The sequence below is a fragment of the Chroicocephalus ridibundus genome, chromosome 9 (genome assembly GCF_963924245.1).
Source record: "Chroicocephalus ridibundus chromosome 9, bChrRid1.1, whole genome shotgun sequence".
In the NCBI taxonomy this organism is placed as follows: Eukaryota; Metazoa; Chordata; class Aves; order Charadriiformes; family Laridae; genus Chroicocephalus; species Chroicocephalus ridibundus.
Window position 1 is genome coordinate 14322323 of NC_086292.1, and position 270342 is coordinate 14592664.

Sequence of the window (270342 nt, forward strand, 5' to 3'; positions counted from 1 at the left end):
GAGACGGGTCTCCTTCATTCGTAAACTCCAGACTGCACTGCCTTTTGAGTACAGCCCACTCACTGGTATTTGCCCAGTCATGGTACTTCTAGATGAGGAAAAAAGCGAAATTCCATTTCCAACCAAAAAGGAATCAAGAATGGGGCAGACAAAACATCCTGTTGAGATACAGGCTTTCAACTGTGAATATATAGTGTTTTGGTTCTTGACAGTTTGATTTGTATAACTAATTGTAATCTGTTTGCCTGGATGAGGGTCTTACTAAAATGAAAAAGCAGAAAGATCAGTCAGTGAGCTCAGAAAGGGCTCGTCTGAAGCAAAGCTGTAAGAGAAACGGGAGGTGAGAGCGGGCCCGGCCTTGCCCAGTGCTGAGCCCCAGCAGACCCCTTGCAGAGCACGGAGCAGCCCCAGCAGCCGCAGACCCAGGCTGGAAGAAGGCGCTTGTAGTGGGAAGCAGCAGCAGACCGGCACTGGGTGCGTGCCTCCTCCTGGGACCGGACTGATCGTCCCGTATCAGAGCCAAACTGGCAGTGGGCTGCTCCCGAGGTGGATTGTAGCCGTGCTGGGAAATGCGCAGACTGGCGGGATTAGCCGTCTTGAGTCTGCGCAGGAGCAGAGAAGGGCGAAACAGAGCTGAGTGGCGGTGTCACTTCTGAGGATGCCTACTCTCCTGGTCATCTTGCAGCTCCTGGGAAAGGTTAGCAGCGTCTGCGCCACTCTCGGCAGAGCGGGAGGGAGCCGGGCTGCTCCGCAGGCTCGTGCGCAGGTGAGTGCCCTTTAGGCACACGAGTTCTGCCACAGAAACTGAGCCTAATGTGAGAGTGACACCTTCTGCAGTTCAGATCTGCGTGAGCCAGTGCAGCAGACAGCTCTGGAAGAAAGTGCATTAAAACCTGGAGTTCTGCACTGAGCGGGAGCAGAGTGAGGCGCAGAGCGATGGCAGAAATATTGAGGGCATCAAGCCAGCCTGCTTTCTGCTGTCCTGCATACAGCAAGCGCTGCTGAACACAGCTCTGAGTTGCTGGGAGAGAGGGAATCTGGGATGTGACTGAGGATTGGGTTTGGCTAGTCAACCGATTTGTAAGGGAGCAGAATAGTTTAAGTATGCAATTTGTGGTTTATTTATTCATTTCTGAAAAAAAGACACAATGTGGCTTCACTCAGAAAAAGCATTTGCATGGAGTATTTGTTGCTGTATTTTAGTAGTACAACTAATCAAAGACCTTCAAAACAGCAATTGAAGCAACACCCACCCAGTGAGGAAAAAAAAAAGAGTGAAAGAGCTTTCTGCTGTAGATCTTCATGTTTAGGCCTGGTCCTGCAAAGGGCTAAGTAGCCTTTAAGGTACTAACCACCTTCATGTTTTGCCAGTGGGAGTGAAGGATGCTTGGGCTGTTCTTGAATTAGGCCAGTACCTTGTTTGGCTTCGGCTTCTTATTTAGTTACAGTCTTTTGTGTTCCAACTGTCATTAATTCTGCCAACTTAACCTGCCGTCGCTCGCTCTGTCTGTCCCAGTGTCTTTGGCTGAGGTGACAGACGGAGGCAACACCCATTGAGTTACACAGCTAGGTACGAATTAACCTTTCCTGATTTCCTGGGGAGGACAACAGGTCTGATTTTCGATGCCCAAATCTCATGCTGAGGCAAGCCACTCCAGTTTCCTGAACCGGGGAAGTGGAGAGAGCTGCCGGGAGCCAGCAGCTCCCACCACAGTGGCTAAGGAGACCGGGCCAGGGCCAGGAGCAACGGCGGCCAAGGCCCCTCCCCATATAAAAGAAGCCCCTGAGGAGCACTGTCGACCAGGGCGGGCAAACAGGGCACGGCACGACAGCTTCTGTGGGAAGGGTGCTGAAGCTCTGCCAGCTTGACCAGGGAGCAATGGTCTCCACCCGGCAGAAAGACATGGCCTCTCTGAGCTCTGCACCCACCACGCCTGATGCAGCTTCCCAGACCGAGCTCCAGGGGTAACGTGCTGCCACCCCAGTGTCGGGCTGTGCCCTGCTCTTATGCCAGTGCGGGTTGGCAGCAGTGAGCACACGGTGGGAGGTGCGCCCAGGTAGAGGGACTCCTCCGCTTGGTGACAGAGCTCCGGGAGGAGGGGAGTAGGTTGAGGAATATCAGGGAGTGCGTCTCCTCTGTCACTACCCCACCTTCCCAGGTACCCTTGCACAATAGGTACGAGGCTCTGCAAGTGGAGCCGAACAAGGTGGGGATGTCTGCTGGAAATATGATACAGCGGAGAGGAAATCTCCAGTCCAGGAGGTTCCTGGAGTGTATTGAGGATAACTTCTTGACACAGCTGGTGAAGGAGACAACTAGGGGAGGTGCTCCGCTGGACCTGTTGTTTGTGAACAGAGACGGACTTGTGGGTGATGTGACGGCTGAAGGCTGTCTTGGGCATAGCGACTACAAAATGATACGAGTTTTCAATTCTCGGAGAAGTAAGGAGGGGCATCAGCAGAACCTGGGGCTCCCTGAGGGCAGACTTCGGCCTTTTCAGGAGCCTGGTTGACAGAGTCTCTTGGGAGGCATTCCTGAAGGGCAGAGCAGTCCAGGAAGGCTAGACATTCTTCAAGAAGGAAATCTTAAAGGCGCAGGAACAGGCCATCCCATGTGCTGAAAGACGAGCCGACGGGGTAGAAGACTGACCTGGCTGAACAGAGAGCTTTGGCTGGAATTCAGGAAAAAAAAGGAGAGTTTATAACCTCTGAAAGAAGGGGCAGGCAACTCAGGAGGACGACAAGGAGGTCTTGAGGTTATGCAGGGAGAAAATTAGAAGGGCCAAAGCCCAACTAGAACTTAATCTGGCTACTGCTGTAAAAGGCAATAAAACATGTTTCTGTAAATTCATTAGCAACTAAAGGGAGGGCTAAGGAGAATCTCCATTCTTTTTTGGATGCAGGGGGAAACGTAGTGACCAAGGATGAAGAAAAGACCGAGGTACTTAATGCCTTCTTTGCCTCACTCTTTAATAGTAAGACCAGTTGTTCTCCAGGTACCCAGCCCCCTGAGCTGGAAGACGGGGATGGGGAGCAGAATGAAGCTCCCATAATCCAAGAAGAAATGGTTAGGGACCTGCTGCACCTCTTAAACACACAAAAGTCTATGGACCCTGATGGGATCCACCCAAGGGTACTGAGGGAGCTGGCGGAGGGGCTCACCAAGCCACTTTCCATCATTTATCAGCAGTCCTGGCAAACCAGGGAGGTCGCCATTGACGGGAGGTTAGCAAATGTGATGCCCATCCACAAGAAGGGCTGGAAGGACAATCCAGGGAACTACAGGCCTGTCACTTCGACCTCAGTGCCGGGGAAGGTTATGGAGCAGATCATCTTGAGTGCCATCACATGGCACATACAGGACAAGCAGGGCATCAGGGCCAGTCAGAGTGGGTTCATAAAAGGCAGGTCCTGTTTGACTGACCTGATTGCCTTCTGTGACAAGGTGACCTGCTGAGTGGACAAGGGAAATGTGGTGGATGTTGTCTACCTAGACTTCAGTAAGGTCTTTGACACTGTTTCCCACAGGATTCTTCTGGAGAAACTGGCAGCTCATGGCTTGGATGGGTGCACACTTTGCTGGGTAAAAAACTGGCTGGAGGGCAGGGCCCAAAGCGTGGTGGTGAATGGAGTTAAATCCAGTTGGTGGCCAGTCACAACTGGTGTTTCCCAGGGCTCAGTATCAGGGACAGTTCTCTTTAATACCTTTATCAACAATCTGGACAAGGGGACTGAGTGCACCCTCAGTAAGTTTGCAGAGGACACTAAGTTGGGCAGGAGTGTTGATCTGCTTGAGGGTAGGAAAGCTGCAGAGGGATCAGGACAGGCTGGATCGATGGGACAAGGACAATGGTACGAGGTTCAACATGGCCAGGTGCCGGGTCCTGCACTTGGGTCACAACAACCCCATGCAGCGCTACAGGCCAACAGCATCCTGGCGTGTATCGGCAGTAGTGTGGTGAGCAGGACTGGGGCAGTGATTGTCCCCCTGTGCTCGGCACTGGTGAGGCCCCACCTGGAATACTGTGTTCAGTTTTGGACCCCTCACCACAAAAAAGACATTGAGGTGCTGGAGCGAGTCCAGAGAAGGGCAATGGAGCCGGTGAGGGGTCTGGAGCAGGAGTCTTGTGAGCAGCAGCTGAGGGAGCTGGGGGTGTTCAGCCTGGAGAGAAGGAGGCTGAGGGGAGACCTCGCTCTCTACAACTCCCTGAGAGGAGGCTGTAGCCAGGTGGGGGTTGGTCTCTTCTCCCAAGTAACAAGTGATAGGACAAAAGGAAACAGCCCCAAGTTGTGCCAGGGGAGGTTTAGATTGGATGTTAGGAAAAATTTCTTCACCGAAAAGGGTTGTCAAGCATTGGAACAGGCTGCCCCGGGAAGTGGTGGAGTCACCATCCCTGGAGGTATTTAAAAGATGGGTAGACGTGGTGCTGAGGGACATGGTTTAGTGGTGGACTTGGCAGTGTTAGGTTAACGGTTGGACTTGATGATCTTAAAGGTGTTTTCCAACCTAAAGGATTCTGTTCTATTCTATTCAAAAGATTATGTTTCTTTTGTGAGGTCCCAATTTTCGCTGTCAGCTGAAGCTATCTATCGGGGGAGACTTTCTTGAGAAAGGGAGTAATTCGGGCTGGAGATGGGCTGCCCTCTATTTATAAATCATTCATCTGAATGAGACACGTTTGTATTCCATATAAGAAGTGAAGAAACAAGTGACAGTTTCTGTTTCCGGTGTAGCTTTTATTTTTTCCTACCCACAAAGGAACAGACAGCCATCCTTTAACAGGAAAGCACTTTTTTATGGCACGTGTTCGCTGGACGTACAATATAAATACATGACAGACTACACTACTTGAGTGGGGTTTTTTACTATTTATTTTCTGTACCTGTTAGTATTTCAGCATCTCTAAAAAAAACCACTACCACAACTTCCTGGAAGACAACAGAAATGAAAAACAGGAAAATCAAATGGTAGCATCATTATATTATTTTTGGATCGGTGTGTGCCCCAGCATACAGAATATTGTTGGCACTGGCTTTTTAAAGACAACTGCTGTAATAAGAGGCCTTACTTTTTATTTTATTAAATACTGTATGTATTTTTCTTTGCATCAGCAAATCTTGAGATTTTTCTTCTTAAAAAAAAATTCTTGGGAGGCAGACAGGATTCAACAGAAACCATCTCTGCCAGGGGCTGTTTTCAACATGGACTGTAACTGCCCGGCTGAGACTTTGTGACTTGCAGGGAAACGCACCTCCGGCATCCCTGGGGCTCCGTGCTTGGGACAGACTCCGGCACTAAATTCTCAGTCACTCGATACTGAACGATGGCGCAGCGTTTATGTCCTCCCAACTCTGATAGGAAATGTGGAAGGCACATATTAATATATTAAAAAAAAATCTGACCGAAACTAACCAAAAAACCAACGCCCAGTCCTGAGAGGGGCAAGTCTTACACGTTATTTACAGGCTGACACAGTAGGTTAGGATTGACAACAGCTTTGACCTTGCAGAAAGGAAAGAGACAAATGCTATAAAATCTCTGGAACCATCTCGGGTTTTCTGACTGCTCTCCTCAGATTGAGCAATTAGATATATATATTTTTGGAAGTATTAGAAACAGGCTGTTTCTGTTGCAAAATGCATAGGTAAATAGGTTTCAAACACTTTAATTACAAGATTTTTAAAAGATTGGTTAATTGTCTTCATTTTTTAATTTGTGAAACAGTAAAAAACCCTATCCAGAGCATGACCATGATTCCCAATGCAATGAAGATGTGTGAAAATGACCCAATAACTCACTGTGGTTGTAATGTGTTTTGGGACAGAAACATGACAGCAGTAAAGTCAGGGAAGTTTGAGAAGCACAGAAAAGTTCATTTAGTTAAGAAAAAAATAAAAAAGGAAAAAAACCCATACCTATGTAAAATTCCATGCAGCTCCCGCATGCACTCCTGGGAGCCTGCACGGGGCTGGATCTTAACGGTGCGCTCCGGGTTTGATCACAAACTCGGGCTGGGGTTGCATTCTCATGCCTTGTGTCCAGAGCTTTTGTAAATATGTGTGTGTTTCTTCTCCACCTCTGGCTACTGGTTGGCCAACTCGCGCTACACACAAATGAACTCAAGTATTTTTTTAGCTGTTTGTGCTGAGTTTCTTTGAGGCCAATGGTGGCTGCACCTCGGCAGATCTTTTGGTCAGTCTCCCCCCATGTCCTGCCACCGAAAATGAAGCACATTCCAGTCACCACAAGAAGGGAGGTAAGTACCCGTTCTCTCGTTGAGGAAATGTCACCATGGCCTATTGTCTGTATGGCAGTTATTGCCAGTCATTGTGTGGCTACCAAATATTCCTCATGCTGAGCATATAAATACATGCCTAAATACGTTTCTTAGTCCAGTCCTGAGCACATCCAGAGAGCAAAGAGCCAGAGAGCTCTGTAGCACCTGCCAGTAAAGACAGGAGCCGGCGTTTATTTGGTTGCCAGCCAGGGCATGCGCACTAACGCCACCTTTGCCTTGCTAAACCTTATCAAGTCAGTGGCCCACATGCCTTCCCGGTGGACTGCTCATTCATGTGCAGACGTGCAGGAACTTAATGATGGGTGACGGGGCAAGCTGATGAAGACCCATAAATATAAGTGTTCAGTTTTTCTTTTTTTTCTTTTTTTTTTTTCCCCTCTCCCCTGACCAGGTAAATATCTTTAATTTTAGCCCCTGTTTTCAGGAAGCAGGCAAAGGACAATCTTTGTGTTCCAACAGAAACCATCCGACGTTTCTTTGAGGGTGATCTGCAATTCAGGGAATCTTTAAAATTTCTCTTTGCTTGTGTCTGTCCCTGAGCTGACAGGGTAATTTCTGTTTCTGGCAAAAGCTTGCAGAATCTTGCTTATACATCCTCTCTGTGGATGGGGTTTAGCGCCGACTGCTGTAATCATAGGTGTGCCTCAGGCGTATAAACCATCACTGGCCTGAGCCTACCAGTGTTTATGTGCACTTTTGGTGACGAGCCATCTCAAAAGAAAAAAATGGTATTATAGGAAAGAGAAGGCGGGATGCTTACGTGCTCTTCATGGGTGCCCTTTGGCTGCCATGAGGGTATGAGCCTGCAGATTTTGTTCTCGCTGCCTAGCAATGCTCCCAAGCATGATCTTAAACGTCTTTTCCAACCTAAAGGATTCTATGATTCTATCTGCCGGATTCAGCTAGTTCCCTGTTTGCAGCATTAGTTTTATCAAAAAGTTTACTCTTGGTCAGCTCTTGCAGCCAAAGGCTTCAGCTACTTTAGCTACTAGTGCTGAGCTGCCAGTGCTAAACGAGACGTCCCAGAGAGAAGCATACAGGCATCAAATGTCTTCTGCAACACTGAGGGAGGAGGCGCATGAACTGAGACCATCGGTGTTGTCTGTGTGTCACCTCCTCTCTGTCCTTCACTCCTTTCAGAAAACAGAGGAGTTTTCCTAGAGAGAGACGTTAAGCAGTGTGTTACCGCTCACAGGCCTTGCTCCTTCCAGTCTCTATGCTTGACTGATTTTGTCCCTCTTCCTGTGCCCTCTGCTCGTCCCGAGCTCGGTGGCTGCTCACCAAGAACTGTGTCACTGGCTTAGATGAAGTGCTCGAGATCCTCATTGCTCTGCCCTTTGAACTCCCTGTTTACAGCAGCCTTTTGACTCTGTAACTTTGGTCTGGAGAGGGAGTCACCATCTCCACTTTGTGCGGAACATCCAAGGGCCCGGGGCCTGTCATCTGAAGTCCAAGCTTCCAGTGAGGGCTCCCAGATGCCTCAGGCCGGTGTGGCATGTTGCGAACAGGAGGGGATAGTGGCAGGTGGTTGTTTTTAAAGTCAGGTCCTTTTGCTGCTGCGTGTGGTGTGTGTCATTTCTCCAGCCCAGCCATTGACTTCGGGATCAGAACAGGCACTGCTGCTGCTCCCGCTGAAGTCAGTGAGGGTTTGGCTGTTGGCTTCCATGGCAGCAGGAGGGTTTGCTCAATAATCAGGTGCTGAGAATGCCCTGGGGGCCGTCGGTGTCCTGGGTGGAGTGGGTGGATGGGAGCTGCCCATTGTTCTTGTTCTCCATCGTGCGAAGCTCTCCAGGTCGGAAGCGGGTCGGCATAGCAAACATGAACCATGCAAGTCTCTTACATCCACATCTGCTGAGGTTTTGGACCTTCGAGCTTAAGGTGCACAAAGGCAATTGCTTTTCGTCGTGCTGTTTGTATTAGTGTTACGCAATGCTGCTAAATCAGCCTGTGGCACAGCAACAGGGGAAAAAAGCCTCTCCGCTCTTCAGGTGCAGCTCTCACGAGCTGCCGCATCTGCCATAGCAGGTCAGCAGGCGGCAGGGGAGCTGCTCCAGGCGGGAGGTGGTAGCCAAGGCCCGCACATGCCTAGCCCCAGAGAGGAGACCACCTCCTTGGGCAGAGCCCGGGGCCAGTGGCCGCACGGGCGGAGAGTCCCTCTGGTGCGACGTCTGCACCGCAGGTGCTGCGCCTACAGACAGAGGGGTCTACAGACACAGGGGTCGGGAAGATCTGCAAAAGAACCCTGCAGCTCTGGACTGGATCAGGATGTAACCAATGCTCAACCCCAGCTGAGACCGAAGTTTACACCTACACTGGTGTCTCTAGATTTAATTTTTTTTTTTTTTCTTCAGGGTATCCAGACAAAAGTAAACAGAGGAGGAGCCTACATTTTTCATTGTTTATCAGAAATGTATCTCATTTTGCTGTACATTCCTTTTTTAGGATGTGTTATCTGTTTAAAAAAAAAAAAAAGACAAATTAAAAAAGAAAAGAAAAAAACAGAAAAAAAAGGAAAAGATAAAAGATAAAAACAAAAAACAAATGTGTAGTGAAAAATCTTCTGTAACTTTGGATTAAGAGGTAACTGATCTTTTTAAAAAGAGAACTAAGTTATTTACTTTGTAAATGTGCTGATGGCATGGATCCATCTTACTGACCTCAGCATCCTTTTTTTTAAGATTTTGGGTTTTGTTTCCAATATTAAGTTATTTTAAATTGTGGTTGAAGCAATAGAAAAATTGAAATATGGATTGTGCATGACTGTGTCTTGAGTGTAAAAATATTGCAGTTTGAAACTTGGACCTAAAGTATTGCAAATAAAAGTTATAAATACCAACAGATTGCGTGACTGCAGCTTTTCCTATAAGATTTGCTGGGGCCGGCGGTGGCGAATGGGGGGCAGTGGGGCTCCAGCCCCCCCAGGTAGGTGCCCCCCAGCTCCACCGTCCCTCGGCCTGGCCCCCGCCCCAGGTCGCCTCTCCCGGTCACACGTGGCTCCGTGTCCCGGGGCGAGTCCAGCTGCTCATCGGCACCAGCCGCGGACTCCGCCGAGGCTGCCCGGCCGCCCGCCAGCACGTGCGTGCGTGCGCACACAGGGATAAACACGGCACAAACGCTAGTTGTCTACATGTGCTACAGTATACAATGTATGCGGTTTATCACTGCATAAAAATATGTGTATGCACACACGCCCATATATTTAAAAATACATTTATTTCTTAGAAATGGCAAGAGCATGGTGTCATGACGTACTGGTATCCATATTGTGCATGCGTATAAATTGGATCTAATACTACTATAATATTAATAAAAGTAGACGGGGAGAGAAAGCACGTTATATGGGTAGAAAAGGGTCTCACAGAGAGAGAGACCCTTACGTAATTAACATGCTAGCCCTTTATATATACACATACAGTAAATATGTCTGTCTGTATTTTTAAAGAGAGCACCGTATTTGACTATGTAACTCCTTCTGGCCTTATACATCTATATATGATACGCACATACAGCGAGACCTTTATACAACTGAGAAGTCTTGTGCTCTATCTAAAGTATAGCCTATATATAAAATTTGATAGACACATATATGAGATCCTTATACTCTCTCAGTATAGATCTAGAAAGACACCCTTCTATAACTGTGTAACTCTCCATTTTATACACATAGAGCGATAGGTTTAGATATGCATGAAAGCATTTTAGTATTGTATATACAGGTATACGCAGCTAGACAACCCCTCATACAAATACATAACTCTATATTCTGTGTTTATATAAAACAGTCTCTGTCCAGCCACATATTTTTAATGTATCTGTGTTAGATATAGCTCTCCGTGTGTACACATTTTTATTTTTTTTTATATATAGGAAAGAGCGTGCAAGAAACTTACACCACTATATAACACTTTCTTAGTATTCATTCACGTTATATATGTATGTATACAAAGATATAGCCCCTTATAGAACACTCTATCTACACGTCACAGAATATAGACATACATAGCTACATGTATACACACACAGACCCTTAAATGTTCCCGCTCTCCAGCCATCTATAGTATATTCTATTTTTATATATTTTATACACAGAGAGACCCTTCTCTAAACCAAACAGCCTCTATCTATACAATATATATTTATATACGGAGACGTTCCAGAAGAGCCAGCGATCACTCAGCTCTCTGGGGTGGGTGGGTGTCTGTGTGCGCGCACAGCCGCCCCCCGCCATGTCGGCCCCAGGTCCCCCCTCAGCCGCCCCCCGCCATGTCGGCCCCAGCCCCCTCACAGCCGCCCCCCGCCATGTCGGCCCCAGCCCCCTCACAGCCGCCCCCCGCCGGCCGCCCGGGAAGATGGCGGCCGCCTCCCCTCCCCTCAGCTCCAGCGGCGCGCGGGCGCCCCCCTGCGGCGGCGGGCGGTGCCGACGCCGCCCCGGGCTGGGTTCGGCGGCGAGGCCCGGCCACAGCAGCGACAGCGGCCGCGAGAGCCGTCTGGCAGCTGCCGCTCTGCTCTGTCAGCCTCTGCCGAACGGGGGGAACGATGGGGGTTCACGGAGCTCGTCCTGGTGGAGGGAGGAGGGAAAGGGAACACGGCAGTGAGGACAGAAACTGGGCTGCACTAAAATAAATAGCACTTTAAGTAAACAATATAAACAGCACTGTGCCTGGGGCCGAGGGCTGGAGGCGGGCCTGAATTACCCCGTAGAATCTAACAGGACTCCGGAGCCGCTGCTGTTGTGCAGGCAGGGACAGGACGAGTCCCCGGACCTGGGGCTTGGTCTTCCTCGGGGTGAGGGACAGCACGGAAGGGCACAGTCCCGTGGCAGCGGGATGAGCTGGGACCTCACGGGGAAAGCAGGGAGCAGTTGGGAAGTAAAAGGCAGATGGGGGGGACAGGACTGTTCAGGGAACAGCTGAGATGATACATTTTTCTTCTGGAGCAAGCTGAAAACTGTCATCTTGGGTCATACCAGAATGGTTTCTGTTATCAGAAACCAACAGTTTCATTTCACAAATTACCAAACACGTTTATTTTTTTGTTAACCTTTTATTTAAATCACTTCATATTGAAAAGTAAAGAAAGGTTGAAATGAAACATTTTCCAACTATTTATTTCCCTCTGTGTTAAATTTGGGGGCCAAAATTCTCTGTTGAAGGTGGCCCAACTGCATACATAAATGCAATTCCCCCCATTAAAAAAAACCAACCAAACAAAAAACTTTTGTTTTCCCACAAGTTACCATTAATTGTTACAAAATACCAGTCGCCTCTGGTAATAGTTGATCTTAAATTCCTGCATCTGTTTGAAAAGGCAAGCCTCTTATCTCAAATGTATCAGATTTACCCCCCATAAGCCAAAGTCCCATGGAGGTGGGGTGCTTTCAGTGCATGGGAAGATGTGCCACAGGAGGAAGTGCCCGCAGAACACTGGGCACCGTCCCCTGCCCGGCCTGGGCTCTCTCGCAGGGAGCAGGCAGCTCTGCACACCCAGTTCAACCTGCTCTTGCCTTGGCTTCACCTGGGACCACTGCCATCTCCCACGTGCCTGGGTGGGAGGAGAAGCCAGGAGCCCCTGTAAATCAGCACAGCCAGTCGCGTTCCCAGGTTGGATCAGCTCCTGCTGATGGGCCAATACTTCCCCCTCCAACTGCTTCCAAAAATTAATAAATGCAGAGGTACAGACATGCTGCTTGGTCTCAGCATGCCTGAGCCTCCCACAGGTACCAGCACTGTACTGCGATACCCTCAGGGCAATGCTGAGACAGCAAGAGCGCTCCATTTCCAGCCTGGCCAGCACTCGTGTTCAGGGGCCCCTGTCCTCATATCATGGGAACAAACAGTGGGAATGGCTTGAGCTCATATTAAGGCCTAAAAATCATCACCTTTATCCACTCCACCCTGACTTCTCTCCTTGTCAGGCCGTACACAACAAAGAATTGCTGGTCAAGCTCCCTCTGCCCCTCTGGGGACGACCCTTACACACATGCTGAAATGGGGTGGCGGAGCTGGGAGATGGAGGACAGGGCTGCAGGGCTCAAAGGAGCAGCCAAGGGACCCCCCCTGCGGCCAGGAGGCGAGACGGCTTTGTGCCCTTGATGAGCTCAGGCAAGCTCTCAGAGCAGGGAGGCATAAGCCTCTGGTCTCCTGCCGGCTGCAGGAGAAGGGAAAGGAGCCTGGCCATGCTGGGTGTTGTCTCCCAGGGGAACATTCTTCAGGCTAAACACGAACCCAAATCAATCAGCCGACCAAGCCAACCCCTCCTTACTGCACCCATCTCATACGGAACAGCCCCTGGAGAAAAGTGGGTTATACGACGTGACCTATTCTGCTGTGCCTCACTGTGCTCTCCTGCACGCCTTGCTGCCCTATGAATTGCAGTGCAGGGCTTCAGCCAGGATGGTGCTCTCCACCCAATGGTGAAGGTCTGCCAACGGGCTGCAGTCACCCCTCCTGCCACGCTGCCAAGAAGCAGCTACCACGGCATAAAACAACGTGTGAGGAAAGGCGAGGCAAACGGGTCTTCGTGCAGGGCTGGGACAGCCCAGACCGAGTTGCAGTTCCCTGTGTGGCTTGCCCGAGCTCTGGTCTGTATGAAAAAATTCATGCTTTGTTAAAAAAAAAAAATGCAGTTTACAAACATATCCAAGAGTAAGCAATTCTGAAGCTATGAGTTTACAGAGAAGGATTACACTTGCCTGTGGGGCTGTCAACCGCGTGTAGTTCACATCTGACAAATGCTCTGCGTGCAAAATGGCTTGAGCCCAAGCTATTTAAAGAGAGCTGCATTTAGGTACTTGGTACAGGCAACTAAGCTGATGGCAGTATAATATCACACATAGCCTTACATTCCATCTCCAGCATGTCAGAGAAAGCATTTCCTACCACAGCAATGATCCTTTTGGAGCCTTGAGGAGATTTCAAAACCTTTTGTGAAAACATTAACTCTACTGAGGGCCATTTCAATATTTATAAAAATTGCACAAAATGGCTGAAGTGGTTACAAGGTACCTGGCTGTACGAAAGGCAGAATAGTCATCCTTTAGCTTCACTTTCAAGACCAGAATTTGCAACCACGTAAAACCCATTTCCCAGAGGTCTAACACCGTGAGCCTCTTACACTGCCAGAATCGGCACAGCTTGACAACGCAGAAATGTCTGCTGCGAGGAAACCCTGCCATCGGGCTATATGCAAAAGAAAGTTTGTACCGGAACTGTGCTTTGCAGGAAATGTGAAACGATACCTGTCCTCCATTATACCCAAATTAAACTTCATCAAAGATGTCAGCTCTGTCAGCAAGAAACTGGTGCAAAATTTCAAGAGTGAAATCTGCAGCATCTTTGTTTTACAAACCCATCCTTGTCATGAGCTTATTTTGTCGTCTTTCGGCCTGGTGCTACCCATCACATCTAATGAAGCAAAGGGAGTGTTACTCCATTATTAGCATCATGTAGATTAAACAAAGCCTCCTTAGCAAGGAGGCTCCCATTACTGAATTTGTCCTCTAAGCACATCTGAATTGTGAGTGCCCTTCTCTTGGCCAGAGATATCAACTTTTGAGTCATCAGCTTGAGGTGGAAAATAGAAGAATAAGAAAGTCAATCTGAGAGCCTGTATGTGGGTAAAGCTCTTATTTGCTCTGGTGTTCAAACAGGCACTGCAAGAGCTGCCCTTCTATTTTAATGTTGCCCTGGCATGCCTGGTCTTAAGGCTATGACTGAACTCCTTGAGTAATGCCATTTTCACCAAGGAACAGAAATACCTGATCTGTAGCAATAACAATGAAATTAATCACGAAATTTATATGCCTATATGGGGGAAAAAACTTCAAATCAGAGCTTAAAAAAATTCCCCTGCCAAATACAGCCTGGCAGTGAACAAGGACTTAGTGGTGCGAATCCACCCCACCAACCTGCTGGTACGTGACCATGGCGATGCAGCCATCCCTGCCTGCATCCAGCCCCACTGCTGAGAACAGATGACGATGCGCTAAGAACCTGTGAGAACGATCACGTGTGCTTCCCGCTTAGGTGCCGAGAGCTCCTGAAAGATGCTGCAGGCGAAGATGGTCACATCTTCACAAGCTTATCTGCTAACATGTAGTTTGGTGTCTCTTCTACTGTATTTGCTGTATCATGAACATATATATGTATAAATATGTATTTTTTCCCTCTTTAAAAGCCTCTCTCCCCATTATCCATGATAATGTGAAGAGTTAGAGGGCTTTTTCTTTTTAAAGCGATTATGATTATGTGCAACCTTTGCTCCCAAGTCATTCACACAGAAAGCACAGACAAGCCCCCCTGCTGTGAGGTGACAGCTCTGTCTGGCTCTGCGGGGCTTTGGTATTCATAGCTCCACGAGGTCATCGCTGGAAAAAACCTTGACGGTGATGTGACCTGGCACCTCGGCTGCTTCTCGGCTGCCTCTCCCTCGGAGCTGCAGAGTCTGCTCTTCTCTGGGGTCACTGGGTAAAGCTGCCAGCACTGCCTGTCCGAGGAACTGGTCACACAAGACGTTGCTGTTCCAGACCTAGAGACAAGGGAACAGAAATAAACCCAGCTGAAGCAGTGCTTCTCTCACACTCCATCTGAAAGGGTTGTGCTGGAGGAGGGTCACCCCCATTAACCCCTTGAAAAAGCAGTGAGGAGGGGGTGTACTTCTAAATTTAGCTAATTGTCTAGAGAGCATGTGGGAGATTCCGGATTTGCATGCTCATTTACATACTCTATGCAAATATGGAGCGAAATGCAGCTTTTTGCTTTCTAGGTCACAGCCTGCCTAGAAGAGGAATAAAAATTACCTGTTTGAGCTCATCAGCCTTAAAAAACCTACATGCAATCAGCCTGTCTGTGCCACTCTGCCTGCTCCTGCTCACCTCTGCAGTGTCTTCAGTGTTTTTCCTCTGACTGTGTTACAGCCAGGTCCACGCTGCTAAAGCAAAGGACAGCCGTGGTTTTGGAGTCCTCAGACACGTCCTTCGTCCCTACTTAGGATGGGGCTGGGCGTACAGCAAGCAGCAATTGAAATGGTGTTAACAGTGGTTTTTGCTGCTAGTCTCACATGCCAGTCTTTGGTCCGTGAACTTCATTAGTATCTAACTTTCAGTTATCCTGGAAAAGTCAAAGTGTTTGAGTTGCATACCGTAGAGAGGGTGAGGTCTCATGTGTAAATCAAATCTTTGCTAAGGATTAGGCAATCCTGCACATGGCAAGAACACAGACCATGTTTCATCAGCTATTGTATCAGTTCTCTTTAATCCATAATTACAGTCTGTGGTGTGGGGGATAACACTGCTATCACCCTCCTTCAATTTATAATATTCGTAGAATATACCTATTAGTATGGAGGAGTACTATGGCACGGGAGTACTACGCACCAGTACTGCATTAGGCAGTGAAAAGTCAGAAATATATCTCTTTTTGCAACACAGTGCTGTAAAGCTATTTCAATTTCTGGCACTTCTGTGCCACAGTGAATTGGCTCACAGATGCGTTGTAAGATCTCTCCACCCTGACGAAGAAGACATAGTCCTTAGTATTTGTCTAATACTAAACAACTGTGTGTATCAAACTGAAATGCTGTTCCACTCTCCCAAAGTTTTCCTGGACTGCCTCATCTAAATACCAAGCTCTGTTTCTCCAGCTGGTGCTAAGGTAAACAGTGTGGTCTAGTTCCCACAGGACTAGAATTCAAGATAAAAAACTTAGTAACAGCCTTAGCTTTGGTTTTATTTCAAACACTGACTCTGGACAACAACTGTTTTTTTCTTTGTCTCTGTTTCATCAGGTACCAAATGAAGCAAAAGGTAGTTCTGTAAATTCCTTCAAAGCCTTGGAATGAAATATGCCTTCTTATCTCTAAGCGTCATCAGTTGCTGGTTTAAGGAAGAGACCTGGACTAGAGAATCCGCAGAGCAGCCCAGCCCAGTAAGGGGAGCAGAGGTTCTTGCATTTCTATCCTGGGTATCAGCTGTATGAAGGAAGAGTTAGCACACGTCAAGGCCAGTGATGCTGTTGTGCTCCCCTTTAGCAGCCCACCCTGCATGGCTTATCTCACCTGGACAATGATAGGACTGTCAATGTTCTTTCTGTAGAAAATCACTTGTGTGTCGAAGATGGCACTGGTCGTATCGTGTTGCACAGAGGAGCGTATGTTTTGGTTCTCACACTTGATAAGCACATAGGGATCTGCTCCTAAAACACAATCAGCAGCACAGCTCACAGAATGTCAGCTGAGACCTGCCCAGAAACCCAGCAGAAGCAACCCCCTCCCCTGGCTGGCAGCACCGCTGCTACTGAGCTCAGGAACAGGGGGCCAGTGCACGTCCCATCCACTGCTAGCAGAGGTGAAATACCTCATTCTTGTAACCACTGGATGCTCAGAGCTGGAAACCAGGCACCCTTTGCTATGAAACCAGCTTGCTCCTAGACTGGGATCTTTCCCTTGCTGTGCATCCTCCTGGATTATTTTACAGAAAGTCTTCAAAGTGACACCCTAAGCTCCCCAACACTGGTCTAGATGTGAAAGCCAAATTGCAGCTGTGCATATGCAATCCAATACATAGTTCTGGGCACCTGGGCCAAAATGGAAGGTAAAAACTGTTCATCATCTGCAGTTCCTATGGAGGGCGAGGACAGGGACTGCACAGAACTGCTTTTAGACCTCTGAATGCACATCTCAGTGCCCACCTTTAGACTGCCTGGCTTAAAAGTGCTGATATGAGTATTAGTGTTAGGAGCTAGTTTTCAAGAAGCAGTTTCTCTTCCAGAAAGTAAAATATTGCCAAAATGCAAAAACGTTTTGTAGCAGCATACTGGTTTCAACAAAGTTTTCTGTGGGAAACTGTCAAAGCAAATCCTCCCCACTTTCTCATTTCGTTCCTATGGACCTGAGACAATTTCTTTGGTTCCATCATTTGGATCGATGTGATTGTAAAGTTTGTTGTCACAACATGTTTGGATATATTATAGCCCTAGTTAATGTTTTAAATTATACTTAAATCATATGTAACCCACTGAGATTATTCAACATTCTAGAAATGCTTTGCTGTTTTTACACTGAACATTTTTACTTTGTTACAAATTTTAATATTTTCTTTACATACCAATAGGCAGCAAGAACTGATTTGAAAACATCTGTCTTTATCCTCAAATAGAATGGACCATTCCACTTTCTAATTAACTTTTAATTAAACACAGGCACTACCATTTTTTTATATTTCAACACAACTATTTCTGTCCGCTCCATATGCTGTTAATGACAGCACCATACCTGTTTTTCCACACCTTGCTACTTTTTAGACATGGATTTTAAATAAATCCACTGAATGTGTGTAAGTTGGATTCGTGATCATTTCTTACATTTTGTCCCCATCTACTTGAAAATGCCACCACTGGAATGACAGCCATAAGGCAGCATAATTTTAAGGCAGCTTTCATTTTTTAACTATTCATACCCAGAATGATTTTACTCAAACACGTCACTCATTTACAGGAATGGATACCAACATCTCACGCAAACAAACCACATAACAGCTACATCCAAAACAGAAGGAGCTACTTCCACTTATGAGAAAGAAACAGATTTTTCCATATGCTGCACTATGATTACACCTGGCCAGGCATGTGATAGGCCTGTTACCCTGACAACATCTCACACTTTCTATAGCAGGTAGCAGTGTATTGGCTTTTCTGATAGGCAATTACTTTCTGTGTCACTGAATGTGTGGATTTAGCTTTGGGGCATGGGGTGGCACCATGCTGTGTAATCAGTGATGGAAAAGCTCCCGCCTTTGCAAAGAGATTTGGAAAATGGATCTGAATAGAATGGGGTCTTGCATGAAATGGTGTCAAGTACTTTGGCTGAAGGCAAGGAGTGAAGCAACATCTGATCATTAACAGTAATTAAGAGATAAAGGGCATAAGACGGGGTGGGGAAAGGACACAGAGCTTAAAGAGGTAACAGGGGATGTGGGATGAGGGAGCTGTTAATGAAGGGACTTGCTAAGTGAAAGGAAAAGGAAAGCTAACATTTGAAAGACACAGATTCAAATTCTCAGAAAGAGCTAGGAAAAAAGAGGGAGGCAGAAGAGGAACATGAAAGGTACCTGCACAGCACGAGCTCATGAAGGCGTTACTGAGTGGTCAGTAATATGAGGGGGACTTGCTCCAATTCCAGAACAAAGGAAAGAAATGGGAGAGATGCACATGTGGGATGAGACAAGGGACCTTCTCACGACATTCGGCCCAGTTCTTTGCAGGTCTGGGCCTGGCTTATTTACAGTACAAAGACAATGCAGAAAGCGTTATGAACGTGGAAAAGCAGCATCCTAGTATTCATCATGAGCTGGGAATGAAAACAACTGGAGCTGCTACTCTGCCAACTGCTCAGGCAGTGGAAGGAGGAATGGGTTCAGTTCTCAGGCACACATATGACTCAAGCTATGCCTTGAACACCATACTGTGCATAAACCACTGCTTCATCTCAGTCCTACGGCCATGCTGTTGCATTGGGAAGTTTTATGAAAGAACAGCACAAAGGAAAAAGTTGAAATCTGTAAAAGCCAGAAACAATTGAACAGTAAGACATTTCTATGGCTTAAAGAAATCTATGCACAGTAGTCTAAGGCTAACCATTTTTTTTTTTTTTGAGAATTGGACTGAGGAGCTAACATCCACATCATTCAGCACTGTACCAAACACAAAAGGCTTTCAAGAAAATGTTCTTGAGAAAAAGTTCTCAGAGACATTCCCACTCTTCTCCAGCTAGGCCACTCTTATACGAGAATATATGGAGAGCTATGACAAACTCAGCCACTGGAAAAAGGCACGGGAAAACAGAGCAGACACATTACTGAGACACAAGCACCGCCTTGGCAACTACAACAGGTTGTTTTGCCTTTTGCAGTTGAGTCTTTTCTCATTCGATACCTCTTAGCTTCTCCTGCAATACAGATAATAAAAGCAAGTCTTTCCACTGGCATCAGTAAATCCTCCCCCCACCTTTGCTCCATTTTCTCTCTGCTTCCCTTCTATACTTTGACTGGGTATTTACCAGTTACCTTTTGCCTTCTCCTTCCATCTGTTTCTCACATTGCTCCCAAGGCAACTGTCATGAAAGGTACCAGATACTGTGCTTACCAGGTATGCCACATACTGGGGATCACAATAGTTTAGAAAAGAAGTGGTGAAAGGCAATTAAACATGTGAATTCCCCATGGAATTGGAGTGGGAAGACTCAAAAATGAAAAAGGTGATTTGTTCTCAAAGATAAGCTCTTGGGAAAAGAGAGTGACAGACAGTAGTGAGAGCAATTTTTAAAAGAGACTTGGGAACGAGAGACAAAAATCTCCAGGCACACAGTGCTTCATCATCTTCTTGCAAACATGCCACTGTGCTTGGCTCACATATGGTTGGATCAACTTCAGAACAAGCTAACTCAAGAGAAGCAGCCTATATGCATTCAGAATTGAATCTGGGCAGCTATATTCATCCACTATTCTTGACAACAGCAAACCATCCACTATTTTTTCCAGACAGGACAATGGACCAAAGACAGCAGCAAGGAGGAGCTCTCCAATAAACATTTAAAAAAGAGATTAAGCAACCTTCCTCTGGCAGGGAGCAGGGTTCTGATGACAACCAGCTCATGAACCAGCCTGAGTGTGCACTTGCTGTGCAATCTTTATTCTCTTCCAGTTTTGTTTAAGTAGTTGCTCAGAAATTTGTACTAAGCACAACTCTCAGATGACAGTGATGAGCTTATGTGAAGAACAGTGCATTCAAGTCTAAAACCCCTCTATCCAAGTAATGTCAAAAAAAGGTATCTCTGTTCAGGCTGCTCTTACTTTCCACAACTGTGTACCCCAGTGTCAGAGAATAGACACATCCTGGTGTTTTCAGGACAGTTTGTCACAGAGATGTAATGGCGTGTCTCAGTTCTCAAAAGCTTCAGAATGAATCATAACCTCCTCCTTTATCATCAAGTTTTGTCTTGTCTCTATGCTAAGGGATGATAGTGACAAACTGGGCAGGTGGCTGGACAAGGGAGAACGCAGCTGACAGATGACAGAGACTGAGCATAAGAAAAGAAGCAGCTTGAGAGCTGAGATGCTGCAGATCAGAAGGTGAAGGAGAAATCAGGAAACCCTTGTGAAATGCAGTGGGGCTAATCAGATAGAGCAGCTCACATAGAAACAAGTTGCCATCAACCTTCGCATCAGAAAATAAGTAACCTTTATGTGAGGTCTTCTTAGCAGCAGGAAAACACAACCACTTAATCTACCTATTTTCTACTTGAATAAACATATTGACTATGCCTAACCTGAAGGGAAACCTCTACTTGTCACTCCCAATGGCAATTGCTGTGTGGCCTCTTCACTCATCTCACAGTATCGATTAGACAGGAGGCTGCTGTTGACTTTTAAGTCGAGTTCACATCAGGAAATGCTCTAGGAGTGGCAGGTAAGGCTGTTTTTTCAGTAACTGCCCATATGACTTTGAGGTCTAAACTCACTTCTGAGAAAGCTGGTCTTTTTCAAATGCCTGGCTGCTATTTCTCCTTGCGGTAAGCATGGGGGAGGGTCCAGGCATGGATCCAGAGAAGCCAGTGCAGAGACAAGAGATAACAAGAAGTTGCATTCTTTTGTGGCAGTATTAGGAAGCAGTCTTAGAATATGGAATATTTAATGTCCCTGGACACATTACTTTCTAGTGTACATTTGCAATCCAGCCAGACAGTATGCTTCAGGGAATTTCTATATCCACTCTTTTAATCTACCGAAAAATAACCAAAATGTGAGAAACGTGTACCATACCCAGCTTTTTATGTTACCAAAAATGGACTCCAGTATCAATGGGGAGCTTTGCCAAATTTCCCAGCAAGGTGTCCTTAGAAGGCAGAGCGCCAGTTATGGGCGTTATACTTGTCATCGCACAGCTTGGTTTTATTGTGTAGCACAAAAGTCAGCAGTGCACACCTGGCTTCATGGTTTTTTTATTTACACTCTCTCCCTACTTCATTTGTCTGAAGCTGCTATAAGATATGGCATTCTGCAACAATCTATGGATGTACTCTGTGAGTTGGAGATACTTATAGAAAAAAAGGGCTAATAAAGAAAGATTCAAACAGGGATTTCACAGCAGAATTGAAGATAATGGGGAAGTTACTGAAGTGAAGTAACTTAGCTCTCTTTCAGTGCCCCCTGAATGGATGAGATTTGGAACTATAGGCTGAAAAGAAATGAAGGCTTTTACTGAAAGCTTTATGGTGATACAAAAGGAAAATATTTTAACTTTTTTGGTGAAGTTTTGTTCAAAGTCAAACAATAAGATCCATTTAGGGTTTGTGCTCAAAATGCCTTATGTTTTTGATGAATTTAAAAATGGCACGTTGTTTCACACAGGGAAATGGAAACACTTCAGAAGAAAACTGACAATGATAGACTGATGGATTTTCATGACGGATTGAATACTAATTCACAAATAGTATCACTTGACCCAATTTTACATTTTTTCAGCAGATAAAATAATCAAGCAGTTTTGCTAAGGTTTAAACAGAAAATCTGTGAGTCCTTTTCCTATAGACAGTTCTTCCCACAATAGATTACCTTTTCAGTTCTGTCAGGGTAATTATCAGCCCAAAAAGTGGAAGAAGATGCTTCAACTCAACCTGACCATGTGTGGTAGTACTGGGTCTGAAAGGTATTTGGGCTATACTGTATTTAGAATATCTATTGCACATTGTTTGAAAGTCCTATTTGTGTATTCCTGAGGGTCTGTGTCCCCATGCAGCAAACCCTACAGTGCTCTCTGAGCTGAAGCTGGTCTTTGGCATCTGCAGGCTATTGTTTTTAATGATCTTGTCAAGGCTGCAATTGTGCTAAAGATTGTGAAATGCTAAGGGTGGAGAATTGGCTTTTATTGCTTTACTGCAGGGAATGTTAGAGAAAAATGTCAAAGGAATTTTAAAAGAAAAAAAAAAGCCTTCAAAATGAAAATGTCCTTCACAAGGCAAGAACAAGAACATACTGCCTCATTTCAATGCACTGCTCCACTATTCTTGTCACATACAGCCCCTTCAGTCTCACCCATCCATCCTGCCTTGTGGAGAACGTGGAGCCATAGCCACTTGTTTGATTGAGGTGTTTGTGACTCCTGTTTTTCAAGAAAAGTACCAAGAAAAATGAACAGAATCAATTTTCTATATCTCTTCCCTCCAACATTCCTGTCCCCTGAAGAGACAACCAGACTTAACAGAAAGTGGTTTTCACAGTGAAAAGTACATTCAGTCACCACTTGGTGCCAGGAATAACTATGAAAAGGGGACTGGAATAAAATTGTAGCCAGCTGGTGGGAGAAATTTTACAGCTGCTTTGTGAGACTGAAGATGAACTGTACTACAGGTCTAAGTCTAATGCCTTCTCTACCACAAGAAGTTAATGCAACTGAGCTCCACATCTTAAAGTGAAAAGAGCTGAGGAGTTATCTGGAGCAAACACAGCAGATGCTTTAGGAACCTCTTTAGTTTCCTGTTCCAATTTCACCGTAGTATCTCTGCTCCTTTGCTTTCTCCCTACCAACCACTCAGTGCTGGATGTGTCTTCCTTCTTCTGTTGCACTGGTCATGGAAAATGAAGGACGACAAATGGAGAGTAAGAGTAGAAAATAAGGAAGCAAATGGCAACTGGACAAGTCTCCTAATTAACTGTCAACATCAGGTGCCAGAAAGACATTTTAGTGTCCTTCAGGACACTTCCTTTCACGTGTAGATACACAGCCCCGTACAAGTCATTTAACCTCTCCCTGTCCAAGTTTACCCAGCTGAAAATGGTTGTTTGAAAACCATAATTTCCTCCCTGAAGTGCCATTAAGCTTGTGGTAATGAATAACAAAATGTTCTGAAGGCTGTGAATGACATTGCTGAGGTAAGTGTAATACCCTATATGAGTCTGTGCAATTCAGCTGTCTCCCTGGATATTTTCCATTTAGAAAACAAACAACCCTGAAAGGTGAATTTCCTACTAATCCCCACAAAAGCTTCTAAGGAGGGTCTGGCTACTACTGCTCATCTAGACCAGCATAGATGACACATAACTCTTGCTGTTTTGCATCATCTTATTCATCTGATCTCTCCTTTTGAGCAGATTTTACAACGTGCTGAACAAAAATCCCATAAATCTTCAGTTTGTTTGGATAATTTCTGACTGCTTACATATCAACTCTGATCATCTTTAGAGGACTGAAGAAGCTGCTTCCACTCTTCCAGGGTCACTTTACACTTACCGCCTGATCTGTCTTGCTTCTGTAAACCCTCTGCAGAGTGAATTTTGATTTGGGTGACTCTGCGTGGATAGCCACAAAGAAGACTCCAACATGTCATTTTAGGCTTATCTGCCTTCAGTTCCCTGAAAAATCATGGGAAATGCAATTGAAGCAACGAATATCAAGCAAACAATCAATGGCTGTAGAAATTTGACATTTTCAGAACATGAGATTTGTACTCTTGCCTCATCTACCATTTTGGAAATTTGTGGAACAGAAATTACAGACTTAAGAAACAAAAATAGAGCAAAGAAAAGTAAATGAAATTTGCGTCATCATTCACATGGCAGCAAAAGCAGTGGGAGAAAAACTTTAATTAATGCAAAATAGTATCAAAGCAAGACAAAAATTCAGCAGGTCTGATTTCACGAAACACTAGTTTTGCCCTCACAGACAACCACTGGTTTCAAAGGAGATGGTCAAAGAAATAAACATATCAACTGTAATCGCAAGCACCAGTGCTCAGTGTTCTGACCTAGAACTGGAGGCAACTACAAAAGCCAAACTAAATTGTCTGCTAGGTTCCTAGGTAAAAATGTCCTGATCATGCAAAAATCCAAGTGAGCCATCTGGAGATTCTTGGAGGTGACCACGACCATCTCAAGGACCTGGTTCTGGCGTGATACGACCTAGTGAATCAGGGATATTTGAGGGTAACCAGACAACCATTTCCAAGGAGGTGCAGCCAGTGTGGGGAAGGGAAGATCTCATGTAGCTGCGAGTGCAACCTACCTGAGTTTTGATGGCACATCTGTGAAGAGTCTCAGGATAAACTTTGTAATGATGCCAGGATGATATGTAGTTGGGATAAGGATGTAACGGCCTTGCTTAAGGATCCTCTTCAAGAATACAGTGCGTGTGTTGATGTATGGAGATGTGGCTACTCTCTCCTGCACAGTCAGCTTGTGTAGTCGACAGCTTCTGTTATCCTCCACCTATAGCCACAGAGCATAGGGAGTAATACAAGGAGAGACATCAGAGCTAACAGGCAGGATTTTCCCTGAACATAACACAGTCTTTCATGGGCAGAAAAGACAATGTGAAATAAAGGTAAATGGTTTGGCAAATGTTTTTTCACCCACTGAAGCTGTGGCAGAGATAGTCCCGATGGGCAACCCAGTGCTCCAAGCGCTACCCAACACAGGCTTCAGAGCAGTGCTGTTCTGCGCTTCACTGCATCAGTGTATACCACTAAGTGGAGGTGAAAGTTTTGGACTGGCAAAGACATGCATCCACTAACAGAGACATAATGGTACTGCAGACTTTTGAACGCTTTCAGAGATGCATGCATGCTCCAAGGACTCCACCCGCTGAGCTACACTGCCATCTTAGATGAGGCTGAGATTCATCTGCCTCCTTTCTCAAGCATGTAGAAAGAGCATTCCAGTCTTACATAGCAGGCTCTCAATCCAGATGCACACAGCTCTATTTTCATTGTCCTTCCTGAATACAAAATCATAGAATGGTTAGAGTTGGAAGGGACCTTAAAGATCATCAAGTTCCAGCCCCCCTGCCCTGGGCAGGGACACCTCCCACTAGACCAGGTTGCTCAAAGCCCCATCCAGCCTGGCCTTGAACACCTCCAGGGATGGGGCAGCCACAGCTTCTCTGGGCAACCCGGGACAGTGCCTCACCACCCTCACAGTGAAGAATTTTTTCCTAATATCTAATCTAAATCTACCCTCTTTCAGTTTAAAACTGTTACCCCTTGTTCTGTCGCTACACTCCCTGATCAAGAGTCCCTCCCCAGCTTTCCTGTAGCCCCTTTAGGTACTGGAAGGGGCTCTAAGTTCTCGCCAGAGCCTTCTTTTCTCCAGGCTGAACAACCCCAACTCTCTCAGCCTGTCCTCATAGCAGAGGTGCTCCAGCCCTCTGATCATCTTCGTGGCCTTCTCTGGACTCACTCCAACAGGTCCATGTCCTTCTTATGTTGGGGGCCCTTATGTTTTGTTCTAAGCCTTGAAGCTGTGCTTAACTTTGCCACAGCATAGTTAAAATATAAACCTATTTCTTAAGCAGCTCCCGGGGGCAGAGAGAGCCTTTTTGGTAGTTCTCATTCGTCTTCAGATAATTGGGCCATGGTCTTCCAAAGACCTTTAGTCATGATAAAGAGCCTAGTGGGTTAGAATACTTCTGACATACAAAAATTATTCAACAGAAATGAAGATGCAGCACTGATACTTTTCTCAAGGAAAATTTCTAAATCAGATATACAGGCATGAGCAAGGCAAGGTAAATTATGCTACTTTCTCTAATGACACTTTTCAATATATGTGGTTAAAAGGTGATTGTCAAATGAATAGGTGTGATGCAGATGTCAGTAACTGAGTGTTAAAAACCGACTATTTATTAGGGTATAGACTAGGGATATTTTAGGGCCATACACTCAGTGGAGTCCCACTAGTTATAGCAACAGAGATAAGATAATCCAGGTCCTCAGTAAAAAAGCAGATGCAAAGCTGTTTCTGTTGCTTTCCTCCTTCTTTCAGTTCATATGTTTTCATTTTACTCAATTTGCCCTGGGAGTGCAATTAAATTACTGTTTGGGATCCCTTTGGTTCCTTTTCACATATGCTCATTTCCTACTCACTACTTCAGCTTTTGAAAACACTCTTGACTCTTTTTTCTAAGTGGCAAAAGAAAAACTGCAGACTTTTCAAACTCATTCACTTGGCTGTATTTGATGATTAAACGGAGGCAGGAGCCGCCAGTAAGAAGGAGAAAAAAACCCTCCGTGTTTCAAGCATTAATATTTTTTTGTCTTTCTCTTCAAAGCTTGGGATAGGAAAAGCAGTTAAAATTCTTTTGCGATAGGGAAAAATGACTTATGTTCTTTTAGTTCAAATAGAGATTGAACTGAACTACATTCAATTTAGTTCAAATAGTCTGTCTAATGTTAGCTCTGGTGACTAAGTCCAGTACACACGCGAAGCTCGTGTTGAGAGGAGAGCCAGACCCCACCATGGTAATGCCTCTATCTGCCACAGATCTCAGTGACAGGATGAAGCAGAAGAAACTCTGAACCAGGAGCGCAGATGGCTGCCTACCTTGAGTATTTCAAAGCCAATTGGGATGCTGTCTCCTTTCCCTTCTTTCTTGTATTTGCGGCGATCCTCCTGTTGTAATGAGACCAACACTTTGTCCTCAGTCTTCTTAACATCAAAGACATACTAGGAGAAGAGAGAAAAGGGTAAGCTGTTAGAAATACCTTAGGATACTGAGGATAAAGCCATCACCAAGGAAATATGTGCATACAAAGGAGGCAAATGAAAATACATGTGGGGGTGGGAGGAGAGTTGTCCATATAACAGACATTCCCAGCAATTCCCAGCTTAAAATTAATGCTAATAATAAGGATCTTTAAACCAAAAGTATCAGCGACACTGAAACAGGTAATTCACATAAAGGACGGCATGAGACAGTATTATAAACTAACTGTCGAGGCAGCAGAAGAGAACATCTCCTCTGACAGCAAAAGACAAAAGATTTTCTTTATATATATACATAAATCAGGAATGAGATAAAAAAAAATAAACCAGCAGACTCTAGATGGGGTCTTTGAAAGTTTTTTATTCTTCTTTTAACTTGAACATCTAAACAGGGCCTGTAAATTTCAAACATCTTTATATAGGACCTGCAAATGAAGCAATCTTCCAAAACCGTAGTTAACAAAAAAACCAAAACAAAGCCCACAACTTTGTTCCACACCTACAATTTCTATTTAATATAAGAATGACAGGAATACTAATTTTCAACTTTCTCGGTTTTCCTGAAAGTCTTAGGAATACCCAGAAAAAAGGTCTAAGAAGGACTCCTGCATCTTTAACATGCAAATCTTTCATCCAAACTGTTTAAAGTAAACTTGAATCAATTTGGGTTTAAGACCAATCAAAAGAAATTATTTCAATTTTAGGCAGCAGTTCCCATCTCAATAAATCAGACTTGAATTGCTTATTACCAGAGCAGTTCACAAGTAGGTATGTACCCTTTCAGTTGACCAAAAAAGGGCCAGGTAGGTGTTTCTTTGCACAACAAATAATTAAATACTCAAATTCGTTCACTATTAGAGACTCCTTTAAATTTTGTTTCTTTCTTGCATACAGAGGGCAAATACGAGTTGTCAGAACCAGTGGAGGGGAAGAGGACACTATTCATGCCAAGTTTGGACAGATGCTGTATTCTTTTATCCTCAAAGACCTTTCAATGTGAAGCAAAAAAATAAAAGCATAAAACTGCAGCAACACACAGCTGGGCACTAGCGTGCACCACCCATTCTGATTTAAGCCGGAATTCTCTGACAGCATGGAGAGGAATATCATCAGAGGTTCAATTCCCCCCTCCCTGCTCCTCCAAGAGCTGCTAAAAAGCAAATCCTCATTGAGCTTTGCTCTGAGGTAGATACTGAGATTGCTTTGGTTACTGTAATGACTTCACATCTCTCTGTGGTTAGAGCTCTGCAGAATAAGGCACCATCTCATTTCTCCTCCCTGACCCTTGCTGTCTCAGACAGTGTTACACCCACATGGTGGAAACACCAACCTCTATCAGAGTTGTTTGAATCACAGCAGTATTGGAAAGAAAAATCAATAGCTTCCCAAGCCTCTGGGCTTCATTAGTTGTTCACAGTATTTACAGTCCAGATTGGCCTCCTACAGAACTACTGCTTCCTATTCTGGGCTGGCTGGGTTTTGGTACAAATTCAATGCTTCTTGTACTCTTATTTGTGTGCTATATCAACATTGTGGCAGAGAAAGCACAGGATCCTGAAGAGTCCTAGGGCTTGCAAATAGCCTCTGCAGAGAGAATCTAAAAAGCGAGATATAAAGAAAGATGCAGCAACACCTATTAAGGCACACTTTAATTCTTGTCCCTGTTGAACTATATGCAGTGTTACCTTGTCAGATAGCCTAGAGTGTTCCAGGGCAAATGGAGGTGTGGAAGGGGAACTGTGAGAGTGCAAGAGAGCTCTCTTGGTCTGATGAGAGGTATGCAACTGTGATGATCTTTGATCTGATGACATTTCAGCTGTCCTAATGGCTAACAATCTGGAAATCAGCAGGTGGCCGTAGGAATACCTTTATACTTGACTTAAATTCCCTTATTTTAAAGGGACTGGAAGTGTCACAATCCCTCTCTGTACAGATAAACTTCACAGAAGGCCTCAGTGGCAGGCATTTCACTCGGGGAGAACAGACAGAGATTATCTCTAGACTGTGGTAGTATGTGGCACACTAATTTATAACTGCCCTAAGCTAACATAAATGTGTTCCAGTGCTGCTATTAAGAGCATTTTAATCAACTAGCCTAGAGATAACCCTGGAATAAAAAGAACTTCCATTCATCAGGCATTGCACTCAACCGTAACGTGTGTATTTTGTTCTCTGTTGCAGCTAAACACTTACAAATGAGACCCAGACAAGCACTTGGAATACATCCAAAATCATACAGGGGAATATCTGAATAAAATCACCCTCTGGAAATGAGGCACCGAGAGAAGACAAAGCAGCGAAGAACTGCTCCTCCATCTACACCTATGTGACAGGACAAGCTAGGAGCTGAGATTCACTGCTAGTCTGAACAGCAAAGGCCATTCCAATACCCTTTTCCAATATCCTGCTATGAAAATGGAAGGGGGCAGACAGAAACCTCCCGCACAAATGCAGAGAAGCAGACATAAGAACATCTTTAATTAATCTAAAATACATGCTGAATTACAAAACAACAGAAAGGTCAATTTTCAAAGTAATAACTAAAGCAGTAAGTGCCCAGACAGTAATGGCAGTTTTATACCTGAATTTGCATGCACTGGGATGAAAACATACGACACTGAGAAGGGCAGGAAGGTGAGAAATGGAGTAAGAATGGACGAACAGATAAACTGAGTAGCTTGCAAGTTACCAGGTAGGATGAGACAAGGAAAATTCTGTAATGCTGGTGAGAGGGTGAGTTTGGGGAAGCGACTATATACTTTCAGACTTTTAGAGTAATGCAAAGGGATACTAAGTAAATACAATGGATCAAATCCTCAGACTGTTTTTACAGATATTAAGTGAATGGACTTCCGTCATTAGGAAATCAGACTTGCTGCCTTTCTACAACTGGGAAACTGAAAGAAGTTCAGGCAGAACTTGGCGTGTCTGGCTCATCAGCCCCAAACATGATCAGTCCTAAACAAATATCTGAACTCCTCTGAGAGATTTCAGAGAAATCACTGAAACATGCAGTGAACCAGCATACTCCCAGAGGACAGATGCTGGCAATGAGATTTCTGTCAAGTAGTCACTGCCAACTCCTAAATAGGGTGGATACTTCAGAAGCCCTAACTAAAATGGATAGACTTTAATACCTCACAAAATACAGTGATTCCCACCTGGGGATTCTGCAGGAAGGTCTCTCTGTTATCAAAGCATCCACCAGCGCGATTTAGCAGGGGCTCTGAATTCTTTGCCCAAGCCCCATGCATCATTTTCTTCTCCCAGGTCTTGTGGATACTGAAGTAGGAGGTATTCACAATCCGGCAGATGTCCACATCAGTGAAATTCTTACACCAGTCCTCAAACGTCATCCTATTCCATGGAACACCAGGAAAGTCATGGTTTATTTTAAAATAGCCAGTGATACTCACGCAAAGAGCCAAAATAACACATGAAATCTTCCAGTAATTTAAGGGGAGGCATTGCTCAGCTGTCCAGAGGCCAAACTGATTCACTGGAAAGCTCTCCATGTGGAAATACTTGTGAAGCCACAATCACACTATCTTAGAACTTAATTTAGAGAAATATCACCTCAGTGTGTTTAGTCAGTTTGGGATTTGTTCAGTTGCAGCACCTAAGCCTAAAGGATAGGTTGTATCTACCAGGCTGGATTTGATAACATATGTTTTGCAAAGGCAAAAGAGATTACTTGCAACCAAAGCATATCCACTCCTCATTATGACGGTCCTTATTGTTACATCTGCCACTAAGAACAACTCAAACCTCTGTACTCTGGACATAGCTCTTATTTAGCATCATCTCAATGCTGTAACCCATGACTGCTAAAGTGACAGATGGGACTGCAGAGCAGTTAAAAAACATTCACCTCCTCTAACAGCTGGCAATCTCTGAACTACCATAATTTCCTGGCTTCTTAATGGCCCAGAACCAAACCCTACAGCTGGCTTCCAGCTGCCAGTTCTGAAAAAGCCAAGAAAACAGAAGACTTTTCATACTGAGCCCTACCAGCATGCTTGATGCAATATTGATGAACTACTGAAGAAGTTGCTGGACTGCCTCAGTGTACCTAGGCTAGAGTTTTCTATCTAGAGTTCTAGAGATTCTGCAGAGAATGAACACTTCCTGTGCCCATGCTGGAAAACACCAGCAAATATCAAAATTCATTGGCTGCAATTGTATTTACAGATACCTCAGCCATGGTTGACCTAGAAATCCTACAGATAGGCACAGTAGTCAGTAAACAGGACTGACAATGCGTTCAATATTTGGCATTCTGTCATGTAAACCAGCACATGTGTTGTCTTGGATTCTGAGTGAATGTCCTAAATATAGATGATAGATTTTGAAGGTGTTTGAAACTTACATTTACCAAGAGATACTAATTTTGTTCTACTAATTTTAATACATTTTTTCTGTTCTTCTCTGTTTCTGCCTGAAACAGACCTTGTGCCAGGACTGGATGATCTTATCCATTTGGGAAAGGTGTTTTTGAAGCTGTTAAATGGCAGAATTAATGACAATTACATGGTGTAGCCAGTATCTCCAAACCCTTCACATGAATCCCACTCACCAGAACTCTCCATCATTCTCAAGAGTGAGTCCCAAGCTCTTACGTTCTGAATTGTTGACTTTCTTCCACTCCTCAGAACTAAAAGAAAAAAAGAAGAAAAAAAAAGATGAAAAAAAAAAGAAAAACAAAGATGATTAATACATTAAATACTTGTTATAAAGGTAACATTGGAGTACTGAAAGGACAGATGATATTCAGGAAGAAAGTGCAAGGCTTACAGGAGGAGTTTTAAAACATTATTTGATTTGAAAGCTACTAAAAAAGAAAGAGATGAATGGGAAATTGGTACAACTAGACCAGAACCTCATTGATTTCCTTTGTCACACCCTCCCTTAGGATGCTTAAACAGCTGGTTTGGAAGGTCATATGAGATTGATTCTATTCCCTGAAGGCTCTTCAAAAGAAACCTGGTTTTCCTCCTCAGGAGCTTATTGAACACTTCCCTTAGACCAGAGTATTCTCTCTGTCTTTCAATCTCCTTAAATAAAACAGGCCTGAGGTCTGAGATTTCCCCAGAGAGCCTTTGAGAAGGAACTGTTGCAGCATGAGCCTAATGTCCAGTTTCCAGAGTAACACTACACTGCACAGACACTTCATTGCCTGCATTAGCATATAATTTACGTGCTCTGCATTGTCCCATGGAGGCACCTGCCTGTTTCCACTGACTGCAGGGGAGCACAGGATCCTAAATGCAAGCAGTCTGATGCTTAAATCAGACATGACAGAAGACAGCATGAGCCCCTTCCCTAATGTGTTCATTAGGCAAACTGAGCCACAATTCCTCACTCCCTTTTCAAAAGTACTTGGAGGTTAAAGTTGAACATGGTTGGCAGGAGGGAAGGGACGTTACTTGCCATAACAGACATTTTCTTAACCTATTTGGAAATTCTCAGTTTAATTCTGTTAGGCCAAAAACCATGGGCCAGCCTCAGTGTCCTTAGTGTTTCCACTGGAAAGAGTGGCAACTGTGCCAAGACAAGTGAGGAACCACAAGGGCTGAAGTTAAACAAGACATAGTAGCTCTTCTGCTCATTCTTCGCATTTCACCTGAACCTAACTCTTTAAAAGTAATAGATTTTTGCTAGCTAAAGTATGGAATATAAGAACTTAATATGCTGCTGTTAAGAACATTGCATTATTAAATGCTAACAGTGGCTGGTAAGCACAGTGTTGAACTGTAACATCCTAGTTAAATGTATTTCATGTGTGCATTGCCAGTGATGGAATACATCCCCTCCAGCAACCATTTCTCTCTCTGTAGGGGTGCCTGCTAAGCTCATAGCCCACGTAAAAATTAATTAGAAAATAATTCAAGAAATCACAAATGTGGCGATTTCACAGCATTTTTCACCAGTCACTTAAATTATCTGAGAATATAAGACTTATACCATCCCCAGCAGCTAGCAATTACAGATGAGAAACTGAGTCACAGACAAACTCAGTGGTGAAGCTGGGAAAAAACCTCATGGTCTTGACTCGTCACCTTAATTGTAGGCTGTTTTTCTACTCATGCTTCAGTGTGCCAGATCAATGACGTATACTGTAAACTAAGGCCCAGGAAGCCATAACCTCCTGCCTCCTCCAGGATGTGTTCATTTGCTCAGAGGATGCTATACTTGGGAAGAGATGGCACAATGGTTCAGCCATCACTGAGTATTGCAGACTGGTGTTGTGTCTCAACAGTGTTTAACAATGCATCTAACGTCCAGTGGCCCTAATCACAGTTTCATTCCTTTGACACTGGATTTGGCAGCACTTACTTGTCGCTCCAGGGGCCGTTCCACTCTCTTTTTCCCCAGGGATTCCTCAGCCTGATCATGAACAGCTTTTCTGCCTTAAAAGAGAACACGAGCCTTTCTCCAAGACGCAGCTTCCGAATTGCAGTCACTGCATAGGCATGGCCGATGACAAGACCCATCTCTGTCTCTGCTTCATTGGTACTGCCAGAGGAAGCCTTTAGCACCAAGAATGACAATTAAAACAAAGAACTTACATCATTGAGGGACCTGACAGCTATATGTTCAAGGGGCAGGACAGGGAAGGCTTGTCTTCTCACACAGAGCTACAAGTTCCCTTTCCCAAGTGATTTGACTGTGCAGGAAAACAGCAGCACTGGGGCTCAAAACTAGTGGCTCACTAGTATGATCTTCTGCATGATAGTGCTGGACAAGTCCTAGCAGACAGAAGCCCAGAGCATAGGAGAATACTGCCTGCTACAGCCATTCTGTCTCCTCCTGGCATCAGAGAGTTAAAGACTGGACAACCTTTATCAGCCCTTCCAAAATCTTGTCATCTTTACAAAACGGCTCTTCTGGATATTGATGACTGTGCTCAGACACAGCACTGTCTGGTGGTGTCCTCAACTGGACACTTTGCAGGGCCTAAGGATTTAGCTGATGAGGCCAATGCCTGTTTTCTGCACTGGGGGAAATTTGATACCCAGGAAGAACTACTGGCAGTGGGTAAAAATAGAGGGCACAGGCAAGAAAACTTTCTAGCCATTTGTTAAACCTGTCCTGTACCTCACTTGTGACCTGGCAGGCCTCTCTTATGTGGCAACTGGCAGATCTGCAGGCTTTCTTAGGAACTGGGTTTGCTCCTCATAGACTTCATATAAGAAGCCTAGTTTCCAGTAGTGATCAGGCAGTAAACTGTCCTGCTGGATGACCGACATCTCATAACAAGCTGATCTGATAATATATAAAAATTGCCAAGCTCTGAAAAAGACCATAATTTCATTTAATGCATCCAGATCATAATGTCCTAAGTACATCTAAAACTAGAAAAGTAGTATCATATAAAGATGCTGGAGTTGCTTTGAATGACTGTCCCTTTACAAAGCCAGTACAATGCTGCTTTTAAGCAACACATCCCAGGCAGGACAGGGGAAAAAGTAAAGCTGTGCCAGTGCTACAACCCTTCTTCTCAGCCAGAAACAACCCAAATGATCGTGGCTCTGGATTCATCACACCCTGGCTGGAGCCAGCATGGGCCTCTTTGCACTGAGTCGTATCCAGTCTCTCTCACCTATATTGGGCTATAACCCACTGAGCCTTAAGACACTCACTCTCTTGGACAGCAAGGACGGAAGATTTGACTCAGTGCAGATCTCTGTGTGTAAACTTGTAATACCCTAATTAACAGCACAATGATCAAGCAAGCCTTTGCTCTGGTGGAGAGAGATGGACTTATTCGAGTTATGAAATGCACATAGTACTTTCTCAGATATTTTTAGCCATTTCACAATTTCTCTGGTCTAAACAGACAGGGTCCTACACCTAAGGCAGGTATTGCGCTGATACAACAGTGTTCAGTCCCCAAAGATGAGAAATCAGGGAAAAAAAAGAAAAAGAAAAGATAAATTTATAGCAAATTGGAACTGACAGATGGTCTGGTAACTGTGAGACTTTCACCAAGACCTCTTTGCCTTTCACTGACAACAGCTCCTAAAGAATCAGCTCATGTACACCAAGACTGGCTGACATTTCCAATGGGTTTGGGCTTTCTCCAATGTAACACTTTCACTTGCATTTTTCACAACTAAAAGCGAACAAGAGTCCCTGACAGCATGGGAGTCTGCAACCTCTCCTGCTGCTTTTGTTATCCCCCAGGCTTTTCTTACTGCTGGGGTGCCTTCCCCACCTCATTCTGAAGACATTTATTTTTTTATTTAAATGAGATATTTAAACATCTACTGTCTGTTCAAATTTCTAAATGGTGAAGCTCAGGGCTATTTTGTAATCCAAGGAAAATGATGACATATTTGTACATCAGCAATGAAGCCACTTGAATATTAAATATTCTACACCTAGCAAACTTCATTGTGTGTAGCTATCAAAAAGTGATAAAAGCAGATGAGACTAGTCAAACCAACAGGAACAGCCTCTGCGTAATCAATGTTTAGAAGCACCTGTGTTTAATTTGACAGGCAGAAATATAATACCAGGAAGAAGTGAAAGCATTACGACTGTCTAATTAATTGCTTTTTAAAATACAACTCCCTGTACTTAGCCTATCTCCTCACCAGATCCGTGATAAGAAACTGAACTGCCTTAGTATTTGGGAGCAACCTATCAACCCAGAAACAATGTTTACAACAATTCACACCAGGAAGTTTGATCTGCTAGCCTGGTCTGTGCAAACCAGATGGAATTCTTTCTAAATAAAAATTCAGTCTTTGTGAAAAAGGTAAAACAAACACCAAAGACCTAGAAGAATTTGTTTCTGAGCAGTTGCCTGATGTTGCTGGGAGGGACAGTTCAGGACTCCTGTTCTTTCCTAGCTGAGTTCTCAGGTTCAAATTCATCTCCCAGAAGGTACCACGTGTTCCTCTTTGGTACCATGGCACTGGTGCAGGGCAGTGCATGGCCAGGGCCAGCTGAACAGAAAATGTTCTCAGGTATCTCCCAAACATGACTGATTTTCTGTTGTTCTAGACCACTCCACAACTACCATGATACTCACAAGAATTTCTGAATGAACCAACACTTGAGGTCCACCAGTTTATTGTGGATTTAGCACTTATACTACAGATATGAAGTAGTTAATTGCTACAATAACATGATCTTCATTTCACAGATGGGGAAATTACAGCAAAGTGTTTAAGTGATTTAACTAAGTCCACATAAGACCTTAGCTAAAGGTCTTAAATTGGAAGCAAAAGACATGGGAGTAAGATGCTGAAGTGCACCTGGATGCCAACCCCGCAACTTCTAGAGAATGATCCCTTTCCTGCAGACCGCACTTTAAAAATCATTTAAAAGTAATCTTTTAGGAAATATTCAGATGCCATGGCAGTTTGTTAGCCTTCCACATGTGGTAACAGCTTCAGACATGGTGAGAATTTTAGTGCTATGGAGTCATGGCCTGACTGTGCAGACTTTGATAGAAGGTGACTTAAGCCTAGTTGTCACTGGTTTCTCTCCTATGTCAAGGGGCTGTGCAAAGACCCTTGTATGCCTGTGGTTAGTGAAGCATATAGCAGCCTTTGGGAGCCGATACTCATCTGTCTTCCATCACCTCAAGTGAATGGGCAGAGGTAAATCTTCCAGAAGGCAACCCTGTACCACCCTTGGAGAAGCCATCCCCTCTCTTCTGACTAAGGGAACTTCAGGGTCATGGCCTCCTAATATAGGCACCTGAGTTAGCTGCTTCCCATTAGCCAGCATAGCCAAGCTTTGCTGGTTAATTCTAATGGGGAGTCTTATTAACAAACAGTACTACTTGAATAACCAAGTGAGCTCAGCCTTTCAGCTCAGCTCCAGTGTTACACTGAGGAGGTGACTGCATCATCACAATCAAAGTCAAGAAGTCTCAGCAGCTCAGTGCCAGCAGAACTCTTTTCTGTAAACAGATTTCCCTAAGAAATAAAGAAATTAAATGCTGCCATCTGGCCTGTAAATTAGGGCATTCGAGGTGGATTAACCTCGGGTCAATCACAACAGTGACCATTCAGAAAGAATAGCATTTCAGATCCACAGTAAAGTGCCAGCACAAATGGCTTTGTGGTTTTGTGATCGTATTTAGGGGCTCATGGAGTTGTACTTGGCTGACAGCACTGCCAACTTGCTAGCTTTTTCCATACCAAGCTTTTCCAAAGCATACAGATGAAGGACATACTCAATATAGTTATACTAATAATGGTATTTTTTCCAGTTTTTTTTCATTCAAATTAACTCTTAAAATCCATCTCTCTATACATACCGCAATGTAACAGCTGATCAACCCGCCTCTTTTATGCACTTTCAGCAAGTCTTCAAACAGCTTCATCTGCTCAGAAATAATCTCACCATATTTGCCCTGTACCAAATCAATAGATTCTGCCACTGCTCCGGTGAAGTCCACAATTGCATCTGCAGCGCTGCCTCCATCTAGGGCTTCGTAAGATCCAGCCAGCCTGGAGATAACACAGAACATTCTCAGTCACCACGTGGCTGTTTGAAGTGCTCTAATTTGGCTTGAATGCAGGTAATATAATTACGTCTAACCAAAGGGAAAACAAAACAGAACAGAACAAAACAAAACAAAGCAGAAGATTGCAGATAAAATTTTGCTGGCTTTCTAGGAGAGGAATGTAATGATCCTTAAGGCTTTGGGCTGTTGAAATAGAGTGCGTTGCACTCTTTTACGATTCACGTCCTCCATGCAGATTAAAGGAGTTTTCAATCTTTTTAGATTCTCTACTAGCATCAAACCTAAAACATATGGAAAGTATGATAGAGCTGAAAGACAAAAGAAACAGATGAATAGAAGGGACAGCACTGAGGACTAAAAGGACAATGAACTAGCTCATACTTTGCATAAGCTTTCTCCAACAATGCACTCCAGAATTCATTTTTCACATTGGAATGGCAGTAGATCAACTTCCCATCCACTGTTGGCAGCAGATCATCAACAACCACTTCTGTCCATTCTCCAAAGCACCAGAAACGGAAACGGAAAATCCCAGCATATTTCTCTGGGTTTTTAGCGTCCCATTCTTGTTCATTAAAGTCTGGAATCACCTGAGAAACCATACAAGGGAAAGTTCACCAAGATTTATTCAGAGGGCAGACTGCCCTGGAGCATGCACAATGCTGGTATTCAGTTTCATGAGCACTTGACCTTAAATAGGTCACCTTAAAAGCAGTAAAAAAAGAGGGTGAATTTGGTACAAAGTCAAACATAGTCCCACCTCAAAGAATCTTTTAGGTAAGTAAACTTCAGACTGATCTGCACAGAACAACAAACAAAACTTATTGCACTCTCTGGCTTTGCTATATCTCTTCTTTGGTGCTCAATGGGACTGTGGAGTGGGGAGGTCTTATAACATGAAAAACGAACTTCTAAAGAACGGGAAGATTTGAATCCACCAAAATTCACCAGTCATCAGAGGCACATTAGTCCTAGAGGGAAAAACATTGGCTGACAGGCAGGGAAACAACCAAGGTTTATTAGCTTTATTTCATGCACCAAGCATGTTGATCACATACCTGCTGCCAGAGGGTCTCCCTCAGAGCCAAGCAGGAGCACGCAGCCACAAACCAGCAGTTCCCCAGGGTGCCTTGGTGTAAGTCGTGGGAGCTGATTCCATTCACAAAGAGGTGGGGATCTTCACAGAGGTCCTAACAAAGCAAACCAGAGATTACTGGAGACTTAGTGGAACTTGTTCCTTCTCTCCCATTGCGTTCCTGGCTCTGTCTCTATCTACATGCAGATTCTCACCAAAGCATAGATGGCTCTTCCTGTGATGCCTCACTGCTGCTCACCAGCTTGCCCCTTGCTGTGTCTTTCCCAAGGGGTACAATGATAGTCTGAAGATCAAGGCACTAAAAAGAGCACCTGTAAGTATCATTGAACATAGGAAAGCCACAGGGGTGCATTTTTTATCAGTATTGTGTTTGCTACCAAGAAGTCCTTTGTAGAAGGTGTTCTCCTGAATGGATATGTGTGTGGCCTCGCAGTCCCAGGGAGAACCTCCCAAGCCACACTTCAGAAAACAGGTAATCTGACTGTCCCATAAGTGATAAGGAACCTACTGGTTTCAACTCAGTGATTGCTCATGACACTCTCATGTGAATGATTGCTTTTCCTGACTGGTTGAGAGGATGGAAGAGCAGACAGCGCTAAGAAATCCTGCTCTTTTACAGTATAAGAATAACCCTAAATTTCAACACTGTGGAAGGTAACGATCTTATATCCAGGCATTAGAAATGCAGAATAAATAACTCCTCGCCTCAAAATGGCAGGAGACTCCAAATTTCCTGCAGTCTTTCCAGTTTGTTATCAGCAGTAGGATAAGGAGTTGTGCTCCTTCCTCATGGATTCTCACTGCCCTTTGATAATTTTAGATGATGATCCCAAAATACCAAGATGGCAATCCAAGCCTTGCTACACACCATGGGCAAGTCAAAACCTCTCAGACTTCCCTTTGTTGAGACTGTGACAAATCAGTGCCAGCTGAACTTACTTTCAGAGAAAAGAACCACCTTAGTGCCGAGCTGAAAGCCTGTTCTCCTGGGCTGGTTTAGCAGATGGCAGCCTGAAGTCAGCTCACAGTGCATAATGCAGTTTTCTTTAAGAAGATTGTAATTTTGGCATGACACTTTTCTCATTAAATAACAATTGGTAGAAATTTTAAATGCCTCTTGGTAAACACGTGACCTATCATTATACAACACACTTCTTCTGTCAGTATTTCTTGTACGTGTCTTCACTTAGAGAAATTTCAAAGCTTATTAACAGACCATAATAAAATTCTGAATAACAAAATGGTGCCTACAAGGAAAACTGACCATGTACAAGATACTCATCTGCATCATGGACAGATTCACTCAACCTGCCTGGATGTTCTGATATGGAATAGTAACAGGAACTTCAGGCTAGCACTTCAGTGCCTGAAGTTGCCTGTTGCAGGGGCTGAAATCAGTTGACTATTTGGCCCTTACTGCACGGTGGTAGCACATATTCCAGACCCAGCTTGGGCAGACTCAAGTTTCACATCCCATTTCCATGCATGTCTGGCAATAATAATTTCTAGTTTGTTTTTCCTTTCAAAATGTTATTTTGTTAGCGTAAGAAACAAGGGATAAATTGAGCCTTCAGGGTTAAAATTGTCCAAACTTTTCTGTTGCTAGAGGAAGCCAAAACTTTCATTGCTTTTGAAAGAAATGAAGCACTACCGTGTATTACAAGTATCTTCTCTTATTTGGTTTGCTTTGCTAAAAATAACCACATTAAAGTGTCATTTTTTAATTGAAGTGTGTCTTGCATCTCACAGCCCTCAGAGAAAAAAACAGAGAGCAGCATGTGTCAGCTGCCAGACATACGGATGAGATTAGCATTTGCTGACCACTGGGGTCCAAAGCAAACATAGAAGAGCAGAACTTAGAAACGGCACCTCCCTTTCCACCATAGTCACTAAATTCTTCAGGATCCTGCTTGATAAACCCTTTCTTATTAAACTGTCTGGGAGACCTGGACTTCTGAGACTAAAGAACAGTGCAAGAAAATGACATTAGCTCTGTTTCTCTTGTCATTAATTACAGCCATCATAACAGCTTCTATGATGACTGTCACTGTGTGGCTCTCATGAGATGCATAATAATACTCAGGTGCAAGCTACAGCTAATTTCAGATGTTTGATCTCTTCTGGGCTTTTTGCTTTTCACCACTTACACATAGAAAATTCTAAGGAATACTTTTGAGATGGAATTAGCTATCTAAGCCACAATTCCCCTAATACAGTTGGAAATGGGCTATTTAAATCTATTATTCTGCAGTCCTTGTGAGCATCTTTAAGCATTTTTGGTTGCCCCAAGCATGTAAAAAAATTAAAAAAAAAATAAAATCACTTTTCCAATAATGCAGTGATCATTTAGGATAGTCGAGGACCAAGGCAACTACCATCAGAGGAATTACAGGGAAGAGAGACCGTCATGAGATATGGCCCAGGCATTTCAGAAGACCTGATGCCTTCTATCCCTTGCAACCTAAGCACTTCCGTTCTGAGTTCCACCAGAAGTACCTCCCTTGCAAACATAATGGTTTAACCCTAATCCCTTTCTCAGGGTCAGCCTGCATCATTGGTGCTGTAAAAAAGAGAAATACCTTCACATTTCCAAGAACAAGTTTAAAGGAAGTTAATGGATCTTATTATACATCATTAACATATAATAGCCATACTATTTCTGATACAACACTGCTAATAAAAGCAGTTGTTGTATTATTTATGCCCACAGGGAGCATTCCACCATCCAAGATGCAGAGCTCTCCCCAGTTCTCCTCTTACGCATGTGCATAATAAAATAAACACCATCTGCAGAACTATAATTAGGCTGTACAGAGTCTGAAAGTGAGGTAAGAGGTTACAGGGGTTCGGGGTTCTGCTGAAAACCCTGATGCTCTTATTTTCATGCCAGACTTATATTTGCATGACAGAAGTCTATTTGTGTCACCTATCCTTGCTGCACTGTGTAGGCTCGAAATACCTGGCATTTAGTGTTTCTCGGCCACTGATGCTGTGAGAAATAAAGTGGCTCACAACCCCCTTTTTCTGATTTTAATTGGTTCATCTCTTTGTGACAGAGCAAGTAAATGAACTGGTTAACGAGCAGACTGGGAGAACACAGAGCAGTCTGGACATAAGAAACTCAGTTAGTGTGGGATCACAGCAAACAACAGCGGGAGAGACCTTGACAGGTTAGTCAGTCCCAACACTTGTTTAGTGTCCAAATTGGCTATCCCTAACCTACTTGTGACTGAAGCTTCTCTAACCTCAAATTAACACAGCCCATGAGGGAAAATGCACATGCTTCCTTCACTGCTCAGCAAGCCCAAGACTTATGTGAACAGAGACAACAGTCATTTATCTTTTCTTTCTACAGCAATCCCTCATATAATCTAAAAACCTGTAACAAGTCTGTCTTCTCTAGTCTTAATAACTGGTTCTTCATGTTTTGTATCACTGTTGAAGTATGGTACCCAAAACCAGACACCACACTCCAAATGAGGCTTTAGCAGCACTGAGCAGAGCTCAATGCTCTCACTTGCTGAAGCCGGGGAGCCATTTTTCTGTCTTTTTCACTTGAACTTCACATGCTTACCTTGTGTTCAGACTGTGACCCAACCTCTGATCCTATTATATGGACTTGCTCTCTAGTCATCCTTTCTCCCTAACTGACCCATGGAGTCACTTAATACCAACACACTGTACTTGGTTGCATTGATGGAGTGATGCTGAATTCCATCCTGTTTATTCGACAGTATTTTCCCAAGACATCAAGGTAAGTTTGAATTCTCAGCCCTGTCAACTGGCTTGCAATCCTATCCCAGTCTGTCCCCCACAGCTTTCCCGTACATGAAAATAGTGAAGAATACCAGACTAAGGGAGATTTCTGTAGGACTCCATCAATACTACGCCCACCTAAGAGTGCTCCAAGTAATTTATTCATCAGCTATGCATCCCCATTACAGAAGTTTAAATTAATCCATATCAGATATTGCCAAAGTCTTATGAAAGACAAACTATATCAGATCTACTGCTTGTCTCTCAGTCACAAGGCCTGTCCCACTCTATGCTGGAAGAAAATCAAGCTGGTACATATTAGTGTATCTGACACAATATATTTTTCATAATAAAATCTATATCAGCAGACTAAGTCACCTGCTTAGATCTGATAAATTGCAGTTAGGAATTTCACTGAGATACAAAAATGTTTGGACTGTAGTACAAATATGAAAGACATCAACTTTTCTTTGCTTAGGAAATTCTTTACTTAGTAAATTTCAAAACAACGTGAACCACAGGAGACAACAGAAACCCCTTCCACTGGAGCTATGAAATGGTTTGTATATTGCTTTGTCACGATTCCCTAAAAAAAAAAAGAAGAAAAGTACAGGAGATAACTGATTAACTATACGCATTAACTTCAGGTTGCTGTGGCTACCTTAAATCTTAGAGTAATTTGGCTAAAGGAAAAAGTTCCCCTTAGCTCTGAAGATGCATCTCTTGGCATAAGTATTGCCAATATCCATGAACTAAAAAATATGCCATATTTGTTATAAATAGGGGAAAAGACATGCAAAGAGTTAATTAACTCGCTATGTGTCTTCACAGACATTAATTGAAGCTGCACTGTAAAACATTATGAGACATCTCTGATGTCTGAGAAAGGGAAAGATTATTTTTTAATAGATTAGGGTCTGTCATCTGACTTAGACAGAAAAACAGATATTCAGAGAAGGGGAAGAAGAAAAAAGCAATAATGACATTTGCAATTAAGATTTTCAAAGGATTCAGTAGCATTTAGAGCTCACTTTCTTCAGCACCCTTTAAGGAACCCAGCCCTAACATAAAAAATAATCTACCTTTGCTTGCACACAAGACCTACGGAGACAGGCATTTTCCTTGATTCTATCAGACTGATCTACTTAAGCCCAGTTCACCTTTCCCTTAAAATTTTTTTAAAGCAGTTTGAATTATGTCAGATCTGAGAATTCTTTCCATTTTCTTCTCTTCTCCCATCCCCATATCATACTGAGTTAACTCCTGTAGAGAGCGAGGTCAGTGCAGGGAAGCAAGGAGAAAGGCAATTCTTTCTGAATATGGATGCAAAAATTCAGCTTTGGCTACAGCTAACTATGAACCAACCTCATCTAAAGGAAGGTAGCAAAGACAGCACTTATTTTGAGGTTGTGTAGCTGAAAAGGTAGAAAACACTGTCTATCCTATAATAAATCCCAGCTGTGCTGGCATGTTTATAGAAGCGCTCTCCAGATCAGGCTGTTTGCCAAGGCAATTGCAGTTAGCCCTAAAAAGAAAAATAACTGAGTCCAACTGTGCTAGATACTTCAATGCATGCAAAACGCCTTTTGCAACCTTGTTATGCCTGAAAAAACTCTGCTTATGGAGTGAAAAAAGAGAAGTCTTAAGTTACAATCATGCCCTATGACACAGCTCTAACCCCTCAGAGGACAGTTCTCAGAGAAACCTCCATCAAATGAAAAGCGGAGTCAGATACGACCCTGACTGAAACGGCCCTTGCTGAGATCAGGAAGTGACTCTATCATCAGTGCTGTTATGCCATGTAAATCATCAAAAGGAAGATTTAGCCCTCAGGTTTCTGTCTGTACACCCTGAACTCAGGATGTGTAATTCCTCTGTAATCTTCATGACCATTGTCCAGTTCCTGAGAGCAAGACAGTGCCCAATACTGCTTAAAAAAGAAAAACAACTGTACATCTGCAAGGGGAAGAGCATGCCAGTTTGCTCCAGCCTTGTGTAAAAGAAAACTCAGTTATTTGGGGACTGAGAAATGCTTCTTCCGTCTCTTCCCTCTCCAATAAATCCTGTTACAAAACCAAATGCATCACAGACATTTTTATAGCGTTTTTTTTTTTCCATTTTCAGTTTGGGGCTAGTGGTGACTAATACTCAGGGAAGGCCATGCGTTTCAGCCTTGCCTTGCCCACAGGACACGTGTATTTGAGGAGGATCTGAGTCAATGTTTTGGAAGAAAAAAACCCAAACATTGGGCAACATGGTGTGTATCTTGGCTGCCTCTAGATTTCACCTGACCCTTGGAGCGCTACAGCTGCTCTCATCCAGAATACTGACACTTGCTGGAAAGGCTACAACTGATGTGCCGTAGGGCTGACCTTCTCCTGAACCTCAGCAACAAAGTGTTTACTGAAGTTCTTAAGAGTCCTCTGCCATTTCATCCCAGAAATCATTCAAGACTATGATGAAAGACTTTTTGTTCTTCCAGGATCCCCTTAGGAGTATATCATACCACCTCTCGCAGCACTCTCATAGTTTGTGGTGCTTTAGAACAATGGTGTCCAGAACTGCAGTACATTCATAATACTTTGTTTTTAGAGAAAAGCTGCCTTGTTTGAGGATAACATTTTTTTTTCCTCACTGAACTTACCAGACAACGGCCTTTGTCTCCCACCTCCTTCCCCTAGTACCTAATCATAGAATTGTCAGGGTTGGAAGGGACCTTAAAGATCATCTAGTTCCAAGCCCCCTGCCATGGGCAGGGACACCTCCCACTAGATCAGGTTGCTCAGAGCCCCATCCAGCCTGGCCTTAAAAACTTCCAGGGATGGGGCTTCCACCACCTCTTTGGGTAACATGTTCCAGTGTCCCACCACCCTCATGGTGAAGGACTTCTTCCTAACGTCCAATCTGAATTGACCCATCTCTAGTTTTAATCCATTCCCTCTAGTCCTACCATTGCCCGACATCCTAAAAAGTCCCTCACCAGCTTTCTTGTAGGCCCCCTTAAGATACTGGTAGGCCACTATAAGGTCTCCTCCGAGCCTTCTTTTCTCCAGACTGAACAACCCCAACTCCCTCAGTCTGTCTTCATAGGAGAGGTGCTTAATGTTAATGTTGCCATCTTTTTTGGAGTATCTTCTTTCTTCCAGATCTCACTCATCAGCAATTCCAACCTCTATGGAACTTCATTCTCTGCTATTCCAAAGCTACTACAAGTATGACATAATTTGGGTGAGAAGAATTTAATCAAAGCATCATTTTAATCGGCTAAAAATTTCTATATCAATTTCTTGAAAAAAGTAATCGTTTTCCATCAGAAAAGACACCATTTTCAGGCAACTAACCAAAAGTTTTCTTATAAAATGTTTTTACAAGAATTTACTGTGGTTTTGTGATGGTGATGCTCTGTGAAAAACAGGTAGCTATAGTAGATATACTACTCAAGGCTGGACGATATTCAACACTTACTTATTACAGTGAGCACAGACATCAAAAGAGCTTTTGTTGGGTGAGCTGTCCACCAGCAGGAATAAGGACATTACAAATCTGTTTCTTAGTATTTAATAAAATCAATCATAAATGAGTTCAAAATCATTATTAGAGATTAGAATGCGTATGACAGTAAGGGGATACACAGCTGGGGAAGGGCCCCAGACAAGTCAGACTCATTGCACATGACGTATGCAGTCAGTCTGCAGGCGTGCTGTAAGCATTTATTTGGGAGTGCTACTTAGCAAGTTGCAACTGCTCCAAATGGGCTGCCAGCAGTTCAGGGGTCTCTGACCAATTGTCCTTTTTTCTCCACTGGAAAGCAAAGAAATTGAGGGCATTTTCAGGAAAAACTGAACATACAGTTCTTTTGAGAAACAGGTGGTATAAGCAGCCTAATTCTATTTCTGCAAAGAGCAAACCTACCAAAGTAGTGAAATTCTCTGCATTAAGTGCAAGTAACAGAGAGATGGCCAAGTTCGAAGACAGTCAGTTTAAAGCGACTCCCTGACATCACTTCCAGGCACACACTAACATGGCTGAGGTCAGACATGGGCTGTAAGTCTACTCACAGTTCATCAGACTAAAAGGCCACCCACCATCTAGCTATGGTTTTTTTACTGCTTCCTCAAAACATGTTTTTCAATCAAATTCTTGAACTGGTTTCCTAAGATGGGAAATTAAATCAGTAAGAAAAGGCGGTTGGAAAACTTCACGCACAATTTTTCACAACACTGAAATATTCAGCACTGGACCAGTGCGGAATAAACAATTCCCAGGTCTCTATGCCTGACTCTTCACCTCTGGCTGCGGAGGCAGCTATTTTCTTTGCCTGATAATAAGCACCATTTTGGCTCAGTGGCCATGACCTTTTTAGGCTTGTCCAGCCTGACCTTATGCTGTGTCTCAAGGGGTTGCTAACTGATGCAGACTGAATTCTTCATTGCTGCCTTTATGAGGAAGGGAATACAGTGTTTACAAAAGAGTATTAGGCAAATTTCAGCAAAGCCACCCTTTTTTGTTGTTGTTGTTACATTGTGGATTTTTTTTGTTATTATGTTCGGCATTATGTGGCAAAAAAAAAAAAATCAGGTCATCTAAGAAACAATGTCTGGAGTGAAAATTCAGATTAAGCTGGAGGTGATTTGTTTTATTTGAAAGGAGACATACACAGACTTTAGAGGTTAAAAAAACCATGGAGAGAGAGAACACAAAATATGTGATGCCTGTTTGACAGTCTGAACAATGAACCACCTTCTCATTTTAAGGAATATCCCTGCTTGCCTAAGAGTTCAAATTCTGAGCTATAAAAAAATGTTGCATCAAAAATGACACAGCAGCATTCATTTTGCTTCTGAATACTAAAAGCACTTTTATGACTCAGCCAAATCAGTGGATCATCTCTCATAAATTCACAGAAACTACCAGAAAGAGTTTTATTTACATGTCTTGAAAATAATCAGCACCTTCCATTTCTAAAAATCTTTTAAAACCTTATCTTGGAAAGATGTTAATTTAGCAATAAAGTTATCAGAACATGAGATAAGTTTCCTCAGTTTTGAGTCATGAAACTGAAAACCACACAACAGTGATTTCCAAAGTAAGATACTTAAGCAAAGTCACAGTTGTCATACCTGCCAGGCAATCAAGCATATGCTTTTCACTTCATGTAGGTTAGCTCTTATTTTGCCTAGAATAGATGTCTGTTAGAGGACTGAAATGAATAAAACATTTTTGGATAAGCCCTTATCCTTCTAATTATGTCAAAACTTCAGGAAGTTTTTGAAAGTTAAGGGACCATATTAGGTGCTGAAGGGTAAACTTTTTAAGGGTAATTGTGTGACTAATGGGCCATTTCTGCTGATGCTGCTGCCAATGATGGACAGCATTGCCACTATATCCGTGAATGCACTTTAATTCACACTTTAACCAAGCACCCTCCTTTCTAGTTCTGCCTCTTTCATTATGTTCTCACATTTGCTTTTCTTCACCATGTTCTGTTATCAACTCAACGTTTCAGAAGGAATCAATAAGAAAACTACTTCCCTACCTCACAGATCTGTTTAGGAAGCTTGCTTTCTGGTATCTCCCTCTATTGTGGGCACTCTGATATCTAATAAAAAAATCATAGAATAGTTTGGGTTGGAAGGGAGCTTCAAAGGTTATCTAGGTAAACCTTTTCCCAAGGTGTCCTGCTCCCGCTCAATCGTCCATCTTCATGGCATGTGTAGTTTCACCAAGTCATCTACCCATTTACCAAAATGTGTTGAAACTGGTCAATAGTAAAGCATTGTTGGGGAAGAGGGGAACAGATAGGCACAGACTTGGAGACAACTAAGTGAAATTGTGCTTTCTCTGGGGGGAAAAAAGGCCAAAAGGAAGAACAAGCCTGATGGCAGGCTGCTAACTGCTCAGTGTTCTCCATCCATACTAGTCAGTCTTGCAGATCACAGAGCATCCCCTAAATATGACCAAAACTACCTGGCTACTTAACATCAAGGCTGGAGATGCCCTTTCCTCCTGCCTCGTTCAGTCTGGGAGGTACCTCTACTTACTTTGATGTCAAAGGTAAGTGACTCCAACCTCACATTCACTGTCAAGGTTTTCCCTATCACAATCCAGGATTTTCTTCTGGTCATGATTTTATCCCAGTGTCCTGGTTTCAGCTGGGAAAGAGTTAATTTTTCTTTCTAGTGATTGCTGTGAAAGGAATGTCAATAATACCTATTGCTTTTAGTTGTTGCTAGGTGATGTTTACACTATTCAGGGACTTTTTTTTCAGCTTCCCATAGAAGCATAGACAGAACGATTGAATGGCTGATGACATATTCCATACGATAGATGTCATGCTCAGTATATAAATGGAGGTTAGCTGGGGGGCGGGAATCTGCTCCGGATGGCAACAATTCACCGAGTGGTGAGAGTGACCCATGTCGTTATTATTATTATTGTTATTTTTAATTTTCTGTTATTGTTTCTATTAAACTGTCTTTATCTCAACCCACGAGGGGTTTTTTCCTCCATTTTCCCTTCCCCCCCCCTCTTCTCTCACCCTTCAGGGGTAGGGTGTGTGAGCGAGTGGCTGCGTGGTTCTAGTTGCCAGCTGGGGTTAAACCGCGACACCCAGTTGAGGCGCAGTCAGTTTAATCTCTGTGTTAAAATTGTTTAGACACTTAAGAGACCACTTGCTTGGACAGATGTAATAAGAAACATTTTTTCTTATTTATATCATGCTGTTTCTTTACATAGCACTTTCATTCATTTATCAAGCTTATTTTCATTTTTCCCAATGTGATATAGATATACTGATTTGAATGCACTACTTAATTTCAGACAAATTCCTAACTAACTAACTAACTATTACATCTACCTGATGCCTGCCTAAGACAAAGATGTTGTTTAACTGCCAGAAAACAGAGAAAGCCAATACAGCAAACAAGAGTCAGAATCATTTTATCACAAAATTCACTGTTAACAGACCTGCATCTTCATCAGTTCAAATAAAGTTACTACAAAGATCAGGGTGCATATCAGAATGGATGGTAGTTCATGGAGAATCACATGGGATTCCTTTTATTTTTATATATATATATATATATATATCTCATATATATATGATCCTCTTTAAGAAGAGGAATATATGTGTGTGTGTGTGTATATATATATATATATATATATATATATAAAATAGGCTCTGTAGAACTGTCTATTTAGAAAATCACCAAGTGAGCAGGAATTAAATAAAGGTCAGTGATGGCCAACAAATGAGTCAGTGCCATCAGTGAGAAATTACTCTCCTAATCTACCAGTTTAGAAATCCTGGCAATCCCAATATTGCCCAATTGCCCAATAAGCTCCCACTTATCTTTTGCAATTACGACTACCAGCCATTTGCAGTTATGGATTTGAAGTTATGTTCTGGGTAAAACGGAAGGGATACAGACCTCCAGTCCCTATTACAATGTGTTCAAAGCACCATAAAATTTCCTTTAGAGATGGAGATTCCCTATGAACATTTAGGAACTGCCGTGAGAACTTCACGCCTCCCATCATCTGAGGAAACAGAAACCTCCCAAGGTCTTCTATCATGAGAAACTGTCTGCTTGTCTCACAGGAAGAGAGGTTTGAGAAGTGTTGATAACTCAAATGTGAACTTGACTAGACATCAAATTCCAGCTAGTCTTTGCTCCACCTCTAAGTGTTGGAGAACCACTCCCATTTCAGCACTGCTCCTCTCCTGCCAGGTTGAATTTCTTTATGATGTACCAGGAAAACCATCTCAGCCAGCTGGAGCTCTAAACCCCATCAGGGACACTGAAATCATTCCGGCTCATTTGTGTCTCCAGTATCCTCTCTGCTATCGCTCAACACACAGACCACTTCCAAGAGAAAATCATGAGTCACCTTTTAACCCCACCCTCACACTATCAATCACATTAATTATTTTATTCAATCAGGGTCTAAACAGTTAAAGTAAAGTTAGTGGAAAACCTATGGAAACATATCTTAACTGTCAAAAGGCAAGGAGAAGGGCCTGTTTCTAATAATGCTGACGTTTGCCAATGTTGCTTTTTTCTCATCTTACAATTTAAGTATTTACAGTGCAGCCATTATGTTCACTAGACGGGACTTTTGTTTTTAATTTTTTGCAGATTTTGGAATGTTTGCAAAAGTAACTTAGCATCATGTCCCTGTCTCTTCCAAGCACACCATTCCCCTTAGTGTCTAATAGTTTTCTCTCTATTCAAATATAGAGATGCAGGCCAGATTCACAGCTGTAAATCATGACCGCTTTAGCTAAGCCAAGGGGGTGATGTTGCTTTATACAAGCAGAGGTGCGAGGCCCCTCAATCCACGTCTAGCCATAGTCAGATACTGCTTTTGTTTTGTTCATGAGAAATTCATCACACTTCATCACACAGAGAAAGCCCACTAAGACCAGGGATGAGAAATGCCATGGTTGGATTACATTTGAAATATTTGGATTAAACGTGAATTATTCCTCTTCTAGTCCAGGCATTATCAATTAGATCATGTGCTCAAATGTGAAAGCAGCTTTTAGACAACTATCACTTCTGAGAACATTAATTTCTGGAGAGCAGAGTCAGTGAGTGAGAGAGAAGGGAGAAAAAGTCAGAGAATTCACATCTCCATTTAGGGAGGAAAATCAGATGCGCAAGGCTTAAATGCCTCTTATCCGAAGGGAGGAGAAAATACACACCAGTGATCATGCACAAAAACTACGGCAAGATGAGCTCTGAACAAAGTCTTTGCAAGTGGACCCAATTATCTATAGTGTTATCCAGGTGACCAAGGGAGAGCAAAGCCCTGCATTCATGTTCTGCATCAGTCCCACAAGTGCTTGTACCTGTGGTAAAGCTGAAGCAGCAACAAAACTCTAAACTTGCAGACCAAAGCTCAGCCCATGGCTGGATCATTGCTACGTGAGATTTAATTTTTTTGCTCACCATCACAGGACTGAAGATTTGGTACAGTCTTAGGAAAAAAAAACCACTATTTTGATTATTTATTCATTGTATCAGACTAGAAAGTGCTGTCTTCAGGCAAAAAATCAGACCTCAATGTGCTTCATGCAGCATAGACACTCTTTATCAGACAGGTCCGGTCCCAAAGGCCTTTTTAGTTAATGAGGCCAGTTCTGCTCTTTTCCAGGACCAGATTTACACCTAAAATGCTGCGGCCAGTTAAATAACAATCTGCAAAAAGTCGTATGCCTCATTATTTATGGTGAAATAGGTAGATATAGGAGTTAGGGAATAAATTTTTGAGGATTTTGTGAGCCTCTAAAGAGGCTAAGGGTATTCTGCATTTAAGGAGTGAAGACAAGAAGTAGGGCCTGTCTTCCCAGCTCAAAGAGCATGTATAGATGTATGTATATACATGTATTATATAAACATATGCACATGGATGACTGCACACACAAAACCAATTGGCCTCAACATCAGAAAACTGAGATGAAAATAAGAGGACCGTATGGGCACTCATTATCCAACCCAACAAGGTATCCCAGACCCCATACTAACTGCACACTCATTAGACTGCATTGAAATCCCTCATGGCCCAGCTCTCCTCTCCCTGGTCACAGAATGGTTGAGACTGGAAGGGACCTCTGGAAGTCACCTTGTCCAACCCTGTGCTCAGGCAGGGTGACCTAGAGCAGGGTCACCTAGAGCCCAGGACAATGCCCAGACAGCTTTTGAATGTCTCCAAGGACAGAGATTACATTTCCTGATGCACGCAAGTAAGAGACATGTCTTCTGACACCTGCAACACTGGCCAAAGTTCAGATCCTGACTCCTACACTACGACATGTTTCAGTGAATTGAGCTTGAAACTTAAACATGCAAAGATAAAATTCTACTCCATGCACAAAAACCAGAAGATAACATTTGCTCTTAAAGACAGTGTATTTTCCTGAGAAAGAACATTTTATTTCCTGCAAACTTGAAAAGATGCAAATTCAAAATGCTTTAGCCTTTATGATCAAGTTAGAAACAATGCCACGTACAGGCAAGACAGCAGTTCTAAAAGGTTCTTTCAGCTGTGAAGGATTTTTAAAAGCTTCTTTTTAGCCAGGAAAACATACATCTTTATTTATTTTTTAAATAGAATTAATCTTGAAGGAAGCATACATTTAAATCACAGGGAAATAGCATGAAATTAAAATTATTTTGCAAATCTAAGATATAATGGCTTACAAAACCTCAAATTCCAGGAATTTACTCATCCCAAATACCCTTTTAAATATGGAAATAAAAGGAGAAAAGCATAAAGCTCTTGACATACAAAGCATTTTTTGGATGTAGATGCTTTTCACTCTTGGGGAAGAGTGTTGACAGACCAGTACCTTAATTTCCTTTGCAACTGGCATGTTTGGGCTATAATTTTTCCTTCAGAGAAGCCAGACGTTTAATTCTTTAGGAAGACTAAATCAATGAACTAACAATTACTGTAAGACGACTTACACTAGCTGAGGATGTGATCCTTGGGCTTTTTTGTTTTACAGGCTCAAAAAAAATTTTACCATGTCATTCTTACCATCATCACATTGCTTCAGGACAAATAGAAGCTGACTCTCTGAGAAACCAATTTTCATCTAATGACGATTGAACCAACTAAATAAAACCTGACATTTTAGACTTTGATGAAACATTCAGAACCTTGGAATTGTACTGTTTATGTTCTAGAAATGACATTGAGGTCACTTAGCATTTTTTCTTCAGAGGAAACAACCGCAACAACATAAGAAAGCCTCCATCCAATCTGAAAGAGGGAAATATAAACTGGAAAAACTGCCAAGCGAGAAGATAACAAAATACTGGCATCTGGAGAGCTGTCTGCTTGGCAAGCATGTATGTCATTTACAAATGTTTGCTCATAATTATATCCCTGGAAGACTTGAGTGAATAATACTGTTGAGAAAGATGCCACTTTCAAAACACCGCCTATCATATTTAAATAAATGCAACACTCATTGAACGGTGAGCGTATCTAAGGATATTGCCACAAAAAAGGGGAACCCATGCCTTGCACTGCCCTGGTACCTGTGAGACAAGGAGGAGGAAGGATGGAGCTGTGCATTAGGACGTCCATTGAACTCCCAGCTCTTCGACAAGCTTTCTGGAGGAGGAAGAGCAGGGACGCTGGCAAGGTGCCGCTGTGTTTTTTTACTTCCTGTCATGACACAGCCAACATAGAAGGACGCAACTAAGAATAAAGAATTTTCTGAAGTGACACCAGAAACAGGATTAAGTCATCAAGTCCACATCATACAGGGTCCACTCAGTCACCAGACTGTAATGGAGAGGGTAGACGTGCGGTATTTGCTGATGGCTGAAGGCTTTATAGTTCCTTGCTCATCTCTTCTTCTGGGGAAGCTCCATCTTAAGATTTTCCAAGCAAAATAAAATTAATAAAATAAGGGTGAGCAACAGCTCTATTCTGGGAACATTTTGGCTACTCCAGAAGAAACAGTCACCACTTCCCCACATGACAACATTAAGGACAAAATATTCTGGGAGGAATGGTTCATCCAGTCAGAAACCAAGATGGAAACACGTCAAACAATGTTTTCACAATGCCTCCCATACTCAATCCATTGGGGGACAGGCAAGGTGATAATCCAGACCACAGCAAAATTTCCAAGGCTTTGAAAGGTGCCAAGGTTTCACCCAAAACCATGTTCTTGATATTGAGGTGTACTACCTTTTTTCACTGATGGGAACGAGAGTGAATTAAACTAAGTTCATAAATTCCTATGATGACAAAAGGATGCTTTCTAAAATAACATCCTGAGGAGAATAAAACAATATGAGTTTCAGTCCCAGGAGCACTTCTTCAATTAAACACCCACCTCAAAAAGTGAGGACCTCCTCTCCCAAGTCTTGGAGCACTAAGTTCTCTCGTGTTTCCATTTTTCAAATTTCTTAACACCCAGAAGCACAATCAAGGTCTCTTCAGGGCTAAGCATGCCGACAGAGTCAGGCGTCAACAAGTCTGCTGCAGAAAGGTGAGGAGAAACACAAAAACCTAGTACAAGGCAGAGTTCCTGTTCCTATTTGTGAAGAACCTTCTCAAACATAGAAACAGAGACCATCTGAATGAAACGCCATGAAGTTTTCAGGGCTTCTTCTTTAAAGCATGGCTGAGCCACAGCACACTGAACTCCTCAGTACACCTCAGCCTTGATTCGAACAACAGATTCTAGTCTAGGAAAATGGGACACGGACAAGGGTCACACAGCTGTACATAGCCCTCTGAGACTTGAGTCCTGGCCATTGCCAGCAATAACTGCCGGAATGGATTAAGGGAGTTAAGTGATCCCTACTTGTTTGTTTGGCTATGTGAGAGGAGTCCTCAGGGCACCGCACACAGCTCTGCTTGCTTCCTCCCTACAGGAACAAAACAATTGGGAAAGAAAGAGCTTAACAACACATCTGTGACAGCCCTTTGCATTTAACGATTGCTCTGTCCAATAACTTCTCCATGCTTCTTGGACCCATCTTCTAGAAAAGCAGATGGCTGTGCTGTCCATTTGGAACATCACTATTTTCCCATCATTACTCTTAGCACATGCAAATACTGACTCACCTCAATCAGAAAAAAAATATTTTTAAATCCCCCTTATAAAGCTAACACCACCCAAATTTTATAGCACAGATTCTGTGTCTCTGCCTGCCTTTAAAACGCCACAGATTTGCCCTGATGTGACTATGCAAATCCAAAGCACTGCTTCATCCTTCTTCCCACTGCACTGTTCTGCTTCTCAAGTCCCTGTCAGATGTCCATGTATGTACACCCATGTACATACATCCATGCCTGCCTGCTCTGGGTGGGGACCTGTGAGCGTGAAGCACTTGCAGTTACCAACAGTCATTGGGAGCAGGCACAAAACTTCTTAGTGCATAGTGACTCTGGCACCCACAGCCTGTCATACAGGCTTTGTATTTATGTTAGAAATTGAGTTGGTGTTGTCACAGGTAGAAATGCTATTGTAAATCAACCAAGATTTCAAGTTGCTGGGGTTTTATACTGGTGAAATTTATAGTTGTATATGAAGTTTATATTGCTTTAAAATTCTCTCTTTAGCAAAATGCAATCAAATACAAAATATTTGCTGTTAACAAGATTCTTGCAGGGTCCAGTGCCCAGCAAACTTCCAGAGATAGGCCTGTTAATTATTACTTTGACGTTTTGGTGACAGAGGTTACTTTAGGTCAAATCTGCAGACAAAATCCACATACATTTTCCAACCCAAACCTCTGACAATAAGCCTCAATCAGAACACCTGCTGGAAGATGAGACAGGACTTGCAGCAGAACATGTCACAGCCACTGTGAAAGAATCAGCGTCATGTGGAACATGAACTAGCACAGTGGACACAGCATGGGCACTTCAATCCAGGGTGGTCTCCCATCCAGGCTACTCCACTTTTACTATGATCAACACAATGTGCCCTCAGGTGCTTAAGGAGTGATATCTTGTGGCAGCTTTCTCTTCTACTCTGGCAATAAAGGCCCTTCCCTTCACCCTACAGGAGTTGACTCCGTAAGAGATTAGGTAAAAGGAACAGATGAATAATAATTTTAATCTTAAACACAGGAGATTAAATTGTCACCCTGTTTCCCCAGGCTGCTTTCAGATATTGTGAGCGGTTAACCATGTTTTACATGGTTAATGTAATAAAAACGCTCCTGTTTGTTTCTTCCTTTTCTAGCCAGCTGAGAAAAAAAACCCAACAAACCTCCTCCCAGTTGTGAAACACACAAGCACACTCGCCCCCCAAAAAAACACCTTTGCCATTTATTGGCCAAGTAAAGGCAATGGACTGTATGAAAGAGATGCATGTTGCTCACTACATTCACCTGACAGAGTGATGCTAAAGGGTATCACACTGGTTCTGGTCTTTCCTTCTTCTCTTAACTCGCTTTGCCTACCAGCTCCATCTGCCTGTTTCTGAGGCAGCAGGACACTGCACATCCCAGATACAGAAGCAACAGCGTCTTGATACAAGTCATGAACACACAGTCTGAGCACTCTTCTGCCTGGAAAGGATGACACTCACTTGGTCTTTTACCACCTTCCTCCTCAGGGAAGCACCCTTTTCCCTCAAACTCAAAGCAAATGGCCATAAGAAGAGCTAGAAACATGCATACACGCACATGTTCTGGTACCCTCACTACATCAGACTGATTTATTGTGCAAGGCAATTATGCTGATCGAGTCATAAATATAGGTCCTGAAGAACAGAGACCAGAAAAAAAGGGTTGGAAAAGCCCACCATGACTCTCCTCAGAATGACTAGATCCTCAGCACACCACCACAAACAACAGCAGTTTGGATGATTGTCCTGGGCAGTTTGCTTCCTTTATTTCTGCAAATAATATAAGCAAAGAAATGTCACACGAGGAGGAAGACAGAAGAGCAGCGACAGAGAGCAGATAGGGAGGGGAGGAACACGTTTCTTCCTTGAAAAATTTCAACAGATCCCTTTTTAATTCCATATCAGAACAGAAACCACCATTACAACTGCACGTATTCAGTCTCCAAGCCAACCAACCTAAATGTGAAGTGCCCACATACGGAAGAGAGCATACTCAGAAGAATATCAATGTACTCTTCACAGCATTTCACTGAGTCTGTCTTGTGTGCACAAGGTACCTGTACTTTAGCACACGAATATTCTTCTCATACCCAGAAACTGAAAATCTCTTCAGGTACAAATCAGTACATGAAATTATTAATATGTAAACCAAATGCTAAGAGCTTGATCCATCCCAATCCTTAATATTTCTACAACGTTTAGATTTCAATATCCCTTTCAAAATACAGGAAAGTGGTTTAGTATTTATGCTTTTTCCAGGAGCAGAAAAAACATCCAAGACAGTACTTCCTGATGCTATTTCTCTTACCTTTTTAGTACCCCACATTTACCTGATCATTCACATCACTTAAGTCCCATGAATAGAGGGCTTTACTAGACCTCTTGTAAAGGGTTTGTTATGAACATTCCGTTGGCTTGAAAACCATTTCTGAAGGGCAACTAGAGACAAGATCAGGACCTTGTAACTGATAGTGAATAAAACCCGTTGCATGAACCATTTTAAGCAACAATTGGTTAAGCATTCCTACCTTTGGTTAAGTGTTGCTGAGCTTTAAAAGCATGGGAAACATTACTGTCAATATATTGAAGACATGCCAGGGTGCTGCTAAGCGCTTTATAATGTTTTGAATTTCAGTGGATTCACGCATACCTCTCATGCACCAAATCATAGTTGACCACCTCTGTCGCAGCACTCCAGGGCAAAACCATGTGGCAACCACCCCACATGAACTTTACATCATTACATTTCCCACTGCTGGTGAAAATGATCCAAATCAACTGATTTCACCAAATAAGACAAGAAGAAAGCAAATTCTGAATCCAGATGACCCAGAATTACAGTAAGGATAAGACTTGTTTTGACCTGGATTTGAAAGACTTTGCCCTCGACTTTTGGGCACCACCTTCTAGTAGCCCAATTGTACAGGGACTTCGTAAACCCTAGTGTTTCAGTCTATGGATCACCAGGATGCAAGAACAGTGATAGCTAAGATGCACAGATGATTGCTAACTCCACTAAATCTACCCTCACTAAACAAATAAAGCTCTGGAGGGAGATTTTTTAGTCTCTCCAACAAAAAAACAAGGTTCAGAAGCCAAGTGCCAGAATTAATTTTACCCTTAAAGAAACACACAGCATGATGGAGTCTGCCTACACCAGGATCTCAAATGGGTGGCAGTTCATTGTTAATATCACTAACATTCACCCATCACCCCACCCCTTCCCCCCAGCTCAAAATTAAATCTAACAACCTGAAGACAATTCCACTTAATTGCAACTGCATCATCTTCTTCAAGATCTGACTGACAATCCCTGCCATTTGAATGTGCAGTTGCCAAGGCAACGGGTGTGAAGAGCATGCTTTTGTGTTGCTACATGCATCTTTGAGAGCTGTGCCAACATCTGAGCTCCCACAGCTGGGATGGATTTAACGCCTTCCTCCCCAGGAGCAGCCTGTCCTTACTTCCAGTGAGGGGGCTACAGCAGCCAGCTCTCGGCAAGCAGCTACTTCTCTGCAGATCGACACCTGCATGAGAATGACAGATGGCTGCAGCCAAGCATGGTATAATCAAGCACCGAGGATGCTGTAACACTTTATCAAATCAAACGTTCAGCAGTGCTAGACTTCATTTGCAGGAGGTTATGGGGTACACAGTTCATCATGTACATAGCTAATGAGGGGAAAAAAAGATCATTTACCATCATTTAAAAATAATTTTCTTCTGATGGTTTACTGTCTACCTGTTGTCATCCCCTCACTCACCCACTCCATACTAACAGAAGGCTGCATCATATCTAAAGGACTACATGGTCTTCTCTCCACCTCCACAATTTTAACCTAGAAAACACGATTGATGTGTACAGAAACCTTCCCATCAGCCTTTCCGTTTATCTTCCAGGGCAGACTGCTTCCCAGAGTCTAGCTCTCCATTTCTTTCCTCTTTCCTTAGGATGAAGGGTTTAAACTTAGGTCAGCCTACTTTGCCTATGACCTTTTATACCTCCTTTTGAGTCTGCTCTTTTATAAAAATTAAGGTGCATTCAAACCCTTACCTTTATATATGCACACATATATGTGTAGCAAAGACACATCTGACAACCTTTTCCATAACTGAGAACAAGCTGGAACTCAAGATCACAAGCTAAATCTGCTTTTAATGGCAAGTAAAACTATTTGTAACAATGGGAAATAGCCTCTCTGCTACAGCACTTGTGTAATCACAGCTAATTGCTGCATACAAAAGTGCCCGTTAAAATGATAAACGGTGGATTACAGTTAAAACGATAAACTAGGAAGTCCTATCATTCTCTAGGAGCCCTATACGGCAGCAGTGATGGAGTGCAATATCTGAAAGTCACCCACTGAAGGTTACAGTTGGTACCTCAGACTCACTTGGTCTCCCTGTGGAGGACAACGTCCATGGTGTTATCATCTCGGATGTGACAGAACACAAAAGGAAAAAGAAGCCAGCTAAGATTTATTTCACGTTAGTGCAAGGCTGAGGTTCACACACTCCTTTTCTCCTATGAACACGTTCCAGAGAAGCACAACAAATAAGCAAGCTGCAAGGCTCTGGTGCGTGGCTCATGCAACTTACAACTTGAAACCACCTTTGTATTCCCATCAATGCCTCCATATGTTTGAGGCACATGAAAGGATTTGTGAGCTCTCTCAAAGCTCAGCAGAGGCTCACCATGACACTTTGAAACACATTTCTTCACCCCTCAGGTTCAGACACGTTCCATGTGTGCCAATATTTCAAGTACAAACACAAGTGTAACAGCACACAGGGCTTTAAAACTTGTGTTCTGTACTTCAACAAGAGCCAATAGCCACCAACAATAGAGAAACATGGACCATCCTGGGCATAGACAGAGAAACAAAACCAAAAACTTTGGCTGCTTCAGGACGTGTCAGCAGCCTTTGCAGAGTAAGTCGTATTTTCACAGAAAAACAATAACCAGATCCTGCAAAGCTTGAGGGCTGAGGAGGGATCTCTGTTCTGATTAAGCAAGAGCACTGGCGTTGCCACATATTTTTAACTGGAAGAAGAGGCTGAAGGCAGAAAAAAAAGCATGTTCAGATCTGAAAAGTGATCATTAAATCAGGAGCTATGCTCCAGAAGGGAGCTGGAGGCGTGGGGAGGGAATCTGGTGAACTGGAGAAGCGTCACTATTCACAGGGGCTGTTACAATCAAATCAGTTTGTCACACAGAAGGCAGCAGCGTAACTACACTGTACTGCTAAGAGTTCACATCACTTTGTTGTGCCAGTTTATGGAATTCCCCTTTAATCTCCACTCTCCTCCAGCTCTGGATTATCCCCAGGCCCCATCCTGGCAGATATCCAAGGGTACAATGAGCTGTCACTCTGCTCCATGCCCCGAAACTGTTCTTGCAGTGCACTGTCGGCTAACTGCTCAAATCCAGACACAGTGCCAGGACACTTCCCTCTCCGGTGCCTCTCCTGCATGCATTACTGGACTCTGACGCGTAGTCCCAAACATAAGCGGATGTCTCTGGTCTTGTTCACAGTCAAACTGGAAAACAGGGTTGGAATGCAGCAATGCAGTTACAGAAGAGGAAGAGGAATCAAATGATGAAGCCATACATTATCTCTGAGGGGCATTTAACCCAGGCATGCTTACACCTGACAGCCAAGTCTTTCATGACACTTTCTACAAAATTTATGGTGACTGGGATACTGTTAGGCATTCTGCTTACTGTGACCACAAATCCTATCACCAAGAATGTATGTGGAATAAAGAACAGTAATGCAAAATATGTAAAGCTAACCCAGACTAAGTGCCCAGGCAGGCAGGCCCTGAGCCTCCTCTGTCTTCCAAAGGAGGGCAACATCTTCTAAGACAGGTATAGAGGCAGGGGAGGTTTCCAAGGTTCAAATCAGTACTTGCAAATATGAAGATGTTTTAGCTGCGGAGACAACTGACCATTTTCTACCAATTAGAAGCAAACAAAAGCTGGTGCCACCTTCAAGAAACACGTGCAGGCGCAGAAGTTGGAGCTCCTGAGTTCTCTGACACCTCAGTCCCCCACACTGCCCTGGATAAGTCACCAACCTGTTCATCCCACACTCTCCAATTTGGGAACTGGGGAGACACTTGTTCTGTATATTCCCATCACTGTATCATTCCAGAACACAGTGCCTTATTTCCTGATCCTTTTCACTTGCATGGTGATAACCACCCCTGAAAGTGCTGGAAAACTGGTGAGAAGAGTGGAGAATTGGGCCTATGGCATGTAGCATTTCTGGTAATACAGGGCAGGCAGTGGCCCATGAGTATGCAATTCTCCCCTTTCAGTCAGCTATCTGACCTTTGGCACATGTGAGTTAATAGGGATTTAATCAAACACAGAAGCAGTCCCTCCTGCGGCCTGGGACACAAGAGGGGTTTCTTGGGAAGCCGTTCAGCAGCATCGTCACACAGTATCTTTCTGTGCTGTCTTACTGAAAAAGAACCAGCTCTGTCTTTCCAGAACATAAGGGTACAATCACAGCCCTTTCCGAAAGAGAAGATGCAGACAAAAGCAAAAACAGGGCTTATAAAACAGAGGGTCAAACAGGGAAACTGGGAAAGCACATGATAAGACTCTTATTCTGTAGGATCAGACTCTTCTTTTCCTTTATGAATAACTAAATAATGTCTCTTATCTCTGAAGCAAGCTTGTCCGCTCTTTCCCCACATGGATCCCTGCCCTCATTGGGAGTTCACTGCTATTTGTTTAACACTGACAAAGATGTTCTTGAGATTTAGTACTTTTTGCAAGGTCAGTGCTCAGTGAAAAAACTGAGACAAACCTGAGGTTTAGTTAAAAATAAGACAGACAAAATATCCTTTCAGCAGATAGTTTGGATTCCCGGCTATTCTCAGTTGAGCTGCTTGCTGTTAAACGCCGATGCTGAGCAGGACCACCACACAGAGGCAGTGTTTGTCCTTGGTAAGGGGTTAACCAGGACAGGTGGCCCAGGACGTACCAGGGCCAGCAGTGATGGCACGGGGGCAAGTGGCTTCTCCTACCTCTCAGCAGGAGACAGCTGCCCCCAGCCCCACTTCAGCCTGGCAGAGGGGATGGAAACTCCAGGTAAATCACAGGAAAAGAGCAGGATGGGCTTTGATGCCAATATTAATGGGCAGAAAAAACGTCCACCAATGGTGGGGATTTTTTCCTTCCTCTTTTTCTAGCAAACCAGCACGTTTTCCCTACAGAAAATTTCAGGTGCTTTGTGTCTTACCTTATTGCTTTTGATCTACATGGTGGGGGGCTAGTTCTAAAAAGGAGAGTCCTTCAACTCTGCAGTAGGTTCTAAAAGAGCTTCTTGAAAATGACTGTGCAAAATCAGCCACATAGAAATCCTTGCTCACAGACAGAACCCTTCTGTCTGAGGACAGTTCTGATCAGCCCCTGCATGACTTTCCCCACAGCAGGCAGAGACACTGTCCCTCTGCGATGGTGTGGAGCAAACAGAAGGGGGAAGAACATACCTCAATCCTCATGTGATGCAAGGGGGTCAAGTGCAGGTGCTGCAATAGGAAGGTGGGGATATGCTGACCCCACTCTCCTTCAGTGGCAGCACAGAAGCAGTGGGAGCACCTCCCTATGTGGTGCTGGGGGCAAAGGAGGGAACAAGCTGTACCTCATAAAGGCACATTACAGCAAGGAAGCTTCCTGCACACTGAAGGACTCTGGAAGATGCTCCACCTTTGAAATGGTCATGCTTAACTCAGTTATTATTTTACAGGTAGACAGAGGAACTGAAATACTAGCAGAGCCCAACATCCTGGAACACCAGCAAAGATTCATGTTGTTGGCATCAACACCTGAATTCACCATCTGAACTTCTGGTCAGCAGAGACCAGGCACTTGTGGTGTATGATTCGTCTCAGCCTGAAGCCAACATCTCAGGTATGTCAGTTGAATCACACCCTAAATACATCAATTCCTCTCCACTGCCAATAATGGGAGCTGGTGGTGACTGCTCCACATCAGGCATCCATTACGAGCACCTAACTTTGGGCAAGGCGAGTCCTACCCAAAGTGCCCATAAACTGCCTTGGGCTGAGCAACCAGAGGGCTGGAAAGGACAGGCCCTCCCCTCCCCTGGCGCTACAGCAGGAGACATTGACTGCCAGGGAAATCACAGAAAGCAGTCTGACACCAGTGTCATGTCATCAAATGTCACTCTGACAAAGATGATTTTTTTCTATGAAATCAAGTCAAAAACTTCTAGATTTTCTTCCCAGAAGTGAAAAACAATTTGGTATTTTTATACTATTTTTGCTTTTCATAACCCATCACTGGTGTGGAGAGTGTCACAAAGGAAAGTGATACAGAAACAAAGCAAAATAAGGTCCTAGCACATTTTTAGGCAAATCTTCTGGCACATTCAGACTTTTTTTTTTTCCTATTTAGAATAAAATATGGAATTTCAGAGTGCTACAATTTGCCAATTCCATGTTTCAGCCAGCTCTATCAGATATCCCAGGTGGAGTCAGGCCTTTTGAGCTCATTTACTACCCAGCACTAAAATACAGTATTATCAGCAAACACACACCTCAGCTCCTGTGTACGATCAGAACCCACTAGCCTGGCCTGACAACTGCGTACCATGTCACACTGCCCAAAAGAAGTCGAGACCCAGTACTGCACATAAGCAGTGTGCGGCACTCTTATTTGTTGGCGGATCTTTCCGTAACAACATTTCTCCTTGGAAAGTCATGCCATCCTAGGGAGACTGCATGGTAATTACACAGTGTCTTTTGTGTTCACCAGTTTCTTAATACTGGGGTGCCACAGAAGTAACACTACCCTGTCTTTGTTCTCTTTCCCAAAGAGACTTTAAAAGTACAAAACAAGTCATTAGTGTCAGATTGTTAATGACCTATCTCTGTGAGTCTGACTGGAATGAGCAAACAGCACATATTTAATATTGCAGGTGCAGATCCAAGGACAAAAACAAAGTGGAAAAAAAACTTTACCCCCCCACCCCCCGCCTCTCTTCTCTCTCTTGCAGTCCTTTTTCCATTAGAGCAGAATAAAACCCTTTTGACTATACAGATATTCTTCCTAAAAATTTGCTCTGTCTGGCCACCACCAACCACGCAGAGTAACTGAACAAAGCATGAACATATTTGTGAGCTAAAACTAAAACACCAGCTTTCACCTCTCCTCAGAAAAGCTTTAGATTCACAGATCCCAAATGCACTCGTTTGGACACCAGCATTGGCAACAGCAATTGTAGCAGCATCCCCCAGCCCTGTGTGCACTGGGCAACACTCCCCAGCTGCTCAGACAGCTACACAGGCCTTCTAAAGCAAAAAGCTGTTTCTTTGTACAAGCAGGCAAGTACCAGCACCTGGACAGGCTGTCCACTGCCTGTGTAGATGGCAGGAGGACAGGAAACAGGGTATCGCCATTTAGTTCCTTCACATTCAAGATGCTGTCCAAACATGTGGGGGTGGCTGGGAGACACACAGCTGTAGTTTTTGGGTGAATTGCTGAGGCAAAATGACTAAGTGGCCTGCCCAGAATCTGTCTCAATAGATGACAGTTTTGGCCTTCGCCTTACGCTCATATTGCAAGGCCATTTCCCTCTCCAAAAAAGGAAATGCTCCGGAAAGCCCATCACTCCTCCAAAAGCACAATTAAGGATTCAGCCAGTTAACTTAAGAATACAATATAGTTCCATATGGCAGAGAGGAGATAAGCCATGAACAAACATTGGAAAGTAGATCGTCACCTCTGCTCTGCTGCCGAGAAATGCCCCTCAAGATGTTCTAACAGGCTCATCATGAGAACAAAGGCAGCTTCCACCATCTCCTAGGCATCAACTCCCTCTTCCACCCAAGAAGGGCAAGACTGGGATACTTTAGCTCTTCTCCACAAATCTGTAGGAGTAGCCCCACATGGGCCCCAAGAGCTGTTCTATCTTGTATCAAGGAAGACAAGCAAGGAAGGCACAGCTTTAGAATAGCACATAGAATCACAGAATGGTTAAGGTTGAAAGGGACCTTTGGAGGTCATCTAGTCCAATGCCCCTACATCATCATCCAGATCATTAATGAAGATGTTGAACAGAATTGGACTCAGTATTGACCCCTGGGGTACAATGCTAGTTACTGGCCTTCAACTAGACTTCATATCAGTGTTCACCACCTTGAATGAACACACACACACAAGAATGGCCTAAAATGGCATCCTTGTCTAGAGTCTAGCTCTTGCTTCACATCTCTTAGGAAGCAGAAAGTCTTTCTCTGACCTCGCTGTGACTGGTTGCATGGTATTTCCCCTTCTAAGAGGGGATGAAAGACTCCTATAAACAGGAAAACACTACAGAAATAAAAATAAACCCAAAGACTTTGGAATGCCTACATTTTTTTTTCTAAATTCATTCTCCCTGTTCTTCAGTCTCACATCTTACTTGGAAAACTAAAATCAAAAGCAGGAAAACAACCCTTGCTCTGCTCACTAAAATTTCAGTATTGAAGCTGCTGTGAGAAATGAACACCACCATGGAAAAAAAAAAAAAGAAGGAAAAACCACAAACAGTCTAATGCCACCCTGGCAAATACAGAGCAGCCTTGGTCAGCCTCATCTGCTAACCCCTGTCACAGCCAACAGGGAACCGTACCAGCCACATATGAAGCAGATCACATTGTCATTGTCATCAAGTTTTCTAAGAACAGACACACAAGTTTGTGCTTCCAGAAGATTAACCCGATTCCCAAAAGTGGACGTGGGTGGAGTAGAGGACAAATTCATCACGCTTAAGGGTAAAACTACTGTATGCATCTGGCTAGAGGCTTCCACTGTCCTCTTGTCAGAGTATGAGGCTGTCCTTACACTTGTCAGAATAGGAAAATGGATTATACTCTGATGGAAAGCCACATTGTCAAAGGTGGAATGATTTTGTGTTTTTCTGAATTATTTACTTATGGCTGTGAATTACTTTATAAATACAAGATATGTGAAGCATAAAACCTCAGAGCAAACCAATTAATAGACCCCAAATATAAGTAATACTAACAATTTGAAATGTCTAGTACATTAGTCACAATTAGAAACATATGACATATTTGTTTTCCTGTTAAGATGCTAGTAAGAGTGGCAAAGAGATATAAGCATTATTGGTGGTGTACAGATGATAGCTGTTCATTTTGAATATGAAATCACTGGTGAGTAATTGAAGTTTTATAGAAGTCAAAGACAAAATCCACAGTAACTTCAGGACAGCCATGCAGAGACCTGAGATGATATCAATCAATAAAGGAAAACACCATTCCCTCTGGGTAAAACTTGCTGCTAAGATTTCACCAGAACCTCTCTGAAAGACAGCCGAGGAAGAAAGTATCAAATTCACTATGGAACAAAGGCTTGCTTAGACAGCTCTTGGGACCTCTCCTCTCTTCTGCATCAGCTACACGTCTGTATAGTTGAGTTTTCCCTGGGAGTAGCTTGTGAGCATCCTGCCTTATATTGCAGAAGTCATTCAAAGCTCTTAAGACCCCCTATGTGGCTGGGCTTTGTGGTTCCGGTGTAGTTAATACAAAAGGTAACCTGGCAGCCAACTATACACACATGGTTTCCTCTTATTTTTGGCACTATGTAGAGAGCAAACCAACTGATTCTGGAAGCACAAGTTAGTTCTCTGCAGAACAGAAATTAATCCATTTGCTTCGACCAGAACATGGCTATGTGCTGATAATGAGGGCTCTCAATTCATTCCATTAGTGGCAGTTAGAAACACCCAAGCATTTTTTTTAGTATGAGACCACTCCACCAATGGTGCCTTGCTGTTTGCTGCCTCAGATAAACCCCTTGCTGGGCAGACTGTGGTTCTTCTCTTTCCTGCTCTCTCCTCCAAGAAAAATTACAAATCATTTGTTTATACGTATAAAGAACTAGCCATCTATCCGAGACTGGAGAAACTTCCCCTTGCTACTGTGAGATTTCCTTTCCCCATACATTTCAATAAGGCACAAGTTACTCTGAAAACATGCAAAGAGCTATAATAATGAGCAATAATCCTATATTATTATTTGTTTCCAGTGTTCCAGGCAGGAAGATGCTAGCTATTCAGTTAGTAAAATTTGATTTTCTATCATGTGTTTTTGCAAGGATTATATCTAATTTCAAAAAAAAAAAAAGACGACAACTTGGGGGGGACACTAGATTGGACAGCTAAAGCTCAGATTTTATATTGCAATTACTGTGTGTACACACCAGGCCCTCAGAAGTCACAGGTATTGAAGAGAAACTTCAATTAAGAATCTCAACACCTTGCTGAAATGCTTCTGTCAACACAGCAACCTACACAGGTACATATCCACAGACTGACCAAGGAAATGAAGAATTATTTGCAGAATATATTCCTGTATTCACTGACTTATTACTGATAGTCTTAATTACTAGTATTCTTAATTAAATAGAGGCCTGATTTAAATATCACTGTGGCTGAAGTCACCTTGCACTGCTGCTTGCTATTAGAGAGCCATCAACAGTAAAAAGCATGATTATGCTGCACAGAATGCTTCCGTTTTGTCTTTTTACGGTAAGGCATGACTTTCATTTCAGACAACAGTGTGACACAGAGGGGCTGCTGTCTGAATCACACAGTGACAGGAAATTGACGGAAAAAGGGAGGGAGAATACACTCACATAATTGTGTGTTAGCACAGAGAAGACAGTAGGAGTGGAACAATACAAACAGCACCTCCTCACAAGGAGAGCAACAATTACCTTTGGGCGCTTCCATTCAACTTTCCTTGATGGTGCTGTTTGATAGAAAAGGGACTCATCTGAGGCTGGAAACTCAGGATCTTCAAAGAGCCGTCTCTGCTGGATACACTGCCCTTTCAGCTCGTGGTACTTCTGATCTCTGAAGAGTTGCACTGATGAAGACATATCTTTCTGCCTAGATAAGATGAATATTGGCTTGTGCAAGTTATGAAGGCTCTCTAAAGTTCATAGATGATACCACTCATTGATCTTTAACAGGGCACGTAACTTGTTCTAAACAACATTAATTACTGATTTCTGTTTAAAAAAAAAACAGATTATAAATTAAATTATGTCACATAGTAGATGAGAAAACCATAAAACCCAAGAAGATCTTATATATTAGGATGGTATTTTTGGTTGAACAGAACTCTTATCAGGAAAGACATTATAGTGACCAGACCAGGCACAAACCCAGCATTTTGCTTTGTCTAATTGATTGGAAAGGTAACAGAGTGTGGCTTGGCTCTCAGTCTGTACCATGTGTGAAGGGCTGGACCATCTTTCTGTTCCACATTCTTCTTCTGCCCACTAAAGCTGTAATTATCTACTCCAACTCTTCTGCCTAAAGAAAACCAAAACCAGATTTCCAGAGTTTTGCATCTTAAATTAAGTGACAATGCTTTGGCTGGTATTATTGTCTTTGAACTTTATGTTATATTTCAGGGAACTGAATTCCCAGAAGCAGCAAGTATTTGCAAATAACTGATGAGAATTAAAAACAAAACAAAAGCTTCACAACAACAAAAACCCGAAATAACTTGCTCTCAGGCCTTAGTTCCCAGAATTGTGACTATCTAACCTGAGAAGTTTACAGTCACAGCCACAGAGCTCAAACAAGTTTCTTTGAAACATTCTACAAATCAGAAATCAACTACAGAGATCATTTAGGTCAGTCTGAAGTCTGGAGGATGTTAGGGATGCTACCTCTTTCCAGAGAGGGAGCGGAGACAGTATCTGAACTTACTTTGTTCGGAACACTCCTGTGTGTCAGTTCCTCTCCTCTTCCTTCCTGCCACAGGTTAGAAATGTATCTCCCCTTCCTTGAGTTATCTAAAGCAATAAAGACAAACACAGGTTGTGCTGATGTCAGATCATCAGAATTAAACAACACGCATGCAACAGAGCACGGCATCACATTGTCCTAGCAGCCTACTTGCTGTGTCCTGTTGCAGTGATCTCAGCTCGTGCTCCTTGAGGCACTTGCAGCATGAATTGGATGAGATTCCACAAATTTGCAGAAAACTAAACCAAGCTAGGCACAAGCCTTTCCAGGCATGCAAGTGAGCACAATGGGAGAAGTACAGAAGAGTAATGAGGAACACTTGGAAATGCCTCACGCTCCTTGTGAGTGAAAGCTACCGTGGCCAAAATAGTCTAGGGATGGTTTTAACATCCTCCCTCCCTCCCCTCCCCCTCGCCCCAAAATAAATGGTCCTTCAAGGATGAGAAATGCTGCTCTAATGCCTTCACTCATGGGAATGAGAAGAGTATTCAGGAGTGCTCTTCTACCTTGTTGCCATACTTGCACCCATTCCAAAGCCTCCTAACCACACTCAGAGGAATCTACCACCTGATTTCTATCAGCAGAATCTTACACTGCAAAGCAACAGGACAAAGAACCAGTTTATTCTTTATTTTTCAGCCAGCCAAATCTTCAAATGCCAGCTCATTCTCTATCCTTTCTTAGAGCAAAAATCCAGCAATAGATTTTGCATATATCAGGCCTGTAATGACTTTGAGTCAAATCCTGATGATGCTGAAATTGATGGAAAAGTTCCTATGTCTTCAGCCAGCCAAGGCTCCCCTTTCCAGAACTGGGCCATGGAGCCCCTTAGCAACTGTGTTATCCCGCTTCAGTAAAACAGAACTACACTTAAATAAACTGTTCAAAACCAAAATGTCTCACTGGTACTATGTCATTTTTAGCAAATTCCTTTTTCTTAAGGGCTATTTTCTTGTTAATTAGCTCTCCTCCACCAAAAAAAGTCACAAGACATCTCACATAGCAGATGGCTTCCCAGGACAAGCCAAATAGACTTACTTCTCCCCACAAATCAGTTTTTCAAATTCAAGTGCACAACAACTTGTCAATCACAGAATTTTTTAGAGTTGGAAGGGACCTCTAGAGATCATCTAGTCCAACTCCTCTGCTAAAGCAAGACTGCCTAGAGCACATTACTCAGGACTGCATCCAGGCAGGTCTTGAAAGTCTCCAGAGAAGGGGACTCCACAACCTCCCTAGGCAGCCTGTTCCAGTGCTCTGTCACCCTCACCATAAAGAAGTTTTTTTCTCATATTTGATTGGAACTTTCTATGTTCCAGCTTGTGCCCATTACCCCTCGTCCTGTTACTGGGAACCACTGAAAAGAGCCTGGTTCCATCCTTCTTAAACCCACCCTTTAGATACTTGTAAACATTAATAAGGTCTCCCCTCAGCCTTCTCTTCTCCAGGCTAAAGAGTTCCAGCTCTCTCAGCCTTTCCTCATAAGGGAGATGCTCCAACCCCTCAATCATCTTTGTTGCCCTACGCTGGACTCTCTCCAGTAGTTCCCTGTCTCTCTTGAACTGGGGAGCACAGAACTGGACACAGTATTCCAGGTGTGGCCTCACCAGCGCAGAGTAGAGGGGGAGAATGACCTCCCTTGACCTGCTGGCCACACTCTTCCCTATGCAGCCCAGAATTCTGTTGGCCTTCTTGGCAACAAGGGAGCATTGCTTGCTCATGGATAATTTACTGTCTACCAAGACCCCCAGATCCTTTTCTTCAGAGCTGCTTTCCAGCAGGTCCACCGCTAACCTATACTGGTGCCTGACATTCTTCCTTCCCAGGTGCAGGACCCTACACTTGTCCTTGTTGAACCTCATTAGGTTCTTCTCTGCCTAGCTCTCCAGCCTGTCTAGGTCACTCTGGATGGCAGCACGTCCCTCTGGGGTGTCAGCCACCCCACCCCATTTGGTATCATCAGCGAACTTGCTGAGCATACACTCTGTCCCCTCGTCCAGGTCGTTGATGAATACGTTAAATGATACTGGTTCAAGTATCGACCCCTGGGGGACACCACTGGTCACAGGCCTCCAACTCGACCCTGCTCCATTAATCACAACCCTTTGAGTCCTGTCACACAGCCAGCTCTCAATCCACCTCACTGTCCCCTCGTCTAGTCCACAATTCCTCAGTTTCCTAAGGGGGATGTTATGAGAAACAGTGTCAAAAGCCTTGCTGAAGTCAAGGTAGATGACATCTGCTGCTCTGCCCTCATCTAGCCAACCAGTTGTAACATCATAGAAGGGTATGAGATTGGTCAAGCATGATTTAGTCTTCGTAAATCCATGTTGACCACTTCTGATAACTTCCTGCTCTTGAACGTGCTTGGATATGACATCCAGGAATGAGTCGCTCCATTACCTTCCCAGGGACGGAGGTGAGACTAACTGGTCTGTAGTTCCCTGGGTCCGCCTTCCTGCCCTTTTTGAAGACTGGAGTGATATTGGCCTTCCTCCAGTCCTCAGGCACCTCTCCTGTTCTCCATGACCTTTCAAAGATGATGGAGAGTGGCCAAGCAATAACATCTGCCAGCTCTCTCAGCACTCACGGGTGCATCTCGTCAGGGCCCATGGACTTATGAATGTCCAGCTTGACCAAGTGGTCTCTAACCTGATCTTCCTCTGCTGGGGAAAACTCTTCCTCTCTCCAGGCCTTCCCCCTTGCCTCCAGGGCCTGGGATTCACGAGGGACAGCTTTAGCAGTGAAGACTGAAGCAAAGAAGGCATTCAGTAGCTCTGCCTTCTCTGTGTCTTCCACCACTAGGGCGCCCATCTCATTCATCAGTGGGCCTACATTTTCCCTAGTCTTCCTTTTTCTATTGATATACTGAAAGAACCTCTTGTTATCTTTAACCGTGGTGGCCAAGATGAGTTCAATGATACAAAGATAGCTCAGGGACAAAAAAAATTAAATAGTTTGGCTAATTTGGATGGGATATAGATTATTTCATGATAACTGGCATGCTTACTTATTAAAAATTCCTTACGAGCTAACTAACATTCTAAACCAAGCCTATTTGCAAGATACACTTGTTTTTAAGATAGCTCCTTGGTTGATAAGGTTTTCAGCTGTCACTGCCTAATTCATAGAGATAGGTCTTTAATGACCTCATTCCCCCACCCTTTCTCCCCTTCTATCTGCTGGACTAGAAAGTGAGTCCGTCCAGGATTAACGCCCCATTACACAACAGCCAGTCTCACAGCAATGCACAGAACGCAGTAATAAAGCACAGCACATGAAATCAAGCTGCTGCTTGCCTCACCCTGGGCTCCACAGGGCAGTGCTCACCAAGAGGAACACTGACAAGGAGGAGGCTTCTCCCAGGCTGTTAACCTTGCCCCTCTCTGTGATCCCTGTGCCATCCTGAGCCAATGACTGAATGCGTGTCTTAGAAAGGGACTCGGGTGCCCAGGGCTGCCCAGCCTGGCTGCTGACTGGTTTCCATGTGCTCAGGAGACACTGAGCTCTGGAGCTGAACTGATATCCCATCACCATCTGGTGAAACTAGTAGGAATCTATTTTCGCAGGAACCCAAAACCACCCTTTTGAAAGGCAACAGAACTATCTTTTTCTAGTTGGAAAGTCCACAGTAAAGAATGTAAATGAACTTTCCATATAATAGCTGAGTGGTTTGAGGACTGAGGATGAAGGACCACAGCTGAGCCCCTCCTCTCCTGGGGCATTCACCTACCAGGACATGGCAGCAGGCACCTGGCTCCCACTCCAAGGTTTATTTTTGAAGCAGCTCCCACTTTTTGACCTTCAGTTGAACATCGAAGCTCCCAAACTAAGAACGACACTCCCTCCTCCTTTCTCCAGTTCACAATAGCACGGCTTCCTCTGCTCTGCACCCAACAGATTTACCTCTGGTTCGGCTGACACTCATAGTGTTCAGCTGTGCCAAGGAAACACCAAGCACGGCTTGGCAGCCGCTCCTTCCAGGACTCCCTGCGCTGTCATGTGATGCAGAGTGAGCTGTGCACAGTGTAACGAGGGCTAAGAAGCACGGTCCTAAAAATACCATACCAAAGTTCAGAGACCTTCTACTGCTCTGTAGAGAGAGAGAGACCACTCCAGGGGAGGGAAAGAAGAGAGAGGAAGTGGGGAAAAAAAACCTCAACAGCTCTACAGGTCAGCCATTCTTATATTTTTGGTTTATTTCCCTGACCACATACAATCACAGTTTTGCTTTTTCTCTTTTCCAGCCTCTGAGCTGAGCTGCCCAGCACTTCACCTCTCTGGGCAGCACAACTGCTCCACAGCTGACCCCAAGGTTTCTACAGCACCATGGCAATCCCCCTTGATATCAGCAAGGGCACAGGAGGGCCCACATCTCTCAGCTTTCAATCACTGAGCTTTAACGTCTTTCTCTGACCCTCCCTTTTTCCAGTGAGATTCCTGTTTTGATCAGAAAAAGGATTTCAGCAGAACAGTGAAGACAAGCCAGTGCAGGTCCCCTTTTCAATCAGGCTCTGCTCACAGAGTCCCTTCCTTGATCTGACAATAGAAGCGTTTCATTTTTACTTACAGTTAATACTCAGAGATGTTTTTTCCCCTGTTGGAGCCAGCAAGAGTACAGCTAAATCACATTCGACATAGTGGCAAATACCAGCTCCTGGCGTTATTAGCAGCCTTAAATTAAAGGGACATTCACTTGAAATCCAGTTCTTCACAAGGGCATTGAGATGAGCTTCAAGTATTATTTCCATCACCCAACAGTATTTCCTTACACTCACATTTTCCTGTCTTAAGTTTTCTCTTCCCCAGCTGTTACATAGAAGATCCACAACAAACAAGACTGACTGTTCAGACATGTCTGAGTTAAAATTACATCCTTGCTACCATTAAATTCATGCAATAAGCACACAAAAACTAACAGAAGAAGTCGTCTCTTCTCAGCCCATTTTTGTTACTCTGGGTAGCTAAGCGACACACAGTGTAAAAAGTCAGAGAGAAAAGTTATTGCAGCTGTAAAACCTACTGCAGCCCTCAGCAGCGAGCTAACTTGCATGCAAAAGCATCCCTCCCGCTCCCATCCCTGCAGGAGGGGCGCAGGGACAGCACAGAGCTGGGTTTGCCTTAACAAAAATCAGCGTTTTCAGTCCCAAAGGCAAACACTGCCAAGCAGCTGCAGTGAACCCTCTGTTCTAGATGAAACTCCTCTTCAGGGAAGAGAGTTGGCATGTTGTAACACATAAATTTTATTATGCATCTTACTTTTCTGTTCCAGTTGCAGGACTCAGGAATTTCCACGCACAGCACCAGGACTAAAAGGGCAAAGTGCATTTCTAGCCAGTATTTAAGGTCACAGTTGAACACAGCTTTGACCATGAAGCTGTTTCTTCCACTAAGCGGATCCTGAGGTGAAACCGCCCAAGCTCAGGCACACCCCAGCCTCAGGATCACATTCCTTCTGTTCCAGGATCCCCAGACTGGGAAAACCACGGAGGGATGCCAGAAAGGATACACACAGCATATGCCATGCTCTAGGGCAACATCCCGGTTTTAAGATTATTATCCATTTGCAGGTACCAAGCTTGTTTTTGTTTCATGCAAACAGTAGCCTTACCAATAGTAATAACAACCAACACCTGGTTCTCGGCTTTCTCTTTTGTAACTGCAGTTGGGCAACTATCTTGACGAGGCACAAACATCTCCCAATTCTAAACTCCGGTCTTTCAATGCTACTTTATCACCAAACCTTGAAGCCACTGTTTGGACTATGACAGCAAAACAAGGACTCAAGTATTTAACTGTTCGCAAACATAGTTTAGTATTTACACAAACATCTCTTTCTCCAAACTCATAGCTTGCTTCAGAGCTATCAAATCAGTGAGTGCTTCCAAAAAAGCAGCCCTGCAGCCAAGAGCTTTAAATTACTCTGAACTGGTTTTCTGTAAAACTAATTAAAGGCACTTCCAGGGCTCCAGCTGGAAAAGGTTATTGCCTTCTCTTCCTGCGCAGAATGATCGTAGGTCCTTACAAAGCAGTGACTTTGCAAATTTGTATTAAGAGTACAGGGGAATTTAAAGCAATTGAAAAGCTTTACTTCACATACATTGCGATTTTGTGATCTTGGCTGTTACGTGCATCAGAAGCATCACTGCCCGTAACACAGAGCATCGCTATCAGAGAAATTTACTCATTCAATTTCTTTAAACAGTTCAGCACTCTGACTGCACTGGGAGTCTTTATGCTGGATTGGGTATCCTCTCTTCTTCTGTGTAAGCCAGTATAAAAGTACAAGGTCAGCACTAAACCTGTATTGTGTGGATATGCAATTGCATTAGTAAGAGCATATTCAACTTGGATCAAATTGGCTGCACAGGATAATGTAATAGCACCCGGCCCAGTATTAATGACCGTGGTCCCAGGGCTTACCAGTTGTTTTGGATGGCAATGCTCTCTCACTGCTCAGATGAAATACCAAGTTTTATTGTGTGCTCTCGGCACACCACAACTGTGCAGCATTAGCCCTTCTTTCATCCAGCTTTTGGATTTTCAAGAAAATAAGGTTAATTTGGCTATTTTATGGCCTCTGTAACTCAGTACTTTAATAGCCATATAAAGGTTTCTCTGTCTAGCTCAGCTCAAGAATTGGCTAAGAGAAGGGGACACAAGCATTTGTCTTCACATAGAAGCAGGAAGGTGCCAACATTGTTCTGCTGTGCAGTTTTGCCACACTTAGCATTAAAATTAGAGAGGAAAATGCACAGATTTTTGTCTGAGAATGTCTGCCCATATCCTATCACTTCTGAGCAGAAATGTGGGGGAGACTAACCGGACACCAGGAACAGGACTGGCCACAACACATTTGCTTTCATGGACAACATCAAGGACTGGCAGAATCATCTGGCTACAAAACAAAGCTTTACCACAATAAAATTAATCACAACACTTGTACTGCAACATCACGGTGCTTAACCATATGTTTCTCTCAGGTCTCACTGGGACAGAGAGACTTTCTATAGCACTTTAGCTGGGAGTTTGTACTGCAAAGCCTGTGTCCAAGCCAAACGGCTCAGGAGGGGGGGTGTCAGTTAGGACCAAGCCTGCCATTCCCATAAATCTGTGAGCTGAGCAGGAGCTCTGCCAGGAGCCCTGCCTTGATTTTCACAGTTTGTTCTCTTTCCCACATCTCTTCCAGTTAGTTCCTGGTAAGTTAAAATGCAAACCCATTCTTAGCCTTCACGAAGGGAGTGCTGTAGTCAAGGCTCAAGCCTTGCAAACGCTCTGCAGCCCTTTGGGTGTGAGGTGCTGGCTAACTGCACGCTGCAGCCCCCCCATCCCACAGTAAGAAACACAGCTAGTCCAGCATTCAGGGCGTGAACCGATGGGGCTGGGGCTGGACAGGTGGAACAAACAGCAGCTGAGAAAAACCGCACTTACAGGTGATTATGCCCAAAGGGGAAGGCATCTGGCATCAGCAGAAGGAAGCTGAATTTGTAGGGCTGATGGTCAGGGGTGTGTGTAATCTTTTCAGCTTGAAAACAGTGAAATCAACACACATGTGTGCATGGGATTACTCAGCATCACAATACTGATTTCATGGTCAAAACCACTCAAAATCCTGGCAGAACACACTCAGAGAGGGTAAAGTCTTTACTCCCTTTCTCCCCCCCTTGCCTTTTCTGTGAGAGTTTATCCCAATGTAGTTGCCTGTGCAATAGCTTTTAACCATTTTCTCTCTCCCCTTGGGCAAAGGCAAAGATTTAAAAAGGAATGGAGTCAGCAGCAGACCAGACTTTTGCCTCCAACTGATCAGTTTCCAGATGAAACCTTCAATGGCTAAAATGCTAAAAGATCATTGCGAGCAGAGACAAAAGCCTTTCCTTCAATTCAACTGAATGCTGTAAGGACCAGGCTGCCAGGGATTGAGCTCAGACACACTTGCAGCTCCCCGTCCCCCGCCGTGCACCCCTGCTGCTAGAAGGGCTGCAGCTGGGTGCCAAGGTCAGTCTCCAGAGGGGAGCCCAGCAGCCTGACTGCTCACACCGAACAGAGAATTACTTCTCAGCAAGTGCTCTCAGGCAGAGGCTACTGCTGTCAAAAAGCAGCACATGCTGCCCCGCTGCCTGCAACCAGACTAAAGAAGTGGGGGATTTTGCCACTGTGTTTTGTGTGTGGCTCTCAGTCCTGCCCACATGTAACAAGCAAATTGCTGGAAGGCCCCTTGCACCAAGAACCCAAGGGGCTCAGCCAGAGGCGCAACTTGTTTGGCAGCCACGACTGGAAATGCCCGGTGCACCGAGCAGCTCTGTTGTACCAAGCGTGTACTAAGCTATGGCCACACACAGTCCACAAGCTATAGGCGTACGTGGCATTTAACAGTTTAGGCATTAAGCAGTAGCTCAAGTCAAGTTTTTTAGATTACATCCTAGCCTTAAGGCCCCAGTGTTTTGCCTCTGTTCCCACTGCAGATGCTCAAGTCCTTTGCTAGATCTCAGCCAGCATTTTGAAATTCAAAACTCTCTGTGCATCCGGACTCTGAGGGTCTCTGACTCCTGGAGCAGCCAGGGTGACGGTACAAGGATGAATATACAACACTACAGATCAAGATGTGCACATTTGCCTGCAGCTGAAATGCAAGATGAAAATGCTTTTTTTAACAACCGTGCACAAGCTTTGTGAGCACGTGCTACCTTTTCAACAGGACTCAGGATGGCCATTTCTGTTTCAGAACAGCAATTGGCACTTGATCATTTTATGCTGCCACTTTGTTTCTCTAGGAAAAAGAATCCTGTTTTGGGCTGCGTATATTGCATGGGATCCAATCCTAGTACAGCTTGATCCTCTAGCTGAACTAATACAATGTCTCTCTTTTCAGGGAAGACACAAAGTGGCTAGGAGACACATTTTTGAGGATATGCAGGCAGACAGGATTTTCCAAGGTGCACAGGTAACTGCATACTTCAAAAAACTTGACCTTCAGTGGCTTCCACTATAGCCTCAAGACCAGAACAATTTGCAGCTAACTACAGAGAGGTACAATTCCAGTTTTGAATTTAAAAAAAGTAATTTGGTATGGTAGATGCAAATTGTTACAATTAACATTAATCCAAGTCAAGAGATCAATAACAAGCTCTAAAGAAAATCCTAACAGCAATTGTCGGTTGATTTGTTCAAGCTAAGCTTTTGTGCTGAAACCACAGGAACCAGCTTTCTTCAGAATTACAGTATCTCTCCATTCTGCCTTTTCATAAAAGTTAGTTTAAAAAAAGACCATGATTGCAAATTAATGGGTAACTCTCTATCAGGCCACTCCATTATTTTATGTATCCACTTATCTTTTATTTTAGACACAGTAGAAAAAAAAAAAAAAATCTCCTTCACAAGAACAACAAAAAAATACCCACTTGAATTTCACAATGAAAGAATCCACAGAGAGAACCGACAGTATTTTCGAAGATCAGAGACAGTATGGAGAATGGAATTATATGAGCACTGAGATCAAATCACACTTTATCAGTCTGGCCCCTTTATTTGGTATAACTCTTAATGACGCCTGTAGAGAGAAGGCTAGCATTAGACTAGTTATCCTAGAAGAAATGAGAGCAACCATGCTTTTGCAATAAATCACAATAAGCGTGTGGCTCAGAGTTAGCACAGAGTCAACATGTGACTTTCTGAAAGAAATGTACATTACTGCAGGAGGCAAAGGCATTTTCTCACTGTGCTGGCTGAAGTGCTCAGTACTAGTAATACAGAGAGTTTTCATCCTGGTGATAAAGGTGCAAATCAAGTAAATACCAGTTTACAGGCTGCCCTTGGCACTTACCTGGCTGAGGTCTGTCCCTGCTCTGAGGCACATCAAACTCCAGAATGACTCCTGCAAACAAAGATCCCCTCGGCTCCTCAACCTGGAACTCTTTGGACTGTACCAAGATCACATCACCAGGGGGGTGTGCTTCGGGATGACCCTTCCAGTGGTGAGTCTCGGGGACACCGGGAAGCCTTCCCAGCTGACCCAAAACGCAGAGCCTTGCTTACTCCCGCTAAACCGTTTGTCAGCTGCAATTGTGGCTGTAACTGTGAATGAACTTTTAAAGAAGGAGATGAGGCGAGGCTGTTTGGCAAGAGTTTCAGGCATTTTTTTTGCATGGAAAACAGGGCAGATTAATGTGCACCATGAAAAAAAATGATATTCCATATTAGGCTGCATGCTGTTCCTCACTTGAATAAAGCCAGTGTCCATGCCTCTGCCTCAGTGTGCCCCTTCCAATACGGTCCATCTAGGCCATGGAGAAGAGTTGCCCAGGGCTTCTGTGGGACTCACAGATGGATGGGGTTCTACAGACCAGGAGATGCAGCAAAACCCAACGGGTGGCTTCATGCCCTTGACTCTGAGCACTGCAGTGAGCCTGTCAGAGCCTCAGGGATGTCTCTCGCACACTGCTGGGTACTTTCTCCTGGCTTGACTGTTCACGGTCTAGAACTGCCTGATTTTGCTGTTCTCATTTCACTTGTGGAGGGCTAAACAATCTGAATGATGAAAAAGCCCCACCTGGGAGAGACACAGAAGAGAGTCCAGAGGTCCTCAAGGAGGCTGAGCTGCTCCTGGGCTCTGCACCACTGCGAACCAGCTCTCTCGATCTCTGATCCATCACAAGCCTGCCCATCCTCACTCAAGCACTCATCCCACGTTGCTCTTCTCCCAGTGCTAGTAAAGGAAGATATGTTGCTTCATGGGGGTAATGATATAATTTGGAACTCATAAAATAATACATTTCTGTGTGCTGTGGCAAAATAAAAAATAGGACAAAAATAAATTCTCATTAAGAAATGGGTTTGGTGAAACAAACTTCTCTCCGTACTCTGCTCAGACCCAATTTCATTTTAGGTAAATCCTAAACACTTGGATTAATTTGACATGAAATTGTTCTTATTTGAGGATTATAACACCTTTATTTTACTCTTATGTGGCTTTTATTTATATTTTAGTAAATGTAGTCCAATTCTTGAACAAGGACCCTTTCAAAATACATTACAAAATTTCATTTGTACCAGGAGTTTTAAATCTTCTCCCCAATTTGCCTCCTCCATTTAGCCCTCCTTATTTTAGCATAACTCGTCTAAATGTACAAATAGGTCCATTCCTTCTCCCAAACCTTGCTATTCAGCAAATCTCCTATTTGCCTAAAGGAGCTTGGATCTCAGGGGATGAGTTGCATCCAGAAAACACTCTGAAGACAAAGTGTTAAATAGTATCATAAATTTCTGTACTGCAAGGTTCGCTGCAGGAATGTTTGCTCTCCTACAAAGCACTTACCCGACTTCCTTTTGAAGGCATGCTGAAATTTGGACAGAAAGTCCCTGGAAACTGCCACTACAGCTTTAGCATTTAATGAGTAAAAAAGCCCTACATACTAAAGCCATGTGTTTTCAATTCATGATTGAGTAAGTAGACCAGAGTTTAAGTCATAATAAAAAGCTGACGTCTGCCTATATATACCACGCGTACTGTGATTCATTTGCGCACTTGAGGGAAGAACATGAAAAATTCCATACAAGTAAAACAAAATTCTACTTTTTGCGAGCTGATAATAAATATTGACAGCTTATATAAACATGTTCTCACAGTAGCTGCCTTTGATCCAATATGGAACAAAAGCATGAGAACTTTTTCATATGAGTGTTAAATCTGGTGGCATAATCCAAGAACTGTATGCAATTTGTCAGGGCTGAGGAGTTGCTCTTGCTGGAAGTCTTGTCAGAAACAGGGACTTCTTCTGACAGGCAGCAAGATGAGCCACACAGGCAGCAACCAAGAGCAATCAGACAGATTTGGTCTCACTGCAGAACCATGGCCAAAAAAAAGCTCATAATTCAGTGGGGTTACACCAAAGCATTCAAAGAGACATGCTCACATATACTGCTGTGGTCTGGAAAGAGATTTCACTTATTGCAGACAGTTTAACCTTCCCACATAGTACCTGAAATCCTTGGATGTTCCCAGCAGCCGTTAGCCTCCCTGTTGAAGATGTCCTGAGTGTCACCACTACGCACTCCTCTAGGCTGGTTTGCATTGATGACTGTGTTGCATCTCCAGGTGTCCCTGGTTTCCCCATTGCTGACTTGCACAGCCTGCTAATACCCCCTGGAGCAGTGACCCACCACACTCCTCTGCTCTAGGCTTGCTGCTTTCCAAGCCTGACTCATGCTTGCACCGTCAGCAGGAAAACAAGAGCCCAGAGCTGGCCCTTTGTGTAAAGACACATCACAGCACAAGTAAACAACAGAACTTGCTCCTTCACAAGGCAGTGGTTCCCACACATCTGTACATTCAGCACGCAGCTCTGCCCCCATACTCAGAACCCATCCGTACCTCCATAAATACATGCCCTCCCCTACAAGGGGACACCTTGCTATCTGCACAACCCTGCATCCACAAGCAAATCCAACACCCCTAAGTCCTGGAGTCCAGGCACAGGAACCACTGCTCACCCCTTTGCAGCACCCCGGCCTTCCCAGGGCAGCCCAGCCCAGGCTGCAGCACATGGCCTAATCAGTGCTTCTCCAGCTCTGCCTAATGCAGAATTACTCACAGCTGCAGAGAGGACATCATAGCAGTTTATTACATGGCTGCTAGAGACTACAAGGGGCTGTGTTGACCCAGGCAGTGTCCTCTGGCTCTGCCTTATGGTGGGGCCATCAGCAGAAGGTTTGACAGCAGGATACGCATAAAGGCTATGGGCTTACCAAGGCAACGGACAGCACTTCTGAACAGTTATTGAAGTGGTTAAGATGTGTCCCAAGCAAGGATGCTAGTGGCATTAACTGATGCCTTAGTGGCATTAATTGTGGCTACTAGAATAAATGAGTTGTAGTGACCAGACAAGAAGCTGTTCCTTTGGGAGCAACACGACCCTTCATTCCAAGCAGTAAATGTACATCTTCCATTTGCATCTTGTTCAGCTCTGCTGGGGCTGCCATATCTCTGAGGTCTGAACAAGGCAAACACTAGCAAGATCATAACAAGCCTGAACAGTGCCCAAGGCTGGTGGTAGCAGCAGAATTTGAACAGGCTGTGGTCCAAAGCAACCCTATTTTATTCATTCAGTATCTGCAGCATTGTACTATCTAGAACCAAGCACGGTTCCTCTCTTCCCACACAACCTTGATCTAGGACAGTTACTTTTACAGAAACACTCTCTTAATGAAGAATGATGCAATAGCAAGGTCTTCTTCATGCCAAATGACTTTTTGGTTTCACAGTTCAGTCCAATAGCTCTTCTCATGCCTGTCAGAAGAACTATTACTGCAAGGTGTCTAGGTGGCTTTGCCCCACCCACGACTATTTGGGACACAGAAGCCTGCAACCTGCCCATCACCTCGCAAACGCACTCCACTGTCAGGTTCTCGTATCCCACCAGAGCTACATTCATCTATTATTCACTTCATTTCATGGGGCAATTTGTTAATAAAACATTAGGTGGTTTCCAGCAGAGATTCAACTTAAATCCTACATGTTTACTCTACTCTTTCTAATTTAAGCAGTTTTGTACAGAGAAGAGCCCAAGAGGCAGAATCTGAAAACTAACCAAGATTCACAAAAAACTTTCCGAGCTGTGCATCCAGCCGAGGTCCGAGTCTGCTCAATAACAGCATTTTGAATCTGGATCACTCATCCCTTCATCTTGGGATTTTGAGAATAGCTACTTGCATACATTTTTCCATAGCATAAATGACTGGAGTCGCTGGCAGTGAACCCTCAGCACAGCACTGAGTAAAAGGAAGACAACCCCTAAACTAGAGGGCACAGAAGGGGCCATGCTTTGCCCCTGGCTACGTCTGTCAGAGAAGCTTTTTCCCTACTGAGCCTACAAGGCAGGATTTATCCACCAAATACCTTAACCACAATCATAAGAAAAATTTCTAAACCTTGAGAAACACTTGAAGCGGGCTTTTGGAGTTATTTTTCAGGCAGGCTGGTTTTGGGGGTAAAAGACTGAAGAGGAGCAGAGGAACACGGCTCTGGAGCAAGACACGGCCTGAGGGAATGGCGCCACGACTTCCCTGCACAGACACAAACCTGGCTTTCCTACGAGCCCTTCAGAGCCCAGCTCTCCCCAGGCCTGAGCAACAGAACAGTGCCAAAACCCAGCTCACTGACGGAGCGCCACGGCTGCACCCTGCGGCTGCTGGCAAGACCCTGAAGAGCAGCCCGGCCCATTGTATGCACCCACACCAGCATGTCTCTGAGGGAAAGGCCTCTCCTGCCGAGGCGAGGGCCTGTGGCAAGTGCTGGGCGCCCTGACTGGGTGCAGCACCACGAAAGGGTGCGCTGAGGCGGCTTCTGCAGGCGGCTGGCTGGGGAGGGCATCCCACACCCTCCCTGGGCAGCTGTGTGTAAACCAAGCACATGGCTTGCTGCTTCATCACCTCCCTGCCACCCGAGAGCGCTCCGCACCGGGCCTGTGAGAGGAGTCCCTTCCATAGCCGGTCCCAGCCCCTGAACCCGTTCTGCCGAGGGCGGCCCAGCAGCCGTCCAAGTTCTCGGGAAGAGCCCCGCGGCCCGGAAAGGGCGACCGAACCCCCGGGGACCCGGCCCCACCCCGGCGCGGGGCTCCGCCGCCGCCCGCTGCCTCACGGGCCGGGGCCCTGAGCCGGGCGGCGCCGACAGAGGCCACTAGGTGGCGGCCTCGCCCAACGGTGCGCGAGCGGCCGCTGGCGCAAGGAGAGGCAGCTCCGCCCCGCCTCGCCCCGGGCGCCGCCCGCCGCCATCTTGGTGGTGCCGGCGGCGGGAGCTGTTGGGGCGGTGTGCGGGACTGCGGGCACGGGGGTTATAGAGTCACAGGGTGGTTTGGGTTGGAAGGGACCTTAAAGATCATCCAGTTCCAACCCCCCTGCCCTGGGCAGGGACACCTCCCACCAGACCAGGTTGCTCAAAGCCCCATCCAGCCTGGCCTTGAACACCTCCAGGGATGGGGCAGCCACAGCTTCTCTGGGCAACCTGGGCCAGCGTCTCACCACCCTCACAGTAAAGAATTTCTTCCTGATATCTAATCTAAAGCTCTGCTCTTTCAGTTTAAAACTGTTAACGCCTCATCGCTCCCCTCCCTGATCAAGAGTCCCTCCCCATCTGTCCTGTAGGCGCCTTTATGTAGTGGAAGGCCACTGTAAGGCCGCCTTGGAGCCTTCTCCAGGCTGAACAACCCCAACTCTCTCAGCCTGTCCTCACAGCAGAGGTGCTCCAGCCCCTGGATCATCTTTGTGGCCTCCTCTGGACTCACTCCAACAGGTCCATGTCCTCACACTGAGGGCCGCAGAGCTGGACGCAGTACTCCAGGTGGGGTCTCACCAGAGCAGAGGGGCAGAATCACTTCCCTTGCCCCGCTGGCCACGCTTCTTTTGATGCAGCCCAGGATATGGTTGGATCTCTAGGCTGCAAGCGCACATTGCTGGGTCATGTTGAGCTTCTCATCAACCAATACCCCCAAGTCCTTCTCTTCAGGGCTGCCCTCGATCCGTTCTCTGCCCAGCCTGTATTTGTGCTTGGGATTGCCCTGACCCACGTGCAGGACCTTGCACTTGGCCTGGCTGAACTTCCTGGATTCGCCTCTTTTGCATGGCTGTGCTGCGGGCAGTGCCTGTCGCCTGCCTTGTGAAGGGCCAGGAGAGCCGCCATCATGTGGCCCTTGAGTTCACCTCAGCCGGGGGGTCTGGGGTGTGTGGGCATCTTCTGGGTGAGCAGGCCGTGCCCAGCAGTGTTTCGAGAGGAAAGCGGCACTAGAGGAAGAGGCTGGGGCCACTTCCACAGCCAACTGTGGCCTTGGGCAAGTCATCTTGCCTGCCTGCGGTCCCATGGACGAGGCAGGTTTTTCCCCGTGAGTGCCATGGCAGATGTTCTCCGTGGGGTTGCGGAGCTCACGTTGGCAGCCCCTGCAGAAAGGCAGTGAGACAGATGTTTTTAGAGGCACATAGGAAACATGATATGCTGCCATTTACCATTTGTGTAGGCAGACGTCAATCATGCTGAAAAACACACATGAAGAGAAAATTCCCTGAGGAGCTTACAGAAGACAGGAGTTCCCTTCTCTTTGAATTGCCATTTGTATTCTGAGTGTTGTGTAAACATTAAATATTTAAAACATTGCCTGTAGCACTCTTGCTTCTCGGTGGGATTTGGATAAAGCCATTCCTGTCTCGGGGTCATGAGAAAAGCTCTCAGGCTGAACTGTTTTCCCTTCTCCATCTGAGCAGCTGAGACCTCTAGGAGCTGTGCCCCTCTGGAACAGGCTTAAATCAAAGCCTCGTTTAACATTAGGAGAAGTTGGAAGGGGATTCGGTCACGTTTGCGCTGTCATTCATGGTCTGTGGGATGCTGCTGCTGCAGGAATGCTGTCGAGCCTCTCCTGAGCCTGTGATGCAGCGCTGTGCTCCCGGGCACCTGAAATCCAAATAAATTCTCAGCCCACTTTGGGCATCTGCCCTGTGTCTTGGCTGTGGCCCTAGGTGACCCCCCAGGTCAAACTGAAACCTGTGGCCACATCAGGAATTGAAACCAGCTCTCCTGAGTTGTAGCCTACTGGTCTAATTACTCTTTTCCTAGCACTATTGCCTGACATTTTTCAAAGTCACAGCTGATCTACTTTTCTGACCAGCAGCAGAGTATCTTGAGTCATTTTGATTTAAAGATTTAAGGATATTAAGGACAGGCTTGTTTTTCTGTATCTAAATCTGTGTCAAGGGAATAGAAAGGTGGGGTTTTTTTATATTTTGCTTTAATGGAATAAGCCATGAGGGGGATGCTGTACTTCCCCGTGTGTGCCGGGGAGCCTGTCCCGCAGTACTTTGTCATGAGACACTAGCATAAGGAAGTTGTCCTTTAAAAGGAGCTGCGAGGAGGGCATGGGAGGACACGTTTGCCCTTATTCTCAAATTCTCCGGCATGTAACTGCACTGCCTCCCCTTTCAGTTCCCCTCCCACCCAAAGGACAACCTATTCATTTGCAGAACTACAAAAGCTTGGCCTCATCTCACTGCATTTGGCTCATCTGCCCGCTGCATGTGCACAGTAGTACATGGGTGGGCGACCTCATTTGAGAGTTGATTTCATTATAGATCAAGTGTGTTCCTCCCTTCATGTATCTCATAGTTATCTTCTTCCCTGATGGGGACTTCTTAATTAAAGCATGAACAATTTGTGACAGACCAGCATCTTCCAAAGATTTTCTTGCCTGAGCACACAAATGTATTGTTCTCCAAAGGCCAGGCTGGTAATTTGTTAATTTACAATCAAGGTTTTATTGCTGCATCCTGGTGTAGATGCTGGTCACCTTTCTGGGCAGTATAGTACGAATCATAACTTAGAGGCTGATTATAGATCTAGCTGTGTATCTTCAGTGGAAATTTTTCTGGTTATTACAGCCAGGCAGTGGTACTGTGCTAATACAAGCTTAGGTTGGCTTTGCTGCCTTATTTTCAGCAAAGCTGGGGCCATACATGTCAGAGAATGGCATCTTTGTCCCCCTCCTGTCCCCAAAAAGAGCAATTAAGTTCCCTTGTTCCACCAGCAATTGAAAACTCGAGGTCATATTGCCTGTGGGAAGAAGGTCATTCTGGTTGGTCCCGTGCTCTTTGCCAAGAGCCTGGGCAGTCTTGCAGTGATCCTTCCCTGTGTCCCACAGGCACCGAGGTCACATCAGTGCGGTGCTGCAGCCACCAGCTCTGCAAGGGAGCCGTGCTGCCTTCAGGGCCCAAGCTAGTGCCGCGCAGCTCATGTCTCTGCACCGTGTCCCACTGGATGATGTATGCAGGCTCTTCATCACATCTCCCATGTCCAGATTTTCATAAGCTTTTAAAGCAGCTAAAGATGCAGGTCAGCCTAATGGGACTGATAAAGCACTGACATAATTAAAGTGGTGCCGCTGGGGTGTTTAGATCACTAATGTGTTTTCGCAGCTCTCCGGAGGATCTCCCCATGGTTATGAATGCTGGTATCCATTTGGACATCGCTGCTTTAGAAGGTTGACAAACACTGACTGATGTGTTGTCTGGAGAGCAGCAAGCAGCCAGCCTGCAGTGACAGCCTCTGAGAGAAACTTTTTAAATCGCAAGATTTTATGAAAGGGTGCATCTGAGAAAATGATCAAATGCATGATTTGTTGCCTTAGGCTTAGGAAGACCAAGATCGGAACACAGATGCTGGACATCACTTCCAGTGATCTAAAATCCTCCTCAGTCTCCACGTACCATTAAAAGCAGTAAACCTGCTGGGAAGCCTCAGTGCTGTGAGTGGCAGCCTGTGTCACCGAACTGACGTGTTGCCAGGGACCTTCGGAAATAACCTTTTTCTTCTCAGCTCTGGTTGCCTTCCTGGCTGTCACTCTCTCACGGTGACTAGAAGAATAGAGGTTTAACCAGCTTAATGGCACTTCCCATGACTGTATGTGGGTGCTAAAAGCGCACTCTGAACATTTAAATTAGAGGATGACACACGCATTGTGACGGGAGTGCAGTTGTCAGAAGAAACAACTCAAATCTTTTCCAAACAGCTGTTCGACTGCCAACACTTGTTTGGGTGCACCAACTGTGGGAAGACCTGTGCTTAAAATAAATGGGTTTCCAGCACGAGCAAGCAGTGGATTTTACTTATTTAGCATTGTTTACTGGCTTTCACATTTACCACCACCTTGCGTGACACTGGTGACCTGGCTGGTGGGCTCTGTCCTGAGCAAAGCAGGAGGGAGAAGGTGCTTCTTCCCAATGACAAACCACTCCAGTAAAACCCAGAGGTAGCTGGTGGCCTACATGCTGGAGTTTGGGCAGGAGCGGGGAGGGATGTCACCACTGGGCTGGCACTGTGACTCCTTCAGTGAGGGGTGCTTCCCTGAAGGCTTTGCAGGCTCCGATTGTCCCGCTGCATTCAGGCTGTGAGCACGACACTGTAATTGTGTTCCTGATTGCTGCTTGTACCATACAAAGATTGACGTATTTTGCAAGATCTTTCCTGCTCTTCACCCCCAGACACATCAGCGGAGTTTGGGGCACCCAGTGCCTCATTACCCTACAGCATAACCCCAGAAAAGCATTATAAATTGAACCCAAATGTTTGCATCATTTAATACATGCAGATTAGGGAGAAGCAGAGTCACAGTCGTCGTGAAGTTGTGAAGTGGAACATTTCTGGGATCTCAGGGCAAACAGATTTATGTAAAACATTGACAGTAATTTTAAAATTTGTTAGACCTACTTGTGAATAAACAACACAGATTAACAATGAACAATTGTTGTTATTTTCAGTGGCAAAGACATGTATATGGTAATTGAAGCCATACTCCATAAAGCATGACTCCTGCTCCCTTGCACACACACGAACAGTTGATAATTTTGTAGAGACTTAACACAAGGAGTCAGTTGTTTGATGCACCATACGGAGCCCAGAGGAGTATTACTCATATTAACGAGATTGCAAATACAGGGCTGAGTGCCTACAATTTCAAGTTATCGGAGTTCTCATTTACTTTAAGGGCTGTAAAATTAAACCTTTTTGATTTGGTGCCTTATTAAAAAAAACCCAAGCAGCTATACTATGACTCTTTTTCTGGTTGACATCTGGACAGTCACATCTGTTAGCAGATGTGCAGGGCCTGCACTATGGTAAAGGTGATACTTGCACGGAAAAATATACCTTTGAAGTGTAGGTGCATTTGAGAGAGGCTGTGGGGGTGGGGGAGCAGATGGCTGCAATGGAGGACAAGGGACAGAGCTCAGACTGTAGGAGAAACTGTGTAAATGATCTAGATTTGTCGACTTTTGAAGGTGTTTTGTTTACAGAAAAGATAAGATTAAGCATCACCACATAAACTGTGAGTTGATGTTCCAACCATGTTCAGCATTTCACAGAGCTAAGGTGACAGAGCCCAGTGAATGTCCTATTACACGTGGATCTGGCTGCCGTATTTTGGGCTGCAATTCAAAGCCAGCAACCCCAGAAAACTTGGATCATTTGCAGCTGACAAGCCTGTCAGGCAAAAAGTGTTTTCTTTGACTGGAACCAGATTGTACAGGGAGCAAGGGCTGAGCATCAAGTAATGGTGATTGGGTCAAGGGACCAGGCAAAGGTTTTCCAACCAGGTCCAAACATTTATTTCAGTCCAGACAACTGACACTGCATAGGGCCAGAACACTTGAACCTAGATCTTTTGGAAACGAACATTGTTTTACTGCTCTGACGAAACAACATATTTAAGGACACCTGATGTGCATTTCTGTATAGATCTGGGCTGATGTAGCGGGAAGGCTGGACTTCGGAAACTTAATTTTCCTCTCATTTACATGACTGTAAATCTGGAGTAATTTTGTATGTGTCAGTGGGATTCATACTAAGCAACATCATTTCTACTGGCTTGCAGTGTTTGTTGTTGGTGCCACACCATCACCGTCTAAGTTTCCTCTTAGCACTCTCTGGAGTCCCTGAGATCGCTGTGATTGATAGATGCACACGGCAGGTTGAGGGTGTTAAATCTGTTCTTTTCAGAGCATTTTCCACAGGCAGGAGCACTACCTCTTATGTTTTTTATTGACCTCATCTAATACATAGCCTGTAGAAAAGACACCAGTGTGCTTTGTTTGCTCTTGAGGGGCATAAAGACACAAGCAGAGTATTTTCTGAAGTACTTATTCTGCTTTTCTGATAACATTTGCTTCAGTTTCAGTTCATGCACATTCAGATAAAGGCTTTTCTTAGGGTGGTTTTTGTTCTACTGTTTTTATTCTGGGAACTGCAATTTTTTTAGTGTGGTCTTTCACTGCAAACAGAACCGTACTGTATGTGCTGCTTCTGACCTGTCCAAGCATGGCACGATAATCGCAAGTGGGTGCCAGTAATTGACCAAGTGGGGCAATGTGTTGGTAGCCCTCATGCTGTTTGCCAGTTGGCAGAGCATCTCCTCTGGATCTAGAGGGCAAAGAGCACAGCCCTCTCTGGGCTGACGTGCAGTGACCACAGGGAAAAAAGGATAAAGGGCTTCATCCGAGCATGAAACATTGGGATGAATCTGAGCTCTTTCACAGCAGCCCACACTACAGCGGGGATGGCCAGAGCTGACTCACCCCACTTACTTTTAATTCTGCAGATGCGAAGCAGAAACAAACAGCAAAGTGGCTTGTACTATATAATTAAATGAGGAGGTCTAAGCCTTATTAACATTTTTCGGGCTTACAAGGAAGAATGTTATTGTCTTCATTGTGGTTCTGACAGGGTAGCTGTGAAAGAAGAACTTGGACCTTTTTCAGGCCTGTGTGGGAAGGCAGGACAAACACAGCGTATCTCTCAAATCTCACCAAACTTCCCAAAGCTAATGTGAGACCATACAGGACTTGCCCAGGCCCTGGATGCCAAGACGGAGTTCAGATGGGGGCCAGATCTTGCTATTTTGAATCCACGGTTTTGACTGAAGTGCTGCACATAGGGAAAGAGCTGCCCTTACTTGCACCGTATCTCCTGCAGTGGGACCCACACTGAGCTCATCCCTTTAGTCAAAAGGATGGCACTTATACAGGTTGGGCTGTTTCATTCAGGGATATGTGGGTCTTAATTCAGGGCCATCAGATTTCCTCTCCAGTCTTTTTTCTGCATTTGTACAAGTGGGACTGATTTGGGAAAGCTGACGAATCAAAATGAACAAGAACCTCTATAATTCACAAGTCAGTCAACACATACTTGCCAATAAAAGCATCGGAGAGGTTTTTATCGGCCTAAATATTGAAACCAAATTTTATTTTTTGAAAATGACATTACACACATCTTGCAAATGTACATTTAGATGAGAAAACAATGAGTAACAAATATTGAGAGCAAAGCTATAAAGTGGACAGGTTCTCTGCTGCATGGCATTGCATTACAAGAATACTCAGACCTGGGATGGTTATTACAAGTAGTAAAAACAGTTCACAACACCTCACAAAAATGGAATTTTTTCTAGAAAGTCAAGTCTTCTAACAAAAGGAAATTCTGTTAAGGGAGAAGAGGCATGGGGGATAGAAGTGTGGATCTAGGTACACTTTGTGGTTTTGTGGCAGGGTTTTGTGGGGTTTTTTACAGTCTGTTTCTTACAAAATCCATCTTTATGAGTTACCCCCTCTTTTCAGAGACTTTGACTATTTTCTGTCCTCCGTTGCCAACAGAACCACAGCTATGCAACAGTAAGCCCTGTGTACTCAACTCAGAGCTTGGGAGTGTGGAGAAGGAGTTGTCTACAGAACCCCTAACAACATAAATCCTATATATCATCCCCCACCCCCTTCCGCTGCGTATCCAGGAAAATCAAAAAGTGTGTGCAAACTCCGCAAATCAGGGGCCGTGGGACTAGTCCCATGTAGAACAACCAGGTGTGGAAGCCACAGCCAATATACCACGTGCCACATGCCTCAGCTGCGATGGATCATCGAGATCTCATCGCTTACTGGTGACGCAAACTTCCAAAGATTTAACTGGTTCCCCAGTTCAAGCAGAGGCAACAGGTGACTGATCTCCATCTGTTTTACCTTGAAAGTTAGAGTCTAATCAAAGTGCCAAGGCGCTGTGAGAAATTAAGTTCCCCAAGAGAACCTGTTGAGAACTGCTTTTCAAACCTCATTGTATATCATTTTATTTATGCCCAAATCTGTACTTTACAACCACGAGAGAGACAAGGACAGAATAAGAGAGAGGGAGAGAGAGAATCTTTCCAGGAGGAAAGGAAGAGCTAATTAAGAAAAGAGAGGTACAGGACCATGCATTTACTCTCAAAAGCTTGTTCACGAGCAAGCTAACATTTCTAACACTACAACCACTCATCTACATCTGTTTGCTAAGTAACTGAGTTCTACCTACAACTAGGGAGCAGAAGGGGTTTTTTCTTTTCTTCCCCCCCTTTAAAACGTCAATAAAAATGTTTTCTGTACAAGTTGAATGGCACAAAAGGTGGTTAAAATGCTAAATAACTCACCACAAATGGAGAATGCAAAATTAGTTCAAAACATGCATGGACTGTGTACAGGTAAGCAAGGAATCATTGGCATAAAGCTGCAATATATTACAAGATGATACATTTGAGATCTTTTGGAATAACCTTTGCTTGTTCTGTCCCTTTAAGAGAACTTCACGTAAAAATTCAGCATAAAGGGTGTTTAAGGTATATATCCAAGCAGAAAATTAACTATGGGCAAGATTATTTGTCTGAAGAGAAAAGCATTTCCCCTCCCCTTCCATGCGCTCCCCCAAGGTACAAAAGTCAATATGATTAGCATTGCTGCAGGCTTGCCAAAAAGAAAGGTTAGATAGATCTGTTTTAGGAGAACAAAAGCACCATTTAAATTAATAGCTCTTTGTACAATGTCATTAATTAAATACCTTATCATTTAAAAAAAAAACCCCAAACTGAAATTTACCAAACCCAACAAAATAACAAGTGAACCCTTACCACCCCCGTGTCCTCCAAGGTTATGTACAGAGTTTAAAGTATACCAGCTAAACTTTAAACCCGGCTGCCCCTCCAACCCCCACCCACTGAACGACAATAGAAAATACATCGTGGCCTCTCAGTCATATTATATTGCAGCTTTGTTATTAATGATGAAATCATACAAACTCAATGAATGACCTAAGACAGTAATCCGTGATCAGGTTCCAGTTCAGCTGCATTCCTCCCTCCCTCAACACAACTTGGCGGCAGATCCGCAGCTCGGAGGGAGCCGCGGAGCACAGGGCCGTGAGCAAAGGCAGTTCATGCTCTTCAGAGAAGAGTGGCGTGAAGAACTCAGGCTTATGCGATGAGAGCCGCTAACGCTAGCTTGTGGTTACATTTGTGATAAAGAGAATAGGCAAAGGCTAGTAACAGCAAAGTCAGCAAGCTGATACTCCTCCCCTGTGCTTCTAGACTAGGCAGTGTCATAAAATACAGAGTATCGTGGAGGTGAACGTGTCGTCATTTCAGAGAATAGAAGGAGATTTGGCTAGACAGGTTTCCTCTTTCTAAAAGACCCTGGGTGTCTTCTAAATTGAAAATCGCAGCTGTACTAGTACTGCCACAGGGATAAAGCTGCTTGGATCACACATCATTTAAATAAGAAGCAAACTAACAACAATTTCACGTCAGAATTCAGCATCTAATTATAACTCACAGGCTTTCTTGTTCTTACATTCAATACTTCTGCTTCACCTTATCTATAAACACCAGTTAGCAGTGCAATTAATTCCCTAGACATTCTTCTTTTTAAGGAGATGCATCATTAGACACCACACTAAATCTGGAAAAAGCTTTTCTGTTGTAAAGAGGGGAAAAAAAAGGGAAAAAAGCTGTGTGTTCTGCAGCCCATCAGTGACTATGTGGTCAGCATGTGAGCAAGACAGAATATCACTACATTTCAGATGGAGAAAAGAAGCCATGCTGGAATTTAAAAAACAAAACAAAACAAAACAAACCCAAACAAAAACAACAAAAACAACCCCCAAACACAAACCTAAAAAACAAACAACAAAAAAACAACTAAATGTTTCACAGGGATTCTCTGAAGGTAAAATTCTTCATTTCAAGAACTGGGCCTGTACCCCAGCTCGGGGTGCGTTTGGTCCATTACTGACATTTCCCGAGTTTAACTCTGCACGTGGGTTTCTCAGAAACTTGGGGGTTCAGAACCAGGTTTGGTTCAGGTCCTCCCTGACCAAGTGCCACCAACATGTTTCATTCTGACTGCATGTGCCAGATGAATCACTTTGCAACAACCCCACTTTTTAAACGTGACTCAAATTAATCTCTATTTCCTATACATAACTGTTGTAAATAGAGATGGAAGAACCAGCTTGGATAAAAATCAAAAGCAGCCTTGAGTTTAGATGAGTCACCTAAAATGAACTGAACCTTCCTTTTTATGTTCAGAGACATTTGGTAATATTTTTCTCTAAAAACCAAGCCAACCATAAATCTATTCTGCTTCGTACTAGCTGGGACTAGAGTAAAAAAATACAGGAAGAAATAGAAATGCTATTTCTGCTTCCATAAACCTGCTGGGCTCAGGGCGTGTCTATTGGTAGACTGAAGTAAGAGTAAAGTGAGATAAAGCCAACACTCTTCAGAACCAGAAAATATAGAGACCCTGATCTGCTAAGGTTCCTTGTTTAATTTTCAATTCTAAAAGTTTTAAGATATTTCAATGAAGAAAACTAATTCAGCTTTATCATTATCTATAATAAAACTATACAAAATATCTCCCATATATAACTTGCTATTAGAGGTTCATACAAGAGATCACCTTATAACTGGGGTCAGTGAGGTTTTCTCTGCAAAGTCTGCAGCTGTCACCCAGGAAACTGAATCTGCACTTAAGTAATCAATCACACAAGAATTATTGACAGTAATCAATCTTTGAAATAGGAGAGCAACTTTGGACCAAATGGGTTCAGCTCCCTTAATTACAGAGGAGCTTCTGCCTGTTTAAAGCAGCAGAGAATTAGGTGTATTGGGTTTCACTTGTGTTATATCGAGCGTCTGAGAACCTACAGAAACAAAGAGGTGCAATCTTTATGCAAAAAAAAATAATCTGAGACTAAACAACAAAAATGTGTTCAGATAAATCAGTTGTTTTACCTTTTAGGATTCAATTCATGAGCACTGTAATTCAACTGAATTTGAAAAAAAGATCTCGTGAGAAAACTGGTGTTAAACACAGATCCCCTTGTTCAGCATGGACTTCCCATTGATTTATTGAATGCAGCACGTCTCACATATGTGGCTAGGCATTTCACGGACAAGGTCATCATCAGCCCCTCTGCCTGCACAGCAAATCAAGGTAACCTCCCCCAGGAGCCTGTTTGGCTATTCACCCTGGTGCAAGTGGGTTGCTACTTTTTCCAGAGTTTGCTGAGCTCCGTGGGAAAGGGATGGGAGGTCCAGAGGTGTCCTCATTATTCTCTTGCACATGTCTTGCAATTCCGCAGTGTGCCAGGCCTGTCCTTCTCGAAGCCAGGGCATACTGATTAATTTCTATTTCTGATCTGATAGGGAGGAATTAAAATAAAACCACACCACAGGTTGGTGCTGTCATTCAGCAAAGGGCTGGATTTTCCCTTCCTCGTTTTAGGGATGACACATGCTGGCAGGAAAGTGAAACAGGAGCAGGGGAGGAACTTCAAACCAAGTTCTCCTGCCTGCGGCCAAGCATGACCTTATTTCTACCATCGGGAATGGGACACACAGCCTGCATCCTGGCTTAGATACCTGCAGGGCAATAACTCTTTCAACATGCAGCCAGGACCTCCTGCTGCTTTTCTGTCTAGAACAAAGCTGTAGATCCTCAGCTAGCCCCAGCCTCCCATTTCGTTTGTCCCTGGAATTTCTTGGCTTTTCTCTTTTATTATTCCTGCACATCAGTAGCACTGATGCCTCATGCTCTCCCTTCCATTTGATTTTCTGTGAAGTTCAGGCTCATTTCATCACTCAGTAAATATCTCCTAACAAATGCCCCCTACCATTCCTCTTAGAAACAAGTCTTTTTTCTTTGTTTCCCATGACACTGGCCATCATGGCATCTTTCTCTAATGATGCCAACTTTCTTTTTTCAGCTGACAGACTCTAATTACTGCAAAGATTTGTTAATTCCTTTTGGGCATCCTCCTTCTTCAGTTGTTTGAGTGATAAACTGTCAGACCTAGGGAAGCTCTAAACTGGCTCAAGAGTCCTGAGTTACAGTTCATTAAGATATAGAGCAAGAGCCAGAATAGGTTAGTTCAACTAAGTGCATTGAGCAATGAAACTGAAAGGCAACTCTTTCCCATGAAGCCGTCTGGCCATGAACACTTTCTAAACAAGAAAGCTTTCAACAACAGGCCCACTGTTTTCTTGGTAGAAGGCCACTGAAAACATTAGACTTATTCATCATTTACAAATACATGGCCCACATTTTGAATGGTAACAGAAATTGCCCCCGATATGTACGTGTACATGTAACAAGAAGAGGGGCAGCAGGGGTCTGTATTCAGGCCAGAGGTGGTCCAGATGAGAGAATTGGGTTGCTGGATGTGGATATGGCCTTGCTCTCAAGGAGTGTTGCTGGTGTCTCCAGAGTTTTGGAAGAAATAAAAATTATGCGTCTGTCTTTCACCATTAGTAAAATAAAAACCATTTTTACAGCATAGTTTTGAGAGAGTCAGAGTTCCTGAAAAGACTTGCCAAACACAATGGACCATAGTTTGCTTCTATAAGGTTTTCAGACTTCGCTAAGTAATGAATAGATGCTAAGAGCAAGTTCTTCCATAGCTCTTTGTATCAGCTTATCTCAAAGCATCTTACAGATGGAAGTAAGTATTGTGACCAGCTCTTTATGCATTGGGACACCATGGCACAAGGAGAACTGATCTGTCCACACTTATGCCAAAGACCAGTAGGCTCTGAAATCCCAATGGCTCTGAAATCCCACTGCTGAATCCACTAGATCTGATTCTTATTTACTCAGAAGCTCATCTATTGGCCAAAAATTGGTGTCAGTGTTTTTAACCTTCTCTAAACAGAGTATCCTGAGGGATGGATAGTGGTCTGTGAGCCCAAAGCTCCACATTTTCACCTGCAGATGGAGTACACATACCCTACCCTGCAACTGGGCTTCTATCAGAGCAGCTATGCAATGGCATTACTGAAAAAAAACCTTTCCATCCACCCACTTACAATCTGTGAGCATCTCACCTCTCCCTATTAAAACACGTCTTTTTGTCAGCTTGGCCACAGACCTTCAGACAAACATCAAATGACTAGATCTGTTCCAGAGGAAACAAAACAAAACGAGGGGTCCATACACATTGCTGGCCCCAGCCTTTCACCTGGAGGCACACAGAATGAGAGACACCAGATCTTAAGCCAGGAGCAAAGAAGGAGGGTGAAGAATATCTGAATGACAGAATCGATAACCAATGCAGCAGAACCCAGCCCAGTTCACTCCACAATCAGTGAGGAGTGGCTGCACCATGAGACACAAGACTCAGCTTTAACATTTCCTGAGGTACCATGGAGAGGCCTGCTCAGATTCATACAGATGGGACAGAAGAAGAAACCCATGATTCTGGAGACAGTAATTTTCAAGAGCTGGTTGCATAAATGCGAGATGGGCTAAACATCTCAAGAATTAAAGTCTGTTCTGTCCCCTTTTGTCAAGGCTGTTTTTATCTAGGCCTTGCTGGGCACACGTATAGTCCCGCTTCTGAAGCCCAAAGCATGCTGGAAGGCACTTTAGGTCTTAACCTTCTTGGTCTTATTACACCAAGGTAGTATTTCAGCTAGATCTCTTCTAGGATCTTGTGTAAAGCACTAATCCTGTTGCACAGATTGACATCACTCTTTACCGAGAAAGACAGAAAAAGATCTTCATCTTGTGCCATCCATTTGCTTCTACAGAGGACATCACCAGTCCCACACACTGTTTCAGCCTGCTTCCATCAGCAACCAGAAAAATAACTTTGGGCCTAAATCACCACTAGAAAAAAGAAGCTGTTTTGTTCTGTCTTGGTCATGACCAGCACCTCGTGTGTGGTAAACACACTTCTAGATAGCTTTTCTCTGGTTGTGGATTGTCTTAGCTTGAGGAGACACTTTCTGGACTAAATTTATACCTGCTTTACTTGACTGTTTTTTCTTTCCTTTCTCTAAAAACGATTCTGCTCTCCAATTGCCTTGAATGGATGAGTGGTAACCCTGAAGTCAATGACAAAATACACTCATGTGCTCTCACTGCAATAAAGAAGTCACATACTGTAAAGTCCATACTTTGCCCCTGCAGAGAGCTTCCAGGGATGGCTGTCGGTGGAGCAGCGTCTGTGTAGGGATTCAGCATGGCGTTACAGAGCAATTTCACAAGGTGTTCTGCAAAGTAGCTAGCTAAATAATGTGCAGATATAGGAAACACAGACAATGGTAGGCAAAAGCCGTTTCCATCTCCCACTGCAGAGTGGACCAAGGTAAAATTCCATTACGAAACTCTTTCAAAATTACTTCAAGTTGTAGAGTCTTGGCTGGCTGTTTAGTTAGTGGAACTGAACTAGCTCCAAATCTTATAACAGATGAGGATTTAACCCAGAAACTTCAGGATTATAAATGCTTTACGAGTGACAAAAATCCTAAGGCTGAAGATTTTGCTGCATTGCCCTGATCTTCTACAGTCAAGACCATCACTGGAATGTATGAATACTAAATACAACAGTCTATGCTTGGAGGATTGCTCTAATTCCTTCCTAATGATCGCGTGTCTGAAACAGGTATTTTTACTATATATGCAAATTTACTAAAATATACTGGATACTGAATAAAGGCAGATTTCAAAGAAAAAAAGCTCTACTACTTTAAGAGTCTCTCTAATTTGTTTTTAAATACTGTATTGTTTTAAAACAATATAGTCTTAGTGATTCAATTAGTCTCTGAAAATACTAAAGGCAGCCTCATGAGGGAAATTAGACAGGGTTTTTATAGCAGAATTAATATGGCAAATCCTCATATCCTGTGGAGTTTTATGTGCTTGTAAAAGTAGAAAAAAATATAAAAGGTAAACTCTGGAGTATATAGTGGAATTGCTATCATCTGCTCCAGGATCTCATAGGGTCTGGAATTATTATAGTATATTGAAAGTAATTAATAATTTATTCCAATTCAGGAAAGCTTTCTGACCAAACCCAAGCTTATATCTCGTGAAAAATCAACAGGAGTAAAGCATGTGCTAAAATTTAATCAAGTCTTTAAGTTCTTTCCTGAATTAGGGCTGTGCCTATATTTAAATGACTAAGGTACAATGCCTGTGCATTGTTTCTCTTTGTATTCAAATCTATGTTAGGGATTCTACAAAGCCAAAGATAACTGATTTTGAATGTAGGTAACATTCCACATGCATTTCTGTACAAGAACTCATGCAATATTGGCATTAATACAGAATTAACTATATGTTACAGCTGAAATGCTCACTGACTTCTCCTACTGCTCAGGCATTTCTACCTAGAAAATTGCTTTTTAAAACTCGGGAGTTTGACCTCATACCCTGTTTTCTTTGTGGCTTCTACTGGTTTGAATGGCTATTTTTCCCACAGAACAATTTTTTTTTTCTTCTTTTAGGCCTTTTCAAGGTCCCTCTAATTCCCTGAAGGAATTGTTTGGCTCAGCCCCACCCCAGGATGATCCTCTTGCAAACAAAACTCCAAACGCAAGGGAGCACTTGCAGGATCAGGTATTAGATGTGTCAGTAGGTGCAGCTCAGGAAGACGGCCTCAGTGATTCCTTAGCATGCTCCACCAGGAAGAGCATCTTCAAATAACCAAACACTACTTGTGGCAGGAAGGAAAGGAACCACTTCTCAACAGCTTCCTCAACAACCATCCATCCAAAGGTTCATTTACCACTTGGGATCCTGCTTTATCTTATACAAACTGAACTCATGGATACCGGATGAAAGCACATCTCAGACTCCTTTCCTACCACCATCAGCTCTAGCAGTTCAGTCTGTTTATAGATATCAAAGATTTGGGTTTTCCTGGTGGATCTGTGGTGAGTGTCCTGTACTGAATAGCAAGACAACCTAGATGCAATCTCATGGCTGGTCTCTTGATTTAGCAGAGACTCAGAGGAAAGGTGGCAGGACATGCTTACCCTGACTATGACAGGAATGGCCTGTGTCACTGAAGTGACACACCTTTGACCGGAGTTCAAGTCCATCATCTCTAACAGGCAGGGTCATGACTACTAGTCAGGGTCCCTGGAAAGGCAGAGACTTAGGGAGGGACTCTGAGATTTCCACCAACAGGACAGAGGAGAGGGTAAAAAACATGTCAAATTATCTGTCCCACGAAAGCTTTTACTAAGGCAAAAGTTCCGATGAATAATCTTGTTAGCATAACTATAGCCTTTAACATCCTTATGCTTAAAAGGTCATATTTTCTCAAGACCAGTGTCTACAGTAGCACCCACAGGATTAAACGGCCCAAAATTAGCACCCATAACCAAATCTGCTCCCAAAATACTTCAGCACCTTCTGTTAGAGGATCTGAAAGCACTTTACAAATGTTAACCAACATTTGGCCTCACAACCCCCAGTGAGGTAGAACAGTATTGTCCCTGTAGGGACAGACAGATTGAGGCACAGGGTTACTAAGAGACCTGCTCCCGTTCAGACACTAAATTTAGCAATGCCAAGGGCTGAATGAAGGTGTCCTGACTACTGCACCTATGCTTTGTCCAGACTCCCATCCTTTCCCCCACAAACCTTCAACATGAGCCCTTAGCCTTGGAACTAAACCCAGGATTCTATATACAATAGGTGAAACGATCATTTAGCAGTCACGTAGTCAGAGAGTTATTCAATTAAATGAAGTTATTTGTGGGGACAAATGATTTCTTGTGCAAAACTCGGGGTGTAAATGATCATGCACTAAGACTACTGGGTACAAATTTGGTGCATGATAACTCTGACCCCTTGATAATTCCCAATCCTGGCCTCTCTCAGATAACTCTCTTTTTTTAAGTTGCATTATATGTATCATCACGTGAACCTCTAAAGATGTAGCCTGCACAGATTGTTTCAGACCAGCAATGTAAGCAAACAAAATGTGGAGTGGCTTTGGGAACAACCCAGCATTCATGTAGCATCAAACATCACAACATTATAATGCATTCTAATCACAAGGGGTTGCAAGGCAATAGGGAATAGGTGTTGAAACAAAGGCAAATAGAGCAACAAAGAAAGATTTGATTGCACAGATTTCATTTAGGTAAAGTTCTGTAATAATAATTTTCATCGAAAGCTTCTTCCATGAGAAAGGGAGGCAATGCCAGCTAGCCTATGACAAAGCTTCGGCGTAGTAAAAACCACCAGCCCTGCGTGAATAGATGAACTTTGCATTCTGTAGGAGTCATTACTGATTAATAAAAGCAAAAGGTTTCTCTAGATACAATAAGTTTTTGTCAGATAGAAGAGTTTCTTAAAATACGGGTTTTTGAACACCACAAAATTCCATTTGTTATATAAGTAGAGAATCTGGCCATAGTTAGGAATACTGAAGTGTAAAAAACCAAATGTGTAGTCTTAAACATTACAAAAACTATCAAAACATTCAACATTTTGAATTGACCTCTTTTTTTTTCCCCTACGTGTGTCTGTTTTGGCAGTGATGACAAGATTTCTAAACTGATTTGTTGTTATTACTCTTCTGCAGTTGTTGGTTGGCTTTTTTTGTACATTTTTCTGAATGTGTTTTTTAAACAAAAGAAAATTACCAGTTCTTATAAAAAAGAAGGAGCTTGAATCCTTACTCCCAAAACACAGATACAAGGTTTTCCTTTATAAAAAGTGTATTGATTTTTTGCTATAAAAAGTGACCTATAGGGTGTCAAACCTGAAAACAAATTTTCACAGTGTTTTCAGTGTTGGCTGTTCACAAGGCATTACTGTTACAAACAGAGATAGAGAGATACCATAAGGTAGGTATAAAAATTTCTTACCAGCTAGCAGTGTCTTTGGATCATACACAAAAGGTTTTGCACTCCAGATAACTCAGATGACTTACTTTTTTTTTTTTTTGCTTAATCATTTAAAAAAAAATCCCAATATTTGAATCACTATTATACTATTGCATTTTATGCAATCATTCCTAATCTCATCTAAGCTTCTGCTGGCATAGTAAGCATCAAACTAGTAAGTCATTTCCCTTCCTGCCCTCCAACAATAAAAACAATACTAGTTAGTATGCAGGTGCTAAAACCAGGGCTGCAAATGAGGAGCAGGTGAGCTGGCAAATGTTGGCAGTTTGGACGGGTGGAGAATTATCATTTGCTCTACTTGAGCTTGCAAATTGGTCAGCAAGCGATCCATTTGTGCACTTTTGGGGGAGCTACTTTACTATCACTAGAAAAATTACATAGTTGCAGCAGAAGAAGAAATACTAGAAGAAAATGGGAAATGCACAGGATCATTGGCATATTGGCCCCAAATTGCTCGCAATGTCCATTTTGCATCCCTGTAACTTGGAAGAATGGTATCCCTCTATCTCTATAGACTGGTAGGTGTTGATTTGTGGCACGGAGGATAAATCACAGAAAAAAAATGACATATAACTGTGTGTCCATTGTCTGATTTGAAAGCACCAGTCACCTATCTGCTTATTTTGGCAGAAGTACTCTACTGTATCTTAAACATAGCTCGCAATATGGATGTTTCGCTTCATGTCGCTTTACATGGAATCTCCAAGGGAATCAGAGTCATCCAAAGACAGAGGCAGATACAAGTCCTGTAGGAAGAAAGAAAAAAATGTTAACTCACACAATCAGTTTCCAACTTTGGTCATGCAGTTGAATGGTCCAGTTCAACGCAGCTCGTAGGGACGGGGTGGAATGGTTACTGGACAGGCTGACCAGTTGTCCAGGTAGTTCAAGGCTAAAATCAAGGCAGGTTACTTTCACAGTGGAGCAAGAGAATCTTGGTACCAGAAGAAAGATGACTGTTCAGTGTTAAGTTTGAGAAGTATTTTTTTATTGCTTCTGGATCGATGTGTGGATCAATTACAGCACAGGCATGAAAGAGCAGGACTTTCCTTAAACAAGTCTCTTTGAACCTAAGTCTACAATAAAGAGTCTTACCTTGATGTGACAGCTATCCTTAGGACAAATCTCTAGGAAAATCACATGTTCCATGATTTATTCTTTAAGTTATTTCTGATTGATTAGAAGAGTTAAGAAAATAATCACAAATGTATAATTTGGGTCAAATGCTGAACGTAAAGATTTCCAGGGTCCCTTTCTGGGTAGCCATCATATTACACTTCCCTAAAGTTCTGCATGGAACTAGGAACACAAACTCGTGCAAGGGCCAAACCTCTCCTTGGGCATTTTTGAGCTCTGACCCACACACAGGAAATGAGTGTGAGCAAAATGAAGAAAAGCCTAAATACACGCAAAGGAAATTGATATAAGAATCTTGATATAAGAAGAGGTAAACTATGACTTTGTGGTGAACTCAGCCTAAGCATTTATCATTTGAGCTTTAACGGAAAAAAAAGAAAGTGATTTCATCATAAGCAGGAAATTGCCCCTGGGAGGAAGACAATGATGCATGAATATTCTGGTAACCTAAAACGCTACACTTGTGTTTGCTGATTGGTTAGGTTAGTGGACAAGCTCATAGATGGATTGGCTTTGCCCTCAGCAGTCACCATCTATTACAAATGTTCTAGGGGCTTCACTGGAAAGGTCCGCTGGTTTTCAGCCTGCTGAAAACATACATAAAACATTAAAGAAGGTGAGTTTTACTCATCTTTACCAGGAAGCAAATACTCTTCTCCAAAGTCCTAAACGAGATAGTGTTTGGGAAGTATTTTAGGTCCTTGATGGCTGAAGCAAAGGATGCAGTTTACAGCATTACTTTTGCTGAAATACACACAAGCATTTGTTGAATTCACACTATGGCCCAGATGCTGTTCTCAGTTATAAATTAATAATAAATCTGGACCCATTGTGTTAAAATTGGTGCATTTACTCAGACTTGGACTCAGCAGCTGAGATCAGAGTTAAGTCCTGAGGAAAATACAGATTTCATTTGGGTTCACTATGCCTTTGTTAAAGAAAATGGAATAAAGCTGAATAACTACAGCCTCTCCCTAAGTTGGGAATATTTTAAAGATCTGATTCTTGAGAAGCCAAAGTCCACCCCAGGCTCCCCCAGTACAATTCAATCCCATGTCCAAAGGTCAGTGATCCAAAATCTTACATGTTAGAGGAGTAATCCAAAGCCCATTGGACTTCTGGGGACTCTTCCCATTGACTTCTCTGTGCTTTGTTCCACCATCATAACAACTGTAGTCCAGCTGCTGCTACTACTCCTTACTTTGAGAAAAAAAATAATCCTCAAACAAAATGAGTTCAACCCATGCAATCTAGACCGTGGTGGATTACATGTGTCTGGCTGACCTCAAAACCTCACCACTATCAGAATTTTTAAATTACTCTTCCAGAATTTCAAGCCAATGCTTTCAAAGTCATACTCAGGCTGAGAGATACATTCTGATTACTAAAGAGAAAACCCACTGCCCTCCTCTCACACTTAACATTTATGTCCAGGTTCCAATTTCTGTATCAAGACTGTTGGAAGCAACACTGTGGCTATTCCAGAAATAAGAAAGCCCATGGAAATGACAATCTGGACTCAGCACAGAATGGCACTGAACAACAGGAATATAAAAAGCTGTGACTGCTGCTATACCTTTTAAATAAATCAATGCATGAATTATCTATGAACCAGCACAGGTTTACTGATCTCTACTAGGATGTTGTGCTACCTGTTAGGCACCCTGTTTATTAACCGGAAAAACAGCTACTGTACCAGAACACAATTACTACACCAGCTGTAAAAAAACATTTCCTGTAAAACAGAGCATGGCCTTAAATAATTTAAAAAAAAAATCCTTAAGACGTATTATTAAAGTGATGTCTTAGAGCTTCAGTAACATTTTTCCTGCTGTTTAATGGACCAGATTTGCCAACACTTAAGGCTTTTCAAGAGGAGGATTTATATGAAGATCATATCCATCAATAACTTGTGAATTTTTTCAAATAGCGATACAAGCTCAGGGCTAAGTTATCTCTTCTGATCCATATGAATGAGTACACATTAATAACTCCAAGGGAAGAAACAGGCCAATAATTTGTTGTTCACCATCTCACTAGAGCCCAAAGTGACAACCCTTTTAGGTAATGGGCCAAATTCTCCACTGTTTCAACATAAGGAGTTGTGCTTCCAGAGAATATGGCCATGACTTAAATGTGATACAAATCGCAGTAGACTAAGGAAGAAACTGATGTAGTAAGGTATAAGAAACGTAATACCTTGTGCTTACGGAGGCTCCCTGGGCTGGTAGGTGTGGAGATCGGGGACTGCTTTGATTTGGGTGTAGACAGCTGACTGCTTGAGGTCCCATTTGCTGTCAGAAAACAAGACAGAAGCTAGCAGTCAGACAAGCAAGAGGAAGATCTTATTTCTCCTTTGGGGAGTTGGAAGGTGTCCAAACATTTAGCACAGAAACACTATAGTTTATTCATGTTCGGCAGGAGAAAAAAACCAAGCGAACAACATGGCTATTCACCCAACTTAAGGCTTTCAGCTGCTCAGGATAATAGACTCTGGAATACAGCGAGATACCAAATATATTCAAGGAGCAATATTTTACACTACAAATATTCACCAAATTGATCCAATATACACATCACCAGAAAAACAGAAAGACAATTTCTGTTTAACGCAATTGAAAGCATGTGGCATTTAATGGCATGAGTGGAAACCAGAGGCTGCAGATATCCTGGATCCTACACAAGAAATATTAGATGTCAAATATATATATTACAAATTAGACAAACAGCTGCCCAGAATGCCCTGTTTGTAGTTAGCTGTGGCTTGGATTAAATGACCAAAAGAGCCCTTCTGAAGCCCTGGTGTAAGCACAGGATGGCACGTCCCTGTTCACCTCTCTGGGGAGAGGCCAGAGCTGGCTCTGCTGTTCCTCCACTGCCTGCGCCAGAGAAGTGAACATCGTCCATCGGAGAAGGAACAGGAGAATCACATCAAGCGACGATCCTCTTGCAAAGATCAAAATCTGGCCTTTTGGTTTGCTTTGTTTGTTCAAGTTGCTTTGAAGAAAACACAGTTATTCTCCATTTAAAAAAAATATGATTCATTTAAACCAAGCGGCTTTTGTAAGGGCTGTTCATTGAGGCCTTCACAGACATGGCTTTTAGTTGAAGGGCCCCAGGGCTATGTCAGGGCAAGCTATTATGCATTTATTGGACCAAAAAGGAATCAAAATAGCACTTTATGCAGAAAAAAACGAAGGGAAACAAAATGGAATAAGGAGAAATTAATTTTTTCCTACCACTGATGTTCTTGAAGTAAGCTAATGTCTTTGATAATTGCCAGGTGTCACAATACGTTATTTCATAAGGACAAACTTACGCATAGTGAACGTGGTCATTCATAGATTGTGTATCAGCTCCAGGGATATAGACCGTTTTGTTACTGGGGGCTGTAAACACATAGCTCCATCAGCACAAGCAGCATTACTTGAAGGAAGGAAATTCGCACTCATGCTGGCTGTGTCCAAGTATGTTATCTTTTCTGGCCTTTTCTTTTTGCAATCCAAGCAGCAGCAAGCTGGAGGCATTCTGAGCATTAAACTACACATCCCAAGCAAGTCTACAGAAAGTGACATTTCCAAAACCTACTCCAGATGTTATCATATTCAGCACAAGCCACAAAACTAAACCAGATCTTTTGATTGTCATTTCCTTAAATGGCTATAGTGTTGCCAGCCCTCCAGATAACTATACAAATCCCTACCCCTCTTAAAGAAAACATTTTTAATTGTTTTGATGTTTCTCACAAAGAGAAAAAGACAAGCATATAATGATACAGGCTTGTTGTCCTGCTCTCTTAAGTGCCCAATACCTCTGTATACCATTACTCTAAATGTAAAGGCATGTGCACAGGAGGATGAATGATTTCAGCGTATGGGACGTATGCTTCCAATTTTAATAGCTGGATATGCCAATCAGTTACTTAAAATTAAACAAGTAGTTGAGTGTCTGGAGGAGACCTAAGAAGTGTGTGAAGTATCATACAGTAAGAAGAAAGTGTGTGAGTGCTGTATTTTTAAGAGCAAGACCAGCATCACTCTTGTTTTAATGCCTAAGACAGCCTCATTCCTCTTCTCTGTTACCTTCTTGTGAGAAAGAGGAGGACAGTTAAGGTTCGTGGTATCACTGGCCCAAATGCAGAAGTCATACATGTGAATTCAAGTAAGCATAAAGAAACATGTGCTCTAAGGGACAGGACAAAGGAGGAGCTGCCGGCATGTTAACGCAGCTCAGACTCAACAGATTGGTGGTGACGTGGGCCCTCTGTCTTCATATCCATCATTTCTGTGCAGAAGGCACTATTGGGAAGAGGAGGCTATTCATCACAGATAGCTTTTTTCCCATTACAAACACACCTCACTGAGGAAATAGGTATTTCTTAAAAGGTGGTAGAAATAATGATTTATAGATAATTGGGGAACAGAGTGACCCTTCACCTCCCCATTCCACTCAGACCATTCTTTATTGGTAGAGGGGAAAAGCTGATTCTAGAAACTCAGAAACTGTTACACGCTGGTCCTTGCACTGTGACATGCCACACTTCACTTTGCTCCAGTTCTACAAAGTGAGCTGCCCTTGAGATTGGTGGGAAAAAAAGTACAGTTCACTAACTATATGACATATAATGAAGGGAATTCAGAGAAAAAGAACTTGGATCTCTTTTATGGTTTTTGTTGGTTTTTTTTTTTTTACCAAATGACTGAGTTTTCTATTAAAGAAAATGTGGGGTACAATAGTACTAATATAATCTGTATTAGCTAGAATCTACCTCAAATTTCTAAAATGCCGCTTTCTTTCTTTATTTCCAATTGTCATTGATCCTGAGGCAGGAAGTAATCCTAAAATGAAGAATGCCACTTAACAACTCTACAAAGAACCCAAATTTTCCTTCCACAAACAAGAAGACTGGAAGAATGGCTAACAGTTGATGTGCAGCAAATAGATATAATTGCTGCAGGGAAGGACAGAAATTCCGTAATACAATGAGACCTTTAAGTGCTACAGCAGGGATGTTAATATTTTATGAGCACCAATGAAAAAACAGATGTGACATCCAAATCAGAAATCCAATGAGACGGATGTATATCATTACAAATATTCACCAAGAATTTTGCAGCAGGAGCAACAATTAAGAAGCCCAGTTTAATTTTCTCTATGTCTGATAATGAAGAATAGTGTTCATAATCAAACTTGCATGCATTTCTTTTGAACTCAAATGCAGGAAAATAACAAGAGGCAAAGAGCAGATCCCAGGTGGGTATAACGCTGCTGCGCCACTAAAAATCTGCTGATGACTTATGGTAGCTAAGGATTTCACATAAGCTCAGCTATTGGAAACCATTCTTTATAACCAGCTTTTATTTGAACTCATTTGGGTTTTTTACACCGTGTTATTCTTTGTGTATTATGTCTTATTTATGTAATTCTATTTGCTTTGCAACCTCAATTTACCTTAAAGCCCCGTTGTGCATATGACACATCCTTTACTTGCATGATCATGTGTAGAACTTGTTTCATAGGATCCTTACCTCCTTCAGCACACAAGAGCATTTGTACTCGGGAGATAAATCAGATTTGTCCAGCAAATGAGAGGGAGGATGGAGAATATAGCATCATGTCATGTTTGAGGTGGCTATGAGAGATGCAGGTAAAATGAATTCTCTGTCTGATTCTCCCACAGATATTCTAGCCAAACTTCTCATACGCAATTGTTCCTTGAGAGTTGCTGAGGTTTGCTTGGATGACTGGGACTCTGGATCTGAATGTCCAGCAATGATAAGCACGGAGACCTGTAAAAAAGGTTAGTGGGGTCCATCTTTTAAACTCACATTTCTATCAATGAACAGAACTGGAAAAAGCTGGGCCCAGGGATCACAGTGAGCGCTGAAAATGTGTGGAAATATCTCTTTTTCTAACAATTTGTAAAATAAGGTTAATACTCCTTACTCCATTGGGGTTCCCAGCTTTCTGCAGATGAGTTCCTAGTTTGAGGAGCACGTACTCATACATCACAAAAGTGAGAGAAAGAACTATGAAATATGTAGATAGTTTTGTCTCCAGGTCAGGACTTGAAGTATCACCAAGAAAATAAAAAGAGGCAACAACCAGAACAAGAACAGCATAAAGCAAATGTAGAAATAGCAGCTTATTTAGTGAGCACAAGCCACCCTGCCCTCCAGGACAGAAGAGTCTGCAGAAAAAATAAAGACTCCATTGTAGTGTTTATTCACAAGTGGAAGAATTCAGATTGCACAGGCATCCTTTGCTCAGGCACCTCGTAACTCCCAAGCACTCAGCTCTGCAGCGTTGACACCCTTTTCCCATCACGTTTTGGTCTGAGGGTGATCTCTCCGCTGGATGCGTACTGTGGATTGTGAGCTAGCAGAATGCAAATAAGTGCACGTGGGATAACAAGCTGCTCTATCTTGTGTGCAATCCAAAAGACATCTGCTGCCTTTTTAACACATTCATATATAATGACCCTGGGGAGCCAGATCTGCAGTCAGGACAGACTGACGTCCTGTATCTGTTTTGCTAATTGCTGCTGCCTTGTGAATATGCTTTTGTCCCTCTATCCAAACCCTTCCATTAGAGGACTGAGAAATTAAAGTCCTGCAGCAGTGCCTCAGATCCCTGCTCATCGGCTCCCTGAGCCAAATCAAGGCAAAGCTGAAGAAAGACATTTTCAAATTTCAGCTCAAGGACCTGTGGCTCTGTACTGCAAAGGACTAAGATCATGCTGGTTTTAAAAATTTTAAACTCTCCTATCACAGCACACGTATTTATACAACTGAACCCTTGTTTGTTGTGAGTTACTTACTGTAAGATAAATCCATATTTTTATAACAAAGTAATGGCAAATGACATCATTATTTTCTCCCCTATATTTCTCCTCTGAGATGTATCTCTGTCTTTTGTTTGGTTTGACTTCTTATTGGAGTAGTCTGTTAAAGAAATTTTGCCAAACTTCCTGCTGACCCTACCCCATTTAAATTTCATGGACCATTGCAGCAGCACAGAGACTTATCTCCTTATGCCCTGTTTTCCTCTGTCATGTTAGGAGAATGAATTGGCTGGTATACTGCAGGTGTAGTTTAGTCTGGATTTTATTGCTTTAAGCTATGTCATTTATCAAAGCTGAATGCATAGAAAGAAAAACAGAGGCTAGAAATAACCATAGAAGCTTTGTAACTCCAATTCTGTGCTCTACATTGGAATCAGATATATTTGGGTCATCCCCAATAGAGATCTTATTTTTTAAAAGCACCAAGTCTGACAGGGACTCACAGGCTCCCTAGGAGACCTGCTTCAGTGATTAAGATGCTTAAAATTGAAGTGTTCCTAATATCTGATCTATATATCCCTTATTAAAGATTTAATGAATATCCTGTCATATCCCTGATAAACACACAGAAAAATTGATCCTTATCCTCTTTTTAATACTTCATATGCATTTGAAGCATGTGAAATTGTCCCTTCTCGATCTTCCTTTTTTCTAAGCTCAATCAGTCCATTTCCTTCAGCCTGTGTGAACCCTAGGAAATTTCTTTGGGATTCTCTCCAATTTGCTTATGCCTCTCTTAGCATGTTCAGTCCGTACTAAAGTACCACAATCCAAGCTCAACTAAGGCCAGATAAAGACACCAATCCCTTCCAGTCTCAATTCACACCTGATATAGGAGAAACTAGTTCAGCTCTACTAGCTAACATTTGGGAGACAGAAGAGAAAGGCACCTGGATACATTCTTATAGAGGGAGAAGTAAAATCCTGCTGTATTTCGCTAACCCCACCTTGCTGGAAGCAACATTTTTGGGGGAGTAGGGGAGTTAGGTGGAGGATATAGATGAGAGACTGCATCACAGCTTCAGCGCCAAGGAGATGCGAAACTAAAGGATATATTGGAAGCCCAGTGGGAACTGCTGGCAAAGCAGCCAGGGCCTTTCAGTCAAACTGAACCAGGAGACGAAAACAGCCCCATGATGGAACGATCAGCACAGTGTCTGGAGGAATAGCTGGATTAAAACAGAAAGACACTGGCATTGCTGAGAAGGCATATATATGGGTTGGGAGTTAATGAAAGAAGGAAGAAAGCATTCCCCTTGGGAATATAAGGACTGTCATCTGTTACCATCTGCTTATAGAAAGACACTTCTTCATTCATTCATTTAATTCTCATTCATTCATTCATTTAGTTCTCATTCATTCATTCATTTAAATGACTGTATGGTAAATAAAGAGATAAAAGTACCGTGTCAAGAAAACAGTGTTTCACATGTTTCTGTAGATTAGCTACCTCATTTTTTGAATATCCTTGGAGCTGAAGGGCTCTGGCTGCCTAGAGGGAATTGAGCTTTTCACAGCGAGGCCATGACACAACTAGGCAGGAGGCAGATTACCTCCGGCAGAAGGTAGCAATTCAACCAGTGAACTCGAATTGCTGCAGCTGGGAGCTGGCACTCTCTGTGCAGTTGCACTTCTGTGCACAGCCTTTTGTCCTGGCATTTTCTAACAAAATATTTTGTTTATATGTTCTTTGTTGCTCCATGTTAGTTCTTGTTATTTTGGAATGGGAGCTGACCACTTAGGTGCCTCACTACCAGGACCGCTGTAACAAGACAGTCAAGGAATACATTACAGTTCACATCTAGCTGGTGATAGGAGTGATTAAATGGCTTGGAAACTGCTTCCTTTTCAGCGCTAGATTTACAGACTTCCTATGTATATTTCCTTCTGTATTCTACTGTTGTTCTGACTCAGAGGTGGCCCCAGAGACCACAGTCAGGAACAAAGCTTTGGGTGCCATCAGGGGAAACTGGACTCCAGACAGCAGTATGCTTTATGACTCTCCCAGAAAGCTAGTTATCTATGTTTCTCATTGAGAAGTAGATCACTAAATCCATAGCCAAAACCAGAAGGAGCAAAGGATATCAAAGATGAATGGAGATCACCTGGCACAGAAGGCAGATCCCTACATAGAAAGCTTCCAGGCTGACAAATCAACTCAGACGGGGATCTACCTACACAGTCTATGACAATGGCTAACACAGCATTGAGTCACACAGTTGTGTTCATTCACCTGCGTCACCCAACAGTTTACTGCGGCAGCACTGAATGCATTAGAGAGCGTGCAGGTTGCAGGAGCAGGCTGCAGGTGCAGGATCCACTGGAGTGTAGACAGTGGCCTTGCTAGGGTGCAGCTTGCCTCTGTTGGAAGGTCTGGAGCACATGCTACAGCTGCTCTGCTGCTGGAGATGTCTTTTGTCTCTGGCAATCTGTGAGGTAATAGCTTTGGTTTTACCAATATTATTCTCCAAATGCTTTCAGAATACACAAAAAGCCCGAATAAAGAGCCTCAAAGCACTTCCCTGTGCATGATTCCATGGGTAGATCACAGAGCTCTGTATACAGATTGGTTATCCCTGTCTTGGACGATCCATTGGGATAGAAGGCATGAACAGCTTAAATGATGCATTCAAAGCCATGGAGCGAGTCAATGAAGGAGACTGGGATAAAACACAAGTCCCCGAATACCCCAGCCTGTGTGGAGGATAGCTGCTGCTCAGGCACAAAGCATTTCCACAGCTTCGAATGAGAAGTGTTTTATTTATATTGACACCTGAAGATCAGAAGTGTTCCTACAGTGAATGGTAGAGAAAGCAGATGCAATGATTGCATGCTGCCAACGTTACATCCTCAGAATTAGCACTAGCAAGCTCTGCTGAAGCAGTATTTTTCTGTTCTCTCTGTGATATAACAGTGACTTATTACTTTTGTCCGCTATCTGCTGGCAGCACCAAAGCTCTTGCCAAGGAGTGAGGCACAGTTGTGCATGCACAATCTGCTTTAAGCCTTAGCTGCCTCTGTGGGCCATACATGCGGACCACTGTCCACATGTATATCTACCGCATTCTCATTTTTGCTGCTGATAAATAATGTACCATTTTCCCATATGCTATAAGAGGGAAATAGAATAATTGGGATGAAAAATGGAAAAAAATAACATCCTTTTCTGTAACTGTGGTGTGCTTGTAATGAGGAGGGTTCAGACTTCTTTCACTCAAGCAGCATGGAGATTTACTTCAGAATCTGCATTTACATCAGTGCCCAGATATGTCTGGGCTTAGAGACCATGGTGGAAAAAACGATACAGAAACCTACATGGAGAAGAACTGAAAAGAACAGCAACTAATAACACAGAATCAAGAAAACCCCAAGTTCTGATATGACAACCATAACGGAGTGAAAGACAGCGAAGACAGAAGGTATAAATGGGTAGGAGATCAAACACATAGCAAAAATATTTAATATACTTGAAATAAAACTGCTTTTAAATCCTTTCACAAATGAAATAAGTGAGAATGCTGAAATAAAAGATGGGTCAGATCATCTTTTAATAATCAGGCTTCATTGAGCATTCCTTGCCTTTTTAATGCAATAACTTCAAAATCCAGCTAAACCTGTTGATTGTTTATGTAAATGTTGACTCTTAAGTAATGTGTTGACCTACTTTCTTTATTACAAATTCAAGGGACAACAAGACAAGATGGTATTCTATTTTCCTCTCTGTCCTGAGAAAATATCTGTCTTTATATACCTTTCCAGCGCTGAGAGAGTTCAGTCATTTTTTATTCTCATTAAGGAGGAAAGGCTGCCATTTTTTTCTGTACTGAAATCACAGGAGAGTATGAAAGACCCTTGTCTAGATGGATTAAAGAAACCTGATTTGTTCTTCATTACTGATCTTAACTCCAGGAGCTGGCTATTGTTCAGCATTTCTGGTTATTTTAATCCCCTTCTGAAAGGCTCTACTAACTGTGTTCATTAAACTTCATCAGATGACTCACCATTTTGTTCCTGTGAGTCATTCAATCAGTTAAAATCAGGAACACAATAGTTGCCATTTCACATTAGACTATATGTTCATGCAATAAAGTCTAGTTCTGATGGTAATTAGCACCTGATGCTTATGGAGAAGGTTTAAATGCTGTTTCACAACTCATGCATGAGCTGACTCCCAGATCATTGAATGGAAGTTCTTTGGTTTTTTTTAAATCAGCAACATATTTTCCATCATGTCTTCAATGTACCTATGTAACTTTACCATGCATTTGGGATTTTAAAAGCTTTTCAGATTATAGCAAGCCTGAGTTTAAGAACAGCCAACACTGCAATCTTGAAGGAAAACTCTACGAATGCAGAATCACCTTACAGAGAAATAACTTTTTAAAATCACAGAGTCTTGGCATGTGCCAACCCATTTCACATTGTCTCTTTAAGTAGCTGAAGAGCATCAAGAGACCGTAAACAAATTAACTACTTCCCAGGGAAAGTCTTTCTGAATCCTGTCAGGAGAATTTTATATCCAGTAATCCAGTATCTACTGATGGTCAACTGTTGTGTGGTGTTCACATGCAATATATAATGTGTTACCATGAAGGTGAAACATACATTCTGTTTTGTATCACCTGTTGATATTATAGGTCACTTGAATTTAAGCTATGAAACTCTTATGGAATCCTGCAGTGCTTATTTGGTGATTTGGCCATCTTAGTGAAAGGCTATGTCTGGTTCTCTTTTGGAAAAAAACAGGCAGACAGATGACACACCTAGACATACACTCTCTCCATCATGACTCTAAAAACTATCAATTACCAGAAGTGTGATATTCGGTCCAGCCTTTAACTTATAGGCTCTGCAGCTCTCCAGGCGTGCTACACCACCAATCCAGTTGCTACTGAAGAGGGAGGGAGGCATTTCAAATGGTGTAAGCTGCTGCAGCAAATCAGGATTGCCATTTTCCTTCTCTTCTATTACTGAACGAATATCTCACTGTCACATCAATGAGCCCATCACCAGCTCCCCAATTGCAAGGTCATTGGTCTTCTTTAAATAATGATTAGAAGGGGACACTACTGACCTGCACAATAATTAACATTTGTATTGCACGGGAGGTTATTCTAAATCATTCTGTATCTATAGGGAACATATGGGAGCACTGTGGGCCTTGATTTCCTGCTTGTGAAATGGAAACTTCTTTTAAAATTTTGCTAGGGGAGGAGACTGTGGGTGGTATGACCTAAAGCCACAACTACACTTAACTGACCAGAGAATTCCTCTCCAATATTTATTATGTGCGCCTGTGCAGTAGCACTAGCTTCTTGTTTTTAAAAAATGACACAGATTCATATGCAAACACCCAAGGTCAACGTATCCAAAACCACCTTTGAGCACAGTTAATGTTCAGACACCAGAAAACAATCACTCACCATCTTGATGGTTACCTGAATCGGCTGGAGACTTGCTGCGGCGCATGGGGGCTGGACTCTTTGCTGAGCTCTTCTGAGGGGTGGGAGATGACTTACTGCCTGTGGCATTCGCAGGGCTCCCTTTCATCACCCGGCATTCTAAGGAAACAAGACAGCAACTGTGGTTATGTCCCTACCTACTCTCGCTGCCTATGGACACCAGCTATGAAACACCCAAGAGCAGCTTAGTGCTTTGTCTCCAAAGAGCTGTAGAAAATATCAATGGCAAAAAAAGCTGATATCTCCACGTTTTCTCCAGGGCAGAAAGGAGACTTTTTAGAGGAAGGTCAAGAAGAAGAGCTTTGCTCCTCTAGAGGAGATGCTGAGACAGCGTATGTCAAGATCAGGTTGGCTCCCTAGCAGCGCCCATCTCCTTACCTCTGTCCTATCAAAGATTTTCTGCCCTTACCCTTGCCTTGGTTCTCACCAACTAGTGAGCACAATGAAAATGGTCAACACTGACTGAGGGAAGAATCAGGCCAAAAAACCAGTTAATTTGCTGTAAACCTTCTGCAAAGACCTAGTAATAGGAATGATGAGTGGAATTTTTGCAGGTGCAGAAAGCCAGCAAACAGCTCGTGGCATGATGTAAATGTCTCTTAAGTGGCAGATGGGACATCTGCCCCAGGAGGCTTTCACCCATCCCAAATCAACCTCTTCTGTGGTTTCAACAAGCTGCAACTTTTCCAATGCAGAAAGCAAAGAAGACAAAATGGTTTTACAAAACACATCCTCTGTCCTGGCCACTCATCTCTTTCGGAAAGGTTTGTATAAACAAGTCTAGTAGATTTATGTACTTAAAGACATGAGCAGATGAGAACCCCAACTGTGTTTTCTTAAAAAATAAATAGGCCAGGAAGAGTGGAAAATGTAAACATGATCTACAGTGTCCTGCAGAAGGGAACTGAAATGCTAACAGACCTCTGTGTGTCCCAGGATTTCAGGCATGCCAGATTTTCAAAACCGTGAGAGCTAACACAAAAAGCACTTTCCACCCCTCAAGTTATTAACTTAACCCAGTTAAGAAGGTGGCAATAAAAAAGGGATTTCCTTTTTGTCAAATGCTAACTGGTCTCACTTCATCTCCTACAACAGATTGTCCTCACCAAGATGTGAACACCAGGTCTTTTTTACAGACACGAATTAGATGTTCCACCTACAGACATTTTTTTTGTGGAAAAGCTCAGCTCAAGCATGCATGGGCTGGACTGAGGACTCCCTTGACTGGATTCCCTAATGGGAATCAACTAAGGCAGCACATAGCGGATAAATAATTGGTCAACCAAAAACAAGTTGTCTGACCTAAATGTATGTTTTATTTATTTATATATCAGTATATCTATGAAAATGTAATTGCCTTAAATTTTTCCCCAGGCTTTCCTCATTCTCAGACAGTCAAGAGTCAGTCTCTTCTTCCAGATGGTTTGCGAGAGAGTTCGCTGTTGGGTCATGCAGTACAAGAATATGAAGAGAGGATGCTGTGTGCTCCAGGGATACCACATGGTGACAATTAAACCTACAATGAGTTTATTCTCTCTCCTGCTAAATGGAGTTTGGAAACTGTAAATCAGGGCTAGAAAAAGTTATGTGTATTTTTTTCAAAGGTACTTGACTTCTCACAGATGATGCCACAGAAAGGCTTGTAGGGCTCCGGCACCAATATATCCCCAATTTTTTATACATGAAGAGCAGTAATAATGGGGGGGGAGGTGTGGAAGGTAGACTATCCCTCCTCAATACTAAAGAATATCGTGTTTGATGAGACACTGTGAAATAGCCTGTAGGGAGAGTGTGCAAATAACTGCTCCTGGTGTTAACCAGCCAAGCCAAAATATGGGGAAAAATCATCTTCAGTCACTGCAGAAGTAATATTTTTCAAGGCTCTTACATATACCTGTTTAACAAAAACTGTGCAACATTTCGATCTTAATGCATGATTCATTTGCCCAGCCATAGGCACCAAATACCATGTGAGATACACTAGAGTACAGCCTCTCCAGAGCAGAGCGTGTCTCCTGAGGCCCCTGTGTGATATCTGTCAAACATACATCACATGCGTATCTCAGAAACAAAGGGGGTCTCACAGAGTGTCAGACATCTATGTTTAGTCACCTGAATTACTCCCTAAAAAAATAAACCTAAAAAGTGAAAATAGCTAATGTTGCATCTTCTCAAGAGCTTTCAAATTTACTTTCTTCCCAGGGAAGTAATCCCTGGAAAAGAAACTCAGCTTTGCATTTTCCAGCGCAGAAAGGCTGACTCTGAGGAATCCCTCCAGCTCAGCCATTGGCAAGTGACAGTACACCAAAGGCAATCACTGAGCATTTGCACATCTTGAAACAAGGTTCTAAAGGTAGAAACCTGACTGTGCTGAAGTTACTGTAAACAGGCCTCTAAACATCAAGGGAGGGGGCTGAGGGGTGTGACATTTCCATGGCCTGATGCTGAAACCATCAGGGTACGAATGAGACAGCAACTTCATCTGGAAGGTGCTCAGCAACAGGGATTACAGGGCGGAAGCTGTGGTGGGCATTCAGGAGGAAAAAGATGACATAATCCTCTCTTATGCTGTTTCTCATTTTCTTTCCTGATGTCCTGCCAGAGTTAACATAATAACCAGCAATCCAAGTGCATGTCATCCAAAGCGGCAAGAAGAAGTACCCCGTGAGAGAGGAGATTTTAATAAATGACATTCATCTGCAAGACCTCAGGACTCACAGTTTTCTTGCAGCATCTGCCTCATAACAAGGAAGGATGATGGGTGCAAAATGGGAAAACGCTGCTGGCTAATAGCTCCTCATCTGCTTCTTGAGAGGTGCTGGGCACCCCTACTCTGAAAATACCACTGTGAGCTGTAGTTACTCGGTGCCTTCCCAACAGCAGGCTTGGCTTGTTTTTGTTAGAGAAATACAAGCTGGAAAAATCAGTAGTAACCAGGAGTGTAGGCAGAGAGCTGGGCTTCCCATCAAGTTGTTCTGCCAGGATTGCATCCAAACTGTTTTACAGTATGGAACTCCCTGTGGAGCTGACTCAACTGCCGAGTGTTAAAAAAAAATATGAAGCTCAGGTTACAGATTGCTTCCCCAGCCTGACACTGGTTTTATTCTCTGCCTGCAAAGTTTCAGCTGAACCTTGGAAACTTCCTTTGAATTACCCAAGACCATCAAATGGGTTCATCTGGAGTACACAGGTCAGAAGTACCAGCATCAAATGAAATCAGGCTTGCAAAGGAGTCATAAAAATACAGTGTTTGAAGATTAGAGGCTGCTTCACTTCCTGGTATACAGCAAAAGTCCTCTTTGGTCTTCAATGCCAAGCCAGTTTGTAGCACGTAAGACACCATGGGGCTTTCAGTCCTTATACAGGATACCTAGAGCTTTGGGAAATGAGCCTGAATATTTGGAGACCACATTTTCTTCTAGTTTAAATGGTCAAAATTACATTAATTTACTCTTGCTGCTCACTGGCACTAGCAGACAGCCTGCACTGTTGGTGTATACAGTTGCCAGTGGGGTAGGTGGTAAGTAACTCCTACAAGCAAGGTCTGTATATTCTGTGAAATCAAAGATTTCATGGCTTAATTGATCATAGAGACTCCCATTATTACAGATCTGTGCTTGCAGTTGTAACAGGGACAAATAATGGTGCTGTCCCAGTCCCCTCCCTAAAAAGGGATTTATTGCCCTGCTTTTTGAATCAGCAGAAGAAAGCAGTGGAGGGACTGATTTTACTTTTAACTGTGCTTTTCCCCATTTTTTAATATTCACATGTCTACTGTTTAGTTCTCAAAAAAAAAAAAGTAACTATCTGACTGCAGCTGGATAAAACGGAAAGGATATACACTACCAGATTTTGCAGTAAATGTCAAATAGTGTAGCAAACCATCCATTCTGATTTGGGCTACTTCAGTCTGTATTTGCCCAATTATAATATCCACTGACTGTACAAGTATCACAAAAGGATGTTAAATTCCATGTACTACGTCTTAAAAAACAGGAAAAAAAGCATGCAGCATTATTATCTGATACAAGCAAATGAATGAAAATAAAATAAAAACACAGACAGAAGAGCAGCCTGTGTTTGATGTTACCGCTTTCATCCAGAGAAAAGTCATCCTGTGCATAGCGGAATTTTTCTGGACCACAGGCGATAAACACATCATCATCCCCAAAGAAATCGTGGAGACAGGTCACCTACAGAGAGAGGAAAGTCGTTTATTTTATTTTTAATTGGCAACATTCTGATGTGGCTTAGTTTTAATTTAAACAGGAGGGAGCTGCCTCTCCACTGTTCCCCCTGTCCCATGTTATTCAGTCCTACTTCCCATAAGGCTGGTGCGCAACACACGACTTCTCTGGGCAAGCCAAGAGTAAAAGCGTAATTTGAAAAAGAGGAAAAAAATTCCCAAGTACCTTGCAAATTCTATGAAGTATGGCATTTCCAATCCATTCAGGAGCTGACAGAATACATTTGTAACCCTAATGAATGACACAGGCATTCCCGAGCTACTTCTGAAACAAGAAGCTGGGGTGCCCCCATGCCATGTTGGTAGGCAAGGCTGGGACACCAGCGCCCATGCTGATGAATATCTTAGTACCAACAGAATAAAAACTCAAAGAACCACTAAGAAGGCAAAGAGCTGCTGGGCACAGCACAGGTGCAGAAATGTGACTCTTCTGGAGCAGGCAGTCTTGATGATAGGTTTTAAAGCCAAAAGGTTTATCTGCACCATTGAGGGAGAGGCCCAAAGTGTCATTGGGCGCCCTTCCCACCCAAGCATCATTTAAATCCACAGATTGACTCCAGATGTTGTGTCTCCTTCTCCCTGCTTTTGCCACTCCGAGACAGAATGATAAAGCACCATTCCTCACTGCAGAGCCGCCCATCCCACAGAAGGCTGAGGGTGGGGAAGGTGGTTACCAAGTGGGAAAGACACAAGACAAGGGGAGGGGAGGTGTGCGGCAGCCACTGCTGTGGGAGCTCTGCCCTAGGGCTGCTCTGTGGGAAAAGGAAAAGCAATAGCTTTCAGTCACCTAAAACTAAGACCCCTGTCTGGGGACACTACAAAAGCAGGATACAGAAACCTGAGATAAACAGAAGACCTGGTCATGCTGGCTAATGGCTGTGAATAACTTGCTTCTCTTTTTTGCTATCCTAAATAGGGGGAAATTGTATCTTGCAGTACCTGAAGCTCCAGACCCATGTGATGCCTTTCAAAGAAAGATGATGCTCTTCTGTCTTCAGAAAATGCTTTCAAAACTCATATGAAGTGGAAAGTAACACCGTTTTGAAGACAAGAAAAACAATACCGAGAAAATGTTGGAAGGCCTAACTTCAAAGCCTGTGTGTAGCTATTCAAGAGGCAAGTATTCAGCACAGCACCTGCCTCTAAGGGCTAGAGGAACAACAAAGTACCTCATTGACTTCAACCTGAGCTCCTGACATCCCAGCCATATACCGAAAAAGTATTGTGTCAGGAGGAGAAAAAATGCTCATCTGCAAGCACACCAGAGCGGAACATCTCCAACATCAGCCAGCCTGGTACAGACCATCAACCACTGGGTGAGCCCAGGGTAAACGTGTTTTTTTTTTGAAGTTCCATTTTTTCAGGAGTCCATTCCAAGCGACCACAAGATTGGCACTGACATTTATAATGGAGGTATCAGGCTGACAGCTGATGCCCAGTGTTTTGGCATGTCTGGGCACTGGAGTCTTTGCAGAGGGTAGATGCATTGCAAGGGACTGGAGAGAGCACTGGAGGTAACTGTGGGGAAACTTACTGTAGACAGAGCTGAATTTCCATATCTACTGATCCATTTGAGCTGGACTGTGAAAAGTTAATTTCAAGCTCTAATAAATCAACTATAAAGAAGGCTTTTGGCTATCTTAATAAGGCTCAGTATTTCACACTGGTTAATATAATGTATAATTAAAGCACTGCCTAAGAGTGCCAGCTCTGGTTAAGATGCCAAACATTTGCGAAAAGCTTGCTTTTCACATCAGCATGACTTTTAAAATGGAGCAAGCTGAAATCTGCTATGGCTTTGACCAAAGGTAGAATTTTCTTTGCAAACTTCAGTGAATTCCAATTTCTGTTTGCCTAAAATTAGGTTGAAAATAGTTAGCATGTTACCTATAGAGAATTCTCCCACAGAAATTCGACATTTCAAACCAGCAGTTGGTATTACAGTTCTCCCCCTGAGGATGCACTGATTCATTTGCAAAGAATTGGGTTTGGCTCAATACACACGTTCCCATTTGAATGCTAAGTACTATACTTAGGGCATGGAAAAGACTTATGGCTTGCTTAGCTCACCCTTCAGTACAGAAGCCCCTCTGCAGTTAAACGTAGTGCAAAGCTAGATCACAACACAAGGGTTCAAAACTTTCCCAGACTTTTAGATGAAATCAGTAAGAATCCACAGGTGCTTTTATTGTCTCCACATCATAAGTCAAAGTGTATATTTTGTCCTTGAAATACTCACAACCACCACAAGCAAAAAGAAAGTCCGGGCAATGAAGAAAGCCTTCAGATCAAGGGTTCAAACACGATGGAAAACTACCAGCATGCACAAGAATAGAAACCCGATTACATGTCAAGCAGAGATACTTGCAATTCACTTTTCTGCATTCTTGTCCCTTCAGATAGTAGGATGGGTACTGGATGTTGGTAAAGAAATTAGATAATCTGCTTGTTGAGCTCCTGATATTCAGCATACAACTTATGTATTTGCTTTATTCGTTCACTTTTGTTTCCTGCTGTAACTTCCACTGTTAAGAACTCACCACAACAAGGTAGAAAAGACAGCCAAAAAAGAACGCCACTCTCATTAAATAGGGCAAAACATTGCAAAATTCAGAAAATAACAGGTGTCACATATTAGGCACTTTTAGCTATGTTGCTTATGTTCACTACCTGTGTGGCATTTTCTACTTACCTTTTGTTTATTAAACTTAAATCCTTGATCATTACTGTATGTCCCTGAAACATGCCCCATATGTATTGCTGTCTATATAAAGTCACTGGAGTAAATTTTCTCTGTGAAAACATATGACCTAAGTGCTGGATCTCACAGCACCAGAGCCAGCTTGCCCGAGTGGTGCACGGAAGAAAAACACCAGGTGAAAGCCCTACACATGCTCATCTATTAAAGACATGAAACTAGAGGGGACGCAAGCCGGGAAGTGCGACCATGGGCTGCTCTGTGGCTATAGCTGGTTCCAGACCTTATTAGTCACTATGGAACATTTCAGGGTTGTTCTTGACAAATAAGGCCAAACCTCTACCCTGCATTAATTGTTTTAGGGGTTTTTGGTGACTCCAGAATAACCTTGTAAGTCTTCTTAACTCCATTCTTCAAAAGTCTTTTTTCTCATGTTTTCTCAGTAGAAATAAAAAAAATAGTACAGGTCTCCCTGCAAGCAGTCTGGATTGTTTTGAAAATACATGTTCTGTTTTAGCTTACTCTAATCTACTGTTCTAATTATACCCAATATGGTTTGGAACACCATGAAAACCCTGAAAGAAAGTTCACATCAACAAAAATTTACCCCAGCCGATAACCTGAAAATCATTGTTTTTAAGTGCTGCGTTTTGCTCTTAGCTATAAATTTATTAAAGCACAAGACAAAAACTGATAGTAGCCTGCTAGTGCATAAACCACTGCTGCTACCTGAAAATGGTGATTTTGTTGGTGACTGTTATCATGCACCCTTAGCAATGACACTCGAAACCATCAAATTAGTATGATCTTGTCTTTTTCCATTTTTAAGTCTACAAGCTTTTTTACTTATAACAAAAATTACACTTGTGTATAATTACAGTAGACAGGATAAATAGCATTCATTTCCAAGATATTTGCACATGCCTTTGTTTAAAGCAGGATAATATTTAATTTGAAATTCAGGATTAAAAAGACAATATTGACTTGAAAAGGATCAATACTGCATGGAATGTTTTCTCTCCAATTCCTACAGCTTAAGCGATTCTGATGAAGGAAGTTAAATCTTCACACTCCAGTCAATAAGGCACAAATTTATGTATTACAAAATAATTATTTCTAATAGATTTGATGGTAACTTTTTTTTTGTGTCAAGGTTTGATTTTTTAAAAACTTTATAATGTATATTATGGAAGAAATAGAAGTTGGTAGAGATTAACAGAGATTTTAGGGAGTACAAAACTGCAATTAGGTTTTCATTAAGTGCGGTTTCTTTTCTTGTTAAATGAAATCCTTCTCTGCTTATATTAGAAAAACCTTCCCTGAGAGGACAATATAGCTAGGATTTACAAGAGGGGATTTCTGCAGTGACAGTCCATTACTGTCTGCTGCAGCAACTTTAATTGTAGAAAGGAAAGATGCAGCCTTCTGAGAGATGCTGAGCCTTCTTGTTCATTTTAATGCAGTAGTTGGAGAACTAAGCATTTTTCAGGATTTTGACAAAATGGAGCTTGCCTCAAGCATCTTACTGGATGCGAGCTCACAGTTTGCTGAAATATCTGTGATGCTACAGATAATCTGAGTTCACCTGGAAAAGGAGCAGTAAATATACAGGATATATATATATATTTATATACCTGCACAGCTGTGAATAACTGGCTATTTCTACCATCCTCCAGGAGGCAGCAGCAGTACTTAAAAATTGCAATTGATTAATAAATAAAATAATTCAAAATAATTTGAAATCAAAAGCCTGAAGACTTAAGCCTTAGTCTGAATCACCTATCAGGGCCAAACCTCTTGTGCTTTAAAAGGGTGTTATGATTAACCGACTTCTTTTTGTTCCTTTTCATAATCTGCAGAATGACAGTGTTTGCTGGGTCTGCATGGCTAATGGGTCGCCCTCACTGTCACTGTCTACAAATATGAAGATCATCACAGCAGTAACATAGGCTCCAGCCACGTTTCGGTTCCTTTCACTGCTGGATCGAGCTCTGCAGCTCCTGTGGCTGCCACTTTAGCAGGAGGCCTCTGGTAGCCTGGACTGGCCATCAGTGTTTGTCGAGAAGATGACAGAGCACATCTCTGAAGAGGAATACATCACCAGGAGGGTTAACTGAACTGTCTTTTTCACCTTTCTGAGAAATGTCTTTATCAGAAGTTCCTATTTTTAGCTGATGGAGCCAGGTAAGCCTGAATGATAAATGATCAGACACTGTAGATAGTGATTATTCAGAACAATGATTTATGTACACAGTCCTGCTTCCAGACTTTCCATCTCTTCCTTATGTCATGGAATGAGGAAAGCCTCTGCCTCTACCTAAATGGTCAGCAGAGACTGGCAAGGGAGATTTGGAATAACATCAGCACATGTTCAACCTGGGGGGTGAACATCTTCCCTCTTGGGAACTGTTATCTTTAGCCAACTGCTTGACTCTGCACAAGTCTTAAGAAAAGTGAAGGCCAGTGCAAGGCTTCTTCCTCTGCTCCGCTCTCCTTTAGTCATAATGACTTCATTAACTATTGTCTCTGTAATATCCCTCCTCTTCAAGAATTTCGACACAGGACAGAAAGCGATACTGGTACATAGGTAGCTTCAAACTGTTCCCTAAGTTTCTGCAAATCTAACAGTTATGCTCAAAGAAAAGAGATGTCCATTTGCTTTCTTTAAATCATCTTACTTCTCCAGCTTGTAGGCTTCCAGAGTTCAGAACAGGAGAAAAACTGTCTTCGGAAACAGCTTCCTTAAAGGCCAGAAAGACATAGGAGATAATTTGCATGCCATACACACATAAAGCCTACCAAGAGCAGAACTGAATTAAGACATACTCTTATTTTCTAAGTTGCTTTAATAAATGCTATAAAACTGAACACATCTGACCATCTGTTACCTAAAGACAATTAACATATTTTAGATGCCTGCTCATGTCCCTTCTCTTTCATTGCTAGATGGAGTTAAGGAAGTCAGATGAGCAGCTAGACAGGCACTGAGAGTTAACTGAGCTGAGAATGTAACTAAAATCTGTTTAAACTCTGTTTTAACTCAAACCAGAAATCTGATGGACTTATTTATACTCCAACACCTGTACCCCAAGTCAAATTGGCAGCGGTATGTTTATTTCGGGTGAGAAGCCAAAGTTCTAAATCACAAAGGCAACTGTGCTTTACAATTAATCCGTTGGTGTTTGCAATCAATAAAGCATGGTACAGAAACCAAACACATACAGACTTGTCCACAGGAAGACTCAGCAAGGTCATGTGCCAGAGTGAATATCGGGAATTAATGAACATGCAGAGCAGACTTAGAATTAACTGCTTTCTCTTCTCTGACAAGCTCTTCACCACGTGTCCAGAAGGAAAAAGATTTCAGAAGCCTTAAGGGGTTAAGGGGACATGATGGAAAATAAAGATGGTGATATTGGAATGCACAGCACTTAATACTTTATTTTTAACAGTCTGAAGACTGCAAGCCCAAAGCAGACACTGAATTGATTTACATTTTATTAGATTCTGGTTTCCTGCATTTAAAAAGAAGAGATGTTTGGATTCAATTATTTCTTTAAACTATGCGCACACACACACACACTCAATAGATTCCACATTTGCATTCACAGAAAGAGAATTACTTATCCACTTTTACGAAAAAATACTGCTTAAAATGGATAAGCAGTAGAAAGATGAGCAGAAAAAGCACAGATATTGACATTCAAAAATGGATCAGGAGCACTCCTGCATGCCCAGCCCATGCCATGGAAGTATGTGCAATTACACTTTGGGGAGCCCTTCTCTGAGCTACTCAGCAGTAAGGGATCCGCTCTTCCATCTCTGCTCTCCTATGCCACCAAACATCCACGTGGAAACCTGGCAGGACCATGGTTGTGCTGTCCCCTCACTACCGTGTTTGCAGTGAGCCATCATGAAGGGTAGGAAAAATCATCTCTACCATCTAGGTTTCAGGGCCAGTGATTTGACCTCTCACTAGAAACATTCAGTGGGATTTCCATTCTTTAAAACATTATTCAGAGATCTCAACTTTTTCTTGTATTCGTGGAGAGCCATCGCTACATTTAAGTCCACATAGCTTGATTGAAACAATCAAAGTCCACTCTTCTGTAGAGACTTTTTCTTCCTTTCTCACCTTCAGAAGAGAAAATTCTGGGCAAGTCAGCATGATCAGGTGTTTTCTTTGATGCAAGAGGGAATTTTTACACCTTTTTATTGGTGAAAAATGCAGATCCTCTTAATTAGGCTGTCTAACTACAGTAGGTTGATTATGAGTGCTTTATGTCCACTTGGACTATTTTGTTTAATACGACTGAACCACAGTAGGGACACCAGCTTCCCACCAATATGCATTATTTCTATAATAAGCATACGATGCTTATTTAAGTGGAATAAGAAATATTCATGCACGTATGTGCACGGCAGCTTGTAAGACTTCATGCATGAAGAAACACTGCTCTCGAAAGGGCTGCAGCACAAGGTGCCTGTTTATTTAAGTATTGGAAATGGATAAGTTTGAAATAGAATAGAATAAAAAGCAAGGGGGAGGAAAGGTCAATAGCCAAGATACCCGGTAGGAATGTTAAAGCTGAATTTAATATATCTGGTGAATTAGTGGTGCTTCCAAACTGTGAGAAATCCAATTAGCCTCTGGAAGAAAGGTTAGTTTGTTATCCCCCCATTCCATATACATACAGAGGGGACTATGAAACAGATATTCAGGGTGTTCATTCTTTTTACCTAGAAGAAAGGCTTGCTCTTGCATTCATGAGGGTATTAGGCTGAGGATAAACGTGCTGTACAGTCTGGGGCCATAAGGAGCACAGCCATCAACGCCAATATATAAAAGATTACCCTTTCTCAAATTAGAAAGCCATAAACCCAGAAATTCTAGGTGACAAATTAAGATTATGAAAGGAAAGATTTCTATGACAAATTGCCCCAAAAAACACTTAAGAATTCAGAGAACTGTCAAACCATTCTTCCTCCTTGTGCCCCCTCGTCACTCTTGAGAGGGAACAGTAGTTCTGGACTACAAAAGAGCACCAGAGACTTCGGAAGTAGCACGACTACACGGCCAAGGTTAAGCAACGCTACTTGAAATGGGAGTCTTGAAAGTAGGGGCACAGGGAGCCTATCAACCTACTTACGGTCAGGCTGAATGGAACGGGCTGGAATTTCCAGTTAATGGGATTTTCAGCAACAAGCTCCTAAAACCTATAGCTGTTGCCAATCCTGTTGTGCATATCTGCATAAAAGAGAAAGGCTCTTGTTGAGCTTTGTGCGAGTTTTTCTTTAACTGTAACAATGGTACTAATGGTGATGGAGAGGCGTTGGTAACCCTGGTTAAAACTCAAAGAAAACACCCTGTACCAGGATTGAATGGTTTGGTGCGTGCCTGCAAGAAACCCCCGCCATCTTCAGGAGCACCAAAAGAATATTACCATTAGCTGACCAACAGGCCCAGAAGGGTGAAAAGCTACACCAAGCCTTTACTGCTTGTAAGAAGCTCTAAGGGACTGTAGGAGACCAATAGCCTCACCCTGACTTCATCTCACAACTGGTCCCTGGTTTCCCCAAGGAGCCCTTACCTCTGTACCCCACACCACAGCACCTACCTCGTGCATGAGAAGGTCAGAATCAGCATCCCCACAAACACCCCTCTGCCGGCTTTCATTTGGGGAAGATGGTGAGGAAGGGAGGAAGTAAAACTGTGGCTGTGAGAACTGCTCTCAGCCCCACATGCAGTGTGTGTTGTCTGCTTAAAAGACTAAGATGATGTCTTGTCTTTCCTTACCCACTAGAGGAGTGCATGGGAGAGTCTTTAAGATCATCTGATTCCAATTCCCCTGCCATGGGCAGGGACACCTCCCACTAGACCAGGCGGCTCAGAGTCCCATCCAGCCTGGCCTTGAACACTTCCAGGGATGGGGCGTCCAGAAGTTCTCTGGGCAACCTGTTCCAGTGCCTCACCACCCTCCTCAATGTCTTATAAGTGTTCCTGCCTCCTGCTCCTTCTTTTCTCTTATCAGTCAGCATTATGTAAAAATACTTCCTCCAGTTAATTACTTCATGGTCAGATGCACCAAGAACTTAATTCTCAGCCCAAACATTTCAAAGGACACTACATCAGGCAGCTCTCAAAGAGAGATCCATCCCTTTGGACTTTCACCCACCTGGGTACGGTTATGGGCTTCAGCCCAGTACAGCAGTGGCAGTGGCCAAAGATGAACCCTCACGGGGGGACAAAACTGATTTATTTCCATTTTCCAGGAATAAGTCTACTGTCTTGCAACCCACCCATTCTGCCTAACTACTGCCCAGCATGTAGCCATGGAAGCAGAGGGCAGCATGCCTGCACAGTGCTTTCAGGCAGACTAAAGTTCTGGCAAAATGAAGAGGATTACATAGTTGTATGAAATAGCAGGATTTGTTCCTACAGCTTCTTTGGGATGTGGTGTAAGGAAACATAATTCTGTCTTCAATAATCACCCAGAGTGGCAAAGGAAATTATATTAAATACGGATAGATTTGGTTTCCATGTAACAAGTGGATGTGTTTTACTCACTGAGGCAACCTTTCCTTAAGAAATGTAGTTACTCGACGTTGTCATGAGTCCTGCTGACATCAGTAACTTCCTTCCAAAATAAGTGCTAGGGAAAAATCAGTGTCAGACTTATTACTCTTAGTGCATCAGGAGAGCTTGAGGACACTTCAGTTTAAGTCAAGCATCAGCACTGACTTTGAAAGCAGCACGTTTGGAACTGTCTGTCTCCCCTAGCACAGCAGCACACCAACACACTTCACTACGGATAACCTTGTCTTCCTTGGCATTTGTGGTAGACAGCATATGTTAATTAGGATTATGGCAATGAATTATCACAATTTTTCCTGGGGAAGATGCACTCTAACTCAGCTGTAATTAAAAACCTTTTCTGACCAGACAAGTCTATTCTGTCAATTCAGTTTATGCACATATTTGTATCTCAGCCTGCACTGGTTTTACTCAGGGTGTAGGTCTCCAATTACACAGACTTTCAAACACCTCTGCTATTTTTATCATATCTGAAGATACTTCTTCTATTAATTAATTCTTGGATGTGACACTGAGCTCATATTTTGTACAGGTCCGCCGCTATTTTGTTCAACTTCTGCAAAATCCCACTTTCTCATCAAGGGAGATGTCGAAAAGCTAACATTTTCACTTCATCCTATCAACTTTAATGGAAAAAAGACACAAGTATGAAATATTCAACCTTCAAATTGTCCTTCCTAATACACATCTCCAAACCTGACAATGAACAAACTGTCCTCTCTGCCAACATTGTAATGTCGTTTGAGCCTATGGATCCACGTCAGCCTAATTCTTGAAGAAGATGAGAAGATGCAACCGGTTCTGTACTGGCTTTGCATTTCACCCCACTCATAGCATCAAAGCTGTTTCTCAATTGCAAAAATATTCTGTAAAGGCTCCTAAAGGCAGTTTGACTAGTTAAATGTCAATGTTTGCAAGGATCTTTATTACACTCTTAATTCTGGAGATTAATGGGAATTAAAAATGGTGTCCTTTAAAAATTAAATTGTAACAGATGCTACATTAAATCTAAAGGAAAGTAGCAATTGCTATCAAGCTGTTCTTTCAGGGAGTTAAAATTTCTTCCTTAATTATAATTCTGAACAAGTTCTTTGTGTTTTGGGAGATTTACTGAATTTACAGCAAATGCATATACCCTCCCTATCGGAACAATTTTGTTTTCACCCTAATTTCTGTTAATCTTTGAATAAAGCTATTAATTTTTTTCTAATTAATGGGTCTTTTCAATTCAGCTGACAGCTAACAGAGTAATGGAAAATTCAGCATTATGTCCTGAGCTAAACCATATTAGGATAGAAATTAACAATGTTAAGCAGGCTGTGAGATAAAAATACTTTGTACAGAACATGCAGCGAGGCTGCTGAAATGAATGTCCCAAAGCCTCTCACATGGAAATGCCTTTTTTTTTTCTTTTTTTCTTTTTTTTTTGATATGAAATATATCCCATCCTTTCCATGTCTACAGGACCAATGACAAGTTCTAGCTTAGTATGCAGTAATGTTAATAGGATAATTGATGCAGGAATAGTGAAATAGATGATGTGTAAAATGGCAGGCTGCATAATTGTCTGGAGTGAGTTCAAGCATTTCTGCAGTGAAAAATAGTCCTGTTTTATAATCCTATCACGTCTCCTTGCTGCTGCATAGAAAGCAAATTTCATTTGGAGATGATCCCAAGATGCAGTTATTTACTAGGGGGATTTCAAAAGGCAGAAGGTTAAAGCCTTCTTGCCCCAACTAAATAGCACCGGGGAGAGGTATTAAAGGGGCCACACTAATTTTGGGAGTATTGTTCAAATTACATCATTATAATAGATGTATAGCACATGAGGGTGAATCCTTGCCATTGAGTGGTAGCAGAAGAGTACCTGATAAAAACAAAACAAAAAAAGCGCCATTCCTTTTTAATATTTTACCTTTCTTTTGAAATATGCAGCAATATGTGATGGAAGAAGGGAGGGGACAGAAAGAAGAAGAGTTTTAAAAATTATGATGCAATTAATTTCTGCTTCTCTGAAACATGCAAGAACCATTACATTTGGATGGCATAAAATGAGTCGTAGACTACTGAAGCAATTAGAAACTAATTGTTATGAGATTCTCCCAAGAGATACATGATGAGAGAAACAGGAGACGGCCAGAGACTTACAAGCAGAATTGTGTCTGTTTCTTTCTCAGTCTCTAAGAGATAGCAAATTCCACTTCTACAGGGGCAGAGGTGACCATATGAGCTCATAGATCAGCCAGCTGCAGATAGTTGTACACATCGACATTCCCTTTTTGCACTGTCTCCAGCATAACTGGGTACTGCTTTTCTTATTAGAATCACAGAAATAGCACATCTGGATTTTTTCCTCCTCTCTCCATTGCTGCATGAATTCATCAGCTCTTCACCTGTCCTTCACCCTCCATCTCTTCCCCAGCCCTCACCCCTCTAGACCAACTATGTCTTTTCCATGATAAATGGATCCTTTCTGCTGGGGTGTAGAACATGAGCCTGGCATCTGCCCGCTCAGGACTTCTCTCTGCTGCCACTGACACTAACAGGAACTGGACTGAGCTGTTCATTCTCAACAGCACTCTGGTGTGAGAGAATAATGAGCACACATAGCACCTTGCAGTTGTCTTCACCTTTCCACAGGGAAATATTGTAGATTCCTTCCTTCCCTGACCCTTCCTGCTGATTCTCACCTCTGCAGAAAAGAAAGCATTTCTTTTCCCTTGCAGATTTTGAGTCAGCTCAAAATCTGATCTCACTTATGCACCCAACAACCCTTGGTCAAAGCACCAATTCTGAGTCCTCATTGTGACTGGAAATCAGTAACTGTGCAACTACAGTTAAAAGAGAAGGATGTTAAATAACCCTTTGTTAGGTTCAGCAAAGGTGATACCTTAATATCAATTAAAAGACGCAGGTGGTTTTTTTGTTTGGTTTGTTATTGTCGTTTTGTGTTGGGTTTTTTTTATTTTGTTCTGGATGCCAGAAAAGAAATAAGGCTTGCTGTCTGGTCATGGTGGAAATGCTGCTCATACATAAACTTATGTGTAAACACTGCATAAAGACTGAACATACAGTTATGAAAAAAAAAGTAAACAAAAGGGCCAAATCTGTATTGGCATACAAGCCCCTTGGTACAAATCTACTGAAGTCAAAAGAATTCTACAAAGCATCAGTCTGACTTTACTCCCTGATTAAACTGACAGCACTTCTAAAACTTTGTATTATTATTCTTTCCCCCTCAAATGTTTTATAACTCCCCTTTGCTCCTTTCCCCTTTCGTCTTAGATAATTTTTGACAGGTAATCCAGCAATATCAGCCTCTCCTGTGGAGATCTTCTCTATACCCACAGTGGTATACTTTCAATTTGCTCCAGCACTCTAACAAACATGTAGTGCAGACAGTGAGGGCTGAGCTTTTTTAAGAAACATTGAATGTCTGCAATTCCAGTTGGGTTCAACACGAACTACAGAAACACAGCATCTCTGAAGCATGGAATAGCAGGAGTAAGTGGAGAGAGGCAATTGTAACAAGACCAGTGCTATATTTCCATTGGTATCTCTGAAGGAATACTGTTCAGTCCAGAAAATATATTTCCATAGGGAACGTGGTGCTAGAGTTCACGAAAATGTTACTGTACTAAATCAACTGCATTTCTTCTTTCCCTTATTTTTTCCTCTGTACCAAGAGGCAGTAAAGCATCTGTGACCAAATAAGGCAACACGTGAATATCCTTTAAAAAAAAATTAAAAAATCCCGTCCTGACAATTAACATGCTGGTGCAGTCAATTCTTGGAACATCAAATCTACTATGATACTTGCACACTAGACTGATTTAACAAGCGTTTTGCTTTTGCTGTGCTGTTTTGAACTCAAACATGCCAAAGTAATTTTAAAAACTCAACACTGCTTTTCCTCAGTAGTCCAGGCTAAATATTTTGTTTCTTTCCTCTAGAGAATACATAATCCACACCATTGTATTGCTTTTGTTCCAAAGCAGCATTCTTGGATAAAAGAAAAAACTAGCTCTGGCTGCCTAGAAGAAAATTAGCCTTAGATAATGAATGGTATATTTTTCTTTGCAACTACTTTTCTTTGTAATACCTAGGCAAGAATTAAATTCTCTTACCCGAGCTGACTTATATGTATAAAGTTTTACTGAGAAGTATGCTGTCCGTTTTCCCCAATTATCTGATTTGGTTCTGTGGATCCAGCCACCGTCCCTCTAGTGTGTTGTATTAAGTCACAGTTTTTGAGTTCTGACCATGGAAATCACAGTTTTGGCCTATGCAATGTGTTTTGTACAGGGCTCTTGCCGAGCACAGGATCATGATGCTCAGGAGCCACAGGTTACCGGGAGAGCAGTGGGCAGAGCTCCTGTTAGTCGTACGCAAACCAAACTCTTCTGGTTATTACTAGTTCAGTGAGATGCTATTTTGCATCCAAACTTCCTTCACTGGAAGCAAACCCAGAGTGTATCAGTATAGAATTATTTAAGGACTACCAGGTGTTCATATAGCTAAGCATTATATCACAATAAGACATTAATTCATAAGAAAAAAAGTGGATTTTTAGGTTATTCCGGCTTCTTGATGTAAAAATTAGGCCAGTGGTTGGCAGATAAAGTTTCTGGTCTTTTCCTAAACAGATTTTTCTTCTCTTCAGGGTGCAAATGTAAATCTGGGAAGTCTTATCTTACGGCCCAAGCCTTTGTTTTTGTAATCCTCTTTAAGGTGCCCAGCTCACCTGTATTGAATTAAAAATAAAGCGTCAATATTGTAAGCCTTTCCACTTTGCTCCAGTGTTACGCTCTGATTCTGCCTTAAACAGACGTGTCTGAAGGGACCCTACGGGTGCTTATTCAGTCCTTTGCATCTCCTCTAAAATAGACGTTGGATGTCTCATCCACTGTAACACCAGAGAATTTGGTCTTTGATCTTACCCTGGTTAGCACTACATTCACGGAGACACACGGGCAGGTTTGAGCCCTAGATATGCTATCAGTGCTTGATAGCTGCTCTAATAACTGTATGTGGTGCAGAATGTAAACAGTGTCGCGTATGTACTTTTGAATGAACAAGACAATGAGATACAAAGAGCAGTAGTATTACATGTTATGGTGCCTGAGGTATAGTAGTGAGCCATGTGAAAAATAATGCCATTCAATATAGAATTTCCTTGTACTAGATTTAATTTTGCATGTGCTGATGAGAATCTGGTCCTTTTTTTAGCAGGTAGCATCATATCAACATATAAGAAAAGGCATTCTATTTAAATTGTATATGTATTCATTTTATTGTCATTACCCACTCACGGTTATAGCCACTAATAAGATGACTATTGCTCCCTTGTTTGTGTATACAGACCAGCTTGCCATCTGGGGGTTAATGAATGATAGCAAGTGGAAGCATGAAAATAAAATTAGCAATGCCCAGTTCAACCCACTTTATCAAACTCATCAGCTTATAGGATTAGCAATGGATTCAGTGCAAATCTCTGCTATGGGTATTACGAGCAAGATTCATGCCAATTAGCAGTAACAGCAGATTATTTGGGAAGAGCACTGACAACAGTTAAAAGCTCCTTCTACTTTTAAACTATGTTGTTAGGACATCCATTTCAAGCATTCATGTCCACTTATAAGACTATTTTTACTGATCTCCCAAGTGCTATTTAATTTCTTACGTGCATTCATGGCATTGTTTCCTGAGGCAGTGAAGACGACTGAATCATTCCTTTTCTAAATTAAGTCATGCAGTAGCTACTCTCAGCCTCTTTGGATTCAGGTCAGGTTGCTCTCAGCAGAATCCAACACATATTACATTCTTCTCTCCTCTATGGCAGATGTGATTCTGATCACACAGAGGTCAGAAAATTCCCTATTGACTTCAACATGTGTGGGATCAGGCCCTAAATCCCCATAACAATCAAGAGACCTGAAGGAAAGTATTGCAGTAATCTATTGGTGGATGCCACTTAAGCAGTGGAAGGCTTCGGCCTGGCTCCACCAGAGGAACGTTGCTGGTAGCATATAGCTCCAGGCTTCTGCAACATGCAGTTCTCCTGTGGGCATCAGCACAGCAAAGTCCATATATACATTTCATGGATAATCTGATTAGAAAATGACAGCTTTGTGGAAGGTAGACTTTTCCCATATACTGTCATGCCTACAAGACACGGACAAGGCTGAAGCCAGTGCCATTGTAGACTAAAATACCCCTTAGAAAATCAAGTTTGATACATTTTTGGGAGGAGGAACTTTTCTCTGCTTCTCTACAAATAGGTTGTAATAAATTACTGTACTTCCAAGACAGTATCCTGCCATCTCTGCACAGCAGCTTATTTGGAGCCATGGGGGATGTGTGAGCTGTTACCACTCTGCAGCACCTGCAGGGGCAAGGGTGGCCAGTTTGGTCTAATTCCAGACACACACACACACACACACGCGTTACACACACACACACACACACACTCGCGTTACAGTTACATTAATAGACACCCTCTGCTTTTGCTCTAAAACAGTTGATAATCTCTTAGCCAGTTTATCCTGAATATAACTAGTATAATATAACTAGTTATTTACAACTGTGACAATTATGTTGAAGCAATTTGTGTGCAGACATAATTACGGTCCTAATGAAGATTAACTTAAATTAAATGCTTTTAATTACAATTTACCCAGCCTTTGGCTATTGTGCAGACAATATTCTGACATTTATGCCTCACCAAAAATGAGGTTTATACTTTCCTGTGTCAAAGCTGACCATAATTATTTACTGGGTATTTGATGTGAGATGCTGCTGACATCGCAAAAGGTTTCAGTGCTGTAAACCACGGTGCAGAAGGATTAGAGACTGAACCTTTGTCAGTCACTTTCAAGACCCATTTGCTCAAGCTCCTCTGATACTCCATCTGCCTTCATGATTGTAAGTACTTCTACCTGTATGCTCCAGCTTTCTCCAAAAGCAGAGAGAATGTTGCTTTTTATTTCAGTAGGAGCATGTGGAGGCCTGCATATTTATAAAATTTGCCAAAGTCCCTTCTTCTCAAAGTTAAATAATGAGAAAAACAAGTATGGGAGCCCAGCTTACATATTAGATCCAAATTTGAAAAATTAATTTAAAAGGATCCTTAGAGGCAGTGTCTTCATTATTCAGAAAATCTTGGCATGTAAACTCCACCTACCAGCATTCAAAAGGAATGAGTGATCAAAGCCAGATTACAAATTCATTAGTGATTAATCTGTCTGGAAAACCTTCCCTGATGCTTTGCAGGAATATGATAGTAACATGATTAATAGCAATAGTTACAGTAGGATTATGGCCAAAATCATAAACAACTACTAAGAAACATGACCATAGGAGCCTTGGAGTTTCATTCCCAAAGCGGTCTTGTTCGGTGGAGATGTATTCAGAGCTCTGTGTCCTCTGAATCACTATGGCCACTGGGCTAGAGACCTTTGCAAGCCTTAACATCACGCTGAAGAGCTGGTAATAAGAGACCTTAGCATTGAAGCTGCATTGCGCTCCCAGAATTGCAGTGTCTTGCAGGATCCTAAGCTGTTACCTCCATTACACCCTGTGCAAATCTAATGCCTTTGGTAAAACTGAAGATGACATGAGTCAGAGTAGAACTGGGCCCAGGGCTTCTCCTTTTGGGGTTTGCCTTGTTCATTCTACAGTGTTCTCTCAATGTATCGGAATGGGAGTGAGTTACAGAAAACATTTCATATCTCCTCCCTTTTTTCTGTAAGAGATTCTCATAAAACAGGTTATCGCTGTGTGCACACATGCAACATACTTCACTTCCAAGCTGGACATCCCTGTGGCTTGAAGCCTGCATCAGCACTTTGTCCTTCCCCAGGAGGCCGTGACAGCTCCCTGCCTGCCCTCTTTTTGAAGGGGAAATCAAAAAGTGCTGAATCTCCCTTTGAAGTATAGTCTCAACATCAAGAAGGAATGTTTTGTGCAATAAGACACAGCGTGGAAGCTCTCCAACATCTGCACTGGGCTAACATGCAATGGCGCTTCTCCATAAGCCAAAGTTATAGCTTGCCAGATTTGTTTCAGTTGAGAGTCACGCTTATCCCACTTAGTATTCATTCCAATACATATTTCATCTTGTTAATGCATATTTTATTGCACTTTTTGTACCAATTCCTCTAGCATTTTACTTTTGCAATGGTGCCTAATAACCCACGATTGCATGTAGCCCTGTGTGCCTGTTTGTGACTTTTGTGATTCCCTCCTGTCCCTAGGAGGGACTGAACTTTCCAAACTCCTATTCTTGCTATGTACTGCTACCAGTTTGGTTCTCTCTTCTTGGGTTTCTCAGCCTATGTGTTCTCCATTATAACAAGAGTGACTCCATACCACGTCTTCCCAGCTCCACTCAAGCCATTCCTGCAAACGGAAACCGTTCAGCTTTTCTAGATATAACCTCTATAGCCACTCTACCCATATAAACCAGGTCCTGTAACTTTTACTTTCACCCACAGTCCTCCTGGTTGGAATAAGTTTTATTCGTAGAAATGCAGATTATTAATTGGTAAAATATTAAGAAAAACACATATTTGCACAAAAGATAAACCAAAGCTTAACATCAACCTTTTTGTGAGCTGCTACTTCTGACATAAGAGACTGGCTTATGGGATGGCCATTGCTAGCAGTGCGCCATACTCTGAAAAATTAGGCAATGGAAACCATGAACCTTTGTGAAGTACGTTACTTCCAATATGTTATTGACCTGCCAAAGAAGTCTCCTGGCTTTTGAGGGCTCTGCAAGAAGAATATATAGCATAGTCTGATGATTCAACTGTCTCATTCCACAGTCCAAGCTAATCTTAAAAAGAGCTACCTGAAAATACATAAAAGTGCATGTCTGCAGAGCTGTACATGTGTGTGTATGTTTATACACTTACATTCAGGTACACAAAGATAATTTCACATCATTAAAGAACATACAATATAATATTTTACAATATTACAGAGGAAATTATGAAATTATTTCAACATCAGATCTTCAAGAATGAGAGGTTAAAGCAGCTATGTAAGTTGCTACGCTGTCAAATTAGTTCCTATAAGGAGGTGCTTCACTCTATGCAGAAATCACTAGTGGCTTTAAAGACCATGTTAGGATTTAAAGCACTTGAAAAAAAGCTCCATGAATGTATCAAAATCACTAAAAACAGTATACTTGCAGAGTTATGTTTTTTTAATCAAATTCCATTTATCTTTTCGCACTCAAATTTAATACATGAATTTTAGCCTGTTTCCCTCAGAGAAATTTAATATACAAATTTCATATGTATTTATTTTTAGCAGTACAAAATGCATCCTCTTCCCAACACACTTCAGGGCAGATTTACACAAACTAATTAAAAATCCACACATGTATGGACATATATATGTATCTGCTTCTATGCAAGGGGAAAAGTTACCATCTTTGTGTTCACCCAACCATGCCCAGGGAAACACAAGAGAGAACAGCACTATTGGCATTTCTTCAATGCTGAGCGATTCAGGCATGACTGGGCCACTGGGGAAGGTAGCTTCCAAATGTGAGGGCCCTCGATGTAAAGTTTTCACTGAGCTGTTAGATCTAGAAAGCGTTCAAGGCACCTGGCTGATCCAAGCTGATGCCTCAGCACCTGAGGTAAAAGGAGCCCTCTTAGGAACCCATGCCCCAAACCATCCACAGTTTTGCAAATCCAAGTCAATATCCCAAATTTGCACTCCAAATGTAGGGGGGGGGGGGGCGGGAAGTGTGCAATGATGCCTACGCTCATACTAACAAGCAACGGCTTTGCCCTTTTTTTGGGTTTTTTCCCCTCTTGATGTTCCCTAAGCAGAACACAAGACAACGAAGACCAAATTCACAAGTTACAAAGGGATAGATTAGTGCACTGAGACTGAGTTCACCAGAAGCAGATGGCCACGGAAGTCCCTTGGGACTGCATATCACAGACACCGAACCTCTCAGGCAAAGCAAGGAACAAAGCCCTCGCTGCTGTGACAAGCACACACCGAGAACAGGTCAAGATCCCTTCCATGACCTACTATATACCATGATCTTGTCTGGACATATTTCAGCCAGTTTGCTGTTTGACCAGCAAAGCGCAGATACTAACCTGACTGATTTTATCTAAAATAAAGCATTTCACTCTCTCACTGAAGGTAACAATCCAGCTTGTTCCCAGCATCCACTGCTGCATCCTAATCCACACAGCACTGAGGAGGACTGACACAGAGTTCCAGAGATGTGTCATGAAAATGCAAGGATGAAGGCACTGAGCAGCAGTTCCCTCTCCCCAACCCTTGCAGGGGAGCAGGCAGTGCCTCAGGAAGGACAGCCTGGGGCAGGTGGAGTGCAGACTTCCAACCATTCCCTCTGCCAGAGCAGTCAGGATATCGCCCGTGCATCCCGGTGCTCCTCAGGATATTGCCTGGGCATCCTGGTGCTCCCAGTAACAGTTAAGGCCATTTATCTAATCAGCAAAAAAGCTCAAAAAGCATCTTCTAATCCTCTTCTATAATAAATAGTAAGTTTCGATGTTTGCAAAGGATGCTGAAAAAGCACTACTGACTCCATTTTAGCTAATTCCCTTCTCTTTTCTCCTGCTCTTTCAAATTGTTATGTTCCCTGTAACCAACTAATGATGTAGGGAAGAGGCTCTCCTACCTGGCCACGCTTAGGGCAAGTAATGACCCTAAGGCTGGTTACCAGCCTGTTTGCTGCCCTTTTGTTTCATCTTGTATTACTCTCCATGCACGCCTCTCCCACGAGGAATCCTTTGTTCATTTGGGGGCTGTGAAAAAAATCAAGTTGTTTTAGCTGTTCCCATCTACAAACCCATTCCCACCTCACAGTTCTTCAGGGATAAGTGAAGATTAATTGAGCTCTCCCTAAAGTCCTTACTTTGATAAATGAAGTTTGCCTACATGCTTTGTCCAGGAAGGGCAATTTTGAACAGGTACGGAGTGCACATAGTGCAGCAGTTAAGCACAATGCAGTTGTGAGTTTAGCTTAATTGACAAGGAAAAACAGAAATAAACCTTTTAAGTACTGTGGGGAACAAGGGTCCATTAGTGGGGAGGAGTGAGAAAGGTGTGGGAAAGGATGCTGAAGTCATCTCTTAGCTGTCATACCCGCTGGGTGACCTCGGCAAGCCAGGCAGACTGAGGGTGCGAGGCAAAGACAGATCAATGAGGGAAGGGCACTTGGCCACTTTGAAGATCAGTGTGTGTGTTTCCTATCTGTAAAATTAGGACAATAACACAAGTTTCTTTTGTAATGTATCTGAGCTGCACTGGTCACATGCTTCCTGAGGATGCAGCCTATCTCCCACATCCAACACCAAGATCTCTGTGATGCTATTCTCCAAATGCTCTTGATTTCCCTGGATTTTGGTCTCACTTGCCCTTGAATAACTTAACCAAGCATGAGGTGCCTAAAGTATTCTTACACTTGACTAATTGCTTGTTTTGGAAAGTGCTCTTTTCCCCCCCAGATTGCTTAGCCAAAGTAATCCTATTTTGTTGGGGCATAAATCCATTTATACATATTACCACGCAGCTTTTGAGGGCTGAAAAACTTAAGAGTGTCCTACATTGGACTAAATCGCAAGTACTTCTCTATTTCATCAACATTTCCTGAACTTTTCACTCTAAATTCCTGCAGCAGAATCTATCGTTCTCTGTCAGTGTCCTTACGTTAAAATTTTTAATCTTTTATGCCGCCTGCTGGGACAGTCTGAAAAAGGAACCCAGAATAACCACAGTAATCACAGCAATTCTAAACTTTGAACTTAAATTCATCCATTTGGCACCTATGATTACTGAATTTGAGCCTGATTTGACACCACCCTTATTTTGACGCAGATTTGCCATAACACTTCTTTTGCCATATGCCAGTTCAATTACAAATACTCTTTCTCCACACTGCTGCCTTCCAGATGCACTAAACTTCCCTCCTGCAGACTACAAGAAAATTACTTGGCTCCTTTTCCACTGCTTGCTTTTTATTCCGTTACATCAGACAAATAAACAAGACTAATTTGCATTAAGTTAGTATATCATTTAGAACCCCTCCACACTCTTTCTTTCTTGTGGACAGATACAGGAAAAAAAAAAAACCAAAAAAACCAAAACAAATGAAAAAGGCAGCGTCCAAACCCCATGCACTGGTAACTTGCATACTTAAATATCCATATCCTTTCTTATTCTAGGGGAGAAAGAAACAGATAGAAAGCAAGAGGAGTATTATAACATGCCCCCATGAGGCAAATGTTTGTTGTCTTCTATAACTGAATCATATCACTGGTGTGCAAGGGCCAAATCCTGTTTGAGCTTACTTTTTAGTTCACTAACGTTATATAAATGCTGGAGCAAGAATGAGGAGAATCTGGCTAAATACACTAAACTAGATTAATAAGGCACTGGATATTTGCCTCCTACAGGTTTTTTTTTGTAACTTCCAAGATCCGGTATCTTTGTTACAATTCATCCTGTGATAATTCTTAACACAGCACAGATCCATAGACGCAGATGCCAAGCAAAAAAAAGACCCGCTTACTTTTCTCGTTCCTCAGTGAGCAAACCCCTGGCAGAGCAAGCACAGGGTCCTTTACCTAAGTCCCTGCAGACTGGAGATCAACTGTAGCAAGCAAATGCAGGTGACCTATTTGATAAGGCTGAAATAATAATCAAACTGGATACCTCTTATAACCAAACAAATGAACTTTTCAACCTTACTGATACCCCACCTGTGCAAGACAAGAAAATAAACTTCCCTAGTTTAGCACACATACACTTGCCATGATGTATTTATACCACCTGAGGATTTGGCCTTCTACAATTTTCTAAAGCCCCTTTGTCCCCACTGCACATGTTTCTAAATAGCTACCTATTAAACAAGCATTTAAATTTGCAAGAAGGAAGCAACATATCCCTCACTCACCTGTGCTGATGTTTTACTTCTAAGAGACTGACTTCTCTGCCCATTGGGGTACGCGAAAATGTATCCTTCCTTCCCAGTCCCTCTCCGTGGCCGCATGTGGAAGCTGTTGTTCATCACCTATCAGTCAACCATACTAATATGAACTGATGAAGCATCTTGGCAATGGCCTGTGCAAACCAAGGCTGTCTCCAGAGCGATGCTACCATAGCAAGGCAGAAGAGCCCTATGTTCACTTTGTTTCTGATTTTCTGTAGCTCTTCTTAGACCCCACTGCCTGCAGCCCCAGGCTTTGTTCGGTCATTTACACCAACATAAAGTGAGTACAGACTGCAAAGGAAGACAGAAAATCAGGGTCTTTGTGGCCAGCTGAGCAATAAACAAGCACCTCTGCTAATAGGCTTAAATCTCTTGCTAGATTACGAGTGTGTCAAGTTTACAAATACACAGACTGGGGCCAAGCCCTCAATTTGCAATGCTTGATGCTACAGGCACAGCTAGCTCTGGGGTACCACACTGAGCCTTTTACTATGTGCATATTCACATTTGGAAGCTCAAGATAGCACCCTCATCCTCTATAGTCAACCATTTTCCTACTTTCCTTCAAACACATTAAGTGGATTTTTACCTCACCCTCCTCTGATCAGGCTCAATTTGCCTGGTCAATTCACTTGCTACCACGCTAATGACACGTACTGGCTAATGACCTCTGCACAGTGGACAAGCCAAGTGCAACATGGAGCAGATGTCTTCTCGGTAAGTAAAAGTCTTTAAATTACCTCCGTAGGAATGGAGGAAACCTGGAATCAGAAGTCTATTTTGTGTTCTGCAGTGTAAACAGACAAATGGTTGGACTGATAAAGTCCAGTTTTGCTTACCAGATTCTCTGATGAGATTTGGACACTGTGGTATTGCCTCACTGGTCCCAGTCTGTCTGTTTACTCCATTTCTGTAAACACCCTGTAAATTACTGAGCCAAAGTAGAATCTATAAAGCTACTTCTCTTACCCCCCGCTGATGGAGCAGAGGAAAAGGGGTCATATCCTGGGCTCAGGAAAGCTTTGAACAGCAGGAGCTTGGATGGCTAACGGTCCATCTCTGACATATGCAAACAGCACGTAGACAATAAAAACAAGATAATTAGGAAAGCACCTCTGAGGAAAATTTCCCTTCTAAGGCGAACCGGAGAAGTTATTTCTTGGAGCTCCTTTTTTTCCTGTTAAATGTGGCTCATTTGCCACAGCCCAAGCGGTTCAGCTTTTCCACTGAGCTGGAGCAATTGCTGAAACAAAGGATTTGCTGGGAGCTCGGTTACATCATTGCTGCTGGCTCTGGCAGGCTGCTGAGGAGGAGGATGTGCGATTTACATATCAACAGAGATGCTGAATGGTCAGCACCAGGCAGGCTGACTGCACTAAGCTCCCGTTCTGCTGAGGGAAGGGTGCTACAAGAGTGCAGATGCTTAGAAATTATTCTGACCCGCTCAGGTCAGATAAATTAGGAGGGATTTTTCTTCTGCATATTTTTTTCTTTCCTCTGCAGCAAGGGAAAGGACAAACACCAAACCTTCTGCTTGGAGCTGCCTCAGATGTTGGGTGTTATTTGGCAGTGAGAAAATAGCAAAAATTGTTTCACAAGGTGGTAATCTGGTGCCTAAGTGGATAAATGACAGAATTGCCCTAAGAGGAAATTGGGCAATTACTGAGACCAACAGAACAATGCTCCTATTAACAGTATAATGTTCAAAATGCTCTGAACACCCTTTCCAAATACATTTTTAAACTGCTAGCACTTAAGCAAGGGACAGAAGTAACACTGTTAGGAAGGACAAGGGCAAGCAATAAGAACTACATCACTTTGATTTTAAAAGGAGCTTTGGGAACAGATTATCAGCTAGTGTAAATCAATAAATGTGCACTCTTTTTAATAAAGCTTTCCAGGTTTATATCAGGTCTTACTCCGCAAATAGCACCTCAGACCTTCCCATTTACAGCATCTCAAAATCTTGCTTTGGGGATGCTCTATTGTCAAGAAGGATCTTTTTTTTCTAACAGGTTTCTTGCAAACGTAACCCAAAATGTGACAGCTAGGCAACTCCTATACCAGCCCTGTTAATGGATTTCTGCAAGTTCAAGACCTACACACTTTATGCTTTGGGAATATGTTTGTTTTGAGTGCTGTCAGAAATAGCATCTCTACCACTGTGCCAGCTCAGGGAGAATTACATGGGTGCTACCCACAAGTAATTCTTTTACAGCTCCTCACTGAGAGTTCAGCATCTTTCTCCCAACTATCCAGCTAAAAGGAGGAAAGGGGATAAAAACCTAGAGTATCATGCCTAGTTCTTGCAAATCCACTTAACTGGTAATTGACGGTAGCTGAGGATACAGCCTCCTGTGTCTCACATTAAGTCTAGCCCTGTTAGCAGCACAGAAATAGCTATCCTTCTCTGGAAGGAGTTTAGTTATTGAGGCATGGTGCCCAAATGACACCAGTCAGAGCCAATGTGACCTGACATCAACGTTATTGATGTGCAAGAACCAGGGGAATCCAGAACGCCCAGATCAGCAGGAGACAACTGAAGAAGATGAGAGAATGGCGAGGGCAAGGTGAAGATCCATTCTGCACCATCTGGCAGGCATGAGAAGAGATGCTTTTGGATCCCACAAAACGGTGCAGCAGTGGCTATTCGAGTATCTGCTGCCCCTGTGATCCCAAAGGCACGGCACCTGCCTCGGGCGTAACACCCTCGGGAGCTGCTGTCAGTGCACACTATCGATCCCCAGCCAGGATGGTGCCTCAAACTGCTTTATACTGAGAGCAAGGCCAATGGGCATATGCTGAGAATCTAGCTCACCACCCCCCTTTACTCTTACTACTGCAGTGTAGTCTGATGGAAACAATAAAAACCTAGAGGCTATTTATGTTTATTGTGTTCATTTTCCACATTTCTGTCCAGAAAAGCAATGCAAGGCAATACCGAGCAGCTGCTGCAATTTGATCCATGCTAGTACACCCACATACACACACATTCAGTCGTGCATTACCTGTAACCTCCTTTATATTAATCAGCACTCGCGACTGGTATAACTTGCCATTTGATAGGCAAGGTAGGAAGCTTCAGCCTGGCTGTATCAGATCCCAGCTATTCGTTGCGTGAGTTCGTTAAGAAAGCCTAGCCGGTGGCTGAATTAAGACACCACTCTTGTGAACAGAGTAGCTGTTACAACTGCAGCAATAGGGATGTTCCCAATCTGGGGCCAAGGTCTCGGTTTGCAGAGTGTCATGGAGCTTAGTCTCTCCCTAAGCTTACAGGCCCAACAGGATATTTTCTCTCTTGCAGGCACAATTTAAAATCTGGCAATGACATAGGGAAGAGACGACAGCCATATACTTTTCTACAATCAACAAGATACGCTATTTTTATGTGCGAACAAGTAGAAGGTGTTGAGACAGCACAGAGCCACGCGGAACAACATTGATGAAGTGCTCCGTGGGGAATCAGAGCTGGAAAGGCCGGGAGACAGTGAACATTGCTCCGCTCCCTCCATGTGCTGGCTAACGAGGCAGGTTGGACACAGGAACTGAAGCCCCGTTCAAGACATGATCCAGCGAGGCTGGAAGAAACCTCTGGGTTTTGTCATTTCTGCCTGAACTGCAATGAGATACTTTTTCCTCCCTCATAATTTTTATAATAAATTGTTTCAAACTCTTGGCTTAGGTATGTGGTAAAGATATAAAAGGGTGAGTGTGGAGATAAACACAGTCTGCTTAAGCATCTTTAGTACAAGAAAATGCTGATGCAGGGCATCAAAAGCAGGAAATATCAGAATTGCTTTAGTCAGGCTGCAAAAATGACATGCAATTATCAAAACCATTAGAAAAACCCATAAAAGGCTGCATTTGCAGGGAATCCACACAGACACTTGACTATTGCCACAGCTTCCTCCAGATTTCTCCTCAATGTCACAAACTGAACCCAGCCAAGACACAGACATCTGCATGAGGGGACAGCCTTCTGTGGGGCCAAATGCACACAGGCCACTAAATCCGTGCTAAAGATGAGTAAAAAAACATAAATGTAAAAGTACTAGCTCTTGGGGATGCTGTGACCTTTGCTGTTACAGATGGGTTTATTCTAAATGATAGAAGCATTTAAATAACTGGGTAACAGTTTCCCCTCTAAAACTGCATTTCTTGCTACATCAGACATTGCTGATTCTTAAATTATAGTTTGTCATAAAGTAGAACTTCCAGTCCTTGCTCCACGGGAGCTAGCTGGTACAGTGATATCATTCCTAAGGAAAAGCCGCAAATGCTTAAGTGAGCTACAGCCAAATTTGATTAAAAACGACACAAGTATTTAGAGTTACAAAGAACAAAACTTTCCACAGCCAGCTGGCCTGGGGAAAAAAAAATAATCAAGGCTTAGTTTGTGCAGACTTTCTTGTGTAGTAGCAGATTTGACTCAGTGCACTGGCATTTTGGATGCAAATGCTCAAAGGGTTGCACTAGCAGAATGGACTCTGCAGAGAATAGATATAAAGGCCTGACTGTTGGAGAGCCTCATTCGTGCACTGGTGAGAAACAAGTCCAAACTGAAGTGTCTAGTAACAACGTGGCAAACAAAGAGCAGCCAAGAGGGACTGGGGCTGCAACAAGAGAGCAGGGCATAAGAAGCTTCTGCAGTGAGAATAAACTAAAACAAAAGGCTGGTTTGGAAAAGCTTTGGCAGTGGAAATAACAGGACACATGTACACAGATTTCTTCCAAACGGCCAGCTAACCGCTGTTGCTTGTAAAGTTGTGCACACATTGTATTCTGTGTTAGTGGTTAATCCGCAGCTGATTAAGATTCACCCCGCCTACGTGTGCATGAAGAGGCATCTAGAGAGCAGACTGGGGGAATGATGCTTAATACAGCACATCCAGTTGTGTGATTTGCACTCACAATAATCTTCACAACCAGGAGCACAAGAGATAAAAATGGTCCTTCTGAGTCTGAGAAAAGGAGCCTCTGTGTCTAATGCAATTACTTCTCAGCTGCGATGTGAAACACACTGGTGCATCCTTCTTTTCAGAGGTGGCGATTCAGGAACAGTGTCAGTCTTGCCCTTTGTCATGGAAGGCCCTGAATATATGGGAACATCAGACTGAGGTCGAGGCCTGTGCAAGTCTTCCATAGACTTTCGTGAGCTTTGGATGAGGCTCTGCAGCTGGGTGGGAAATAAGTGTCCGTGACAGAGAGTAATAAGTTTCTATATAGAAAAGGATGGGTTCAAGGCACTACCCAGGCCCCCCGTGTGCTATACTTCAGCCTTCTTAATACTTCTTTGAGGTTACATAATGATGTAAACTACAGGCTTATTCAGAATGACACCACACGCGCTGACTGACACTTCTGCCAACTCGAGCAGTGGAAGCTCAGCACACAATGAGCGGTGCCAAGCTGCGAAGAATAACCTGCGTCGCTGCAGGGGTCAGGAGGGAATCCTTTTCCTCCCATTCCTATAGACTCAACTGCACTGCCCAGGGAGCATTTCCAGCTAAAGCAAAAAGAGCCAGCCAGGGCCTGGGGCAAAACAAGGACTTGGTAGGCTAATGGTATCATTTGGTGTGGCAAATTCTCTGAAATCCACTGACAATTTAGGAACATAATCCCCTCACTTTTAGCGGTGACATGCATCAGTCTTCCATACAAATCAGAGACTACAGTTTCCCTATTACCACAAACTTCTATACAGTGATTTTTCTCAAAATAGGATGCATTCATCAAACTGCCTAGTAGGAATGTCTTTGCCCCTGAATATAGTGAGGATTAAGGTGTGAAATTCCTATTAGGGCAAGGGGATTAGGCTGTTGCATTTACATAAGGATTTGACACAGAGGATCAGTTCATGGGTCGGTGCGTGCAGGCTGATGCACAGCCTCCGTGAGGGGCTAATAGCTGATGTTTCAGAAGAGAGGAAAGCTCCTCCTTCACAAATGCACTTACATCTTTTTGCATGATGCTGCTTGGAGAGGCCAGTTCCTTCCTGATCCCTTCAGTGATCACTCTAAATCCTAAAGCATGAGCTACAGGATTGCCCTGATCATTGTCTCAGTACATTCATATCTGAAGTAGTAAACTGGAAAGTAACTGATGAGAAAAACTGTTAGATTTGGAATAAAAAAAAAACCTACGTAAATACCATGCGCACAAAAATATCATGGAAGCACCAGCTCAGGGATGAAAACTATGACTTAAGTACCTGGATGAGAATGACAAAATGTTTTCAGATCAAAAAAGAGACTATAGCTTGAGGATGTGTTTTTTAACAATAAAATACCACCTGGGTTACTGTCTCTTCACTGAAACGGTTTGTGTAATAAGGCCCTGTGCAGGCATGTGGGCATATAAAAAGATCTAAAACCCCAGAGTGTCTCCTATAACACCTGCCATTACAGCTCACGAATGTGAGGCACTAAAGTTCAGAGTCCTCATTTTCACAATCAGATCAGAAGATCACAGCAATTTAGTCCATTCCCTCAGCAGCTCTGCATGCCAGATTTAGCACTGTGTTAGGCAGGTACATTTCCACTTCAGTTCACAATCCTCAATCTTCCTTGACTTTAGCCCTAGGAACAGAGTGGCCCAAACTCTCAAAGGGTACGTCAAAGGTACCTCTTTCTTAGTACCTCAGGGCTTTTGATTGGGCAAGAAAATGCACAAACCAGTAACACTTTCCAGTCCTGAGTTTAACAGCAGATCCTTTAATATATCAGTTTATTAGTTTATCCACGTTAGTATGCATTTCATCAGTGAACCGTAAATATTCAGTGTTAGGGTTTACTTGTTTGGTTACTGCATAGCACCTTGCATAATTAAACTACCCAAAAGCATAAAATTAACAACTGACTAGAATAGATATATTATGATTTATACCTGAAATAACAAAAAAAATCCTGCAGAAGCATAGCTTACAGCTTCAGTAATTTAAGAAATATAGTCGCTGGTCACTATTAAATATAATAGGATTAATAGGAAGAGACTAGCTTCAGGCACATCCAGTTTCCCTGCCTTTCCTCTGTTAGTGCTTAACAAAGCTCCTCAAACTCTGCAAAGTACCTCCACCTTAGCTATTCATGTGCTTAAATGCTTTGATGCATCTGAGTCGGCACACTCAGCGCTTGGTAGCACTGAGACCCAACACGTGACGGATGCTGGTATGGGCTTGAGAAGTCCTGGTACTCCAAGGTCCAGCCAGTCTGACCCTAAGTGGAAATCAGCTGAAACATCAAATAATTTAGGATGACATAGCCTATATAGGAGCAGAAGTGAGAAACCAGGACTCCATAAAACCAAGGCCTGTGCCCAGATCAGTAAATCACAATGCTTTCATCTCTGGAAGTTCTTCGTTGTTTTTATCTTATACTGCTCCTCAGCTCTTGTGCATCCTTCTGAGGTAACATCATGAATAGCTATTTCATAGATGTGATCTGTGCAGCGTAAGATTATTACAAAGAATGAGCAGGTAGACAGTCACACATTGGATTAAGGAATCCATAAATCCAAAACCCAGTCTCACATGTTGCTTTTATATAGAACCTGGTAAGAGCCTGCCTGAACCAGAAGTGGAAATCACACCTTTTAATTGTATTCCTGTGTTTCTGAAATAACAGGCCACTTCTGGCACACGCTGTCACTTCCCTAACTCGGGGAGAAAAAGGTAGATGTTAAAGAAGCCATAAATAGTATCTGCTGGTGCTCCCTTTTCTATTATGTTGACTTTGATACAGCTCCCTGCAATTAACAGGAACAAGAGAAAGACAAATAAAATTATCCCAGCTGTTTGTGGCCGACAGACCTGGCCTCCCAGCTGAGAGCTCTTTGTGCTGCTGAGATCGTCACCAAGCAACCAGCCCTTGCAGCTGCCAGACTGCAAAAAAGAAGCGAAAGCATGACTTATGGAAAGGAAGCACATGTGAAGGGGATGAAGGTTGGGACTGAATCAATCTCCGCTTTGTCTCCTGCCTAAATATGGCACCAAATACATGAAGAGATCACCCTCAATGGATCTCACCCACTGAGGGGCAGAACCCGGACACTTATTTTGTTTCACAAGCCAGACCCTTAGAGTACTAAGCTCAGGTATCCTGTATGCGATATCTGGATGCAATGAAGAGGGATTGAGTCTGTTATGATGCTATTGAGACTTGGTATTCTTAATCAATCTTAGCTGGTGGTCCAAAAAGCAGCAGAAGGTTGTCCACAATACAGCTGCCAGAATGACTATATTGTCCCAGTTGTAAGTCAAACCCACATATAAGTCAAGTGGAGGTGAAGAAAGATTGTCTGATAATTGAAACAATATGGCAAGGAAAGCAAAGCAAACAGGCAAATCCCCATGCACACAAACAGGGAATGAGTAAAATGGGAAGGGAAAAAATGGAGAGATAAATGAACATTCAAACTGTGCTCTATGTTTTACTGATTGGTATAGCAATGTTAGCTGTTCAAAAACTGTTAGAAATGTGTAACAGACATTCTTCCTACAGAATCTAGGCAGTGCTTTGAAAAAAAAAGGATTGAGAAACCCTGACCAAATTCATCCCTCCCTCTGCAGTATGAGTAAGTCTTACAAATGAGTCACCTTCTGTTTTACAAAAAAACAGCTAAGACAAAGATGTGTGAAAACTTTTCAAACTTGAACAGTAAAGACACATTGACAAACTCATTTCAGCCTCCCTATGAGTTTAAATGCATCAAGGCACACCTGTCTGAAAACACCAAATTAATTGCCCTAACCTAGGTCACACGCTGCAGCTGAATCTAGGACTAATGCCAGGAGCCCTGAGATCCACTCTTGCTGCTTGAATACTTGAAGCACGCTGCTTCTCACCTGTGAGATAAGCTGTTTCCTGTAGCAACTACCTTCCGTTTTTAAGAGAAAGCAAGTCTTTGGTGAGCTATGCTTAGAAGAAAAAAACCAAGTGGTTTTCACCAATATCAAATATTATGAGATCTGTAAATTAGGACTCAGTATATCCACTTTTGGCCCAACTCTATTTTTCCTTGTTCACTGTCCATTTTACACCAAATTGAACACTTCACACATGCAACTGGAAATAAATGTCAGGATCAGGTGGCATTTTTTCCAGCATCTATTTTTTGGAAGAAAAAGCCTTCTGCAGAAACAGTGGAAAATGGAGCAGTTCTTCACTGTTCAGCATTAAATCACTACCTGCTGCCAAGAGCAGTGCAAAAGCTTTATGAAGAAGCTCATGGCATGGATAAAAATTCAAGGAAAAGCAGGCATTTCAAAAGCTGTTCTCCATTTTAAAACTGCAAGAAATACCGAGATTGTAAAGATCTCTGTTGCCTTACAGTGCTAAAAATACCATTAGCCAACAACTCTAGCGAGACTCTTACACAAAATTCAGCCAGCCTTATGGCTTTCATTTTGATTGTGAAATGTACACATCATTTTGCAACCCTCTGTGACTAGGGTTGTCTAAAATGAAGGAAATCCCCAGTACCATTTACTCTCAAAGTATTAAAATTCACTAGAAGCAAAAAGATGCCTCAATTTTCAGCTGGTATTAAGAGATGTAAGTTCTTGTTTCTAATCCATTATGAAGGGCTTTCAAGTAGGCAAGAATAACATTCTTAGCTCCTAACGTTGGCTATCTAACTCCACTCTTTGATACACTTAATTTACATGTAATCCTGCAGCCTGCCAGCAGTTGATAAGGTTCCTGATATGTGCACATTTGAGAAAGGGAAGTTTAGTCCTCTTACTGCCTTTCTGGAGAGCTGAGCTCCATGATGGAAGGCTGCTCAGGTTTAAGGTTTCAAACAGATTTTTGCTTCTCAGCAAATGCTTCTCAGGATTTGTCCCCAAATAATTTATCTGCTAGGTTTAAAATTCTTGACAAAGTTGAAATGGCTGCACTGCATTTTTTGCTTGTTTCCATTATTAAAATACTTCACAGGCTTTTGTAAGTACTAGGTGGCATGGAAGAAGGGTGAAAGGCATAATTTTTCTCTCCACTCCAATGATACTATTTTGTAGATATAAAGACAGTGCAAAAGTTAGACACATCAAAGAAGCAGTTGACAGAAGTTACAAATCCTGAGTTAATGGCCATACAACACACCTGACTCAAGAATGGACAAGTGCATACACATTAAGAGCAAGACTTTTACAAGCACTATATTTTGTGCCCCTAACGTAAAGGGTGGTATCACTCCATGCAGTTTTGACAAACCCATTTCAAATGTTCCACCACGCAGTGGGATGACGTGTGTCACCTGCCTATAGAACATTAGGGTATTCCCCATCTGTAGATGTATCCCCAGCTGTAGAACAGCTATCGCTTCTCAACATATGCATAAACAGGCATCTTGGACCTCCAAAGGAAGTGAACCCCAGCCACAGGCAAACTCCCAGTTTCATACTTGCAGGCACAAAACCATACCAAGCCACGGAGAGCCACGTAAGCCGGGGTTATTTAGCACTAAACACTCCATAGTATACACCACTCTGACCACTTGTAACCCACTTCACGTTTCCCCGAAGTCCCAGTTATAACATACAGCATTAACAAAAGAGTTAGCAAGCACCTGCATGAGCTACCCCACTCCTTCCACCTGCTCCAAGAAAAGATAGGAGAGTTGCAGAGGGCTGCAGTGCAGCACAGTCCTTGGAAATACTTCTTATTTACTTCCATGTTCTGAGACACATTTATGAATATGGAGAGGTGAAGTGGAAGGGTAAATGGAATACAGCAATATTTTAAAAAGCTGGTCCTTTCTGTCTGAATTTTGAAGGCATACCATAGCTTTAGCATGTTGTTCTGATTCTGTGCTAAGATATTCTTTACTAGCCTGCCTCATCAAGACCAATCCTCTCTGCAGCACAGTTATTTTTAATTTAAAAGATATGTATAAGAGTAATTTCTACCAGCGTGTGCTGCTTTGCACTTATGATCATCCATTACACTGCCTGTTCATCTTGGTAAGTCTCTCACTTGTCTCCTGAATTTCTTCATTACAATAATTCTTTCATCATCTTCACCAAGTACTTCTGCATCCAGATCACTTAAGAAGACGGTAAACACCACTTGTATCTTGATATTAATTTTTACTCTGATAAAAAGTGATTTCTACCCTGGTTTCTTCTTCTAAACCTGTTTCCCACCTGTGACAGTATTTTCCCTTATCACTACACTTCAGGTTCCTTAATAGATTCTTGAAGGAGACTTTCCTCGTGATTTTTTAAAGTCCAAATGTCCACCGGCTCTCCCCTATCCATGATTTTATTTGTTCTATTCTCCTATACTAATAGATCATCAAGGTGAAAGAGTTTCCTAGTGTACTTTCACCACCAGACATACAGAGGTGAACAGGTAAACCCATTAGTTACCAGTCCTAGCCTCTCTGTTCCTCTTTCAGCAACATTACGGGCATGACAGGATGAGGAAGGCCACAAGAGATTATGTCAAGAGTGCAGGGATACAGCAATAGCTTGAAGAAATGCTTCTTTCACAGAAGCATGCACACACCACAAGATGCTTTCCTAAACCAATTATTCTTTCCTGTTCAGAGAACCCAAATAAAAGACAGACATCTGTATCCATAAGCTGCTCTTCCAGTAGCACACTTAGCATAGCTAGATGTTTCATGTGGTGGCTTGAGCTGGTCCCTCACAACCAGGGAGCGATGTCCACAGTGAGGCAGTAGCAGAACCAGAGCTGTAGGCCCTGGCAGCTGCAGGGGACCGAGTACCAGATAAGCAGCACAGAGCAGATGGTGAGGGCAGGGGAGCCGAGGAAGGAGCCCAGAGTCTTGCTCTCCCCCGCTGCCCTGCAGGCTCAGTGGCTGCATAATTATTCCTGTGGAGCCAATAAAGCTCGTTGTGTTCATTGTCCTCAGGATAACAGAGCTCAGACCTGGAGGACTGGAAGGACTGACCTCTCATGCCAATTCTGAGTGAAGCAAAATCCCCCGGAAAAAGCCTTCTAATGAATGGTGCATATTATCTCATCTTCCCCACGTCTGGTTTTTGTCCATAACTAAGTCCCCCATTTGGGGGAAAAAACTAAGAAAGAATTTGTTAAAAAACCAGGCTATATCTTCCACACTCTCTAGTTGAAAAATCCTTGATCTGAAGTATTTTTCAAGATGAAAAATGAGAGAAAAGCATCATGAGCCAATACATATAAATTTTCCATTTATTTTAGAATATGTGGATAATTTAAAAACTGCTAATGATAATGAGAATTGCATTTATCTCAAAGAATAATTTAAAAGTAAGCAAACATTTTCAAAGTGCAGTTAAAGACTTGAGTAAAATGCCTTTGATTTATTATGGTAAGGGAAGGAAAAACAATAATATGACTCAAGGATGTCACTGTCAGAGCACAATAGTCCCTGGGATCCTTTAACTAAAAGGAGAGCTGAGATTGCTTAGACAGCAAGTTGAGCTGCAGAGTTGTGTTCTGTACTTAGTAAAACGTATTTATACAGATAGATACACGTGCATATACTCACACACACGCTGCTTGCTGTTAACCAGGAAACTAGAACTATGCCTATTCATTCAGAAAGGACTGGCTGTACGTTTGCAGGGGAGAGGGTGTGTCTTATGGCTTGGAGCAATGAACAGTCTGGTTATTAGCCTTCCTTTTTTTTCCTATTCAGTTTTAATTCAGAGCTAAGCAAATCTCCAAGAGCAGGCCTGCAATTCCAGCTCTGTATACTAATCAATTTGCCACAGCCTGAGAAGCCCTGAACACAAGCTGGAATAGCCCTCAGCTTTCACGGCTTGTCTTTGCACTTCCCCACATATGCAGGCCTCCCTTAGCCAATTCTGAAAATCTGGATGGATTGGATCCAACTTTTTTCCTCCTCAACTCCTTTAGACATACTTTTATTGCACATATTTCTGTGCCAGTATCTTTTGTCATCCCTGGCAGACGAGAGGGTGGATGGAAGCTGTTATCCTCTGCACATGAGCAAAGCTATCACTCCTTCCCTTCCTGTCCCATACAGAGACCTTTGAATGACACTGGCATCACATTCAAAAGACAAGATGAGGAAGCTTTTGACAACCTCTCATGCTCAGTCACGGCCCTGTGCAACATGGGTTTATTTCCTTAACACTTAAGATCCATCAAGATGCACATACTACATACAAAAAAGAATAATCACCAGTTCAGTTCCATAGGCAGTTTCAGGGACAAGAAAGAAGGAAATACCATTATGTTGGATGATAGCTCTTATCACTCTATTTCTTACCAGCCTCTGTTATCGTGTGGTATGCCTTTACCCACATCTAGTGCAGGCTCTTCCTAAAGAAAAGCATAAGTATGAGCTGTATCATAACTTGTCTGCTACTGAGTGAAAATGGGGTTTTGATCAAAGGCCAGTATGAGCTGAGAAGGGAAGAAGTGGTTTCAGGCAAACAAGAAGAGGTGGAACGTGCAACAGGATGCGGAATATGGCACCATCAGGTTCTCAAGGTGTCTTACACCAGGTGAACTCAGGGGAGTATTCACACACTCTGTGAGCTACTGCAAGTAGGGAGATGTGAGCAAACATACTATACATGATGCCACTCACCGCCTAAGACTAAGGACCCTGGTGCACCAGAATAAGCAAGACATTTCCCCATTACAAACAGGGAAAACCACACGTACTTGATTATTTTACATGATCAAAAGAAATAATATGTTTATTAGAGTCCATGCACTGACACAGATGCTTGCTCAGAATCCATTCAAGGTAACCTGCTCCCTCTCAGAGCAGGAGGGACTACCCTGCACGCTGGTGGGATTTCTACTCCAGCACCAAAACAGAATGAGAAATTTAGTTTCCTGTAATGACACCAACTAGCAAAGGAAAAAACTGCAAGGCTTCCTTGGCCTGTCTCTGCTCCTGATATTAAGCCTAATTTCCCTTGCTCATTTTCAGCCCGTTTATTCCCAGATAAACCCTCTGGCACTACAGTGAATAATCCTCTTCTCTCCTGGGATTCCGAGTGAAAAGGGAACATGTCACTCTGTATGACAGAAAGAACTGCCAAAATAAAGATGCTAGGGAGGGCTGAATTTTTATCATACGTCTCTTTCGGAGTGTGAATAGCACCAGGATTCAGTAATAGGGGCCACGTACTTCTAGGTCACCAGGTCAAATCTGACTGCATCTTTCAATAATTTTGACAGGCTGCCATCTGTGACACAAGTAGCAGGTGTTCGTGTGGATCCTGGTCAGTACATGTCTACTAGCAAGTCTTGTGTTTCTAGAAGACCAACAATTTTCAGCAAGCAGCATCGCAACTTTGGAGCCTGCTTCTGGACTTGGAGCCTCACCGCCTTAAGAGGACAATAGATTCACCACAGTTTTAGCCAGCATTTGCAGAACAACAGAATGCCAATGAATACACAGCGCAAAAGCCCTGCTGAGTTGCAGGCGGAAGCAGGACACATCCTCCAGAGCCTGACGCAGAAGCAAAGCGATGGCAAAACATCCACCAAAGTCTGCAAGATGATGGTCTCCTCTGCTCTCCCCTTGCTCTGCACGTGCTTTGGGGAGCTGATTGGAGTCTGCATTGATGGCAACCAGGGCATTCTCAATGCTCACAGGAGAACAGATTTGATCAAGATTTTAGCTGCTGAGATCAGACTGCTGCTTTAATAAGCACAGGAATTAGGATGCAGTGTTCCAGATAGGCCTATTTTCAACCTGATTCTGTGGCTCCCAGACCTAAGTAAACAGAAACTAATAAGCATAAGGGTTCTGCATAACATCTTGCAAAGTCTTCTGAATATTTTATCATAAGTACTTAGATACAAATTCATGGAAGCTTGGCTTATTCATTCTAGCGAATGATAAAACCCTTAAGGGATACCTGCGGACTAATTGGCTTTGTCTGTGTTAGTGTCTAGTCATTGCATGAATCAGGCAATACTGAACTTCCAGCTTAGACTAAAAGCTCCCTAAAGATACAGAACTAGGCTGTGTTGTCTGGCAGCCTAAGTGACTTGGGTTGAAAAGTTCTTCAGCCCATACATTATTACTACACTTCCTTGCATGACACATGGTTACTAGAGAGAAATAATCTGATGCAAACACCGTAAATCAGAGTAGTCTGCAAAAGCAACGAGGAGGAGTGGATCTGGGAGTTAATCCTCACCCTGAGCAATCTATCAGGGGAGGTGGCTACGGGCAAAGATCCTGCCCACACAATTCCTCTGCTACTGCTTGTGATCCATACTTGTCCTCTTGGTATCAAAATGGGAGATTCATGCAAGGCCTGCCAAATCTCAGCAGCTAACAAGAAGCACTGAAAAGAAAGGACTGAGAAAAAGATGCCAAACATACAGTTTTATTACTACAGCTTTATGCAACAGGGAGGGAAGATGTGACTCGCCTCTCCCCTGTTAACACCTATTAGCTGCTGCAGAGCCTTTTGCAGGAGGCAGGATACAAAATACACTTGCACCCATCTCCTGGCTCTTCCCTCCCATTTGCTTTGGGGCTAGATCCCAGCTTTACATGAGTGCACAAAACTGCTTTGTTCTGGCATTACTTCAATGCAATTTTTCAGTATCCAAAAGGGCATTCAATTACAAAGTCTCAGAAGGACAAAGAGTTTCTGACATCCTACCCCTCAACATGTGTAATAATGCAAACCAATTTGCTTGCTTTGTAACCTTGAATCTCATGCCTTAGGGTGTAAGTTAACTATCTCCAGGGCTCTAGAGGGAATATTTTCCCTCTGATCTTTCAGAATGCAGATGTTACTAGGTACATCATGGAGGTATTCACCTTCTTCTTGAGCATCAATTACAGATTACAACTGTTGGAGGCATTTGTATATTTTGGTACAAACCTTGTTCTATGTCACATTGATACAATTTCGTTAACATAATCAATAGAGCTACACTATCCTGGCAGAGCTTGGTCCACTGCTAGCATTGACACTAGAGCAATGAAGTTTTTACAAGTTTGTTTCCACATACCAGCTTAAAAACAGTGCAGCAGCTCCAAAGTTTGATTGGTTTCTCCAGTGCAACTTGTATGGATGCATCTGAGGTAGCTTTTTACTAGTAGTGCAGTGCTAGGAGTTGCTTTATCAACAATTTTGTTGGCTTTGATTCCAAAGTTCCAACCTTTAACCTGTTGTGAGCTTAATCACCCTGCTTCTCCCTCTGTGGCTACTGCCCTTCCTCAATGCAAATAGTCTAAAATGAAATGGCAACTTCTTCTCTGGACAGGAGAGGTAGGCTGGCCTCCTAGGCATTTGCATCAGCTTTGCAAACAGAGATGAACTTCACTCATCACCTGCCACATGAAATCCTTTTCAAAGCAAAGACTGCTAGAGGGGTCCATTTTATTAAGACTAGAAATTCTTTGGGGAGCGCAGTCACAAATGCCCTGACATATGAAAATGTATGTAATTTCATCTGATGAGACAGCTAAAACTCAGGTGGAACAGAAGCACTTTTTCTGAGCTAGGTAAAAGCCAATGAATAGCACATGTGTGACTTCTCCCTGTGCTTGAAGATTTCAAAGTCCAGAAGAGATCATTGTATGTTATTATGGCTAAAAACACATTCAGTTACCTGCTTGATCAGAATATCTATATTTCTGTGGAACTGAAGTGTACAAGCTCTCCATCTGAACAGCACCTTATTCTGTTTATTTGGTGATGCTAATTGATGGGTCACAAAATGGTGTATTTAGTTACTTAAGACATGGCAATACATCAGCTGGAGAAAAAGCCGAAGGAATTTTCCATACCACAGAAAATATCTTAATGCTAAACTACAACTGAGCATGCCTGATGAATTTCTGGTCACCCCAGAGTATCACTCACTCATCCAATCACAGAAAAAAGGAACTGATTTCTGTTACTACATCTCTTCATATACTTGCTGAACAACTCACAGAATATAACTTCAGAATACAAGACAGCACAGGAAAATAAAAGTTCTGTAGGTACAGAAGACATTAGTTTTACAGATCATTTCTTAAAAGCAGGAATGAACGCAGACACCACTTACACAGCAAGGTGCAGAAAGCAGAAGATGGGCACTGGGCTGTAAGCGATGAAATAGCTTCCTCTCTTCCAGAAAAACACCTACTTATTGTACACCATGATAAGAAAGAAACTCAAGCACAAACAGGACAGTAAAGCTATACAAAATTTGCAGAGTCTAGTTCAGACTATTGCATTCAAAATATCTGAATGCAACTTCATCTACAGTCTCAAATTATGTTTTCTAATTTGGTTTATTAATGACAGGAGGCAGAAACTGTCATGTGTTTACAAAGTAGCCAGTGCTCCCAGGAATCTAGACTTGTCTGGGACATGGTATACCTATGAGTTTAAAACAGGGAAAGAATCTACTAAAATAACTGTTTTCCAACATGATCCACGTATCAGATCAAATTTGATCCTGCCCGTGTATATGTTAATTATACATATTACACATCTCGATACAACAGCAGTTGCAATCATGACACCAAGCACTGAATTTGATCCACAATAGTATTTATTTAATGCACTGAATTCTTTGACATATACCATTTCCTATATGGCCATGAAAGTTCAAAATTTAAATCTCTATTGTGATTCTCTGTCATGACTCATTTTTGGTCACAATTTGAGACCCCTTTTGAGTTCTAGGGTGTCCATCAAGAGGTGACGATATGCTCCAAAGAGGAAAGGAACTTGAGTACAGATAGACAAGGCACAAGGCATGAGAAATACGTGCAAGACTAAGTTAAATAAACTACTTAAACACAAGATACTAATTTAGCAGTTTCAAAAGGGCCATATTTTTACAGACAACCCAAGATATAAAAAGAAACAAAATTTTCTTTAAAAAACCCTAACCTCACTGTTGTGTTGAGTGTTATATTTATTCAAACACCCCCCCATCCAGCTCTCAATTAACTGCTTTCTCACTCCAAATGCAGCAGGTCTGCAGTGCATAGAAATGTAATTATTTACACACCACTATCATTGCCATTACTGTCTATGCTTCTAAAGCATCTTGATTACTCTACTGATGAGCACCATGGAAATGCCTATAAATAAAATAATCATCTCCCCTCATTAAATTACAGCTCATGGACTGAGGAAGGATGATTTTCCTTTGTATGTTCCTTTTGTAAATTTTATCATTTCACAACAGAGGGAGTAATGTGCCTCTGATGACACTCAAAGAGACAGACTGCCAGGATTCTTGTCAGTATTTCAGCTTTGAGCAGCTTGCGTTTTTGCATGAATATTTTCTCCTGCAAAAAAAGTACTGTTTGTCAGAATTAGGCATTCAAGAATCTCTTTCTAATGTCAGAATCAGACATGCAAAAACCTCTAATGTCATGTCAGAAGGTCAGATTTTCTGGAGCAGTATGTCATGGAAAACCTAACAGCAAACACTGTACCCACAGCAGAAGATTATAGTTCTAGCGTCAACACTAAGAACATACATAGGTGGCAAATTTCAGATACACTTAGATTAAAAAAAAAAAAAACAAACCAACAAACATTGAAGGAAACCTTCCAATAAAAACAAAGCCTTGGTGAACCAGGCTTGCTCTTCAGGAAGCTTCAACGGTAATTGATGCCACAAACAAATATCAAACATTCCATTATTGTCAAATCATGAAATCTCACTCTTTTCACTAACTGCAAAGCTGCGTGTACATTTGCATACAGTGAAACTCCTGGTGGTGTCATCTCTAACACACAATGAAATATCACATTTCATAAAACAGTGAATTATAAAGCCAGCAAAAGTTGTTAAATATGATATCTTTACTGAGACTTTACTGAAATCACATTTCTGCAATAAAAAGCAATGGTGAAGTTGTCAGGTTGCCCCATTCAAAACAGTGCTGAATTAAGGCACTGGTCACTGTAAGGTATCAGAGCTTAACATGTGAAAAACAAGGTTGCCTTTTATTTATTGATTCAAGAAGAGTTACGTATGGTGTGCTGTCTCCTGTGGACAACGTTTTGCAGTAGGAATTGCTAAATTACGTAGATCTTTGCGCCCCTTGCTCAGCTGTAGCTCCATGCAAGGCAGCCACTCCAACGACAGGTTGCAGTCTGCCCCACAGCAGCACTACTCTAGCAATCCGTAACCTTAGAGCAAGCAGCATTTCCCAAATCCCCACTTGGTAATTAACACAATTTCACAGGCTGGTCCAGTGACCAGGCCACAAGCTCAGCTCAGTTTATGGGCCCATTTGGTCTTGTTCTCCAGTCAGAGGTGGATGGAAAACACCACTTCCTCCTGTAACTAGCTAAAAAAGATGAAGAGAACAGTTTGGTGGAATCATCTGGGGCATCCCTCTTTCTGCACACCATGCAAAGCAACTTCTCACCTCCAAAATGCTATCTGTTCTCAAAGAATGGAGGCAATTTACCGGTTCAGATTAAAATCCTCATTCACAACTTAGAGAACAATGGAACTCTGTGTCAGCATGAGTAGATGAGTAGGCAACTGCTTTCAGGCCAGATCCGTCTACTAAACCCTTTTTAAAGCTGCTGTGATTCAAAACCCATGGTCCTGTGCCCATGTATGGTGTCCTCAGTGGGGATGGATTATTTGACTCTCCTTCCTCTTCCCACTGCCACTTCCAAGCTTTCCAGTGCATCACACTCCCTGTATCACTGCTTATTTACTGCATGCTACTATATCTATGGACGGTCTAGCTGTAAAGTCACCCAGTCATGTATAAACTATCCATTTTATGAATAAGAAGTGCTGGGTTGAGACAAGTGGAAAGAAAAGCAGATGAGATTTTTGTGTATCTGAGGCTAGAAGCAGACACTAATGTGCATTTTACAGAGGTTGGTACAAAGCAAGACTACCAGACAGGTTAGAGTGACATGCTACTTTCAGCTCCCTGCACCTGGACTGTGCAGGACACTTTATGAGCTTATATTTGGTGTTGGAAGGATGAAGGATGATCGTTTTCATATGTAAATTCGGCATGTTAGTTGGATGCATTGCCTAGGGTTGGCATGGTATTTCAAGAGACAGTGTTTGAATAATTTTCTCCAGAAATAGGAAAGAGTAAATTTAAAGCAATAGCTTCATTCCCTAGAATAGCCAGCATCCAACCCCGCTGCCATACTGCAGAATCTGGAGCAAGAAAAATAGTGACAAAAGATCATCCCTCAGTTACAAAAGACACAGAACTGTTAAATCAAGTTAAGAATTTTCCTTGAAGAATCTAGCTCTTCCCAGTCCCCAAAGTTATCCTCCACATTCCTTTAAGGGTTTTCATAGATACAGCAATATGAAATGGCTTATTGCTGTGTAGTTAACAAGAGACAGATGTTTCCTTCAGTTCCAGGAAAATGTAGACATGAAGCATGTTATGATGACCCACTAATTATTTTTGATCTGAATCTCTTTCTGCATGTTATCTCTTCATGCACATAGTCAAGAAAATGCAACACAGTTCCATTCTTTTCCTGCTAATTACTGAGCTAGACAGAAGAGCATGCTCGGATCAGTTCTTTATTTTAGCAAGCAAGGAAAGTCAAGCAACACATTTTCACTTAGTGAATCCAAAGCTTGAGAGTTCTTGCAATTGCTTCAGAGCCAAATCAACTGGTGGCTGTGAGCCGAACTCCCCATGTTATTTATTTAGCTAGTCTGGAAGACACGCACTGCACGCTGGCGTGCAGGATGGAGCATCTGTTTCACTCAGACGGTTGGCTACATTCTTTACTTGATATTAATATCGGTGAAAATTTAGTAACTTAACCACTGGCATGAGAAGTCTGACTTCTAAGAGAACAGATGGCAGTGATCATCTCAGGTTAATTTTAGGCTTCAAGAATTGTTCTGAGTCAGCAAAGCCTCAAGATAAAAGAAAGAAAAAGACATAACATCTGTAAAATCTCCTACCTGTTTCCCATCCAAGGTATACAGCTTTTTGACCACTCCCGTCTCCAGTTTTATAGCTTCAGTGATATCAGTGAGAACTTGCTCAAATGAATGGGCAGTCTTCTTGTTCAAGAGCACTCGGACTGCCTTCCGGGGCTTCACCCCACTGCGGATGATGGTTACCAGCTTGGGACGCACAAAATCCTTGTTCTCCTTTGCCTGGGCACTGTTGCTGCTGGCCAGAGACTGAGGTGCTTTCTGGTTGGCAGATGTCTTCACATTGACAGACCAGTTGGGATTGACATTCTTGGTGTATTCCACCTTCTTGAAGAAGTTGTCAGATGAGCAGACGTAACTCTCCCCTTTTGAAAGAAATGAACACCAGTCTAATTCTACAGTTATTCCCATAAGACTGCTGAAAAACAGACACTATACATTTCCCCCCATTAATCATATAAATAATTTATAACTGTTTTCATTACCACTTCCATGAAAGCTTGATATTAAAATGTTTTGTCTTATTTTAATTTTATATTTATGCTTATTTAAAATATGACTAGTATTTCCCCAAAGTAAGCAGGTCAGCCATAGCTTTCATCATCAGCAAATATATACTACCACTCAGTCACATGAACCAGGGGTTAAAAAAGGTTGAGGGTCACAAAGGTATTTAAGTAAGATGCAACTAAGCTGTCTAAAAGCTCCTATACACCAAATTAATTTAATCACCTAAATTATTTTGTAATTTGCCAGCTTCCTCTCCATCTTTACAGACATAGCTACTACTTGCTTGGCTACTACTAGCCAAGAGGTTATCAACATTCATCCACAAAGTACCTTTTGTATCATGCCTGAAAAATAATGAAAATCTGGCACTGAATAGTTCTCTACCAAAAGCAGCTTTGATAAATCTAGCAGGTGTAACAAATATGATTCATTGTAGTACCAGTGGTTTATTAGAGGACAGACCTAGTGGCAGCTGAGATAAAACACTACACCAAATACCACTGCTTGCTTTTATATGGCTGGTACCAACCAAAAATATATTAAATCCAAATTTAGACATGGTAGAGAAGGGTTATGCAGTCTTGTTAGTAATTCACAAAAAAGCCCTTCCCTATCCCATCCAAAATTAGTTTCAAGCTTTCTTTGTAATTTATAGGACCCTATCTAAGGTTTTAAGAGCACCTTAAAGGATTTGTAGGATCTTCTTTTGTGCCTGCAAATCTGATGGATGCTAGAAGAGTTATTACTAGAATGAGACAGTAAAACAGTATCCCTAAGGGAATGTAGCTGTCTAGTCTGAAATGACTCAGGCTGCTGAGCACTTGAGGACACACCGAAAAAGAGTCAGTCATTGCTAGAGGAAGAAGCTTTTGTCTCACCATTAGATAAAATTTTAATAGGAACTGAAGGCGTAACACGGGTGTCTGTAGGATCTCGTGGAGTTTCTTTCAGTGTTTTATTGGGCTGATCTTACAGAATGAAGTTCTTCAAATATCACAATTACTTTGAAATTAAGACATAGATTTAGCTATTTTGAATAAAAAAAAAAAATCCTTCTTCGTATAAACAGACTGGCTGCATTTCCTTATCTCTTCCCTACTGCAAACTCCAGAGCCTGGACATCTTTGAAAAGCCTACCCAGCATCTGAGTCTGGCTTTCATTACAGGATTTCTAGGACAGGATTAGAGATGCAATTGGCAAAGGTATAAATATGGATTTCCAAGTAGTCCACTGATTTCCACAGAATTTTATGGTCCAGGCACATAATGTATCCAGTATAGTGTTCATACAGCCATCCTTTTGCTGACTAAATTCCATTTTTGATGGAAGCACTGAGGCAATTCCTTCATAGAACATAAAGTGAGACCACTAAAAGTTACACAATAAACAGAAGGATTTATAGGCTTAAAACAATGGTCTGTGTAGTATTTATGTCCTTATTACTGCTAAGACCTTGATGTCACAAGCAGACATAGAAAAGATGCAGGATGCTAACTTTTTCTTTTTAAACCAGTTTGCCAAAAAGTGGCGTGTACTCATGGTGCTTACATCACCAACTGCAGCTTTTCTCCATATCCCTGGTTGCATAAAATGACTGTTATCAACAGAAAGCAGATACTCTGTTTTCCCTTCTGAAGATGAAGCAGAAATAGAGAAGGGAGAAGAGAGCTAAAAAGGTTCATGATGAACACCGTCAGCTGGGCATTTTATCAACTAGTGTACCCCAAACTAACGCAATACGACCATCAGGAGGTCCTGTTAACTTGAACAAACAATACAAGTCTATATTTGAAGCATGTATGCTGTCAGCAAAACCTCTCAATAAACTGACCATGTAGTACCCATCGCTGAAGCTCCTTAATGCCTTACGCTTCTTGAAACTGACTCAATAGAAGCATAAAGATTCCCCACAGAGTATCATACATTATAAATAATTCCCACTGGAGATCATTGATTGTTTTCTGGAAGCACTGAATGCTTTAAATCTTTCTTATTAATAAAAGTGATAAATTGTGGTTTATTCATCTGCGCCAGCCAAGCAACACGCAGTGCAGAGCAGGCCCAGTTTCACAACTGAGTGCAAAGCGCAGCAAGGGGAGTTTGAAATGCTCTCAGGGAATTAGCCCTGCTAAGAACCCAAGCCCTCCCAAGCCCGTAATCCCTGTGTGGCAGAGACTTTATAAGCATGCTCAAGAGAACTGTAGCATTATCCTTCAAGAACAGGGATTTCTATGTTTAAACGCAATACTAGGAATAAGTGATTTGAATACTCTTCTCACCCCTGCCTCAGGCCTCCCTGTGGAAGCTCCTGCCTCACCCGCACCTCTGCTTCCCTACCTGAAAAACAGAAGTAGGAATACCTGCCACTGAAGTGTTGCAAGGCTTGACTTTCATCTGTGTTTACATAACACTTTAAGACAGAAGATGCCACAATGAAAGAAAGCATGTATTTGTGCTACATTCTATAAACACGTGTGGTGTTGGAGCATATTTTCCATTAATAAGTTCCATGTTTTAAAGTAAGTGGAAGAGATTACTGGTCTGCTTGGTAGAGTACTATTACTCTTAGTTCCAGCTGAATCGTTTGGAATTCTTCACTGCACACCATAGCTGTCGAGTGTATTTACAACAGCGTACACTGAAGGCAATAGTGGCATGACGGCAAAACTCTTCTCTGAGGCTTTGTTTCCACAAATGTGGTATTTAGGTAGCTGTGCATATACAGATACACTGGCCTTTCAAATTAAGCTCACAGGCAAAAGTGGAAAATGTAATCTGCCCTTTCTTACTTTGTTTCATTTAAGCCGAACCGTAGAAAATATTTTATTGAATTCTAAAACTGGACAGAAATTTGCTTGGAGTGACACTTCAGAATAGCATTTCAGAATAGCAGCTCTTCTCAGCATCATTTCTGCAGTTAGAGAAGTATAGCTGTAGGGAAGAGGTGCTTTTCTTCTTTCCTGACCTAAAGATGTAACCTCAAGTTTTAACTGAATTTAAAAATCACTCCAAATAATGTCTTCCCAAACTCAGTTTATGACCCTCAAATAATAGCAAAATTATCATTCAAGTTCCTCAGTGAGGCACATGGCACATCCCTTTTACCATTTGCCAGCCAGGAACACATGCTATCTCACTTCCCACAGGTGAGTTTTACCCAAACCTTACCATGAGGTGGGAGGATCAGGCAAGCATGAGATGAAGGACTGTGAACTTTCCAGCTATGAACATGCGTATTGTGGCCAGAAGATCACAAAAGAGAGAAATCTTTGGGGGAATAGTGCTACCATAGAAATAGGAGTGGTTTCTTGGTTTCTCGGCTACATCCATCTGTGCTAAGCCTATAATGAGAAGTCAAGGTGTACAACTATGCCAGTCAAAGAAATATAACTGACAGACACAGCATGGTTCCAGAAGATGTGCACAGCATAACAGAAGGGAAGGGGAGGAAGTGGATGTGATATTTTGTCAAAAGCAAAAGAAACAACTCCAAGAAGTATATTGCTCCCTAGCCCTAATTATAAAAATCTGTGCACAAATATTTTCAGGAACACGTCTTTAGACAGCAAGCAGCTGTGTACATGTGCAGAAATCCAACTATAAGCTATGAGAAAGTATGATGAACAGCCATGTCATTACTTCCAAACAAAAACCCAAATGGGAGCCCAAAAGGCTCATGCATTGGGGGTAGGAAGCTTTTGTAAGAGTGAGAAGCATCACCTTGACAAGATCCAATCTGCTGCTGAACACCACACTGCATGACACTAATGGAGCTAAGGACAGCAGTTTTTTCAGTGCAGTGCCAGGTCAGCGTGCAAGATGCCCTTTCCGTGCTGCAAAGCCCAAGCCCCGCAGGATGATGGGCACTTGTCATCACACCAGTGTGCTACAGAGGTGTCACAATTTCTATCACGAGACAAAACAAGCCAAGGCGTTTATTTATTCCTTCGATCCTGCCCTTAGCAATAGATGGACTGACTGTAGACCTTTGACCTTAAGTCACGATCAGCTTATTTGCCATTTGAAGCCATGGCTTGAATCACACTGAATTACCCTGGCTACGAGTGCATTAGACATTACTGTGTTACCAATTTGATAGAAGCGCAAGGCGATTATTCAGCTCCTAAAGCAGGGATGATCTCAGCAAAGATAAGGTTTCCCTTAGAGAAGGTTTCTTAGAGAAACTCTAAGCTCAAGATGAGCGCTAATCCTTCAACCCTCTTACAGCAGCTCCTGGTGACAATACTAAAAATGACAGGCTGCACTTTCAGAAAAAGTTATCCTTTCTCAGCATGCACCAGCAAGTTTTCAAGATAATGAACTGTGGGCAGAAGTCTTGCAAGAAAAATCAGGAAAGCTGGATTGAGGCCATTTTGAAAGTGTAACTGCTAACAGTTATTCCAAAAACAGTCTCTATGGGCTGCAGTCAATTATTTTGGTTGTTAGCTCTGCTGTTGCAAAGTTGAGATAGTGCTACTGTGCCCAGCTTTCATCTTTCATGGGATTTACTATGACTGCAATAGGAATTAAGCAGACTTAACACCTTGCAGAATTCATTACATACAGCATTAAAGTAGGCCTTTAGTTTCAAATGTGTGAACTTCCTACTACTTTAAGCATTTAAAAGGATTTTCCTCTACCTCAAGACCTACTCCATCATGACAAAATGAGCTCTGGAAGAGCTTCCTTCCTTTGGCTCTTCCACATGGGAGACCTCCCATGAGAGAGAAGCACCTCTTATTCTGTTGAAAAAGTGAAAGAAATGCATGATTACCAAACCTTCAAAACCACACGATGCCCATAAAGAATTGGTGGGACCACACCAGTTCTAGCACGACAGCCAGGATGAGCCAATAAAACAGAACCACAAGGATAAGTTTTGTAACACAGGATGTAATTAGCCAAGCCATCAGGACAACAGCCATAGAAAACAATGTCACAGGTTACCAAGACTTCAGGATTGGACTATGTGAATTCCATTTTCCAGGCAAACTGGAACATGCACACATTGGGTGGGGATTTCAATGTACTTCCTATAAACCCCTCAGTCCCAGCACACACCAGGCTCTGTACAGCTCCAGGGAGGAGCCCCTCCTATGATTACTTTAAACACTCCTGGACAAGATTTAGGAAAAGATTCCCCAGAGCATGACAGGATACAAAAAGCCTGGAAGCACTTTCTGGAATAACTCTTACAGCCCAAGAATGTTTGCAATGAAACCCTACCAAGCAAAACAAAATCCTATTCAGCTTTTTCTAATGTTTAATATGAGGCAAGAACAAATTTCAGACAAGTAGCCCAGCATAGGAAAAGGGCATAAATCCACCCTTGGATGGGCCCTCCAACTGCAATGCAAGGGGGGCTGTGCCCTGCCTAACAGCCTGAGCATACCAGGAGGTCAGAGGGAGAAGGTCTACAGCTTAAGCTAAATGTTGAGTCTCTCAATTTCTGGTTTTAATCTATGTCTGCATTTCTGCCTTTACTGACCATGTCTGATCCATGCTATATTTGTATTTGATGGGTTTGTTTCCATGTGTCTCTGACCCCGACTATACATAGCAAAGAATGCTTAATTCACATGAAATCAGCCACTGACTAGAAGTAGGTCCAAAGTCCAATTATGATAAAAAACTTGAAATATGCAAGTACCTTCAAACCACTGACCAAGCCCTGAAAAAGGCTCAGGAAGGGAACAAAAGCACTTGAACAAGAAAGCTCAGAGCTCTGACTTCCATCTTTGTCTCATCTACGGACTTAGGATAAACAAGTCAGACTGCTTTTCTGCATCTCAGTTCCTCATCAGTACTAACTCCTCCTTCTACCTCGATGTGTTCAGACCATAATCTCCCTGGGCAGGAGTTCTCTCTTACACATTTAAATGGTGCCTTGCACAGTAGGATGCCCCATTTGGTTGGTGCCTCTAAATACATTGTGACAAATATCTAATCTTTACAAGTGGGGAATTTGGCTTCTGGGGAAGCATCATCCCTCCCTCCAGAAGAGAAAAACTAGTCTCCACTAGTACTGAGGTTAACTCGGAACTGCAATGGCTTCAGCAGCCAGAAGTCTCCCTAGTGCCTTTCCCTCACTCTCCAAAAAAACATTTTGTCCCACAAAGAGCTCATCTTTGGGACAATGGGGACAACAAGTTGCAGCCTGAGTTTGGAATACATGGCCAAGAACAGCATTTCTTAAGCCATTTTTGCTGCTTATGTCAACGCATAACATCAGCTTCCACCTTTATCCAGCCCTCCATTCAAAGAAAAAGAGCAAACAGAGCTGAGTCAGGGAGAATTTGCCATCCCATCATGACGAATATACAAGAACACAGAAACTCAAAATGAACCAAGGAACAAGCCATCCTGTCCAGATGTCAAAGGCAACTAGATTTCAGTAGCAACTTAGATGACAATGTAAGATGCTCTAATATCAGCTTGAGCAAGGCTGGAAAAGATGGCACGTGATTTTTTAAGTATCTTTCATATTCAAGCTTTCTCACAGCACAAGGCACAGAATTAACCGTTGCAACAGTGGCTCACCAGTATTCTATAAAGGCAGCTTCATATATTGGACTTCCTAAAGCCTTGGTCACTAGAACCAATTATAATATGAAAGGGAATAAAGATCATCCAGTGCTCTTTTCCAAAATATTCACTTATTGACTAAAACAAGCATGATAGATAGCAACACTTGGGCCCAGTATCCACTCCTGACTCAGCCAAGAATGTACACAAGTGGGAGATGCTGTCAGCAATTTACCTGTAGTCAGGATCAGCTGCAACAGTGCAGTAATAGGATGCTGTACTGCATTAAACCAACATATTGATTAAGGAGGAATAGTCCTAATCAATGGCAGCATGTACATTATTTACATATCCATTAAAACTGAATGCTGAAAATGCAGAGTCAAGATTATGACAATGAGTACAGTGATGGAAGACTGCTGTTAGGAGTGAAAGGAGGAAGAACAAAAATTATCAGAAAGATGGATTTTGAGAGAAGGTTGTTGGGAGACGTGGACATAGACAGCTCTGTGGTACACTCTGTGGTACAGGAGACAGTATAGAAAAAGCAGCCAGTAACAGGTGAGGAAGAACTCAGTAAGCAGCAAAAAGCACTTATGTGACAGAGTCCTGATGGGTTTCCAAAATGTGAGGCATTAGAGTTCAGTACAGGAAAGGACCAGGAGGCACATCCCAACTGGCAGCTAAGACCAATGTGATCAAAGAGTAAGAGAGACTTCACTTGTTCCATCTTGGACAAATTGGGAACTAAAACATCCATCCAGAACCTTACGAGAACAAGTCTGAATGCCAGGGAAGAAAAGACTACCAAGTCTGGGTCTAGAGACCAAAAGGCTTATTTGCAAGAACCATTTTTTGTTAGCAGCACACCAAGAAGGTTTTGTTCACCTGAAATGTCTGTTTCAAGGATATTAGTATTGTGCAATATCATTCTCTACTCTCCAGAAGTACATTCAGACTACACCATGTAAGTAGATTTTTAAATCATGCAGAAGTAATCAAGTACTTAGAACGTGATGTGAAATATTATCAGTAATTCACCAGCTTCTGCAATTAAACTACTGAGATGCGCCTGTCTGATGACTTCTTTGCCTAGGTTCTACTAGTTTATTGGAAATTACAGTAATAAATTAGTCACGTTATAGCAACTAGAACTGGTTTAGTTACTCTCGGTCTCCAACCAGAAAGCTTATTTATATAGCAAACGTATACTGTTTGTGTATGTGCTGTTCTTGTATGCAAAATTACTCTGAAGTTCTGTTTTTCCATGAAGGTACCTAGCACACAGTTATACAAACACACAAGCTTATAGCATAGTTTACCACAAGGTTGGTTACAACCATGGTATTATAAATCAAAAGTAATGTCTTTCCCAGATTGCTTTTATACAACAGATGTGTAGGTCATCCAAAGAAAAATGGGAATGTTGTTATCATTAAACTGTCAATAACAGTATACAGATCTACTTTTGCATTTTCAGACACTGGATTTCTTTGTTTTCACTTTGCTCAGATTGTGTTTTCCTAGCTGATGCTCTGCTGAGGACACAGCCACACAGACAATCCTATTTTTGTTTTAGTGCCACTTCTTCAGTGCTGTTTCCAGATACCATTTTGGCAGAACAAAGACAGAATCCAAATGCCAGCATCTCCTGCCTGTACCTTAACCAGTAAAAAATATTTTCAAGAACTATGTACCTTCTTACCTGCAGCAAAACCCAGTGTAAAGCATGTATAACAACTAAAGGTTTCTTAACTTCATTGACAAAAAGCAGGAAGGATATAAAAGGAGGAAGAGTATAAAGAACTGCATTTTCTCCTGTGGAGTTATTCCTAAAGATTTACATAAAACCTAGGACAAGCAGGACTGAGATCTGCCATTAGAAAAAGGCTGCTGTGGCCATATTAAGAGATCAGAATGAAACATGGCAGAATCTCTAAAATTAAGGGAGGCCACACCTCCACTTGACAGCTGTAACTGGGCTGAGAATAACTCCACTAGGACTGCATCATCTCTCTGAAAGGCATCAATTTCTTCCCAATAAAACTCCTCTGCAGAAACCAACATTTATTCTGTTTGCTGTCCCCACAAATTTTTTTGGGGAAATGAGCATCCTACTTGACAGATAAGGAATTCTAGGGAGAAATGCTTTAGTCAAGGTCACACAATGACTCACTGCTGAGGCTGCCCCTGCAATTCAGTGGCTCACACACTCACATTCATTGTCTTTTACTAAAGGCAAAAGCCTTATGGATTTTATATAGTCACCAAATCAGCCAGGTCATCCGCTTGGAGGAAAACATCAGGCAACAGGGAAGAGCAACTCCCCTCTTGCAACAGAGAAATCAGGATATTCCAGGTCCAAACAAAGAATGGAATATCTGAATTGCTCAGGGAAAGGAAAAGCAGGGCGGCTGTGCGTCCCCTCTGCACACCCCACTTCATCTGCCCTGCCAGCAGAGCTTGCCCACAGCCATGCCTTGGGCAAGGAGGCAGGACTGGCCATGTAGCACTTTCATCCTGGGTGTCCTTCTGACACTGAGAAAGGCAGCACCCATGGTGGCAGCCCACTGCTGCAGAGGGAGCTCCTCAGGCACAGACAAAGCTGGCAGCTGAGCTTCGCAGGAGCAAGCCTGCCCCCAGGCCAGCCCCTGCAGACAGAAGGATTGATTTTTGACTCATCCTGCATCCCACAATCCAAGTGACACTCAGAGGAACAGGCACACCGACACCCTCTCTAGACAGAGATACACTCAGACCTGCTACACAGGTGATGCTTTCTCACACTCCCCTGCAGACCTACCACAGCAGCCCACCCCACCACACACAGTCCCTGCAGAAACACTTCCCAAATACACCTCCTTAACAACCCCCACCTGAATGCCTCAATACACCTCCCTTCCATACAGACTCTGCATGAACCATATTCAAATGCAGCATATGAACTCCCAATGCCCTCTCCACACACATCGCTATGCAAGAACCCGCCAGCACTCCCCCTTACACACACAGACCCAACACACCTCCACGCGCTCCCTGAGCGCAAACCCCAGCACACACCCTATGCATTAAACCCCTCAAGGAATTCTAACACTTCCTCTACAATTAACCCTCTTACACCTTGCTCCACACATACACACATATCAAACCCCAAATTTCACCAAGCCCACCACCATCACCCCCAAAACACCCTTCTCCGTGCACACACCTTGTTCTTTAATTTCCCCCTCTAAACACACTGCACGAACTCTCAATCCACCCCTCCACACACTCCTCAAACTCTGTAAAAAACCCCTAACACCCCACCTTCTACACACCCACCATACACGCTGCATTCACCCCCAACACCCCACTCCACACACACTCAAGTCCCTGCACAGCCCTGACCACACCCCTATACACATACATTGTGCACGAACCCCTCAAAACAACCCCATACACAGAGTGCATAAATCCCTCCCACCCCCATTACACACGCACCACATGAGTCCCCCAGCACCCCTTGCTTTTCCATTCATACCCATCCACCCCAGTGGGAAACCCGCATCACTCCTCAGTCACCCCCGGCACCAATCTGGGATCCCCCCCAAGCCTGGACAGACACATGGTCACACTCAGACAGCTCCCAGAGTCTAGCCAAGTGTAAGACACACCCCTCTGGCTCCACATCAGCACCCGAGCGAGCGTGCTGGGGGACACCCTGGAGGTGTCAGCCCCGGCATGGCCACCCTGTCCTGCACCTCTCTGGAGGGGAAGGGAAACATGCAGGTTCAGCACAGAGAGGCAGAAGCATCCCCATGTGCCTGAGGAAATGTGACCTTAACAGCAGACCCAAGTGGTGCAGCCCCCTTCCCACCCCGCCTCCTCACTGCACCAGACAGCGATGCTAATTACCTTCCTCCAGCTCATCCATGCTCCCAATCTTCCGAGACCCGTCAATGGTGTAAATGTAACGGACTCCCTGAGGCAGATTAATGTTGTCGGACAGGGATCGGGTCAGGTCAGCCAGGAGAGCATCAAAACTTCGGAAGCGGTCAGAGGACACGGCATATACAATTCCCTTGAAGTAGCGGTCCCCATTACGATAGAAACGCACCTTCTTGGCTTTCTTCTCATTACTCAGTGCCTGTAAGGTCCTGGTTCTGTAGAAGCTACAGTGAGCACTGTGAGTGGGGCTGGGCAACCCGTTCATACGTGAGCCTCGCATGTTTCTGGACGCCTTGTCTCTTTCGTCAAAGTGTCCAAAATCAAGTTCCATAGTTTGGTGAACCCTAAAGATCTGAAGCTGAGCAGGAAGGAGATGGGGAGAGAAGGAGTGCAAAAGGACAGGTTAGAGCCAAGCAGAGCCACAATACAGAGAAAAATGACACTGATGTGAGAGCTGTTTCTGTAGCAGGACAGATGCATTTGGGAAGCACCCCCTCCTCTGACCCAGATTTGTATTGATTCTGGGGACTGAGGGTAGGAGGGGTCCTCGCATTTTGAAAGGGATCCAACTGCTGGGGGCAGGGAACACATTTCTAGAGAGCTGTCTGCTCCTGCACCTGGGAGTTTTCAAAGTGTAGTAAATTGGGACTTGGGGCCAAAGGGATACATGGCAATCACAACTCAGCCCCAAAAAATTCATCCAAACACCAGTTGGCAATGAATTAAACCTCTGAGCCCTGTGAGGTTTCCTCTGGCAACAGAAAACAAGGAGATCCCAGTAAGTCAGCCCTTCAATCTGTCGAATCACGGAAGGAACCAAAGCATCTGAATGTTTAACATTAGAATAAACTGGCATTTATGAAAGAATGGTCACAGGGGAATAAGCAGTTTCTTTGTGACAGCCTGTTCAATAAGGGTTAGCAATGAGATCCAGCCCACCCTTCCCCCTATCCGCAGCCCCCTCCTAGCCCATCAATCAATTCCCAGGACCAGCCTACATCTCTAAGAAGAAATGACTGGAAAGAAAAATCTGTCATTGAAACAAGGCTTCGCTAAGCTCTTTTCTGCCTGAATCTCCTCTGAACTGCATTTCTGCTCCCCTTTAATGAGGAAGAGAAAATAAAGGGGCTATTTGCACCCCCTTCCAGGCTTAAGTGATTTAATGCTGAAGTGCCCCTGCCCAAGGGATACACCGCCCCTTCTAGCTCACCTTTCATTGTTCTGAGTACGGGGGGCTCCCAGCGCAAGCCACTAGCACAGAAAAGCTGAGACTCGAGCTGACACTCAGCAAGCAGGAATTTCTGCATAGTCTCTAGTTTATTCTCAAGAACGACCTTCCTCCCGCACCAAACCACAACACAAAAGGAGGAGGAACCCCCAACCCTGCAATAGAAAGACCCTTCCACTCCTCCAGCACAACCAGGAACGTGCAACTCACATATGTTGCTTGCATGTTAACACAGGGCAGAAAGGGGATTTTCACCACCACTTGGCAACCAGGTATAAATCTAGGAAAAGCTGTTGCTATCTCTTCCCCACCCCTTACGTTCGCCAGAATGAAGCTCCTTCCCTGTATTTTACAATGTCAATGTGACCTGTGCAAGAAAAATCATTGTTCCCAGTCTGCAATAAAGCAGAAGATGACAATGCAGGTGATCTGCACAGAAACCCCAAGTTGGGAACACTTTCTCCACGATGCTAGTTGGGGTAGATTCAGTCTGGTATCATGCACTTAACAATGAAACATCCAAGCAACTTCGGGAATGAATCAGAGGATGCAGAGGGTTTTGATTTTTAAATGAACTGCAGATGCTGTAAGGTACTAAGAGAAAGATTCCTCCTTTCTATCTGACATCTGTTACTTTTCTGCATGCAAGTCACTCAAAAAAAAGCTCTACTCACCGGTTTTCAGCGCGCAGGGTGGAGATGCTGAGAGAAAGAAAACCAGGCTCACTCTGCCTTTGTTGTCTGAGCTCCAAGCAAGAAATTCCTGCCAGGGTGGATGAGACGCCTCCTAGGTCCTAGTGCCTTGTTCCATCCCTTCACGGTAACTTTGCCTCAGTGGTTTGTACTCTCATCATCAGTCGTCTGCTTGTAGTCGTCACTGTATTTGAGAAAAAAAGGGCGTGTTCCTTCCAGCTCTAGATATATTAACAAATGGGTAAACAAAAAGTTTAAAGGGGCAAGTTTTGGGGTGATGTTCTGAGGGATGCAAATTTCCCCTTGGCTCTAGCCTCACCAAGAGCATAATCAGACTGATGCACAAATATTATAGGATTACCAGCACAGGGAGGTCATGGCTACAATCCTACAGCATGCTACAATGCTGGCACAAGACTCCTGTGCATTAGGAAAGCAGCTAAGAAAAAAGTTGACCAGTGGAACTGGACACAGTTCTGCTCCTGTACTGGTTTTACACAGCATTCGTGGTTTACACTGGCAAGCAGAAAGGGAGAATTCACTTGGTGGTTCTGCATGCGGTGCCCCTGAATAATTTTTCTCCGTTAACATTGGACACAAGCCAAAGCCAGAGCTCTGAATCCCAGTTCATTCAAATCCCCAAGGGGTTCAGGATGGAGTCATTCAACACAAGCTTAACCCAACAGATTCAACCTGGCTCATATCCCAAACTAAGAGAAGTTTATTTTCTGATTCCACTGCAGGACTCAGCTGTTACAGAATTGTACTGGGCTCTTTCACTTTGACAGCAAAATCTTTCACCTGCTCTCTGGATAGAGATTTCTATCCTGCAGTTAGAAGAGCAGCACCACTAACCCTACTGGTGCTAGTCCCATCTTTACTTTAAAAAAGAAGGAGATTTACAAATGGTAAGGTCTTCCCATCTGTAGAAGGAAATCTTTCCTAACAACGCTGCATCTGTTTTGAATGAAAACATCAGATTTTGTCATTTTGGCACATAACAGCAGTATCACATTTACACAGAAGTTAGCATTTATTCCAGCTTTGTCTGTCCTGTACATGATAGTCCAGGCAACACTAACATAAACCCACTGAGAGTTCATTTCTATTTGCCAGCAACTTTCACACATGAGATTTGTCAAGTTTCTCATTCCCTGAAACCATTCTTTTATTCAAAGGCTCCCATGCATCCTCCACTAAAGCTGTTGTCTGCTTCCTTATGTGCTTGCTGGGATCACTACAGAGGAGACCACAGAACTGCTCTCCTTCCTCAGGAATTAGCACTCAAGAGGACCACAGGAGAGAGCAGGGTCTGTGCTCTCCAAGGCATATTTCAGCAGGTCTCTGGATGCAGATGCAAGAGGTAGGTGGGATATAAGCCTTCTCCTTCCCATTAGATCCTATTCCAAAATAGATAATGCCTGGCCATTTATCACTACGTGCTTCATCTGTCCAGGATTAATTCTTCCCTATATCACAATACTGATGTAAATATGAATTTATTCATATTTTAAAAATGTGCAAAAGATACAAATCATTATGCATGTGCTAAGTACAGTAACAGCAAGAATAGAGAAAAGGAAACCAAATTCAGTCTTCAGTAGTGCACAGAGCTTTGACCGAAGAGGCAGACTCTTTGAGATGTTGTCTAAGGATCTGGATACAACCCCAGGGTAACCCAGCAAGATGATGTAAATCCATACAGTCAGTAGAATTGTACAACTGATTCATCTCCCAAGTTTGACTTGTATGGGGAGTTCTGAGGACAGCAAAAGGTCTCAAACAGCATTAACAAATGGCTCTTGACTTCCTTCCACATCCAAGACCATACCCACTGGTGAGAAGATGAAGCATGTCTCTATGGACATATCTGCTCAGGACACTGCCAGAAGATTTTTGGAGTACAGGCACTTCCTTTTAAAAGCAGAATTGCTCCAGCGAGAGACCTGGTGTTTGTTCATGACTGAAGGATAAGGTTTCTATAACCATTGATGGTAATGTTCATCTGAGGTAAAATCTCAAGTTATTTCTAAGAAGTGCCCAGATCACCTTCAGTACAGTTGTCCTCCTTCAATCCTGCCACAAGACAAGAAGGATCTCAGCAGCCAGAACATCACTGAAGGTGAAGAGCCCTGGAGCCAGACTGATTTCACATTTTCTTAGTGGAGTCACACCATATTTGCTTCTTTTCAAATGAGAACATGATCACCTCATACTACAGATATTGGCTGGGCTATGCAATAAGGCATAGAAATAAACAGCTCTTTCTTGATGAATGCAACGGCCTGCTCCTGACTTCATTTCTGTTGGTCAGGCACAAGAGCTTCACTGGCCTTAAGGAGTTAATGCTAGTCAAAATCTATTTACATCAGAAGAGACTCACCCTCTGAGACACCGTAATCTAAACCATTTTAGGCAGCATGAGCAATTGAGAACTGAAAAGAAAATTCTTCTTCCCATCAATAGTTTCATCTAGCTAAAAAGGAAAGATAACTTAATCTGAAGAGCTAAATTTATCTGCTTTAAATCAGGTGAATCATCTTTCCTCCAGGAAGCTAACATTTAGACTTTTGCCTGGGTAACTAAATCAGTATAAAGATGTTTGTTGACATTGCTGAGCAACTGGGATACTTTGGAAAGGGACAGGCTTTAGATAAAAGGGATTTTGTGACTACTTTGTGCTAACTTCTTCATATATACCTGGAAAATCCAGTTTCTAGCATCGTTAGATGTAGCAGTCTTAAGTACTCCCTATGTCAATGCCTAGTTGCTTTGTTATACATCATCCTGACTTCTACAGAAAATTGCATCTGATAGCATAGCATGTTCTGCAATCAGGGTGTATGTTAGGGTGATAAGTAGTCAAGGTCTGGCTGCACCACAGATGAGAGTTCTGGAAAAATTTAAATTAAGATCACAGCTTTTGAAGGAAGTCTTGGATCAACATTTTCAAGTCAGTCTATTTAGACATACATGTTTAATTACATTTCTTATTTTAACCTCTGTTCTTATGGACTGCTTCAAAAGTGTCATCCACGATCACTGCTTTCAAAGCTTTGCTTGATGTGAACTTACACACTAAAACCCTCTGAAATTACAAATTACTATTTCAGGGCTCTGCCAGGTGTGTCAAGGCACTCAAAATTGAAAGCCCATAAAGCCAATGGCACAATCTTGACCCTATAGAGCAACAGGATTTAAACCTCAATCTTCAGAAGAGCTGACCGTTCGTCAAAGAATTATCCTATATCAGACTATAGAGTTAAGTCTCTCCTACATAATACTATGAGCTAATAAGCAACGGGGACTTGGCAGACTTTCACCACATAACATTTGTTTTCTTTGGAGATTTATTTTTACAGGGACCACACACATCTGAAAGTCTTTTAAATACCAGTGCTAGTGAGCCAAAGTCAGCTCAGGCACTGGGGAGAAGGGTGGAAGAATACCTCCATAGCATAGTTTCACCACTCCAAGCCTTGTAACCATCTGCAGAGGCTGTTCAGACTTTGAAGTCAGAGGGCTGGACCCTTCTACAGCCTGAATCACTAGAAAACCCCAAGGAGCAGGAGGGACAAAGATTTCGGTCTGGGGAAGGAGGAGAGTGTGGGATCAGAAGCTAGGCTCCAAGGCCACCTCCAGCAGCTGGCCAATGTGGGCCTCCTCACCTGTGCTCCACAGCACCAGTATCTCTTGGGTAAGACCTGTCACTCCTCCAGATCCCAGAGGCTGTGCTGAGTCAGTGCATTTGTGCTGCAGTCTCACACCCTTGGCAGATGCCCTCAATCTCAGCAGATGACATTGGCTTCAGATAAGCTCCTGCTGAAATTTGGGAGAAAGAGGCATTTACATCCTCTGAGGGATCAACAGGAAGCAGGCTTCAAGTGAAAAGGCCATTCCTTGTGCTAATAAAACCTTTGTAAATATCTGGAAACAATGCAGGTCATAATGAGCTATTCAATGAACTCACTCAAGACATTCCCAACACATCCAGATATGAGAAAGCATTAACACACAACAGTCATCCAAAAGAAAAATACCTTTTGCACTAGATTTCTTCTGGCTCCATCCCCTCCCTACTACAAGCAAGTCACCACAATTAATAAATCTTTCCCAGCTGAAAACAAGTTCCCTCATAGCAGAAAAGGAAGCACCCCCACCCCAGTACACACCCCATGATATCTTGGGTAAATCCTGCCAGACCCAGTGGGTTCCACAGGCCAAGTTCTGGTGGCAGTTCACTGGCAGCATTTTCCCTTAACAGCAATTTGCAAAGCTTGCAGAAAGCCATGGAAATGTCTGCCACATGCATTGCCTGTACCCTGGGGGACACACAGAACCTCACAGAGGTTGTCAGTACATTTTTGCTGACCAAATTATGTATGATGTATGGTCTGCAAGTCCCAGCCAAGGTCATGACAAAAGGAACCACAAGAAATCCAGATGTCTCTTTTCTCTGAGGTTGTCCATGAGCTGCACCATATTAGTTAGGAGACTTATGACCAAGAATTTAATAACTTCTTGATAATTTTATGATATACAGTAATTCTAACTGAATACACGATTGCCAGGCTCTCTCAAAATGCCTGCTGAATGTAACATTGGTTTGAAGGAATATTAAATGATGGAAAGTCACAAAGCCATTGTGGGAGATCATGTCACATTCAAGTTGGAAATGCAAGATGTTTCCTTTCAAACATAGATTATCTCTGTCACTCTGAAGGCAGTGACAGGGAAGTCAGGTTACACTGGGGGAGCATTTGTAAAAGATACCCAAACAGCCCATCTTATAAACTTTGAAATCACAACAATAGATCATTTCAGAAGTCATTTTTCACAAGACACTTCCACTCAGTCAACTTCATCCCAGACTAAGCCCAACACAGGCTACAGGATTAGCCATATATATGTCCTAGACAAATACCTTCTCATTATCAATTAGTGAAAGCATGTGATCTATAAAACTAGCATCTTAAATAGAAAACAAAAAGATGCCTCAAGTGGCCTTAGGGAACATTAAGGGCTTTTGAGCTCTGATATTCAGCACAACATAGGACAAAGACTAGAGGTCAAAAGAGGACAAATTACACCAACCTGGAGTTCTCATAGCCTATCACAGTCTCATTTTGAACTTTTGTACTAAAACTGTTTGTCAGGTCCATGCACCCCAACACATTGCCCACAGGTAGTCTCAATTCAGGCCCACACCATCTTTGGAGCACAACCCCCTTACTGACAGGAGGCTCACACTCTGGCACAGTTTGTGTTTATGCCAACACAGCTGGCCTCTGGCAGCAGAGCACGGGTGCTGGAAAACTCCCAGGGTAGCTATAAGGCTCTAAGGAAACCTGTCTCTTGGCAGGAGATGAGTAATCAGTATTTAGAGTGTGGATTCTGGCTGAGCTCAGCTGTTGTGTAGAGGCTTTGAGCTGTCAGCGACATAGTAGGAATAATTGTCATTCAGCTTGCTCACCTCCTTCTACCAGCAGTAACAGCTGAGAGATAGAGGCATCTCAAAGGTGTGGGGGTTTTTTTTGGGTTTGTTTTTTTTTTTTTAACACTCTCCACAAAAGAGGAGAGCAGAGCAGGGAAAGAGTGCTTTTGTGCTAGTTGTTTTTTTTTTTTTATTGTTTTCAGGGGATGATTCCAATCTTGTTTATCATAAAAATTCACAGAAAATGGTGATTTTTCATGGCTGCAGATACTGCTTAAGTATTTTGCTACTGTTCCTCAGGTACACATATCATTTATCTATAATAAACTATTGATAATCACTGCTTTGCATCTATATTAAAATTTAAAGGTAGATACAGCAATGAAAACTCATTTAGCTAGATTAAAGACTTATCTGCTCAAAGTCTCACGCAAATTAGAATACATGAGCACACCAAAAGACCATTGTTTAAACATCAATGAACTGATATTTCTTGTTTGCATAGCTGCAGTCTTTCACTCTAGGAAGACACAGATTCACCACAGTCAGGCAGAATGGAAAACAATAAAACATGCTGTAACATAAAAGGTCAGTACTGACACCTTCAGTCCCCTTTTTCCAGCAGCCATAGCTCACACTGCAAACTCTATCCTAAACTAAACCAAATCCGATTCTTCTTCTCTCATTTATTACTACGAGGCTTTGAAAAAGCTGGGTCTTGCATGTAGCAACCAGCAATACCTTGTTTGTTTCTAGTACAAGGCATACTTGAGCACTGTGCAAGCATGGGAAGGAAGCAGGTTCCAAATATGTGCTGACATGCAAAGCCCTGTCCCTAGCAGCTATTGATGTATCCAGAGATTTTTGATACCTCCTGAGAACCTACATAGAATTACGTGTATGTTCTATCTTTAAAGGAAAGGTTACAGTAATGGAAATGCTGTAAGACACACTGCTTTCTAAATAGCTCTATCTCAAGTACTAGAACTCTGGTCTAAACTTTTGCATTTTTTCCCCCTGTTCCCTCCACGCATACCAGAGTTGTGCTGACAAGTGAGAGATGGCTTCAGGCAGAAGTTCTCCTCCTTGTCTACAGTAGGAGACATCAAGAAACAAGGACGGGGTGTCCTCCTGCTCCACTAATGTCCCTGGAACAGACCACTCACTGGAGAGAAGCATCTCACCCAGCAGAGAGACAATGACTATCAGTGCTTTGGTACTGACCTTTCTGGAAAAAGAAGTCATACCCTTTTTTTTTTTCTTTTGAACATCTGCAGCTTGCTGAAAACTGTGTCATTGTTTAACTTCACAGGAGAGTACTAGATGATGATTTGGGAACTATTGGTCTAGAAGCTGACACCAGAAACCCCTCAGTGCTGATTCTGATGCTATTTTGTCTTCAGATTAGACAGGTTCCATGCATTAGGAAACCTTCCCAATTTAAGACAAAGAGTTATTATACACTGCTCACAGATTATTTGTTCTTCCTCATTGGGTGAAATTCCCAACCTGGAAAACTTTGTGAACCACAGTATAATTGAGCAGGAGAATAAGAACCATACCAGAACATCAGGACTAATATCCCAAAGTTTGGATCAAGAACCAGATCAGAAGAAACTCCTGGTCTCATCTGAAAGTAGTCAGCTACACTTCTGATTCAATGAGATCTCATAAGTGCTACCAAATACCAGCTATGTAAGCACCCAAATTGAGCAAGGATAGCAGGAGCTTAAACACCAGATAAAGCAGGTTTCCATTTTTAACTCAATTCTAAGCAGTTATTGGTCACCACAGAGATAGAGCCAAAAGGCAGCTACTTGCAAGCTGCAAGGAAATAGGGATGTTTCCTGTGACTTCAAAGTCCAGAGAAACAAGCCCTGGAGCCACTTATAGTTCAGCATGTAAGTGGGACCTGCTCTCCTTTCATTATGAATTTGAGGATGGTCTTTACCTGGGATGCATGGGGGTAAGTGGCTTAAGTCAGAAAAATCAACTGATGAAATGCTGTGGTAGTGCAAAAAAAAGAGTCCGGTTCAATCCCAGCTAGCTGCAAGAAAAGGATATCAGTAGCAGACTGGCTTTATCAAGGGCCCTGTGGGCTAATAACCACAGTCCTCTCCTCCATTGGCATCAGCTAAACTAGAAAGGCAAGGACCCTTCTGCAGCAATAGGTTTCAGCCCCCAGTGCTATGTGTACATTGTTAAGTCCCAGCAGAACATCACCGTCCCACCTTTATACAATGGGATGATGGTATATGGTTATATAATTGCTACAGCTACTACTTTTGTCCATCTCTGCTTTATTCTAACCACTGTGGAAAGGCAGATTAGCTGACTGCAGCCCCACTACAGAAACAGGGTACAGCCATAAATACTAACTAACAGGCCATTGTTTTATTCTTTGTACCCATGAAGTGCTTTTCTATACCAAGTTAAATATTTATTCTGTTTCCACTTAGAAATCCAAACTGCTTCTTGTATTAGGTGACTTCCACTCACTAAGCAACCCAACAAATATTTTCAGCTTGATCCTTATAGTTATTAACCCTGAAAGCACATGGAACACTCTGCTAAAATACCTCTTATTCAAGGCCCACACCACAACATGAATAGTCTTTGCATGTCTCCTGGGCACAGTCATGACTTGTTTCATTGTGGTCACCCTGCCAGTGATCCATGCCTCAACACTGCTGACTGGCCCAAACCTCCAGTTTGTGGGCTAAGTCTGTGGACATAACCCTGAAAGAGAATTATGAAAGGCAGTGCTTGTCTCACTTCTAGCCCACACGAGCCCAGTCATCTCCAAGCTGGTCATGACAGAGATCCTCTCATTCTTTTCTTTATGGTTCTCTTCCCTCACTTCACTTTAGGCCTTCTTCCTCACCTCTTCCATAGAGGTGTGAAAGGGGGACCTGCAGAAAGAAGCCTAGTTGTACTTCCTGCAGTGCTAATCACAATCCACGTCGCCACAGATATATTAACACCAGTGCACTTTGACTCGCTGTGAGGTTGGTAGATGTGACAGGAAGTATTTGTGAGGCACAGGTGATGGGTAAATTCAGCACACAACGGGTACCTCCACTGTGCCTTGCAAAGCAGCACAGCCCTGCAGAGTGCCCATGCGAGCTCACGTACTGGCCAGCATTCACGCTTTAAGGACCTCCCTGCAACTCGCATTCATGCTGTGTGCCACTTCTTGTGCCGTAGGTGTCTGTAAGACAACAACGATGCCACCCTGTGGTAAATCTGAGCATCAGGAGTGGAAACAGTGATCCCTGTTGAGGTGCTGATCAGTTAGGAGTGACTGATGCTCACGACCGTGCTGTCGGGTCCCTAGAAAGGAGAGGAAGGACACATGGGGACCACAAGCAGTCACGATGCTCTAGTAGCAGCGCTGCTGGAGCTGTGGGCCATGAAATCCCGGGAAGGATTTGCAGGAACAACAGCTAGTCCATCTTTTGTATGGACTGCTATAGCAAGACAGAAATTCATCACCTCTCCTTCCACCCCCATGGCATGGCAGCAAGAAGCTAGGAAAGATCCTGACTTTTTGGCTTGGTGATATGCAAGGACGCTGCAAGCTCTGAAGCATGCCCACTGCCCCCCAACCCAGGGTGCAGCAGTATAGCTCTCACCCATACCCAGCTACAGAACTGACAACTGGGCAATGGCTGTTCATCATCATAATATGCAGTGTCTGTTCAGCATCACATTACATCCTGCTAGAAGTAAAGTGGTCACTTGTGATGCAAAATTCAGGTAAAGCTGAACAAGACATTTAGTATTTGATGATAATGGATTTAATTCAAAGGAAATGATAGCATTGTGTTTCAACTTCCTCTTTGAAATCCAACCCCCACACTTTTCAGTTTGCACATTGGGATTTACCATCCCCAAAGTAGAAAAGGAACACAGACATACTCTGGTTTTTGCCTTACAGAATCACGAGAGCCAGAATAACCCTTGCTTAAACTGTACTAGCTCATCATTTGAACTGTTTCTAGGGAAAACAACCCCCAGAGATAGAATTTCAGCTTAGCTAATATTGCACTGAAACACTACCTGTAGTGTGACTTATTTGATTCAAGTCAGACCAAATGAAGACTTTGCAGATACTAATTATTGTTTTGTTTCATGTGGCCCATTGGGTGATGATAGCAAGAAACCATTTCAAATCAGGACAGACACTAGGAACAGGCTCCCTACACACAATACAGCTTTCTTCCCTTTAACACAAGGTCTGCTAAGCCAGTGCAGACAATCAGTTGGAGGATTTATAAAACACTTGAAGAAAATAAGTTACCATGCACTTCCACTTCAGGCTTGCTTGACCCCCTTTTGTAGGTGTCCTTCTATTTGCCACCCCCAGCAGGAAGCAGTTAAATGCAGTGCCAGCAGAGGGCACCCAATAGGAGTTTGTTTGTAACAGCTGTTTGAGCCGTGCAGGTCAGCAGCATGGGCAGCCAAAAGCAAAGTAGCAAGAGGATCAGAGAAGTTCTGTGCCATTGCAATTAAATCTTTGAAGTAGCTCAGAGACTAAAGAGAATATCTTACTGTTTTAGACTCTAGCCAACCACCCTACAGTAGACACACCTCCATGGTATTCCCTGAACAACCCATTTTGATAGCCTTTAACTCATTCCATAAAATTCTTCCTAGCTTCTCAATGCTAACACATGGGAAGTTCACACCACAGGCATGTGGTCACTGACTGCTGAGACTTAGCAGCATCAGTGTCACTTTTTACTTCCACACCCTTGATGAAGGTTAGATGCAAGTGGTTTCCTTTGAGCAGTGCTGTCCAAACCACGGCTTTGAATTCACACACATTGGCATTTCAGGCAGCATAAAACCATGCGCACACAGCCCATTTTCTGCAACTCCCCATGCCCAGGATTTCCTTTTGTCTAGCTCCAGGAGAACTCCTACTTCATGCCGTGAATTGCTGTTCAGGCGCATTTTCCCCTCTTCCTTCAACACCTTGTTGTATTGGGTGGTTAGGGTTTACATGCAGAAAACATTTTCAATATTGCTTTAAGCATTCAAAGTCTTCCCATATTTCAAAGGCTGTTAGGTAGCAGATCTGATGTTCCCCACAGAGTTAACATACTGCGTCTTTTGAAGGACCAACACTTGCCCACAGCCACAGGTGCCCAGGGACACATCAGAACTGACTGAAGCTAGCACACAAATTCAGACAAACCACAACCCATGATCCAAGTGATGTTCATCCATGTTTCTGTCAATAGCCCAGCTCTGTACTGAGAAAGGGCCCAGCTCAAGATGCCTGCTTGCTGACTATGCCTTACCAGCCTGGCCTCCATAGAGCACATGAGAAATTTCTGTTCAAGATTAGAGTCCAGTCGATTCTTGTGCCTGTGCTTCTGCATTTACAAAAGGAAGAGTTTAGATCTGAAACAGTGAAGACAGCTCAGTCTTCACAGCACTTGAACAAACCTTAAATCCAGGCACATGCTGTACCAACATGAGTTTTCTTGAGAAGGGATGAAAAATTGAAAGCTGTCTGTACAAAGGATGATAACTACTAGGATAAACACATATGGAAGGAACATTTTGGAGTCCTTAGAGGAGATAAGCTGTCTAACGAGGGAGGAGATTGCAGCAACATCTAGCTAACTAGTAGGGTAGGAGACAGGAGGTCCCATCCATTGAACTACTGATGGAGACGGTGGTTTTAATTAAGATCTGGAGTTGCTGTGTTGGAGGGGTGCTTTCCATCCCCTCACCAGGATAGAGATTAGCAGTAGTTTTATGTTAACTTATGTTGGCTGAAAAGCTAGTAGTTTTAGGAGATGCATTTAAATTTCAGAGAGGGGCTGCTTATTAATATTCATCTCAGCTCCTATAAATATATTTCTAATCCACTGCAGGATTTAGTGGGTTGTGGATGTCGGATGTGTCACTGTGCACTTTGCATTTGTTACAGAGCAGGGGTCGTGTTAGGTCATGCAGGTTTCAGAGCAGGAGTGAGCCCATGCTGTGACAGAGATGGATGCAAGCTCACTATCTGCGTGATGTGGAAGGTGGCCTATTTGAGTTTCTGCTACAGTGATAGGAACCAGACAAGTCTCAGGACAAGCACACGTCTCATAAGCAGCTGCCACAAGCAGCAGTCCTTTTCTCAGTCTCTGGGGCTTCCCAGATTTCCAGCATCTCATACTAACTTCAAGCTACTGCTCCTTAACAGAGAAGGCAGCAAAACTGCTTCTGAGCCTCTCGTTCACATAATAACTCTTCTCTCAGTCTTGTGTTTCCTAAACACCTTTGTACATTCCTTTGCCCCAAATGGATGCAGACAGCTCTAACACAGACTATACTTGCTGATACAAAGCAATTACCCATCAGAGTTTCAGCTTTGCTTCTCCCTACCAAAATTCTGCTCTCCAGTTTAGCCACAATCCAGATGAATATAGACATCCCAGAATTGGCACCATTTTCTAGATTCTTCCCAGGCACACCCCCATGCACTGACCTTTCCATGTGCTTCCACTCACTTTCCCATTGATAAGAACCAGTTCCAGGATAAGAAAACTTTTCCCCTGTGACTGGCCCAAACCAGTTTCAGCCACAGCAGAAGGAAAGTATTCATTGGCTTGGCTGCCCTATTGAAAAGCCTCTGGCATTTGCAAAGCATCTAAGAGGGTATACAATGGGATCCATGAGCAAAATCATGATATACAAGACCAAAAGCTTTGGATCCAAGGAAATAAGATTTCTGGAGCACTGAAACAAAACACACAAATACCATTCCAAACAACCCCCAGGAAATTGCCCCCAAGTTGGGAGAGGCTGCATACACAGGCTGACAAAAGAGCTTTTGGTTCCTTTATGTTCTGCACACCAGCTAGAAAAAAAAGCCATGGGGTGGATAAAACTAAGGGTGAGCCATCCTAAAGTGACAGTCATCATCAGACTAACACCACCAAGGAGAAGAGGTGTTACTACACCTTTGTTAGAAACAGTCTGCTCGGTGTCTCAGTTAGGAAGTCCTGGAGTAGATTCAGAGTCATGTTAGAGAAAGATGTCTTAACTAGCAAGGAACACATACTTCAGAAATGAAGTAGGCAGTAACTCATTCTAATATAACTATTCCCTGAAGTAAATAACATTGAATCTGTTTCTGGAATAACTAGCTCATTACCTCAGCCTGTGGCAGAAGCAGCAAGTGTCAGCCATCTGGAGTGCTACATGGCCTGTTGCCAGCATAGCTCTAATGCTGTGGAAGAGGTGGAGAGCAAGGGCGAGTTAGAGCAATGAGCACATATACAACATAGACAGAAGGGAGAGCAAGGGAAGGAACACGTGAAAAAAGACATTAAGGAAGAGAGAACTACTCCTAAAAAGCTAGCAATTGCTATCTAACTAAGAGCAAACAGATGTTGGAAACAAAATTATTTCCAGTCTGCTTACTATCATGAAGACAGGAGAAAAGGTGAGATAACCAGAGAGAAAGATTACACAAAAGAAAAAAATAGAGAGCCATTCAGGGAAGTGCTTGGTTCGCTGTATTGAGTCAGGAAACCCCAGAACAGTGAAAATATTGTGAACTGAACACCAAAACCACAGCAGGAGCATCAAAACACAGTTCCCTGCCATACTTACAGACACAAAACTTGCCTCCCTTGCTAAGAGAGCCCAGGGTCTGCAACACTTTGTACACAGAGTTCCTACAGACTCTGCTCAGTGTCTTTGGTGCAAGCCATCACAGAGGCTTTCCTTACCTCATTTGGCTACTACAGCACAAAAAGCACTCAGGTGAAACCAGACCTTTTTGTACAGACTAAAGTATTTTTTTTCCTTTTCAGATTAAAGCCCAATACTACAACTACTTTGTCAGCATATATACTGCTACCACACACACTCTTTGTAGGGAAACATAGGTACAAAAAAAAAAAAAATAAATATCCCAAGCCAAACAACAGCATCACCCACAAAAACCCAAACAAAACACTATTTACCACATACAGAAAGACACCTCAAAGCATCAAACCCTGGTGACTTCAACAAAGCAACTACTAGAACTTACCAAACAACCTGCCCTTCATTAGGGTTTACATACCTATTAAATAGAGGCTCGCTGGCAAGGATTGGTTCAAAGCAAAGGCCAGGTGTAGCCATTCAGAGTACTTAACAGAAATGGGGTAGAATGATTTCCCTGGTTTTTTTCCTAGTACTTACTGATATTGGTAAGATTAGGCTAGGGTAGAGAAATTACACCACTTTGATAGCATAAAAGTTTTGTAGTAGCCTGCTATACAAGAAGCCTGTTACTCTCTTTTGCTATTATAGTCTCTTAAAGTCTGAGCTCTTTGCGCTGCAAGGGGTTACAGTAAAAATCTGAATATAGAAGTAAGGGCAGCTGTGTTTGCCTTCTGTTGATGTGAGGATATCAATCAGGCTGTGGTACTTTCCTTTTAAAAAGTTAAGGCCTCTAGTGAGTGCCTCCTCCATTTTCCCTCCTTGTTCCCTCAGGCTCCTTAAAGAAAATTGTTCTACTGTTTAGGAAACTGCATGTGAGAGTCATGCCTGTAGAGAGTGACTGGAGAAAAAAAAATGTAAGAAAAAAGGATAAGGGGTCCCCAGTGTAACAGCAGATCCCCTTTCCCCTCTCTGTGCTGCCCTTGCCTGAGAATAGGAGATGCTACCTACAATAAGTGACCAAGGAGTTCTTGTACCTTTCTATCTTCTTCCAGAAATTAATATATCTCGCTTCTTTATGGCAGGGTGTCCAGGACCTAATGAAAAGCACCTCTTTTTGTTTCCTTAAGGTCATCTGTGCTGGGAAGAAGGCCATGCTTTGCTGGTTTCAGCCATCTAATTAGGAAAGGGGTTGTGTGAGTAAGCAGGTAGCTTGGGAGCCGATCTGCGAACAGAGCAAATTTCATTTGCACAAAGAGAAACGTGGGGCTTAGGCTGAATTATCAAATGAATTATAACAACAAATCACTTGCCTTTGCAGTGATTTAATTATCAAAGATTTTCTAAATGAAGGGAGAGGTGGAACAAGAAGAGGGACAGAGCATTTCCTGAGGGAAATGTCAGCTTGCCAGTTGCATCCCTTACTTGAAGTATGTAAGGCCACAGTCATTAAAGGAAGGTGACATGGTGCAATCATTTGTGATGATTTGTGTTGCCAAGCACCAGCTTTTCCATGACGTGGCATATATATTGCCACATAGAAATAAATGTGTAAATCAAAGTATTCAAGTGAATACCTTGAGCAGCAAAGGCCACTTTTGTCCCCAGAACAAAGTCAGCCACCACCATGCTTATTGAAGCCACATCAGACAGAAAGGTGCGAGAGCAAGGAATTAAGCCAGTTTCACAAGTGATTAATTGAGTTACAGAAAACTAACTGCTAGGAGAGAAATCTAGGAAAATGCTCAGAGCTGCAGCCAGAAATGAACCTGATCCTCAACATACCACCAAGTATAGGAACCATTTCTAGAAATATGTTATTAGTGGATATTTGCAAGATTAGCTAGAAGATATCCAAACTTCCAGTTTAAAGCATCATGGGAAGATGAAGGATGCTGAACACAATTGTAGGCAAGCTGGTCTGCACCAGCCTAGTAGCCATACAGAGTCCAAAACCAGGGGCATAAAAAAATATATTTAAACCTTTTAACCATAGAGTGAAAATTGTCAGCATCCCATGGAATTCTGGGAGAAACAGCAGTGCTAAGTAAATAGAAGATGAAAATGATGGATACCTCAACATTACCTATTCTGTCTTAGAATATTAGACTTATGCCCCAGCCTCCTTCATCCCATGAACCCATGATGAAATGAATCATCCATCATGAAATGGATTACGAACCATCAAGCAGACCTCTGATACCCAATGATCAGCTCTGTTGTGCTTTTGGGGACAGTTGCATTCTCTTTCACCCATGCCCAGAGATTTTCTGCCTTGTATTTTTTATGCTGCATAGAAACCTAGTAACAAGTACCACACAGTAATAATTCCCAGGCATCAGCAGCTCAGGTCCTACTGTTTGAATTTGGTACCATGGCTATTACTTGCTCATGGAACTAGCTCCAGGCCTGGTATCCATATCTTAAATCAGGAACTGAGCTCAGTTCGGATTCATGTACCAGTCAAACCAGGCAGCACCCATCTCCCCCATCATTAGCTTTAGGGGGGAATAATCAGCATGTCACTTAAATTTAATCCCAGTTTATTGCCATTTCACCTCAATGAGGTGAGGGTTGTTGCATCACTTTAAACAACCCTTTCTTCTGAAAAGGCTTTGGCTTGGCCTTGCACTACTTCGTGCTGCTAAAGCATTGTGGGTGCAAGCCAGGAGCAGAGTAAACCATGTAACAGCCAAGTTAAACCCTGTGACTTTGGACACAGATGAACACAAAGGCATTCAATGGGCTTCTGTTTTTACTGCCATGCATTGTCATCAGGGATACTATTTTAATTGCCTCATCCTCTCTGGCACGCTGATTCACTTCAGGATTGCTGCAGAAGGCAAGGAAGCTTCAGCAGCACATCAGGAAATGAAAATGATGCTCAGGCCATGAGGAATATTGGGAGGCATTTCAATGTATTGAGTCATGAGCAAGATCAGGGCAATGGAAATGCTGCTCTTTCTGCTTGGATGAGTGACACTGGAATTCTTCTGTACATGTGCACTCTCTTCGGTTGCTTCTCTGTACTTCTTTCTGGCAGGCTAGCATGTTTCCTGTGCAAGAAACTTACCCTCTTTCTCAGATGAATTATCTGAAGTACCTCAGACACTTTAACATTTCTTGTCAGACTCATAAAACAAGTCTTACCTCAGCTGATAATGAATCTGATGTGCTGTGACAGTTGCAAGCAGGGCAACAAAGAGAATCATTAAACGTCAGTAGATCTGAGAAAGACCTCAACGTCCCACTACCAGAAAGAACAGAATGTGTCTCCAAAAGCGATAGTCCTGATTTCTGCATATAGGAACGTGTGAATGTAGAGACTGATGTGCCAAGTTTTAGTAATGCAGGTTTTCTTTGAATAAAGTTATTAATTTGTGAACTTTGTCTTACCATTAGTTCTGAGATTGTGCTTTTCTGTGACAAAGAGCAGGAAAGAAATCTCTGTTGTCTTCATTTCTTTTAAAAAAATGTTTCCCTGCCTACAAGAAATATTTGATGAGAGTAGACAGCTCCTATATCACAGGTCATGCATCGCAAACTGTGTCTACATTTTACACAACATCAAGGTAGCTCATGGAATTATAGCCCTGAAAATGAAATATCTCAAAATATGAAAAGGAAAGAGAAATTTTATGGCTAGAAAAAGTAGTGGTACAAATCTTCCTGCTACTTTAAAGGAGCTCAGCTGGTTCAAGAAGATTTAGAGATTTAAATTCCCTTCAGAGAACTTATATTTAAATTAGCAGAGTTGATTACACTGAGGGGTGTTCAGATATTGTTCTTCAGTGGCTGGACTTTATTCACCCCCAGTGGAATTTAAGCTATATCACTGAAATGGACAGAAACACTGATCAGAGGAACCTTCCAAGGCAAAATCAGTGCCAGCATAGAAAATACACTTCACCTTTGCTATTTCCTCTTAACTGGTGGCAAGTACATTATTTAAAAGTAGACTGGGTAAAGTACTTGTAAATGTCCTGCAGAGAAGAGCCTTCACTGTGACAGGGAGAAGAGATATTTCTTTTCCTAATAACTCTGCTTTTGGTGAGAAGGGAATAAGTTCACCCAAGTCACTGCTGGGTGGACACACAACCAGGTGCAGAAAGGAGGTAACAGTTTAATTGTGGGACTTGTAAGATTGCATCTTTCCCTTCTGGTTTTTTTCCACCTGCTTTTCCTTACTGCTAGCTGAACTCCTAGAGTAGCCTCTGCTCACCAGAACATACAGCAGGTGAGAGAGCTGAGAATGAACTGACTGGTGTGAGGAAGCTTCAAGGAACTGCAGCCCACCACAAATGGTGACTTCTTGGGATGTCCTTGGGGTTTTTCCTGGAATACAAACATGAATACCTGGGTGTCACCTTGGGCCAGCAAGAGTAAATCAGACAGTAAATTTCTGAACTGTCCTCAATTCTGTATTGTGATTTAAAACCTAGCAGAGAGGCAAGCTAAATCTTTTTTTTTTCTTTCTTTCTTTTTTATTTTTAATCGCAAGAGAAAAGGTACATTCATTTTCCTATGAGTGACCAGCTCTTTTCAGTCCAGTACAGCCTGGAGCTTTCCTACAGTCCCTAAGAAACAGAGGAGAGCCCATGCTGTGCCTTAGCAATAGAAGTCACCAGAATCAAACACTTGCAGGCAACAATTATGTTCTTGCAAAGGAGCTAAGAGCTGCTGAGGTTTTGCTGTGGCAGTGAGTGATAAAGATTATCTAACCCGGCTAATGAGATATGCAGACACTTAGTCAATCTCAGAATTCAGGAGCAGTTGGCTGATACCCAACCAACCAAAAAAGCAGATGCTAAAACCTTGTTCAATATTCTGCTGACAGCACTGTGGAGGTTACATATGAATAAATGGGAAACAGCTGCCCACTGCTGCTTTTCCACTGCAGCCCTGTCCAATATGACCCACTCACTGAAATATGAATATTGCAATGAATTGGCTTTGCTCCCGCAAGCTTTGTGTGAGCCTCAGGTGGGCTGGGTGTGGGGGAGGATGACTTGGGAGGGAGGGACAAGGATGGACAGTGTACAGAGTTATAAGGAACAGGAAAGAAATTGGAGTGGATGGGTGAGGGACTGAATTTTAAGAAACAAATACTGCTAAAGCAGCAGTAAAACTCAGATCTGAGGAACTAACCAAATTCTAGACTTCATAAAAGGTCTCTCCATTCTGTTAGCGAACAGCAACTGAGCAATTCAGCTTTTGCAAACAACGAAGGGACCAGGAGTATATCAAATCCCGCTCTACTCAGTACCTGTCAGGCCACACCTGGAATACTGTGTTCGGGTTTGGTCCCCACTATACAAAAAAAGATATGTACAGGCTGGAGAGTATCCAGAGAAGGGCCACCAAGATGATCAAAGGACTAGGAAGCCTACCATATGAGGAAAGGCTGAGAGAACTGTTTTTTTTCATCCTTGAGAAAAGGAGGCTTAGTGGAGATCTTATCACCAGGTTCCAGTATTTAAAGGGTGGCTACAAAGAAGATGGAGACTCCGTTTTTACAAAGAATCCTGTGGAAAAGATATGGGGTAATGGGTACATGTTACTCCTGGGGACATTCTGATTGGACACAAGAGGACAATTTTTCACAATGAGAACAATCAGCTATTGAAATAATCTCCCCAGGGAAGTGGTGGATTCCCTGACATTGGACACTCAACATTCAGCTGGACAGGGTGCTGGGCCATCTTATCTAAACTGTGTTTTTGCCAAGAAAGGTTGGACCAGATGATCCTTTAGGTCCCTTCCAACCGGGTATTCTATGATTCTATGAAACATTGGTGGCTATCAGCCTAAACGTGCAGTGGATGCTAAAGAAGGGTAGCTATAGCCCCTATCAGTGATGTTATTGTGCAGCAAAGTTTGCTTCAGGACTGCACTCTCAGTACACAGATTGCATATGGAGCCAGCTGCAATGTCAGCGATGAAGTTGCCAAATCCACACTCACAAACAGCTCTTCCAAGGAGCCCAGCTCTGGGAAGTGAGCACACAAATGGTGGAAAAGTGCCTGGGGAAAGCATATCTCCACCAAGGAGTAACTCTAGCACAGTCCAGCAGAGCATTGCCAACACAGGCTTTGATCGTCAATACAGAGGCTTTGCATCTGGGCAATATGTGAATGATCTCTTCAGTTATCTGTATGATTGACTCAAATGTTTGCATTAAACTATGCAGAGCACTCACTGCAGTCTGGTGGGGTCCACATACAGAAATTACTACAGGGTGGTGTAAAAATCCTATAGCTGATGATTTTGGGTCTGCTCCGAGCTCTTGGAAACTGAGATTCCCTCATTTTAAAGCAGTGGCCCTTAGAGGTCTAATCTCTTAGACTGTCATCCCATTTAAATGCATACATTTATTCCCAGGATAATCTTTGCAGGTCTGACCCCTGCTGAGAGTCACAGACCATCACACACACACTGTACATGCTCCTGTTACAGCTTAAGAGACCAGCAGCTCATTGCATTATTTCTACATTTGCTACTCTTTTTCTTGATTATTTTGAGCCTGTCACTAAGAAGTAGAGCTGAAGCAGGAAGAAAGGTTGATAATAAATTGTATGCAGAAGTAGATAACATGCTTTCTCCTCCCTATTGCATAGGACTAAAATCCTAGGGAATGAGGATTTTGTTGGCATTAGCAGGTAGGATAGCAAATTACTATCTCTTCCAGAACTGTAAATAAAGCATTTGAAAGCTTTACAGAGAGCAGCACTAGCACTGAACAGACACTGACACAGACATAACATTTTGTAAAGCCTTTGCCAGGGAAGGGTCGAGTGCCTTTGCATCTCCAGTGGCAGTCAGACAGGAGTATGGAGAGTAGACCTGGCCCAGAATGTTTAAATGTCCTTCAATCCGAGCACATGGAAGTTCTGTTTAAATAACAACAGGGACCTGCCAAAGAAAAGGCTAGTCTTCAGCAATAAAATGGCATCTATCAGGTGTCTCTTTTCTGTATCCTCCCCTGTAGCAATGCACATTTTGTTTGGCCACTACTACCCAGCAAGGAGGCTTCCTACTGCTTCACAGGACAAGATGCCTCTCTCTCTTCAAAAGAGCATCACCTGATTTCAGTACAAGATCTATGTGGCAAAACGGTCAGTGTTTGGAGCTGATGCCTAGGCTCTAGAGAAGTCTGGGGTTTAAGAATCTGGGAGAAGCTGGCAAAGTCGATCTGGGGCACGGATAAACCTCCTGCTTGCAGAGAGAACTAAGCGAGGTTGTGCAGAGCAAGGCAGGGTGTGGTGTGTGTTTGAGGTCTGAGAAAAAAAGGACCAGGCGACCAAGCAGTGGACTTCATGTGTGTCATGCAGGAGAACCATGTGGTGAATTTTTCTGGGTAGAGCTCTTTGTCTGAATTGAAAACACATCTTCCTCTATGAAAAGTGAAGTAATAAAGCAACTTTTGTTGATAACGTGCTAAAAATAAAAAGAGAGATCAGTCTTCTGATAAAAAGGAAGGGATGTTCAATAAGCTTTTTGTCCAGTCTCTTCATAGAGCAGGGACTTCCCAGGCAACTTGATCCTGGAGACAGAAGGGAAATGTATTTTGTGGCACATAGGCTGGGAGGGAGACCAAAACTGGCTATTAATAATCAGGCACATTAGTTAAGCACAGTCACACAGTGACATTTATTCTTTGCTTCACCAAAAATGAACAATAATTAAGTGGAACTGGCCAGTGAGCTTGTTCTGTTACTGACCCAGAGGCTGGGGAAGAGGGAGCTTGTGACTGCTATTAGACAAACAAAGACATCAAATGGAAAAACCCCTGGCTTTACCATAAATGTATAGCAACTGCTGTCACGACTCAGACTGAGAGTCTGTCTAGGCTGACATCCTGTCTCCACGGTTAGTGCAAAGCAGTAGATGCTAAAAGTTGTATAAAGAAGCCTCCAGAGAAACAGATTGGTAACTCAAACACAGACACTATGCAGTTGTTTTTAATTTGTCTTCATCCTGCCTGCTCTCCTCCTCTTCAGCAATCTAAAAGCACCAACTGGGGATTAAAGTTTGGAACTCTGGCTCAAGACCCATCTTGACTGGTAGTGTTGGTCCCTATTATTTTGACTATAGTGTAGCATCTTTTCATCCAATGAATCACAAAGGATTTCAAAATTGTTTTATGTGACGTAACTCTTCCTGCTCCCTCACTGCAGCAGAATAAAATGGGATACCATTGCATAGGGTCAGAGCAATGCATGGGGTCTATGTCACAGAACAGAACTTTGGGGCTCTTTGGCAGTAAATGGCAGATGTTAAGGCACAGATGCTTTCAGGTAGAAGCAAGAGCAGTGCTTAGGCAGTCATGGCAAGTGAGGGATCCCTGCTATTGGGAAGGGTTACTCCTGGGAAGTGGATTAAAGAGAAATCCCTGAATGGGTGTTTTATGATGCAAAGGAATAAAGTGAAGCTATTTTTCCAACTCTGATGTCCCTGACTATTTCAGTGATAAGCACCAATGGGTTCTCATGCCCACTCACAGGTTAAATACAAAAGAACCATATTCCCAGACACATCTGTGATGTTGGTATTTGTTGGCACTATGTCCCTCTGCACCAGAATCCCCATGCAGACAGAACCCATCAGGAACATATTAGCTGTAAGATGAATTTTGCTACGTGGTACAGGTAACCACAGGCAGCCACCCAATGACAATGGGGCTGAGCAGCACTGATTCAACACATTTTTTCAGACCCATGGTACATCAAGCACCTTGCTTGAGCAAGGCCGTATTGAGGAAGGTGTCAGAAGCTCTGAAGGAGATGGATGTGGGGTAATCTGAACCCTTGGTAGATTTAATACAATGCCATGCTAATAGGCTTTTGTATCAATTGAATAATTTTTTCAGCTTAAACTATGACAACTCTTTTAGTACAGTTGGCAGCAGCCTAGGATTCCTCTACAGAACAGATACATCCAAAGGGAAGGTTTCTTAAAAATTGCAGCGAAAACTGGTGGCAGAGCAGAGATGGCAGTGTTTGCATCTATAGCTGTTTTTCACTCTCCTGCTGTAAAGATTTCAACCGTGTTTCCTCCAAACGGGTTTAGAAAGAGTTCATCCAACCCTGGATGGAAAAGCTGATATCTGAAACGTCGAAGTGTGTGGGTGGGCAGAGTTCTCTCAGCTGCATATTTTGTAAATAAGAACTGAGAAAAGGGATTTTTCTTCTTTAAGACCAGAATTGAAACAAACAAACCAAAGAAATAAAAAGTAATGTAATGGGGTCATCAAAAAATTGTTCTCCTTCCAGTATAAACTGCCATCATTATTATTTAATGATAACAATTGAAGAATCGGTCCCCTTCAATATAGGCATCAGGCCATCTGTTAACTGTGAATCATGCAAATAACGTGACATCAGAGATTTCAGAGAAGGGTTTAACTGTTTTGCAGATAGCATTCCCCATACTCTACACACTGTGCATTCAGCTTTATGGTCTGTCTGGGAGGATTTGGTTAGAATTCAGGGAATATCTGTGCATATTTTAAAGATTCTGGAAGCTATGCCGCATGGGTACCTGCCAGTAGTGAATTAGTGAATACTTGAGTTTGAGCTCTGGGCTCAGACCAAAATACCATCCTGCATAACAGTGAACCCCAGCTTTAGGGGGGTTCTGCTGAAGATTTGAACTCTGAAGAAAAAGCCTTTTACTGATCAGCATTGTAATTACAGTGCTGCCTGGCAAGTTCAGGTGATACCTTTGGCTGTAACAGGAGGAGAGACACATGTTTTAACATGTGTGATTGCATTTGAGACCTTCCTCAGATCATCTGTGCTGTGAAAATCACCTTTCAGGGAATTGGATGTAAGCCTTAACCCTACGAGCTGTTCCTGCAGGCAAAAATCTGTGTGAAGCCCACAGGAGTCAAAGAGCTCTTTGCATGCAGACAGGCCCAGCTCTGGGTGGGCTGAGATGGGCTTTGTGGTGACACCATGTCCAGTGGCTCAAGAGTGACTCACCCACTTGCCCATGGGCCAATATTAAGTCACACTGAAGGCAATGCTGTCCACAGCCAGAGCATGGAGCCATGCGCTGCGGAGGTGAGTGGGAATAAAAAATGAACAAGTAGATTTTCAGGCACCATCAAGAAAGTCAAGAGTTTCAGAAAAAAAACAGATAGAACACCAAAGCACAAAACATGCCTGTTTCATGCATATACATACTTCAGGTGTTGGTTTTGATACTGAGGTCCATGCCAAGTCTCCCCTGTGGCACCAGCCTTGTCATGCAGACAAGAAAAAAATTCTGTGAGTGACCCAATTCCCAGCAAATGCTGCACTGCAGTCTCCTGGAAGCCAGTCTGCTATCTTGTTTCTAAAATAAGGCCCAGTTGTTAGTATTTATTTTGCATTGTCATCAGTCATGTTAAGATCATCTGGTAAGCAGTGTAGATGGGCTGTAAGACAAGCTTGATCGTGAGTGTTAAAAACAAGTGCCCATTTTAAGTGACTAAAATTAAGTGGCTCACTGTCATGCGAGCATCTCTCAGGTTGTATCTTAGCAACTGACCAGCCAAAACCAGATGATCCGCACATCTGAAAGCTTCCCTAGACTGACCTGAAACTCTGGGGTCTAGAAATTGTGCTGAACTCCCCAAAAATAGGCACTGCTGCAAGAACTGTCCTACTTCAGAGGAAATAATAGTATTCCATACCATGGGCTGGAGAACACAGGATCTGTTCTATCCCTGACTCATTGTTCAACTAATTTTTGCCAAGGCCCACAAGAGCCTGTGTGGGACCTTGATGGAGGGTGGCTGACATGTACTTACAGTTTGGATCCAGGTGGAATCTGCTTTTTAGATACCCCTTGCTCCAAGGGTTCTCCATACAACCCTGCTCACTGCCAGCTGGCTCCACCTGAGCTAGCTCTCATCAACTTACCTACAGCACTGGAAGTCTCTTCTGTGAGTGGTAACACTATTTTGGGGACCTGCAATGCCTTCTTCACAAGCTCATCCACAAAAATGAAGCTTAGGACTGTTTCAGACAGAATTCTGTGCAGGACAATGTAGGCCTTCACTGACACGTTCCTAAAAATTAGCAGTTAACATCAGACTAGGCTGAATTTCTTCAGTTATCTGTGGGAGAATAAGTTTCTCTAAATAAACTGAAGTATTGCAATATTTTTGATGAAGGAAGTTCAAAACAAAGCCAAAATGTCAAAACAGCCCCAAGCCTTTCAAAGTAACAAAAGTCTTTTAGTCCAAACACATAAGCATTTTCAGACACGCTGTACTGGACAAAACAAGATTGTGTGGGAATGCACAGAGAGAAAAGCACTCAGCTCTCTGGGGCAGCAGGCACGTGACCATGCACATGCATTTGCGTAGCGCTTAGTATTAACAGATTGTTTACAGGGGGCAAGGTACTAATAATTTTTCCCTTTCCATGAAAAAGAAATGAGACAGAGAGAAATCAGTACTTTTTGGGGGGCCATTAGTGGCCTAAGCAAGAAACAAGCTCCAGGCAACTTTCTTTGCTTTCAAGGTTGCTATCCCATGGACTGTGGTGTTTCTCCCTTAAAGCTGGAGGCAGCTAAACCTATTTTACACAAATCTGAATGAGCAATAAATATTTCAAAGTCCAAACATTCATTATAGACTCCTGATTCAAAACCTACTGAAAGATTATTTTTATGTATTCCACAAGCCTGTTTGTGATATAGATCATCTGCCACTCGGTGTTGTGGCTATAAAGACAAAACATATTAAAACAAAAACACATTTACAACAGATTCCACTCTGCCAAGACAAGGAGCACTAAGTGCTGTCACTTGCTTCTTCCATAGTGACTTACCTTCTTGTTCATAGCACTTGTACAGTTCTAGGTAGAGACTAGGAAGCACCCTGATCTTTGCAAGAACAACTCCCCAAGCAACTACTGTAGGCAGTTCCAGTTATCTAACTCTCCTCGTGGCAGCAAGGGGCCATGTGGATGGCCAGGGCAGGGGTGGGGAAGGCAGGAAAGGTAAAGGACGGGTCTTTTTCCATGTAAAATATCTAATATCAGCTGGACACCTCGGGACTTGGACCTCGTGGCCTCTAAGGCTAGAGAGGGGGCTGAGCACCTCTTCAAGGAGGTGTCCCCTGGGTAGCTACACCGACCAGCTACAAAGCCTGTAACAGCCACAAAAGCTGTTAAAAATTGGATACTTGTCAGTCCTCTTCAACGCTATCTGACAGTACCTCACTGAGGGATTGTAACAATGAAGTGTCTTGAAATACAGAAGTGCTAAGTGTGATTATTATTGCCGTAAGCAATGAATACTAATAGAAGTTCACAGTGCTGAGTTGATTTCTAAACCACCTGGTGCAGGTTTCTAGCAACACTCTTAGGGGAGAACTCCCCCCTAAGCCCTTTGGAAGCTAGTGAAACTCCAGGCAAGCCATGCTGCCTCGGCTCAGCACAACAGGTCAGTCAGCCAGACGCTCATCCAGGCAGGGATTAACCACATAGGTCAAGGAGAGAAATTGTTTAACAGGAGGAAAGGGAAGGACAGTGATGGGTAAATGGTGAGTTAGTATTAAATGTAACCTCTAAACAACAGGTGGAAAATATGTCCAAACATAGAATACGCTTCAGGCGTAACAGCTCTGAGTTAAAAGTCTGCTCTAATTTAACACACTTTCTGCCCTTAATACTGAAAACTCAGCCACTGCTTCTATTTTCTCTGTCATCTTTGACATGGGCACAGGCACCTACCAAGTTCTTGCCCTTCCCTGAGTTCAATATACAGCATCTACATTAGCAAGAAACCTCTGCTTGACCCTGACCCTCCCACACACAGACAGACACAAATGGTGGAAAGCCTTTATACAGCTGTGGGCTTGAATAAACCATTCTGGGATGTGTCTGCTATGAAAGCAACATGGGGGAGAGGAATGCACAGCTCTTTCTCCATTCACTGCAGCTGCACTGAAAGCAATTTTTAAAGATGCAAAGTATGCATTTACTATGTTCATAGGATTCATGCATTTGGATAACAGAGGAAACACTACAGGAACATGCAGATTATACTCACTAACAGTCATTCAGAGATCTTATTTGCTCTCTGTTAAATCCAAATTTCACTCTAAGACTGGTGTGGGACCATTATGAGAAAGATGTGTAAAATGACCTGATACAAAGCTTGAGGCACAGGTGAAATAATGCAAAGGAAAGAACCTAACAAGCTCCCTAGTCTTTTGCCCCCAAATTCTTAATGGCTGCTTGAAAAATTACTTTCACTGGGCTCATATTTCTGTGTATTTCCAGGGGAATTTGTACACCTTCATTTTATGTAGTACAAATTTGTCATTGATTGGCCCAAAAATTTACATAGAGAGAAAGCCTACATCTCAACAATTCAGGAATTCGGCAATCAGTCAGTCAAGCATTCATCAGCCTCAGCTGGTATAAATTGTGGCATTATCTAAAATTCATCTGTCTTTATTATACCCTGCTACAGAGGAAACAAGAAATCTAAGTGTACCCATCCAACAAACAGCAGCTTCATCCTACAAAAGGGAGAGATAATTTACTGCAAAATCAACAAAGGGAAAAAAAGCTGAGCAGAGAAGCTGGATTGCATGGACAGAGAGAGCAAGCCTTTCATTTCAGCACTGCTCATTAGCATTATAGAGAAAGTAGGGTTGCAGGATTTCAACACGTCTGTCTCTTCTGGGGCTCATAACGCAACCAGCAACATAATTCCTGGTTAAATAGACCTCTCTCTTGTTTATTCTTAAATAAGAGGATGTGTACCCAGGGTATGGAGGTGCTGTCAGGTAGTTTGTTGGTAAAGCAGTAATTGTATGAATTCTGGGGAAAAATACACATAGTCTTCCTTCTTTATCATCGTACTGTCATTCCTATGTGACTAGCAGGGACTTAGACTGCAATACTGGGCACTACACATGATATTACAACAAAGGAAATGTGAAATAAAATCAGCAATCAAAGCTGTCTTATAAGTCTTGGCTTTCAGATGGTTCATCCCACCACAGAAACATGGATGAATTGTATTTTTTCCAGGGACTATGTTTTATTTATCTAAATAGTGCTGCATTGCAATAATACACTGTGCTTGTGAGCTCCAGAGATTGAAGCCCTTAGAGAGATGGATTTATAATACAAGCCTCCACCCCAGGAGGACGAAAGAGTTGTGCAGCTCTGGGTTTCATTACCCCTTGGCACCTCTGCTCAGGCTGTGGCCGTGGGGGACCAGAGAGGGAGAGCTATTCTGAGGAGACAGTTTTGAGATTAAATGTCACTATTTTGTCACACAGAAAGCTTCAGAGAGAATGAACTCGTATCTCCCAAACCTCTGTGTGGGACTCACTTTCGAGAGGGGAACCTTGCTCTCAGTGCCCCAGGTACAAGCCATGAAAGACAACCTGTAGGCACTGGGAACTGCCACAAGCCAAGTTGGCCACTGTGGGCCTGTGGGTCAGGTTCATCCCATGAGGTGCCTCCAGCCAACCCACCTGCTGGGGCACAAGGGACATGAAGGTGTGAAATATAGCTGCATGCAGCTGTACATAGCTCAGTGCTTAGAGATGCAAACTGCAGCTACTCCACCTATGTGCCGGTCACCTCCAGCTGTGCTCCACTAATGGTGAAACCTTGGGGCTTGCTGCAATGCATCCCAAACTGACATCTGTCCCTAACAGACTCAGCCACACTGTGTAAAGCAGAGGCAACCTTGGACCCCATCACCCTTCTGAAACATGCACACAACTAAAATTATAGTGATTCATAGTGATTATAGTGATTAAATTATCGTGATTTGGTTTAACCTAATTTGTGTTGTAACTGGAACAGGGTCACAAAACATCCTTACTTTGTCAGCTGGGGGGAGCTAAGAAATGGAGGTTAAAATGCATGGTTATCAGAGGGATCACGATGGTTCTCACCTCAACCTTGGCTCCTTCTGCCTCATTTCTGTGACATCCTGTAGGTAGATCTGTGCTTCATGCATTCATAAATTGGTGACAATCTTTTTTGATCACAATACTGCAAAGTTGGGGATATGCTTATTCATGCAGAGTTTCAAACTACTCAAGGGAGAGAATACCTGTAAAACTAAACCGGCCACATGGCAATTCCCAAACCATCAAACAGTAAACACAGGGACAAAAATACATAAAAAGCTCCAACGCCAAAGAGCAATACTTGGGGACAATCCTGAGGGTCTCAGCTGAAAAATGACACTTGTGCATGGTTCCAGACAGGAACCTAGCTGGGAGCCCTCACCAGGCAATCCTTTCCAAGAGCCACAAAACAAAAAACCTTTGCATCTTCTAGGAAATTAAGAGAGAGAAACTGATAAGCTGTCCTCCTGGCTCATGTCTTACTCCACAATTAGCAGGCAGCTCAGTCTTGTCTACCTACCACTTGCAAGCACGAAAGGGTTAAGATAAACCTTGTACAAACTTTGCTGCGAGCTGAGCTCACAGCCTCCCTCCCTTCCCTCCTTGCCTGCAGCCGAGCTGCAGCAGCATCGAGCACTACCGATCCTCTCTGCTCTAACTGTTGCCTACCGCTGCTGAAGGAGGGGACTGGCTGTTTCCATCCAAGCAGTGAAGCTCATGAAGCTCCTTGCCCCCTACTCCTACTGCCTGTGAAGGAAGGGCATCACCAGGGCTGTTCAGTCAGACTGTCAGTTGGCATCTCAAGATCCGGAGTAAGAGCCATCCCTGTCAGCGAACCATGTGAGCAGAGAACCAAGAGCAGAGGAGAAGAAAGTACACTTGGCATGTCTGTTGCTGAAAAGACAATATCCTGACACCAGTAATAAGACAGCAAATCTTTTCTGCACAAATTCCGTTACCTGGGAGGAGATGTTCCTAGATAAATCACCAGCAAGCTTGTGGTCTGAACCAGCTGCTCTAATGCCTAGTCCCAACACCCCTGCCTGCTCTGAAAGGTAACTATGCTTTATTCTGTTCTCTTCCTATGCACTACCAAAGCTGAGACACTGACATACTATCTTGCACTTCAGCATGAGACCAAAAATTACTGTCTGCCACTGAAAGAAGAGACATATCCCCTTTCCTCTCCCTCAGATCCTCCCTGGAGAAAATGCAAGCCATGGACGGAATTGATACTTTAATGCTTTGTTTGCATTTCTTCAGTGCTGATTTTTTTCTCTAAAGATCACCTAGACAGAATACACCTGGTACTCTGTGTGTTCAAAACCAAACCTTTCTGTGCTTGCCAGCTGGTTCAGCTCAGTTTAAATTAACAGCCTTGGAGAAGTCACACAAGTAATTGTTCTATTCTGTCCCACTTACCTCTTTGTAGTAGTTTTAATATCAGATGGAAAAGCAAAAGGAACTCAGGAAAGTTGCTTTGACTTTCAGAGATGCCTTGCTGGCAAGTGGCACTTAAACCAAATATGGGAGTAAAAGGAAGCAAGAAGGCAAGATAAGACATTTACTGCAGCTGCAAGATCAATTTGTACTGTCTCTCTGCACTGTTTTGGGGACAATCTTTCTTTCTCTCTGCTCCTCTGTGATCTACAAAGCTGCAGAGTTAGGGACATGCAGGCTTCACAAAAACTCCCAAACCTGAAGCTCCCCAAACCCTCATAGGTGCAGTGGGAGGATGGTAATTTCAGTACCCATGAAGTTTTGGCTCATGAATTTCCTCAGTGACACACTCTGAGAAGAAACCTTTCTGTTGTTTTGTATGAGGCTTCTATTTTCATTACTGATTTTTATTAAATGAAATAGGTTGTGTTTGATTTTTTTAAATCCTTGCTGCGAAACGATCACAAACTGATTAAAAAAGAAGTGTCTGCTTGGAATCAATCTGTACCCACTGAGCATCAGTGAACACTAATGGTGCTTGGCACCTCTCAGAAATGGGAGTATTGTCCAGACAGAAAATGACGACTAAGCCTTGATTAACAATTTAGATCATAGGGAATGTGGACTCTAGTTATCCTGCTCTGCTCCATAACAAACTTCTGCTTACTATCTCTGTCCGTGGACTTGAGGGCTTCTCAGGGTAACAAGTGAGGTTTTGCCTCCTGTAATCAGAGTCATACAAAGTTATAATGCTGACCTGTTTTATACATTTTTTTCAGAATCTTTGTGTACCACATATTTTCCCTACAATCTTAAAGCTTCTATTCCTTAAAGGGGAGTGTGCAAATATCCAAAAACCTGTGCTCAATGAGATAATCGGTAGATTGAAAAGCAGAAATCTTTGGGGTTGCCTGGAGCTACTGAATTATTTCTGCCTCATTTCTGGAAAAGATGTAGTTAATTTCACAGCTTTCAATAGTCTTAATAGTTGGTTGCTCCTGACAGTTCTATAGTTGAGACTTAAAAATAAAAAGCAAGCTGTGCCAGCTCCCCATTGCTAATACTTTTTACTATTAATCTGCTCCTTTTATCAATAAATGCCCAGCTGAACTTTGTTAATTCAATGTCTTGGTTTGTAGCTAATTATTGAACTTCAGACTAATGTCCTTAGCATTCTGCAGTCTAATTTTATGAAGTATGTAAAGCCATTAGGCTCTCTGCTCCTTATGGAGAGAAACTAGCTCTGACTTTTGCTCTCGGTAAGATAGCAGATGAGATGGGCAAAGACATTGTTCTGTGCTTTAACTCACACAAGTGTGAGATTCCAGACTGATTGCACTTCATTATCAACATAGAAACCATACTGTAAAAACTGAGGTTTAATATGGACAGTAGCCGTCACACCCTCTATTTCCCACCTGCTGTGTAACGTAAAAATATTCTTCATGGGGAAGAATTTCCATTTATACATTTGAAGTGTGAAAATCACAGAGTTATTGCCCTGTAATCGAAAGCAAAAGTGCCTGGCTGCAACAGAACCTCCCCTTTCACGTCCCATGCTTCTGCATCAGCACCCCTGCTGCCAGAATACCTGGCTCCAAAGGGATTGAGTCGGCTCCTGGAAAAATACTGAGCAGCCCTTTTCTACCATGCTTGCCCACAACCTCCTACACAAAGCCCAGCACAGAATACATTACCCATGCAGGGACTGCAGAAGTCAAATCCCCAGGCAATTTTTTCAGTCAGCAATTTGGGTCAGCTTAGCCAGCCTATTACTAAGCAGGATATGGCCCAATATTTCCTAAACTGGATTGCTGTTATTTCAAATGCTTTGATACTGAAGAAGGTTTTGCAGGAGCTGGGAGGTAATTGTAGACAATCCCCAGCGTCCCTGCTCCAAAAACGCCACACATTGGATGTTTCCCCATCATGTGAGCCAAAGTATGTCTGTCTTGCTTGTAATGAAAGCCTGAATATCAGCCCCTTGACGACTCAGGCCTCCAGATTTCAACCACCTCTCTCTGAAGAACAGCAAGGTGTTGTTTCCACTGGTGCACGGGGAGAACATAACCAAAGATTGTCAATAGAACAGCTACGTTTTACAAACTGAAGGCCCATGACTGTCAAAATGTTTTGCAGTAATATGTCTTTTAGGTGAAATCTTTATCTAAAAGCATCAGAGTTTTTATCATTTTGACCTAATGTTTCATTTTAATCTGACTGCCATAGTATATTACCATATTAATGTAACTATTCACATCTCATGTAGGTGTATATGTAGTGAACATTATAAATGACTACATCACTTTGTTTCAATGCTAAAAACAAAATTCTGGTCTTATCAAAGCAGAAAATGATGGTTTTGGATGCACCATTTACAGTGAATTTTTGTCATTTACATTTTCTGTTTCCAGTTGGAAGAATTGAAAATGCTAAAACCTTAAGATACCCCCTATTTCTAGTAAGTTCTGCTCCCAGGAGGGGAGTGAAGTGCCATATCCTGTGGCAGAGTTGCCCCAGTGGGACAAGTAGGGCTCTGGATGCCTGCCAGGTGCATCCTGCCTCAGAAACAGAGGGCCCTGATAAACAATAAATGAGACACACATGGTGGAAGATGCTGCCTAGATTCATATCTTCCCTTCCTCTGTGACATCTAATTCCATAGACCGTGGGTCCTTCTCTTACCCAGAAGTAAGTAGTGAGTGTTAACAGAGGAGACCTTAACATTGGATTTGCATGGTCTTTCTCTATCAAGGTGTCTCATAGGAGTGTGACAAGGGTTTTCTTATCTATTTGTTCTAAAGATACCTCATATAGGCTAGGCTATTTTGGTACCTGGTTTCATTTCTCTCTCTCTCCTTCTCTCATTTTTTTCCTTTTAGAAAGCCAATTTTTTGACTGTTCCTAATGAGAAACTCAAAACTCCATACTCCTTAAGCAAGTATCAATAGCCCTGGATTAGGAGAGAAGAGATTCCCCCAGCAGTCTGACAAAACAGAAAACAACCTTCCCCAGCTCATACAAGGATAAATCACCTGCTGTGGGAGAAGCTGGCAGAAAGCTGACTCAGTTTGTTTGGAAAACAGCACTTGCAGAGACCAAAGCTGTGCAAACCTTTGCAGCTCAGTTTGAGAGAAGGACCAAAGCTTTTCACGTACCAAAGGAGATGACCTACCAAAAGAAGGACCAAAGCATTTTCAGGACAAAATGAAAGCCAGATGGCAATGTAAAACACAAGTCTCTAATGCTTGTTGTCATTCTAATAGCAACTTGCAAAATGATTTGCAAAGGCCTGTCTCATGCAGTCTGCTTGAATATGTGAACCAGCAGTCTTGAGACCAAGAGGATGGCGCATTTCTTGCTGAAGCCATTGTGCCATCTGTCCTAAGTTTTGTCTCTTGACCTCCTCTGTAAGTTTGGTGAGGGAAGACAGGAAATCTGAGGGTAAATAAGCAAAATGGACCAAAGCTGACAGAGAGCAATGACTGAGATTTATTTCAAATTCCGTGGAAACCTGACTGGCCGCGTCCACTTTCCAACTCTGGCTACAGAAGTAGACACAACAGCAGATAAATATTCCAGCCTCTACGTGTACGTGGGATTGTTTCTAACGCTACTGGCTATCCTTCTCATATTGCTTTTCTCCATGCTCTTGCGCCTGAAGCATGTTATTTCCCCAATCACCACATCTCCAGAGAGCACTGAGAATGTCCAGCAGTTCACAGATGTGGAAATGCACAGCAGGATTCCTACCACTTAGAGGCCCCAAAGCAAAGAGGGCTCTGTGCTTGTGAAACATGTTTTGTTCAGCCAAATGGTGGTGGAAAGAATGTCTGCCTGCCTATTGAGCCCTACAACTTATTGCACAACCATCAACAGCAGCACAGAGCATATGGAGAGTGTCACTCAACTCAGACTGACTGGGACCCACTAGCTGTTGACACTACAGGCAATGTGTGTGCAACACCCTCAACAAAATTTACGTTACAGAAACCTACTGCCATCAGGAAAGACTCATATCCCTTTAAAAGCCCTTGCAGAAAATGGTAAAAGCCACAATAATGACAGGAAAAACCCCAGAGAGACACGTAGCAGAATGTGTCCTGGAGCCCGTATTTGCTGACCTATCTCTCTGCCCTTAAATTCCTTGCTTATAAAAAGAGTTGAATCAACAAAGTAAACTGGCTTAAGTGGAAAGAGCCAACAGGATACATACAGAAATTATCAGTGGTTTGGAAATTCTCAGGCATTTCTCCCATTCAAGAAGGAAAACCTTAAACTGCTTTTTTCCCACTTGAATGGCAGATTTACACGATGGAATTTCAGAAGTATACAAATGTTTCATCACCTGCTGGAACTATGAGTTTCTGACATTAAAAACCCTACAGTGGATAGTTGCATTCCAGATATCACAAAGACAGAACTTTTAAAAGAGGAAAGAAAATAAAGATAAAATTTAACAAAGGTTTAAAATAAAAAGAAAGCATCAGCAGGAAATGAGCAGCAGGAGAGGAAAAATGTTAAAATACACTCTACCTCTCTTCTTTTATTCCCCATTACATTAACTGAGCTGAATATAAACATATTCATGCCTTTCAGCCTTCCCAGTATCACTCAGTAACTAAAATGCAGTATAAAGTCTGTGAGTCAATGGACATTCTTCTCCTAAGAGATTCAAATTCATAATAACATTTCCTCTCTTATCCATGTTGGGTTTTCTTTCTCAAAAGACAGACCGGTTCTTCCAAAGCTTTTTTATTTGTTTTCCTCCAAAGAAAGCTGAAGAAATGCCAGGGCCTGGCATTGCAATAATGAATAGTGTGAACAGCTCTGGACATAGACTAGTAGGGAACATGCAGATGGAAAGTAAACTCACTGAGCACTAAAAGATAGGACTCAATCCAAATACCCTGGTGGATCATTTGGAACTTAAATTTATGAAACAACAATCTGATCCAATCCTCCTACCTATGAACGATGTATAGAGATTGACTTTGCTTCTGTGGATGGGAAAGGTGGAATCAAATATGGCATATCACTTCTGGGAGAGCCACTGCCAGAGCCACTGGCTCAAGAAAAACCTTGAGCGAGATTGCTTCACCTATATCTCTAAAGGGCACGAATTTTACCCAGCTTACCTTCTTTATTACAGTCTAATTCTAGTTTAGTGATAAAATCCCCTGGTGCTTTCCACATTTATATACACTTATTTGCCAATTCTCTCTCCAAGGGCTTGGAAAGTGTAAACTCCCCACACAAAACCAGTGCTAAAATTAGAGAAGACACTGACTCCATGGACTTGTGATAGTAACAAGAAACTGTTTCTCAAATGCTTTGTGAACAACAGGTCTGTATATGGGTGAGCTGTTTGGACTAGGAATATGGCTTTTACAGGTGATTGTGTATGTGGGGGAGCAGAATGATAAGTAATGTCCATACTGGATACAGTTGGTCCATGGGCAGGACTAGTGTTTTTCTTACTCATGTATTTAGTACAAAGCCATTTAAAAACTTCTTCCTTATATTGAATAACACCCTTTATACTCCACTAACACCCACATAAGCAGGTTTAACCTATAAAATAGCACAGTGACTGTGTTAGGGAATACAGCAAACAATGCACTCTCAGCAATATCTCCCCATGCCATGCTTGGCTGTGTTTATCTCAAAAAGAAGACAGAAGGCAGGTTGCCCTCAAGCGTTCTGCCATGGGGACAAGACACAGATATCACCAGGCAGGATGGTGGCTTCACACCTGACCTAAAGGTTAGCTCCTCAAGGAGTGCTACTCTCAGTACTGCACAAGAGCCCAAATTCTGTGTGATGATTTGGACATCAGTCCAGCTAGGACAGACGGCTACTGAGTTCATCAACGACATTTAAATTTAACAAAAATCTATTCAGATCAAGTTGGCTTGGTGTGTGTCATTCATTCAGCCATCATGAGGCAGACTAGCCCTCCCAATTTTCTTGATGTGCCATTTGAAAGCTACAACTTAGACTGTAAATGTTCTAACATACTAAATCAGCAACTAAACCACATTAGCCTTACAGCACGACTATCTGTGAAAAAGCCTTATTTCCAAGAAGCTGCAGGAAAGATTCAAATATTGACATAAAATATCAAACCTACTAATGGAAAAAGACAGTGTCATCTGGGTTAGGATCCAAATTCTTATTGCTCTGATCTCATCTGAAAAGCCCGCCAGAGGCAGGCGTCAAGACTCTGTTTCTTTCCTTCATACTAAAGTGTGTTAATTCAGAAGAGTCTCACAACCCTTTAAAACTTATTCAGTAAATATACTGTAAATAAGAGCAATCACTTCATATATCATTACATTATATCACGTTATAACTTTGAGCAGACTCTGTATTTCTATATAATACTGCTAAGGAAAGCAGCCTTATCATCTAACACAAAAATAGCAAGTTTTCCTTTCTAAAGCTTCGTTTCACGCAAAGTATCTGTCCCACTTGATACATATACAGTCCCAGAGGTAATTAAATACCTCACCTGTCTGTACAATGCCAGCAAGTTTTAAAGCCTTTCTCATTGAGAAACAGAAGAATACCTTTTCCCCTTTTTCAGTCTCATTTGTAATGTCCAAGACCTGATGGCTTTGAGAAAAGAGACTGTTTGGATGCATTGACCTGTGTTTGCTGAGCGGGCTTTAGTGGACTTGGGTATTCTTTGGCTATAAAGAGTGGTTATTGGAACTTTTGCATGGATTTGATGGATCTTGGAAAACTGCAGGTGTCGCATCCACTCCCTTCTCCTCCAGCAGTCTGTTCCCTTCCCACTTGTCCGTCTGCTACAGAAAATTGGGTTTTTTTACAAAAATAAAGAGACACGCTACTATCAATGGTGAGTCACTGACTGCTCTGTACTACTTCCACGTATGGATGTGAAATAGGCTCAAGTGGTGCCACTCATTTCAAATTAATTGTTGGCCTCAGGAGGCATCTGTGTAAGGAGACCCCATACCAGTCTGTGTAAGGACGACTTGAACCAGGACAGTTTGTTACCATCTTTACTCCCATCTTAAACACTGGAAATAAATATGACTATTTAGTGAATTCATCACCTCCTCCATTCCCTACCTGCAGGGGAAGACAGCCACCTGTTGTTCTGAAAGAGCAGCAAAACGACTACATGTTGCCATTCCTTGTGGGTGGGACTGTGAGGTCAGAGTAAGCCTACAGCCATCAGAAAACCACCATTGCTCCCAATTCCCCAGGGTATTTAGTCTAGGAAGTGTCAGGACCTGAGTGTGGTGTAACTCACCAAACCATATATATTCTACAGGATTTATGCTTGGGTAATCTCATCCACATGATTTCCATTCACATCCATGAATTTTCTGCATTAACAAACCCTTAAGTATTGAGCAGAAAGGGTTCATATGTAGAATGTGTTCCTTCTTTGTGTCAGAATATATAAACATAAATGTATATTTACATATCCTCACAGGACTGCAGAGAAGAACATAATTTTGCAAATAGCATTAACTCAGCAGAGGATCAACCTTGAGCTCCCCAAAGGACCTTTTTTGATTTTACTTGAAAAAGAAATAGAACATGTTTGAAAGAAAAAAAATATGTGATGTCACACATCCATTTAACTGTCAGCATTAATGAAAAATTTCTTGTATGCCTTGTCTTCTCTAGGAAATAATGTCCTTACCCTCCAGTTACTAACGTGGTAACTACTTATGAGGTAACATCCTAGTGCAGACAGATAGACAGCTGTGGCTTTAAAGCAGTTTCGCAGATTAGGAGAGATGCAGACAACTCCTCCTGCTACTTACCCGCTGATAATAGTAAATGCCACAAGTCAACTTATTTGCTACAGATTAGGTAGCAAATTAGGCAAGATTGTTGGAATGGTTGTATTTTTTTTCAAATACGACATATCTTTGTGGTGTGTCTATACTTCAGCTTAATTCTGGTATGTACAGAAAGCTTGTTCACAGTTCTGTTTATTCAGGTACCTGCAAAAAACGTGCAGTCTTACAATGACATGCATGACTAAAAATTCAGATGCAGATATATCTGAAAAGGGAAAAAATCCCAAATGGTATTTTCTTGGTACATGAGCTGTTAACTTAGTTGTTGCCATTTTGATAGAAAAATAAACCTAGAGATGGTGAAATCTGCTTGGTAGATGCAGTGGGCTTAAAAAAGACTACACAGAATGTCAAATAAAAAGTATCCAAATACATAATTCTATAAACAAATGCTAAAGTTACAAGAGAAGATTTAAGACTACATCCTTGAGGATTAGTAAAGATGATATTTTCAGTTACAGTTCCTGATACAGATTTCACATTTGTTCACAAAGAGGAACTGCATGTTATATATTCCATCTACCAAAAGCCTAATCCCATAAAGCTCTCTGAGATCTTAATCCTTAGGCTTTTACAGAAGGTCATGAAGTTCCAGCACAAATAAGAGCAGTCTTCAATTGCTGATGTTCATTCTGTGGGCACAGACATCAAAACAAAGCCTGAAAAATCACCGTGATAAGTTTGTTCCTTGCACACTTGCTCTCTAGAATGCAGTATATGAAAATTTCCTCTCAGTCCTTTCATAAGAGAGAACAGTTAAACATTAATCTAGGGCAGTTGATGTTATGTGTGAAAAATAATCCTAAACCGAACTTGAATTTTGATGTATTGGATTTTTCAGGGGTACTCTAGGATTTCTTCAGCTGAAGGCAAAAAGAAGTTGTCCAGCTCTAGGCAATGCTAAGTTGTGAAAGCAGATCTGGATACAAGAGGGAAAGGTCTGTCCAATTCATATGTAATTAATAACCCACTCCCTGTACTCCCACCTTAAATTCATGTCTGTGTAAACTTGTCAACTGGGAAACAAATGATAAATAATTCAGAAGACCTTTCCCTCCCTTCCTTCTCCTCTAGATTGATTAACCCATTTTCAAAGTATAATTTGATCAAGCTAATAGCCATAGACTTCCTAAACTGACTCTCTGCATTAATTCTGTCTTCATGGTCATAGTCCTACTCTTACAGTCCCATTTAATAGCAACCGATTAAGATACAACAACAGGCACCTGCAAGTCAAATGAGAGCTCAGCGACATTCTTTGGTACTTGAAATCTGTTCTCTGCAAGCAATAAATTTAACATTTAATCTGGGCTGTTGTCCTGAAGCTAGTTCCTCTTCAAGTCCTGAAACACTTGCACCACAATAGCCACTGGATGATGTTTATTCATGTAGTTTTATGAAAAAACACATACCTACCAGCAATACTGGAGGAGGAAGCAGCACCTATCTGTGAGCAAACATCAGGTAGACAAGCTCTTCTTTCAAATGCAGGGAAGATTCAGAGGGAAACTTGTCTTGGGCTACCCTTTGAACTGCGTGGCAAGGTGCTGAACTGGGGCACTCTTTACAGGACAACACAAAACCATGACCTGAATTTGAGTGTATTACAGGCTTTGGCATCCCCCAGCACCTTCCTACTATTCTTCCTATTTCCTTTAAACATATCGGAATCCTGTCTTTGGCCGAGAACTCACAAGTGGGTGTTTCCAGTGCTGTGGTGCACAGAGCAGCTGAAGGTGGATTTTTTTAAGGCTACGTACCCTGTATTATTAGCTTGAAAGACACAAACCTGGATGCCACCTGCTGAAGCAAAATTTACTAGGAAGATCTCCCCTTTACTCCTTATGCCTTAGCAATCTTAATTCAAACTAACTGATGTTCATAGCAGTTAATATGCAGCATCTTTTATAATATTATTCCATAATCCTTAGGTTACTAGGAACCTGTCCAAATAGCTGTGGCATGACTAGCAGCACATAATGCCCCAGGAAGCTCACATCTGGGCCTGTGTGAAGTTGCTGCAATACGCTCATTGGCAAATCTTACAGCTTGTCACTACAGAATCAAACAGATGTGGGTTTGCTGTTGTTCACAAATTTTTCATGCTTCCACAGCTTGAAAAAGCCCTTCTACAGCCCTTTCGGCACTGACTCTGTCAGCATGTGGAGTCCAGGTGATAATACCACACCGTTTTGCATTTACTTCATGTTGGCACCTAGTGGGGAAGAAGTGTGACTTCTTGTTGTTGAGTGCATCCAACAAAACAGAGGAAACAAGACAAGCATTCTGAACACACTTATTTTTGGCTAATGTGCTATGTCACACCCTGAATTTCAAAGCTGTTTATTGTTATAGAGCATAACCAACACTGAAAGGGACAGCTAACAGATAACTACAGCACGACAACATTCTCCATACACACATCTGCAAGCTACTTGGGAAGAAGAAACCACTGGGATCAGGATGCTGAGGCTGCTTTTCCTTTTTTGACTTTTGCTTGTACCTATCCATCAATTCACTACCAAACACACCATTGCCTCACTGTCCGGCTTACCTCCACACTCAGACTGTTCATCACCAGCTTAGCTGGCATGAGGCTGAATAATAACTTGCTGCAAAGCAATTTGGGAAAGATATGCTGACAGACTGAGTTATACTTAGCCTGTGTGAGATTTTGTTCTATTTAAACTTTTATGATGAACATTGCCTGGCTTAGAATTCTTAAAACATCTCCAAATGGATACTGCTTTAATGGGAATTCAGTGTCTTCACTGGACAACAGCAATAACAAAGAGATTAGGAAGAGCTTATCATGCTTTGAGGTACTGGGATGGACCAGATGACATCTTTAAGGCCTTTCTCTGAAAAGCTGCCTTCCATATCCATGAGGAGGTCACAGTTCAGACATAATGCTGGTGGTAGACAACAACTTTAAATTTGGTATCACGCCTGCCACTTAAAGGCTCAAATAAGCCTTTACATTTTATGAATACTGATTAGTTCAGCATCATTGCCTCTTTTTCTCTCCTACTGAGGAAACCTGAGATCACAGGAATTACTCACAACTCAAGAGCAGGGGACAGAGCAAGATACTTACAATTAAAACTGTAGGTCAGAGTGTCCAGTTTATGCAGGCACCAAGTATCCATGACACAGAGAATAGTAATCCATACAACAAGCATGCAAGGCAAAGGAAGGTCTGTTGTGGGTAGATGTGTGACTGTAGCTTTCTCCTACTGTATGCTTTACCCATGATCCAGCTCTGAATCCAAGAGCAGGCAGAAGAGACACACAGTAAATCAGGAATGAATCACAGCAGAGTGCTAGGCATGTTCATACAAAGTAAAAAGACAAATCTGGAGACCAGTTGCACATCAGACAAAACGGTACAGAAAAGCAGGACCTACAGGAGGAACAAATCAGAGCTTTCTCAGTGCATGCTTAATTTTGAATTCCAAAACAGGTGGATGCTTGCCCACAACAGTAAATATCCTATGGGAGAGAGGAAATGAAGAAGTAACCAATTCAATTAATAAAGCTCAAAACTCAACACCTTAACAAGAACTGGTTATTGAAGGTTTGGGTTTTTTTCTACAATAACAAATAACAGCTCACCATAAATTGAACAGTTTCAAGAAAAGGCTCACTAAGTTGGAATTCAGGCTATGACAAGCTGTAACGTGCTTCCTTTATAACAGATTGGTCAAAGAGGTCAATAAAGTAGGGGACTAATCTTGTATGGAATACAGTAATGGTCAGAAGGGATTAGCAACTCCATCAGCAGGAGGTACCATACAGCACTTTAGCTTCATGCCAAGCTAAAATCACAATAGCTCACATTGGCAAAATGGCATTAAAATATGATGTTGTTGTTTCTAAGGAACTTAGATTGGAAGAAAGGTGTTGTCTATGGGCTAGAACTGTCACATGCAATGAATGACAATGTCAGTAACCCATTTAATTATGTGAAGCTTATGCTATCATCACTCACAGATGCTAGCATCACTCACAGAACGATTACCTTCTCAAAGAAATCAAATGCTGCTGCGTCAGTCTCAGAGGCAGAGACATTGGCAGAATCAATTGCTCTCTTACTGCTAGAGCTGATTTTTTAACAGCACTTGACATACCATTCACCACAATTAACTGCACAAACCTTCATATTTCTCCTCTACTTGGATAAAACAGACTCAGATCAGATGGGAATGGATGGTGTGATTGCTCAGGCTGTCATTTCTTATTCCTTACTTTAGAGCAATGTGACTTCTCTCACAGCAGACTGTGAGAAACCAGCAATAACCAAACTAAATGAAAGAGTCAATGCTGCACATTCAGTCAAAGACTTTGGAATGCAGACAGACTATGAGACTATTTTTAATAAGTATAACCTGCTTTGAAAAAGTCCTTTCAACAACACTGAGGTCAGGTACAGCAAATGCAGCTGAGCTGTACCTAGTTTGTCTCTGTGCATGTTCCATGTGCTTCTCCTTCTATTTACTTTTGCATATCACTGTGTCAACCACTTAAGAAAGAATACAGGAGACTGATTGCAATAAATTATCTAAATAATATCTTAACATTCTTAAATTTACATTCTCTTTGAATGTAACTTAAAGGTAAAATGAGGAGAAGCCAACCAGCTTTCCCTGGACTGTTATCACATGGTTTGACATCAGCATTACAGAGGCAGGAAAACCTGTGAGTTGCTAGGTTTTGTCTGTTTTCTGGAGATTTTGTCTTTGTGGGTGCATAAATTCTCTCAATTGTTTCCTTTAAGGAAAGACAAACACGACAAACAAACATCTCCATGGCCAGGAAGCAGTGAGAGATGTTGTCTTTCTCTCAGGTGATTAGATCCAGCTATACCAGGTCTTCACTTTCCAAAGTATCATCTTTCAGCAGTAATCATCATTTGTTTTTGTTTTTCTTAGTAAACCAATCTGTAAATAAATGCAACATGCAGTCGTCCTCTCGGGATGGCTGTTTATTCTTTCTTGTGAGTCGGAAAGATCGTTCATTCAGTGTTATAAAATATGTGAGACCATCCCATTAAATGAAAATAAGAGTTTGGACTCAATTTCATCAGATAGCTGGGAAGGCATGTTTTAGGCAATTTCAACGTTAAACACTGCCTCTTTATTTAATATTGCAGGTTTAAAACTCATAATAAAACATTAGGCAAAGTAAACTAATGCCTAGTGATATGTGGACGTGTGGTTATCTCATCCCTGAGTGACTGTAGCCTATTCTTTGTCACTTTCATCTACAATCATCCTCTATTGTGCTGAAGAAACCTTGCAGCTCTTCTCTCTGCTGACTTTTTTGCCATTCAGTAGTCTTTTGAGCAACCCTCAGCAGAGCTTTGTAGCTTAATGAATTATCTCAGGTTTGCAGAAATTCAATCAAACTGATGTTGGAACTTGGGCTGAAGAATAGGACTGGGAGTGAGAAAGTCAGAGGCTTTTCCCTTTTCAATCACAGGCAACCCATTTCATGATATAACATGCCTGGTGACAGAAAGCACAATACTCGAAGCTAACTGCATGCCTGAGTAGTCTGAGTACCCATGCTAATTTGGAGTGTCTCAGAACTTCTTCAAAATACAGTAGAATTTGTTTTCAGCAATTTTCTTCCCAAGTCTCTCTAGTCCAACATTATTCCTTGAGTATATGTCAATAAATCTATCGAACTCTCAATTGACAGTAACACTTTTAGGCATAGATCAGTCCTTATACTTAGTACAAGCCTAGATGAAGGATGTTTTCATCCCTAGATGAAGGAGTTTATACAAACTACTACACATTCCGTCTTTGTCTCCCAGGGTAGCCCTTCTTTTTTTCTTTTGGGTTTTTTTGTTTTGGTTTTTTTTTGTGGTACATGGCTGGCACAGGCTTACTCTGGCTCTCTTTATCTATTGAGAAATGTATTATAATTAGAGTTCTTTAAGATTTTTAGCATTTCTCGAGGGGATTAGTTTTTTACAGAAGAAGGGTTTTCTCCATTGTGGGATTCATACCATAATTAGACAAAATGATGGGCTAAGTCCCAGTGGAAAAAATGCACTGTAATTGGTGTTCATTTTTGCTACATAAACCCATAGAGATCATGCTGATTCCTCCTATTGCAGCCACTTCTGAAGCACAGTGTTCAATTTAAAACTTTTGTATCATTATTATTTAGTACTCACAAGTATCCTCAAGACTTTATCTGGCTAAGAAGTCTGATCTGAACCTTCTTCCTCTGAGAAAAATAAAATGCCCCAAAGAAAATTTAAAATCAGTGGCATTTGCATTGCCTAGTCTCAGAAGCAACAGATTACAGGCAGCCATGCTTTGCCCCTTGTCCCTTGTTCAGGCATCCTTGAACTCAAGGATGTTCAAATTAGAAAAGAAACACCTGTCATGGCACAAATCATATCCGTATGTCAAAGTAAGATGCACAAAAGAATTTCTTCCAGCCTACACAGTACATAGGCCAAGAAAATAGCTGATTACAATCATAAAACAGAGGTACCAACCACGAAAGACAGATCTTATTGACCATAAGCAATGTGTGGCCAGTCTTTGTAGAAAATAAATAAAAATATTTAAATGAGTTTATTGCACCTAACAAATCACTAATGAGGATGGGTGTTATTAAGAATTAACCAAATATTTGTAATTAGTTTTTAGAAGAAAAATACCAGTCTTACAAATTTTTGCTATTACCTTGCCGATTTCAGAAATCCAGGATGCTCACAATTAAGCCAAGCAGTTACATTCACCTCAACTACAAATGTATTTTTATGGAGGAACAAAACAGTACTCTGTGTATATGCAATTCTTCTAGCTAATTAGCACCTTGGGGTAGGTTGTTCATAAACAGAAAACAGTAAGGGACCTGCAATATATCCCCGCAGTACCTTGTGTAATACCAGTCTCAGAATCAACAAAGATTTCACTTGAATTCTCACCATGTCACTGCCTCACAAAATAAAAAATAAAATTCCAGGTTCAGAGAAACCAAAGGGAATGATGTTGCCTATTATGACAGAAGTCTAAGGCCCTGGAGAAAAAATGGGACACTGTCTGCTTCAGAAGATGTTTCCTTTTGATCTTAGACACGAATCATTTCTTGAATATCAAAGCTCATTACATGCAGAAAAATTAACTTATTTTACTAGTTATGGCAGAATTGTCATTGTATCAACTGTGGGTGCTGCCACACAATTATATCCCTTAAGTGATATACTTAAAAATCAGACAAACCAAAACCAAGGGCCTTCATTTGGACTGATTTCTTTAACCATGAATCACCATTTTAATATGGCACAGTGACAAGAACAGTTCCTTGTAGTGTGCCGCTAACAGGAAACATTGGTACACAAAGTGTTACTGTAGATGGAAGTACAGGTGGCCATGCATAAGTATGCTACAGGGTGAAGCAAACAGGACTATTGTGAGTTCAGTAAGGTTTTCTCTAGGGACAAGATATTGTAAAACGGTCTTGTTTTGACATTAGTGCATGCAGCAGTAATGGCTCTCCCAAATGTAACACTGAGCTGTGGTTTAGATCTAAGTCACTTAAATTACACCTGGGATGAATCTGGTCCAATAGTTCTGAGCAAGTTCTAGCAAGATTATTTATTTTAACATTTATCCAGAATGTTATCCTGGAATTATGATGCAAGAAATCATGAGGGAAGATTCACCATTATATGTTGATACCTAAATAAGAGTAAATATTTGTAAAACACACAGGCACACACACTCAAAACAGTTTTCCAGTTGTAAACATGACTATGTATCTCTTACACATCTCTCTGCATACATCATTAGGACATTAAAAAATAAAAGCCACAATTTTTTATCTTCACATCTTTGTGAAATTCACCGCATAATATTAACCTTCTGGTTTGCCTCTGCATAAAATATTTCTAGCATTTCTGGTCGTAAAAAGAAGGCCATAAACAGGAAATACATGCAAACAAAGATGTTTCTGGTATTGATTCTTTTCAGTATGATTCACTGCTATATAAACACGCAAACAAAAAAAACGGTGGCCCAGACAGAGCTCTTAAAGAACCTCCAAGTGGAGCTCAGTGGTTTTGGCAGGTATCTAGTGGCTACTTTGATCCCTGATGTCTAATGGAAACTGGACTACCTGTAAATAAGAAGCTGACTATCATCTTATGAGTACAAACAAAAAGGAGAGATAAATGAATCACGACTGTCACTGCTATTAGCACCCCTACTGCTGTTGCAAAGGCTTGGAAATGATGCAGAGGTACAGTTCCTCTAAATAAGACTTGCTGGAAACAGGCAGGCTCAGTGCATGAAACATTTGATCTTCCAGGCCTTGTGCAGATCTGTGTTGGCTATCTCTGTTGATCAGCTGGGAAGTGAATCTCAGATGCCTTCACTATTTCACTTTGGTTTTGAGAGCCAGCTTGAGAAGAAAAAACAGGCATTGCAAATGTAAAGATGCTAATACTATGCTAAAAAGACGAGCAAAAAGGAGCCTGCATGCTCCCTGCCTTTTGATCCCCTCGATGCAGCGTATGCCGGCAGCCCTCTACTGGCATGAATGCCACTGAGCATGTGTGCCCAACACCCATGCTCTTCTGTTTTCTTTTCAGGCAGAATTAGAGTAGCTTTTCATTAATTGCAAAGTATACTCAGCCAGTCTACATACTTCCAAAATCCATTTACTTAATCAGTCAACTGACTTAGATGTTCCTAAAGACTTCGGAAGAGCAGTTCAAAATGCCTACACAATCTACTGCTGCCGAGAGCCAGCTATTGGAAAACAATAGGCAAATGGATAGAGGTGAAATTTAGACTGGGTTCACAGGTAACCCCCTTACCTATTTTTATGCTGCATGGCAGAGAGAGATATTTGTATGTACTCGTATAGTTGGGACTAGCTGAGAAAAGGGAGGAAATTTGCTCACTTGAAGCTCCTTCCTAAAAATCTAAAACTGTTGGTTTACTTGAGCATAATATTCTAATTTCTTTCAAAAATGCACATCAAAAAGAATAATTGAAACATGAAGTCTATCTCAGTGCTTGTAAAAATGCATGCAAGGCCACCTCAGGATTTGATTACATGTGCACTAGAACAAGCTGCCTTCAGAGAACAAAGCTCAATTGATTTCAGGGAGTTCGATTTGCCTGGATGAAAATGAATTTTTAATAGATTTCGTTGTCAGAGGGATTATGCAGGAATATGAAATGGCAGGGCATTCACACCGTGGATTGCTGTGGAGGTGTTTGCTCGTGGCTAGTAGGCAGGAATAGTGGCGTTTGTTTTCCACACAGCAAGGAGTAGTGCCAGGCTGTCACAGGCAGAGATTCCCTGGGGAGCTGAAGGGACCAGTTGCCAGGAGACATCACCATATCGAGCCTTCACAGCCAGGATAACTTTCCTTGTGACAGACCTCAGACTCCCTCCTACGTCTGCATACTGGCCTGTTTTGCAACCTTTCTTCAAATTATTTCCTTTACAATCTCCCAAATATCCCCAATACTTACTGGAAATTACCAGCTTTGAGAAATTTCATTTGACGTGAAGCCTGTTTTCTGGTTCTGAAATGCAAGTATTTTACCCTTGACACAAACCTAGCAGAGGCATCAAGCACCAGTAAAGATCCAGTTCAACAGCTGGTACAAATTAGTTGAGCCACACTCCTTGTATCAAGGATTGAAACACTGTATGTGGTATATCCCAGTGTAGAGGTGACCTCCTCTTCATGAGCAGGGCAAAGACCAGCAGCACTTGACTTTCATAAATTAGTAAGCTTTGAACTTCTAGAAGTCAGGTCTCAAAGAATCATGATATTGTTTAAATACAAAGCAAAACAGGAGTAATAAAAAGTTACATAGTTATAGATATACAATATTACTTATGTGTTAGTCTTCAGGGCCTTAAGATTCAGTGAGTCATTTTCTCAGTGTCCTCTTCAGAAGCATAAGGCCTTAAAAATCATGATTATGTATTTCCAGAATGTGGGGCTTCAAATACTGCAAAATTCAGAAAAATCCATAAGAGTTGTCAGATCATGGATACTCATTCTACCTAAGCCACAGCCTCCCCTTCCACTTCAAATGTGAAATACTTAGTGGACACAGTTCCTCTCTGCTGCTTCAGCGCCTGCCTTCTGCTAGTCAGCCCTGAGGAAGAGGTGATCTAACATCCCCCTCGCTGTCTCCAGTCAGTCTGAGCCTTTGTGTATCTGTAGGCTCCCTGACAATCACCACTGCCAAATAAGAAGCCCACAAAGAGACAATTCAAATGATGTAGAAATGCTGCGATGAAATATTTCAAAGTATACTACGTTCCTCTGTTCAAATTGTTCCTCTGCTGTTTTCCCAGACCAAGCATCTCTGAATCATGGTAATATGAAGGAATTATTCCCCAAAATATCCTCCATCTAATTTTCACATTTCCCTACAGTAACAGAAATATCATCCCCCATTGGTACAACACTACATCTAAATGAGACAGGAAAAGGAAGTGAACATTTTTTCAGTTCAAATTTATATAATGCCAACTAGAAATAGAACTAAGACTATCCTTACTCATTTTGCACATTCATAAACATATAAAAAGTACTGACACATAGTGTAAATTTAGTTGCTCTCTTCTGCCTCATGTCTTCCACTGCACCGTTATACCTTAAGTCAAATGGAAAATCAATCTGTGCACAAAATACAAGGTAAAGGAAAGACAGCGTTGCATCTTTAAGTAACTAGTCATCGGTTCTTTTTTTTCCTTTAAAGAAAATCAGACTTTGTAGGCTTACAGGTTTACCTGCCTTGCTGCTGGTGTATATTTTTAAATGATTCATTATGATTCATTACCTGATACATTGTCTCCAGACCATGCATTTCAGGGGTCATCAGAGTTTTATGGTAACAGTTGTGACTTAGTCTTCAGACTTCAAGAGCAAACCAAGGGCAGTATGTAGTTTCCAGAAACCAAGATGTGAACTGACTAGTTCATGCATTTTCTTACTCCTGAATAATATAATTATGGAGCTTTCAGGGCAAACTGTGGCAAGCTGAGCTGAATACAAAGCGACAGTGCTCAAAACTGAGCCATCCAGAAATATTTCAAATAAAGGCTAAGGAGAAAGGAGGAAGCACGCATCATTTCTCACTTAACAAAAAACCATCTTGCACTCATGCCATTTTCAGTTTCTTGCCCAGATGTTGTCATGGGAAGAAATATCAGAATATAAATTATGCCATAAAAAGCACAGATGGGAACAAGCTCTTACAAGAATGTATCTTCCATTTTAGCCCTTTTCTAGCCTCTCTCTGGGGTCTTGGACTACATTATGTCAGATTGAGCATGTATTTCTTGCATGTTCTTGATAACACCACACACACATATCTTGGAGAGAAAAAATTGGCACTGTAAAGAGAGACTCTCCAGCCCAAGCAGGGACAGGTTCACACAAGGTTTGTCCCAAAGGCAATGGGCACTCGACCACCTGAGCCACATGGCTCAGAGAATGTGATCGCAGCTACTAATGGCAATTAAGAGGTAGACATTGCTACCATTTCCCAGCATTTAAGCCAATCTAAATCCAAGGTGCCACAATTCTGCCTCCTTCCTTGTGCTAGTAGTGGTACTTGTGCAACTCGGGGAACTAACTGCAAACACATCATTTTCCTCTTAAATCAGTTCTCTGCATTGGATCAGTATGTAGTTGTATGAGTATTTGTAGAAACATAGAGCAGGGGAAGCCAGAAACAAGGCAGATACAAATTAGCATCAGATTGACTCCTATAATGGATGGCTTTCTCTTTTATTTTTAGTTTAAATCACCCTAACAAGCCTAATTTAATGTGCAAGTGGAATGTATCCTCCACTGAAAACTCAATGCAAATTTAAGTCACTGCAAAGTTACTTGTGAATATTTTTTTCTTCTAGTCCCTATAAAGCATGATTCTGGGAGTACAAACTGCAGAGGACACTGACTTTCAATGACACATTAAAAATACCATGCTGGAATCACACAGACCTGCTCCATACTGCAGAAATCATTCCAGTTATTTCTGAATTCCCTTCATTCTAGAAAGCAAATGAGCAAAACATGGTCCTGTAGAAGTGAAATTCAGCACTCATACAAGAAAAAGCAAAAGAATCAAATGCAAAACCTGATGGGCCATGATCCTGAACATATCGTATTTTAAAAATAGCTGGTTTAACCCTTATTTCAAACAAAACTGTATATAACGTCTTCCACAAGGAGTATTAAAAGAGATTCAGCATAAGGACTCCCTGTTGACAGGTGCTCACTCACTCCTGGACATTTTTGATTAAGAAAACTGAAAGATAGGTTCCATTTGACATGCTAGTAACATTAGGTCTGTTTTTGCAACCTACCAAGTATGGTCAGCTGTCCTTGAAACTTGAAGTACTGTGCTCTTATGCAATCAGGCCTTCTACACTTTGGAAAAAGAGCAGTATGCTTTCCTCTCTTTGAGCAGCCCTTCGATCACACAGAAATCAGTCCAAACCTCTTCTTAAGACTAAGAAGAAGTCAGTGAATCTTTTTTTTTCTTGAGCTGCGTGCACATCACCTAACATGTCATTCACCCAAAATGCCAAACGTTTCATTTAACGTGTGAATACCCTAAAGCAATAAAAAGAATAATTGAGCAGAGTTTAGAAAATACCACTAAATAGGCACCCATTGAATGGAATAATAAGGCGTTTTTCTGTATGCAAACATTAATAATAAGAGCAAACCTAAATACAGGAATTTAACTCACTGTACTATGCAGACTGTACTGCAGTTTCTCTCTCCCTTGAGGGTTAGGAAGACAAGTATTATTAAAAGTGTCTTCATTTTTCTAAACACATTTTACTCTGCTGAAATTTGAGGGAGCAGACAGTGCAACTATGAAGAAGTTGCTGCTCATGCATGGAATATTTTCTTGAGAGTGCCTTACTTTATAGGAACTTTAAGTTATAGGTGGATGGTTGAAAGCAAGGTACAATGGCAAACACTGGAAACTTGTTCTAACTGCAGGATGAGTGTGGAATTATCATGATGGTGAGTTTATTTTTCAATTTTGGTGGAGTAAGAGCATGCATATGGTGATTTATAGTGCTTTAGTTAGAAATGAGCAGTAATTTCCTGAACTACTGTAATTAACCTAATATAAAATGACATAAACAGGAAAACACTCTGATATATTTAATTTCTATCCTCATAAAAAAAACTATAATCATTTAATTATCCTGTCCTCACCTTTCCTCAGAAAGTTTTATACATGTGCTGACCCTCGTCTTTGACACACCTGAAAAATTCAGCATCCTTCCTTTCATCCCAAAGTCTGACTTCCTATCCATCAGTTTTCAGGGCCTTGACTGCACTAATAGATCTTAATTGCCCTGACCAGCCTCATCTGGGGCTTCCACCCGCACACTCTGATAGGGACTTCATTTAAGATTTGGCTTTAAGTAGAATCATAGAATGGTTTGGGTTAGAAGGGACCTTAAAGATCATTTAATTCTTGGCCCCTCCCTCAGCTATTGGAAGGCTGACATAAGGTCTCCACAGAGCCTTCTCTTCTCCAGGCTGAGCAACCTCAAGTCTCTCAGGCTGTCCTCATAGGGGAGGTGCTCCAGCCTCCTGATCATCTTTTTGGCCTCCTCTGGACTTGCTAAAGCAGGTCCATGTCTTTCTTACACTGGGATGACAGACGTGAGTTGTAGGTGTCCTTGCTGCTAGTTCTGCTCCTGAATTGCTGTTTGAGTTTCCTGAATTGGTCTTGGAAATGGCTTGTTACCTTGTCTTTGCCTGATGGTCTCTGTACCACTGGACTTGTTGCTGCCACTGCTCTGTTTGCTTTTCTCTGGTGTGGTCACACTGTGCTCTTAGTGATATCTTTGCCTGGCTTGTGTTGTGGTCACCCTCAGCTCCTGGCTTCCTTGTCCTGAGGGAGAGCAGTAAGAGCTGGGTCAGGCTGGTCAGGGCCACTAAGGCCCTGTGCGCTCAGGACTCTGATATTGTTTTGCTCTACAGCATGTTTCCCAAGATAAAGTGATACACCCACACCCGCCATGTCTGCTGTCAGCACCATTTGCTTTAATCAAAAAATAAATACATTTCAGTGTGGCTCATTATGCTAAATGAAAGCAACAGGGGGCTAATGAGCATTGTGAATGAGTCATTAACATGGCAATCAGAGGTATCCTCAAGATAGCTACATCTTTTCTGCATATTTCTTGGAACGCTCAGTAGCGTATAGAGATGTGACCTCATCTATTGAATTTAATTCAGGGAATAAATAGATTTAGATATCTAACTTGAGTAGTTTCTTTTTGTAGAATTGTACATTGTGTGACACTTGCATTTAAGAAAGAAAACTGCTAGTAGTTTGTGCAGCTGATAAGGGGTTATTCTTAACCTTCAGTGGATGAAACTGTGTTACCAAATTTAATGTTTGGATTTTTTTTTTTAAATTAAAATGTTATCCCCCTCTCTCTCCCCAGGTTTTCATCACAAAGGGGAAATGTACCTGAAATAATAAATTTACTGGTAACTTCATCTTTGCAATTGATTTAATGTGGTTTAGCACTGAATAGCATTTGTATTTTTCAGAAAGGGCCTTTATCTCCAGCCTTAACTCCTGCCTGATTTACTGTCCCTTGGCTCTTAGGATCCCATTCCATAGCTGGCACGCTTTTGCCCAAGGGAGTGCTTTTCCTCAGTCCTTGTAAGAAGGTAGTAAGACCAGCCTGAAACAGCATCAGAATGATGTGTGCTTAAAGAAAGAGCAATAGAGAGGAGGTGAAACATACGTGTATTCAATGATACTGAGAATGTATCTTTCAAAAGGCCAAGGGAAGGAGGATGCAGGCAAAAAACCAATTCAATATTTTAAAAAATTTGCTACAATGAAGATTTTTAAAGGACTCAATTCTCTGCAATTAATATAATCACCTCCCACAGAAAGGTTTAGATGAGATAAATTGCTAAACACTGCCTTGCAAGTGGAAAAACAGACAAGATAAGCACCTCCCCGAGGTGCTAACACTGGTCAGTGGCAAAGTGAGGAAAAGAAACCAGGCTTTGATTTCAGTTTTGCTTTCAGGGTTTTCTCTGAGCTGCAATCTTGGCTCCGGTGACAGGTTCCTCTATTTAGGCCAAATAATTTTTATGCCTGACTTTCTGGAATCAACTAAGAGCCAGCAGACAGCTGTTTGTTGTTGGAGTTTGCAGTATTTCTGTGATTTTTTTTGAGTGGACACAGTGCACATACATAGCCAGAATTATTAAAGTTATCTAAATACAACATAGAATACAGAGTCCAAACTATTTTTGTCTTATTTCCTTCTGTCTCCCACCTTCACCAGTCCCTGCGGTATCAGTGGAAGGATATCCACACAGCAAAACCACCTCAGCTGACAGAAATGCGTGCAGTCTTCTCCTGCCTTCAGTCATTTGAAGGTAGGGTTGTATCCCATGCATTTGCTCTGCAATGCTATGATGTGTTCCCTGGTGCTCTGGGGGACTAGATGCTCTGACAAGAAGGAAGGTGTGCTCCCCTGTGAGGCCCAGTGCTCAAGGGACTGTGTCAGCCCACCGCTCTAGGGCTGACATTACAGGACTCACTGCAGCACTGAAACATCCATCTCTCCTCCAAAGCATGACTGACTGCTTATTTGCTACTGTCCTTTTGTAGTGTTACTCCCACAGTAAGTGGCACAAGAGGCTCGGGTCAGGCTGGGAAATCCCGTGCCCAGCCCAGGTCAGTTAGCCTATTAAAAAAAAGGTAGCTTGGCCATCTGTAGGAATGGCAGGCTGCAGAACGCACCCAGCGCCTTGCCCCAGTCAGACTGCCAGTTACAGTGATCTGTGCCCCAAGTGCTAAAATAACATGTGGAGGGCAAAAATTTCTTAATCCCTTTTCCAAATTTGGGTTACTTTCCCCGCTCTCCCCTTCCCTGAAAGTCTGAAGAACTGAGACACTCGTGGGCTACCATGCTGAGGCTGATGATCTCCGCCGGCGAATGGGCTCCTTAGACAGAGCGGGCGCCGTCCCTGCTGGTCCCACACCGCTGCAGCGGGTCCGGCCGTCCCACGGCACCGGGAACTATCCCGTCCCCGCGCCCGGGCGGGCGGAGCCAGCAGGCATAAAGGAGCTCCCGCCGTCCGTGGGGAGAGGGGGGCGTGCCCCCGGCAGCCATTTTGGGGAGCGCTGAGGCGAGCGGGCGGTGCGCGGCGCCCCCTGGCGGCTCCCCGCCCGCAGATCAGCTGCGAGCGGGCGGGCGGCCGGCCGCCATGAAGTCGGTTTTCGTCACCGTGGGCACCACCAGCTTCGACGACCTGATCGCGACCGTCTGCTCCCCGGCGGCCCTGCAGGTAAGGCGGCGGAGAGCCGGGCTCCGCGGGCAGCGAGGCCGGGCCTTCCCCTGACAGCATGGCCGTAGCGCGTGCGCGCTGGGAGCTGTCCCGCCCTCCCCGGTCCACCACTGACTGGCGGGGGCGCCTGAAGGAGCGGGAGGCGCGGAGTAGTGGGAGCGCTTGCGGGCGGGGGGTGCGGCGCTGAGGTGAGGTGAAGAGGTGGCGGCGAAGAAAGAAAAGGAGGGAGGGAGGGAAGGAAGGAAGGTGGGGAGGGGTGCCAGTGGTCCCCGGGCCGGGGTAACTGGGAGCAGGGCCTGGCGCCCGACCTCCCCACACGCCCCCAGGCGCCTCCGACCCTCCTTCCCTCCGCCGCAGGTGCTGCAGAGCCGCGGCTACCAGAAGCTGGTGCTGCAGGTCGGGCGGGGCGAGCTGAAGCCGGCGCCGCGCAGTAGCCAGGCCGTGGCGGTGGAAGCCTTCCGCTTCAAGGACTCGCTGGCCGAGGACCTGAGGAGGGCGGACCTGGTCATCAGCCACGCAGGTAGAGCCCCGTTTGATTGCCCAGCTTGTTCTCCTGGGGACAGGAGTGGAGGTCAGTTGGTTGAAGTCTGTCAATCTACGGCTCGGGGCTGGTCTGGCAGTGACTGTTCAGGCCCACAGCTAGAGCTGGGTGGTTTAATGTTCACCTTCAGGGGTCTCGTGTGTTTCCACAGCAAACATTTCATCTGTCAGGGCAAAGACTCATTGTGTTTCTGTTTCTCCTGTAGGTGCAGGTAGCTGTCTGGAGACTCTAGAAAAAGGAAAACCACTAGTAGTAGTAATAAATGAAAAGCTGATGAACAACCATCAGCTTGAACTGGCAAAACAGCTCCACAGGGATGGGCACGTCCTCTGCTGTAATTGCAGGTACGGAGCTGCTCCAGCTGTCCCGTTTGATCAAGCAGTGTTCAACACCATCGCTCAGTGTGTTATTACACTATTGAGAACGTAACAAGGAAATTTACATCCTTCTCAGTAACAACCATTTGTTTGCAAGGTAGATTTTTCCATAGTGGATAGGTTAACATTAGGTGCTAATTTAGCAAATTTAGCAAGCCTTTTGACCGTGACTCCTTTTAAATCTTTTTTTTTTTTTTTGAGGGCACAGGTATTCAGATTGGAAGAAGAATGATTTAAACCAAATAGAAGTGGTTGAATTTGGAACAGTCAGGTAGCATCCTAGAGGCACCTAACAGCTTCTCTCTTTCATATTAGTTGTCAGATTCTTTTTTGAAGTCTAGAAGTAATACAATCCAAACCATTGGTTTGTAACCGTGAACCATAAGGAATAAATTGCTCCCTGCAGACTTAAGACTCCATTTCTTCATTTTGCTATGTGGATTTTCCTTGTAAAGGGCACTAAAGTTGACTGTATAGGTGTAGTGACACAATAAAATTAAAAGTATCTGGAGCATTTAGAACAAAACATAAGAATAGCCTTACTGATATGGATCGGGGTCCACGTAGCTCAATATCCTATTTGCAGTGGCCACATGCAGATGCCCAGCCAAAAGCAGAAACAGGACAAGAACACAGAATCAGAATGGTTTGGGTTGGAAGGGACGTTAAAGATCATCCAGTTCCAACCCCCTGCCATGGGCAGGGACATCTCCCACTAGACCAGGTTGCTCCAAGCCCCATCCAGCCTGGCCTTGAACACCTCCAGGGATGGGGCAGCCACAGCTTCTCTGGGCAACCTGTTCCAGTGTCTTGCCACCCTCACAGTAAAGAATTTCTTCCTAATCTCTAATCTAATTCTCCCCTTTTTCAGTTAAAAACTGTTACCCCTCATCCTGTTGCTACACTTCCTAATAAAGAGTTGTTCCCCATCTGACCTGTAGGCCTCTTTTAGGTACTGGAAGGGGCTATAGGGTCTCCCCAGAGTCTTCTCCAGGTTGAACAACCCCAACTCTCAACCAGTCTCTATGGGAGAGGTGCTCCAGCCCTCTGATCATCTTCGTGGCCTCTTCTGGACTCACAACAACAGGTCCATGTCCTTCTTATGTTGGGGCCCCAGAGCTGGATGCAATACTGCAGGTGGGGTTTCATAAGAGTGGAGCAGAGAAGCAGAATCACCTCCCTCGCCTTGCTGGCCACACTTCTTTTGATGCAGTCCATTGTATGACATATTGTACTTCCTTATATTACTTTCCTTCCCATGCTGTTAAGTACTCTGTTCAGAGGGTTCCTAAATCAAGATGCTGTCTGGTTAGTAACTTTAAATACCTCTGTCTTCCAAGTACTTATTCAGGCTGCCCTTTTAACCAAACTTCCTGAATCCACCGTGTCCTCTGACAAGGAGTTTCACAGATTTACTGTCTGTCCGGAAAAAAAAATAACCCAAAAACTAACAAAACAAACCAGCAAACAACCTCCCCAAAAAACCCACCACCACCAACAAAAAAACCATCCCCTTTTGTTTGTGTTCACCTTGGCTCTTGTTAGTTTCATTTGCTCTTGTTTTGACTATATCTCACTGTTTTTATTTACGATTATTTATGATGGATTGCACTCTATAAATAACAGATGACCTCTAAATTGAAGGCAGAGGAAATGCAACTCCCATTATTTAGTCTGTGTCTTGTTCCTTTGCCCTGAAAATAGGATTTCATATGTTTCAGAAGAGCCTTCTGAAAAGACCAGGCCTGTCATTCGTTTATATTGGGCAAGTTTCTTAAACTTATCTCAGTGCTTCTGACAGCTTCGGAGACAGGAAGGAGTTTTTATTTATATTTGTTGAACAGTGCCTAGCATTTAAGCCTTATTGGCAGCCTAATAATAGCAAGCTAACAGGTTGTTTTACCTGTTCTTTCTGGCTACGTGTTAAGTGGAGAACTGTGCCATGTATTCCAATAGGATAAATTTCCTGGTACAGATCTTGTACAACACTGCAACCACAGAAGATTAAAAAGTTAGAGCTGAAGTTGTCCATGAAAGTTCTGATGCAGGCTGAAGTGTGTTCTCAGCAGTGCTGCCTATGAGCCAGTGGTGGTTGAGGCCTGCTGGTTTGTGGGGTCTCTTCTTCAATACATGTCCTTATTTTTGTTTCTGTGCTAAAGGATTATGTACGTATGAATAGAAAAAATTGTGTGAAGAAAAAATTCCCTTTGGGATGGATTTTTTTTTTTTTAAATTTTTGGTTCTGATTTGTTTTTACAGCACTCTCGTGGAGACACTGCAGTTGATGGACTTGTCAACTTTGAAACCTTTCCCTCCTGGACAGCCGGAAAAGTTTGCTTTGTTCTTGGATAAAGTTGTTGGGTTTCAATAAATAATACAGAGGAATAAAAATGTCAGAATAAAACTTTTGTCTTCTCCTGGTAAGGCCTTCCATACTTAAGAGTCTACCAACTGGGACAAACCCTCAAAGAAACTGTCTGTTAATATTAATTGACATTAAATGGTTTCCCATTTAGTGACAGTTTGAAGTCATCAAGCTTTATGCTTAAAAGATCATAGTGCCAATAAGCAGGGAGTGTGTGTGTGGGGGGAGTATGAACTGTCTAGCTTCTTAGACAGACAGATATTTACATCACAAAATATGCACTGAGTTGGTAATTCCAGTGAGGAGGACAAGCTAAATTACTTAACAGGCATGGCAGATACATAGTGGTTTCTTAACCATATTTACCTAGTACTAGTGGAAAGAAGTTGTCCTTGTTGAGGTTCCTGCAATGTTCTGCAAATAAGCAGATGCCTTCAGCTCTCATTTCAAGTGTTTACAGAAGCACTGAAAAGAGAATTTAAAAAGAGATTTAAATGTCTTTAAAGGGAAAGGGGCATGTGGTGAATCTGGGTGGGAAAAATCAAGAGCTGCAAACCTGCTGCCAAACTGCCCACCAAACCCAAACCACCTTGGTTTTGGGTGATTTACTCCCAAAGTAAAACATGGCCTATAGGAAAGGAATGGTGTTGACAATACAATCAATCCATTTACGGGGTGTTGTCCCATCGTTGCTTGGTTTGGACTATTGTAAAGAGCAGTGTTTCCTATTTGACGCTGATCGGAGCAACCCATTTAAAGTACTGAAATTGTCAACCGTGTTGATGCTACCATCAATTTGTTTAAGTTAATATTTTGAAAAACAACGGTTATTTAAACTTAAAATGTTCATGCAGGCTATTTGGTCTGTAGTACTCTAGAGTTGTGTAAGTGCCTAGTTGGTGCTAACTGCCCTCCCTACAAGTACGTTATTTGTTTGGGTTTGTTTGTTGGTGTTGCTTAAAACAAGAAAAAGAAACTTCTGAATCGGTGCATCTGATGCCCGAGTGCAATTTTTACTAGCAAATTAAAGGCACATAGAAGCATTCTCCTAATTAAATCATGCAGCACAGTTATACAAGAGTGATTTTTGCCGACCCTCCAATACTTTAACTAAGACTTTCATGCCTTTAAGGATTGGTATAGAGCTGTTGTTACTTCAAGTTTACCGCTAGCAGCTTATCTCCAGTCCGAGAGCATGAAGGAATGTCACAGGAAATTCTGAATAACCGTTTTGACTGATTTTTCCAGCAGTTATCTGCAGTCATGGGCACACCAAGCAATGAAGTTGGAAGGAGCTGGCTTAGCAAGGGCTCCATTCTCTTCCCCAGGCAGGTCTGGAAGGCAACGGCCTCCGCTGGGACTTAACTTGGTTTGGGGTGCCCACCTGTGCTGAGAGCCGGGGGGCCGGAGGAGAAGAGCTCCTCAGGGGGAGAGCGGCAGAGGTATTCGGGACCCTTCGCGGGCACCTCAAAATGGCTGCTGCAGGCGGCACCTCACTGCGGGCGCACCGCTCGCGACCACCTTTTGGGGCAGGCGGCAGGCAAAGGTAACTGGGCCCAGCTCCCCCGGGCTAGGGCCGAGTCGGGGGCGGGCTCCGCGCTCGGCAGGGCCCGGCGGCGGCGGGCCGGGGGATGCCGGCGGTCGCGGCGGGCCATGGCGGGCCGGGCCGCGCAGGTGGGTGCGGAGGGCGCGGCCCCTCATTAGCAGCAGCCGCGTGCCCTGCCGCCGCGCGCCCTGCCGCCACGCGCAGCCTCCCCCGCAGAGTCCCCGCTCCTGCCCGCGCCGCCCCAGCCCTCGCCGCCCGGGCAAGATGCAGAAGGGCTGGAAGAAGTACTTCGGGCAGAAGTCCTTCAGCGAGGTGGCTATGGACGAGTACCTCGGTAGCCTGGGGCTGTACCGCAAGATGACGGCTAAGGACGCCTCCTGTCTCTTCCGAGCCGTCTCGGAGCAGGTGGGCACCGGCAACAGCCTCGGGGGGAGCCGGGGCGCCTCAGGCCCTCGGCGGGGCGGGCACGGCTGGCGGTGTCTGCTCCAGGCCCGTGGCGGGCGGGGGGAGCTCCTGGAGCCCCCTCCCGGGAGCCCGCAGTGAGGTGTCGCGGGCGGGGAAGGGTACAGGGTCCTGGGTCACTTGGGCTTTCCTCAGCTTCTTCCCCCGAGTGCCTGTGGCCCTCTGAAGTGTCTCCCTCTCTCTGTTTTGTGTTAGTCCTTAAATAATCCTAATGTGAAGTATAAATTAAACTTTGCAATTTTCTTCTTGTTTCTTTCCTTACCTTTATTTTCTTTCAGCTGTTTTCATCTCAAATTCATCACGTGGAAGTTAGGAAAGCTTGTGTCTTGTTTATGAGGCAACACCAGGATAAGTTTGAATCTGTAAGTAATGCGTGCATAAGGCAGTCTTGCACCCTTAGTGAGGAAGTAATGTGGGAGGGGGTGAGTGGTTTAGCCATAAACATGCCCACATAAACATATGCACTGCAAACATGTCATGCTTTGCCAGGATGGATGCATGTTAGAGGAGAGAAATGGCAGGGTGATTGCTTGCTTGCCTTATTTGAGTTGCAATCACACAAGTTTTATTTGTCTTTATACTTCTGAAGTTCCTGAAATCAAGCGAGTTACTAATACCCCGGTAACTAGTGGAGTGACAGTCATTTGTGTAGTATATTCTCTGTGGACCAGCCATTGCAGAATTTAGTACATAGAAAATATGTAGGACTTTGGACTAAGAAACAAAAATCAAAAGATAGTGGAAGACTCCAGAGCGTGTTTAACTGTTGCATAAAGTCATGGGTTTGGGGGTGTTTGATGGTTGGTTTTGTGTGTGGTGGTTTTTGTGGCTGTGGGTGCGTGTGGCAGTTTGTACCAGGGTGGTGTGGGTTTTGTGTGGTGGTTTATGCAGAGTTGGGGTCTGTTTGGGGTTTTTTTTGGTGTGGGTTTTGTGGTTTGTTTTTTTTTTGTTTGTTTGTTGTTGTGTTGGGTTTTTTTTCCACTGTAATGGCAGTTAAGCGCTTAATCTAATCTAGGAAGGAGGTAAGTCACTGAATGTTACTCGTACTCATGCTCTTAATTTTTTTAGGATCTCTTGGTATTTCCACATTGGTATCCCAAATCATTCCCATGCTCAAAGGCAGGGAACAGCTGAAGTCATACCCCTAGTCAGACCACAGCCCTTCAGAACCCCAGAATGATAGGAATTGGCAGACTAGTCCCAAGTTTGGTGTCTGTGTCCTTACTGCCTGCCCTGTTCCCTCCAGTTCAACAGCTAGTAATGTATGGCATTGTGTTTAGGTTTAACTTTGCTTTCCAATTGGCTGCATTTTTATATTTATTTTCATCTTTGTTTTGTTGAAAGTATGTGGAAGGATCATTTGAGAAATACCTTGAACGACTAGGAGATCCAAAGGTAAGACTGATCTAATACTTATCGAGTTAAATTTTGAGGAAACTTGAATAGGAAAGTAATTAGGTGATGGTTTAAAATGTGGTGATTGGGGCAGTGTTGGGTTTTTTTTCTAAATATACCCCAATCCTGGGGTCTCATTTGCATAGATGATACTATGGGTTTGTTCAGAATATTCACATGTATAAACAGTAACAATTCTAGTGGGGAATTTTTGTTGGTTAAAAGGAGGAATCTGTGCAGGCTGGACAGTAAAGCTAAGGCCTCTTGTGGGCCTTATTCATAACTGCAATTCTTCTTAGAGAAGGAAAAAGCAAAGTACATGGAGCGTACCTTACATCAAATGTTTATCAGACTTTACAATCCCTTGCTGCTGCTTTTACCCCCAGGTTCAAATATTAGAATTCAAACTATTATTTCTTTAGTCTTGAACCAATATGTGTGGTAAATGCAGCAGTCTCTGAAACAAATCTAATGAATTTAATTAACAAAAATGTATCTTGAGTGACGTGTTTAATAGTCACTGCCAGAACTAGCTCCATTTTACTCAGCTTGGTAATCGTGGACATCCCATGTTTCAGACTTCTCCTCCCCCCCCCCCCCCCCTCAAATCCCAATATCTCAATTCTCAATGCATTGATTGATTGTTTTAACAAATAAACATGAGTTCAGTTAAGTATTTTAATACTACAGAGAGGTGGAATAGAATTCCGTGTGTTGAAGGCGGCCCTGCTATCTCATGTAATCTCATAATCTTGCATAGGAAAGTGCTGGCCAGCTGGAAATGAGTGCTTTATCAGTGATGTACAAGTAAGTGTCTCTTTCTTAAGTTTTGCTTTGGTTTGGACTTGATGGTGTTTGGGTTCTGCCTCAGAACATTTTATTTGTTTGTCTCTGAGATACTAATGTGTGAAACATGGTGAGAAATGCTACCCTAACAAACTTAAAATAACATGTGAATGGGAGCCATCACAGCCCAAGTTCTCATAGTGTGAGTTAAGGGGAGGGTCGATTTCCAGCGATGTTTATTTGTTATCATTTTGCTAATGTTAAACTCTGAAGTCAAGTGTTTCCTTTTGGTGGCTGAAGGATGGAAAATAGGAAAAAGCAAGGAGCTGGTGTGTAGTGGAAACACTATGTGGTAGTTAGTATGACTAAAACTCACGTGGGCGTTCTTGAAAGCTCCGGTAGTGAGAAATACTCGCCTTACTTGGTGCGTAAACCCTGATATTTATTTCAAAGATAACATAAGCCTGTACAGGTGCTGCTGTCTTGCTAAAAATGTTGCTAACCTGTAATAAGCAGTCTGGCTCTCCAGTGGTAGAAGGAAGAGCTGTCCCTTTGCAGGCTCGTTCTGTTCCAGTACTAAAGGAACAAACTGAAGTGTTACACAAGTTACTAGTTCTGCGTATGGAGGCTCTAGGCCTTTTACAGAATGACCAAATCACTTAGACTTAATTGTCTCAGTGTCTGAGCACCCTGCCATAAGACTAAGTACGTGACCTAATCTGTGACTAAAAATGGTCTTCCCCAGATAATTTCCCCCCCCCCCCCCGAGTATTGTTTGCTCATCTAGCTATTGCTGTATGGCAGCGTTCATTTATCAGGAAAAGTATTCTACTTGATGTTTCTATAAACCAACAGCAGATTCTCTAGAACACCTGCCCGCAAACTTCTTCATAATGTGGCTCTACTAAAAGTGTGCTCTTTGAAGTCTTGTTTTTCCTCTGCTTACCTAGGCGAGACTTTATTCTGTATCGGTACCCTGGAAAGCCACCCACTTATGCTACAGACAATGGCTTTGAAGACAAGGTGAGAAGTGAGGCAATTTCCTATCCCTACCTACTGGAGGTAATCCTAGTTACCTCCAGTCCTGCTTAGTTGTAAAAACTTGCCACTGGAATTGAGGTCTTGTAACTCCAGTGCTCTTGCATACCTGAACAAAACCCCAAAGCTGTCTTCAGCTTATAGAAAAAGCACAGTATTTGCACATCAGTTAACTCAATTATAGTAGCTTTGCTTTCCATCTGAGGAATGGATTGTTTGCTGTTCCCTGCCAATTTTTTGTTACTCCAGCTTATTATTGGAAAGAAGTTTATTTTTGGCAGGAAGAGGTAACATCACAATTCCAGAATATTCTTTCATGTTTCTGAAATCTCTTTGGGTAAAAACACTTCCCAGTGAGAATTTGACTGAAGTGACAGGGTAGAATTAAATATCTGAGAAGAGCAGAACAAGATATATTTATCATATTGGCAAAGAAAAGGTGTTCTCTCCAACCCCCAGTACCTCTCTTCGTGAAGTTGGATGAAGCGTGCCATTTTTGTTCCTGAAAAGGGGAATTTAATGGCAGTGGATTAAAGTAACAAACATGCATTTCTGGGACATACCAGTTGAGCCCAGTTAAGAATGGGAGCTAATGGAACAGCTTATCTACACAAGAATTACCACTGGAGGCAAAAAGAAGGAACATAAAGGAGAAGTACCCTGTATTACCCCCCATCTGACCTCTTCTGTTTTTTCTGCAGTCGTGTAGATGGGCTCCCACAATTATGCGGCTAGCTCAGGCATGATGCCAGTGAAGTTGCTGCAGTATGGATTTCAGTATGGGCTATTACGTTTGCCAAAGTGGCTAGTCTCGTCTGAAATCTGTGCTGCTGCAGCTTTTCTTTCCTCTTGTTGTTTACATGCGTGTCTGTCTTTTCCTGTGTAGTTTCCTCTAGCTAATCTAATTTAAAAATCTAGTAATATGGTCTAAACGTGTGTTTGTCCTGGAAGACTTTACCACCCGAGCTCTCATTAAGTGTTGGCAGCTGTCTGTTATTAGACAGCGCGCGCAGGCAGCAGCTCTTTCTGGTGTTGCTCGTTCTCACTGTGAGATGAGAGCTTGTGTTGGCAGAAGACATGGTGCACACTGAATTAAGAGCCCTGGCATCCCAGCTCCTTCTGCTGGTTCACTGGGAAGCATCCTTGCTGGCAGTGTGCTGACAGCTGCCCAAGGGCTTCTGCCAGTTGCAGTTAGCTGTGCTCATATGCCAAGATGGGGTTTGATGGTATACGTTTACTTGGTGTATCAACGCATGTGTTGCAGAAAGCACGCGTCTTCAAAAGGCAACATAATATTCTTATTAAAAGCAAGGCTTTTAATAGGGCTAGAAAAGTAGATGCTCTTCCAGTCCCTCAGGTAGGGAAGGCTGAAATGTGTCTTTGATACTTGGACAGTGTATTTCAGGCGTACTGTATTTTAATGGCTTGTTATTTATTTTACTCTGTGAGCAATTGGTGGTTTCAGAGGTAAGCTGGGAACAAACTCTTATTTCATGTTTAATGCAGCATGATGTACAGATTGGTAGTTTTTCTTTGTATAATAGACAAACTTATTTAGAGACGTTACCTAGGATTCACTTTTAAGCTGATTTTAAATATTTTTCATATTTATATTGAGAATATTTATTGTTGTCTTGGTGAGTTGATGTCAACTGTAGAATGAAAGACTAATGTAGTCTTCAGCTAGGATATCAAATAGAGGTTTTACATCATTCCAGCCTTAAAGCCTTTTTATTTTTTTTTTAATTTTCCCAGATTTTACTGTGTTGTTCTGGCAACGGCCATTATGACTCTGTGTATACTAAACAATTCCAGGAAAATGCTGCTATTTGCCAGGGTAAAGTTGAAATCATTTTTCTATGGAAGAAAATTATGTGTTTTCAAATGTTTATAGGCAGTACTTGTTTTGGTTTTCAGGGGTGGGGAGGAAAGAGATGGAGGCTCATTTATTGTATATTAATATATACATACACTCATTATTTTATCTGTTAAGTGGGGTGTTGGACTAAATAACTTCTAGAGGTCCCTTCTTCCCACTGGAATTAGTTTATGATCCTCTCCTTAATTGAATTTAATACAACTAGTGCCTTGTAACAGCAGATAATATCTGAAGATATGCTTACCTTGAAAATTGCAGTAGTTCTTATGGATTTGGTATTATCTTAATTTGCCTTGAGCTTCGTGTTGGTTTGTTCAGCTGTATTATATGAGATCCTGTACAAAGATGTTTTTGGCATGGATGAGGAAGAATTAAGGTCTGCAGTTGAGGTGTTTCGAAGTGGATCCAAGAAGAACAGAAACAGTGGCTCTGCAGGAAGTGAGGATGCAAACTTTGATTGTCTTCATGAAAAAGTATCCAGAAATCCATCGGAAAAGAGGTAGTATTTTGGGAAGGGGATGTGGTAAAAGGAAAGCAAAAAAAATTAAAAACCTTGCAAAGGGCAACTTTTCCAAGTTTCTTTGAGTGTTCATGTGGTATAAATTCTCTTTTCTATCTCATGACACAAATGCAAAGCTGAAGTATATTGTAGAAGAGAGTGTGCTTTCCTTGGAGCTGCAAAGTGTCACATAATTGAACGTCCTCTGCTGCTGGCTATGTTATGGTTGTGTGTTACTCTGTAAAATGACAGCATATTTGTAAATAAAATTGTTCCTTATGTCATCAGAATACTTCTTATTTTGTAAGAAACTGTTATTACTCTTCTGAGCTTCTCTAGCTCTGCAGAGGTAATAGCGTACTGAGAAAATAATCTCTGCTTTATTTTCTTGTTTGTCCTTTTTTAATGGCATTGTACCCCAAATAGACAATTAAATGCTAGCATTATGCAAGTCTCTTGGATCCCTGGGGATGAGGGGAACAGACAGAATGTACCTATAGAAACCCTCATATCCTGTGTTGTTGCAGTCACTAGAAAGGCTAAAGGGATGCCTCTGGCCATTACTGAATTCTTGCAGATGACGTTGGTTTGATAGGACATAGAACAGGGTGTCGTCTTGTACTTGACAGTGCAAGAGTTCAATCAATCAGTGGGATCATCTTCATCCTTTCCTAGGGCAAGCATTAGCCCTCGTTAAGGGTGGGTGTTGGAACAAGTAAAGGTCATGTTCTTGAAACTAGGAGAAGGGTTGGCTGTACCGCATCACAGACATGGCTGATGTTTAAGGCAAAATCTACCGCTTGATGGCACCATGGTGCTTTTTCAAATTGTACGAACAGTTGGTTGATTTTAGTCCTGGCTAGAAATTATGCATTGTATCTTTTGTAATCTTATTTTCAATTACTTAGAGTGGACGTCTGGGAAGGCAACGATACTGACAATCCACAGGAAGATAAGTTCAAACAGAGCATTGAAGAAGAAAAGGTTTGTCAGTTAGGGTAAAATTCCGTATGGTGGGGTGGGTTTTTTGTTGTATGATATTACCCTTGTTAGGGCTAAACCCTCTTTTCCACTTCTTAAAAATGACGTTTTGGAAAGTAGGCGGCTTATTTCTTCCATCTGTTTGTCTTCTGGTTTTGCCCTTGAATTTCTATAAAATTGTATAAGCCTTCTTACTTTCTGAAATTCACTTGTTCTTCTTTAGATAACTATATTATCCCCCCCCCAAAGATGAAGCTTAGCAGATCTTTCCTGGTATGCTCTTTGTTTTTCCGAGAAATGGTTTAAATCAGTTCACTTTTGTTTTGAACACAGTATAAATCACTCTAGAACAGTTCTAGAAACTCTATAGAAACCTGTTTTCAGATATAGTAACTGAAATTCCCACCAGTTTTTGAAGCCGTGGCTTCATTGGTTAGCTTCCTTGGATTCTTTTTGAGTAAAGAACATGCTGAATGTTACTCTTGAGCCTGTTTCTAACCATTTCAAAGTCTGTTTGCTCAACTTCTGAATGCCTAAATGTGTTTTTCATTGTTCTTGAGCTGTAGTTTTTTAGGCAAATATAGTGAAAGTTAAAATGTTGGAAAATAGTGCGTATACATCTTAAAATGGTCTGCAGATCCTGGCAGGATAGAGACTATGCTGAACACATTAAATGCACTTGTTAATGTTCCATTTCAATTCTGTTTTTAGCCTCCAGAAAATCCATCAAAGATGCCTGTTCCTTATAAAGTGCTTAAGGCACTGGACCCCGAGATCTATCGAAATGTGGAGTTTGATGTTTGGCTGGACAGCAGAAAAGGTATCTTTAAAAAGGGAAAAACAAACAACTCTGCCTGTACGAGGCTATGTCACCTGGTTCTTCACAGCTGAAATGTGAAGGATACTGGTTAACCCAGCAGATACTTGTAGGTAGTAAATCTTGTTGCTAGTAGCTGGTTTCTTGGCTTCATTTCAAAGTACAAAATACACTGCATCTGACACTTTATAATGGTGATAAAGTTGCTAAAAATCTGACCTCTGCTACTTATTGACTATAGGAAATAAAAAGGTTCGGAGTACAGAACTCTGTGTTACCATTCTGTTGTATTGGAAATAAATTTGAGAGTTTGTTGTAGCATGTGTGCAAGGAAGGACTTCTGCCTTTTAAAGCATGATTTTTGGCTTCAGAGTTGAACAATAATGAAGATCTCAAATTTAGCATTGAGATTTGTCAAATTAGATGAATTTCCTTTTTGCTTCCCAGCTCTCCTGGGCTTGAACGTTCTGTAGATATTTCTTGGTCTTCGTGGCTTGGGGTAGGTTGCTGCTTTTTGACATAAACTATGGCTGATCCGTAAAGCAAGAACTTGCCAAGAAAGATAAGTTTTGAGTGGAGTTTGATGTCTGACCCAAAGTGCTTTGCATACTGAAGAATTCCAGCACTTTACAACTGCATAAGCAATAATGAGGGCCATTAAAATTCTTGGAACAGAGTAGACTAACTAATTATCTATGTAGAGTACTGACATACAGAGAATCCAGGCAAGGAACCTACTGAAATCTAGCAGTAAGGAGACTTTAGACAATGTTAGTTTTTCCTGGATAACATCTCATTTTTGCCAGATGCCACCAGTACTCTGGCAAGAAAAGACATCTCCACCATTTTTAATACCAGTCCTGGTATTAAGTGCAGGATTAACTTGGTACCATCAGCAGTAGTAATACTTACTGCATTATCTGGATGTTACTGATCTCCTGTGACTTAGCCTAGTTATGGTCTGTTACAAGAACATCTACAGTTACTTCACCATTACCGTGGGGAATGTTCAGATGTGCATAGGAAATATTTAACTCAGTTGGCCTATAATTTGTAGTTGGATGCTGTCATGAAGTACTTGTAGGATACATAAAGAACAGTAGTTTAAAGGCTTTTTCCTTTTTATTTATTTATTCATTTATTTTTAGAGCTTCAAAAAACTGACTACATGGTGTTTGCTGGGAGACAGTACTATTTAGGAGACAAGTGTCAGGTTAGTACTCAAAGGAGACTCAGTTATGATAAACTATTAAAACTGCTTTAAATGGAGTGTGGTAACCCGCCAAATTATTCGACTTCATAGAATTTTCCAAGGCTTTTCTCATTCTCTTCCTTGTAGCTATTAATCTGACTTTCTTTTCAATTTCATTTCTTTCTAAAGTCTACCTTTAAACATTGGGTAGTGTGAAGAAAAAGCTGCTTGGAAATTCATTGTGAACCAGTCACGTACATTCTGATTGTGGAAGTTCCAGACCAGACTGAGAGCTCAAAATGCACCGGGTGTGCGTTTGAGGTAGTTGTCTATTGGATTTTCACTGGGGGTCACCAACAAGTCTGGGCAGTCTTCCGCTTCTCAACAGTAATGTAGCAAATATTTTTGTAAAATAGAAAGGAAAGAGCTAAAAAGGGAGGATTAGCGTGGTCTGGCCAGGAGATACTGAAAGGAAGGTCAGCTTTCTTTGTATTCCAATGTTGTATGTAGTGAGGGCTTATTTTTTATCACTGTTTGAGGCAGTGCTGATGATTCACTCAGTGACTTGTTTCTAGCTGAGCAGAGCTTTCCTTTCCAGTTTCCTGTTTTATCATCCGTTCTCCTCAAGTTCTTAAACAGCAATCTTCCTTGGTACTTATCTACTTGGCACAGTGTATTTTTTTAAAAAAAAAAAGGTATCTTGTTAGGCAGGTATCTTCTTACCTCTCAGTCACTCAGAAGGTTTTTTGATTGTTTTTTTTTTCCTTCCTCGCTGAAGTTAGTACAGCACTCTTTTATTTTGCCTGCTATTTTGAAAAAGTATTTGAGACTCCTGGGCCAACTCAGTAACATGCAATCAGCTAGGAGCAGCCTTTCCTATTAGTGGTTTGTAGACAGTATTCTGAATTGCCTGATACAGTTTGGGGTTTTTTAGAGCTTCCCATGTTCTCTCTCCAGGTGCGTCTGGAGCCTGGAGGTAAGTATTACAATGCTCATATCCAGGAAGTCGGACAGGATGGCAACACGTTGACTGTTTTCGTTGAGGAGCTGGCAGAAAAGTAAGCAGTCTGGTGACTTCATGTTTGAACTCTTCCTGTTTGAGTTTGTATATTCATAGGTGCTTAAAATAGGTTTGTTAAGGTACTTTGAAAAGAAAGGAGAACCTAGACTTTTAAATATAAAGTGAGCCTTTGCTTACTTTTTGGCTATCACTCTTCAAATAGAGTGTTGCAGGAAACGTTATCTCTTGGATTTCTAATGATCAAAATAATTATTGTAATGCTTTCTGTGAAATCTTGCTGTTCTCTCTTCTCTTGAATGTGAAAGTGATCTTTGCAGTTTGGGCTTAATTCACGGGTAGCAAATTACCTTCTGCTGTTGGTTTCTGTGGAGTTTTTCTGTTGTATCCAAACAAATTAATTGGCACTTCTAGTGAGTCTAATCACTTTTTCCACCTTGCTGTTCAAAGCATTCACCCTCCTCCAAACTTAGAATTCAGCTTGGTGATACATTGCAAAAATCTTATGTTGTCAGATGCTTTCCGTGTACCTCTGAAGGCATACAAATGAGGGAAGAAAGACTTGACCCAGGAAGTCAATAGTGTTGAGACTACATCTTTTTTTTAATAAACAAGTAACAATTATGCGTGCTTGGTGTCAGAGAAACGTCTTTTGTTTGTTCATTATTTCCACAAGCTCCCTACACTCTGAAGTTTGTGGATTTTTCTGTTTTATTTTCTTGTAGCGTTGCTTCAGCTTACACTGTGCCTAACTGCACAACAATATATCCTTGTGGCACTGCTAACATCAGTGTTCTTCGTGTAGGCATACAGTTCCTTTGGTAAACTTAAAACCAGTGACACAAGTGGCACCTGTCCTTGCTTGGAATATGGTTCCTAGCCGAAAAGGAGGAACCTATCAGAAAATAACAGGTGGATACTTCTCAGGAATAGGTTGGTACAAGGTTTCCACAAGCATTCCTTCCCTTGGGGCCAGAGGGGAGTGGGGGAGACACTCATGACAGTTTTAATAGTAGCGGTCTTTAGATATTAGAAGTGACTTAATTTAGCCTGTGATACAAAACTTGTTCACTGCAGAGGTTTGAGGTAAAGTGACCCTTCAGACAGAGGGATGAATTTGCCTTTGTGAAAGAGCAAATCCATTGAAAATACATAGTAGAGTTAGTATTGCTCAAAATTGCCAACAAGAAATTTGGCACTTGAGAACTATGTATAAAGACTGGGTCTGTGAACAAAAAAGGTTGTCTGATTTGGCCTTAGCCTCTGCTAAGAGACTGTGGACAGACTAGGGCTTCCCCAGCTAATTAAATATGGATTGTATTTGATGAATTTGGAGAATTTGTTTTGATAAATAAATGCATCCTTCCTTCATAAAGAGATTTAACACCAAGAGTACTGCTTTGATCAGCTGAAGTTAGGAAGGTGTTTACGTGTGAGGTGATTGTGTTCTGCTCATAATTTAGAACACCTGCTTGAGCCTTCAAAATATGGGTATGAAGTTTGCATGCTTAAAATGCACTTTTTCTGGGATAGGCCATTTTCTGCGTGTCCAAATATTGTCTCTTCTCAAATGATAAAGAGCTCTAAAGTCAGCTGTTTAAGGTGTAAATCTATCTTTTCTGTCCTGAACTGAAACTGCAGAAATGGATATGAAAACACGGAAGAGAATGCTTAAGAAAGTTCGTGGAAAGGAAGTCTTTATGACTGTGGCTTATAGCAGGGGCCAGCCAGTTCTTCCACCCCGGCTACAGCACAGTTCGGGGCGCTCTCCTCCAGTTCACTGCTCACAGGGTGGTGGAAACATGGCATCTTACGAACACTATCATCCTCAGAATCCTCCTCAGAGACATAACCGTGGATTTGGAATGACAAGGTATGGAAGCTTTGAAAACTTGTCTGAGATCACCACTCTGTTCATTCTTGCTGCAGATTAGTTAGGAGAGAGTTTGTGCTATTTAATAGGTAAAACTACAAATGAGTTCCACCTGAGAAGCACTTCCTGGTAATCGCACCTTTTACCCTTTAAACTTAGGGGATCTGCCCGATTTATAAACAGGCACAACATGGTTGGCCCTCAAATAGCATTCTACCCCAGTCCAGGAAAGAGATGCTATCAGAGCTGTGACAATTTCTCCTGCAGGTCCTGGTAAGTGAATATAAACCTCTTTACAAACCATTGCTCTAAAAGAGTTGGGGAGGATGGTGGGAGAGGTATGTGGAGGGCTGAGTTGGCTGTTAACGACACAGTATGAGACCATGGGTTTATTGTGCTTCTCTAAAGAGAACAGAGTTAAAATTGAGTAACGAAACCAAGGTGGAACTCCAATAGTGATGATTCTTAACCTCCTTTCTTGTTTTTAAAGCTCATACAGCCGTAGCCGCCGTCAGATGCAGCGTGTAAATAAGGAATGTCAGTATGGGTTTGTACCGGGGAATGGAGAGGAGCCTCAAGGGCCAGAAGAAACTATAACTTTCTATGAAATTGAAGGAGAGGAGGACACTGCTTTTCCCAGTTTACCAGTAAGTTATGAACAAGAGGTATGCTAAAACCTCTCAAAGGGAGAGAGAGGGTGGCAGGGGGAGGGGAAAGCTGTACAAATGCGCAGCACTGCTTTACCTAAGTATACAGCAGTATTTTTTTTCCCTTGGAATAAGCTTTAGTAGTGAACGTGTTTTTGAGAAGGGAAGGCTGAAGTGAGTCTAAATCCTGTACGATCTGCTTAAAGCCTCAGTTTTTTCTAGCTGTTCCCCTTCTTTCTCCCTCCCCTCACCAGGAGCATTTGTTTTCTCTCTAGTATATTTTCGTAACAGTAGAGTTATGTTTCTCCTTTCTATTGCAGTTTGAAGACAAAACACAAAAAGCCAACCCCTTCCCACTGTGGGTGTCTGTCTAGCTCTAAATATTGTGGGAGAAAGCTTTTCAGTTGTTTGCCACGCTGTAATTTATCATTTCTGTAACTAGATTCAGAAACTGTATAGTGAGCGATAGCCTGGGCTGTTCCTCTGAGTTTATGGTTGTGATGTTTTGGGCTAGCATGTTGTTCTTGGAACAGTTTTGTCTGCTCCAGAAACAGGAGAAGATTCCAAATCTAGACTTTTCTTCAAACAGTCTTTCTGTCGGGTTGTAGATAACGTGGCACAGTGTATTCATTATGCTTTAAAATAAATCTTTTATTTTTAGTCTAAGCCCAGTACAAAGCTGGATACGCTACAAAAAGTTCAATTTATATTTAGGTAACTGAATAGGAAAGCAGATCATTCTTAAAAAAAAAAAAAAAAAAAAAAAAAAAACAAAAAAACACCCTGGTAGGTTTGAATTTCTTTTTACTGTGTTGAAGCAGTGAACTTAAGAAATGCTCGACTTCTATTTAAATGGGAGAGAAAGAATCTGCTCAGGGCTGTTTCAGCAGCAGCCATTTTTTCATTTGTCCTCATGTAATCTCTGCTCTGATTTTCCTCCAAGAGTGTCAAGGAATAAGGACAGATTACCTTGCAATTTTTTTTTCCCCTGACATGAAATCGATAGAGCTTACTAGTTTTTTCTCCACATTGCTAGACTATATACCTGCAGCTCCTAATGAATAGTTTTTAATGTTTTTCAGTGACTTTGTTATTGTCAATGCCAAAGCCTTTTCTCTGTCTCTTCCTTGTCTTGTTTGGTAAAGGAATATAACATTTCCTGGGGAAAGATGCATCTCGCAGAAAACTGCCATCCTACTAGAGGCCTGGTGGGAGAATCTTCTGACTTAGCACCTCTGCTTCAACCTTGGAAATCTTAAAACCCTCTCTGAGCACTTTATCGGTCTCCTAGTCACCATGTCTTCTGAGGAGAATTTTGAGTGTCAGCTTAGCCATCACAAACAAGGGAATCAACTCCTTTTACTCGAGCATCTCAATCTTTTATTCCTGGTTCGGAGAACTCTGTATTTTAAATTGTGGTGCCACTAAGTCCTGACATCATGCAAAGGCAAAGGGCATGTGAAGTGTTAAAGTTTAGTCCTTGATGGGTGCTGCTCTCTGGAAGAGTCAGGCTTGCATGTGTGGGTCAAGTTAGTGCAGACAGTGGTGTCTGCCAGCAGCCACCCATGAGTTTCACTACTTGTGAGAAAGAGAACCTTTTTCCGTGATGATTAGAGTAATTGGATGAACTGATGTGCTGTTGGTGTGGTGGGAATGCTCTGGGATGAGGAACGCAGGAGTATATGTGGGGGGTAGCAGTCTTGGCGGTTGTCTGGAGTCTGCTCCCTCTTCATCTTTGGAGCTTGAGATGAAGCTGAGTTCTGGGCGGGAGCAACTTGACAGTATTGCACAGGATGTTGGTAGGCCTTCAAGGGTAAATTACCTTAGGTATGCTAGGCAGAACAAAAGGTAAGGGACACAAAAATGTCCACAACTCTTTTGCTGCAGTCTAGGTGCCTAGGAACAGACACACAAATTGTAATTCTAGTAAGTTTTGGTTGCAGCAAGCTTGGTCTGCCAGCCTGTTTCTACTCTCTCTGTGTGTGTAGAGCATGCAGAGCCTTTAAACTCTTTCTAAATGCATGCTTCTGACTTTGCTTTTTAGAGCCAGGGTAGCCCTGCTCCCATTGTCCATGGTCCAGCAGGATTTTGGGTAACAAGGAGAGGCCCAAACTCTGTTCCACCTAACAAGCAGGCACTGAATTCCTCAGAAGAGGAAGAAGAAACAAGTGAAAGTGGTGAGTTGTGAAATGATTAGTGTGTGAAGAGAAAAAGACAGGTTTAGAAAGACCTTCAGTGTGCTTTTCATTGTTGAAGTAGGTTCCTTAACATCTCCTGAATATCTTTATTGTGAGCTTTGAACATGCCTGTGAGCGCGTTATTTTTTTTTTTATCATTGTCTTACGGAGATTTGTTATGTTTAAGCTTGCTACACCATGACCCTTGTGATTGCATAGATCTGTAGCAAGCTAAGTTGCTGCTTAAAAATGCACGGTGTAAATTTGGTAATGGTGATCTTGATAGCTGTTGGAGTAACAAAATGAGTATATCTTCAGTGTTTCGCTACCTTTTCTGCACAAAACAAGATAATACTGAAAGCAGGTCATTAATGGACGCACTGAAATGTAACTGTGGTATCTTCAGCTTTAAGCTTTTATTTTTATTCTTTTTTCCCCACCCTGAATCATAGCTTCCTGTTCTCTCCCTTGCAGGGAAATTTCATGAAGAATATATCTATGCACCTCCAGGTAAGTATCACTTTTGTCTTTACTGACAGAATGCTCGGTGAATGTAATACACTCATTATGACCTTTTTATAAGTTTCTGAAGGATTAGATTTAATGCTGCTTTTTTCAATTAATTTTGCCTATGCCCTCCAGATCCTGACTGTGAGACTGCAACAGTATTTAGTTCAGCAGAACCTACAGCAAACTTGGTAAGCTTTAGTCACTGTCTGTTCAGATTAGGAGTCCTTGAAGTGTGTTGCATTCTTCGTAGAAACTGTCCTTGGATGTAGGCTTAACATAGTAGGTCAGACTTCTTTTGGAGAAAAGGAATGACTGTTTCGTTTATATTCTCACTCCCCTTTTCCTACCTAAATGATGAGGTTTTTATCTGAGTCTGCGAGTATAGTCTGAACTGTACTAAATACGTCAATGACTTTTGCACCTTCCCCTCCGCAAAGAGAAAGCATATATTTGAGTGCTGTTTACTTCTCTTTTCTGCTCCAGACAGCACTTGCTTTTATCACGCTACCCTTCGTGTCCTACTCCAGTTAGTCTCATTCCACCACTGTGGGGCTCGAGAGATCTCACCTCTGATAGAATTGGCTTTGGCATATTTTTTTTTAATCTGAAACTTAAATCTTGAGTCACCTGCTGGTCTACAGTGTGTGTGAAAGCCAGTTGTATGTGTGTCACAATAAAACTGTTTTCACTGAAGTTATGAAACATCCTCTGCATGTGTGTATACAGTCCATAAATGAATAAAAAAATTTAGGGGTGTGGTGTGTGTGTGTGCCTTGTGACTTCTTTGCCTCTTAAATGGACCGTGCTTTACTTTGGAATCCCTTCAGGAAGAAGGGGCAGTCTCTGTGTCACCTCAAGATGGAGTGGCTTCCTACAGCTATCCCCAGAAGGTAGTATCTAGTACTTCACTGTGGTAGCGCTGTGGAGAGGTGACCACTCTGCTTGGTTAGTGGCAATTTGTGGGGTCCCTTTACCTGCCTCTTACAGCATCCTGTAGCAAAGAATACAATTCCCTGTAAATATAAGCAAAACGGAAGGGTGAGAAGATGCCTTACAGGTATCTGCAACTCTAAACTGGTATTACCAACCCAAGTTTTAAAGAACGGGGATAGTTAGCTGCCTTTACAGTTAGGACTTCCAAAATGCATTTATGTGAAGTGAGAATTTTTGAACTATGTGATGTTTCCATAATCTTTGACAAAGCCAGTTGTAGAGGCCGTCTGCTGAATACTCTGACTCTTTTCCAGGTGTTGGTGAATGCTGCAGCAGTCTCAACCTCAACAGGTGTTTATGCTGCTCCAGCTTCAGGCTTCTCCTCAAATTCTGCTGCCTCCACTCCAGCCAGTGTCACAACAGCAGTTCCCCCACAATCAGCAGTTCAGCCAGTCATAGTATCTCCCCTTTCTATAGGGAGGCCAGGTAGAGTGCACATATGATGGCTATGGACTTGGATTTCAAAGTAACTCTTCATTTAAGTCACTTAAAGTGATTTGTCTGTTCCCTGTTGCTCTAGGACAGACAGTTATGTAAGGAAAGTCTGGCCTGCCTTCTAGTGTGGAGAAATGGTTGAAAAAGACCTTTATTCTTAACTGGAATATGAAGCTTGCTGATAGACATACAGTTAAGGCTTGTGAGATTGGAACTTTCCCATCTGTTTTTTAAATTTCTTTTTGACTTCTTTTAAAGTGATTTCTAAAGTGAACTTTGTTAAAGCTTGTGTTTAGGGACACTGAGATGACAAATCAGTGCATGCTTAATTGTGTAACTTAGCATCTTCATCGTTTGACATGCCATTGCAAATTTGACTTGACTGTTTTTTCCTTCTAATTGTAGCTGTTTCTTCAGTGCCATTCCCAATTTACTCAGCTCCTCTTCCTCCAGTCAGTGAGGTGGGAGAAGCTGGTGCCGTTCTTCCACCTTACTCTTGTGATCCCAGTGGCAGTGATCTGCCTCGAGGTAATGACGGTATTTTGTGTTTTTACTAGTGCTGCTCTTCAGCACACTTCTGACTTGTGTTCTCCATGGAAACTTAACAGCATATCTATAGTGAGAAGAAATGGTTCTTTGCAGCTCACAGAGAGTGAGAAATAATACTATGGATGCTTATGCTAAAAATGTTTTAATTCCCAGTTCTGAATAGCAAGTTCACACCTGACTCAAATATGTGATTACTGCAGTTTTAGACATCATCCTAAAGAAATTAATACCAAGGGAGAGGGTGCATGGCCTATATCATACTGGTTCTTGGGGGAGTAATCATTTTTCTGATAACTGATTTAAAAAAAAAAAAAAACAAAAAAAAAACCAAACATAAAATCTGTGTATTTATAAAGTCATGCTGTTGTGGTGTTTTCCTGTATGGCTCCAAGATGTCATTCTTTGGTATCATAAATGAGGGATAAAGTGTTGGGTCATCTTGTTCCTTGGGTACGTTGGACTTTTCATATACTGTCATCAATAATGACAGTGTTTAAGGTACATTTCAGCTGTTAAGCAAAGAGCATGCAAAGGCCAACTTAGTGCCTACCAGCAGAGAGCTCAGAAAGAGCTTTCAGCTTTATCGGCTGAAAGTGGATTTCATTTTGAAAGTGGTAATCTTTAGTCAACTTGCACGGTATGCTGATATTCTTAAAATGTAAGAGCAAGGTTGCATCAGACAGCCAAGCTTGATAAGCAGTGCAACAGTCATATACATATTAGATTTTTTTTATTGTTATTAATTTATCCCCGCATTCTGTCATGTTTATGTCTCACAAGGCATAAATGGAGCCTGTAATTCATAGACCTTTGTTTAATAACTGAAAGATCAAGTGTCTGCTGTCCTTATTGTAAGCTAAGTGCCTCTCCGCTACAGGAATAACAGTTCTGCTTGCTGTTATGCTATGTAACTTGTTTTTATCTAGGAGGGGAATGCTGTGGTGCCCAAGCGTGCCACCATTGCATCGCTGCACACATCTAAATAGGCAGATAAATCTATTCCGTGATGCAGTGTCTTGTCTTAGCTAATAAGGATTGTTGGTTGTGTGTAGTTTTGGACAGAGTAGCTGTAGCCTACTCTGAAGAGCAGCAGTGCAAGACTGGCTGGCTGTACATGTCTCTGATGTTCAAGCAATGTGTGTTATCTCTGTACATTGCTTGAAGTACACAGGCTTTTTAAATATCCCCCATACACTGGCTATGTTGAAAGTCTGTGTGTCATAGCTGGCTTATTCTAATAGCCATTTATAGATACAGCAGATGACATGATTTTGTCAGACTTACTACCTGTAGTTCAGGTTCCTGAATCTCCCATGTTCTCTGTTGATGGAGAGAGTAGCGTTTCATTCAGGGATGAGTGATGGAAAGAACTGGCTGCATATAGGTAGGGTCTGTGAAATCCAGGTATTCCTTCTTGCACTGTTTTGAAAAGTGTAGTTTCACTATAACTGTCTGCCTTGATTTCTTCCCCACATTCCCCCCTCTGCCTCCCCCCCCCAAAAAAAAAAAACAAACAAACAAACCCAAAACAACCAAACAAAAAAAAAGCCCAAACCCACTTCTGTTGCATCAGAATGTAAAGCTTTTGGCTTCTATTCCAAAATCCGTAGACTTGAAGAGGGAGTATAAAATATTTTAGTAATGCAAATTGTTTTCATGCTCGATTCAATGTATTGCCATCTGAAGTATCTCTTTTGACCCTGTGTGGGACTTTCCTCCTCCTCAATGTGCTAATCCTAAAGGGCTAATTTCAGATATGATAAAGAGCTGCTCTTGATCTCTACAGTTTGAGTAGCTACATCTGGTAGGTTACAGAACAACTTTGGGCTGAAATTCTGTGGGTTCTTTTGGATGCATTTACAATGTACCATGCTTGTCTTGTCAGAAGTTGATCTGGAAAAAGACAGTTTCCAAAATACTGTGGCGTGGCTGTTCAAATGCCTGCTACTTCACAGGTATTGCTAACGTGCTCTGCAATAACTCTGTTTTCTTGAGGTACTCTTAATTCTTGGTTTTGTTAATCTTTAATATTCTGTTTTCCAATTCCCTGGTGTAGTAGTATTGCTCTAGATGATACTATGCACACATCTGAGTTAATGGGTTTCAGCTTTAGTCGAAGGCCTGTAACTGAATCTTTCAACACTTGGGAGAATTGGGCATTAAGTGTACTGACAAGAATCTGGAGTGGATGTGGATTAATAACCTTTTCAGGCCCTGCCTGTAGCTCTTCAGCTGAGTCATTCCATAATATTGGCCATGTCCCTCTTGGCACAGACTTTAGAAATCTTTTTTTTTTTTTTTTTAAGGATTTGAAGGTTGGTAGTGCATAAGGAATTGCATGTAACATTTCTATTGTCACACTGCTATATTATAATCTATATGGCCTTTGAGTTAAAAAATCCATAAACTTTGGAGTAGTGCAGGTTAACATACCTGGGTACACTTGACGCAGCGTTCTGTGCGCTTTACTGAAGATACTTGCAGGCTTGGTATTTGGGCTGGAGTAGACTGGAGTCCTGGACCTGGGAGGAAAACCTGCCATGTCCCTTAGTATTCCTTTGGTGCATCTGCGTTAGCTCCAGTTTTCAGTGTCTCTTGGGTCTCGCTCTTTAATGGAGCTTAGGGCTCGTGAAGCATGTTCATTAACATGTTGACCTTAGGTGTCCTACCCTTGCCGGCTCCTTTGTGTTTGAAGGAGTTGCTGATCAAAGATGACTTGGTGTTACTGTGTTCCAGAGGCCGCAGTAGTGCTCAGGATTGACCCAAGCCTCCCACCGGCACAGTAGAAATTTTATCTTGATTTTTGTCCTGATGCACTGTAAGATGAGATTGTTATGAGTAGTCAACATGGTCTGCATGTTTTCGTGTCAGGGTGGCTAACTTCTTTTTGGCTCAGCGGTTGCTTCATAAGGGTGTCTTGTTTTAGTGACTATTGACTTGATTTTGAGACATCTAAAAGAGGAATATAAACAAAAACTGGTCTCCTACTGTACTGGCTTCTGTTCCAGCATTCCACAGATGTCAGTATTTCCAGTATCAGTTTGTCACTTCAGTCTCCCAGCTCTTCCTTTGTACTGTTATCGCTGCTATGGAGCAGCTGTTTCATTCATCTCTTTGCTTGTTTTGCATAGATTTGCATAAACAATTGAAGAACAAAATCAGATTTTTTTTTTAAAGAAGAAAACCACTTGTTCCAAATGTAGATGCAGTTTCAGCTAGATACTAAAAAGTTGGCGTTTATGTGAGTCTTTGGGTTATTTTTGATATTTTACTGACTGTGGTCAATGTTACAGCCAAATCACTGGCACTTTCTGGAGCAAGCTTACAGCTGTAAGATGTAAGGAGGGATCTGTGCGCGCTTCCTAAAATAGCTGCGTGGATTGTTGCCCTGATCAAATATGCTGAACAGTAAAAGAGTTGAGAATTGGCAGCAGCCACAGAGGAACAAATCTTTGTGCGTTTCAAGAGTGGCGTTTGCATTTCTGACGCTGTGCCTATCTGCAGCAAAATACAATGCGCAGGGCTGGGAAAGTGTGGTAGATGGGTGGAGAGGGAAGCAACGTGGAGTCACGGCCCTGGTCTAGGGGAAAGAGGGGAAATGGCAAGAAGGTGGTCTGTATGGTAGCTCTGGAGATGTGGCTAAGATGAAGGCCTTAGTGGCTTGCTCCTTTTGAGTTGTCTCTCTGCTGTCCCTTTCAGTTCCCAGCAGTACTAAAGCAAAGTCTGTGTGTGCACACACACGTGAACCTACTGCTGTGGAATGGGCTGGTTTGCTCTTCCTGAGCCTTTAAAACAAATCTGTGTTTGAATCTGAGAAATCAAGAATTTTTCTCAAGCGCAGTTCCAGAACTGCATCCTAGGATTAAAATGTGCACTCTGTTTCCCTTTCAATGGTCAACTTTAAAGGTTGAAAACTGCTTCACTGGTTTCAGAAAGCTGCAAATGCGTTTCCAAGTCCAAACCCTGTTCTTGGAGCAGGGTTTCAAAGTTCCTCCACACATCTGGGATTGATTCTCAGTGTATCATGTATTTGCCTGGGGGCAAATTATTCAGTACATAGAAGACAGAAGTAAAAGACTACTTGCAAGAAAGCAGGGAACTCGGAGTACCCTTGCGCAGAAGGGGAAGGAAGGAGCATACTCCTTATTCCTCTCCTCCGCACACACCCCCCATTTTCTGACTTGATATAACAATTGGGGGGACCCCCAAAACTAGGTCCGAAGGTTTTAGGATTGCTCTGTGTGTTGTCCACATTGATGTGTCTCTGGTCATTGCTCAATAAAGTTCTGAAGATGAAGATAGTGGCAGAACAAGACTTAACTCTGGGCAGAAGGTGTGTGAAGCTGGTGTCTACATGGAGTTGGCCCGTTGTTTCGCATGCCAGCCCAGTCTGGGTATTTGCAGTATGTATGCAGAGTGTGCACATAATATGTGTACACTGGGAGTGAATTGTCACTTGTGTATGAGAAGGCTGCTCCTGGCTGTCTGCATGCTTCCAAATCCTTCCTCATTTCTGTAGTGAGGTTGTGAGGGAGTGCTTTTAGTGCTTAACTTAATTTAGGGGCTCATAAGCAAATTCTTAGTTGATAAAATACGTTTTCGTCTAAAACCCCACCCTAAATAGGAAGCCAGAATTGCTTAAGTCCTAGTTGCTTAGACAGTGGAGGTTTGTAACACACTGACAATTATCACTTGAGTAATAAAGATGAATAAACCACAATTAAAGATAATGTAATTGTTGAAGTTAAATAATAAGTTGGTCAGACAAATGCTTTACTATTGCACAAATATCTAACTGGATTAGCTTAAAAAGATAAACTGGTTTTAACAACTAATATTCAAGATATGTTCTTTACCCTTGAAACTTTAAAGTAGTGCTAAAATACTGTTACTCATTAAGTTAGAGTAACTTAAAATAAAATGCTTTTGATGTGTGTAAATATCTTTTTGCTTCTTGGTTTATACTATTTTGCCCTTTAATGTAATGTTCTTTAATTTCAGATACAAAGGTCTTGCGGTATTATTTTAATCTGGGATTGCAAGTAAGTGCTTTTAAAATGAGTATAGTAAATTGCCCGTAAAAACTGCTGCTTTTCTTGACAAATGTACTGATGTGTTTAAGACTTCCAAGTGTGCTAAATGTGCATCCTGTGCACTTGACTATTAATGCATATAGGCTTGCTTGATGGAGATTAAAGTATGGCTCAGGAAGTGAAGTTCTAACTCAAAATGTGAATCACACTACTGTGTATGTTTAGTTGTTGTACTTTAGGTTGTGGTGTTGGGTTTTTTGGTTTTGTTTTTGGGGAGCATGGTGGATAAATACTGCTCTTTCTGTGAAGATAAGGGGAGGCACCTGAGCCATTCTTAGGAAAATTTGTGTACTTAGACAAGACCTCAAAGACCATTAGGGATGTGTGGTTTTGAGTCTTCCAGGACTTGTACAGCTGTGTTTAGACTGGTTAGCACCACTTCTCTGTGTTCTGGGAGCTCTTGCTCTGCTGAAGAGTTCTCTCTGCACAAGCAGTCATGTGCAGTTTCAGTGCTGCTGCTCAGGGAAGTAAAGGAAGTCATGTCAGCTTCTTCAACTGAAGAAATAGGAACAATCTCTTCATATATGACTTAGTCAATAGGTGGGAATCTTTCTCTGTAAAGATTTCTGACACAACAGCAGTGTAAAACTGAGGTGACTGTTGCTGCAGGTATTGCAATACCTTTTCTGGTAAGCTGTATTGGGGTTTTTTGGTGTGCATAGTATCTTAACGGTCTAGGAAGGAAAAAATGCACTTCTAATTTTAGATCGGAAACACGTAGTGATTTGGAGGAGGGATGGAGTGTATGTGGTTGTATGCATGACCTTGTATTTTTTCCTTGTCTCAAAGTATTGTCATCAGAGCTATTGGCCTTCCATGATGTATGTACAGCCAGTGCTGCCACCATCACCTGTGGAAGTTTATCCAGCATATGCTGAGCCAGCTCCTGTCCTAGATCAGTCAGTACCTCAGCTCTACACTGATGCTGGGCGAACTGAAGTCCACCAGGTTCCCTTGGAAGCACCTGCAAATGGTTAGTATCTGAGTATTAGGCCACATAAACAACTAATGAGAATTGAAGGAATAGGTTTTCAGAGCATGACTGCTCATAGGAGCTGCTTGCCTGCAGCTTTGCGATTCTGTAGGAAGTGTGAGGTTGGGAGGACACAGAGTAAGCCTTGTAAGGGGTCCTCACAAGTTCTTCGCTATCTGTGATGCTACAAGTATGTCAGAGTCACTGGTGTAGCCATCAATGTGTCAAGGGCTTTATAAAGCCATAAAAAGGAAGAAGTAATTGGTTCTAGGCCTGTACTAGGTATGCTATCTTGGGAGAACTTTTTCTAAAACCGTGAAGGAATCTGTTTGCTTACTGATAAGCAAATAGTCATGGTATCAAAACAGCATGCCTGTATTTAAAGTAAAGGAGACACTTGAGTTTTGGTAAGCCCTGAGCATTGGTACTTCAACTCCAGGGTAACTTTTAAATGGAAGATGTTGCAAACCTTGGTTTTAGCCTCAGCTGTTGTCCTGGTTTCAGCTGGGATTTTTCTTCTAGTGGCTGCTGTGTTGGACTTAGTATGAGAATAATGTTGACGAGCAACAAGTAAAACAGTATGTCTTAAGTAATGCTTATATTAAGTCAAGGACTTTTCAGCTTCCCATAGAAGCTGAGAGAGAGCATAGACAGGACAAGGTGGCCAAAGGAATATTCCATACCATAGACTTGTACTCAGTATATAAATGGGGGTTGGCTGGGGGGGGCAGGGATCTGCAATTGCTGCTTGGGACAGGGCAATCGATCATCAGGTGGTGAGAGCAATTGTATTGCATCCCTTTTTTTTGTATATTCTTTTATTGTTAATATTTTTCTCTTCCATTACCATTATATTAAACTGTCTTTATCTCAGCCCACAAGGTTGGGGTTTTGGTTTTTTGTTGTTTGGTTGTTTTCCTTTTTCTCCCTCTTGGGAGAAACCCATCTCCCTCTCTTCTACCTGGGGGGAGGGAGGGAGTGAATGGCTGTGTGGTCCCAGTTGCCAGCTGGCGTTAAACCATGACAGCTGTTACCTCTTGAGTAGCCCTTATTGCTAGCTGTGTCTCTTACTGTGCATAAAATTTACAGCAAAACTTAGTTTCACCTAGCAGCTTGGTAAAAAGCTTGTAGATGCACTTGGTGATAAATAGGAGGACTGTATTAAATGAGGAAAAAGATGTCAAAAAGGTCAGATGCCTGGCTCATTAAAATCTAAGAAACATGGCAGTGTTGGAAAGGAGCGCATCATAACAAAGCTGTTGCTCAGAGGCATAGATGCTTATTGCTCTGATAAGGCTTCAGCCTGTTCAGCTAGGGTGGTTCTTTTGCACAGATTAATGTCATATGGTCAGAAATCAAATAGGGGAAGAATAAAATAGAATAGATTCATAGAATGGTTAGGGTAGAAGGGACCTTGAAGATCATCCAAGCCTGCTGCCATGACCAGGGACACCTCCCACTTAGACCAGGTTGCTCAAAGCCCCATCCAGCCTGGCCTTGAACACCTTCAGGGATGGGGCATCCGCAGCTTCTCAGGGCAATCTCTTTCAGTGCCTCATTACCCATATTTTAGCTCTTTACCTGAGTTCCTGTTGAAAAAGCCGCCCCTCCGAAGCAGAATGCTGCTATGCAATTCTTGAACAGAGTTTAGCGAGAAGTTGAGCAAGTTGTCCTCTAGTCTAATTTCGGACCCAAAGTGATTTTTGACCCCTCCATTAGATTACAATTTTACACCCTCTAAATGGATTTTTCCCTTTTGTTCACCATAGTGAAAGTCTGCATTAAAAAGGCCATAGATAAGATAAAATATGGTAAGAGTGTGTCTTTTGTTCTGTGTTTTTAAGGTAACTTTCAAAATTCAGAGCCTCCACCCCTGTCCTACGGGCCAGTATATTACCCAGTCGTGTCGGACCCCTTCAGCCAGCAGTCTCTTCCTGGGTTTGATTCTTTAGTACCTGCGTATCGCTATGTTGGTACCTGGCATCCTGTAAATCCACCATATGGAAACTCTCCACAAATTGCTAATGCTGTAAGTTCTGGACCACTGCACCAAGTCAGCTATATTGCCTCACCTAACCCTGCACCTCATGATGTGCCTCAAGGAATGTAAATCTGGGAGCTATAAACTCACTGTTTGCCCTTGTTTTCTCTTGTTTCTTGTTTGTCAACTATATGTTAATACTGGTTTGTGAATGTGTCTTAGTGTGCTGGGTCAGTTGATTAAACTGCATTCCAATTTCCCGTTTCTCTTTAGGTTTATGCTAGTGATAGTTGACTTGACAAGATGTTGTTTTAGTTGATGTAGGAAACTGTCGGAAAAGAATATACACAAACTATAGTGCAGGGAACACAAAGCTTGAATTGGACTACATAAAGTATGTGTAAAAACATATGCTATCACTAAAGGAATGTAGCGTCATGTACCTCTGTGAGGAGTTGCACTGGAACACTTAGACACACCTGGTTCTTTTTTAAGCACTGAAATAGGCTGCATTACAATGACAGATAAAAATTGGGCACAGGGTCATTAGAGGATGAAAATGTTTGAAATAGATTGGCTTTCTCAGATTTCACAAAACAAAGCTACTTTGCCAGTAGTGGTCACATAATTGTAATAGCTGTATTCCTCCTGATTAATTTCATTCTGCTTAGGTTTCGTATCTCTTTGAAAGCGTAAGAATACTGTTTTGATCTGTTGTATATTGCGGTTTGTCTGTAAGATTTGTTTTGTGAAAGCTGTTGCACAAATGGTGGTAGTCTTGGTGTTTGGTTTGCACTGATAGCACATAATAAAAGCATTGAACACATGAAAATGAGTGGTCATTTATCACTGGCAGGTTATGTTCCTGACAACTAGTTGTTCAACAGCCTGAAGAATGAAGGCTGAACAGGACTGAAGAAATGTAGTTGTCTTTTGTGGGATAAAGCTGCTCTAGCCTTCTCTGAGAAAACAGCAAAAGCTTTCAGCATGAGAACGAAGTGCAGTGGAAAGCTCTAGCGCTGTCTTTGATAAATTTAGGAAGAAGACACTGTATACTCTCTGCACGTGAACTGCAGTTCTTTCAAATGACTGTCTGCACAGGCTCTGTCCCTGATAGAAACTTCCACTATACGTTCTCAATCAACAAGAAGTGGGTGTGAGTTGGGCCCTGCCCTCATCCCTGGGGTCATTTTGGTGGCACAGCCCTGTCCTGGGGAAAAAAACACGGGCACAAGTGTGGGTTTTGGCGGCTCAGTGCCAGAGGCCATGAAAACCAGCTAAGACACTTATTTAACAAGTCTTTTACTTCTTTGTAGAGGCAGTTTACTGAATACTCTGACTCTTTTCCAGGTGTTGGTGAACGCTGCAGCAGTCTCAACCTCAACAGGTGTTTGTGCTGCTCCAGCTTCAGGCTTCTCCTCAAATTCTGCTGCCTCCACTACAGCCAGTGTCACAACAGCAGTTCCCCCACAATCAGCAGTTCAGCCACTCATAGTATCTCCCCTTTCTATAGGGAGGCCAGGTAGTGTACATACTACAGCTGTGGACTTCGATGTCAAAGTTTTCCATTACATCTTCCCCTCTCGCTTTCCTTTTTCCTACCTATTGGAAACAAATGTTAAAAAGCTTTTTTAAAAAGAAAAAGCATCACTTGCTTTGGCTTCAAATGCTATAATAGTAGTTGTAACTTCACTGCTGACTTATTGCTTCATGTTTTGAAGGGGACCGTTGCCCCTGAGTTTGCATGGAAATGGAGACCTCTGCTTTGCCTTCCACCTTGCCGCCTTCAGCCATCAATGCCAAGTCTTTTGCTAGAAATATCTTTTTTAGAAGATAGAAGTTCATGGTAGCTTCTTTCTCCTTCTATTTCCTACAGTTAATTTTCCTGCTGAGTTGAGATACTGGTTGGGGCTGTGAAAGAAAAGTTATTCAGCCTGCTTGTCCTCTTGATAGCAAGATTCAGTTTGTCCTAATGTGTAGTGTTTGGGCTGGAGCAGAAACTGTCTGGATGTGAACTGGAGTTCAGTTATGGTTACCTGTGTTGCCACTGCATCATGTACCACAACTTCGGCTATTTCTGTCTTCTCTGTCAGGGAGCATGGGGGGAAGTTACTTTTGGCAGTAGTGAGGGGTGCTCTCTTCCAATTCACTGCTCCCAGGGTGGTGGAAACATGGCATCTTAAGAACACTATCATCCTCAGAATCCTCCTCAGAGATATAACCGTAGATTTGGGATTCCAAGTTGTGAAGCCTTGAAAACCTGTCTGAGATCACCACTCGTTTTCTATTCATTCTTGCTGCAGACTACTTAGGAGAGTTCAATGGCTGGATGTCCAAATGGAGACCAGTGACAAGTGAAGTTCCTCAGGGGTTGGCATTGCGACCGGCACGGTGTAACCTCTTTCTCGGTGATACAGACAGTGGGATTGAGTGCACCCTCAACAAGTTTGCTGATGGCACCAAGCTGTGTGATGCAGGTGACACACTGGAGGGAAGGGATGTATCAAGAAGGACCTGGACAGGTTTGAGAGGTGGACCCATGCCAAACTCATGAAGTTCAACAAGGCCAAGTACAGGGTCCTGCACATGGGTCGGGGCAATCTCAAGTACAAATACAGGCTGGGCAGAGAACAGACTGAGAGCAGCCCTGGGGAGGACTTGGGGGTGTTGGCTGATCAGAAGCTCAACATGTCCGGGCAATATGTGCTCACAGCCCAGAAAGCCAGGTGCCTCCTGGGCTGCATCACCAGCAGCATGGTCAGCAGGTTCAGGGAGGTGATTCTGCCCCTCTGATCTGTTCTTGTGAGACCCCCTACCTGGAGTACTGTGCCCAGCTCTGGGGCCCCCAACACAAGGAAGACGTCGACCTCTTGGAGCAAGTCCAGAGGAGGGCCATGAAGATGATCAGAGAGCTGGAGCACCTCTCCTATGAAGACAGGCTGAGAGTGCTGGTGTTGTTCAGCCTGGAGAAGACAAGGCTCTGTGGTGGAGACCTTCTAGCAGCTTTCCAGTAACTAAAGGGGCCTACGAGAAGGCTGGAGAAGGGACTTCTCACAAGGTCATATAGCAATGGGGCAAGGGGTAATAGCTTTACACTGACAGGGGGTAGATTTAGATTAGATATCAGGAAGAAATTCTTTACTGTGAGGGTAGTGACACACTGGAACAGGTTGCCCAGAGAAGCTGTGGCTGCCCCATCCCTGGAGGTGTTCAAGGTCAGGTTGGATGGGGCTTTGAGCAACCTGGTCTAGTGGGCGGTGTCCCTGGCCAGGGCAGGGGGGTTGGAACTGGATGATCTTTAAGGTCCCTTCCAACCCAAACAATTCTATGATTCTTGCCTTGTTTCTACTTTTGGCTGTGTATCTGCATACGGCTACAACATGGTTGGCCCTCAAATAGCGTTCTACCCCAGTCCAGGAAGGAGATGCTATCAGAGCTATGACAATTTCTCCTGCAGGTCCTGGTAAGTGAATATAAACCTCTTTACAAACCATTGCTCTAAAAGAGTTGGGGAGGATGGTGGGAGAGGTATGTGGAGGGCTGAGTTGGCTGTTAACGACACAGTATGAGACCATGGGTTTATTGTGCCTCTCTAAAGAGAACAGAGTTAAAATTGAGTAACGAAACCAAGGTGGAACTCCAATAGTGATGATTCTTAACCTCCTTTCTTGTTTTTAAAGCTCATACAGCCGTAGCCGCCGTCAGATGCAGTGTGTAAATAAGGAATGTCAGTATGGGTTTGTACCGGGGAATGGAGAGGAGCCTCAAGGGCCAGAAGAAACTATAACTTTCTATGAAATTGAAGGAGAGGAGGACACTGCTTTTCCCAGTTTACCAGTAAGTTATGAACAAGAGGTATGCTAAAACCTCTCAAAGGGAGAGAGAGGGTGGCAGGGGGAGGGGAAAGCTGTACAAATGCGCAGCACTGCTTTACCTAAGTATACAGCAGTATTTTTTTTCCCTTGGAATAAGCTTTAGTAGTGAACGTGTTTTTGAGAAGGGAAGGCTGAAGTGAGTCTAAATCCTGTACGATCTGCTTAAAGCCTCAGTTTTTTCTAGCTGTTCCCCTTCTTTCTCCCTCCCCTCACCAGGAGCATTTGTTTTCTCTCTAGTATATTTTCGTAACAGTAGAGTTATGTTTCTCCTTTCGATTGCAGTTTGAAGACAAAACACAAAAAGCCAACCCCTTCCCACTGTGGGTGTCTGTCTAGCTCTAAATATTGTGGGAGAAAGCTTTTCAGTTGTTTGCCACGCTGTAATTTATCATTTCTGTAACTAGATTCAGAAACTGTATAGTGAGCGATAGCCTGGGCTGTTCCTCTGAGTTTATGGTTGTGATGTTTTGGGCTAGCATGTTGTTCTTGGAACAGTTTTGTCTGCTCCAGAAACAGGAGAAGATTCCAAATCTAGACTTTTCTTCAAACAGTCTTTCTGTCGGGTTGTAGATAACGTGGCACAGTGTATTCATTATGCTTTAAAATAAATCTTTTATTTTTAGTCTAAGCCCAGTACAAAGCTGGATACGCTACAAAAAGTTCAATTTATATTTAGGTAACTGAATAGGAAAGCAGATATCTTTATAATATGATAGATATATGATATCTTTGTAATATGATAGCGTTCAGGATCATGGGTACCACGCACAAAACATCAAGAAGTAAAATTACAGCCTTGGATTGGATTTCAGGAGGGCTAACTTCGAACTTCGACCTCTTCAAGAAACTGCTTGGAGAGATCCTGTGGGCTAGGGCTCTGGAAGGCAAAGGGGCTCAAGAAAGCTGGTTGATATTCAAAGACCACTTCCTCAAAGCTCAGGATCGGTGCATCCCTAAGAGAGAGAAATCGGCCGAGGGACACAGGAGACCTGCATGGTTGAGCAAGTAGCTTCTGAAAAAGCTCAACTGGAAGAAGGAAGTCTACAATAAGTGGAAGAAGGGACTGACCCCTTGGGAGGATTACAAGAATGCTGCCAGAGCATGCAGGGATGAAACGAGGAAAGCCAAGGCTGCCTTGGAATTAAACCTGGCCAGGGATGTCAAGCTCAACAGGAAGGGCTTCTACAAGTATATCGGAAGCAAAAGGAAGACCAGAGAAGTTGTGGGCCCACTGTTGAATGAAACAGGAGCCATGGTGACGGAGGATGCGGAGAAGGCAGAGTTACTGAATGCCTTCTTTGCTTCGGTCTTTACTGCTCGGCCCAGCCCTCAGGAGTCCCAGGCATTGGGGGAAGTAACAGGGAAAGAAGAAGAATTCCTTTGGGTTGAGGAGGATCAAGTGAGGGATCAATTAAATATTCACAAGTCCATGGGCCCCAATGGGATGCACCTGAGAGTGCTGAGGGAGCTGGCGGAAGTCATTGCTGGGCCGCTCTCCATCATCTTTGAAAGGTCCTGGAGAACAGGCGAGGTGCCTGAGGACTGGAGGAAAGCCAATGTCACTCCAGTCTTCAAAAAGGGCAAGAAGGAGGAGCCGGGGAACTACAGGCCGGTCAGCCTCACCTCCATCCCTGGAAAGATGATGGAACAGCTTGTTCTGGGTGTGATCTCAAGGCATGTGGAGGAAAAGAAAGCTATCAGAAGTAGTCAACATGGATTCACCAAGGGGAAATCATGTCTGACTAATCTGATAACCTTCTATGATGGCATGACTGGATGGATAGATGAGGGGAGGGCGGTAGATGTGGTCTACTCTGACTTAAGCAAGGCGTTCGACACGGTCTCCCACAGTGTCCTCATGGGAAAGCTTAGGAAGAGTGGGCTTGATGAATGGACAGTAAGGTGGATAGATAACTGGTTGAAAGACAGAGCTCAGAGGGTAGTGATTAGGGGCACAGAGTCTAGTTGGAGGTCAGTGACGAGTGGTGTTCCCCAGGGGTCAGTACTGGGTCCAGTCCTCTTCAATATATTCATCAATGACCTGGACGAGGGGATAGAGTGCACCCTCAGGAAGTTTGCTGATGACACAAAGCTGGGGGGGGTGGTTGACACACCGGAAGGCTGTGCCACCATACAGAGAGACCTGGACAGGTTGGAGATCTGGGCAAAGAGGAACCTTATGAAATTCAACAAGGGCAAGCATAGGGTGCTGCACCTGGGGAGGAATAACCCCATGCACCAGGACAGGTCGGGGGCTGACCTGCTGGAGAGCAGCTCTGTGGAAAGAGACCTGGGAGTCCTGATGGACAACAGGATGACCATGAGCCAGCAATGGGCCCTTGTGGCCAAGAAGGCCAATGGCATCTTGGGGTGCATCAAGAAGGGTGTGGCCAACAGGTCGAGGGAGGTCATCCTCCCCCTCTACTCTGCCTTGGTGAGGCCGCATCTGGAGTGCTGTGTCCAGTTCTGGGCTCCCTGGTTCAGGAAGGACAGGGAACTGCTGGAGAGGGTGCAGCAAAGGGCTACCAAGATGCTTAGGGGACTGGAACACCTCTCTTATGAAGAAAGACTGAGGGATTTGGGTCTCTTCAGTCTGGAAAAAAGACGGCTGAGGGGGGACCTTATCAATGCTTCTAAATACTTAAAGGGTGGGTGTCAGGAGGATGGGGCCAGGCTCTTTTCAGTGGTGCCCAGTGACAGGACAAGAGGTAATGGGCACAAACTTGAGCATAGGAAGTTCCACCTAAACATGAGGAGGAACTTCTTTCCTGTGAGGGTGGCAGAGCACTGGAACAGGCTGCCCAGAGAGGTGGTGGAGTCTCCAACTCTGGAGACATTCAAAACCCGCCTGGACGCGTTCCTGTGCAACATGCTCTAGGTGACCGTGCTCTGGCAGGGCGGTTGGACTAGATGATCTCCAGATGTCCCTTCCAACCCTATGATTCTATGATAAAAAAAATAAAAAATAATCAAAACCCTGGTAGGTTTGAATTTCTTTTTACTGTGTTGAAGCAGTGAGCTTAAGAAATGCTAGATCTATGTGTTTCACTACTTGTGAGAAAGAGAACCTTTTTCCGTGATGATCAGAGTAATTGGATGAACTGATGTGCTGTTGGTGTGGTGGGAATGCTCTGGGATGAGGAAAGCAGGAGTATATGTGGGGGGCAGCAGTCTAGGCTGTTGTCTGGGGTCTGCTCCCTCCTTTTCATCCTTGGAGCTTGAGATGAAGCTGTCTGAGTTCTGGGCGGGGGCAACTTGACAGTATTGCACAGGATGGTGGTAGGTCTTCAAGGGTAAATTACCTTAGGTATGCTAGGCAGAACAAAAGGTAAGGGATGGAAACATGTCCACAACTCTTTTGCTGCAGTCAAGGTGCCTAGGAACAGACACACAAATTGTAATTCTAGTAAGTTTTGGTGTGTGTGTAAAGCATGCAATGAAAGGCTTTAAACTCCTCCTAAATTTGCTTTTTACAGCCAGGGTAGCCCTGGTCCTGTTGTCCATGGTCCAGAAGATTTTGGGTAGGAAGGAGAGGCCAAGGTGAGTCTTTCCATAATATTGGCCATGTGCTTCTTGGCATAGACTTTAGAAATCTTTTTTTTTTTTTTAAAGGATTTGAAGGTTGATAGTACATAAGGAATTGCATGTAACACTTTTGTTGTCACACTGCTGCATGTTCATTAACATGTTGACCTTAGGTGTCCTACCCTTGCCGGCTCCTTTGTGTTTGAAGGAGTTGCTGATCAAAGATGACTTGGTGTTACTGTGTTCCTGAGGCCGCAGTAATGCTCAGGATTGACCCAAGCCTCCCACCGGCACAGTAGAAATTTTATCTTGATTTTTGTCCTGATGCACTGTAAGATGAGATTGTTATGAGTAGTCAACATGGTCTGCATGTTTTTGTGTCAGGGTGGCTAACTTTTTTTTGGCTCAGCGGTTGCTTCGTAAGGGTGTCTTGTTTTAGTGACTATTGACTTGATTTTGAGACATCTAAAAGAGGAATATAAACAAAAACTGGTCTCCTACTGTACTGGCTTCTGTTCCAGCATTCCACAGACGACAGTATTTCCAGTATCAGTTTGTCACTTCAGTCTCCCAGCTCTTCCTTTGTACTGTTATCGCTGCTATGGAGCAGCTGTTTCATTCATCTCTTTGCTTGTTTTGCATAGATTTGCATAAACAATTGAAGAACAAAATCAGATTTTTTTTTTTAAAGAAGAAAACCACTTGTTCCAAATGTAGATGCAGTTTCAGCTAGATACTAAAAAGTTGGCGTTTATGTGAGTCTTTGGGTTATTTTTGATATTTTACTGACTGTGGTCAATGTTACAGCCAAATCACTGGCACTTTCTGGAGCAAGCTTACAGCTGTAAGATGTAAGGAGGGATCTGTGTGCGCTTCCTAAAATAGCTGCGTGGATTGTTGCCCTGATCAAATATGCTGAACAGTAAAAGAGTTGAGAATTGGCAGCAGCCACAGAGGAACAAATCTTTGTGCGTTTCAAGAGTGGCGTTTGCATTTCTGACGCTGTGCCTATCTGCAGCAAAATACAATGCGCAGGGCTGGGAAAGTGTGGTAGATGGGTGGAGAGGGAAGCAACGTGGAGTCACGGCCCTGGTCTAGGGGAAAGAGGGGAAATGGCAAGAAGGTGGTCTGTATGGTAGCTCTGGAGGTGTGGCTAAGATGAAGGCCTTAGTGGCTTGCTCCTTTTGAGTTGTCTCCCTCCTGTCCCAAGTACAGTGGAAAGTTCTATCTTTGTCTTTGTTGATGTATTTAGGAAGAAAACACTGTATACTCTGTGCATGTGAACTGCAGTTCTTTCAAACATCTGCACAGGCTCCGTCCTTGATAGAAACTTCCACTATATGTTCTCAATCAACAAGAAGTGGGTGTGAGTTGGGCCCTGCCCTCATCCCTGGGGTCATTTTGGTGGCACAGCCCTGTCCTGGGGAAAAAAACACGGGCACAAGTGTGGGTTACGGCGGCTCGGTGCCAGAGGTGATCAAAACCAGCAAAGACCCTTATTTAACAAATGTTGACTTTCACATGACTTCGGCATTTTGGTTTCTGCGCTGGATTATGAAAGCCGTGGCTGAAAGACCTTGTAGCAAATTTGAGTCCTCCAAACTCTAACATAGCCTGCTTTAGATAAGGAGCTGAAGCCAGTAGCTTTATGCAATGGCACAACTGTAGTTTGCCAAAGTTTAAATCATGGGCCCGTGAATTCGTGGGCCCATCTTAGTGTTTTATTTTTTTTTCTTTGTACATAGCTAAGTGGTGGTGAAAAGGGGATTGACTGCAGAATTGGGAGGTGGGGAATTATATTTCCTTCGGTATCCTTTTTAAGTAACTATGGAAGCAAAACCAGAGTGACTCCTTACAGTTTTTTATCTTAGATTCATGCAATGCTTCTGGTGTTGATCCTATTTCCTGTTGAGACTTTTTTCTTTCCCCTAAAAGAAGATGGTAACGTAATCCTCTGTTGGGGGGGTTGCAAGCTTGGCTTGTGGTTTGTCTCCTCAAATCTCTAATTGCTGTACACTTGGCAATTTAAAAATGGCTTTTCAAGATGGAGTAGGCAGGTAAAAAGTCAAAGCATGATGAAAATGACCCCTCAATAGATAATGTGATTATGAGCTGCTGATGTTTAAAAAAAACAAACAAACAAACAAAAAAAACCACACACAAAAAACCTCACAAAACCCCAAAACATGTACACATAATGATTCTACAAAGTAATTGGTGGCAGTTAAGACCTTGGCCTTTGTATTTCTGTCTCTGGAGGAGCACTCGTCTTGCACACACATTTCTCAGAGAAGGAGAAGATACCACCGGATTTTTTTTCCTCCTTCCTCTGAAAAAGCATTCACTAGACTAACCTCCTAAAGGAACTAGGTAAAGCATGTGACTTATTTTATGAGCTTTAAAATGGAACAGACTTAAGAAGTACAGTCTCCGTGATGCAGTCATGAAGTGTGTTTCCACCTCGGTCATGAGTGCCAATCTGTGATATCCCAACCAGTTGCTGTCAAGCCCCGAAGTGAGTGTCTTCTGCTTTCAGGCTTTAGCTGTGAATAATGCCTCCTTTCTTCTGCTGTCACTGAGGCACTCTTGCCTTTTTTCTACATAAAAGGTTGTGATAGCTAAGTGTTGGTGGTTTATCTTCTGGTCTTAGTTTGTCTCCTGAAACCAACTTTTTTTTTTTAATTCAAGACACTGTCTGATAGTTCTAGTATGGAGTCAAGTTGTTTGCATGTTTTTGCTTACCCTTCTAATTGCTGAATTATTTAGCATTAGCTATGGCTATCATGGCCACGTTGGCCACTTTGATATACAGGAAAATTACATTAATTGATACAACAATATATGTAATATGTGGCCAATTAACTTATTTATGGATTTGATATACAGAGTTACCTCTGTGACTTGACAAATGTATTTTAGCCAGGGCTGTTTAGGCTCAAAACTAACTTTTTGAACTAGCAAGTAGGGGCTGTGGGGAGCAGTTAGCAGCGTGTCCTGCAGCTGGTTGATGAATGCTCTTCGTAGGTCAGGAAATGTTGCCTTTTTATTAACAGCAAAAAAGCTTAGAATGGTACAGAAATTTAAGTGAATGCTGGATTCTTTTATTTTCAATTCTGTTTTCTAGAGTTGTTTTGCACTACAATAGCTCTACATCACTTACTAAAACAGCTGCCAAAAAAAGCTCCAGCTCTACCTGAAACACAGCTAACCTGCTTCATACTTCAGCAGTTTCCTCATCTAGAGATTACTAGGGCTGGCTGCAGCACCCTGTACTAATAATATTCCTAGTTTTGTGGTCAAGTGTTCCAGTGGCTAACTGCTGCAAAACCATTGCCTTTTCAGAGCTGTAAGATAATTCATATCAAAATTACACAGAATTCAGGGGGTTTGTTTGAGTGTGTTTTTTTTTTTTGTTGGGGGTGTGTGTATGTGTGGACTCTGGGTGCCACGATGTGGGAACCCACTGTCAGCCTGGTGCTCATCCAGGGTTGTGGCACAGTGTTTGGTTATTGCTCTGTTACAATTTGGTACCAGACTGATGCTCTGGGTTTTTCATGACCATCAGAATCTCAGACTTGCTGTGAACGGGGGTAACAGTATATAGCTTGCAGGCATAAGTGTATTTTGTCTTTAAATAGAAGCACAGAAAAATCCATGAGTATTGATTTCTATTGGGAACAATTCTTTTCCTTCAGACTGTGTGTTGGTTTTTTTTCCTTTCTTTAATGGCTTCTTGAAATATGTTGCATAATAATGAATTTTTAAAGAAAGGAGTTAATCCTGAAATGTGTTTTTCATTTTCCTTTATTTTTTGTAGATGGATTTTCAGCTTTTAAAAAGGAGAACAGAAGAGTCGCGCAGCCAAGTCTGCTCTAGTCGTGCTTGCCGCCTCCTTTTCCACACCATGTTTTTATATATGAAAGGCAGGGAGTCAAATTAAATTAACACCTGAAGGCTGTGCAGGAAGGATCCCAGAGCTGGCAGCACCACAGAGTGCTCTCTTTAGATGTGAGCACTTCTGATTTCATAGCCCTGATAAACAGCCTCAGAGCCAAGCCTCTTCTCTTCTGAAACCGCAGGATGAAAGCAGCAGTGATCAGCCGCAGTTCTTGTGCTCTGGGGTGTGAGCTTCTTGTGTTTTTGTCAGTCTCTCCTAAACTGCTGCAAATCTTTCTGCCCTCAGAAGGAGCAGGCTTCAGTCTGACTGTGTTTGCCCACAGGTCACCAGACACTAGAATGCACTTCTGTTCTCTGAGCACCGCTGGCTACACAGGAAAGTAATGGCATGGTAATTTGGCAGAGGTGCTTGGGTCTTGCTCCAAAGGACATGCCAAGCCTGTGCTCTGTCGCAGTCAGGCTGCGGG

General features: G+C 42.7%; 4 protein-coding genes across 5 annotated transcripts; 2 read left to right on the forward strand and 2 right to left on the reverse strand.

The window, feature by feature from the left end:
• Positions 1 to 11424: 11424 nt before the first annotated feature.
• On the reverse strand, positions 11425 to 78557 carry CAPN6 (calpain 6). Its single transcript, XM_063347258.1, has 14 exons — positions 78403 to 78557; positions 68544 to 68629; positions 67538 to 67712; positions 38374 to 38505; positions 37697 to 37905; positions 37106 to 37298; positions 33163 to 33356; positions 31403 to 31480; positions 29988 to 30183; positions 26665 to 26787; positions 24350 to 24552; positions 23579 to 23700; positions 16353 to 16489; positions 11425 to 14825 (listed from the first exon to the last, which is right to left on the reverse strand). Exons 3-14 carry the CDS (start codon positions 67700 to 67702, stop codon positions 14643 to 14645), a joined length of 1935 nt encoding a protein of 644 aa, XP_063203328.1. The 5' UTR covers positions 67703 to 67712; positions 68544 to 68629; positions 78403 to 78557; the 3' UTR covers positions 11425 to 14642.
• Positions 78558 to 90328: 11771 nt separating this feature from the next.
• DCX (doublecortin) lies at positions 90329 to 174895 on the reverse strand. 2 transcript variants are annotated; one of them, XM_063346367.1, is made up of 7 exons: positions 174810 to 174895; positions 172875 to 173265; positions 161969 to 162309; positions 118644 to 118746; positions 114515 to 114652; positions 104447 to 104541; positions 90329 to 101856 (listed from the first exon to the last, which is right to left on the reverse strand). In XM_063346367.1, exons 2-7 carry the CDS (start codon positions 173236 to 173238, stop codon positions 101800 to 101802), a joined length of 1098 nt encoding a protein of 365 aa, XP_063202437.1. In that variant the 5' UTR covers positions 173239 to 173265; positions 174810 to 174895; the 3' UTR covers positions 90329 to 101799. The 2 variants fall into 2 exon arrangements, with proteins under 2 accessions (XP_063202437.1, XP_063202438.1); XM_063346368.1 differs by lacking the exon at positions 174810 to 174895 and having other exon boundaries at positions 114530 to 114652.
• Positions 174896 to 203451: 28556 nt separating this feature from the next.
• On the forward strand, positions 203452 to 211078 carry SERTM2 (serine rich and transmembrane domain containing 2). The gene is made up of 2 exons (XM_063347325.1): positions 203452 to 203853; positions 207121 to 211078. The coding sequence occupies exon 2, from the start codon at positions 207720 to 207722 to the stop codon at positions 207996 to 207998; it is 279 nt and encodes a 92-aa protein (XP_063203395.1). The 5' UTR covers positions 203452 to 203853; positions 207121 to 207719; the 3' UTR covers positions 207999 to 211078.
• Positions 211079 to 228256: 17178 nt separating this feature from the next.
• Positions 228257 to 259387, forward strand: ALG13 (ALG13 UDP-N-acetylglucosaminyltransferase subunit). The gene is given in 29 exon segments (XM_063346747.1): positions 228257 to 228451; positions 228809 to 229022; positions 229198 to 229336; positions 231629 to 231730; positions 233220 to 233685; positions 234021 to 234104; positions 235087 to 235137; positions 235898 to 235944; positions 236874 to 236946; positions 238717 to 238798; positions 239159 to 239339; positions 240248 to 240323; positions 241032 to 241140; positions 242286 to 242350; positions 242519 to 242650; positions 243287 to 243387; positions 244153 to 244280; positions 244989 to 245220; positions 245380 to 245493; positions 245711 to 245867; positions 247912 to 248044; positions 248519 to 248554; positions 248687 to 248742; positions 249382 to 249444; positions 249802 to 249973; positions 250388 to 250510; positions 255533 to 255573; positions 256414 to 256597; positions 258442 to 259387. Coding segments are annotated over 29 exon segments (3708 nt in total). The 5' UTR covers positions 228257 to 228370; the 3' UTR covers positions 258708 to 259387.
• Positions 259388 to 270342: the final 10955 nt, after the last annotated feature.

Excerpts from the sequence above, each read along its gene's own strand:
- CAPN6 (XM_063347258.1), bottom strand. The coding sequence starts at position 67,702 with ATGTCTTCATCAGTGCAACTCTTCAGAGATCAGAAGTACCACGAGCTG. Across the intron at positions 38,506-67,537 it reads TTGAATGGAAGCGCCCAAAG|GACCTCTGTGAAGATCCCCA; the intron begins GTAATTGTTGCT and ends TTGCTTTGTTAG. Across the intron at positions 26,788-29,987 it reads CCTTCCTGCAGAATCCCCAG|TATGTCTTTGATGTTAAGAA; the intron begins GTGGGAATCACT and ends CTCTTCTCCTAG.
- SERTM2 (XM_063347325.1), top strand. The coding sequence starts at position 207,720 with ATGACTGAGATTTATTTCAAATTCCGTGGAAACCTGACTGGCCGCGTC.
- DCX (XM_063346367.1), bottom strand. The coding sequence starts at position 173,238 with ATGGAACTTGATTTTGGACACTTTGACGAAAGAGACAAGGCGTCCAGA. Across the intron at positions 118,747-161,968 it reads ATACCTTGGATGGGAAACAG|GTGACCTGTCTCCACGATTT; the intron begins GTAGGAGATTTT and ends CTCTCTCTGTAG. Across the intron at positions 101,857-104,446 it reads GGAGCCTCCGTAAGCACAAG|GACTTGTATCTGCCTCTGTC; the intron begins GTATTACGTTTC and ends TTCTTCCTACAG.